Source organism: Coregonus clupeaformis, chromosome 33 (genome assembly GCF_020615455.1).
Source record: "Coregonus clupeaformis isolate EN_2021a chromosome 33, ASM2061545v1, whole genome shotgun sequence".
Lineage (NCBI taxonomy): Eukaryota > Metazoa > Chordata > Actinopteri > Salmoniformes > Salmonidae > Coregonus > Coregonus clupeaformis.
The window spans coordinates 28,695,741-28,984,098 of record NC_059224.1 but is presented as its reverse complement, the minus strand read 5'-3'; the positions used below and the strand labels follow the sequence as shown (position 1 = coordinate 28,984,098).

The following is a 288,358-nucleotide window of genomic DNA, read 5'->3' as shown; positions in this document are numbered from 1 at the left end:
AGTGTGTGGACAGGTGTCTTTTATACTGATAACGAGTTCAAACAGGTGCATTAATACAGGTAATGAGTGGAGAACAGGAGGGCCTGCTTAAAGAAGAAGCTAACAGGTCTGTGACAGCCGGAATTCTGACTTGTTGTAGGTGATCAAATACTTATGTCATGCAATAAATATGCAAATTAATTACTTAAAAATCCTACAATGTGATTTTCTGGATTTTTTGTTTTAGATTCCGTCTCTCACAGTTGAAGTGTACCTATGATAAAAATTACAGGCCTCTACATGCTTTTGTAAGTAGGGAAAACCTGCATGGCAGTGATTGATTTCTAGCACATAAAAATTTTTGATTTAAGCATATGTACTTTGGATGGTGTCCATATTGATCGTGTCCGTGCTTACAAATATCTGGCCATCTGATATAAAGCTGTCTTTTAAAAACATATCGATAGTTGTAAGGCTGAGTAAAATGGGCTTCTATAGAAGGTCTTCTAAATAGTAATTATTCAGTGCGTTCCTATCGGTCCTAGACTATTCGTATATGAACGCAGCTGTACTTCATTAAAGCCATTAGATGCAGTTTATCATAACGCACTGCGCTTTATTTCGGGCGACAATTTTAGTACTCATCACTGCATTTTCTACCAGAAAGTTGGTTGGCCCTCTTTAATGTCATGTAGGTTGATACATTGCTATGTTTTCATTTATAAAGCCCTTTTACAAAAAGCTAACATCATTACTAAACTTTAGACATACACTACCAGTCAAAAGTTTGGACACACCTACTTATTCAAGGGTTTTTCTTTATTTATACTGTACGAGTTACCACACATGGTCTCAAGGATGGCTAACTCTGGAAATTCTCTACTGAGTTAGATAAATCTGTTTTTAGTTTTCTTGCACCTTATTTGTGGAATAATCTTCAAATTGTTCTTAAATGTGATGTTCTGGTTCCTCTAGGGCAATTCAGATTGAGGACCTTATTACTGATGAATGTGTTTGTTTTTTATGGCCATGTTTTTCATTCTGCTTACATTTCGTATTTATATTTTGATGTGTATATTTTCTGTAATTTATGTAATTCAGGGCTCATCTGTAAAAAAGACCTTGGTCTCAATATGACTCCCTGATAAAATAAAGGTTCAATAAAAATAAAATAAATGTTCGTTGTACATCTTGATTAAGTTAGACCTTTGAACATTTACCTTTTCACCATGAATGAGTCTTTGTTAGAGGATGTTTATGATCTTAAGAAGCTAACATTTAGATCTGACAAGTTGTCCTAACTACCTTGGCAACCATCCATGGATCCTTACTCTGACTTCACCATTGGCACAACAAACTTCCATGTTCAGTTTATAGTCAGTAATATAGTACATCATTGTGAATGATTACGATCATCATTGGTCATGGTTGGCAAAAACAAATGTTATTAAATTCATCTTCAAATGTTCAAAACCTAGATCGCCATCAGTATGTCAGTAAATCTCCCTGAAGATTCCACATTCCCAAATGTCTTTGAACTCGTTGTCCCTGTCTTTGAATTATTCTGCGTACCTGTGTTTCAATTTCCTGTGGACTCAAACATTGGCATTCCAGACAACTTCAATAAAAGTAAACAAATCCCCTGATGGAAATCAAAGCTGCTGTACTCTGGCAAATAAATACAAACGACATCCTCTAAAGTAGACAATGTTTGTGCACCAGAGCCCCCCACTATATTGTTGGCCACCACTGATGACCAAAGGCACCAAAGAATTCATGCAACGTGAGAGACATTTGTTCAGTTTTCAGGACACGGCGTCTTGGAAATTTATTTTTATTTACACTTGTATCTCTATTATTCTTGTGTAGCTATAGCACGTGTTGCATGTGCAAACTCATCGTGGTCAGATCCTGAACCTTTAAAAACCTAGCACAGATGGAGTGACAGTGATCTTCCTATGTTATTTGTACTTTTCCAGCTGTTGGACAAACAGTGTGATGAGCAGACCAGAGCTATTGAGCAGTCAATGACTGTGAGGTCAGCACACTATGGTGCATCTATTTCCATTGACAGGTCAATCACTCACACACTGGTATGAAAACGAGGAGAGGAAAACATCTGATCAAAATGATGTCAGAGGGACCCTTTTCCTTCATGCTCCTATACTGGATTGTTTTCCGATGGCGACCTGGCAGGTATTCAACTTCATTATAGGGTCTCTTTGTTGACTGTTATATAACACAGCATCTGTAAATAATGTGAGGACATTTCCAGCACCTTGTGTTCCGCATGTTTAATTCATGAAAAGTTCCTCAGTGATATAATTTTGTCGGGGGACAAAGCTGTTGCTAAGCATGGGCATTCACCACCGAAGAAATGCATTATTTCTTCTGGCTCTCCGTTGGAGGCTCTCTCTCAACATGCAGGAAGGTACCTCGAGGCTGCTGGGCAGTGCGGCTTTGACTGGCTGTTTTGGCTGGATGCTAGAAAGCCATCAGTGTGTGTGATGGGACTAAAGCCTCTGTGGACAAGGGATAAAGAGGGATGGAGCTCAAACCTGCACTTTGACCCTCCTTCTTAAACACTGGGCGTAAATTGGCACAGATGGTTCAATTCATCATGGCTACAGAGGGGACATTCACACAGCCGTTTAGCTACTGATCACAACAAACACACGTGGGTGTCCCATGTGAAGTAGAATCCCTATTTGAATCCCATGTTAAGTAGCTATAACCCTACTATGCTTAGCGTTTGCAGGTAGCTTCAGTCCATCTGATGAGAGGGATTTCTGCACTCCATTTGTGGATGCAACACAACTACTATCACAGCATCTTTCTCTTCCTCAGATCGTTTGTTTTCCACTTAATTACCATCTGTGTGTAATCATTCCACAATCAAACGTCGAGCCCCATTAACTAGAGGGAGAGTGTAGAAAAATGGGGTGCCACATCCCGTCTCCCGTTGATGCAATATCTATGCCAAGCATGAAATGATGAAGGCTTGATTGAGTTTCAGATGTCTGCTGTACAAATATTTAAACTCCAACCACTGCTTTGATGTTGCGTTACGTCTCGACCATACATCATTTGAGAGTGTGGCACCAGCTGGTACCATGTCCCCTCTCTACCATCTCTTCAGGGTTCCCACATACTGTAGAAGGTCCCCTTGCTTCTCTGAGAAAGTATATAGGTTTATACTGAAGGGTCCTGCTCTGAAGGGTCCTGCTCTGTGACACTCTGTCAGCTAAAAGACAGGGGTGAACTCAAGACTTACCACATGAGAATAGCGTGTAGAAAGGTGGACTGCAGATCAAAAAGATTAGAACTTGATTGAACTGTTGAACCATAGGCCTAACTGAACACTAGGGTCAAAGTCACAAGATCTACAGCAGGTCTTTGGATTCCTGGTTAATGACATATCCAGGACGGTATCGTCCATGCATCAGTTGTCAAACGAGCTCCCAGGAACTCCTGTACAGGTTAAAGGCTGGGCTATCTGATGTCAAAGGTCACCTGTGTTCAAGGCCATGTACAGTATGTAAGCAAAACAGTTTGAGAAGCATTCAAACATATAATATTAATAATTGAATGTGTTTATATAGCGCCTATATATACCTACAGTAGGTGCTCAAAGCACTTTACATAGTAAGGGGGTAACACATCTCTTCCACCACCAATGTGTAGCACCCACTTGGGTGATGCACAGCAACCATTTTGAGCCAGAACGCTCATGGTGGAGAGGTGAGGATTGATATATGCCAATTGGGAATCAGGGGGCCATGATAGAATGTGGCCAGGTTGGGAATTTAGCCAAGGCACCAGGGTTAACACCCCTACTCTTACAATAAGTGCCATGGGATTTTTGATGACCACAGAGAGTCAGGACACCCATTTTAACATCTCATCTAAAAGACAGCACCCTATGCAGGCCAATATGTCCTTCCAACAGCGTCTGGTCTCCCATCCAGGGACTGACCACGACTGACTTCATTATTATGTGAATAAATGCAACAAGCCCTGTACATCTCTGGAGGATCTTGTCAAGGTAGTGAGCCTTGCATCACTCCTCAGTATGACTATAATGAACATGTGTCTATCTTGCACCGTTATGCAATTATTAAGAGACTAGATACAAATAGCTCATCCTAGCGACCAATGTTCTAGCATTAATTTATTGAGTCAAGTAGACCAGGGATGTCAAGGTGGAACCCAAGCTATGTGTAGTGTAAATAATATTTACCAATAGACCTACTAAATTTTTAACGTATAGTCAATCAAAGAACAACTCTGTAAAATGAGGAATGCATTTACTCAATTCAACTAATAGGATATATTAGTCACAAAATAATTAACACTCAAACAATTACAGTGTACATGAAATACATGATACATTACAGAATAACACAGAGTAAATGACTATCCACTAAATAAGACTTAACGTGGTTACACGTATCTTCAGTTCAAAATAATCTTTAAGAGAAAAAAGGGTACACACAGGAGCTTGCTAACAAGTTCTTAAAGTATGAATTAATTCACTGTCCTTTTAACCAAATTCAAACAGAAAATCATTCCCAACCTGAATTAAAATGTATTTGCACTTTGCTAATAAAAAAAGAGGCAGGAAAACACACCCAGATTCTAATCTAATCAACTGAATTTAAATGGTAGAAGCGCACCCCTGTGTCTCTCCTCTTTGAACTATTCCCCATCCGACAAACAGAATAACAACGCCTGCAAGTTGCGAGTATCACCTTCTTTAATTTTTCCATCACAATAACACCAGCTGCACCTGGTCTGAGTTAACATGACAGCCATACAACTGAACATAGCCTGTTATGGTTAATTGAAGTGATATGAATTAAACTGATGCAAAGCCCATCCACTTCAGCCAAGAGAGTTCATGTGTCTTGCCTTGTTTGTCTATGTGTATCGGTCCGTATTGTGACTTGCCTGACTGAGAATACACTGCTGGTGAAAGACAACACCGCAGCACATTTGGATGAGGTTGTAACCATGGAGGATTAGAGTGTCTTTGCGTGACCTGCCCTGTGACACACAATGCTGAGATCCATAACCCTGACAATGTGGGATGTCTCAGATCACACAGGATCAAACGGAGAGCTGCCACTGGCCAACCTTCACAAAGACATTCAGATGCTTCAATGGATTTATGGCCAGCGAAAAAAAACATAATGATGAACAGGATCAAAAGCGAGATAATCTCTAATGTTATATCAGTACTGGTGCCTTGTGTTAAAGATCAACTGATAATCCATACCAAGCTATGGCAAGTGTATTCAATGAGAAAAGTCATTGAGGCCATGTTTTCTGAAATGTCTTAGTCATTATCGAGAAATTGTGGTGCAAGATATCCAGTTACTTATACAGATATCTGACAAAAACACTCTATATGAAGTCTTTCCAGGCATCTCTGATTTTCCCAACAGCTGGCAATAACACCTTGGCTTATCTTGGCAGTCCCACACTCTTAGAAAAAAGGGTTCCAAAAGGATTATTCTTGGAAGAACCCTTTTTGGTTCCAGGTAGAACCATTTTGGGTTCCATGTAGAACCCTCTGTGGAAAGGGTTCTACCTGGAACCCAAAACAGTTATACTTGTAACCAACAGGGTTCTACCTGGAACCAAAAAGGGTTCTTCAAAGACTAATAACAACTAACAACAACAAGATAACTAATGTAAAACATACTGTGTCCGTAAAACGTGTATCGGTTATAGGTTAAGAACCTTTGTGAAAGAGCACAGTTTGAAAGATATGGCAAATAGAAATCAAACCGGATGGACATCAGAAATAGATGGGAGAGGTTGAGGGTAGAGGAAGGACAGGAGTAAAAACAAACAAAATTGAACTATTGTAAAATAGACCGTGTCCATAAAATGTATATAGTATGTATAAGCTGGAAGTAGAGGCCTAAGAGTTGTTGTTCACTAGTTTACTCCAATTAGGGGAGGGGAGGTAGGGTTAAAAAGTAATAAAGGAATATATATATATTTTTAAAGATATGTATTTATATGTATGTATGTATGTATGTATGTATGTATGTATGTATGTATGTATGTATGTATGTTGTATGTATGTATGTGTATGTATGTATGTATGTGTAATGTATGTATTTACATGTAGAGTTGAATTCGGAAGTTTACATACACCTTAGCCAAATATATTTAAACTCAGTTTCTCACAATTCCTGACATTTAATCCTAGTAACAATTCACTTAGGTCAGTTAGGATCACCACTTTATTTTAAGAATGTGAAATGTCAGAATAATAGTAGAGAGAATGATTTCTTTCAGCTATTATTTATTTCATCACATTCCCAGTGGGTCAGAAGATGACATACACTCAATTAGTATTTGGTAGCATTGCCTTTAAATTGTTTAACTTGGGTCAAATGTTTCGGGTAGCCTTCCACAAGCTTCCCACAATAAGTTGGGTGAATTTTGGCCTATTCCTCCTGACAGAGCTGGTGTAACTGAGTCATGTTTGTAGACCTCCTTGCTCGCACACGTTTTTTCAGTTCTGCACACACATTTTCTATAGGATTGAGGTCTGGGTTTTGTGATGGCCACTCCAATACCTTGACTTTGTTGTCCTTAAGCCATTTTGCCACAACTTTGGAAGTATGCTTGGGGTCATTGTCCATTTGGAAGACCCATTTGCGACCAAGCTTTAACTTCCTGACTGATGACTTGAAATGTTGCTTCAATATATCCACATAATTTTCCTTCCTCATGATGCCATCTATTTTGTGAAGTGCACCAGTCCCTCCTGCAGCAAAGCACCCCCACAGCATGATGCTGCCACCCCTGTGCTTCACGGTTGGGATGGTGTTCTTCGGCTTGCAAGCGTCTCCCTTTTTCCTCCAAACATAACGATGGTCATTATGGCCAAACAGTTCTATTTTTGTTTCATCAGACCAGAGGACATTTCTCCAAAAAGTACGATCTTTGTCCCCATGTGCAGTTGCAAACCATAGTCTGGCTTTTTAATGGCGGTTTTGGAGCAGTGGCTTCTTCCTTGCCTAGAGGCCTTTCAGGTTATGTTGATATAGGACTCGTTTTACTGTGGATATAGATACTTTTGTACCTGTTTCCTCCAGCATCTTCACAAGGTCCTTTGCTGTTGTTCTGGGATTGATTTGCACTTTTCGCACCAAAGTACGTTCATCTCTAGGAGACAGAACGCATCTTCTTCCTGAGCGGTTTGATGGCTGCGCGGTCCCATGGTGTTTATACTTGCGTACTATTGTTTGTACAGATGAACGTGGTACCTCCAGGCATTTGGAAATTGCTCCCAAGGATGAACCAGACTTGTGGAGGTCTATAACGTTTTTTCTGAGGACTTGGCTGATATCTTCTGATTTTCCCATGATGTCAAGCAAAGAGGCACTGAGTTTGAAGGTAGTTCTTGAAATACATCCACAGGTACACCTCCAATTGACACAAATTATGTCAATTAGCCTATCAGAAGCTTCTAAAACCATGACATCATTTTCTGGAATTTTCCAAGCTGTTTAAAGGTACTGTCAACTGAGTGTATTTAAACGTCTGACCCACTGGAATTGTGATACAGTGAATTATAAGTGAAATAATCTGTCTGTAAACAATTGTTGGAAAAATTACTTCTGTCATGCACAAAGTAGATGTCCTAACCGACTTGCCAAAACTATAGTTTGTTAACAAGAAATTTGTGGAGTGGTTGAAAAATGAGTTTTAATGACTCCAACCTACAGTGAGGGAAAAAAGTATTTGATCCCCTGCTGATTTTGTACGTTTGCCCACTGACAAAGAAATGATCAGTCTATAATTTTAATGGTAGGTTTATTTGAAAAGTGAGAGACAGAATAACAACAACAAAAATCCAGAAAAACGCATGTCAATAATGTTATAAATTGATTTGCATTTTAATGAGGGAAATAAGTATCTGACCCCTCTGCAAAACATGACTTAGTACTTGGTGGCAAAAACCTTGTTGGCAATCACAGAGGTCAGATGTTTCTTGTAGTTGGCCACCAGGTTTGCACACCTCAGGAGGGATTTTGTCCCACTCCTCTTTGCAGATCTTCTCCAAGTCATTAAGGTTTCGAGCCTGACGTTTGGCAACTCGAACCTTCAGCTCCCTCCACAGATTTTCTATGGGATTAAGGTCTGGAGACTGGCTAGGCAACTCCAGGACCTTAATGTGCTTCTTCTTGAGCCACTCCTTTGTTGCCTTGGCCGTGTGTTTTGGGTCATTGTCATGCTGGAATACCCATCCACAACCCATTTTCAATGCCCTGGCTGAGGGAAGGAGGTTCTCACCCAAGATTTGACGGTACATGGCCCCGTCCATCGTCCCTTTGATGCGGTGAAGTTGTCCTGTCCCCTTAGCAGAAAAACACCCCAAAAGCATAATGTTTCCACCTCCATGTTTGACGGTGGGGATGGTGTTCTTGGGGTCATAGGCAGCATTCCTCCTCCTCCAAACACGGCGAGTTGAGTTGAGGCCAAAGAGCTCCATTTTGGTCTCATCTGACCACAACACTTTCACCCAGTTTTCCTCTGAATCATTCAGATGTTCATTGGCAAACTTCAGACGGGCATGTATATGTGCTTTCTTGAGCAGGGGGACCTTGCGGGCGCTGCAGGATTTCAGTCCTTCACGGCGTAGTGTGTTATCAATTGTTTTCTTGGTGACTATGGTCCCAGCTTCCTTGATATCATTGACAAGATTCTCCCGTGTAGTTCTGGACTGATTCCTCACCGTTCTCATGATCATTGCAGCTCCACGAGGTGAGATCTTGCATGGAGCCCCAGGCCGAGGGAGATTGACAGTTATTTTGTGTTTCTTCCATTTGCGAATAATCGCACCAACTGTTGTCACCTTCTCACCAAGCTGCTTGGTGATGGTCTTGGAGCCCATTCCAGCCTTGAGTAGGTCTACAATCTTGTCCCTGACATCCTTGGAGAGCTCTTTGGTCTTGGCCATGGTGGAGAGTTTGGAATCTGATTGATTGATTGCTTCTGTGGACAGGTGTCTTTTATACAGGTAACAAGCTGAGATTAGGAGCACTCCCTTTAAGAGTGATCTACACTCAAAAAAAAAAAATATATTTATAGAAAGCACCTTTTTTTTCTAGAAGTGCAGATAGAATGTGTATCCCCACAGAATAGAGATTATAACTGAGGTCTACATGAGAAGCTTTGGGAAATGTGAAGTGTCTTTTGTAGAATAGATGCAGTACCTGTCAAGGAATGGTTTATCAACGTACCACAATGGCAGAGTGAGAGAGTCATGACTAATTAATGACATTATTGTTTATGTAGTGGAATTTGCCATGCTAGACCTCATTGTACTATTTGGAAGCATATCAGTGCCCTTGAATGCCCCCTTTGAATTATTCCTCAATGGGAATATATGCTATATCAACAGATTATGCAAATAATGAGCAGAGAAAGGAGGAAGTGTCTCTTGCCTAGTTTCCTGTGAATCTCCAAACCTCGAAGAGAGTTGATCGTTCTTGATTGAGGGCATCATTGTGGTGGTAGAAGGCCACACAGAGACCATGGCATCTACTTGCACCTAGTCAGGCTATGCCCTGGAAAAACATGGCATTTATAATCAAAGGACTCCACATGATTAGCAAGAGAGAGGGGTATTGTCGATGAAGGCCTGGGTTATATTGAGCTGGAGGAGTCTCAGGGCATCAATCCACACTGAGCGCACTGCACCATGCTCTGCTATTCCCCTGGGCTCCTGCAGCAGATGGTTCACATTTTTACATAGAATAATGAAATAATAATAATAATAATAATAATAATAATAATACATTCTGAATTAAATGGAATGGGATGGAAAATTCTAAAATATAAGTTTCCGACATGATTCCAGCCATGACTGAACTTTGTGACACTATGTGAGTCAGGTGAGGGCTGGAGCAAGAGGCCTGGAAGGTGATACATCCAAAGCCCTGAAAGTTGCACCTTTGCAGAGCAGCACTTTGATTCTTCAATGTGAGCACTGTCCCCTATCTCAGTATCTTTAACTGATGAGGTTAAACTGATAAGGTTAGCGTTATTCCTTGAAATGAATCTGGCCAATAGCTTCTACCCCCAGACCATCAGGCTGCTGAATAGCCACAACTAGTCAGCTACCTATCCCCCTGTCCCCCTCCTGCCCCCCCCCCCCGCCCAATATTTTTGTTATTGTTGGAACTTTTAGCATAAGAATGTCACTGTATCCTACCATTACATTTGCGACCCTGTGCATGTGACTAATAAACTCTGATTTGATTTAATTTGAGCTAAATGCTTATGTTTTTCACCATACAATTGACTGTGTTCTTCTTGTCATCTTTTATTTTTTAAACCATATACCAAATAAGTTATGCAACTCATTCTGACAATTCTCTCTCCCCCAATATCTGATGCAAACTGCTGGAAAGTTGTGCTACTTTTCAGTGGGGTTAAGGAGGTCAGGTTGCCACGCACAAACATACACACGCACACACATGCACACGCATGAGCACGCACGCACGCACACACACACACACACACACACACACACACACACACACACACACACACACACACACAAACACACACACACTCTCTCTCTCCCACCCACACTGCAATAGTTCCTTAATTAGATGATTTTGGATATTACAGGTATCCAGAGCCTATACCCAGCGGCTAACTCATCCTGTTTCTGATTTTCTTTATATGAAAAAGACAGGTCCAGAAAAGTACAAATGCAGCATTTTTGGCACTTACTGAAATAGGTAATAATCAAATAAAAAGAACACGGGTGTTCTCTTCTAAATCTGTGAATAGCTCAATAATTAATCACGGAATCAACTTTATTATACCCACAGCGTTTTATGATGCAGTCAAAAGGCATTCACAGAGAGATCTTTTTTACCTGGTACTTTCCAATGGATATACAGTAGACAGCTTTGCATCAACAGTTTGTACATTTCAAGTGTGTAGATGGCGTACATTTACCACTGTGTTGATAATGGATTCCAAGTGATATCTTATGAGATGAAACTACATGGATGACAGGCCGCTTTTTTGGAAAAATATTACTGGAACTGCTCGAGGACATAGCGGATGCCAGAATGTTCTAGCCAACTCTCAAATGACAATGTTCTCAAGGAATTGGTAGGCATTCCCAAGTTGGGCAGTTATTTGCATTGAGACCAGTCTCAAATATTGATCCTTTCTTAATCTTCCTTGTCATGTGATGTGAACTGGCCTTGGGTGGCCTCTGTGTTGGTCCCTCTACAGCTGCAGTGTCGAATCCGTGCAGATTTGTTTCTCTCATGATTTCAACTATAAAGCATAACATTTCCATTCTTTTTTATTCAAATAAGCATTTAATTTCTGAGGGCCCTCTGTGGTTTGGCTGCCAGCTGCTGTTTGTACAGCGTGCGGCGATGTGGCACAATGATAAGCCGTTCGCTGGAGAAACTGGAGAGCGCTGCAGCACTGGCGAAACCCATATGCCAGAGGTAGCCAATAAATGCTATAAAATCCATGTGGTCCTGGTGGAGCGGAAGATATAGCCATGCACTGCTGCGCTTAGGCCTGGGCTTTGGCTTGTTCACATGGTGGGGAATAAAAAGGCTGAGTGGTTCAATGTGGCTCACTCGCTGGGCGAAGCAGCATGTCAACCCGCTGACCTCTGTAAAGGCTGCTCCATGTGCAGCACAGAGGAGGGAAAAGGCCAACTGCCTCAGGTGCTGATGCAGTTGGTGGTCTTCATGTGTTTAACTGATTGGCTTTTCAGCAGGGAAGGTTACGCTCATACTTCAAAGGAACCCATAGAGAGGTGTGTTGACCATGATGATCAGCTGTGAGAATCAACCAGGTAATGCCTCAGTCTGAAGACACTGTAAGCTTCTGATTTTATTTGCCCATGTCCAACATCTCCCAGACAAAGTCCTGACTCCCTTCTGGCGGCGTCTGTCAGAATCATGAGATGCCATTGGGTGTTATAGGCTGATCAAAAATGAGAGGTTCATCAGCAAAACCAGTACCTCAGATCCCATCTCCACACTACATTGCCCAGTCTAGGCCCAGGCACTAGGTTTAGTGCTGCTAATATTATCTTTCTATTTTTTGCTCAACGCCACATTCTTTGGCCTCTGCAATGGCATGTAACAATTGAGTTCAGATTCATACAAACCCTCCACGGAGTCATCAGAAACGTTAGAGGACTTGATTTACAAGCCAGTGTGGTGTGTTTATGCGTGCTAGATTATCCAGGTACAGGCCGAAAGGAGCCCTCATGCTTCGTTGGTGACACTTACGCACTTTATTCAAAATAGTTGTAACAGTTCTGTGCCACTTGAGGAACTGCCCCCACTAGAAATAGCTGCAAGGGAGCTATGCAATATTTATTTATGAAAATCTTTCCAATAACACCGAACCTCATAAAACTCAGGGAGACAATAGAATTATGAACATTCCTCTTAAAGTTTTCTGCAATACACATGGGCACAATATTCATGTAATTTATTACAATATTTATAACCAACAAGATAAGATCTGGATGCTTCCTCTGCAAGAGGGACCTGTAAGGGACAGTTCGAAAATTGACTTGGGTGGGGGGATGGTGCAAAATATGGGAGGGTTGTCAAATTATTATTTTTGCTTTGGGGAGGGTTGAGTGTTTTTTTTATTGGGCACAGGAGAGGCTAGTGCGTTTTGTCCATGGTTTACATTCGCCTTTTTGCAGGTTTTACTATATAATTTCTTCCGTCCTAGCCAAACTTTGTCATCTGCTTTCATGTGCCTTATGCACTACGGTTTTCCACGAGCTAACTATACCACAGGTCAATATTCTACCAGTGTAACTGTCTATCCTGCCCTCTATCCACCATTCAGCGACAATAGTGTTACATGGATAGTTTGTCCAGATCTGCAATAGGATAATCTAGCATCATACTACACATAAAATCATTCAAAGCTCCACCAATTATCTATAAAAACAGAGAGGTCAGGTGCGTCATTGCACATGAAAGAACAGTTAAGATATGCAGCTCAAAAAGCTCCCCTATTGATCTTGTTTATGGACAATACAGTTATCCTACCTGGACTAGCCTACAACACCACAATGCGATAAATAATTGCATTATTGTTTTCAAGTGAGTACAAAATTCTACTCTAGGCTGTAAACTGCAGTGAAAATGTCATTTGAATAAGGACGCAAAAGCCTTTTGATTTGAAAATTGGATCAGTTGTTGGTCTACTTTTGACAGTTCATACTGGGTAGGCCTACAAGGTAGGGAGGGATGTAGGCCTATTTTCTGTTGAGATTGACATAATCTATTTGATTGTGGTGTTGAATATGCAAATCATGATGTTGAAGCGCCTGAAGTCGGAATGCTTTGCTTATTGGTTGTGTGGTGCATTGGCACAGAAACCTGTTGGTGGAAAATGTATTGCATATATTTTATATAATTAAGCAATAAGGCCCGAGGGGGTGTGGTATATGGCCAATATACAAGTTTCAAGTTTTAATGTCACATGCATAAGTACAGTGAAATGCCTTTCTTGGAAATTCAAAACCCAACAATGCAATAATCAATAACAATGTATTACTAGAAGAAAAAAACTAATAAGAAATAAGAATAAGAAATACGAAATACACAATAAAGTAAGTAAGTAAGCATACTATTTATAGGAAATATTAAAAAAGTCAGTTCCAATACCATATTTACATGTGCAGGGATGCAGTGCATTCGGAAAGTATTCAGACCCCTTCCCTTTTTCCACATTTTGTTACATTACAGCCTTATTCTAAAATTGATTAAATAAAATGTTTTTCTCATCAATCTACACACAATAACCGATAATGACAAAGTAAAAACAGATTTTTAGAAACTTTAGCAAATTTATACAAAATGTAAAACATAAATACCTTATTTACATAAGTATTCAGACCCTTTGCTATGAGACTCGAAATTGAGCTCAGGTGCATCCTGTTTCCATTGATCATCCTTGAGATGTTTCTACAACTTGATTAGAGTCCACCTGTGGTCAATTCAATTGATTGGACATGATTTGGAAAGGCACACACCTGTCTATATAAGGTCCCACAGTTGACAGTGCATGTTAGAGCAAAAACCAGCCATGAGGTCGAAGGAATTGTCCGTAGAGCTCAGAGACAGGATTGTATCGAGGCAAAGATCTGGGAAAGGGTACCAAAAAATGTCTGCAGCATTGAATGTCCCCAAGAACACAGTGGCCTCCATCATTCATAAATGGAAAAAGTTTGGAACCACCAAGACTCTTCCTAGAGCTGGCCGCCTGGCCAAACTGAGCAATTGGGGGAGAAGGGAACCCGATGGTCACTCTGACAGAGCTCCAGAGTTCTCTGTGGAGATGGGAGAACCTTCCAGAAGGACAACCATCTCTGCGGCACTCCACCAATCAGGCCTTTATTATAGAGTGGCCAGACGAAAGCCACTCCTCAGTAAAAGCACATGACAGCCCGCTTGGAGTTTTCCAAAATGCACCTAAAGACTCTCAGACCATGAGAAACAAGATTCTCTGGTCTGATGAAACCAAGATTGAACTCTTTGGCCTGAATGCCAATCGTCACATCTGGAGAAAACCTGGCACCATCCCTACGGTGAAGCATGGTGGTGGCAGCATCATGCTGTGGGGATGTTTTTCAGCGGCAGGGATTGGGAGACTAGTCAGGATCGAGGGAAAGATGAACGGAGCAAAGTATAGAGAGATCATTGATGAACACCTGCTCCAGAGCACTCAGGACCTCAGACTGGGGCGAAGGTTCACCTTCCAACAGGACAACGACCCTAAGCTAAGCACACAGCCAAGACAATGCAGGAGTGTGAATAATGGTGTTGAATGCTGAGATGTAGTCAATGAACAGCATTCTCACATAGGTATCTCTTATCTAGGTGGGTGAGAGCAGTGTGGAGAGCAATTGAGATTTCTTCATCGATGGATCTGTTGGGGCGGTATGCAAATTAGGGTGTGGGTCTAGGGTGGCTGGGATGGTGGAGTTAATGTGTGCCATAACCACTCTCTCAAAGCACTTCATGATTACAGAAGTGAGTGCTACAGGCGTTAATCATTGTGGCATGAAGCCTTAGAGTTCTTAGCAACAGGGATGATTGTGGTAATCTTAAAACATGTTGGGATTACAGACTGGAACAAGGAGAGGTTGAAAATTACCGTGAATATGCCTGCCAGCTGTTCTGTGCATGCTCTGAGAACGCGCCCTGGAATACCGTCGGGGCCCCGCGGCCTTGTGGGTGTTGACTTGACTAAAGACCCTTCTCAAGTCAGCCTCGGAGAGCGAGATCACCCAGTGCTCTGGGTTGGTGACGGCCCTCAAACCCGGTTCAATGTTGTTGTTGTCAAAGCATGCATAAAATGCATTGAGTTCGTCTGGTAGAGAGTTATCGTTGGGGAGATCACGGTTGGGTCTTCCTTTGTAATCTGTAATGGACTGTAGCCCCTGCCACATGCGGCGGGCGGCGGAGCCTGTGTAATAGGATTCCACCTTATTCCTGTATTGTCCTTTTGCTCGTTTGATGACTCTGCATAGGTCATAGTGGGACTTCTTGTACTTATTCCTGTCTTCGACCGTAGCATCAGGGTTGTCTACAATACCACAGCTAAGGGCTGTTCTTAGGCACGGCGCAACAGCCCTTAGCCGTGGTATATTGGCCATATATCTGGAGTGTCACCACTGACCCTAAAGATTGGCTTAAAGATAAGATTTAAGGGGACCCGGAAAATGCCAGATGGAGAGGGCCCAAATCAGTAACACTTAGGTTAATAAGCTTATGTGAGAGGTGCTGTATTCCCATCACTATTTTTAGAATGGCAAGCATTTTTAAAGAGAAAAGAAACAGCCGGAAAAGTGTTCTTAAATGTTGAATAAATTGGCCATTACCTCTTGTGACTAATCACATGGTCTACCAGAGGTATGTGTCTGTGGGGTAAAAAATGTTAAGCAGGCTCACATGGTCAGGAAGATAAATGGGGATAAATGGAGGTCTTTCGAAAGTGTGAAACTGGAAAAATTAGCGTTTGGTCTGCGCTGCCAGTGTTAGTACAAGGCAGTGCGCTCGAGGAGGTGTGAATGTTATAGTTCATAGGCCGCGAGGGAACCTATGTCAATAAAGTCAGCAAAGAAAGGGAAGGAATTAGATTTTAAGTCAGTGCTCATTTGAACACTGAACCCATATCCCTGTCACTCAGATGGACTCAAATCATTATGAAACACTCACTTCTACTAAGTACATGGCCCATATGTGTATACCATAAATCATCAGATTGGTCTAACACTGGGAGGCATTCCTTTCCTAGCTGGTTCGGTCCAGCTTTAACGTGGCAAGGCCCTCAGCACACTGGCCTGCAGCTGACTGGCAGACTGACTTGACGCTTGGCAGAGACAGAGTAGAGAGAGAGCGGGGCTGCAGAGAGTCGTTGGCATGCTGAAAAGAGAAGGCTGGAGAGATGTAGTGCTGTTTAAAGGGCTCTGAGAACCACAGCAGTGGGGCAGAATAGACCCGGCCATCACAGTCAACCCAGACACTTTGTTTCCCTTTCTCGTCCATTTCAATAAACGTCTCCCTAACTCTCTCACCCCACAAAGGGGATCCTTAACAACTTAGGGTGGCTCTGTTCACAGGCATTCAGCTCTGAATACCAATATGTCTCTGCATCACACTTCTGATCAAAACATGTTTGGGAGAGCATGAATTTGTTGGCGTTTGTATTTTGAGAATGTGTTTTCTGCCTGCCACATATTTCAAGATCAGTGCTCTTTCATGTGTTGTGCTGTGTAGTAACTGGTGGAATGCCTGCTGCCTGTTGCAGTTGGTTCTGTTTCCGATTGTTCTCTTGCCTGCAGCCCATCTGTCTCCTTTACACCTCCCCTTTAATCAGAAGATCATCTGGGTCTGGTCTCTAAAGGCATGTACCGTCCCTTTTATGTCCCCGCCTCAGTGTCCACACACACACACACACACACACACACACACACACACACACACACACAGGCTGCAGTGTGGAGCAGCAGCAGTTCCTGAATTTTTATCTTCCCTTAAGTCTCTTTAAAAAGGGGTTGGGAAGAGAAGAACAGCTTGAACAGTTCAAGAGTTACTGTTGGTGGGTTATGTTATGCTATTTTATGCTAATTTATATAGTTATAGTTGATAAAATAAAAGTTTTAAAGAATTTGAAGTTAGGATAGCCTGAACATGAGAAAGTTGGTTTGGTGTCTCTAGCATGAACAGTTCAAGAGTTACAGTTGTAGGGTTATTTTATGCTAATGTATTCAAATGTATATAGTTATAGTTGATACAAGTTTTTAAGAATTTGAAATGAGCATAGCCTGAACATGAGCAAGTTGTTTTGGTGTCTTTAGCATGAATGGTTCATGAGTTACTGTTGTTGAGTTATTTTATGCACATTTTTATAGTTATAGTTGTTAAACGTATTTAAGAATTTGAAGTTAGGATAGCCTGCACATGTGCAAGTTGGTTTGGTGTCTCTAGCTTGAACGGTTCAATAGTTACTGTTGGTGAGTTATTTTATGAAAATGAGTGCACATTTATAATAATAATATGCCATTTAGCAGACGCTTTTATCCAAAGCGACTTACAGTCATGCGTGCATACATTTTTCGTGTATGGGTGGTCCCGGGGATCGAACCCACTACCTTGGCGTTACAGGCGCCGTGCTCTACCAGCTGAGCTACAGAGGACCACCATTTATATAGTTATAGATCATTAAAGTTTGAAAGAATTTTGAAGTCAGGATAGCCTGAAAGTTGGTTTGGTGTCTCTAGCTTGAAAAGTTCAAGAGTTATTGTTGTTGAGTAATTATATGCACATTTATGCAAATATATATATAGTTATAGTTGTTTAAAGTATTTAAGAATTTGAAGTTAGGATAGCCTGCACATGTGCAAGTTGGTTTGGTGTCTCTAGCTTGAACGGTTCAATAGTTACTGTTGGTGAGATATTTTAGGCAAATGTATGCACATTTATATAGTTATAGTTGATAAAAGTTTGAAATAATTTTAATTTAGGATAGCCTAAACATGAGAAAGTTGGTTAGGTGTCTCTAGCGTGAACAGTTCAAAAGTTACTGTTGTAGGGTTATTTTATGCTAATTTATTCAAGTGTATATAGTTATAATTGATACAAGTTTTTAATTTTTTATTTAAATGAGCATAGCCTGATCATGAGAAAGTTGGTTTGGTGTCTCTAGCTTGAAAGGTTCAATAGTTACTGCTGGTGAGTTATTTTATGCAAATGTCTGTGCACATTTATATAATTATAGTTAATATAAGTTTGATTTTTATTTTATTTAGGATAGCCTGAACATGAGAAGGTTGGTTTGGTGTCTCTAGCTTGAAAGGTTCAATAGTTACTGTTGGAGGGTTATTTTATGCAAATGTCTGCACAGTTATATAATTATAGTTGATCAAAGTTTGAAATAATTTTAATTTAGGATTGCGTGAACATGAGAAAGTTGGTTAGGTGTCTCTAGCTTGAACGGTTCAAGAGTTACAGTTGTAGGGTTATTTTATGCTAATGTATTCAAATGTATATAGTTATAGTTGATACAAGTTTTTAAGAATTTGAAATGAGCATAGCCTGAACATGAGCAAGTTGTTTTGGTGTCTTTAGCTTGAATGGTTCATGAGTTACTGTTGTTGAGTTATTTTATGCACATTTTTATAGTTATAGTTGTTAAACGTATTTAAGAATTTGAAGTTAGGATAGCCTGCACATGTGCAAGTTGGTTTGGTGTCTCTAGCTTGAACGGTTCAATAGTTACTGTTGGTGAGTTATTTTATGAAAATGAGTGCACATTTATAATAATAATAATAATATAATAATATGCCATTTAGCAGATGCTTTTATCCAAAGCGACTTACAGTCATGCGTGCATACATTTTTCGTGTATGGGTGGTCCCGGGGATCGAACCCACTACCTTGGCGTTACAGGCGCCGTGCTCTACCAGCTGAGCTACAGAGGACCACCATTTATATAGTTATAGTTCATTAAAGTTTGAAAGAATTTTGAAGTCAGGATAGCCTGAACATGAGAAAGTTGGTTTGGTGTCTCTAGCTTGAAAAGTTCAAGAGTTATTGTTGTTGAGTAATTATATGCACATTTATGCAAATATATATATAGTTATAGTTGTTTAAAGTATTTAAGAATTTGAAGTTAGGATAGCCTGCACATGTGCAAGTTGGTTTGGTGTCTCTAGCTTGAACGGTTCAATAGTTACTGTTGGTGAGATATTTTATGCAAATGTATGCACATTTATATAGTTATAGTTGATAAAAGTTTGAAATAATTTTAATTTAGGATAGCCTAAACATGAGAAAGTTGGTTAGGTGTCTCTAGCGTGAACAGTTCAAAAGTTACTGTTGTAGGGTTATTTTATGCTAATTTATTCAAGTGTATATAGTTATAATTGATACAAGTTTTTAATTTTTTATTTAAATGAGCATAGCCTGATCATGAGAAAGTTGGTTTGGTGTCTCTAGCTTGAAAGGTTCAATAGTTACTGCTGGTGAGTTATTTTATGCAAATGTCTGTGCACATTTATATAATTATAGTTAATAAAAGTTAGATTTTTATTTTATTTAGGATAGCCTGAACATGAGAAGGTTGGTTTGGTGTCTCTAGCTTGAAAGGTTCAATAGTTACTGTTGGAGGGTTATTTTATGCAAATGTCTGCACAGTTATATAATTATAGTTGATCAAAGTTTGAAATAATTTTAATTTAGGATTGCGTGAACATGAGAAAGTTGGTTAGGTGTCTCTAGCTTGAACGGTTCAAGAGTTACTTTTGGTGAGTTATTTTATGCTAATTTCTGCAAATGTACAATACCAGTCAAAAGTTTGGACACACCTACTCATTCAAAGTTTTTCTTTCTTTTTACTATTTTCTACATTGTAGAATAATAGTGAAGACATCAACTATGAAATAACACATATGTAATCATGTAGTAACCAAAAAAGTGTTAAACAAATCAAAATATATTTTATATTTGAGATTCTTGAAATAGCCACCCTTTGCCTTGATGACAGCTTTGCACACTCTTGGTAACCCCTGGTAACCCTGGAATGAGTAGGTGTTCTAAAACATTTTTTATGGACATGATTATGTAAAGCTATATATAACAACGCTTTAGTTCGCAATGCTTTATGCTAGAAACAAACTGAAAAATGCTACAGGGATAGTAGTGACTATGATGTATATGGGATATCTTTGGTTTGTCTCTATGACATTCAGAGGCTGCGCTACAACCTTCTATAGCCGAGGAGACAAAACATTTACTCTGCTTGAGAAGTAATGTGTGATTCTGTCACTATCAATTTACGTTCAACATTTTAACAGGCTATTAAACAACATACTAAATCAAAATCAGTCAGGAGCAAGTCAGGTAGCCAAGGAACGAAAGTTAATTATTTAGGCTATATTATTGTTATTTCAAGTCTACAGCCTGCCATTTAAGAAATTAATTGTGAAGTATTTGTGACACGCTACAAGCTGGCAGGAGCGCTCAGCATTTTAACAACACAACAACAACAGCACTTCAATAACATGCCTATACATTTCGCATTTAGGCTGTATAAAATACATTTTAAATAAGTATTACTTAGAATTAAATAATAATGAAACTGAAAATGCCTTATTAGGCTATACAGTCATTCTACAATGCCTTTGAATTCATTTTTAGAAACACGAGTTTGGCCAGTCTTTGGTTTGAGTATCAAGTGGTGAGCTAGTTTGTTAATTTGGCCTAGCAGATGCTCTTATATAAACAGTTCTGGTTCTATTAGATCTCAATCAGCATTTGACACTGTCGATCATGGAACACTTATAGATAGGCTGGAAAAGTGGGTAGGACTCTCCGGGACAGTCCTTGATTGGTTTAGATCTTATCTAGATGGCCGGAGTTACTTTGTCACCATTGCTAATCATGAATCTGATAGGGTGGCTATGACATGCGGAGTTCCACACGGATCAGTTCTCGGACCGATTCTGTTTCATCTCTATATGCTACCTCTGGGCCAAATTTTACAGAACAACAATATTAACTACCACAGCTATGCTGATGATACTCAAATATATATGGCTCTCAAACCGTATGACAACAGCTCAATAGACTCTCTGTGTCACTGTATAGAGCACATAAATACCTGGATGAACCAAAATTGTCTACAATTAAACCAAGATAAATCTGAGATTATTGTGTTTGGCAACAAAAATAAAATAACAAGTATTAGTAAAGAGCTGGATTCTCGGGTCCTTAAAACCAGTGATCAAGTGCAGAATCTTAGTGTTCTGATAGACTCAGACCTCACATTTAACAGTCATATCAAAGCGGTCACCAAAACAGCATTCTATCATCAAAAAAATATAGCCAGAATCAAAGGATTGGTGTCCCAAAAAGATCAAGAGAAGCTCATCCATGCTTTTATCTCTAGTAGGGTTGACTACTGTAATGGCCTCTTAACAGGACTCCCGAAAAAGACTGTAAAAAAGCTGCAGCTCATTCAGAATGCAGCTGCTAGAATGTTAACCAGGACCAAGAGAACGGAGCACATCACTCTGGTTCTTAAATCTTTACATTGGCTTCCAGTCAGTTACAGAATTGATTTCAAATTGGTGCTTTTAGTTTATAAATCTTTGAATGGTTTAGGACCCGAGTACATGTCTGATATGTTTGAAGAATATAAACTGAGCAGGGCTCTTAGATCCATGAACACAGGTTAGCTAGTAGAGCCCAGAGCCCAAACTAAACATGGAGAAGCTGCGTTTAGCACTTATGCTGTACACAACTGGAATAAACTACCAGAAGATCTTAGATGTGCCCCAAACGTATCCATTTTTAAATCCAGGTTAAAAACACTTCTCTTTTCACGTGCCTACGACTGAGCACTTAAACTTAACCACACTGATTAGCCTTATAGCTTCCTATGTTTTTATCCCATTTTTAATTTTTAATTTTTAATCTTTATATGTTTTTTTTATTGTATTTTTATTATTATGATGTTTTCATTATTTTTGATAAACATCTTTGTAAAGCACATTGAATTGCTTCGATGTATGAATTGTGCTATATAAATAAACTTGCTTGCTTGCTTGCTATATTACCATGCCATAATCACAGTCAACACAAATCTATTTTGTAAAAACAATATAAAGGAAAAAAATAGACAAAATTAGAAAATTATAGTTTCCCAAATGAAAAAAAAGTATACTGTAGGCATACCTGATGAAATGTGTTAAAAAACGAATGGCTTTTTCTCAAATTCATTGATGATCAGTTACTTCAGTTGTAACTGGTTCTGTTGAACTCAATTTTTACAGTTGATAGACAACTTTAGCACTGTTCCAAACTTAGACTATCCTCTTTTTTAACAATAGCCTGTATAGAAATCAGAACATCTCTGGTGCTGCAGCATGTGCTCATTTGTTGTCATGCTCTGTTGTGTCTCCAGTCATGTAAAATGATTTAGAATTACATGCAATCCGTTTATAAAAGGCCTTTTTTTTTTATCAGACCGCAAATAAGATGATAGATTCATGCAGGGCTTTTATTATTGGAGATCTTTTCACCCCTACCCTTGTCCGCGGTGGTCTGTGAATCCATAACCATTTGGCTATTTTGCCATGTAGTGCTTACAAAATGAAGAACAGTTCTGAAACTGCATCTAAGGCTCTGGTCTGTCGTAGGAGTGAGGGTAAACAGTAGCCATGTTCTCTGCTATCCACTTTATGTTTTAATGGTTATTTTGGGTACAGGGGAGGGTCACTTGTTTTTTCTCAAGTGTTCTGGGAGGGTCGGTTAAAAATATATTTTACTGAAGGGAGGGCCAACTATTTTAATTTCAGAGAGGTCTCCAGGTATCCCTCATTATAAATAACCTACAGTGCCTTAATAGCTTAAATTGTCTAAGCTCTAGTGCGAGGCGAAGAAATCAAATAATAATAATAATAATATGAAGAAAGCTAGAGTTGTGCATTGCTTTTGAATGCACACCTAATGAGCTTCTGAGCCAGCTAATATAAGCTTTTCTGATCTCCAGTTCCATCTAACCTAATGCTTTGACAGACAAGCTGAGGTTTTACTAACCCCACCATTAGCTCATGCCTTCTCAATAACTCACAGTGTGTGATGCTCAGCCCTGTCAGAGTGGGTTATTTACATCATATTGCACTTTCCGGGATGTGACCACGAGTGAGAAATATAGTAATATCCCCTAAATGGAGGGTTAGTTGTTCCAGAGTAGACTCTCTCCCTGAGTTGTTTGAATCTGGTCCTGCTCACACAGTGATACGATCATGATGAACATCTATGACTGAAACAGGCCCAACTGTGTGTATCACTTTGTCATAGGTATCCACTAAACCTCCATGTATAGTGTTAAATGTATACCAATTGATGACACGAGTAGTTAACCATGTGGTGATTGATCCTCCACAAACATTCTACATTTTACATTTACATTTTAGTCATTTAGCAGACGCTCTTATCCAGAGCGACTTACAGTTACACATTTTTTTTTTCATTCTGAGAAAAGAACGGAGGTCAGTAGCACACTGTCCCAAAAAAATGATTTCGTTTTTAACAGTAACTTACTGGCAGCCAGTTACCTGTAAGTTCCTGTAAAAGAAAAGGTACAGTATGTTACCGTAAATTCAAAATAAACTTTGGTTTAACAGTTATGTACTGTTAAACAGTAACATACTGTCCTTTTTTTTACAGTAACTTAGAGGTAACTGGCTGCCAGTAAGTTACCGTAAAAGCAACAGGATTTTTGTTACATTGCAGGAGTCTTTTCAGGACACCAAACTAGCCTCTAATGAAGTAACCCAATGGAAATAGAGCCTGGTGCATTCCTATGGCCTTCTTCCCATCCACGCCACATAGCTGCACATCACACCAGGGGCCAAACAGCTCTCACCTTCATGCAATGAATATCTGGGCTAAGTTTAGATCCAGCTTTCATTGGAGGAGACAGGATGAGGATGAGAACTCACGTAGGCCTACATCACATTGGTCACACATCTACGGTGGCTTTCCCATCATCATTTGTCATAACGGGACGCCTGGTAAGGCGAAAGGGAAAAGAGGGATGTACTCTCTGTGCAAGGCCTGCAGACTGCTAAATATTCTTGGAACATTTTGACATGAGACAGCACACTCTCTCTCAGACATTTTTCCTGTCCAGAACAAATTTTGGGAGTGTGTTTTTTCTCGCCTTTTAAAAGAGGTGGTGGTGTTGGAGGTGCTGAAATACTTTGCATTGTCATGTGTTCTGCAGATGTTGGGAGAAGGGGGGGGAGCAGCACTCACAGCCTCGTGGAATAATTAAAGTACAGATAAAGTTATCCCCACTGCAAGGTGAGGGCCTCCTTTTTACTGTTCATACCGGCATTAGATCAATAAAGCTGATTCCTGTATGCATAAACTTTTGATTCACTAGAACCTGCCTCCTGTAAACACTTCCAATAGCTTGTCATATTAGCCTCTTAAATGATGTGATGGACAGAGCTGGGTCCTCCTGGCATCGTCCTCCCTCCCTCAAAGTTTACTCTTTCTCTCACGCAGCTTGGGTTTGTTTTTTCTCTGCTCCGTTTGGAGACATCCACATGCTGTCAGCGATGTAGTTCACAACAAACCAACTATGTCCAAAAGAAACATGAAAATGTTGGATTTCACAATAATACGACTATGTTTTGCTTAGGTGAGGTCTGGCGTGACTAGTGAGTGTGTTTCCCCAGCACTGGGGAATGTGTGAGTGGTGAACACATGGTAACCCAAATATTGGCCAGTCCGTCTGGCCACAGGTTGCTACATCCAGACAGCATACCCACCCCCACACCAGCACCAGGAAATATCGATTTGCCTACAATACAACTGAGAAGCAATGTTCTGTGAAGTGTAATTGCTTTGCTTATTTCTCTGGACTTGTTTTGTACGGATAGATATGTAAATGTTTATGCGTATGACGTCCGATGTAGAGGGCTCTAAACTCAGAGGGAGTGAGTGTAATCCACCTTATTAGCAGGCCCTCTACTCCACCTCCTAAAGCTGCACGTGTCTTGACAGTGCAGTGCTGTCCAGGCCAGGGTGGAGACAGGGGCTATGGCTGCTCTATCCTAGGATGACGTGTGAACTCATGCTCCTCTCTCTATCAGTCCCTGCTACCTGACACCAAAACACAGATGTTCACAGAGACGTTGCATGGGATGGCTAAATCAGGTCCGATCGGCACATCCAGCAACATGTGCCTCGCCGCCATTATGCCAGTCAGTTGGTTTAACCATGGGCCCTGGGGGGAGAGTTTCTGTTCAGCTGACACCGATCGGAGGCAGGGAGAGAGATGTCAGACAGACGGTCTATAGGGTCTGCAGAACACACACAAACACACACAGATCATGCCAAGCGCCTTCCGAAACATAGAGGTTAATGCAATGTTGATGTTCTGCCTATTTACCTTAGGGACAAATAAGTAAAATATCATTATGTATTCAAAGTACATACAGTGCACATACATACATGTCACGTACACATATCAGATGTATTTTCTCTATGTGATCTATTCTTCAATTAAGCTTTCTGTCTGGTCTGATGCCAGTTGGTATGAATGAAACATCTGTCCCTGTGAGAACGTACACAGACTGGGAGACTCATTAAAACACACTGGATCTTCTCAGATCATCCAGTCTATGCCTGGGCTGACAGGCTGCATTAATCACACAGGCCTCTCCGTCCCGCTCTGGGCCCTGTGGAGAGCACTGACTGACTGACTGTTTGATTGACAGATTGATTGATTGTTTGTAGAGGAGGTGGTGGTGGTGAGGGTGAATATAGTCTTGGATATTCTGAAAGTGCAGGTTAGAGCAGTGTGACATCAGCAGCCAGCCACAGAGCGACAGTTTTTTGGGAGAACTCTGTATCCTGTTTTTCTTCATATGGTCCACCATATCCTCAACAAGACCCGGGCAGGTGGAATAGAAACATCAAGATCGCTTCTCACAACAAGATGATCAGATCATGGGTGAATTATGCCAATTACTTCCATGCACGCTCGGGTTCAATCACGCTCTCTGATGCAGCGTTTGGAGGGAGAGACATTCATCATCAACAGAAATAAATAAAAGGACATGAAAGATTGAAAAGCCTTTAAAAATGTTCAACATTACGAACTGAGTCTCAACATTCCTCCCTTTCCTGCAGTGGACGACATGTGCAAACAACATTCCTGCATGATCTATTGCAGGTTTCCTTTTCTATTTTACTAGGCCCTATATCAAGCAGGCTGCAATTCCCCCAATGACTCAAGTCTGAAAACTCACTGCACACGGCGATCGTTTCCCCTGCTGAAAACCATTGAGCGATCAGCAGCATGTCCCAGTCCCATACAACCTCCAAAGCATTGTCCGTTCTGACATTAAACACCACGTGGAAACTGTAATGTACTGCAGATCCACAATCACATCTCTAGAGCGGCCGGCACAATGTTTGTGTGCCGTGAGCTACCCATGGTTGTTTATGCGGCCAGCGAGAGTCTGTTAAGAAACATGACCTGGTAAACTAATTAAGACTTAACCAGACTGTATTAATTCAACATTTCATCATCATATTTTATCTGAACTATAATGTTAAGTATGCATGTCATTTTTCAATTTCACTCTGTCATGATGTGTATCTATCACAGGAGGTTGGTGGCACCTTAATTGGGGAGGACAGGCTAGTGGTAATGGCTGGAGTGGAATGGTATCAAATACATCAAGCACATGGTTTCCATGTGTTTGATGCCATTCCATTAGCTCTGTTCCAGCCATTATTATGAGCCGTCCTCCCCTCAGCAGCCTCCTGTGGTATCTATCAATTTTCCTTATCTGTTACAATGCTGTCCAGGGCAGCTCTTATGAGAGAGCCTAAGGTCGAGAGTGCACTGTAAAAACTTTATTTAATTTAAGGACATACTGCTCCCTAATTAGGTAGTAATTTGTGCGGTCCTGGGTGTGTTAAGGATGGCTAGCCTTATCGGATATTATGAAAATCACTACAGCATGACATCTACAAAAGGCCACTATGCTAACGATACTGCTAATAACCATATCATATGTTTAAAACTGGGGATTTTAGGTCAACCTTCTGTTTCGAAGAGCTGGAAAAGATTCCTTGCAATAAATATAATGACATACAGTATGTGTGGCAACATAAAATCCAATAACTAAAATTATTCTCCTACACAACAGGTTTCTGTCATGCATCAAGGTCCTTTGAGAGTACAAAAGGCATGCAACATAATTAGTTTATCCCCAACAATCCTTTAAACCAAAGCCAGAGTCTGGACCAGCATTGCTGTGCTGCATCTAGGGCCAGCTCCTGTGCTGCCTCCAGGTCCGGCTCCAGGCATAAGCGACATAAGCGGCAGCTTAGGGTCTCAGGCCGCTCAACTCAACTTACTGTTGCGAGTTAGAATAGTAGAATACACAAGGTGCAAGTTCGAAATTTGGTTGCGCATCAGCAATTATTCTCTCGTTATGTCAGTGACTAACAACGTGATGGAAACAGGAAGTTTCGGTGTAATTTGATAAATTCTGCTTTTCCTTTACTCTGCAGTCCGACTCATCCCAAACAATCTCAATTGGGTTGAGGTCGGGTGATTGTGGAGGCCAGGTCATCTGATGCAGCACTCCATCACTCTCCTTCTTGGTTAAATAGCCCTCACACAGCCTGGAGGTGTGTGCCTTGAAGTGTGCCTTGAATTCTAAATCAATCACCAGCAAAGCACCCCCACTCCATAACACCTCCTCCTCCATGCTTTACGGTGGGAACTACAAATGTTCCGTATTGACTGACCTTCATGTCTTAAAGTAATGATGGACTTGGTCTTTTACCAAATAGGGCTAAACCCCCCCCGGCCACCCTCCTTGTCACAACACAACTGATTGGCTCAAACACATTCAGAAGGAAATAAATTCCTTCTAACGGGCACACCTGTTAATTGAAATGCATTCCAGGTGACTACCTCATGAAGCTGGTTGAGAGAATGCCAAGAGTGTGCAAATCTGTCATCAAATAGATTGATGTCTTCACTATTGTTCTATAATGTCAAAAATAGTAAAAATAAAGAATGAGTAGGTGTGTCCAAACTTTTGACTGGTACTGTATATATATATATATATATATATATATATATATATATATATATATATATATATATATATATTGTACTGCAACCGCCAACCACAGGAAGACTCAGGAGCCCGCTCTCAATGAGTGTAGACAGCCTGCTGCTGCCGCTCTGCTAATCATCAGATAGAAGGAGAGGAGGTAGGGGGCCTATGTGTGTAACTGGGGGGCCCTGCCTTGATTGGGTAACTGATTCATATATTTATTTTTTTAATGCATAAAAAATACATGTAACTGGTCAATTGAGTGGGTCAGGGGTTGAGCCCAAGAGGCAAGAAATATCAAAATATTCTTATTATAATTTTTTATCCAACCACAGGAGCCTGCTGTCATTGTTCAAAATAGACCAGATAGCATAACTTAGACACAGTGGATTGACAGTTAATAATAACTGTAGATTAAGTTTTATCACAAGTAAGTACAGGTATCTGCCAGAATTAAGGAAACACCAACTTAAAGTGTCTTAAATGGGTGTTGCACCACCACAAGCTGCCAGAACAGCTTCAATGCGCCTTGGCATAGATTCTACAAGTGGACCTAAACCATGCCAGGAAAATGCACCCCACACCATAACATAATCTTTGTATCCCTTGTTTACTCAAGTGTTTCCTTAAATGTGCATATTTTCTTTATGCGGATTCTAAAATATTCGCATGAAAATCTGTCGCCAATTGGATGGAAACATAGCTATAGACAGTCACTCAATTAGCCATGTCAGCTAACCATTTTTAGATTGGTAAAGTAGTCTAGCCAGCTATCTAAACTTGTAGTAATCATGGCCGAATACCGACTGGTCACAAAGGGCACGTGCCCAGGAGCCCTGACCTCCGGGGGGCCCCCATTGGTTTTGTTAGTCACGCTCACTCAAATGTCATCAACATGTGTAGAAATGTGCTTTAAAACTGAAATAATTTCTCTCCACCCCATGGCAAAATTGGTTAAATTGCAGGAAATAAGCTGTAAAACTGAAAAGAAATTCTCTCTGCCCCATGTCAAAATGAGTAGAATTGTATAAAATGTGCTATAAAATTGCAAAATGTTCTCTCCACCCCATTTCAAAATGTGTATAACTGCAGAAAAATTACCTTTAAACTGCAAACAAAAATTATATAGTTTTTGGAAATCAGTCGGAGTCTCAACTTACTGTTGAGATTTAGAACAGTAGAATATAGAAGGTACAAGTTCGAAATTTGGTTGTGAATCAGCAATTTGTCAGTCACTGACAGTCACTCAATTAGCTATGTCAGCTAACAATTTTTTGAATTGCAGGAAATTCACTTTAAAACCCCAACCTCTCAGTTTTGGACTGTTTCGTTCCGGAACCCATTTGCGAGGATCCAGTACCTTTTGTGGAATTAAAAATAATTGTCACTGTTTGCAGTGTAACAATTCTAATAAAAGCTGTGGATTGTGTGTAGCCCAGTCACAAGGCATGCATACAGTCGGGAATGCGCGTCAAATCTGTCAGTGAACAGCATGTAGCCAAAACAAGCCTTAAGCAATATTTCAAATACAATCGCGGGGAAACACAGGTTGGAAAGCAAATGGATCCTGCTGAGAAGAGAAGGCTAATTTGTCTGTAGGCTACCAAGTTATCAACTTCCAAATAGGCCTATTGAGTGAACAGCATTGTGTTACAAAGTAAAACAAGAGAGATTAGCTTTTGGCATGAGCGCATCAGCCAATCATTGGGTGAGTCAGTTTAGGACAAAAATGTCCTCCTCATATTGTACAATATGTGTGTCTCAACACACCTAGGCCTAGGTTATTGATGGATTCAAGACAAGGTTGTTTTTATCGATCTCAGATTCTCAGTTTATCAGTGTCAAAGTAGCCTGTCATTTCGATCATTTGTAAGGTGTTAAAAAAGATTCTGCAAAAGTCTCCAGTCATCTAAAATGATGTAGAATTGCTTTGAAATACATTTATAAAAGGCCACATTTTTTCCAGAGCCTAGGCAAAAAAATTTTTTGCACATGTGTGCAACTTCTTCAAGCGCCTCTACTCTACTGCTCTATGCCAGTACGCAAAAGCGATGATAATGCATGCTACCCCCTCTCGGGCTCACTTTTTGTTCAGCCACCTCCCAATTTACAAATTAAGCACTGACCCCAACCAAATCTCACTTAGGGCCACCAAAAGGCTAGAGCTGGCCCTGGCTGCATCTGCCTTACCCTGTTTGAACCCTAAGGGGCTCCATTTGTAATGCACAAGACGATGCAAAGCATTATTGGGCCATAGCAGGCAGCCACCATTTGCAGTCATCCCTCTACTATTGAATCAGTGGCTGCAGCATGGTCCTAGATTTGATTTGTGTGTCAGCAGTCAAGTTCTAATGAACACAGGTTTGCCAGCCTAATATAGGTCCTCCCCGGCAAGAGCTTGAGCACAAACAGCCCTAGAGTCAGATGGTGGCAGCAGTGTGTTGGAAAGTGTGTTTCAGACAAGACCTTGAACAACACAGAATTAGTGTACTTCCAGACAATAGAAGTATCAACAGAATAGTGTATTGTGGAAGTAATTATTTCTGTCCTACACTAAATACTCACATACAGTGCATTCAGAAAGTATTAAGGCAGCTTGACTTTTTCCACATTTTGTTACGTTACAGCCGTATGCTAAAATTGATTACAATTGATTTTTTCCTCATCTATGTACACACATTACCCCACAATTACAAAGCAAAAACAGGTTTTTAGAATTTTTTGCAAAGTATTCAACTTTTTTGTTGAAGCACCTTTGGCAGCAATTACAGCCTCGAGTCTTCTTGGGTATCACGCTACAAGCTTGGCACACCTGTATTTGGGGAGCTCTGTCAGGTTGGATGGGGAGCGTCGCTGCACAGCTATTTTCAGGACTCTCCAGAGATGTTAGATCGGGTTCAAGTCCAAGCTCTGGCTGGGCCACTCAAGGACATTCAGAGACTTGTCCTGAAGCCACTCCTGCATTGTCTTGACTGTGTGCTTAGGGTTGTTGGCCTGTTGGAAGGTGAACCTTCACCCCAGTCTGAGGTCCTGAGTGCTCTGGAGCAAGTTTCCATCAATGATCTCTCTGTACTTTGCTCCGTTCATCTTGCCCTCGATCCTGACTAGTCACCCAGTCCCTGCTGCTGAAAAACATCCCCACAGCATGATGCTGCCACCCCCATGCTTCACCGTAGGGATGGTGCCAGGTTTCCTCCAGACGTGACACTTTGTATTCAGACCAAAGAGTTCAATCTTGGTTTCATCAGACCAGATAATCTTGTTTCTCATGGTCTGAGAGTCCTTTAGTTGCCTTTTGACAAACTCCAAGCGGGCTGTCATGTGCCTTTTACTAAGGAGTGGTTTCCGTCTGGCCACTCTATCATAAATAACTGATTGGTGGAGTGCTGCAGAGATGGTTGTCATTCTGGAAGGTTCTCCCATCTCCACAGAGGAACTCTGGAGCTCTGTCAAAGTGACCATTGGATTCTTGGTCACCTCCCTGACCAAGGCCCTTCTCTTCCGATTGCTCAGTTTGGCTGGGCGGCCAGCTCTAGGAAGAGTCTTGGTATTTCCAGACTTCTTCCATTTAAGAATGATGGAGTAGTATTTTTTCTGAGCCTGTGTGTCATAGGATGTGAAATCTGCAACCATTTGAAGCTCGGATGTCCCTCCTACCATTTTATTCTCTCTTCCGACTGTCCAAATCCTGGCTGAACCCTACATCACAGCCACTGACAAAGCACATGCCTGCAATCGTTACATCGTAGCGCAGCAGGGGAGAGTGGTTTCATTATAGCAACAGATTCAGAGATCGATCTACAGCCATTAATTTAAAATAAGTCATAGATTCTAAACAAAAGATACACTTTCTGTTTGTCATAGACAGACAAGAGTAATGTGATATGAAAGGTGAGTTCCTTACGAGTTCAGGAAGCCAAGCTAGAGCTCTGTGAGACGTTCACAGCGATGGCGGCAGATGTTTTGATCAAGAGAGACCTTTAGAAAATATGCACATTTTCTCTAACACTAAACATACACATATGTATTTTACAGTTATAAGGAATGTGAAATGTATAGTTAGTCGTTTTATAATTTGATTATGCTATATTTACAAAGCATATAAGTCATTTCAAGCCTTATTCATACAGTTTTGTTGAATATGAAATACATCATATAGAATATTTCATATTTTCATATTTTTATCATTTTTGTACTGTATACTTGAGCTTGTGTCCTCAAAAGTGACTACACCTCAGGAATGTATGACTATTTGTACCAGAAAGGTGAGATTTTAACCTTTCTTTGAGCATTACTAGTTATTGTTTATGGCCCTTTCATGATAAATAATTACTTTTGGGGATTATCTAGATTACATTTTCAATTACATTTAGTTACATTTAACTGGTTATTAAATCTTTGAGATGTTTCCCAAAACCATCGTTATTAACGTTGCACTTGAAAACGCTCGTAATCTAACACCTGCCTCAGACCACTCGTAGAACAGCTAAGTGCGTTGTTAAATGCTTCTTTGCCCTTTCAAATAAACTTTATCAACAGAAGATCTCCACTTAACATAGAATCACATGGTTTATCCACCTTTCTCTGACCGCTGATCATTTCAGAACAAAGTTGACTACAAATACAAAGTTACCAATGTCTTTGCAATTGATACAAATAAGCAATAAGTATATATTATTTTCCAAATTAAAACCAAGATGACTGCGTTAAAATATAAGTAGCCTACAGTAGGCTATAGGCCTATTTGAATCATATTGAAATACATTTCATATTCAATCAATTGAGTTCTATTTCGCTACATGTATGCTACTGTCTGTAATTTCTAACAATATATTTCATGATGTGTAACCTAAAACATGTGCGCAAATTATGTGCCAAATCTTGATTTAATGCATTATTATAGGGTAAACAATATAATAAGCCGCCTCAATATTTGCACCCATAGGTGATAATATCTTTCTAGGAGCTGATCCGTTGTCAGTATTATGAAATAATTACAATTTTAAGGTAAGATTTTAATAGAGAAAGCTGTGAGCGCGTGAGCAAAAATGACCTGGGAGGCTTAAACTCATTATAGAACTGCTTCAGCATGTAATCCCAGAGCATGTTTACTCTATCGTACAAACTTCCCCTTCTCAGTCTCAGTGTCATTAAAGTTGACCCACTATCAAAATACATTGTTTACAGCCTGCGTTGGTGCTGAACCACTACAGGAACTGTTCACCATGGGAACTGTGTAAGGAGGAGGATTCAGAAACCTGTCAGCCCAGAGGTTCTGGAGCCTTATTCAGTGGGCTGACACACATAGACAAGCACACACACACACACACAAACACAGCATGGACGTATACGAGTGTACACACACGCTCAAACAAGTGTTTGAGAAACCTGTTGAACTGACATTTGACATGTAAAAATGTACTATATGCAACCACTCTCGCTCTCTCTCTCTCTCTCTCTCTCTCTCTCTCTCTCTCTCTCTCTCTCCTCTCTCTCTCTCTCTCTCTCTCTCTCTCTCTCTCTCTCTCTCTCTCTCTCTCTCTCTCTCTCTCTCTCTCTCTCTCTCTCACTCTCACTGTCTTTCTTTATTTCTCTCTTTCCAGAGACAGTCTGTAGGTTTGTGTGAATAAGAGGAAGGGAGGACCGGCGTCATGACATCCTCCTATAAGAGGAGTAACCCAATATCCTCCTCAGGATGTCTCAGCCTCAGTCACTCACTGCTCACTTCCTGACCGAGAAGCAGAGGAGGAGGGAAACATGAGCAAGGTAGTCTGATGGAAACTTGACACAGGCTCCTTCCGCGTTTGTCTGCTCTGCTCGACTGGCTCCTGCTTTCTCTGACCTTTGGCACAAATAAAAAGTGTGATAACCGACCGAAGCCAGTGAGGTTATTTGGAGCGACATGGCAAAGGGCCGCTCAGTGGTCCTATGGCTTCCAGATGTTGAATGCTGCTTCAAGAGAGAAAGGACCTATTTTCCACACATTCCAGATTATGTGTCTGGTATCCAAGTTGTAGTGTGGGTTATTTTTTTTCTCATAGAGAGGGAGAAGAAAAATGTATTTGTTTTACTGTTATGCCAGCCAAATACCACCGTTGTTTTGTTATTATTGCGAGGTCTCAGTCCAATTTGGGCACAGTGGCAAACACACGTAAGCGGAGTAGTCTATGGAACATTTAACAGATGCCCTCTCCAGATGATTGTACACGGGCCATATCCTGTAGAACGGCCGTCATCCCACCCCTTCCTGTTCATCATTCTGCGGAAACGGGGGCTGACACCTCATTGTGTTCATTGTGTCCATGATTCACCAGAAATGCCAGGAGACATGGCTTAAGCCAAACTGCCCAGCAAAGGAAAAACAGAAACAATCATCACACAGCAAAATAAATAGGAACTGGTAATGGCAAGTCCTTGAACGTTATCACATGGTATGTGGACACAGTGAAACAGAAGCCACTGGCATGGGAGGATAAAACAAGATTGTGTCTGACTATTGACTAATGCTCAAGGGTCTCTACACTTATTCTCTTAGAAAATGTGGGTCAATTATTAATTTCTATTTATATGAAATCTGGGTCATAAATCATAAATGAGTTGAGCTGACTGGAGTAGAAAACATTTATTTTTGTCTGAAATTGAAGGAGTCAAAACCAGCCAGGAGACATGTTGCCTACTAACATTATGCTAACTGACTTTGTACGAACTGTAGATTTGCAAAGGTCTGCAGGCAATTAGGAGATGTTCTTTGGAGATTGCAATGGCGCGGCAGCCTCAGAGCACACGAAACTGATTACAGATTAGTTTTATTACTGCAAAATGTCAGCATTGGTTGGTTGGCTGAGTGGGCCCTGGACCTGCTACTCACCCTGGCCCTGGTTACATCATCCAACAGCATCTGGCCTGACCCCTGTGGCTGGGAGAGGCCAGTGTGGCGAGGGAGCCGAGGGAGGTAAGCAGCTGAGAAGGAGGCAAGACAGGGAGAGTGAGTGGCAGTGTGCACGGATATCCTGCCAAAATCTAGCCTCCTCCAGCACCTTCTCCCAGGGGACTAATGAAAGCGAGAGAGAGGCAGACAGAGAGGGGGCTGACAGAGTGCTTTCCCTGTGCTGAGTGGGCCGGAGCGAGCCCAGTTTCCTGAAGTGAAGTACTTAGTTAGCATGCCTTTGGTACGACCCTCCGTGGAGAGCATTGTAATGAGCCCCAGAACAGTGACACATACTTGGGAATGAATGGCACTTCAAAACCCAGGCTAGAACCCCTCCATCCATGTACATTGATTAACCCCCTCGCTGGGTGTTTGGTACATTGAAATGGTGCAGTAACTTCAAGCCACTGCTTCCTACACAATTTAAATTCAGGCAAGTTTTAAATAGAAACTTTGGGCCATGTGTCACGACTCCCTCCGAAGCTGCCACCTCTCCTTGTTCGGGCAGGCTTCGGTGTTCGTCGTCACCGGCCTTCTAGCCACTGCCGCTCCTCATTTCATTATTCCATTGGTTTTGTCTTGTTCATTACACACACCTGGTTCGGCTGGATCGGGTTCTCCAGGTCGTCCAACGCCTGGACCGGATCCAGCCACCCACACCCCAGCAACCAGAGGGATCCATATATCCCGACCACGGGATTTCGACGGAACAGCTGCTCTCTGCCAGGGATTCCTCCTACAACTGGAGTTGTACTATTCGAACAACAGCCCGGCTCCATCGGAGCGGGAGAAGGTGTCCGCCCTCGTCTCCTGCCTCTCAGGGAAAGCCCTGCAGTGGGCCAACGTGGTCTGGAGTGATGGAGGAGCCGCTTTGGACAACTATGGGGAGTTCGCTCGCCTCTTTTGGGCCGTCTTTGATCACCCGCCCGAAGGTAGAGAGGCGGTGGGCGAGCGGCTGGTCCACCTGAGGCAAGGGACGAGGACCGCGCAGGACTTTGCCCTGGAGTTTCGGACTCTAGCGGCTGGGTCTGGAAGGAAACGAGTGGGCCCTCATCGACCACTTCTGGTGCCATCTACGAGAGGACGTCCGAAGGGAGCTAGCCTGCCGGGACACCATGTTGTCCTTCAATCAACTGGTGGACATGGTCATCCGGTTGGACAACCCACTGGCTGCTAGAGGACATCCTGGAAGGGGCCTGCCCGTTCCACCTCCCCCCCAACCCGGATCACAAGCTGATGGAGCTGGGTGGAGCAGCGACCCGGGAGAGTGGAGGACGACAGCGCCAGTGTCACTCTATTGGCACGAGAGGACATTCTCCTGCACGCTGTTGTCTGCGTTCTTTTGGGTCTGGAGGTGGCAGGCAGGGAACTCTCACGTCACCCCAGGTATCGAACACACACACTCGTTCAGAGCCCTCTGCTGCGCACTGTACCCTACACATCCACTTTCCTGATTACACAGTAGTTCCCCAGTGTAAGGCGCTGGTCGATTCAAGCGCAGCACTTTATGGACAAATCATTTGCACATGGTCTAGGCATTACATTGGTTCCCCTATCCATTCCACCCCCCTTCAGAGCACTTGACAGTCGACCACTAGGGTCCGGGTTTGTTAGGGATGTTACAACAACAGTCACTATGGTTACGCACGAGACCCATAGAGAGAAAGTCACCTTTTTATATTTGAGTCTCCTGATTTCCCTGTTGTGTTAGGTCTTCCCTGGTTAGCACTACACAACCCCACCTTTTCATGGCTGCAGAGGGTTCTCACGGGGTGGTCACGAGAGTGTCAGGGTAGGTGTCTAGGTGTTTCCGTTGGTGCAACCATGGTGGAAAGTCCAGACACTACCGCCACCATGCACATTCCCCCCGAATACCTTGACTTGGTGCACACGTTTTCCAAAACGCAGGCGACCAAATGACCACCTCATCGAGCGGGTAATAGCGCGATAAACCTCTGTGTCACGACTCCCTCAGAAGCTGCCACCTCTCCTTGTTCGGGCAGGCTTCGGCATTCGTCATCACCGGCCTTCTAGCAACTGCCGTTCCTCATTTCATAATTCCATTGGTTTTGTCTTGTTCATATCCCCTCATCAGTACCTGTGTAAGTGTTCCCTCTGCCCCCTTATCTTTGTGTGTGGTTGTTTATTGTGAGGATAGTGAAGCTTGGTGGAGCTCCTTGTATTTTTTATCGCCGGGTTATTTTCCCCGTGTGCCTTGTTGGTTCCAGTGCGCTTGTTTTGCGCACTGGACTGTTTTGACTCATTAATGCGTAACTCTGTTTTCCAGAATAAATCCTGTTATTCTGTGATTTACCCTCCTGCGCCTGATTCCTTCAAATCACCCATCACACCATGTTACTTTAACCTTGAACTCAGGGCCGGCTCCAGGCATAAGCGACATAAGTGGTCGCTTGTACCTGTTTTTTAGGAACTCAGTCGGGGTCTCAACTTACTGTTGAGCGTTAGAATAGTAGAATACACAAGGTTCAAGTTAAAAATGTGGTTGTGCATCAGCAATTTTTCTCTTGTTATGCCAGTCACTGGCATATTTTTTGATTGGTAAGTTAGTCTAGCCAGCTATCTAAACTTGTAGTAATCATGGCCGAATAGCGACCGGGCATGCAGGGCACGTGCCCAGGTGCCCTGACCTCCAGGGGGCCCCAATTGATTTTGATAGTCACTCTTACTATGATATAACTAACATGGCATAAGTCATGCCAAAAAATGTGTAGAATTGCAGAAAATGTTGTTTAAAACTGAAACAATTTATCTCCACCCCATGGCAGATGGGTAGAATTGCAGAAAATTAGCTGTAAAACTGCAAAACAATTATCTTTGCCCCATTGCAAAATGTGTAGAATTGTATAAAATGTGTTATAACATTTTCTTTCTTGACAGCAGACTTTCAAAGCCAAGTCAATCAAATCCAGGACATACAGTTGAAGTCGGAAGTTTACATACACCTTAGCCAAATACATTTAAACTCAGTTTTTCTCAATTCCTGACATTTAATCCTAGTAAAAATGTCCTGTCTTAGGTCAGTTACGATCACCACTTTATTTTAAGAATGTGAAATGTCAGAATAATAATAGAGAGAATGATTTAATTCAGCTTTTATTTCTTTCATCACATTCCAAGTGGGTCAGAAGTTTACATACACTCAATAAGTATTTGGTAGCATTGCCTTTAAATTGTTTAACTTGGGTCAAACGTTTCGGGTAGCCTTCCACAAGCTTCCCACAATAAGTTGGGTGAATTTTGGCCCATTCCTCCCGACAGAGCTGGTGTAACTGAGTCAGGTTTGTAGGCCTCCTTGCTTGCACACGCTTTTTCAGTTCTGCCCACAAATGTTCTATAGGATTGAGGTCAGGGCCTTGTGATGGCCACTCCAATACCTTGACTTTGTTGTCCTTAAGCCATTTTGCCACAACTTTGGAAGTATGCTTGGGGTCATTGTCCATTTGGAAGACCCATTTGCGACCAAGCTTTAACTTCCTGACTGATGTCTTGAGATGTTGCTTCAATATATCCACATCATTTTCCTTCCTCATGATGCCATCTATTTTGTGAAGTGCACCAGTCCCTCCTGCAGCAAAGCACACCCACAGCATGATGCTGCCACCCCTGTGCTTCATGGTTGGGATGGTGTTCTTTGGCTTGCACGTGACCCCCTTTTTCCTCCAAACATAACGATGGTCATTATGGCCAAACAGTTCTATTTTTGTTTCATCAGACCAGAGGACATTTCTCCAAAAAGTATGATCTTTGTCCCCATGTGCAGTTGCAAACCGTAGTCTGCCTTTTTTATGGCGGTTTTGGAGCAGTGCCTTCTTCCTTGCTGAGCGGCCTTTCGGGTTATGTCGATATAGGACTCCTTTTACTGTGGATATAGATACTTTTGTACCTGTTTCCTCCAGCATCTTCACAAGGTCCTTTGCTGTTGTTCTGGGATTGATTTGCACTTTTTCGCAACAAAGTACGTTCATCTCTAGGAGACAAAACACGTCTCCTTCCTGAGCGGTATGACGGCTGCGTGGTCCCATGGTGTTTAAACTTGTGTACTATTGTTTGTACAGATGAACGTGTTTCCTTCAGGCATTTGGAAATTGCTCCCAAGGATGAACCAGACTTGTGGAGGTCTACAATTTTTTTTCTGAGGTCTTGGCTGATTTCTTTTGATTTTCCCATGATGTCAAGCAAAGAGGCACTGAGTTTGAAGGTAGGCCTTGAAATACATCCACAGGTACACCTCCAATTGACTCAAATGATGTCAATTAGCCTATCAGAAGCTTCTAAAGCCATGACATCATTTTCTGGAATTTTCCAAGCTGTTTAAAGGCACAGTCAACTTAGTGTATGTAAACTTCTGACCCACTGGAATTTTGATACAGTGAATTATAAGTAAAATAATCTAACTGCAAACAATTGTTGAAATAATTACTTGTGTCTTGCACAAAGTAGATGTCCTAACCGACTTGCCAAAACTATAGTTTGTTACCAAGAAATTTGTGGAGTGTTTGAAAAACGAATTTTAATGACTCCAACCTGAATGTATGTACATTTCCGACTTCAACTGTATCTTAGAATCGCGTTCATAAAAACAAGTATAGAATTTAGTAGTCTGTAATAAATGTGTGGCGGCCTAAAAGAACCCGTCGGATATCGTGGTCACTCGTTGGCAAATGTCAACATTCAACGAAAATGTGTTTTTGTGGAAATTAAGATTTTGGATGTTTTGGATACATTAAAGCATGTGCTTCATTGTAATGTACATTTACATTTTTACATTTACGTCATTTAGCAGATGCTCTTATCAAGAGCGACTTACAAATTGGTGCATTCTCCTTATAGCCAGTGGGATAACCACTTTACAATATGTTAATTTTTTTTGGGTGGGGGGGGTTGGGGTAAGGGGGGGGTAGAAGGATTACTTTATCCTATCCCAGGTATTCCTTAAAGAGGTGGGGTTTCAAGTGTCTCCGGAAGGTGGTGAGTGACTCCGCTGTCCTGGCGTCGTGAGGGAGCTTGTTCCACCATTGGGGTGCCAGAGCAGCGAACAGTTTTGACTGGGCTGAGCGGGAACTGTGCTTCCGCAGAGGTAGGGGGGCCAGCAGGCCAGAGGTGGATGAACGCAATGCCCTCGTTTGGGTGTAGGGACTGATCAGAGCCTGAAGGTACGGAGGTGCCGTTCCCCTCACAGCTCCGTAGGCAAGCACCATGGTCTTGTAGCAGATGCGAGCTTCAACTGGAAGCCAGTGGAGTGTGCGGAGGAGCGGGGTGACGTGAGAGAACTTGAGAAGGTTGAACACCAGACGGGCTGCGGCATTCTGGATGAGTTGTAGGGGTTTAATGGCACAGGCAGGGAGCCCAGCCAACAGCAAGTTGCAGTAATCCAGACGGGAGATGACAAGTGCCTGGATTAGGACCTGTGCTGCTTCCTGTGTAAGGCAGGGTCGTACTCTCCGAATGTTGTAGAGCATGAACCTACAGGATCGGGTCACCGCCTTGATGTTAGCGGAGAACGACAGGGTGTTGTCCAGGGTCACACCAAGGCTCTTTGCACTCTGAGAGGAGGACACAACGGAGTTGTCAACCGTGATGGCGAGATCATGGAACGGGCAGTCCTTCCCCGGGAGGAAGAGCAGCTCCGTCTTGCCGAGGTTCAGCTTGAGGTGGTGATCCGTCATCCACACTGATATGTCTGCCAGACATGCAGAGATGCGATTCGCCACCTGGTTATCAGAAGGGGGAAAGGAGAAGATTAGTTGTGTGTCGTCTGCGTAGCAATGATAGGAGAGGCCATGTGAGGATATGACAGAGCTAAGTGACTTGGTGTATAGCGAGAATAGGAGAGGGCCTAGAACTGAGCCCTGGGGGACACCAGTGGTGAGAGCACGTGGTGCGGAGACAGATTCTCGCCACGCCACTTGGTAGGAGCGACCTGTCAGGTAGGACGCAATCCAGGAGTGAGCCGCGCCGGAGATGCCCAACTCGGAGAGGGTGGAGAGGAGGATCTGATGGTTCACAGTATCAAAGGCAGCAGACAGGTCTAGAAGGACAAGAGCAGAGGAGAGGGAGTTAGCTTTAGCAGTGCGGAGAGCCTCCGTGACACAGAGAAGAGCAGTCTCAGTTGAATGACCAGTCTTGAAACCTGACTGGTTTGGATCAAGAAGGTAATTCTGAGAGAGATAGCAAGAGAGTTGGCTAAAGACGGCACGCTCAAGAGTTTTGGAGAGAAAAGAAAGAAGGGATACTGGTCTGTAGTTGTTGACATCGGAGGGATCGAGTGTAGGTTTTTTGAGAAGGGGTGCAACTCTCGCTCTCTTGAAGACGGAAGGGACATAGCCAGCGGTCAAGGATGAGTTGATGAGCGAGGTGAGGTAAGGGAGAAGGTCTCCGGAAATGGTCTGGAGAAGAGAGGAAGGGATAGGGTCAAGCGGGCAGGTTGTTGGGCGGCCGGCCGTCACAAGTCGCAAGATTTCATCTGGAGAGAGAGGGGAGAAAGAAGTCAAAGCATAGGGTAGGGCAGTGTGAGCAGGACCAGCAGTATCATTTGACTTAACAAACGAGGATTGGATGTCGTCAACCTTCTTTTCAAAATGGTTGATGAAGTCATCCACAGAGAGGAAGGAGGGAAATATACATATATTTTACATATTACCTAGCAAGATTCCCATTGCTAGCTAAAACCCTTGGCCTGGTGTGAGCATCACAGCTGACTTGGCCCATTCAAGATAACAGCCAATAGATCAATGAAATCATGCTAGTTTAAACACAAACTAATTAGCTAGCTAGTTAGGAATGCAGTAGTATAAAGCTGTCATTTACAATCAAAGATTTAGTTCTGAACACAAGTAGTCAGATTTTCATTAGATGTTTTATTTAATAGTAATGGTATCAAGTAGGCTTCATCTTTGCCTGTGAGATTTGTGCTTAGAGAAGTCAATAAGTTCAGTATATAATGCGTCCATTGTCTGACAGTATGATAGGTTAATGAATGGAGAGATTGAGTGTTGTATGCTGCTACTGGTGAGGTCTGCTGAATCTGAGACAGGGGCCGGGGGGATTCATATTTTCCACTGAAGCACAGTAGGATGACATTGTGTGTCTATTAATGAAGGGCAGAGTACTGTAGTCTCCCCTGAGAGATGAACCAACAGAGTTTGGGTTTCTGCTACATCCCCATCCACTGACCACCACTCTGATTTGAAACACCACAAATCACTAAATAAATCACAGCATCAGGACTTTTGGATTCATGGGTAATTTTGACTAAAGTGGACTCCTAAGAAACCCAATACAACAATGATATCCTTAATTCATTGCCAAAGGAGACCTCACACAACAATATACATTTAATTGGCAATGTTGTCATGTCCTTACGTCAAATAGCGTTTTTGCTCTCATAGTCTCATCTATTTCTATTAATTGAACTCAACTAAATTTAACTTTCAGACATAGGACCAAATCTATTTAAGATTTTTAAACCAACCTTATGTTAATTTCCCAATAATCAAGTGCTACTAAAATAACATTATAAATACTTAATTTAAAGTGAGTCAGTGAGCGCTAGTGAACAATCATAGTATGCACTACGCAGGGCCCAGCCCATATCTCTGCAATATGTATCAAACTCATGGACGATAATGTATTGGCTATGTGTCGGCAGGGAGTTATCCTGAATACCTGTTACATTGATAAAATACCCATTTCATGACATCTGGGTCTCAAACCAGACAAAAGAAGATTGTTGGTAAACCAGTGGCTCTTGGGTTTGACAGTAATGTGTGTTTTCTCACACTGTCTGTCTACACCTTGAATGGAAGAGATCAGGTTATGTGTGCATGACTCAAGCTAGTGAGTCATACACACATAAATATCTTATTATCAGACTAATTCTGACAGTAAGATTTAGTAACTGTACTTTCTTCTCTTTCCACTGGGGTATAATTCATGTTCTGACCTTCATCAGTCTGTGTTAGCAGCATCACTCCTGGCCTCTACTCAGGGCTGTTACAACAAACTTCTGAGAAAATAACATGACTTTGTTATCAGAGAATATGTGCCCTGTCATTCTGCCAATGATTCATAACTACTGCAGATAGGCTGGTTGTTGTGTGTCTAAGTTGATAAGAACATGTGGGTTTCTTTTTTTTCTTTGGCTAGAGTGTCGGCGACTCAGTGAAGATACTGTAACTTCCTAAGGAAGAGATGCTTTGGAGTGCTCACTGCATTTTATGATTGTTGATGCCCTAGCATGCTCATGCCCTAGTTATATACAATGTAATATCTGAGAATGTGGTGTGGATGTAAGGATGTTTGAGGGTTGCTAAGGTAATAAAACAACAGGTTCTGGAATGAATCACCCTTTTGTTCTACCACTGACTGCTTTTGTGACTTTATGTGTGTGTTAGATGTTTGTGATGAAAACGCAGCTATAATTTTGTTAGAAAAATAAATAAAAAACAACAACCTCGAGAAGGTGAGAATGCTGCCAACATAAACCAATGAAAATTGCAAACAAAGAACAACAAAGCATGTCGAACTTCAGGACCAGCTCAGTGGAACATTTGATTAATCAGAACTCCTTAATATTTTATTTTGAGTGTTTTGAGTTCATCACAGAGCTGATCCCAGTATAAATAGATGCCATCCGTTGCTGTCTTTGGATCAGAGGCAAAATGCAAATTGATGGCTTGGCCCTTCGCTGGGGTAAATAATATTTCCATTGCTGAAAGAATATAATCTTCCTGCAGAAAATATGCAGCATAACCACATGTAGAAATTCCACCATAACAATCACTATGAAGAAGGATTTCCACTTGTTGAGAAACGAGTTACAGTCATTTGTTATAGCACTTGGGAAGAGGTGTCTGTAAGTATTTAGCAGCATTGCATTGGTGCAGTCTATGGTCTCTGCTACCTAGCACCAGACCTTGGCTCCAAAATGATATATGCTATAATGTAATTTCAACCATTTGCCAGAGAGCCTTTATTCGCACAATTATCTTGTAATCTTTAAAGTGTTTACTTATTGTTTTTATCATTACTAAAACAGGGAGCACTTATCTAAAACCTTTAATTAGCAGAAGTACTGTGAATACACAAGACTTTGGAAAACCCTGGAAACCAACCCTATGAAATGGGGTAAGAGCAAACTTACTACAGTATATTGAACAAATTCCTGAACAGGCATGAAAGCTGTGTGCAATAGACCATAAACAGGCTTGCCAAGCTAGTAAGGCCTTCCATTCAGTGACTACTTGGCATCAGTCAGTACTCAAATGTTTATAATTCATCATCATGTACAATGTGATGAGTGTTGTGTTTTGTCTTCTCATGATGACTCCATTACTATTATGTTATATGAGGTGATGCACAGAGAAAATTCCAATATGTTTAATAATGATCTCACAGGTATGACACCATTACCACTGTACTGTATGTTGCCATTCTATCCAATGGTTATTTTTGGTGTGGGGTGGGGGGGGTGTGGGGGGTTCTGAACCTGAACCTACTGTAGGTCACTTTTCAGTTTGGACGGGCAAAAGGTGCAGATCGTTGGCAGACCACTGCTGCATTCAAACAAGGGCAACAAATAATCAGACTATTAAAAGAAATGGGATTCTGGCAAATACAGTCTTTATTCATTCTCTCTCCATTCCACATAGAGTTAGACTTTATTGGTATATAGTGAACCAGCGGACTGCACCAAGGCTCTACATTTTAAAATGCTAAATTGGGTATAAAGAACAATTTTACTGCATACCTAACAATGCTATTTTCAAGCTGTTACCGTGTTACAGCATGTGTTCTGGGATGAAAACCCAGGAACCCGGGAACAGTGCTGTTTTCAATTAGCATGCCAGTCTGAATGGCATGTCCGGCTACGTTACGCACAGGCAGGCAGGGCCGATGGGAGTGTTGCACGTCGCTAGGCTACCTCCTACTGCAGCCCTGGGGAGGATAGGAATCTTCCATGACTCTGGAGGGGAGAGTGGGGGAGAAAGAGAGAGGAAGGGGGAGAAGGAGGGACAGGGAGAGAGTAGAGGGAGTGAATTAGTGAGTTAAGACATACATACATGTATAGAGATTAATATGGAGAGAGATTGGCAGAGAGGGAAAGCAAGAGAGAGAGTGGGGAGGGGAGAGGGAGACAGAGGGAGAGAGAGAGAGAGTTTGATGAAGGGTGGGAAAGTGGTCACATAATGGTTATGGATAAAGGGGGCCAGCATCAGCATTCAGGCTTTAGCAGCACAGAGCCCTGGCTGGCATGAGTAGTTCTGCTTTGACCAGAACTGAAGCACCCTGTCTGTCCTTAAACAGCCCCATGGAAGCACGGGTCTTGGATGTGTCACGCAGGTTGGGATATAAGGACTGCTGTTGGAATGGGTATGCTGAAACCCATTCATTTCTTTTGATGGGCAAGGCCATGTGAGGACACTACAACAGGATGAGTCCCACAGCAGGCAATCACGCTGGGCTCAGACACATTATGTCTCTTGATACTGTATGTCTCCTGTGATTCTTACAGGATCAGCTCAGTCATTAGCTGTTCACTGTGAAGATATACACACTTATCCAGGATATACGTCTTTATTGATTCTTATTTGCGATTATATACTTTTGTGATAGAACCTTAACTTGCCTTGAGAAACAAAGCTCTGTAAGAATGTTTTAGGTTGTTGGGTCAGAAAAAGGTTGAATGTTTATGCAATATTTGTCAGGTCTTCTCAGAGTGTTTAAACAAAATACAATAAGTCTCTCTCTGCCAGGAGCCACACTCCAGCAGTGTTACAATAAACGATTAGAGACAAACAACCCGTACATTATCAAATCATTAGAATTATTTTCAAATTCAGTCTTTCATTCCATAGATGGGTGATTCCACAGAAGTGGTGCAAATTGCAGTCCCACCCCTCCAAAAAAACGATTTAATAAGTCTCCATATGTTCTAATTCAATCTAAGGCAATAACAAACATATTGTTAAATTAATATAGTACAAAGTCATTGTTGTTATACCTATTTCTATTGAGAGGTGGCTGTCCCAAACCCTGACTCATAATGTCATGTTTGAAAATAAAGCGCTATTATTTTATTTTACACTATTATTTCAATAGGACATCTTGAGTTGTTATATTATTACATTGAAAGATACTGATCTAATTAGGAATTTTGTTTATTTTTTAATTCTTTTTTCTTCTGGAGGCAAGCCGCAGTCAGTAGCCAAAGTCTACATCTCTTTCTCTTTGATTGGTCAACAGTAGGGATTCTTCAATAAAGTCTTTGTTGTTATTCAACGACAGACGACTCATTTTCATTCAATTTTTTTCATTGAGAAATACTGCACCAAACATCTTAGTTAAATGTAAAATTTTGCGACTTAAGGTCCCTTGGCAAAATCTTAGATTAATTCGACTATTTTGAGGAAGAGTATACTGGCTATGGCGTCTCAAACTGGACAAACAGTACTATTGCCTCTTTTTTCTCCTTTTTCAAAAGAAGGTCTTTTAAGGGTGTATGCGAGCACACTCGTTCGGTTCGCCTAGCCGAGTTCGTCTAGGCGCCAGCCAAACTGAAGCATGCTGACGCCTTTGGTCCCTTCCTGTACTGCCTGCTTACCCACGACTGCGTGGCTGTGCACGACTCCAACACCATCATTAAGTTTTCTGACGACACGACAACGATGAGACAGCCTATAGGGAGGAGGTCAGAGACCTAGCAGTGTGGTGCCAGGACAACAACCTCTCCCTCAATGTCAGCAATACAAAGGACCTGATCGTGGACTACAGGAAATGGAGGGCCGAGCACACCCCCATTCACATCAATCGTGGCTGTAGTGGAGGGGTCAAGAGCTCAATTACCTCATACCCCTGCACATCGATTTGGTACTGGTACCCTGTGTATATATAGCCAAGTTATCGTTACTCATTGTGCATATATTATTATTTTTATTATTACGTGTTACTACTTTTCTATTATTTCTCTATTTTCTTTCTCTCTGCACTGTTGGGAAGGGTCCATAAGTAAGCATTTCACTGTTAGTGTACACCTGTTGTTTACGAAGCATGTGATGAATAAAATGTGATTTGAATTTTTTACTATTTGGTTAATTTGGTATGCAAATACAATTTATAAAATTAATCTGTAATAGAAGGTTAATCAAAATTATCACTAGTGTGCATGGTTCTCCCTTTATTGCAACTTTGTCACTATGTTTCAGTAATGACAAATTTAGTGGGATGGTAAGGATTTCTGGAAAATATTTCAAATATGCAATACAAACAAGTGAGTAGCATATGTCGACCTGACATATGTTGGAAGATGTGTGCTGAAAGGTTGGGGAAAATAGGATACAAATTCCAACCCCCAATTTACACCACTTCTGTAGAATGACCCAGATACAATAGGTTTCCATTAAACATGAACCATCATTCATTTGTTTTAAAACAAGTATGACACAAACCAAATTAATTGAAGTAATGCAAAAGGTCACAGCACAGCTGTGATGTATTAACTGGAGATTGCTGCAGGAAGAGAAATCATCCTTTAATTGCTCTGGCTTCCGCCCCAATTTGACCCCCAGTACAGACTTAATATTTAATATTCCCCTTGGGTGTGTCAGCTTCTTTGGAAAGCTAAGCCTTTTCTCAGATAAGAGAAGCAATGTGTTTTTGAACATCACACCAGTAATATACCAGCTCATATAGCCTGAATTCTAAATAATAAAAGCATTACAACCAAAGCCACATTTCTCCAAATAGTGTTTGTGTGTTGCCTTTTCATAAAGGAGAATACTTTGATTTTCAGGGCTTTAAACAGGGCTCCGGGTAAGAACGGAGCACTCAATCACTGTTTGTGAGAAGCAGAATGAGCTTTTTATTCAAGATTTGGCACTATCGCAAGCGATGGAAGGACTCAAAGGAGGCAGCATGGAGATCCAAGTCTTCAGTGTGCTCTTCACATTTTCCCAGCTGAAGACATAATCCCATGGTGCTGTTGTTCAGCTCGGTTGCTCAACTCAAGCAGAACTACTCTCCTTTAAGGAATAACAAGAATGAAAACTCATTTTAAATCAATCACTCACCCCTAGTGAAGGCATATGTAAAATCTTGAATATCCTGATTTCACTAACCTTAATAATATTAATATATTATGACTTTTGAGTGACCTTTGACTTTGAAATGATACCTCTTTATCTAATACCTAGATACATTCAAAGGGGGAAGTGAGTATTTCTATGACACACATTTAAGGTTGTTTTATTGAGTAACGGCCACGATGATGAAAATCCCATGGGGATTTGTTGTTCCGTGACAATAGAATGGAAAGCTTGAGGACGGCATGTGTATTCATCAAAAATGGAAACCACGGCAGCATATGCTGGCCTTGATATTGTTTCCTTGCCTTTTAAGTCATTGAGGACTTTGAGATAAGTTCAAAGAAAGTTGTCTGATATTATCGTGTCCATAAAACATTGTATATGTGGTCCATATCTGGCCCTTTTACTTTTTTTATCCAAGACTTGATGAAGTCAGTGTCCTATTTTAGTTAGCGGGCAAACTGTTTAACGCTATTACCATCATGTTTGGGAATCAGACAGCACTTTAATCCCTCTTCAGACATTTTACATTTTACATTTAGAGAGAATTGCATTTATGTAAATGTTTTCCACGTATAGTCTCAGTTTCCACAATCAAAGGCTAAGATACTAATCTTACAGTAAGTCTTCTCCCACACAGTAATCTTCTGTGCTGGGGACAATAAAAGGACACTCTAAAATGTGCAGTTATGTCACACAACACAATGCCACAGATGTCTCAAGTTTTGAGGGAGTGTGCAATTGGCATGCTGACTGCAGGAATGTCCACCAGAGCTGTTGCCAGAGAATGTAATGTTCATTTCTCTACCATAAGCCTCCTCCAACGTCTTTTTAAAGAATTTGGCAGTAAGTCCAACCGGCCTCACAACCGCACACCATGTGTATGGCGTCTTGTGGGCGAGCGGTTTGCTCATGTCAATGTTGTGAACAGAGTGCCCCATGGTGGCGGTGGGGTTAAGGTATGGGCAGGCATAAGCTACGGACAATGAACACAATTGAATTTTATCAATGGCAATTTCAATGCACATACTGTGACGAGATCCTGAGGCCCATTGTCATGCCATTCATCCGCCTTCATCACCTCATGTTTCAGCATGATAATGCACGGCCCCATGTCGCAAGGATCTGTACACAATTCCTGGAAGCTGAAAATGTCCCAGTTCTTTCATGGCCTGCATATTCACCAGACATGTTACCCATTGAGCATGTTTGGGATGCTCTGGATCGGCGTGTACGACAGTGTGTTCCAGTTCCCGCCAACATCCAGAAACTTCGCACAGCCATTGAAGAGGAGTGGGACAAAGCCTATTCCCCCTCAGGAGACTGAAAAGATTTGGCATGGGTCCTCAGATCCTCAAAAAGTTATACAGCTGCACCATCGAGAGAATCCTGACTGGTTGCATCACTGCCTGGTATGGCAACTGCTCGGCCTCCAACTGCAAGGCACTACATAGGGGAGTGCGTACGGTCCAGTACATCACTGGGGCCAAGCTTCCTGCCATGCAGGACCTCTATACCAGGCAGTGTCAGAGGAAGGCCCTAAAAATTGTCAAAGACTCCAGCCACCCTAGTCATAGACTGTTCTCTCTGCAACCGCATGTCAAGCGGTACCGGAGCGCCAAGTCTAGGTCCAAAAGGCTTCTTAACAGCTTCTACCCCCAAGGCATGAGACTCCTGAACAGCTAACCATGGCTTCCCGGACTATTTGCATTGGTCCCCCCACCCCACCCCCTCTTTTAAGCTGCTGCTACTCTGTTTATTATCAATGCACAGTCACTTTAACTCTACCCACATGTACAGTCGTGGTCAAAAGTTCTGAGAATGACACAAGTATTGGTCATCACAAAGTTTGCTGCTTCAGTGTTTTTAGATATTTTTGTCAGATGTTACTATGGTATACTGAAGTATAATTACAAGCATTCCATAAGTGTCAAAGGCTTTTATTGACAATTACATTAAGTTTATGCAAAGAGTCAATATTTGCAGTGTTGACCCTTCTTTTTCAAGACCTCTGCAATCCGCCCTGGCATGCTGTCAATTAACTTCTGGGCCACATCCTGACTGATGGCAGCCCATTCATGCATAATCAATGGTTGGAGTTTGTCAGAATTTGTGGGTTTTTGTTTGTCCACCCGCCTCTTGAGGATTGACCACAAGTTCTCAATGGGATTAAGGTCTGGGGAGTTTCCTGGCCATGGACCCAAAATGTCGATGTTTTGTTCCCCGAGCCACTTAGTTATCACTTCTGCCTTATGGCAAGGTGCTCCATCAAAATTGTGAGTGAGCCCACTCCCTTGGCTGAGAAGCAACCCCACACATGAATGGTCTCAGGATGCATGACACAGGACTGATGGTAACACTCACCTTGTCTTCTCCGGACAAGCTTTTTTCCGGATGCCCCAAACAATCGGAAAGGGGATTCATCAGAGAAAATGACTTTACCCCAGTCCTCATCAGTCCAATCCCTGTACCTTTTGCAGAATATCAGTCTGTCCCTGATGTTTATCCTGGAGAGAAGTGGCTCCCGATCCCGCAGCTGAATCAACTTTAAGAGACGGTCCTGGCGCTTGCTGGACTTTCTTGGGCACCTTGAAGCCTTCTTCACAACAATTGAACCTCTCTCCTTGAAGTTCTTGATGATCCGATAAATGGTTGATTTAGGTGCAATCTTACTAGCAGCAATATCCTTGCCTGTGAAGCCCTTTTTGTGCAAAGCAATGATGACGGAATGTGTTTCCTTGCAGGTAAACATGGTTAACAGAGGAAGAACAATGATTTCAAGCACCACCCTCCTTTTAAAGCTTCCAGTCTGTTATTCTAACTCAATCAGCATGACAGAGTGATCTCCAGCCTTGTCCTCGTCAACACTCTCACCTGTGTTAACAAGAGAATCACTGACATGATGTCAGCTGGTCCTTTTGTGGCAGGGATGAAATGCAGTAGAAATGTTGTTTTGGGATTAAGTTCATTTTCATGGCAAAGAGGGACTTTGCAATTAATTGCAATTCATCTGATCACTCTTCATAACATTCTGGAGTATATGCAAATTGCCATCATAAAAACTGAGGCAGCAGACTTTGTGAAAATTAGTATTTGTGTCATTCTCAAAACTTTTGACCACGACTGTACATATTACCTCAATTACCTTGACTAACCGGTGCCCCCACACATTGACTCTGTACCAGTAACCCCTGTATATAGCCTCCCTACTATTATTTTATTTTACCACTGCTCTTTAATTATTTTTTACTTAACACTTATTTTTCTTAAAACTGCATTGTTGGTTAAGGGCTGGTAAGTAAGCATTTCACTGTAAGGTCTAGACCTGTTGTATTCGGCACATTGATTTGATTTGATATCTTTATTCCCAGTCATGTGAAATCCATAGATTAGGGCCTAATGAATGTGACTGATTTCCTTATATGAACTGTAACTCAGTAAAATCGTTGAAATTGTTGCATGTTGCATTTATATTTTAGTTCAGTATAAGTTGTCAACGTATTGTGACGTGAAATCTACGTTGAAAATACATAGGATATTTTTTGGGGGGTGAAATTTCAACCATGGGATTATGTCATCATTGTAACCAATTTTCAACATAGACAAACCTTGTATAAAATATGTTGAACGTGTACCTTTGAAACAAAGTCAGATCTTGAACGTTATATCCACTATCAGAAAAAAACTGTAGGCTGGGCAGCACCTCCTACTAGAGAGTTGATCTATCTACAGCTATTCATTTGGTCTCCCAGCCAGGGTTGTAAGCAAGCCCAGCCCTGCTTAGCTTTGATATTTGTGACTGACTACTACCAATGTGCTATCGTGAGAATGATTATTGAGAGATCTCTTATATTCACTGTTGCTAAGTCATTCCAAAGGGTAGGTTTCACAGAGCAAATGAAATGTAACCATACTTTATAAGTCATATGCTGTATCATCAATGACACTATTTAGGCCTATATAGCATTTGCAAAGTCATCAACAGATATTTTTTCAATTCAACCCCAAAAAAGACAATACATATAGGTTGGTTGATTTCAAATTTAATCTACAAGTTAATCATTAATATTTTGCATTCACATCTCCATCCCAACCAAAAATCTAAGTTAATGAATAGGACTAAATCAAATCAAACTTTATTTTAGTGCCTTTAATGTTTGATTATATTAGATTTAGTCCTAGTCTTTAACTTACATTTTTGGTTGAGATGGAGACGTGAATCCAACATATTAATCGTTAACTTGTAGACAAACTGGCTATTGAATTGTGTTTGGTTGTCAACACAACTAAATATCAACATTTGAATGAAATGTATCTTCTGCTTGGATATTTCCATCTGTGACACTGACTTAGTCTGGCTTTAATTCCAGTTTGTCTACAAATTAATAACTGATATGTTGGATTCATGTCTCCATCTCAAACAAAAATGTGTTAAAGAATAGGACTAAATAAAATAAAATAAACCTTTAAATAAAGTTTGATTTGATTTGGTCCTATTCTTTAACTTTGATTATTGGTTGCGATGGAGACGTGAATCCAACATATCAATTATTAATTTGTAGACAAACTGGAATTAAAGTCAGACTAAGTCAGTGGCACAAAAGATCCTTCATATGTTTATATTTTGTTGCGTTGAAAACCAAAGAATTCAATATCACTTTTGCACTACTTTTGCAATACAATAAATAGCCTATTAACTTGCCGACAAGTTAACAAATTAGATGTTGGATTCAAGTCTCAAACTAAACCAAAAAGAAAAGTTAAAGAATATTAAGCCAGTGGCTCAGATGAAACTATCCAAGCATTAGATATCCTATAAATGTTGATATTTGGTTGGGTTGTCAACCAAACACAATCCCAAATAACTTTTGTAATACAGTAAATATCCTAAAGTTAAGGCTTGCAAACAAATGTAACAGTACTGTATATTTATTCAACCTTAAAATCAGTAACACATCCATGGCCACATTTTGAGGTTAGTCTACTGTAACTATAAATGTCTTATTGTGTAATCAAAGAAAGCGTGCATGTTCAAGATAGCATGCAATGGTTGCAGGTCTGTGGAGATCTTCATAACTGCTAGAATTGAAGAATCCTGAACAGCATTGATCACTTGCACTATGTACTTTCAATGTAATCTCAACTGCAATCCAGGTCATTTGGTTGTACTATTAGATGAAGCACAGCGATAACACATTAAGTTGTTGTATAAATACAAAATATCTGGCATTGTATTCCCATTGTAATTTGGATGTGCTTTTAGATGGTTGAAAGCATAGTGATAACACATTGGGAATTTAACAAACTTCTGGCTGTCTTTTTGAATGGGTGAATGAAGATTGAAATCACATTGATCAACATCTCAACCAAATATTACCCAGTTCTCCACGTTGAAATGAAGTGGTGTGCCCAGTTGGATTCATCGCAATAATGGACGTTGCTACTATAATGAATACACAGAGCATGGAACAGCCTAGCTAGTTTAAGACAGTCAGTTTATTCTACCCAAATGCATTGTCATCAGCTAAGTGGAGGCTGATATTGTAGGATAATATCCCATTTGAGGATCTGCACCAATAAAAGGACAATGTCTCCTCACCCTGAGTTATTGGGCTCTTGGACCAGAGGGATAAGTACCCTCCACGTTGGAGCTCCAATATCACTTCTAGTAGGAGATTTATCTTCCCAGGTGGTCTCCCATCCAAGCCAAACCTGCTTAGCTTCACATGATAACCAGCAAAGATGCAGGGTGCTAAGGTTGTTGGCAAGATCCTAAAGCATTGTTAAGTGAAGAAAATCTAACATATGCATAAGCTTAAGCAGAATATGCCTTGATGGCTGTTATGGGATAACTAATGGAAGGGTATGGGCTCATCTTGTAGTATTAGTCATTCTTACTATATTGAGGTCAATGCAATAGTATGTCCTGGTTTGAAATTGTTTTACAATACATGAGACCTATGACTCATACTCACCTACTGTATCTATAAAGTGAAAGGAAGCCAATTTGTTCCTCATCCAAAGCAGGATCTCTGTTCCAAATGATGTTGCCTTTATATCCATGTGCATGTTTGGCTGGGATTTATGGCAGTTTGATTTCAAAACAAAGCCATAGTGAATTTAAGTGTCCGCAGGTTTCTAAATGTGTCAGTGGGCTTTTTTTCTGACCGTAAATTAGGGTAATAGATGTGGTGCACGTGCACTTCAGGCAATAATATTTTGTTCATTTCCCATTACCCTAAATTGCAGAGCCCTCGCAAGAGGTGTTTCATGTCACACACTGGGGACAAATGTTGAAGGATATTATAACTGAGGATTTCCTGCTATGCTAGTGATGTGAACTAAAGGTGAAGAAGACTGTTCGTCTTGTACTGTATACAATCCCCCTCCACCCATGCCTCTCAACGACAGTAATTTAAGGCTAAATAGGCGTAGTTGTAATTTATAGGACTTGCTTACATTTGCTATTGCCTGTGTGTGGGAGAATTCCTGAACGACTGGCAATGCTTCAGTCTGCAGTACCCTGCTCTGAATACAGTATGCTTCCAATATGTAGTGTGTATACCAGTTGACAAGAATACAAATTGACTTCTGTAAACTGAACATCCAGACTGTCTGGAGAAAACAGATTTAAGTGATAGTAAGCCCAAATGAGGAAAGTTTATTTCTTTCTTCTTTTAAGACCAATTCATCTCTAGTACCTCAATAAAACACTTCCTGACTAATCTACTTACTGATAGTCATTTTAGAACATTACCTCAGATACGTTTACATTGTATAAGTCAGCCAAATTATTTGACTGCATTTAAGCACGTTTGCAGGCTCATGAGGTGTTGCCAGATGCATGTTAACGACTTTATCCTTTGTATTGTGTACATACATAGCTGTTCTTTCTACACTATGGAGCTTTAATTATTGTTGAAACATTACTTTCAATAGATGGCAAGAAGACAATCTTTCACCAAAATATTAGTCAGTATATGTGTGTAACAGAATTATTGTAATGTTTGTAATACCCTATTGTCTCTTGGGAGAATCAAATACAAACTGCCACAGCATGACACAATCATATGAAAGAGTTACACTATATTGATATGAATGTGATTTTGTACTAACATGGGATCTTGTAGTTTAATGTCTCTTTTCAATGAGGCAGTATCTGCCAACCTCATTTGAACTCTGAAAGTGTGGAGAGCTCCAGCCCCAACATTCATTCACTCAGCGGGATTTACCGTCAATGTATAAATGAGAGATTGTGTCATTTCAACAATGAAATGTATTTTGCACTCAGCAATGAATTGCCGATAGGTTTTAAATTACCAGGATAAAAGAGCTGGAAGGAACCCAACACATTTTTTCTCTTTTCCCCAAATGGAAATATAATCACAAATGTTACAATTTAGTAGAATTTATTGGTCACCGCTATAGAATACGTTACATGCAGAGTTGTTTCATACAGTATATTTACTGCATTAAGGAGTAAATGGCTCTGCTCAGAATAATAATGCATATATTACCAGGCAATTAGATTTTGGACCTCCCTTTAGAATTCAGCTTAAATCTAATTCTGGAAGGATTGGGAAATATTTCAGTTCTCCAGGTTCTTTGCAGGGCAACGTATGATAGCTGGGAGTGAAAATATCATTTAAAACGATTTTGCGATAATGTAGATACAACTGGATATGAATGATGGATCAGTATGTGCTTACCTCTGACAGAGACGCTTTCACTGTGTCAGAGACCTATTCATATACATTGCACACAATAACCTACATTACAGCTTGTAAAATGTTATTTTCTAATGGGCTGGAGTTTATTTGTCAGGTCGTGTTGTAGGTGTGGTGTAGGAATCAAACGCAGGAAGCAGACTGAATTCCAAAAAGCTGTATTCCTGCCTAAACACAGGCAACAGGACGAAATAAGCCTGACAGCAAAATACGCACGAAGGCGAAAAGACAATGCGCACAAACAGGTGCGTCAGGATGAAATAAGTGCACACACAAGTGCAACGAACGCTCCAGCAAACAGTGGAGAAAATAACGCTCAACCGAGCAATACACAGACTGACGGTAACAATCACACACAACACAAGACAAACACAACGAGAAACTTATAGGACACTAATTACTACAAAACAGAAACAGGTGTAGAAACAAACAGACAAAAGCAAACGAACATGAAACATCAATCGGTGGCAGCTAGAATTCCGGAGACGACGAACGCCGAAGCCTGCCCGAACAAGGGAGAGAGGCAGCCTCGGCCGAAACCGTGACAGTACCCCCCCTTGACGCGCGGCTCCAGACGCGCGCTCGACTCCGGCCTTGGGGACGACCCGGAGGCCGCGGCGCAGGGCGCGTCGGATACCCCCGATGGAATTCCGTCAGGAGCGACGGGTCCAAGATGTCTCTCCCTCGGCACCCAGCACCGCTCCTCCGGACCGTACCCCTCCCACTCCACTAGATACTGAAGACCCCTCTCCGACGTCTAGAATCCAAGATGGATCTCACGGTGTACGCCGGTACCCCCTCGATGTCCAACGGGGCCGGGGGGTCTCCAAGATCTCATGTTCTTGGAGTGGGCCTGCTACCACCGGCCTGAGAAGGGACACATGGAACGAGGGGTTAATACACTTATACTCAACTGGTAACTGTAATCTATAACATACCTCGTTCAACCTTCTCAGGACTTTAAATGGCCCTACAAACCGCCGACCCAGCTTCCGACAGGGCAGGCGGAGGGGCAGGTTTCTGGCAGAGAGCCAGACTCGATCTCCAGGTGCGTACACTGGCCCCTCACTGCGGTGTAGGTCGGCGCTCGTCTTCTGTCGACGTATGGCACGCTGCAGATGGACGTGTGCAGCGTCCCCACGTCTCCTCCGAGCGCCGCACCCACTCATCCACAGCGGGGGCCTCGATCTGGCTCTCATGCCATGGTGCCAGAACCGGCTGGTACCCCAAAACACACTGAAAAGGGGTTAGTTGGGTGGAGGAGTGGCGGAGAGAGTTCTGTGCCATCTCGGCCCAGGGCACATATCTCGCCCACTCCTCCGGCCGATCCCGGCAGTACGTTCTGAGAAACCTACCCACATCCTGGTTTACGCGTTCCACCTGCCCATTACTCTCCGGGTGGTAACCCGAGGTGAGGCTCACCGAGACCCCCAACCGCTCCATAAAAGCTCTCCAGACTCTGGAGGTGAATTGGGGACCTCGGTCAGCCACAATGTCCTCGGGCACCCCGTAGTGCCGGAACACATGGGTGAATATAGCTTCGGCGGTCTGCAGGGCAGTAGGAAGACCCGGCATGGGGAGCAAACGACAGGCCTTAGAGAACCGGTCCACAACGACCAGGATGGTAGTATTCCCTTGAGAGAGGGGAAGGTCAGTTATAAAATCCACCGAGAGGTGGGACCATGGTCGTTGTGGAACGGGCAGGGGCAGTAACTTACCCCTAGGCAGATGTCTAGGCGCCTTACACTGGGCGCACACCGAGCAGGAGGAAACATAAACCCTCACATCCCTGGCCAACGTGGGCCACCAATATTTGGCACTAAGACAGTGCACTGTCCGGCCGATACCCGGGTGTCCAGAGGAGGGTGACGTGTGAGCCCAATAGATCAATCGATCCCGACACTCGAGCGGAACATACTTCCGACCCTCCGGGCATTGTGGTGGACTAGGGTCGGTGCGTAATGCCCGCTCGAGCTCAGAATCGAGCTCCCACACCACCGGTGCCACTAGACACGACTCCGGCAGTATGGGAGTGGGCTCCACGAACCTCTCCTCCCCGTCATACAGCCGAGACAGCGCATCTGCCTTCCCGTTTTGTGACCCAGGGATGTAGGTGATCTTAAAAGAGAAACGGGTCAAAAACATACTCCATCTAGCCTGCCGAGGGTTCAGCCTCCTCGCTGCCCGGATGTACTCCAGGTTACGGTGGTCCGTCAAAATGAGGAAAGGGTGTTGAGCCCCCTCAAGCCAGTGCCTCCACACCTTAAGGGCCTGTACCACAGCTAACAGCTCCCTGTCCCCTATGTCATAATTTCGCTCCGCCGGGCTGAGCTTCTTGGAATAGAAGGCACAGGGGCGGAGTTTAGGTGGCGCGCCTGACCGTTGTGAAAGCACGGGCGCCAATACCGGCCTCAGACGCGTCCACCTCTACCTGAAATGGTAAAGAGGGATCCGGATGCGCCAGCACCGGAGCCGAGGTAAACAGGTCCTTCAGCCTCCCAAACGCCCTGTCCGCCTCGACTGACCACTGCAGACGCACCGGACCCCCCTTCAAGAGAGACGTGATGGGAGCTGCCACTTGCCCAAAACCCCCGGATAAACCTCCGGTAGTAATTCGCAAACCCCAAAAACTGCTGCACCTCTTTCACAGTGGTTGGTGTTTGCCAATTACGCACGGCCGACGCCTTCGGTCTACCTCCATCTTCACCCCCTGACGCGGACAACTGATACCCCAAAAAGGAGATAGACTCCTGGAAAAACAGACACTTCTCTGCCTTCACATACAGGTCGTGCTCCACCAGCCTCCGCAACACTCTGCGCACCAGGGCCACATGCTCGACACGGGTAGGTGAGTACACGAGAATGTCATCTATGTACACAACGACTCCCTGTCCCTGCATGTCCCTGAAGATCTCATCCACAAATGATTGGAAAACCGACGGAGCATTCATCAACCCGTATGGCATGACTAGATACTCGTAATGGCCCGAGGTGGTACTAAAGGCTGTTTTCCATTCATCATCCTTCTTGATGCGCACCAAGTTGTACGCGCTCCTGAAATCTAATTTCGTGAAGAACCGCGCCCCATGCAACGACTCAGTCATGGTCGCAATCAGCGGGAGTGGATAACTATACTTCACCGTAATCTGATTGAGACCACGGTAATCGATGCACGGACGCAAACCACCATCCTTCTTCTTCACGAAAAAGAAACTCGAGGACGCGGGGGAAGTGGACGGCCGTATGTATCCTTGTCTCAGCGATTCGTCTATGTAAATCTCCATAGCTTTCTTCTCCTCCTGAGACAGAGGATACACATGACTCCGTGGGAGCGCAGCTCCTGCCTGAAGGTTTATCGCACAATCCCCCTGCCTATGGGGTGGCAACCGCGTCGCCCTCGCCTTACTAAACGCGATAGCCAAATCCCCATACTCAGGTGGAATGTGCAATGCGGGCACCTGGTTTGGACTCTCCACCGAGGTAGCCCCTACGGAAACGCCCAAACATCTACCCACACACTGAGCAGACCACTCCATCAGAGCCCTCTCCTGCCACGAAATCACTGGGTTATGGGTACTCAACCAGGGCATGCCCAGCACCACCGGATACGCAGGAGAGTCAATCAGGAACAGCTGAATCATCTCCTGATGATCCCCCTGCGCACACATCCTAAGTGGCGCCGTGACCTCCCTGATCAAGCCCGTACCCAACGGACGACTATCTAGGGCGTGAACGGGAAAAGGAACATCAACAGGAATGAGGGGAATCCCTAACGCTAAACAAAACTTTTTATCAATAAAATTCCCAGCTGCGCCTGAATCTACCAGCGCCTTATGCTGGGCATGAGGTGCTACCTGTGGAAAACATACAGGCATACAGAAATGGGCAACAGAGAGCTCTGGGTGAGTGGGGCGCCTACTCACCTGGAAGGAATCCCCAGTGCGGGACCTGTCGTCATCTCCCCTAGGAGGCCATCCCCAGCACCTAGCCGCGGTGTGTCCTCCCCGACCACAGTTGGTGCAGTGGATGGACCCCCTAGTCTGCCGACTCCTCCTATCTCTAGCGCCAGCGCCCCGAGCTCCATAGGACACGGCTCGGATGCGCTGGAGGATGGAATGGACGGACCCCCCTCAGGACGTCCGCGGGTAGCCAATAGGTTATCTAACCTGATTGACATGTCGACCAGCTGGTCGAAAGTGAGACTGGTGTCCCTACAGGCCAGCTCCCGACGGACGTCCTCTCTGAGGCTACATCGGTATAGATCGATGAGGGCCCGCTCACTCCACCCTGCATCTGCCGCTAGAGTACGGAATTCGAGTGCGAATTCCTGGGCACTCCTCCTCCCCTGCCTGAGGAAGACCAGACGCTCCCCGCCGCTTTCCCTCCGGGGATGGTCGAACACCGCCCTAAAGCGGCGGGAGAACTCGGTGTATGTAATAGTCGTGGCGTCGATCTTCCTCCACTCCGCGTTGGCCCACTCCAACGCTTTACCCGGCCAGGCAGGAGATCAGGGCGGACACGCTCTCATGCCCTGAAGGTGCCGGATGTACTGTGGCCAGGTACAGCTCTACCTGGAGCAGGAATCCCTGACACCCAGCTGCGGTCCCGTCGTAGGACCTCGGGAGAGATAGTCGGACTCCGCGAGGTTCCGGCGCTGGACTGGGTGGGCTGGCCGATGGTGCTGGCAGGGCGGCTGGCGGTGGAGGCGGACCCCAGCCTCGGAGGGTGGTCATCACCTCCTGCAGGGCGGCCCCCATCTGCAGGAGCTGCTCTTGCTGTTCCCGAACCTGGGTTTCCAGTCTTGAATGTGCTGCTTCGGCTCCTGCTGATTCCATACTGTAAGGTGTGTGATTCTGTCAGGTCGTGTTGTAGGTGTGGTGTAGGAATCAAACGCAGGAAGCAGACTGAATTCCAAAAAGCTGTATTCCTGCCTAAACACAGGCAACAGGACGAAATAAGCCTGACAGCAAAATACGCACGAAGGCGAAAAGACAATGCGCACAAACAGGTGCGTCAGGATGAAATAAGTGCACACACAAGTGCAAACGAACGCTCCAGCAAACAGTGGAGAAAATAACGCTCAACCGAGCAATACACAGACTGACGGTAACAATCACACACAACACAAGACAAACACAACGAGAAACTTATAGGACACTAATTACTACAAAACAGAAACAGGTGTAGAAACAAACAGACAAAAGCAAACGAACATGAAACATCAATCGGTGGCAGCTAGAATTCCGGAGACGACGAACGCCGAAGCCTGCCCGAACAAGGGAGAGAGGCAGCCTCGGCCGAAACCGTGACATTATTGTTATTAAGCTTAGTATAGATGTCTTTAACACAGGTGAAAGAACATTCATTTCTAAGTGCATGTGTCACACAGTACGTGTGATTTAGGAGGTTCTATAAAAGATTACTAGTCCCAAAGTTTTGTTGAGTGTTGTACAACCTGTCACACATTTCTTTTTCATTTACTTAGTTTTCTTTCTTCCTAACATTAGGCTACTTCACACCTCAGTGACTGTTGTCCATATATTTGTTTGTTCGAGTGATGCCCACTCTGAATTCTTGAGGGATTTGGACATGTTAGATAAAACAGTAGGGGGACATTTGGAAGCCTGAGTCTGGGTAATTAGTGCAGAAATCCCACTGAAATATTTCTCATTAAAATGCACTGTGTCTGCCACTCCACGAGAACTTCTGCTGTACATCTGGCCTCTTTTTTTCTCTTTAATTTTACAGCACAAATGTTTGGCTTTTTATGGTCAAGGATTGACTTCAAACATACATTAAAGTAGGCCTGTGGAATTTACAATGCAGACCCAAGCCATGCACTACATGCACAGTAGTTAATAAAAATGCAGATACTACAGCATTCATTGTCTCATTAATTATATTTGGTGTATAGGCGACAGATTTAGTCTCCGTCATAGTGTTGGACTTTCTGTGGTGTCGGATATTAAACATTTATATGAAAAAAATACAACTGAGCTCCATTACAGTCTTTTATAATTTCCATCAGTGGAGGCTCCTCGGAGGAGAAAGGGGAGGACCATTCTCCTCAGTGAATTTAATAAAAATCTAAACAGTGAAACAATAAAAACGTTATCCTTTTTAGATAAAACTATATTAAATATATTCACGTCACCAAATAATTGATTAAAACACACGGTTTTGCAATGAAGGTCTACAATAGCCTCAGCAGCACTCTGTAGGGTAGCACAATGGTGTAGCCGGATGACAGCTAGCTTCTGTCCTCCTCTGGGTACATTGACTTCAATACAAAACCTAGGAGGCTCTTGGTTCTCACCCCTTTACAAAGACTTACACAGTAATTATGACAACTTCCGGAGGACATCCTCCAACCTATCAAAGCTTTTGCAGCATGAACTGACATGTTGTCCACCCAATCAAATTATCAGAGAATGAATCTAGTACTGAAAGCATAAGCTACAGCTAGCTAGCACTGCAGTGCATAAAATGTGGTAAGTAGTTGACTCAAAGAGAGAGAAAGACGATAGTTGAACAGTTTTGAACAATTCATTTCTTCCTAAATTAAGGAGAAGCAAGAGGGAGAGAGAACCAGAGTGAGTGAGAGCTAGCTGTAATTAGTTGTTTTTTTACTTTCACTTTCACTTAGCTAGCTGAATGCAGCTAGCTAGTTTAGCCTACTCAAACACCCAGCTCAAACAGAGAGCGATGCTATGTTAGCTAGCTGGCTATGGCTATCCAACACTGGAACTCCAAGTCAAGGTAAGCTTTTGGTTTTATTAATTTATTGCCACCAGGGTCCGCCGGTGTAACTGCTAAACTCCTTTCTGACTGTACATTGTACTGTATGATTGTAGTGGCTTTACTAACGTGCTAGTTCTAGTAGCTTTGTTGACTAAGAGGTGACAACGATGTAGGCTGTGTGAGGCAGTTAGCATTCATGTAATGAAGGTTTGGCTTGGAAAGTTTTTCTTTATCTGGTCACAGACAGCTGATGTGTTGTGCATTGAAGTCCACAAGCGAAGGGAAAAGGTGAAAGAAAAATGTTTCTTGAACGGAAGCAAACAGAAAAAAACAGGGATAAACGTACAGTTGAAGTCGAAAGTTTACATACACTTAGGTTGGAATCATTCAAACTCGTTTTTCAACCACTCCACAAATGTCTTGTTAACAAACTATAGTTTTGGCAAGTTGGTTAGGACATCTACTTTGTGCATGACACAAGTAATTTTTCCAACAATTGTTTACAGACAGATTATTTCACTTATAATTCACTGTATCACAATTCCAGTGGGTCAGAAGTTTACATACACTAAGTTGACAGTGCCTTTAAACAGCTTGGAAAATTCCAGAAAATGATGTCATGGCTTTAGAAGCTTCTGATAGGCTAATTGACATCATTTGAGTCAATTGGAGGTGTACCTGTGGATGTATTTCAAGGCCTACCTTCAAACTCAGTGCCTCTTTGCTTGACATCATGGGAAAATTAAAATAAATCAGCCAAGACCTCAGAAAAAGAGTGTAGACCTCCACAAGTCTGGTTCATCCTTGGGAGCAATTTCCAAACACCTGAAGGTACCACGTTCATCTGTACAAACAATAGTATGCAAGTATAAACACCATGGGACCACGCAGCCATCATACCGCTCAGGAAGGAGACGCGTTCTGTCTCCTAGAGATGAACATACTTTGGTGCAAAAAGTGCAAATCAATCCCAGAACAACAGCGAAGGACCTTGTGAAGATGCTGGAGGAAACAGGTACAAAAGTATCTATATCCACAGTAAAACGAGTCCTATATTGACATAACCTGAAAGGCCGCTCAGCAAGGAAGAAGCCACTGCTCCAAAACCGCCATAAAAAAGCCAGACTACGGTTTGCAACTGCACATAGGGACAAAGATCGTACTTTTTGGAGAAATATCCTCTGGTCTGATGAAAAGAAATAGAACTGTTTCCCATAATAACCATCGTTATGTTTGGAGAAAAAAGGGGGTCACTTGCAAGCCGAAGAACACCATCCCAACCGTGAAGCACAGGGGTGGCAGCATCATGCTGTGGGGGTGCTTTGCTGCAGGAGGGACTGGTGCACTTCACAAAATAGATGGCATCATGAGGAAGGAAAATTATGTGGATATATTGAAGCAACATCTCAAGACATCAGTCAGGAAGTTAAAGCTTGGTCGCAAATGCGTCTTCCAAATGGACAATGACCCCAAGCATACTTCCAAAGTTGTGGCAAAATGGCTTAAGGACAACAAAGTCAAGGTATTGGAGTGGCCATCACAAAGCCCTGACCTCAATCCTGTAGAACATTTGTGGGCAGAACTGAAAAAGAGTGTGCAAGCAAGGAGGCCCACAAACCTGACTCAGTTACACCAGCTCTCTCAGGAGGAATGGGCCAAAATTCACCCAACTTATTGTGGGAAGCTTGTGGAAGGCTATCTGAAACGTTTGACCCAAGTTAAACAATTTAAAGGCAATGCTACCAAATACTAATTAAGTGTGACCCACTGGGAATGTGATGAAATAAATAAAAGCTGAAATAAATCATTCTCTCTACTATTATTCTGACATTTCACATTCTTAAAATAAAGTGGTGATCCTAATTGACCTAAGACAGGGAATTTTTACTAGGATTAAATGTCAGGAATTGTGAAAAACTGAGTTTAAATGTATTTGGCTAAGGTGTATGTAAACTTCCGACTTCAACTGTAGTTGAATTTGTCCAATAGAAACTCTTGTTTGCAACTGTTGGACTAAGGATTAAACCCTAGATCAGCTAGATGCAGGCAAGAATGTGCATGGCGATATTGAATGTTACAGTCTGTCACCTTGATTACTCAAAATTCTCTCGACCTGTGCACCTACGTTGTAAACTTTTATTCATAGGCTAGGTTGTAGCAACCTCATGATGGGTGCAGGGAAATTTTGAGTATCATGTAGTAGCCTAAACCTATCACTGTTACATTGAGCTGGGTGAATGGAATATGAATGACAGTCACCCAACATGGTGTAATAAGGCCCATAACATTTTTTTAAAACATCCTCCCTCATCTTAAATGGCACCGACCGCCACTGATTTCCATTAATGCAAAACCTCATTCTTGAAGGGTATGATTGGACCACCCTGACCAATTTCATTTCACTCTTCTCACCCATGACTCAACAAAAAGTTATTCATTGTTGTTCTTTCATACCATGAGACGACCACAAGCTACCACCCTACTCTGATCTCGTGCTATTAATAGACAGGTTGGTTGTTTTGCAACAAAACCAACGCGTGCACAACTATGGGGCAAAACAGACGGGGTTGGCTTAGACTGTTGACAACATTTAAACTATATTTTGTCTCCACTGTTTATTGAAAACATATAGTTGCACAATGAGCACTTGTCTCTCAGTTGTTGGTTACCTAGCTAGTTAGCATTTTTCTTTGCCATATTAGCATGGACGTGACATCAGTCAATACACCTCAAGAACAAGATCAAACAAGCTGAAACGAGCCACTTACGATTCACCACATGGTAGTTTCTTGTCATTATTGCTAGCTATCTGGCCATCCAGAACTATAACAACACATGGCCTTATGCCCCTTTGAAGCGCATGCATCGTTTTCGTGACATTGTCAGCTAGTGCGTCTATATGGTTGGAATTCATGATGCATTTACTGTATTTTCTATTGGATCTTTGATTTGAAGCGTGCTTTGAGTCTAGCTAAGGGACTACAGCCAAAATAAGGACAAGAATGGCAAGGCAGTCCATTGTATTTATTCAAAATGGCATGCAGAAGAATCATTGGATGACCATTCACAATGCAACACTTTACTGAGTGATGATTTTCTCATCACAATATTGTGTTCTAGCAGCCAGAGTTAGAGGATGGCGAAAAAGAACATTTCAATAGCAGTTTATCTCAGAGGTGATGAAATAATCTGTCAAATGGTATTCAAATCCTGTAGTTGGACAAAAACTTTTAACAACAAACAACCATTATTCAACATCTCAAACATTACAAGCTCTATACAGCACGAAAGCCATAAAAGCCAAAAGGGAACTACATAAATCACTGAATAATCCATATTTTCAGTATTATAGATAATATAAGCCCTTCCTTTACAGCACCACATAAATCCGTGGCCGAGATGTTGTGTAAACCAAAAAATCAAGGCAGAAAAAGCAACACAGATATATCTATTCCAGTAATTGATTGGGTTGGGTTCTTTTGATTTTTGTTTTCTTCTTTATATATTTGGTTTGCTCTCCCCATCTGCTCTTGATAGAAAAGTAGCACGAATGTATCGGTATAAAACCATTGTGGGGTGAAACCGCCGTGTCCGTGCTAGGGTGTGCTCACGCAGTGATGCTTCTTTTTGGGGGACAGAGGAAGAGCTGCCCTTTATTTCAAAAGGTCTTGGCTGTCTCCCTTAGCTTTTCCACTGACATCAGCGCAACATCAGTATGTTGTTTGCTCGCCTGATACTGACTTGTTTGTTAGTCGGAAACTGGAGACGGGACTCACCCAGGAAAATGAATAAATAATGGTACACTTTATATGTGTTTATTTCCAGCTTGCAAGACAGGCCAACACAAAATCAGCATCTACTTCAACAAAGAGCATGTGTACAGGGGTTGCATGTGTTTGTCAACATCTCTGTGAGAGTCTAACTTGGATTTATCTCCAACAGTATCAAGAACTACAACAACTCTATATCAGTTCTGTTGCTATTTCTACAAAGTGGGCAGTTGACAAATTGAGCAGAAAGGTACAGGAGGAAGGGAAAGCCCTCAACATTCAACTGTGCTAATTACTGGCATTAAGGTGGAGAACGCCAATCTGAAATAAATCATCATTGCAGAGGAACACATTCACATCCTGGAAGTTTCCCAGCGGGAGGCTGTCGCCTAATTGAGACAGTTTCTGCTTTCAGGGGTCTGTTTGGGGATGCCCTGGCTACCCGCCCGGGCCGGCGTCTTAGGAGGAAGGCAGCTAGCTAACGACCCATTTGGAGGTGGACTTTCAGGTCATTAGTCCGCTCTTCTAATCCCTGGTGATGTTGGAAGCCCTATACCAGGAGCAGCTCCACATTCTCTCTCCCAGCGTTCTCCATAGCATGAGAGAGTGACACGTTAATCTTGCTCGGGGCCTTTGTTTTTGGGGCCGACGTCATGTAACTTTTTCATAGGTGACTGAGTGACCCCTGCCTTGAGCTTAAGTAATTTCTTTAACAACTTGAGAGCAGTGTCAGATTTACTATTGTCTTCGGGTTAGACACGTCGTCAAGGCAGCGAGGCTGAACCCCATGTCTGGGAGGAAGAATTCTGTTAGAAACTGGAATCTTGTCAGGTGGCATGATAGGCTACTGTCTGTTTAAGCTTACTGTATATTCTGAACAAGAGCTCATAGTCAAACAGGAAAACATCCTCAAATATCCTCATATTCTTTTATTTAGTATTTTTTTAAAGAGTTTATTTGGGGTTTATGCCCTAATCCTACACTGGTCATCACATCTGGGAGTTGTGTTAGTCAGCAGTAAAAGGTAATAGTGGACAGAACAGAACAGAAGAAAAAAAATTATGCTCTAACCCGTTTCAAGAATGTTAACCAGAGACAGGATGTAAGCCATCATTTGTTTTTATCTTTTATGCATGGTCTATGTGTATGTGCTGTAAACATGCGTGTGTGTGTATGTGTGTGTGTGTGTATGTGCAATCCCACACGTGTTGAACTTTTCAAATTATAATGCTGCCAAATAGGTTTGTTTTCTGCGCTCCATGGATACAGAGATATTGGAGACCACCGTCTGCTTTATGTCTACAGTATGATCTTTACTGCCACACACAATCCATCAACTTGTTGCACATGATATCCTCCAATATAATTCACTTTGGAATGGGAAATGCAATATTAGCACTTAATTTTTAAGGGTGAACTAGAGAGATTCCAAGGGGGTTAGAGCCAGGTAATCCATAGACCAGATTGCCCTTTATCAGATTACATATAACATTTTCAATTAGCAAGTGTGGATGAGGATTTTCAACAGAAAGATTTCTATAAATAAATAATATTACTGTAATCAGGTTCATGCAGGATTTGGAAATATAATACATTCTCCCTCCTGTGTGGAAAGACACATTTAGCAGTCATTTGAAGGCTTCTGACGAATTAGCTTAAACCCAAAGTTTGTTAAATAGTTTGTCAGGGCCAAGGCCCTTGGCAAGGTGGCTGCCACTCGGTTTACAGGACCTTGCATGTTGTGTTTGTTTACGTTGCAAAGTGAGCGGTTACGATGAGCGTGAGGATCCGAGGGCTGTGCTGTCTCTCAGCCTCTTGAAACCTCACCTCGGAGGGAACTGGGGAACATTACCCTTAGAGCTTGGACCTCCTCCACTAAGTAAATAGGGAGTCTGTAGAAACATATGAAGTAGTGGGTCCTTAAGTACACCAAACACACTGCCTTTTTGCCTTCCATCAAGTTTGAAGTAGGGCTTCTCCAAAAATTACTTGGTGCCTCTTTTTAAAACATGGCTTTCGTCTCGATCTCCATATTGTACCTTTTTGGTGAAGACCGTCTTGTTCTTGTTCTGACCAAGCATGCTTTCAAGAGCCCAGATATGGACATTGGTAGCATTCAGCTACTTCATGTACTCTCTCTCAGTACCAAATATTTACACTTTATGCTCTCTGTTATCTTTAAGAAGGCCACTACTGTATTTTAACCAGGGTCAAATCCTAACTTCCACTTAAGTTTTCACTTAGTCTCCCATTGCCATCAATGCATGAGTAAGTCAATATTTGACTTAAGTGGCAGTTAAGATTCACTCCAAAGATCCCCAAGTGGAATCCCATTCCCAGGCCCTGGGTTGTATTCCAGAGTATCAGTGAAGGTAACCAGGCAGGATGGGAGACAGAAGGAATTCTCTGTCTGCTGGTTGGTCTTCCCAGCTTTGTTTACCAGTGTGAACAAATACATCGGCAAATTGGCATCTCCTCAACACGTCTCACCAATAATGAATTCCCCTTAAAGAAGCTCAAGCATGAACACATCTCATAAATATGCATGTTTACCCTTAGCAACACGGAGCACATTGCTTTGATACAGATGTTTCCGATCTGATTAGGCCACTGCTCCTACAAGGTGATGATATGGTAAGCCTTGTTGGAGGCAACACCCGTAACAAGAGAGTAAACACAGTTACTATCCACACACATTTTGATATAAACACAAATGCAATTATGTGACAAACTATTAATTGACCAGATTCACAATGGAAGCATTACAAGGGAAACCCAGTTCACCGAGCTGTGTTCTTTGTAGTGATGAATCATAAGGCATAGAATATTAGGTGTGGGTTTTGCAGCATTTTCCAGGGATCCATCAATGAGCTTACTCTCAGGTACTCAATTTGGCATCTCACATTCAACAAGCATCAGTAAATACAATGAATCCTCAACCATAGGAGCCAATGTTTTCACACATCAACTTGCACAACAAGGATAAAGCCCATATGGAACTGTTTTGAGCAACTTTGAACTTCCAGGCTGAGGTTATTGTTCATAAGCGTTTTCCAGCATGTTCCAAAACAGTCTTCAGACACCTGTACACCAAAGTTCAAAAAGCTAGCGGCTTGTGCTAAGGACACATTTTTTCAGACCTTTGAATATCAAATAAAATATTTGCCTTTTAGTTAAAACTTTATTCGACTACCTCTAGTATTTGAAAAGTGGATATTTTCTACAAAATACAACTATTTTCTTCAAAGGTCTGCTAATGTTTAACCTGTAGCTTATCTTGTTTTGTGTGCTTGGTGGTGTTGAGTACTGGTGTGAGTTGCCTGGATTAAAGTGTGTTGGGTGCAGTGGTCCAGATTCCATCACACCATCATCTTCCATCCAAATACACTTATTTTGTGGCCTGTGACATTGGTTGAAGTAATGTTCCTTTGGTCCTATTTCCTTTGGTTTTTGGCTATCTTCCTGCTGTAATTGACAGTGTTAAAGTAAGATGAAATTAGTCCTTTCAAGATGAGAAATGCTCATAATTAAAGACATCACAAACTCTGCATGAGGTTAACTATAGCTAAATGACTTCTTTTTATGTTTACCATGGGTTGAGAATATCAATCTGGCATAAATTATGTAATTAAATTACAGATACAAATTAAAGTAACAAAATGCCACCAAACTACTTTTCAAATGAAACATATTGTCTAGATTTCAGAAGTGACCAAGGTATAATTGATGCCAATTCAACTTAATCAACTGGTGTTTTAACATCAATGTGTTCCTACTTTCTTCTTGGAGGGTTTTGGGGGTTGGGTGCTCCTAAAAACACAAGCCTTTGATGACTGTAGAGTCCATGTTGACCCATATGCATTAGATGTTATGTGGACGCAGCCAGAGAGAACTTAATTAAAGACTGAGGGTCTGGAAGGAAACAGTGCATTGGCTCCACTTTCTTCCAGGGCCAAATCATTCAGTCTTCTCTCAGAAGATAGGCTGGGACGTGGGCAGAGACATGCAGAGCCACTGCTCTGGGGGCCCGAGTGGAGCGGAGCAGAGTGGCGGGATGGGTTGTGGGTATACCATACCATACACCAGCCTGTGTCCTGACAGCTGCGCTCCAGTCTCTCTAATACGTGCTAATTGCATTCCCTCCTCGTCAGTAGATGGGAGGAATGTGGGTGTTATTTCTGTGTCCCTGGCTCATCAGCACATTCCCCTGGACAAATTCAAAACACGCCTACAGAAATTAGAAAGGTGTGAGGCATGCACTTAAACGAACAGCCAGGCCAGGGGGATTTTGGTTGCTGCGTTGCTGGGTGCTTAGAGCATGCTTAGATCTCAAGGGGGCCATACTTGCGAATATAAGAAATAGTTTAAGTTCAAGGTGAAGTTTAAGCATCAGCCAATTAAAATAGTTGACGTGGTTGCACGTGATCAAAGGCTAAATGTTAGCTGATCCCATTACATAAGCTTGTACATTTAGCCCTATGCTAACCTCACCAGGTGGCCGTGATTATTTCCTGTAACAAATTCCGCATCAGCCTTTCAAAGATCTTAAACTTTTTCTCCTCAAACCAATGGCATTTCTTAGAATAGGTCAACTTGGCCACCAGAGGGACGCTTTTAAACCACCAAATTCAAGGTGTTCTGCTTCACTTGGTCTGTCTGAAATGTAGAGTGCCAATATTGCTTGATTATTGCATCCTTGACTAGGATACTTACTAACGTTACGTTTTCACATATATGACAAAATCCCAAGTATTTGCTTATCTGTTTCACATACAGGTAACTGCCAAAATAATGGAAACACTTGTGTAAATGAGGGATACAAAGTATATTGAAAGCAGATGCTTCCACACAGGTGTGGTTCCTGAGTTAATTAAGCAATGAACATCCCATCATGCTTAAGGTCATGTATAAAAATGCTGGGCAGGCCATTATTTTGGCCATTATTTTGGCTACCGTGGCTATGCCCCCATAGGATGAAAATGCCCCCATCCAAACGGGCACGAGTGGTCACTGAATGGTTTGATAAGCATGAAAACGATGTAAACCATATGCCATGGCCGTCTCAGTCACCAGATCTCAATCCAATTTAACACTTATGGGAGATTCTGGAGCGGCGCCTGAGACAGCGTTTTCTACCACCACCTACAAAACACCAAATGATGAAATTTCTCATGGAAGAATGGTGTTACACCCCTTGTAGAGTTCTAGACACTTGTAGAATATATGCTAAGATGCATTGACGCTGTTCTTGCTCATGGTGGCCAAGAACCCTATTAAGACACTTTATGTTGGTGTTTCCTTAATTCTGGCAGTTACCTGTACATCCATGTTATTTTTGGGAGAAAAGATAGAGGAGGTCTATACAACATTTAAATTGATCGTATTTTATTAAATAAAATAGTCTAAGAGCCTCATGGACTTGTCAAATAGCTGTCATGTACCATAACCATCACACACCGTTAAAGTGCTTGATTCGAAACAACAGTGCTCATTTATCATGGGTTGAGAACCCCTCACATCAAGCATTTTTGTTAAGGAAACACTGTTCACTGCTAATCCACGCATATGTGACAAAGTGGATGATTATGATAATGCATATAAAACGTTGTGCATGTACAGTGTATTCGGAAAGTATTCAGACCCCTTGACATTTTGTTACGTTACAGCCTTATTCTGAATTGGATTAAATTGTTTTTTTTTCCTCATCAACCTACACAATACCCCATAACGACAAACCAAAAACAGATTCGCAGAATTTTTTATAAAAAAAGAGCATATTTGGCAGCGATTACAGCCTCGAGTCTTGGGTTTGACGCTACAAGCTTGGCACACATTTATTTGGGGAGTTTCTCCCAGTCTTCTCTGCAGATCCTCTCAAGCCCTGTCAGGTTGGATGGCGAGCGTCGATGCACAGCTGCACAGCTATTTTCAGGTCTCTCCAGAGATATTCAATCGGGTTCAAGTCCAGGCTCTGGCTGGGCCACTCAAGGACATTCAGAGACGTGTCCCGAAGCCACTCATGTGTTGTCTTGGCTGTGTGCTTAAGGTAGTTGTCCTGTGGAAGGTGAACCTTTGCCCCAGTCTGTGGTCCTGAGACCTCTGGAGCATGTTATCATCAAGGATCTCTCTGTACTGCTTCGTTCATCTTTCCCTCAATCCTGACTAGTGTCCCAGTCCCTGCCGCTGAAAAACATCCCCACAGCATGATGCTGCCACTACCATGCTTCAGCGTAGGGATGGTGCCAGGTTTCCTCCAGATGTGACGCTTGGCATTCAGGCCAAAGAGTTCAATCTTGGTTTCATCAGACCAGAGAATCTTGTTTCTGATGGCAAACTCCAAGTGGGCTGTAATGTGCCTTTTACTAAGGAGTGGCTTCCGTCTGGCCACTCTACCATAAAGGCCTGATTGGTGGAGTGCTGCAGAGATGCTTGTCCTTCTGGAAGGTTCTCCCATCTCCACAGACGAACTCTAGAGCTCTGTCAGAGTGACCATCAGGTTCTTGGTCACCTCCCTGGCCAAGGCCATTCTCCCCCGATTGCTCAGTTTGGCCGGGCGGCCAGCTCTAGGAAGAGTCTTGGTGGTTCCAAACTTCTTCCATTTAAGAATGATGGAGGCCACTGTGTTCTTGAGGACCATCAATCCTGCAGAAATGTTTTGGTACCCTTCCCCAGATCTGTGCCTTGACACAAAAACCATTATTCGCTTTGTAATTATGGGTATTGTGTGGATGAGGATTTTTATTTATTTAATCCATCTTAGAATAAGGCTGTAACGTAACAACATTAGGAAAAGGGAAGGAATCTGTATACTTTCCGAATGCACTGTAAGTATAGGCCTATACGTCTATGTAATATAGCCAATAGCTATAGTAGCGACTATTATGTATGTAGTAGTGCCAGTAGCCTATGTGTTGGTCTGCAAGAGGGACTCCAACAATAAGCTCCTCATAACATAAAGAGGACACTATCTGAATGTAGGCTATAGCTATATTTTTGATCGCAGTTCCTATAGTAGCCTACAGAAATGGCTAATCAGAGTTAGAAGTAATTAATCATCTGATACTGATACAGCCAAGTGTCTTCCTTCATTAAGACTGTCGATTTGGAATCTTTTACATACGTTAGGTTAAGCGTGGATTTGAGTCCGGACTCGCGATAAACGTCTTTAAAATAACTGCAATACGCCTCCCGGGTGGCGCAGCGGTCTAAGTCACTGCATCGCAGTGTTGATGCGTCTCTACAGCCCGGGGTTCGTCCGAGTTAGGGGAGGGTTTGGCCGGGGGGGCTTTACTTGGCTCATTGCGCTCTAGTGACTCCTCATGGCGGGCCGGGCACCTGCAAGCTGACTTCGGTCGTCAGTTGAACATTGTTTCCTCCGGCACATTGGTGCAGCTGGCTTCTGGGTTAAGCAAGCGGGTGTTAAGAAGCGCCGCTTGGCGGGTCATGTTTCGGAGGACGCATGACTCGACCTTCGCCTCTCCCAAGCCCGTTGGGGAGTTGCAGCGATGAGACAAGATGTTAATTGGATCGCAATTGGATATCACGAAAATTGGGGAGAAAAGGGGGTAAAATTACAAAATATTATTTTTAATTTTTAAAAAAAAAATGCTATATTGCCATCTGTAGGATGATAGCGAGAGTGCAACCTGTAATCCTACTCTATTACACTTTGTAATGCTCGTCCGTGAGTCAAATAATCATAACTCATAAAACATGATTATAAAAATGGTTTTAAAATGTTGTAGGTGTAACACTCTGGCTCTATGGACGTTTATATTGAGCCAGGGTTGTTCATTTTCTTGTGTTTGGGTGTATTTCATTTGGTGGTGTTGGGGATGGGTGAGTTTCATTTTGTTTGTGTCATGTGGTGATTGGTCGATGACTCCCAATCGGAGGTAACGAGTGTCAGCTGTCGGCTCGTTATCTCTGATTGGGAGCCATATATATACTGTTGTGTTTCACTGTTTGTTTGTGGGTTTTTGTTCTATGTTCAGTCTATGTACTGAGGACGTTACGGATCGTGTTTTGTTTTGTCGTTATTTCAACATTAAAGTCATGTTCACTCCCAACGCTGCGCTTTGGTCGTATTTCATAGGCGATCGTGACAGAATAACCCACCATAAGAGGACCAAGCGGCGTAACAAGCGGCAACAGGACCTACCGACGCAGGATTTATGGACGCCTCCTAAGGATTTTTGGACATGGGAGGAGATTCGGGCTGGAAAGGGTCCTTGGGCACAACCGGAGGAATATCACTGCCCTCGTGAAGAGCTGGAGGCAGCTGCAGCCGAGAGGAGGTGGTATGAGGAGGAATATCACCGCCCTCGTGAAGAGCTGGAGGCAGCTGCAGCCGAGAGGAGGTGGTATGAAGAGGAAGCGCGGAGTCGAGGCTGGAAGCCCGTGGTTACTCCCAAAAAATTTTTTGGGGGGGGCACATGGCTTGGGCGCCTGGGCAGCAGGAGGCTGCCACAGGTAGAGCTGGAGAGAAGGCTATCGGATTACGGGAGCCATTGGCGAGTAGAGGGAGGGAAGTTGTTGTGGCACGGCATGAGAGACTGAAGTGTGTTCCCAGTCTGGTCCGGTCCGTTCTTGATCCCCAGTTAAGGCCAGTGGTGGGTGTTCCCGGTACGGACCGGTCTGTTCCTACTCCACGCACCAGGTCCACGATGTGCGTCGCCAGCCGGCCAGAGTCTGCCGTCTGCCCTAGGGCGTCTGAACTGCCCGTCTGCCAAGCGCTGCATAAGCCGCCCGTCTGTACTGAGCCTGCAAAGCCGTCCGTCTGCCATGAGCCTTCAGAGCCGTCCGCCAGACAGAATCATACACCTGCTATGGAATCAGCAGGAGCCGACGCAGCCCATACTAGACTGGAAGCTCGGGTTCGGGACCAGAAAGAGCAGATCCTGCAGATGGGAGCCGCCCTGCTGGAGGTGATGACTGCAATCCGAGGCTGGGGTCCGCCTCCACCGCCAGCCTCCCAGCCAGCACCATCAGCCAGCCATGAGCAGCCAGATCCGTCAGCCAGCCATGAGCAGCCAGATCCGTCAGCCAGCCATGGGCAGCCAGATCCGTCAGCCAGCCATGAGCAGCCAGATCCGTCAGCCAGCCATGAGCAGCCAGATCCGTCAGCCAGCCATGAGCAGCCAGATCCGTCAGCCAGCCATGAGCAGCCAGATCCGTCAGCCAGCCATGAGCAGCCAGATCCGTCAGCCAGCCATGAGCAGCCAGATCCGTCAGCCAGCCATGAGCAGCCAGATCCGTCAGCCAGCCATGAGCAGCCAGATCCGTCAGCCAGCCATGAGCAGCCAGATCCGTCAGCCAGCCATGAGCAGCCAGATCCGTCATCCAGCCATGAGCAGCCAGATCCGTCATCCAGCCAGGATTCGCCAGAGCCGTCGAGCCAGGATCCGCCAGAGCCGTCCAGACAGGATCAGCCAGAGCCTTCCGACAGACAGGATCAGCCAGAGCCTTCCGCCAGACAGGATCAGCCAGAGCCTTCCGCCAGACAGGATCCGCCAGAGCCGTCCAGCCGAGATCCGCCAGAGCCGTCCAGCCGGGATCCGCCAGAGCCGTCCAGCCGAGATCCGCCAGAGCCGTCCAGCCGGGATCCGCCAGAGCCGTCCAGCCGAGATCCGCCAGAGCCGTCCAGCCGGGATCCGCCAGTGCCGTCCAGCCGGGATCCGCCGGAGCCGTCCAGCCGGGATCCGCCAGAGCCGTCCAGCCGGGATCCGCCAGAGCCGTCCAGCCGGGATCCGCCAGAGCCGTCCAGCCGGGATCCGCCAGAGCCGTCCAGCCAGGATCCGCCAGAGCCGTCCAGCCAGGATCCGCCAGAGCCGTCCCAGCCAGGATCCGCCAGAGCCGTCCAGCCAGGATCCGCCAGAGCCGTCCAGCCAGGATCCGCCAGAGCCGTCCAGCCAGGATCCGCCAGAGCCGTCCAGCCAGGATCCGCCAGAGCCGTCCAGCCAGGATCCGCCAGAGCCGTCCCGCCAGGATCCGCCAGAGCCGTCCAGCCTGGATCCGCCAGAGCCGTCCCGCCAGGATCCGCCAGAGACGTCCCGCCAGGATCCGCCAGAGCCGTCCCGCCAGGATCCGCCAGAGCCAGCCAGCCAGGAGCCGCCATCTAGTCAGGTGCTGCCCCTTAGCCCGGTGCTGCCCTTTAGCCCGGTGCTGCCCCTTAGTCCGGTGCTGCCCCTTAGTCCGGTGCTGCCCTTTAGCCCGGTGCTGCCCCTTAGTCCGGTGCTGCCCCTGAGTCCGGTGCCGCCCCTTAGCCCGGTGCTGCCCCTTAGTCCTGTACTGCCCTTTAGTCCGGGTACTGCCCGTAGTCCGGTGCTGCCCCTTGTCCCGGTGCTGCCCCTTATCCCGGTGCTGCCCCTTATCCCGGTGCTGCCCCTTAGGCCGATGCTGCCCCTTAGTCCGGGGTTGCCCCTTAGTCCAGGTGGGGTTAGGTGGAGGGTGGTCATTGGGAGGAGGCTACCGAAGCAGGTTGTGACTGTGGTGGGGTGGGGATCACGACCGGGGCCAGAGCCGCCACCATGGACAGACGCCCACCCAGACCCTCCCCTAGTCCTGATGTTGGTGCGCCCGGAGTTCGCACCTTTAGGGGGGGGTACTGTAACACTCTGGCTCTATGGACGTTTATATTGAGCCAGGGTTGTTCATTTTCTTGTGTTTGGGTGTATTTCATTTGGTGGTGTTGGGGATGGGTGAGTTTCATTTTGTTTGTGTCATGTGGTGATTGGTCGATGACTCCCAATCGGAGGTAACGAGTGTCAGCTGTCGGCTCGTTATCTCTGATTGGGAGCCATATATATTCTGTGTGTTTTCTCCTTTGTGTTGTGGGTTATTGTTTCTTTGTTGCTGTTAGTAGTATTCAGTATAGAACTTCACGGATCATCATTTGTTGTTTTCTTCGTGGTTGCTTTAAGTTAATAAAGTCATCATGTTCACTCGCAACGCTGCGCATTGGTCTCCTCCTTCAGACGATCGTGACAGTAGGCCTACATTTAAGTGTACACGTCCATGTAATATAGCCTATGCAAATGATTATTAGGCCATAGCAGTGTTTGTCTGCAAGGCTGAAGAAAGAGGTAGCTCCATATTTAATTAATTCTTAATGTTCATTTCAAGCTGTTGGCTGTAGGCTACGCCCTTTTTCAACACACCAACACAATATATGTAATTCTACATTTCAAAAAGGGTAAAAAAATACTAAGATCAGGGAGGACGATAATTTTTTTTATGAGCATGGCCTTATTTCCATTACAGCATATTGGATTACTGTCATTCATATTCCATTCCCCCAGCTCAATGTAACATCGTATGAAAAATTTATGCACTCACTAACTGTAAGTCGCTCTGGATAAGAGCGTCTGCTAAATGACTAAAATTTAAATGTAAATGTGTCACGGATCCCCCCGGTACTGCTGCTCATTCCATTCACCAGCTCCGGAGGTTTACGTCACCGGCCTTCTAGGAGTCAATGAACTAGATCATTTCCACCAACCCCGGACTGTCTTGTCTCATTACCCACACCTGGTTCCCATTCCCCCTGATTAGTATGTGGATATATGTGCCCTCTGTTCCCCATTGTCCTTGTCGATAAATGTCCCATGTCCGTTGGCCTCGTGAGTACTTTGTATTACGGGTTACATACCGTGGAATTGTGCACTTGTTATTACAGGACTTGTCCCGTGTATTATTTAGAGGTTTACACCTCGCTCTTTTGTTTGGGTTTCATCCCCGTTGTTTTTTCATGACGTACCTTGTGTTGGGTGGAGTTAAATAAAAACCCTATTACGTATTCATTATACAACGTGACACATCGATAAGTTTAGGCGACTACATGATACTAAAATGTCCCCTATAGCCATCATGAGGTTGCTACAACTTAGCCTATGAATTAAAGTTTACAACGTAGATGCCCCGGTCGAAAGAAAAATTTGAGTAATCAAGGTGACAGACAGTGACACATTCAATACTGCCTTGCACACTCTTGCCTGCATCTAGCTGATCTAGGGTGTAATCATTAGTCCAACAGTTGCAAACGAGAGCTTCTATTGAACAAATTCAGGTATGTTTATCCCCGTTTCGTTCTGTTTGCTTCCATTTAACGTTTCTCAACAGAATCGGCGGAATGAATACATTCCTGATAAAACGCAACCACATACTAACAGCATGATCATTTTGCTCGTTGTATAATTCCTTCTCGCATCTACGCACTCTCATCCTCTCATCTTTTCCCTTCGCTTGTGGACTTCAATGCACAACACATCAGCTGTCTGTGACCAGGCGAAAAAACCTTTCCAAGCCAAACCTTCATATCATAACCACTAACCGCTACACACGGCCTACGTCATTGTCACCATATTAGCTAACTTCATAATCAACATAGCTACTCGAACTAACATGTTAGTAAACTCGCTACAATCATGCAGTACAGTGTACAATCAGCAAGCAGTTGAGCAGTTACCAGTAGCGGTGTATGGGTAAAATCACTGGGGAAGCCAAGCTAATTAAAAAACACATATTACAGCCTATGTTGTGATATTTGTGTTGTTTGCTCTATAACACATTCGTTTATACTCCACCGTGATATAGAATAAGGTAACTACACATACGTTTGTTTCATCACAAAACTGGAGAGCAACATCTGTTCGGTGAAGTCCACAAGGCAAACAGTTAGTTCATGTTTTCAACAGTTTACTAAACAACTACTGATTTAGAACCACGGAGCTACCGCAAGTCAGAACAAAGATAACAGGAGCACTGCCTCTGCTATTCCAGCACCATTTCAACTTAAATATTTAAACATCATCAAATCAACAAAGCTACAGTGGGGAGAACAAGTATTTGATACACTGCCGATTTTGCAGGTTTTCCTACTTACAAAGCATGTAGAGGTCTGTAATTTTTATCATAGGTACACTTCAACTGTGAGAGACAGAAAAAAATCCAGAAAATCACATTGTATCATTTTTAAGTAATTGATTTGCATTTTATTGCATGACATAAGTATTTGATACATCAAAAAAGCAGAACTTAATATTTGGTACAGAAACCTTTGTTTGCAATTACAGAGATCATACGTTTCCTGTAGGTCTTGACCAGGTTTGCACACACTGCAGCAGGGATTTTGGCCCACTCCTCCATACAGACCTTCTCCAGATCGTTCAGGTTTTGGGGCTGTTGCTAGGCAATACGGACTTTCAGCTCCCTCCAAAGATTTTCTATTGGGTTCAGGTCTGGAGACTGGCTAGGCCACTCCAGGACCTTGAGATGCTTCTTACGGAGCCACTCCTTAGTTGCCCTGGCTGTGTGTTTCGGGTCGTTGTCATGCTGGAAGACCCAGCCACGACCCATCTTCAATGCTCTTACTGAGGGAAGGAGGTTGTTGGCCAAGATCTTGCGATACATGGCCCCATCCATCCTCCCCTCAATACGGTGCAGTCGTCCTGTCCCCTTTGCAGAAAAGCATCCCCAAAGAATGATGTTTCCACCTCCATGCTTCACGGTTGGGATGGTGTTCTTGGGGTTGTACTCATCCTTCTTCTTCCTCCAAACACGGCGAGTGGAGTTTAGACCAAAAGCTCTATTTTTGTCTCATCAGACCACATGACCTTTTCCCATTCCTCCTCTGGATCATCCAGATGGTCATTGGCAAACTTCAGACGGGCCTGGACATGCGCTGGCTTGAGCAGGGGGGACCTTGCGTGCGCTGCAGGATTTTAATCCATGACGGCGTAGTGTGTTACTAATGGTTTTCTTTGAGACTGTGGTCCCAGCTCTCTTCAGGTCATTGACCAGGTCCTGCCATGTAGTTCTGGGCTGATCCCTCACCTTCCTCATGATCATTGATGCCCCACGAGGTGAGATCTTGCATGGAGCCCCAGACCTAGGGTGATTGACCGTCATCTTGAACTTCTTCCATTTTCTAATAATTGCGCCAACAGTTGTTGCCTTCTCACCAAGCTGCTTGCCTATTGTCCTGTAGCCCATCCCAGCCTTGTGCAGGTCTACAATTTTATCCCTGATGTCCTTACACAGCTCTCTGGTCTTGGCCATTGTGGAGAGGTTGGAGTCTGTTTGATTGAGTGTGTGAACAGGTGATTTTATACAGGTAACGAGTTCAAACAGGTGCAGTTAATACAGGTAATGAGTGGAGAACAGGAGGGCTTCTTAAAGAAAAACTAACAGGTCTGTGAGAGCCGGAATTCTTACTGGTTAGTAGGTGATCAAATACTTATGTCATGCAATAAAATGCAAATTAATTACTTAAAAATCATACAATGTGATTTTCTGGATTTTTGTTTTAGATTCCGCCTCTCACAGTTGAAGTGTACCTATGATAAAAATTACAGACCTCTACATTCTTTGTAAGTAGGAAAACCTGCAAAATCGGCAGTGTATCAAATACTTGGTGGCTGACAATTAGTCAGCCACCAATTGTGCAAGTTCTCCCACTTAAAAAGATGAGAGAGGCCTGTAATTTTCATCATAGGTACACGTCAACTATGACAGACAAATTGAGGAAAAAAATCCAGAAAATCACATTGTAGGATTTTTTATGAATTTATTTGCAAATTATGGTGGAAAATAAGTATTTGAGACGGTAAACAGCGCCGGAGAAGATGGCTGCCGTTTTACAGCCCTCTAACCAATTGTACTATTATGTGTGTTTTTCCGCGTTATTTGTAATTTATTTTGTACATAATGTTTCTGCCATCGTCTCTTATAACCAAAAAGAGCTTCTGGATATCAGGACAGTGATTACTCACCTCGTATTGGACGAATAGTTTTTCTTCAACGAGGCGGCCGCGACGGATATCATACAGACACCCGACAAGGCCCAAATCCCCGTCATTCGCGTGAGGAAGAGACGGAGATATCGTGGACGTAGATCGGGGTGCCTTGTAAGGATCCGACGGCGAGCGAGTAAACTGCCTCTTCCATCAATCCTATTAGCCAATCTTCAATCATTGGATAACAAATTGGATGACCTAAGATTACAGTTATCCTACCAACGGGACATAAAAAACTGTAATATCTTATGTTTCACCGAGTCGTGGCTGAACGACGACATGGATAACATACAGCTAGCGGGCTATACGCTACATCGGCAGGATAGAACGGCTGACTCCGGTAAGACAAGGGGTGGCGGTCTGTATATATTTGTAAACAACAGCTGGTGCACAAAATCAAATACTAAGGAAGTCTCGAGGTTTTGCTCGCTGTCACGCCCTGGCTCTGGGGACGCTTGTATGTTGAGCCAGGGTGTGAGTGTTCTTTGTGTTGTTCTAGTTTTGTGTTTCTAGGGTGTAGTTCTAGTTATTGTGTTTCTATGTTGGCCAGAGTGGTTCTCAATCAGAGGCAACGAGTGTCAGCTGTTGCTGGTTGTCTCTGATTGGGAACCATATTTATACAGTCTGTTTTTCCACAGTGTTTGTGGGATCTTGTTCCTGTGTAGGTTTGTGTTTTGCACTAAGGACGTCACGTATCGATTTGTTATTTTGTTCGTGTGATTACTCTAATAAATATAAGTATGTTCACTTTCCACGCTGCGCCTTGGTCCTCTGTATCCGACGATCGTGACACTCGCCTGAGGTAGAGTATCTTATGATAAGCTGTAGACCACACTATTTACCAAGAGAGTTTTCATCTATATTTTTCATAGCTGTCTATTTACCACCACAAACCAATGCTGGCATTAAGATTGCACTGAATGAGTTGTATAAGGCCATAAATCAACAGGAAAACGCTCATCCAGATGCAGCGCTCCTAGTGGCCAGGGACTTTAATGCAGGGAAACTTAAATCCATTCTATCTAATTTCTACCAGCATGTTAAATGTGCAACCAGAGGAAAAAAAACTCTAGACCACCTTTACTCCACACACAGAGACGCATACAAACCTCCTGATTCCTGCTTATAAGCAAAAACTAAAGCAGGAAGCACCAGTGACTCGATTAATAAAAAAGTGGTCAGATGACGCAGATGCTAAGCTACAGGACTGTTTTGCTAGCACAGACTGGAACATGTTCCGGGATTCTTCAGACTGCATTGAGGAGTACACCACATCAGTCACTGGCTTCATCAGTAAGTGCATCGATGATGTCGTCCACACAGTGACCGTACGTACATACCCCAGGAACAGGCCGGGCCAGGCTGGCGACGCGCACCATTGGCTTGGTGCGAGGGGCAGGAACAGGCCGGGCCGGGCTGGCGACGCGCACCATTGGCTTGGTGCGAGGGGCAGGAACAGGCCGGGCCGGGCTGGCGACGCGCACCATTGGCTTGGTGCGAGGGGCAGGAACAGGCCGGGCCGGGCTGGCGACGCGCACCATTGGCTTGGTGCGAGGGGCAGGAACAGGCCGGGCCGGGCTGGCGACGCGCACCATTGGCTTGGTGCGAGGGGCAGGAACAGGCCGGGCCGGGCTGGCGACGCGCACCATTGGCTTGGTGCGAGGGGCAGGAACAGGCCGGGCCGGGCTGGCGACGCGCACCATTGGCTTGGTGCGAGGGGCAGGAACAGGCCGGGCCGGGCTGGCGACGCGCACCATTGGCTTGGTGCGAGGGGCAGGAACAGGCCGGGCCGGGCTGGCGACGCGCACCATTGGCTTGGTGCGAGGGGCAGGAACAGGCCGGGCCGGGCTGACGACGCGCACCATTGGCTTGGTGCGAGGGGCAGGAACAGGCCGGGCCGGGCTGGCGACGTGCATCACAGGCGACGTGCATCACAGGCTTGGTGCGAGGGACAGGAACAGGCCGGACCGCACTGGGAACACACACCACTGGCCTTATACGGGGATCAGGAACGGGCCGGACCGGACTGGTAACACACTTCAGTACCTCTCGCCGTGCCTCTACACTTTCCTTCCCTCTAATGACCAATGGCCCCCGTAACCTGGTGGCCTTCTCTCCATGTCCACAAACTCGCCCTTTATCTGCCTCCAGCAGCCCCGTCGTCCATGCCATGTGCCCCCCCAAAAAAATGTCTTGGGGGTGCCTCTCGCCTGTCCGACGACGACCCAGTTGGTGCCGCTTCTCCTCTCCTGCCTGGGTCTCCCCTTTCATCGCCCTCCGGTAACGGACGGCCTCCTCCTCCGTAATCTGCCCCCAACCGAGGAGGACATCCACTAAGGTTACCTCCTGCGTGTGCTCCTGGACACGCTGCTTGGTCCAGTATTGGTGGGATCTTCTGTCACGATCGTCGAAAGGAGTGGACCAAGGCGCAGCATGATACGAGTACATACTTTTATTTTAATTCACCACACGAACAAAAACAACAAAACGAAACGTGAAGTCCTCGGTCATACACACAAACCAACATGGAACAAGATCCCACAAAAGACAAGTGCACAATAGGCTGCCTAAGTATGGTTCCCAATCAGAGACAACAAGCAACAGCTGATTCACGTTGCCTCTGATTGAGAACCACCCCGGCCAACATAGAAACACATAAACTAGATTGTGAACATAGAACACAAAACATAGACACTACACACCCTGGCTCAACATAAAAGAGTCCCTAGAGCCAGGGCGTGACAATTATTTAGATTTGTAAGAAATTCACTGAGGAGGATGGTCCTCCCCTTCCTCCTCTGAGGAGCCTCCACTGATGTGGAGCTAAGCACTCAACCATAGAGCAATTTCACCAGTCAATCAAATACATGTGATGTACAGTAGTTTCTTTGATTATCAGAACGTGCTGTTTTATGTCTGTTAACGATGCTGCCATGAACAAGTGTTGGAATATACGTCCAACTACGTCGCTGATTTTAATTGGCTGATACGGAATTTGTTACAGGAAATAATCAAGGACACCTGGTGAGGTTATAATAGGGCTAAATGCGCAAGCTTATGTAATGGGAACAGCTAACATGTAGCCTTTGATCACATGCCACTACGTCAACTTTTTTGAATGATCTCAAGTATGGCCCCATGATGTCTTGTAATCCAAACAATGTGATATAAAATCAGGATGCCCATACTGCCTGTGTACTGTATGCATTCAAAACATGTTCAGGTCAGATGAGGTGATAGGGTTGTTTTGGCATTGAATAAGTTGGCCAACTGATCCAATTCTGATCAAACCAAATTGTGAGTTCATTCACACATCATACAGATCAAGGATTCTTCCTCTAAATCTAATCACATCTCAAGACTTCAATTCGGTCCAAAATTGAACTTAACATTGGCCTGATTGTCAAGTGCAATTTAAACAACTTGATATGACATATCAAAACTAATAAAGACATGATAGTGTTATCTGGGAGTTAATCACATTCTATTTCTTTTGATTTTTGAATCTCCTTTGGTTAAACTATTGGATAGGGATATCTGATTTGACTGACCCTTTGACAGAACTAACGTTAGCTACCTTGTGTAATGCATTCCCTGTTACCAAACATTGCGCCATCTTGTTTCCTGGATCTTTCCAGGTGTTCCAATAATGGCGCTCGGGCTTCTCTAATAGGTCAGACGTTTATCCACAATGATGATCAAGAGACCAAAGCGCTGGGTCTGTTGTTAATCACGCCATCTTATTCCTGATAACAGCTTATTAGCTGGTTTAGCTTTGCTCTGAAAGGAGATTCCATAGGGAACCCCTGTTTGGGAAAAGCCTTTGAAAGAGCTCTGTTGTTACAGTAAATGGTAAAGGCCAGATCGATCATCATGGCAACTGAGAGAGATAAAAGGGGCATAATAACAGTCTCGCAATTGCAGTTACCTGAAATCATGCCCTGCTGGTTCGGGCAACCTTATCTTAGAGAACGACAGCGTGATCACAAGACGTTTGGAGTCTTGTAGCATTTCCAAGCATGTCATCAAGGGAGCAGTAACTTTGGCCATAACACCGCATTGAGACGATAAGATGGGAAATGCATGACTGAACATTATGATGTAAAGGGAAACAGACAAGCATTTATTTACAGTCTGGTTGTTGACACAAACCCTTTAGTTTCCCAATTATGAGTCATTTGGGAAATCTATTTATCTGACTATGCATCCGTTGGTTAAACCCAGCAAACATGAGAATGTCACCACAGTACCAGCATGAAGTCATGAATGAGAAGGCTGTTTCCACTGAGATTAGAACACCACATGTTGACCCTCCTTGCTATCCTCAAACACTACATTGGAGCTGGTGAAACTTGTGTACAGGTTGTACTGAAAGGCTTTTATACTGCATCATGCAACACACAAACTATCCTCAATAGCAATTTGTTCACTTGAGCCACTGCTCAAGACTGCTCTTGTTCCCCCATGCTGTTTTCGCAAACTGACTGGAAGATTGATCTCGCTGCAGCAGATTAAATCTGTCAAATTGAGGTTTTGTATCCACTTCCCCCAGTTCAATTTCCCATGAAAATGTTAGCTGAGCCATTTCTAATCTCTCACATCAAAGATTGTGAACAATCCAGGTCATCAAGTACAGCTCCCTAAAAACCTGAACATGAAAAAGTATGTCAGATTGCTGTATTGTATCAAGGTTTGTTCATCATCTCAGGCCATTTAAATGGAAAAGATTACAAAATATGTGATGAATGTGAATCATTTATAACTCACGAGATGTCTGTTTTAGGTTGAGGTTTAGGTTGAGGTTGATGTATCAATTTAAGTGCCTAAAATGCCAAAATGCTTCACTAGTTCTAGCTCCCATGAATATAAAGAATGCCCAGAGATTATGTGGTGGCATTCCAGCGGCGAAGCCATGGAAACCTGAGGGTTAGCCAATGTAAAGGGTTTTCTCTGCTCCTACTGGACAGGTGATGCGATCAGCAAGCAGTGAACCTCTCAGAGGCCCAGCCTACCTAACACAATAGTGATCCCCTTCTCCCCTTCCCTGGGGTGTGGATTGTCAGGGTGAAATGATAAAGGCCAGTTTGATCTGACATCTGTGCCTATCCTCTCTCTGTGCTTTAAACCTGATTTACGCTGAATCAGAAATAAATGCTGAGGGAGAGAAAGGGATGTAAGATGTGCTCAATGGCATGCACAACCAGGAGAGGCTGTGTGTATTTGGATTCATATTGGCTTTTGTGCCAGAATGGTCATCCCCCACCATGAAGAGAATATTAAAATTGTGCTGCAAATTGAGCCACCCTCGCACAGTAAGGAGAAAGACTCCTGAACAGCTAATCATGGCTACCCGGACTATTTGCACTGCCCCCCCACTCCATATTTTTACGCTGCTGCTACTCTGTTAATTATTTATGCATAGTCACTTTAACTCTACCCACATGTACATATTACTTCAACTACCTCAACTAGCTGGTGCCCCCGCACATTGACTCTGCACCGGTACCCCCCTGTATACAGTGAGGGAAAAAAGTATTTGATTCCCTGCTGATTTTGTACGTTTGCCCACTGACAAAGAAATGATCAGTCTATAATTTTAATGGTAGGTTTATTTGAACAGTGAGAGACAGAATAACAACAAAAAAATCCAGAAAAACGCATGTCAAAAATGTTATAAATTGATTTGCATTTTAATGAGGGAAATAAGTATTTGACCCCCTCTCAATCAGAAAGTTTTCTGGCTCCCAGGTGTCTTTTATACAGGTAACGAGCTGAGATTAGGAGCACACTCTTAAAGGGAGTGCTCCTAATCTCAGCTTGTTACTGGTGTAAAAGACACCTGTCCACAGAAGCAATCAATCAATCAGATTCCAAACTCTCCACCATGGCCAAGAACAAAGAGCTCTCCAAGGATATCAGGGACAAGATTGTAGACCTACACAAGGCTGGAATGGGCTACAAGACCATCGCCAAGCAGCTTGGTGAGAAGGTGACAACAGTTGGTGCGATTATTCGCAAATGGAAGAAACACAAAAGCACTGTCAATCTCTCTCGGCCTGGGGCTCCATGCAAGATCTCACCTTGTGGAGTTGCAATGATCATGAGAACGGTGAAGAATCAGCCCAGAACCTCACGGGAGGATCTTGTCAATGATCTCAAGGCAGCTGGGACCATAGTCACCAAGAAAACAATTGGTAACACACTACGCCGTGAAGGACTGAAATCCTGCAGCGCCCGCAAGGTCCCCCTGCTCAAGAAAGCACATATACAGGGCCGTCTGAAGTTTGCCAATGAACATCTGAATGATTCAGAGGAGTACTGGGTGAAAGTGTAGTGGTCAGATGAGACCAAAATCGAGCTCTTTGGCATCAACTCAACTCGCCGTGTTTGGAGGAGGAGGAATGCTGCCTATGACCCCAAGAACACCATCCCCACCGTCAAACATGGAGGTGGAAACATTATGCTTTGGGGGTGTTTTTCTGCTAAGGGGACAGGACAACTTCACCGCATCAAAGGGACGATGGACGGGGCCATGTAACGTCAATTCTTGGGTGAGAACCTCCTTCCCTCAGCCAGGGCATTGAAAATGGGTTGTGGATGGGTATTCCAGCATGACAATGACCCAAAACACATGGCCAAGGCAACAAAGGAGAATAACAACAATATTTTTGTTGTTATTCTGTCTCTCACTGTTCAAATAAACCTACCATTAAAATTATAGACTGATCATGTCTTTGTCAGTGGGCAAACGTACAAACTCAGCAGGGGATCAAATACTTTTTTCCCCTCACTGTATACAGTGGGGAAAAAAAGTATTTAGTCAGAAACCAATTGTGCAAGTTCTCCCACTTAAAAAGATGAGAGAGGCCTGTAATTTTCATCATAGGTACACGTCAACTGTGACAGACAAATTGAGAGAAAAAAATCCAGAAAATCACATTGTAGGATTTTTATTGAATTCATTTGCAAATTATGGTGGAAAATAAGTATTTGGTCACCTAGAAACAAGCAAGATTTCTGGCTCTCACAGACCTGTAACTTCTTCTTTAAGAGGCTCCTCTGTCCTCCACTCGTTACCTGTATTAATGGCACCTGTTTGAACTTGTTATCAGTATAAAAGACACCTGTCCACAACCTCAAACAGTCACACTCCAAACTCCACTATGGCCAAGACCAAAGAGCTGTCAAAGGACACCAGAAACAAAATTGTAGACCTGCACCAGGCTGGGAAGACTGAATCTGCAATAGGTAAGCAGCTTGGTTTGAAGAAATCAACTGTGGGAGCAATTATTAGGAAATGGAAGACATACAAGACCACTGATAATCTCCCTCGATCTGGGGCTCCACGCAAGATCTCACCCCGTGGGGTCAAAATGATCACAAGAACGGTGAGCAAAAATCCCAGAACCACACGGGGGGACCTAGTGAATGACCTGCAGAGAGCTGGGACCAAAGTAACAAAGCCTACCATCAGTAACACACTACGCCGCCAGGGACTCAAATCCTGCAGTGCAAGACGTGTCCCCCTGCTTAAGCCAGTACATGTCCAGGCCCGTCTGAAGTTTGCTAGAGTGCATTTGGATGATCCAGAAGAGGATTGGGAGAATGTCATATGGTCAGATGAAACCAAAATATAACTTTTTGGTAAAAACTCAACTCGTCGTGTTTGGAGGACAAAGAATGCTGAGTTGCATCCAAAGAACACCATACCTACTGTGAAGCATGGGGGTGGAAACATCATGCTTTGGGGCTGTTTTTCTGCAAAGGGACCAGGACGACTGATCCGTGTAAAGGAAAGAATGAATGGGGCCATGTATCGTGAGATTTTGAGTGAAAACCTCCTTCCATCAGCAAGGGCATTGAAGATGAAACGTGGCTGGGTCTTTCAGCATGACAATGATCCCAAACACACCGCCCGGGCAACGAAGGAGTGGCTTCGTAAGAAGCATTTCAAGGTCCTGGAGTGGCCTAGCCAGTCTCCAGATCTCAACCCCATAGAAAATCTTTGGAGGGAGTTGAAAGTCCGTGTTGCCCAGCGACAGCCCCAAAACATCACTGCTCTAGAGGAGATCTGCATGGAGGAATGGGCCAAAATACCAGCAACAGTGTGTGAAAACCTTGTGAAGACTTACAGAAAACGTTTGACCTGTGTCATTGCCAACAAAGGATATATAACAAAGTATTGACAAAACTTTTGTTATTGACCAAATACTTATTTTCCACCATAATTTGCAAATAAATTCATTAAAAATCCTATAATGCGATTTTCTGGATTTTTTTTCTCATTTTGTCTGTCATAGTTGACGTGTACCTATGATGAAATTACAGGCCTCTCTCATCTTTTTAAGTGGGAGAACTTGCACAATTGGTGGCTGACTAAATACTTTTTTTCCCCACTGTATATAGCCTCCCTACTGTTATTTTATTATACTTCTGCTCTTTTTTTCTCAACACTTTTTTGTTATTGTTTTATTTTACTTTTTTATTAAAAATAAATGCACTGTTGGTTAAGGGCTGTAAGTAAGCATTTCACTGTAATGTCTGCACCTGTTGTATTCGGCGCATGTGGCCAATACAATTTGATTTGATTTGATTTGAAAGACAATCATACACAGCTGAGTTCAACAGAATGAGGTGTGGATTCCGATGGGAATTCCTCTGTACGACATTTTGTCTTAAAATAATTTAAAAACGTGCCTCATGGTCAGTACCTGGGGGCCGGGTATAATAGGAATAAAAGGAAGCCCACTGTGTTTGTCCCTGTCCGTGGCCTAACAACAGAGGAAGCAAATTAACTTTCATATCCTTCCTGCCAGTTTGTTCTCAGAGGCCTCATGTTGATTTCTTTAGGACATATGCAGCCATAACAGAGATAAGTAATAGCCTACAGAGTACATAGAAACCATTTAGATAGCGTGTGAAAATACGCATTTTCTAGAGAGGTAACCTACAAATATGTCATATAAGGGTTGCATAATGTAAGCTATAGAAAATAATGCCATTACATACAGTAACACCTTATATAAGGTGCTGTTCTGTACATCTCTTAATGTGGTATCATCAACACAGGAACCCAATAGCTTGTATATATTATGTTTGATTCTCTCTGACTGTGAGAACTGGATATTTCATCAGCTGTCCCTCCTCCATATGGGTCCACATGCTGTGTGTCCAGATCAAGTGCAGATTGTTCAGTATGGTGAACTGCAGGGGCAATGCTGGATCACGCAAATGTGTTTTACAAGTCACTTCAAGTATTCACCTTTCTGTTTTTATTGTCATATTATAAATTCTTTCAACATTGCTTGAGAGATACATGTGCTTCTCGGCCAGCATGGGTGTATCTTTATATCAATAAACCTTTTGGAACTTGTTTAACCAGATGGGTAAAATAAACAAGCATGTCCATTATACCCATATCTCTAAAGAGCAGTTATAATTATAACAGAAAACGATGAATAAGACAGTCATTCGTACATGTTATAAACATCACTGGTCCATTACCCATCAGCATTATTACCGTGGGTATATTTTGCTTCTTCTAATGGCCCCCAGGTCTCCAGTGCGCTAGGTGCCTGTGTCAAGGAGGCATGCAGACTTCCCTGATAGTTTATAAAGCGATCCCAGTGCTCAGGGGAGTGGCAGTGCGGTCATACCTCCCTCACTTCCCCCGGCTCAGTCAGCAGTTTCCAGGCCTGTGTGTGTTTAGCTTCTACCAGAGGTGTCCCAATTGTTTACTCACAAACATGTGCTGACAAATAGATGTGGCTCTGGACACAATTATGGGCGATTTGTTGCATTTTATTGTAAACAGATTGGATTTTTACTCTATATCTTGAGGAGAAAGCCCTGTGCACTTCAGAAAATAAAAGAGTGAAAAGGTCTCCATATCAAATGACCCAATAAGCAATATCCTATTTGAGTGTTTATTAGCTGTTTGAGGGATTTCCAGATGTACTCATAATGATAAGTACCTACAGTACACGCTCAGAAAAACGTGTACAGTTAGGGTACAGTATTGCTCCCTGGGGTACATTAGAGGTACACATATAATCTCACATTGTCACGAATTCCGCCGAGACTGCTCCTCCTCCTTGCTCGGGCAGGCTTCGGCGTTCGTCGTCCCCGGAGTACTAGCTACTACCGCTTGATGAATCGATGTTTGTTTGGTCTTGTCTTGTTAATGCACCTGTTTCGTGTTATGTATTGATTAGGTCACCTATAAGTTTCCTTTAGTTTTGTTTGCAGTTGTGTGTGATTGTCCGCCTGTCCTTTGATGTAAGATATTTGTTCTCATGTTGATAGTGTCTTTACGCACTGTATGCGTAATCGCTCGCCTCCAGTGTTTGAGGCCCGTTTATTTTGTATTGTATTTGTGGACTAGTAAAGTCTTTTTTGACTGAACTTCTGTGTCCTGCGCCTGACTCCAACACCGCATCCACATCAGCTTGTGACACACATGGTACTGTTCCGTATCATTTAGGGTACGTGTGCGGTTAATCTAGTATAACGGTAGATTTTTGTATTATTATATTATTATCATATTTCCCAGCATGCTCTATTGCAGGTAGAGTTTTAGAATTGTTTGTTCCAAAAGAAATGACATATCACTTTGCAAGCCAGTATTATGTGACTTGCCCGATGTGGCCTGCAAACCAGGAGTTTCTGACCATTGTGTTGGGGTAAAACTAGGCTGTTAAAGTATGGCCTTATGATATACAGTTGAAGTCGGAAGTTTACATACACCTTAGCCAAAGACATTTAAATTCAATTTTTCACAATTCCTGACATTTAATCCTAGTACAAATTCCCTATCTTAGGTCAGTTAGGATCACCAATTTATTTTAAGAATGTGAAATGTCAGAATAATAGTAGAAATAATTATTTATTTAAGCTTTTATTTCTTTCATCACATTCCCAGTGGGTCATAAGTTTACATACACTCAATTAGTATTTGGTAGCATTGCCTTTAAATTGTTTAACTTGGGTCAAACGTTTCGGGTAGCCTTCCACAAGCTTCCCACAATAAGTTGGGTGAATTTTGGCCCATTCCTCCTGACAGAGCTGGTGTAACTGAGTCAGGTTTGTAGGCCTCCTTGCTCGCACACGCTTTTTTCAGTTCTGCCCACAAATGTTCTATAGGATTGAGGTTAGGGCTTTGTGATGGCCACTCCAATACCTTTACTTTGTTGTCCTTAAGCCATTTTGCCACAACTTTGGAAGTATGCTTGGGGTCATTGTCCATTTGGAAGACCCATTTGCGACCAAGCTTTAACTTCCTGACTGATGTCTTGGGATGTTGCTTCAATATATCCACATAATTTTCCTTCCTCATGATGCCATGTATTTTGTGAAGTGCACCAGTCCCTCCTGCAGCAAAGCACCCCCACAGCATGATGCTGCCACCCCCGTGCTTCATGGTTGGGATGGTGTTCTTCGGCTTCATTCCCCTTTTTCCTCCAAACATAACGATGGTCATTATGGCCAAACAGTTCTATTTTTGTTTCATCAGACCAGAGGACATTTCTCCAAAAAGTACGATCTTTGTCCCCATGTGCAGTTGCAAACCGTAGTCTGGCTTTTTTATGGCGGTTTTGGAGCAGTGGCTTCTTCCTTGCTGAGTGGCCTTTCAGGTTATGTCGATATAGGACTCCTTTTACTGTGGATATAGATACTTTTGTACCTGTTTCCTCCAGCATCTTCACAAGGTCCTTTGCTGTTGTTCTGGGATTGATTTGCACTTTTTGCACCAAAGTACGTTAATCTCTAGGAGACAGAATGCGTCTCCTTCCTGAGCGGTATGACGGCTGCGTGGTCCCATGGTGTTTATACTTGCGTACTATTGTTTGTACAGATAAACGTGGTACCTTCAGTCGGAAGGAAATTGCTCCCAAGGGTGAACCAGACTTGTGGAGGTCTACAATTTTTTTTCTGGAGTCTTGGCAATTTCCTTTGATTTTCCCATCATGTCAAGCAAAGAGGCACTGAGTCTGAAGGTAGGCCTTGAAATACATCCACAGGTACACATTTACATTTACATTTGAGTCATTTAGCAGACGCCCTTATCCAGAGCGAGTACACCTCCAATTGACTCAAATTATGCCAATTAGCCTATCAGAAGCTTCTAAAGCCATGACATCATTTTCTGGAATTTTCCAAGCTGTTTAAAGGCACAGTCAACTTAGTGTATGTAAACTTCTGACCCACTGGAATTGTGATACAGTCAATTATAAGTTAAGTAATCTGTCTGTAAACAATTGTTGGAAAAATTCCTTGTGTCATGCACAAAGTAGATGTCCTAACCGACTTGCCAAAACTTTAGTTTGTTAACAAGACATTTGTGGAGTGGTTGAAAAACGAGTTTTAATGACTCCAACCTAAGTGTATGTAAACTTCCGACTTCAACTGTATGTATATTATTGTCACAAAGAGTTTAATTTCAGTGATGAAATATTCACTTAGGCTCTCACTTGGTGAAGGCTACAGGACTGAAAGCCACTGAATGCAACAACCATGTCTCTGTCACTAGCAAACACAGTCATGGGTGGTACTGCTAACTCTAAAAGTCACTTGAAAGGCACCCTGGGAAATATGCAAATACAACTTTACACCTTACAGTGTTAAAACTACACCCAAAAACCTTTTTAGAGGTACAATTTTGCCACTTAAAAGGAACAAACGGTACACTAAAAAGGCACATTTGTACATTTTCTAAAGGTGCACTTTTGTACCTGTGGACTGCATGTAAGAAAGGTTTTATCTCGTCCCCTAAGGTACACTATTGGCTCTTTTAAGGTATTAACTGCAAGGGTACAATTATGTACCTATAACTAAAGGTACAATGGGTGTACCTTACAGGGTATCACTACATTGACAAGCGATTGTACCCCTTTAAGTACAATTCTAAACATTTTTTTCTGAGAGTGTGCTTGCCATAGGGATACAGACACTCTGCCTTGCAGTGGACCTGCTGTAAGCCACACTGACTTTGATATTTTGTCTGTTCTCCCAACCATGACTTTACATGCAATTCATCTCATTTTTCCCCCACTTCAAGTTCTCTTCAAGTGGGTGGTATTGAGTGTGTGGCACACTGTTTGATGGGATTTACTGTGAAGTGCAGGTGTCATTGCGCTGGGAACTGAGTGGTACCATTGTGAGATAAACAATGGCGTGAAAAGCTTGGGAACTGCTGCGCCTCTTTTTTCTCCACTATTGTTCCTCCTCAGGATGTCCTTCAGGAAAATGACTGGCTGTAAGAAATGGGAACAGGGGACAAGGGTGGGTGGCGAGGAAGAACTCAACTTCATAATCTGATGTTCCTGGAAGACTCCTGGACGACATGCCTTTCCTATGTCTGTGTGTCTCTACACTCTTAGAAAATAAGGTGCTATCTAGAAACTAAAATGGTTCTTCAGCTGTCCCCATGGGAGAACCCTTTAAAGAACCCTTTTTGGTTCCAGGTAGAACTCTTTTGGGTTCCATGAAGAACCCTTTCCACAGAGGGTTCTACATGGAACCAAAAAGGGTTCTACCTGAAGAAAAAAGGGTTATCCTGTGGGGACAGCTTCCCTTTTGGAACCCTTTTTTCTAAGAGTGTTGATATGTGCGTGCATACATGCATGTGTGACTGATCTTTCAGTACATTATATTAGGACAAAACACACAGCACAAAACAAACACAAAACAAATACATTTATTGGCTCAATACTTCCTTAGTAATTGTCTGCGTAGTGTGAGTTGATCATTACTTAATGTAGCCCAACTTACTGTACATAATGCAGGCCAACTTTATTGTATACACAGGGAATAAGCAGCAGAGCTAGGGAAGAATAACAAAGCCTCCACACAGTAATCAACGCGGTCACTGGGCTGGAAGATGTGATGTCCACTGTCTGGAGCCAGCCACAAATTACCCAGTCTACATTAAGCTTCTGTGATTCCTTATGAGCCATGTTAATCCTACACTGTTAATATACAGCCAGAAGCTGAGTACACACATCATTTGTTTAGCCCCCTTGAATAAAATCCTAGCAGAGTAAATCTCTGCTCTATCTTTCCAGACATTGGAATCCACCCAGCACAGAGAAGGCCTGATGGAATACCAACTCCAGGCAAGACGGTACAGCACTGCACACAGTTATAAATGACTGTGAAGAGCACAATAACCTTTTCCATTACGCTGAACATGGAGTCTCTAAATATGTACAAGGTCTAATCTCAAGATCTTATCTTCCCACATCGATCACCTCTTGACAACCCCCTGTGGCGTCTGCCACTCAGCATATCAGTAACAATCTCGTTGCTGAAAACATCGGCCCAGTGTGTTGTTCGTTCCCTATTTGTTCTTAGTAAATTATGCCTTTCAACAGTCACAGCTATTAATAATCAGGAATTGGATGTGCCTGACGCAGGGAGTTGGGAAGGCAATTACAACAGGAAGTGACCCATGTCTGTGTTTACAGTTTTTTAAGCAAGGCAAGGAGGAGGACCTCATGCAACAAATAAGGCCAAACAATCCCCCCCAGCAACAAGTGCTGCATGTCTCATTGACAAAGTCTTGAAAGCTCAAAGTTCAAATGCTCCATCTAACCGAGTCCAAAATCGTAATTAAGAAAAGCTAGCTAAAACAACATCTGTTTCAGATAGCGACTGATACACCAGACTGTAGAACATCATGGTCTAATCAATTGTTTGTCCTGCAGTTTGTTAAAGTAGATGTGAGTTTGTAGTGTTAAACAAATATTACTTTTTTGATTAGATTTACAGTATATAAAAAGTGACTCTAACCCCCTGTATTCTGACACATTTGCTTGTGAGTAATAGTTATCTAAATTGTACTCACATAAAGTCATATTGGTTTTCACTAGGGGTTGAGATGGCTTGAAACGATCACACTTATAGTTTTAGGCCATGTCTGAAAAAGCCATGAATTATCCAACAGCTGGCTGTAGCATGGACTTTGTTATTACGAAGGGGCTTTCTATTGACATATCCTCTATTGTTGATGTTCCTTTATCTGATCATCACTGTGTATTTTTTACTACCTTGTTGCCCATATCACAGGGTAACACTGAACGCATTATTAAGAAACGCTATCTTACCTCTGAAGTTGCTACAGATTTTATTGAGTGTATGAACAATACTCCACCACCTATTCTGCCTTCCTCTTGTGATGATTTAGTTAATAACTTTATTAGCAAATTAAGGGCAACCATTGATGCCATAGCTCCGGTAAAGTTGAAAAAGGCCACATCCAAACGGAGAGCCCCTTGGATGAGTGAGGAAACAAATTAATTAAAGAGAAATTGCACAAAAGCAGAGCGGAAGTGGAGAAAGTCAAAGTTGCAGGTCCATTATGATATTATGAGAGAGAAACTTGGCATACAGTATATAACAAGGCAATTAGAAATGCCAGACGGGCTCATTTTTCTAACTTGATCACTACTAATCAGAATAATTTGAGAGTGCTCTTCCCGACCATTGAAATCATTAACATGTATTGATCACATCTTTACTAATGCTACAGAAGTTTGCTTTAAAGCAGTATCCAAATCCATCAGATGTAGTGATCACTATATAGTAGCCATATCTAGGAAAACCAAAGTTCCAAAGCTGGACCTAATATAAGAGGTCATACAAGACGCTTTATAGTGATTCATATGATGTTGATGTAAATTATATTTTTTGGTCTGTGGTGTGTAATGAGGATCAACCAGACGCTGCACTTGACACATTTGTGCAATTGCTTATCCCATTTACTAATCCCTGTGGATTGATGAGAAATTGAAAAATTGTATGGTTGAGAGGGATGAGGCATGAGGCAAAAGGAATTGCAAATAAGTCTGGCTGTACAACCGATTGGCAAACGTACTGCAAATTGAGAAATCATGTAACTAAACTGAATAAAAAGAAGACGAAACTACACTATGAAACAAAGTTAAAGGACATAGAGAATGATAGTAAAAAGCTTTGGAGCACATTAAATGAAATTATGGGCGAAAAGGCAAAGTCAGCTCCATCATTCATTGAATCAGATGGCTCATTCATCACAAAACACATATATATGATATTGCTAACTACTTTTTTTTTAAAAATCATTGGCAAGATTAGCAAACTTAGGCATGACATGCCAGCAACAAATGCTGACACTACACATCCAAGTATAACTGATACAATTATGAAAGACAAGCATTGTAATTTTGAATTCCGTAAAGTGAGTGTGGAAGAAGTGACAAAATTGTTGTTGTCTATCAACAATGACAAGCCACCGGGCCCTGACAACTTGGATGGAAAATTACTGAGGATAATAACGGACGATTTGCCACTCCAATTTGCCATATCTTTAATCTAAGCCTACTAGAAAGTGTGTGCCCTCAGGCCTGGAGGGAAGCAAAAGTAATTCCGCTACCCAAGAATAGTAAAGCCCCCTTTACTGGCTCAAATAGCCGACCAATCAGCCTGTTACCAACCCTTAGTAAAGTTTGGGAAAAAATGGTGTTTGACCAGATACATTGCTATTTTACTATAAACAAATTGACAACACACTTTCAGCACGCTTGTAGGGAAGGACATTCAACAAGCACAGCACTTACACAAATGACTGATGATTGGCTGAGAGAAATTGATGATAAAAATATTTTTGGGGCTGTTTTGTTAGACTTCAGTGGGGCTTTTGACATTATCGATCATAGTCTGCTGCTGGAAAAACGTATGTGTTATGGCTTTACACCCCCTGCTATATTGTGGATAAAGAGTTACCTGTCTAACAGAACACAGAGGGTGTTCTTTAATGGAAGTCTCTCCAACATAATCCAAGTAGAATCAGGAATTCCCCAGGGCAGCTGTCTAGGCCCCTTACTTTTTTCAATCTTTACTAATGACATGTCACTGGCTTTGAGTAAAGCCAGTGTATATGTATGTGGATGACTCAACTCTATACAAGTCAGCTACTACAGTGACTGAAATGACTGCAACACTTAACAAAGAGCTGCAGTTAGTTTCAGAATGGGTGGCAAGGAATAAGTTAGTCCTAAATATTTCAAAAACTAAAAGCATTGTATTTGGGACAAATCATTCACTAAACCCTAAACCTCAACTAAATATTGTAATGAATAATGTGGAAATTGCTTGGAGTAACCCTGGATTGTAAACTGTCATGGTCAAAACATGTTGATACAGAAGATGGGGAGAAGTCTGTCCATAATAAAGCGCTGCTCTACCTACTTGACAACACTGTCAACAAGGCAGGTCCTACAGGCCCTAGTTTTGTCGTACATGGACTACTATTCAGGTGCCACAAAGTGGTTAGGTGCCACAAAGAGGGACTTAGGAAAATTGTAACTGGCTCAGAACAGGGCAGTGCGGCTGGCCTTTAAATGTGTGCGGAGAGCTAACATTAATGATATGCATGTCAATCTCTCATGGCTCAAAGTGGAGGAGAAATTGACTTCATCACTACTTGTTTTTGTAAGAGGTGTTGACAAGCTGTCTGTTTAAACTACTAGCACACAGCACGGACACCCATGCATACCCCACAAGACATGCCACCAGAGGTCTCTTCACAATCCCCAAGTCCAGAAGGGACTATGGGAGGTGCACAGTACAACATAGAGCCATTACTACATGGAACTCTACTCCACATCAGGTAACTGATGCAAGCAGTAGAATCAGATTTTAAAAAACAGATAAAAATACACCTTATGGAACAGCGGGGACTGTAAAGATTTACATTATATTTACATTTTAGTCATTTAGCAGACGCTCTTATCCAGAGCGACTTACAGGAGCAATTAGGGTTAAGTGCCTTGCTCAAGGGCACATTTACGTCATTTAGCAGACGCTCTTATCCAGAGCGACTTACAAATTGGTGCATTCACCCTATAGCCAGTGGGATAACCACTTTCCAAACATTTTTTTTTGTTTTTTTTTTGGGGGGGGGGGGGTAGAAGGATTACTTTATCCTATTCCAGGTATTCCTTAAAGAGGTGGGGTTTCAAATGTCTCCGGAAGGTGGTGAGTGACTCCGCTGTCCTGGCGTCGTGAGGGAGCTTGTTCCACCATTGGGGTGCCAGAGCAGCGAACAGTTTTGAATGGGCTGAGCGGGAACTATGCTTCCGCAGAGGAAGGGGAGCCAGCAGGCCAGAGGTGGATGAACGCAATGCCCTCGTTTGGGTGTAGGGACTGATCAGAGCCTGAAGGTACGGAGGTGCTGTTCCCCTCACTGCTCCATAGGCAAGCACCATGGTCTTGTAACGGATGCGAGCTTCAACTGGAAGCCAGTGGAGTGTGCGGAGGAGGGGGGTGACGTGAGAGAACTTGGGAAGGTTGAACACCAGACGGGCTGCGGCATTCTGGATGAGTTGTAGGGGTTTAATGGCACAGGCAGGGAGCCCAGCCAACAGTGAGTTGCAGTAATCCAGATGGGAGATGACAAGTGCCTGGATTAGGACCTGTGCCGCTTCCTGTGTAAGGCAGGGTCGTACTCTCCGAATGTTGTAGAGCATGAACCTGCAGGATCGGGTCACCGCCTTGATGTTAGCGGAGAACGACAGGGTGTTGTCCAGGGTCACACCAAGGCTCTTCGCACTCTGGGAGGAGGACACAACGGAGTTGTCAACCGTGATGGCAAGATCATGGAACGGGCAGTCCTTCCCCGGGAGGAAGAGCAGCTCCGTCTTGCCAGGGTTCAGCTTGAGGTGGTGATCCGTCATCCATACTGATATGTCTGCCAGACATGCAGAGATGCGATTCGCCACCTGGTTATCAGAAGGGGGAAAGGAGAAGATTAGTTGTGTATCGTCAGCGTAGCAATGATAGGAGAGGCCATATGAGGATATGACAGAGCCAAGTGACTTGGTGTATAGGGAGAAAAGGAGAGGGCCTAGAACTGAGCCCTGGGGGACACCAGTGGTGAGAGCACGTGGTGCGGAGACAGCTTCTCGCCACGCCACTTGGTAGGAGCGACCGGTCAGGTAGGACGCAATCCAGGAGTGAGCCGCGCCGGAGATGCCCAGCTCGGAGAGGGTGGAGAGGAGGATCTGATGGTTCACTGTATCAAAGGCAGCAGACAGGTCTAGAAGGACAAGAGCAGAGGAGAGAGAGTTAGCTTTAGCAGTGCGGAGAGCCTCCGTGACACAGAGAAGAGCAGTCTCAGTTGAATGACCAGTCCTGAAACCTGACTGGTTTGGATCAAGAAGGTCATTCTGAGAGAGATAGCAAGAGAGTTGGCTAAAGACGGCACGCTCAATAGTTTTGGAAAGAAAAGAAAGAAGGGATACTGGTCTGTAGTTGTTGACATCAGTGGGATCGAGTGTTGGTTTTTTGAGAAGGGGTGCAACTCTCGCTCTCTTGAAGACGGAAGGGACATAGCCAGCGGTCAAGGATGAGTTGATCAGCGAGGTGAGGTAGGGGAGAAGGTCACCGGAGATGGTCTGGAGAAGAGAGGAGGGGATGGGGTCAAGCGGGCAGGTTGTTGGGCGGCCTGCAGTCACTAGTCGCAAGATTTTATCTGGAGAGAGAGGGGAGAAAGAAGTCAAAGCATAGGGTAGGGCAGTGTGAGCAGGACCAGCAGTGTCATTAGACTTAACAAACGAGGATCGGATGTCATCAACCTTCTTTTCAAAGTGGTTGACGAAGTCATCCACAGAGAGGGAGGGGGGTGGGGGAGGGGGGGGATTCAGCAGTGAGGAGAATGTGGCAAAGAGCTTCCTAGGGTTAGAGGCAGATGCTTGGAATTTAGAGTGGTAGAAAGTGGCCTTAGCAGCAGAAACAGATGAAGAAAATGTAGATAGGAGGGAGTGAAAAGATGCCAGGTTGGCAGGGAGTTTAGTTTTCTTCCATTTCTGCTCAGCTGCCCGGAGCTCTGTTCTGTGAGCTCGCAATGAGTCATCAAGCCACGGAGCTGGAGGGGAGGACCGAGCCGGCCGGGAGGATAGGGGACACAGGGAGTAAAAGGATGCAGAAAGGGAGAAGAGGAGGGTTGAGGAGGCAGAATCAGGAGATTGGAGGGAGAAGGATTGAGCAGAGGGAAGAGATGATAGGATGGAAGAGGAGAGAGTAGTGGGAGAGAGAGAGCGAAGGTTGTGGCGGCGCGTTATCATCTGTGTAGGGGCAGAGTGAGTAGTGTTGGAGGAGAGCGAGAGAGAAAAGGATACAAAGTAGTGGTCGGAGATATGGAGGGGAGTTGCAGTGAGATTAGTAGAAGAGCAACATCTAGTAAAGATGAAGTCAAGCGTATTGCCTGCCTTGTGAGTAGGGGGGGATGGTGAGAGGGTGAGGTCAAAAGAGGAGAGGAGTGGAAAGAAGGAGGCAGAGAGAAATGAGTCAAATGTAGACGTAGGGAGGTTGAAATCCCCCAAAACTGTTAAGGGTGAGCCATCCTCAGGAAAGGAACTTATCAAGGTGTCAAGCTCATTGATGAACTCTCCAAGGGAACCTGGAGGGCGATAGATGACAAGGATATTAAGCTTAAATGGGCTAGTGACTGTGACAGCGTGGAATTCAAATGAGGAGATAGACAGATGGGTTAGGGGAAAAATTGAGAATGACCACTTGGGAGAGATGAGGATTCCTGTGCCACCACCCCTCTGACCAGATGCTCTCGGGGTATGCGAGAACACATGGTCAGACGAGGAGAGAGCAGTAGGAGTAGCAGTGTTTTCAGTGGTAATCCATGTTTCCGTCAGCGCCAGGAAGTCGAGGGACTGGAGGGTAGCATAGGCTGGGATGAAGTCAGCCTTGTTGGCAGCAGAACGGCAGTTCCAGAGGCTGCCTGAGACCTGGAACTCCAGGTGTGTGGTGCGTGCAGGGACCACCAGGTTAGAGAGGCAGCAGCCACGCGGTGTGAGGCGTTTGTGTAGCCTGTGCGGAGAGGAGAGAACAGGGATAGGCAGAGGCATAGTTGACAGGCTGTAGCAGATGGCTACAATAATGCAGAGGAGATCGGAATGAAATGAACTAAACATCTGGGAAAGGAGAGAGCAAGGCCTCCCTCACCAAAAAAATATAACTCTCTAAAGAGACACACACACAGATACAGACACACACATACGCACACGGGCGCTAGCACATACATTTTAAAATTGTTGTATAGTGGTATCATACATTGTGGATATGTGGTGGTGTGACAGTGTTATATGATGTACTGTTATATATTTTGTTTTATGTGTAATATAAATGTCTTAATGTGTTTGGACCCCAGGAAGAGTAGCTGCTGCCTTGGCAGCAGCTAATGGGGATCCCTAATAAAATACAAAATACAAATCCTACCCCCGCAAACGTATGTGAACTGTCCTCCACATCTAAATGTGATGAGTTTGCGGCATATTTCAGAGATAAGATAACCAACATTAGGCTGGGTATCAGTCAAGCAAGACCTGATGAGAAGTTTGATTATATGTGCCCTAGCCTACCACGCAAAGGCTCTATGGTTTTATTTTCCTTTGTTGACAGACATGCTCAGGAAAGGGATATCACAACTTAAGCCTTCTACCTGCCTTCTCGATCCTATCCCCACCACCTTCTTCAAACAGTTTTTAATTGCATATCTGAAGAAGTGCAAGCTATTGTTAATCACTCTCTGTTCACAGAAACTTTCCCCACTGCACTAAAAACTGCTATGATGAAACCCCTTCTGAACAAACGTAATGTAGATTATTTAGCTCTTAGCAATTTTCTGCCAATCTCCAACCTTCCATTCTTAAGCAAAATTTAAGTGACAACTGTATTTTTTTTACATTCCAATTTCGTGCCCACCCCTGTTAAAGTGGTAAATGAGAGCCAACACAGATGCCAAACAGCTCTCTGTCCTTGTACTCTTAGATTTAAGTGCTGCATTCGACAGTGTTGACCATGATGTCCTTCAGGACATACTGGAGAGGTAGGTTGGCCTCTCCGGTCCAGTTCTAAATTGGTTTAGGACCTATTTAACCGGTCAAGAGTTTTTTTCACCCTTGGTGAATATAACTCAGAGAAAACACATATCACATGTGGCGTTCCACAAGGTTCGATTTTGGGTTCGGTACTGTTCAGTTTATATATAGTGGGGGAAAAAAGTATTTGATCCCCTGCTGATTTTGTACGTTTGCCCACTGACAAAGAAATGATCAGTCTATAATTTTAATGGTAGGTTTATTTGAACAGTGAGAGACAGAATAACAACAAATAAAACCAGAAAAACGCATGTCAAAAATGTTATAAATTGATTTGCATTTTAATGAGGGAAATAAGTATTTGACCCCCTCTCAATCAGAAAGATTTCTGGCTCCCAGGTGTCTTTTATACAGGTAACGAGCTGAGATTAGGAGCACACTCTTAAAAGTAGTGCTCCTAATCTCATTTTGTTACCTGTATAAAAGACACCTGTCCACAGAAGCATTCAATCAATCAGATTCCAAACTCTCCACCATGGCCAAGACCAAAGAGCTCTCCAAGGATGTCAGGGTCAAGATTGTAGACCTACACAAGGCTGGAATGGGCTACAAGACCATCGCCAAGCAGCTTGGTGAGAAGGTGACAACAGTTGGTGCGATTATTCGCAAATGGAAGAAACACAAAAGAACTGTCAATCTCCCTCGGCCTGGGGCTCCATGCAAGATCTCACCTTGTGGAGTTGCAATGATCATGGGAACGGTGAGGAATCAGCCCAGAATTACACGGGAGGATCTTGTCAATGATCTCAAGGCAGCTGGGACCATAGTCACCAAGAAAACAATTAGTAACACACTACGCCGTGAAGGACTGAAATCCTGCAGCGCCCGCAAGGTCCCCCTGCTCAAGAATGCACATATACATGCCCGTCTGAAGTTTGCCAATGAACATCTGAATGATTCAGAGGAGTACTGGGTGAAAGTGTTGTGGTCAGATGAGACCAACGTCAAGCTCTTTGGCATCAACTCAACTCGGCGTGTTTGGAGGAGGAGGAATGCTGCCTATGACCCCAAGAACACCATCCCCACCGTCAAACATGGAGGTGGAAACATTATGCTTTGGGGGTGTTTTTCTGCTAAGGGGACAGGACAACTTCACCGCATCAAAGGGACGATGGACGGGGCCATGTACCGTCAAATCTTGGGTGAGAACCTCCTTCCCTCAGCCAGGGCATTGAAAATGGGTCGTGGATGGGTATTCCAGCATGACAATGACCCAAAACACATGGCCAAGGCAACAAAGGAGTGGCTCATGAAGAAGCACATTAAGGTCCTGGAGTGGCCTAACCAGTCTCCCGACCTTAATCCCATAGAAAATCTGTGGAGTTAGCTGAAGGTTCGAGTTGCCAAACGTCAGCCTCGAAACCTTAATGACTTGGAGAAGATCTGCAAAGAGGAGTGGGACAAAATCCTTCCTGAGATGTGTGTCTCTCACTGTTCAAATAAACCTACCATTAAAATTATAGACTGATAATTTCTTTGTCAGTGGGCAAACGTACAAAATCAGCAGGGGATCAAATACTTTTTTCCCTCACTGTATGTTACCCCTTGGCAGCGTTATCAGAAAGCACAGCATTGATTTTCACTGCTACGCAGACGATACACAACTTTACATTTCTGTGTCATCAGAGGATTTTAGCTCCACGGATAAATGATTAGACTGTATTAGTGATTTAAATACTTGGATGGCTCACAACTTCCTCCAGCTAAATCAAGACAAGACCGAGGTACTTATTATTGGAGCCAAAGCACAGAGAGAGAATCTAGCCACACATTTTAATTCATGGGCAATAAAGATAAAACACCAGGTAAAAAACCTAGGTGTTATTATAGATTCTGACCTAAATTTTGAATCACACATTAGGAATGTGACCAAAATAGCTTTTTACCACATTGCTAAGGTGCGGCTGTTTCTTTCTCAGGCTGATACAGAGAATCATCCATGCTTTTATTACAAGCAGGCTTTAAATACTGTAATGCACTTCTGTCTGGTCTACCCAAGAAAGCCATTGGTCAACTGCAAAACATACAGAATGCTGCAACACGGGTGCTGACCAAGACCAGACGGAGAGCACACATTACACCGGTTTTAAGGTCCCTGCACTGGCTGCCTGTGAGTTTTAGAATTTATTTTAAGATTCTTCTATTGGTTTTTAAATCAATCCATGATTTTGCACCCTAACACATGTCAGACATGCTTTTACGTTATGTACCCAGTAGGTCCCTCAGGTCCTCTGGCACTGGCCTTTTAACTATCCCAAAGCCTAGGACCAAGAGGCATGAAGAGGCAGTCTTTAGTTATTATGCCCCCAGCCTCTGGAATAGCCTGCCAGAGAACCTGAGGGGGGCTGAAACTGTGGACATATTTAAAGGAGATCTTAAGAAACATAATTTTAGCTTTGCTTTTCCTCAGGGTGCTTTTTAGTTGTTCAGTTTGTGTCATTCTTTTGTTTTTTATCTTATGTTTGTTCATTGTTTTTATATTCATTGTTTTTTATTAGTCTTTTTCCTGTAAAGCACATTGCATTGCATTCCATGTCTGAAATGTGCTGTATAAATAAAGCTTTATTTGATTTGATTAATGACATGCTATACTGTGTTGATGAACATAAAACCTCAAGTCAAAGGTCATGCAAACAAACAAAGCCACACTATAACTTACAGTGAGTGGGCAAATGAAAATACAGCCAAACTCCAAAGAGACAGGCAACATTTTCACAACAGAAACACTTCAGTTAGAAAATACCCAGCTAAAAACATAAAAAAGCAATATAGACATGACAATTAGTTAGGTCCCATAACACCTACCTTTTCCTGTAAATTGTCACAACACAAGTCACTGAAAATGGCCTTTCAGAAGGATGTTGAGAGCACTTGTTGACATCTCCCATCTTCAGGGTGTGTTTAAGCTGAGCTCTGTGTCTGTGTTTGTGTCTGCTAGCTGTCAGTAATAACACAGTGAAATCAGCTGTGGGTGGCCGTGATACTCTCCAGAGAACTAGTTTGATGTGAATCACCCTCCTCAGACTCAAACCGATAATTACCACAATACCTGCACATGACAAGTCATTTGAAATGTTAGTACAAAACACTTATTACTGTCATGATGAGGATCATTATTCTCTGGCCCTCTAAGTAAGGTCTGAGAGTCAGGAAGGCAAAGTGTATGGTATTTACCAAATCACTGAGACAAAACCCAGTCCCCAAATCATATAAATAGCAAATCTAAAGCATATGGACAATCTAGTGCTTAAAATAATAAATAAGGCTTAGCGAAGTCGCCTATGATAAGATATAATTATGCTGCGGAAGATATAAATGCCACAAATAATAGACCAGGAGACATTAAGAGAGGTGGAGGGGGGAGGGGGGGCAGATGCTAAGGCGCCGTATTCTCATTTGAATGCAGAGAAACGTGGCTATGAAGCAAACCAAAAACCTCACAGATAAACAACAACAAAAGATCAACAACAACCAGAAAAGAACACGTTCATCCACGTTCAGCCAATGGCACTAATTGTCACTATATAGCATCAGGAAGTGAATGGCACTTTCAAGAGGTACAAAATGATCTCTCATGATTAGGGACAGATGTTCTGGAGTTCTTCCTGACTATATGAGCTGACCAGGGATGGGCCTTTAATATTGGCTACGTGCTCAGGTTACATGTTACGTGGACAGGCAAACTCCTGTCCCTACTCATGATAGAACAATGGATGATGTTCAAAAGAAATATGTGGTTGCATAATATTGTTTCATATTACTGGGAATGGCAGATCTGTTCCTCAGTATCCCTGCCCCCCGGTGATGCGGCCAACAGGCATCAGGGATATGAAATAACAGGGAGAAACGTGAATCAACATGATAACACTGACCTCAGTCATCCTGATACGACCTGATAGGGTGGGATCCGCCCAGCTGCTGTTTTATCACTGTGAAAACAGGTATCCTACAGCAGTGCAGTCTGTTTCATAAACAGATATTGCACCCTTTTACTTTGAGTGTTATGACTCTTCATCAGTCTCTATCAGTCCAAAGCAGCTCAGAATGAGATGAAATTCACTAATGGCTTATTTGGGCTGTAAATCAACCCATTATCCAACTTAACAATGTAGCATAACCAGATAAAATCACTTAAGATGTGTTTACTAGGCCTGTAAAACCACTTTTGGCAGCCAGCGATGTGTTTTGTGGCAAATTTCTCACTTAATGTAATCTTATGATTGAGAAAACAATATGTCACACTTTGAGTATTAGAATTGGACTTGTTATTATGCATAATGGTGTGGACTGGACACAACATTGTGCTTTTAGGTAATTGCATTACTATCTAACACAATACATGTCACCCCCATTGCTATAACTCTATGAGGGCTGAGACATTTTGTCCATTACTAAATTGGACAACGTCATATTTCTGTTGAAAGTAAACACTAATAGTAACTCATTTCCTTTAGATATTATCAGGAGGGAAGAACAACTTTTCACCCTTACTCTCTCTGGGTCATAACTCTCCCAACATTCCTGGCTATTACATACATCCCTGGGAGGCCGTTCACAATGATACCTCTATGGAATATGACCACTGTTACAGCATAAGGATGTTTATTTAAAACAAATGAAATAATAATGGGATTTGGGATGTTTCATGGTTCCACTGGCTCAACATAGTCCAGAGCTGATGCGTAGGACTCTGAAATGGTTACAGTAGCGCACAGAGAGGATTCCTGTCTGATACACAGACTGTGGATGTACTTATACAATATATCATCTCATGAAATCTTTTGCCAGATTTCGTATTTTCTCTGTCCGAGAAAAGAAACAGAAAAGTGAGGTGGTAGCTCCGCAGCCTGTAAACACACCAGAAGTGACAGTCATTTGTCTATTTCCCTGCAGCTCTGGTTGTGACTGAGTGCTGAAGTATGTGACATGTGTCTGTGAAAGCCTCTGGGGAGTGTGCAGTGTCCGTCAGCAGCCTAACGGCTGTGCGCTTCAGCAATGTCTTCTTTCTGGTGCAAGTTTAAATTCCAAGTGGATGTTTGGAATCGGAAAGATCTGTCTCCCTCACAGAGCCTTGAGTACTAAGACAGAGCTTTGGTGTGTGTGTGTGAGCGCTTCTGCATGTGTGTGTGTGTCCCTGAATCCCTGCACGTTGCTCTGTCCCCAATATGCAGCAGCTGTCAGTAGCTCCACTTCCGCCAGGGACATGGCTGTGGGAAGAAAAATAACCGTGGGCCTGGCGAAGGCCATGGGAGAAACCCCCTGTCATTGAGGAATTAGAGGTCAGGACAGCCTTTTCTGAAAAAAAAAAGGTTTGCTTACTGTTTTATAGCCATCAAGGCCAAGCGAAGCACTTTTTACACATTATGTCTGTTTTTGGCTTCTTTTAATAAGCCGTGGAAATGTAATAAAAATATTTGTTTGGCCGCTCCAGATTTAAATGAAAGCGACCAGTGCTTTTTATCACAACCTTTTCTCACCATAAAGTTTGGGAGTCATGACTAATTACTTGTTGAGTTCTTGAAAACAAAAACACAGGCCTAATATATATGTCCTCAGTAGTTTCTGTTTCCTTCTATGTCACACAGATCAGTTACCAAGTAACAGAGGCGTTAATCGTTTATACATTTTTGTCATCTGATCAGGTGAAGAAAGCATAGGAATACTAATAATAATATACCCTGAGTGTACAAAACATTAAGAACACCTTCCTAATATTGAGGTGCATTGAGTTCAAAGGCACTTAAATCTTTTGTCTTGTACTCTCAGTGTATATGACATTCTGTATGGCCAACAACAACCCAGTCATACTGTAGGATCGCACAACATTTGGTTAGGGTGAGTCAGTTTATAAACAAGTACATTTAACTGTGTGGGTGAATGGGCAGTTCAGCACAAAATATTTAATGACTGGCTTTCTGCAACGTAAGCACATGGAAACCACACTGAATGGGGCCAGAAAATAAGAAAATAAGAATACACACTAGGGAGAGGGGAACATCTCAAAAGAAAATAAGAATACACACTAGGGAGAGGGGAACATCTCAAAAGAAAATAAGAAAATGTCACGGTTTCGGCCGAGGCTGCTCCTCCTCCTGGTTCGGGCAGGCTTCGGCGATCGCCGTCCCCGGAGTACTAGCTGCCACCGCTCTATGTTTCGTCATTCGATTGCTTTTGTCTGTCTGTATCACCTGTGTCCATTTGTGTGTTGATTGCGTGTCTTATAAGTTCCTTGTTTTGTTCTAGTATGATTGTGTGTTGTTAATTACTGCCACAGTGTCGGAGCTACGTCTTTGCTCCCTGTTTGTTTTGTGTTTTAGTGTTTACGCGTGTGCGTAATTCTCCCTCGCCTCTTTGTGTTTTTGAGGTCGGAGGTTTTCCTATTATACTTTGGACTATTAAATACTGTTGGACTTAACCTCAGTGTCCTGCGCCTGACTCCTCCACCACATCCACATCGGTTTAGTGACAGAAAACATGCTAGGGAGAGGGGAACATCTCAAAAGAAAATAAGAAAACATGCTAGGGAGAGGGGAACATCTCAAAAGAAAATAAGAAAACACGCTAGGGAGAGGGGAACATCTCAAAAGAAAATAAGAAAACACGCTAGGGAGAGGGGAACATCTCAAAAGAAAATAAGAAAACACACTAGGGAGAGGGGAACATCTCAAAAGAAAATAGGAAAACATGCTAGGGAGAGGGGAACATCTCAAAATAAAATAAGAAAACACGCTAGGGAGAGGGGAACATCTCAAAATAAAATAAGAAAACACGCTAGGGAGAGGGGAACATCTCAAAAGAAAATAAGAAAACACACTAGGGAGAGGGGAACATCTCAAAAGAAAAGAAGAAAACATGCTAGGGAGAGGGGAACATCTCAAAAGAAAAGAAGAAAACATGCTAGGGAGAGGGGAACATCTCAAAATAAAATAAGAAAACACGCTAGGTAGAGGGGAACATCTCAAAAGAAAAGAAGAAAACATGCTAGGGAGAGGGGAACATCTCAAAAGAAAAGAAGAAAACATGCTAGGGAGAGGGGAACATCTCAAAAGAAAAGAAGAAAACACACTAGGGAGAGGGAAACATCTCAAAAGAAAATAAGAACATCTCTTTTCAGACACAACGACAACAGGCTGTCATTGCTTTTCTATTCCTCACAGTCTCTCGTAGTAAATAAAAACGAAATACATTAGTTCTACCAACTTGCTGCATCCATTCACAATCGTACCCCTTAGTAACTGTTGTCATCACCTTAATGTAAATCATGTGTTTCCCCTATGATCTCTCTAGAGGTGGCCGCTGGTACACTCAAAGACGTCACAGCGGGAATGTCACACACTGAAGCCAAGTAGGTCCAGGCAGGGGAGAGGCCAGCACTCTCAGCCAACAGTCAAGTGTTAATGCATTGAAGGGATGCGTGTAGTAGTCTCCCTTCCAGTGCCTGGCTGACTTTTATAATGGATGTGAAATGGGCTCTTACGTACAGTATGTGTTGACAAGCTGTAAACTGAAATCATTCCCCCTTTCCAGTTCCAGTCGCACTCCAACTCTGTCTCAGTGTGACTGTGGCTTTATTAACATTCCACTTAAGTTCTGTGACTGCGGTTTTATTAAACGGCCACCCATTACTGCCAGAGGCAGGAGCCAAGCAGACTGAGCAATAGAGTCACAGAGTCACTCACTACGTATGCAACATGGCTAGGTCTTGTTGTGTAGCAACAGCTACTTTAGTGTCCGGTGGGAACGAACAACGACGTATAGTAGTATATGCTGCTAGTATATACTGTAAAGTACGAGGTCAAAGCCACATATTGGTGAGCCTGACCTCAGCTCCACCAGTGGGAATGGGGACATACAGTACATGCTGCTACAGTACGGGGTCACAGCCACACATCAGGGTGAGCCCTGGTCCCTGCTCCTCTTCCTGTTGATGCGCTGCTGTTCTCTCCGAACCCTCCGCTTCCCACGTTGACACAAATACACAAGGCCCACATGACATCCTGTGTGGAAGCCCCAAACAACAATGGACACTTACAGCAAGTCATAGGCCTCTCTCCCTCATTGACAGTGACATGAAATTGTACGCCAAGATTCTAGCCGAATGTCTTAAAACCATTTTACCCAAACTAGTTAATCCTGATCAAACAGGCTTTGTCAAACATAGATTAGCGTCAAACAATCTGAGATGTCTCCTACATATAATACACATTACACCTAATACACCAGCCCCCTGTGCAGTCCTAACAATTGACCATCTGGAATGGTCATACCTCTGGTATACTATGGAATGTATGGGATTTGGCTAAATGTTTATGACTATGTTAAAAATACTGTATAGTAACCCCTCTGTGATGGTCTTGACGGGTAACCAATGCTCCTCACAGTTCGCCATCAAACGGGGAACTCGTCAAGGCTGTCCAGCGTCCAGCCTCCTATTTGCCCTATCACATTTTTTCCCCCAAGGTATAAGGCAAATATCAGTTAAGGACACGGGCCACTAAATCTCATTATATGCAGATGACATATTATTGTACCTTGACAATGTACCACAGCAGTATATCAAGTTATAAGATCAACCTCACTAAATCATCTCTGCTCCCACTTAACAAAGCAATGTTCAATCTCAATATAGAATCGAAAATACCAATTGTAACCCATTTTAAATACCTGGGAATTGAAATGTTTCCATCTCTAGATAAAATTGTTTCGAAGAACTACAAACAAGTCACAACTGCAATTACAGCAGAACATTAACTTTATCAGGTTGAATTTCAATAGTCAAAATGAATGTCTTGCCTAGACTCAATTTCTTTGTTAGCATTCTTCGCCATTAGGGTACTGGGAAAACATTCAAAGTTCAGTCTTTAATTTTATATGGAAAGGGAAATGTCCCAGAATTAAAATGACTATACTCCAGCAACCCAAAGGTTTGGGGGTCTAGGTTTACCCAACTTCAAGTTATATGCTTTTTCTCTAGTGTTCCACCCACTTAAGAAATGGTTTGATCAAGATAAAAGTCTTCCTTGGTTGGAAATAGAGGGAAATATAGTGTCACCATTTACATTAAAATATGTATTATTCTCTGCCTTATCTACTAAGTTTTGCCGTACTCAGTTTGGACCAATCATGGCCCACTCAATACAGACTTGGCAACAAATCGTAAAATTGGGTAATTGGGAAGTGCAATGGCATACCCAAACACATATTTTTTTTTCCTACCTTTGGGTGGGAAACCCACATACAATTATTTTAAACAATGGTCTGAACAAGGAATTCATAAACTTTCGGACATAATGAATGATGGAGGTTTATTATCCTTTCATGACCTAAAAAATGTGTATAATTCACCTGGTTCGTCATTTATAAAAATATTTGCAGTTAAGAACCGCTATGCGCAATAATGGAGTCCCATGGAGTCAACCACTCCCATTCCATTCAGTCGTTGAGTTTTTAGGTAGCCAGAACACAAGTTGAGGTTTTGTATCCAATCTATATCAAAAACTACTAAAAGCCCTCCGTAAACCAATGCGAATAGTTATGGTATGGAATACAGATATTAAAGACTACAAACAAAATACTGATTGGAAAAGAGTCTGGAACAATATCCCAATGTCCTCCAAAATATGAATCATCAACTAATACACTACAAATTCATTCACTGATGTTATTTGACTCCATGGAAACGCTTCCAATTTAAACTTGCTTCTATTGCAAATTGTCTGTTGTGTTCTCAAATAAATATTGAAACCTACATGCACATGATTTGGGACTGCCCCTGTGTGAAGACCTTTTTGTCACAGGTTGCCAGGTCTGTGTCGAGCACAGTTTGTGCTGTCATTCCCCAATATTATTGTTGAGCGATGACTCTTCACTGACTCTCACAGTACCTCAGAAACTAGTATAGTTGTCTGGACTGACTTCGGTAAAACGAATGTTAGTGACCAGATGGAAGCCTCCACATAAGCTCAGCATTACTCAATGGCTACAAAACTTCCTTGATGTTCTTTCACTAGAGCCCATAGCTCATGTGAACAGCGCCAAGGAAACAACATTAGATACATTCAATAGAGCAGTCGAAAAGGATGAAAGCTTATTATGAGTTATTGTAATGTAATCATGTTTGAATTAATCAATTGTATTTTGAATATCTGTATTGAATATTGATGTATGCAGGCTGATTCTATTCATCTGTGCCTTGGTCCCACAAACAATTTTACAAACATAAGATGAGTTACCCATGATGTTTTGTTTTATGCATAGATATGGCCACAACATGAGCCCATGGGGGGGGAGGGAGGTGGGGAGAGGGAGAGGTGGGGAGCGACGGAGGGGGGAATAGGAATGGGTTGCACCTACTGAGAAGGGGGAGGGAGAGGGGAGATGGGACAGACAGGAGAAAAAATGTTTTGTTGTTGTTGTTGTTGTTGTTGTTTTTTACTGTTCATTACTTTATACAGTGAGGGAAAAAAGTATTTGATCCCCTGCTGATTTTGTACATTTGCCCACTGACAAAGAAATGATCAGTCTATAATTTTAATGGTAGGTTTATTTGAACAGTGAGAGACAGAATAACAACAAAAAAATCCAGAAAGACGCATGTCAAAAATGTTATAAATTGATTTGCATTTTAATGAGGGAAATAAGTATTTGACCCCTCTGCAAAACATGACTTAGTACTTGGTGGCAAAACCCTTGTTGGCAATCACAGAGGTCAGACGTTTCTTGTAGTTGGCCACCAGGTTTGCACACATCTCAGTAGGGATTTTGTCCCACTCCTCTTTGCAGATCTTCTCCAAGTCATTAAGGTTTCGAGGCTGACGTTTGGCAACTTGAACCTTCAGCTCCCTCCACAGATTTTCTATGAGATTAAGGTCTGGAGACTGGCTAGGCCACTCCAGGATCTTAATGTGCTTCTTCTTGAGCCACTCCTTTGTTGCCTTGGCCGTGTGTTTTGGGTCATTGTCATGCTGGAATACCCATCCATGACCCATTTTCAATGCCCTGGCTGAGGGAAGGAGGTTCTCACCCAAGATTTGACGGTACATGGCCCCGTCCATCGTCCCTTTGATGCGGTGAAGTTGTCCTGTCCCCTTAGCAGAAAAACACCCCCAAAGCATAATGTTTCCACCTCCATGTTTGACGGTGGGGATGGTGTTCTTCGGGTCATAGGCAGCATTCCTCCTCCTCCAAACACGGCAAGTTGAGTTGATGCCAAAGAGCTCGATTTTGGTATCATCTGACCACAACACTTTCACCCAGTTCTCCTCTGAATCATTCAGATGTTCATTGGCAAACTTCAGACGGGCATGTATATGTGCTTTCTTGAGCAGGGGTACCTTGCGGGCGCTGCAGGATTTCAGTCCTTCACGGCGTAGTGTGTTACCAATTGTTTTCTTGGTGACTATGGTCCCAGCTGCCTTGAGATCATTGACAAGATCCTCCTGTGTAGTTCTGGGCTAATTCCTCACCGTTCTCATGATCATTGCAACTCCACGAGGTGAGAACTTGCATGGAGCCCCAGGCCAAAGGAGATTGACAGTTATTTTGTGTTTCTTCCATTTGCGAATAATCGCACCAACTGTTGTCACCTTCTCACCAAGCTGCTTGGCGATGGTCTTGTAGCCCATTCCAGCCTTGTGTAGGTCTACAATCTTGTCCCTGACATCCTTGGAGAGCTCTTTGGTCTTGGCCATGGTGGAGAGTTTGGAATTTGATTGATTGATTGCTTCTGTGGACAGGTGTCTTTTATACAGGTAACAAACTGAGATTAGGAGCACTCCCTTTAAGAGTGTGCTCCTAATCTCAGCTTGTTACCTGTATAAAAGAGACCTGAGAGCCAGAAATCTTTCTGATTAAGAGGGGGTCAAATACTTATTTCCCTCATTAAAATGCAAATCAATTTAAAACATTTTTCTGGATTTTTTTGTTGTTACTCTGTCTCTCACTGTTCAAATAAACCTACCATAAAAATTATAGACTGATAATTTCTTTGTCAGTGGGCAAACGTACAAAATCAGCAGGGGATCAAATACTTTTTTCCCTCACTGTATATATATGTACTTTTTGAATATTATTGCCTGTCTGTGATGTGAACCCCTTACAAAAAATAAAAATTATAATAAAAACTTGGTTACAAAAAAAAGACATGGGAACTGTGTACAAGAACACTTCTGACATCGCTGACTGTCACGTTCGTTCATAAACGGGACGGACCAAAGCGCAGCGTGATATGCAAACATGTTTATTTACACTAATAAACACACGACAAAACAATAAACTAACGACAAACACTAGTGCCAATAGGCTGCCTAAGTATGGTCCCCAATCAGAGACAACGAGCGACAGCTGCCTCTGATTGGGAACCACACCGGCCAACATAGATCTAGACATACTAGATTTATAACATAGACCTACACCACATAGAAAAGACACACCCTGACTCAACAAATAAGAGTCCCCAGAGTCAGGGCGTGACACTGACCAGGTTTACTGTCTAGTACTGTAGCTCTATGCATTATATGGAGAGTTATTTCAGACCGGGGTGTGGAATCTGGATGTATATAATCACATAACTTCAGCTCATAAACATACACATGGCTTCCAAGACCTGAATTGTAAAGCAATTTATTCACTATGACAAAATTGAATGACTCATTGAATAATATTGTATCTATGCCATATTTGAGCATCCTATGCAATACATGGCACCATTGGAGCTATTTTCATGCCTCCATGAAATGCATCATGGAATAGATGATCTAACAGTGTTTGGAAAACAATCTACATCATGGTAATCATAAACCCCCTCAAAGCATCACAGTTACCACATTGCACAATCATCCAAAAGTGTTTTAAATAACAGTGTTGGAGCCTGAACAGTTACGGTTCGGCAGACATTACACTTTCTCCTAAGCAATGAACTATTTCTCCCAGACTTGCCAAGATAAACAGGCTTGTACTTCATTAGTTTATGGTGGCTGACTTTTTTCTCTCAGCTCTGCAGATGGAGTGTCTCGGCAGTACGTACAAAACTCTTAATGGTGCGGATGATTATCTCAAGGCAGGAACTGATCAGACCTGGGAAGAAAATAGATGTATTTTGTAGTTTATTTGAAAATAGTCGAATATAGTTTTATAGAGTTTCAACTAAAAGGCAACTATTTTCTTTGATATTCAAATACAGGTCTCAGAAAAACAAATTATATTTGAAAGTAATTTGAATACCTCTCAGAAAACCAAATACTGTTTGATGGTATTTGAATATGCTTTCTTGAAAACAAAAAAAATATTTTATTTGATGGCTGCCAAATATTTAATGAAGAACCAAAAACTACAACAGTTAGTTGAATTAGTCTAAATATATGATCATAAGCACAATATTTGGAGGGCTCTTAGATATGAATCTTAATATAGCTTATAGTCTAGAATTAAATACATGAGGGACATGGAATCACCTCAACATTAGAATAGACCACTGTTGCGGCTTCAAAATTACAAACAAATATATTTTCATAATGAGTGAGACATAAGGTAAACCAGTAAAAGTTGATATCATATGTAGTAACTTTGATTATTACAATGGCAACATTGTTGTTACTAGGACTTTGTATATTTGTTTTTATAATTGCATAATAATGGAGTTATTACATAAGTGGTATAGGAACAATCACTATTCATCTTGTGTATAGTAGTTACAAAAAAACACAGCTCATTGCTATGCAATTAAAATGAAATTGCCAAAGTATTATGTAACAACATGCTAATAAAATGTTGCTCCAAAAGTAATTACAGTTTTATTACACAGGAACAAGAACAGTTTAATGTTAAGTGTTGGTTAATTGGTTTGACTTGATTATGTACCCCTGCGCATTGGATATTCAGGAGAATGAAAATTTACAAAATGTTCAGATAGAAATGTATTGTGGAGTTCCAATGTGGCTGTCAGATTGGAATAGTATAGGAGATTGTGTGTGCTCTATTCATTCTATTTCTATCTTCAAAATGCAGTTCCAGATACAGCCCTGTCATTAGTTGAAGGCAGCCAGTCCAATAGTTTCAGAAAAGTAGTCACTTCCTGAGATTGGTATTCAAATATTTTTTTAAAGTAGTTGCTTTCTCAGATCTGCTGTCAGCTTCCTGCCTCCTGTTTGTCTCCGGGCCTCTAGAGGTCATCTGTGTTCCCCTCTGCCTTAGTTCTTCCTCGTGTGTCCTAATTAGCTTGATCCAGGTCACCTGTGCCTTGTTTCCCCTTGTGTATTTTAGCTGTGTGTTTTCCCCTTGTTTCTCACTTGGTTATTGAGTCCTGGCTATGTGTCTCCTGCTTTGTTCCACCGTGTCTTTCCAAGTAAGGTTTTCTAAGTTATCTTTAGTTTGTTTTTCTCCCCTCGTGGAGTTATTTTGTTTTGCCTCCTGTTTTGTTAACATACCTCTTTCTGAGAAGAACTTTTGTTGGACTATTTGTGAATGGCGAAGAACCTTTGTTTTTACATTAAATCTACTGGCCTGGAGTATTGCCTTGGGTGTTTCATTTGGGTCCTACTACACCTCCTCTGTGGCTAAGGGGTATTACCCCCAGCTCTCCACATCTGAGACCGGAGTTCTAGCACGGTTTGTGACAGAATAACCAAGTCAATCATGGACCCAGAAACACTCAGTTCCCAGGACCTGTTGGCGGTGATCACTCGACATGAGGCTTCTTTCCAGCGCCATGAAGCCGTTCTCAGCCGACAAGAGGAGCTGATGGCTAGACATTCTCAACTCCTGGCCGAAATGATGAGTTCCCTTCACCAGCTCTTTGAACGCCTCCTTGGTCCTCTCCCTTCCCCCAGGTCACCTCCCAGTGACGACAGGCCTTCTCGGTTGGCGGAGCCCCGACTACCACCTCCCAAGCCCTTTTCTGGGGATCCTAGCTCTTGCCAGGGTTTCCTCACCCAATGCTTCCTTTACCTTCGAGCTCCAATCCTCAAGTTTTCCCACAGACCGTTCCAAGATTGCCTACATCATTACCCTTCTTTCAGACAAGGCGCTCGCCTGGGCCTCTGCGGTGTGGCAGTCCCAGGAGGCCTGTTGTGATTCCCACGCTGCATTTGTAGAAGAGTTCAAGCGGGTGTTCGATCATCCTGTCAGTGGGCGGGAGGCTTCCAAGCGCCTACTGTCTCTCCGTCAGGGCTCCCGAAGCACGGCAGATTTCGCCATTGATTTTCGGACCATAGCAGCAAGGAGCGGATGGAATGATGAAGCGCTGAGGGTCTGCTTTCAGGGAGGGTTATCTGAGCCCCTTCAAGATGAGTTAGCCACCCGAGAACCAGCTGGAGATCTCGAGTCCCTCATAGCCTTGGCCATCCGCCTGGACAATCGTCTAAGAGAGCGGAGAACGGCTCGCCGCCAGGTGTCTCAGTCCCAAGTTCCTCGGAGCAGCTCTGTTTCTCCTGTTTGGACTCCGTCATTCAGAGCTTCCCCGGCTCCTGAACTGCTCCAGGATTCCCCGGAGAGCATGCAGTTAGGCCGTTCCAGGCTTTCTCCCAATGAAAGGGAACGTCGCATGAGGGAGCGTCGGTGCCTCTACTGCGGGGTTGCCGGCCACTTCCGCTCCACTTGCCCCGAGCTTGGGAAACGCCTGTCCCCGCCCAGCTACAGGAGGGTTGTGATGGGGAAAATTAGAGCTCCTCCTACTAACGCTGTCCTAGCTATTCCAGCCACTCTGTCCTGGGAGGGCCACCAGCATCGGGTCCAGGCTATGATCGATTCCGGTGCCGCAGGTGATTTCATGGATGTAACCTTGGCTAAGGAACTTAAGATCCCTACCCAACTACTTCCTCAACCCCAGGCAGTTACAGCCTTAGATGGCAGACCTCTGGAACCAGGAAAGGTTACTGAGGCGACTCAGTCCCTGCGACTTACCATCTCTCAACACCAGCAGGAGGAGACCTTCTATCTCATTGACTCTCCCGAGTATCCTATTATCCTGGGTCACCCTTGGCTATGCAGACATAATCCCCAGATCGACTGGCCTACTGGCACCATTCTAAGCTGGGGTTCCACTTGCCAACTCACCTGCATGCTTCAGAGTCCCTCAGCCCCTAGTACCCAGTTTCAAGAGTCTGTTGACGTCTCCCTAGTCCCCAGTGTTTACCATCGGTTCAAGGCTGTGTTCAGCAAGGCCCGGGCTACTTCCTTACCGCCTCATCGCACGTATGACTGTGCCATTGATCTACTCCCTGGGTGCTGCCCTCCTAGAGGTCGGATCTTTTCTTGTCCTCCCCGAGCACGCAGCTATGGACACCTACATTAAGGAGTCCTTGGCAGCCGGCCTCATCCATGCCTCTACTTCCCCGGCTGGGGCGGGCTTCTTTTTTGTTGAAAAGAAGGACGGGGGTCTTAGGCCTTGTATTGATTACCGGGGACTCAACAAGATCACGGTTCGGAATCGATATCCTCTTCCTCTCATGGCCACTGCTTTTGAGCTGCTTCAAGGGGCTTCCATTTTTTCTAAACTGGATCTCCGCAATGCTTACCATCTCGTGCGGATCCGGCAAGGTGACGAATGGAAGACGGCGTTCAACACGCCCACGGGGCACTATGAATATCGGGTGATGCCGTTCGGGCTCACCAATGCCCCCGCAGTATTCCAAGCCCTGATTAATGATGTTCTCCGGGATATGCTTAATCTGTTCGTCTTCGTGTACCTGGACGATATCCTCATCTTCTCGAGGTCACTGAAGGAGCATGAGGGGCATGTTAGCCGGGTTCTCCAGAGGCTCCTTGACAATCACCTCTATGTTAAACCTGAGAAGTGTGAATTTCATGTTTCTCAGACTCAGTTTCTCGGGTTTATTGTCACTCCCGGGCACTTAGAGATGGATCCCAAGAAGGTCGAAGCGGTCCGCAGCTGGCCCACACCTGCCACGGTCAAGGAGGTTCAACGGTTCATTGGCTTTTCTAACTTCTATCGGAAGTTCATCAAGAATTTCAGCTCAGTGGTAGCCCCCTTGACGACGCTTACCAAGGGAGGAGGGACCAAGGTTCACTGGGGTCCGGAAGCAGCAGGGGCCTTCGAGGATCTCAAGCGCCGCTTCACGTCTGCTCCGATTCTGGTGACTCCTGACCCAGAAAGACCTTTCGTGGTGGAGGTGGACGCCTCAGAGGTGGGGGTGGGAGCCGTCCTGTCACAGAGGGGTGAGGATGGGAGATTACACCCTTGTGCCTTCATGTCTCGCCGCCTGTCTGAGGCCGAGCGCAACTACCACGTGGGGGATCTAGAGTTGCTTGCAGTAAAACTGGCCTTGGAAGAGTGGCGCCATTGGCTTGAGGGGGCTCAGCACCCGTTCCAGGTTCTCACAGACCACAAGAACCTGGAATATCTCCAACAGGCTAAGCGGATGAACCCTCGGCAAGCACGATGGTCCCTTTTCTTTAATCGGTTCCAGTTCCTCCTGTCTTACCGACCTGGCACCAAGAACGTCAAGCCGGATGCCCTGTCTCGAGCCTATTCTCCCGAGGTACAAGAGAAGCCCTTGGCATCGATTATTCCGAGGTCTAGGATCGTCGCACCTCTTCAGTGGGAACTAGAAAGAGGGGTACGAGAAGCCCTTGTCCATGAGCCCGATCCAGGCGGTGGTCCTGCCGGTCGCCTGTACGTTCCTCTCTCTGTTCGGGCCCGCGTCTTGCAGTGGGGTCATGAGTCGCCCCTTGACATGCCATCCAGGCAGTGCTCGCACACTGGAATTCCTCCGACGGCGGTTTTGGTGGCCGTCCATCAAGAAGGACGTGCAGGTCTATGTTGAGGCCTGCCCAGTGTGCAACCAGGGAAAGTCGACGCGCCAGCGACCCCAGGGACTGCTCCATCCCTTACCTATTCCTCGAAGGCCATGGTCACACCTTTCTCTGGACTTTGTTACGGGACTTCCTCCATCCCAGGGCAACACCGTCATCCTAGTGATCGTTGACCGGTTCTCTAAGGCTGCCCGGTTTATTCCCCTGCCCAAGCTGCCCTCGGCTAAGGAGACTGCTGAGCTCCTCATGAACCATGTCTTCCGGATATTTGGCATTCCCCTGGACGTGGTCTCTGACCGAGGTCCCCAATTCTCGTCCCGGTTTTGGGGGGCCTTCTGCAGGCTTATTGGGGCCACAGCCAGCCTATCGTCAGGGTTCCATCCAGAGTCTAATGGCCAAACGGAACGGATTAATCAGGATCTGGAGACCACCCTGCGGTGTATGGCGGCCAGTAATCCCACGTCTTGGGCCACCTATATCATTTGGGCTGAATATGCCCACAACACCCTCCAGTCTTCAGCCACCGGATTGTCCCCCTTCGAATGCCAGTTCGGTTACAACCCTCCATTATTTCCAGAGGAAGAGGCGCAAGTTGGTGTTCCCTCGGCCCAGCGCTTTGTCCAACGCTGTAGGCGGACCTGGAAGAAGGCCAGGTGTATCCTCCTTCGGACCTCCCAGAGATACCAAAGTCAGGCTAATCGACACCGCCGGACGGCCCCTAGTTTCCGAGCTGGTCAGAGAGTTTGGTTGGCCACTAAGAACCTGCCCCTCCGGGTCGAATCCAAGAAGCTTTCCCAGAGATACATCGGCCCTTTCCGCATTGCTAGTAAGGTTAACCCTGTTTCGTATCGTTTGGTTCTGCCTCGCTCCCTTAGAGTTAACCCCACTTTCCATGTTTCACTCCTTAAACCTGTCTTGTCTTCTCCTTTTGCCCCCCACGCAGACCCCCGCCACCTCCCAGGATCATTGACGGCCAGCCAGCCTACACAGTCCGCCGGATACTGGACTCCCGGAGGGTCCAGAACTCTCTGCAGTATCTGGTGGACTGGGAGGGCTACGGGCCAGAGGAGCGCTCCTGGGTTCCAGCCAGGGACATCCTGGACCCAGGTTTGATCCGAGATTTTCGCACCCTGGGGCCGGGGGTGTTCTGGAAGGAACGTCAGGAGTCGTTCCTAGAGGAGGGGGTCCTGTCAGCTTCCTGCCTCCTGTTTGTCTCCGGGCCTCTAGAGGTCATCTGTGTTCCCCTCTGCCTTAGTTCTTCCTCGTGTGTCCTAATTAGCTTGATCCAGGTCACCTGTGCCTTGTTTCCCCTTGTGTATTTTAGCTGTGTGTTTTCCCCTTGTTTCTCACTTGGTTATTGAGTCCTGGCTATGTGTCTCCTGCTTTGTTCCACCGTGTCTTTCCAAGTAAGGTTTTCTAAGTTATCTTTAGTTTGTTTTTCTCCCCTCGTGGAGTTATTTTGTTTTGCCTCCTGTTTTGTTAACATACCTCTTTCTGAGAAGAACTTTTGTTGGACTATTTGTGAATGGCGAAGAACCTTTGTTTTTACATTAAATCTACTGGCCTGGAGTATTGCCTTGGGTGTTTCATTTGGGTCCTACTACACCTCCTCTGTGGCTAAGGGGTATTACCCCCAGCTCTCCACATCTGAGACCGGAGTTCTAGCACGGTTTGTGACATCTGCATTCACATAGTTAAAATAATTATTTACATTCTGAGATCTGTATTCAAATAGTTTTAAAAAGTAGTCATTTTTGGGGATCTGTATTCAAATAGTTGTAGTCACTTCCAAAGTAACTATTTGTTCCTCCCCCAAAAAAAATCTTTACACTAAGCAGAGTTAAACTATAGTTATCCCTGGTCTGCTCTGGAGAGCATTCTGAAATACAGCCATTCAGCAAACAAATTCAAATGTTGCAGAGGATTGTGCCAAAAAGACAAGCAAACAGCAAACTCATGATTATTGGTCAAGGTTCAGCACGTTTGCAGAATATTCTTTCTTCAACTATTTCCATTTTCACATGCCATTAAACGTTTGCTATGAACTCACTTTGGACTGACACGCTGTGTCCCATTCAGCATCCTGTTTGTTGACAGGGAGAGACATGCTTCTTCACGTGTGAGTGACCGCGTTACATACTAATTGGGCTGAATGCCATATGTGTCACATAATGTCTTACTGAATGTGTGTTGTTTTCCTAATTAAGGTCACAGTCAAAGGAACATGGATAGGGGTGGTGGGGAGTTGGAGGGGGCTTGGGTACTGTACCTCCTTTCCTCTGACTGGTCAAGCAGGGGGACCGTACAGCTACTGTCTGCTGCCGGCCCTGTTTCTCCTTCACTGCACTGGGTCAGCACTCAGCATCTGTAACCATACATTCCCTTTCAAATTAGACAGGACGCCACCAGTATGGGAACAATGCGCCCAAGCCATCAGCAGAAAGGCCTTTGTGGTAATAATTGTTTAAGGCCCCGATCCAGCAAGAAGCGTGGTTATGAGAGGGCTTAGCCCTGAGACCCCTTTGGAAAAAACAGCTGTTCCCGCTGATGTACCCTCTCTTCTCCCTCTCTTCCCACTCTCTTCTTCCCTCTGTTCTCTATCAGACCAGTCAGCTGTTGCTGCTGCTGCATGGGGTGACCACACAATGTCAACAGAGCCAACTTTGTCAAGAAGAATCCCAATTCAAGCAAACTGGGATAGTATGTTTATAGAGATGGAGCTCAGTTTGTTTGAATTTGTCCTAGTTTTCAACTTTCTATCATTCTATAGTTTACTCTGAGTTTTCTTAATCATTCCTACATGTATTATATTGATGAATAGCCACAAACTCACTATGCTCAACTTCAACAGTCCTGAATAGCATTACAAATAAACAAACAAACATCTTAACTTATTTACATGCAGCACAGGTCTATGTTGAAGTTTCTGTCTTCTTTCTACTAAGAAATATTTTCCCAAAGGATGGAACTACTTGTCTGACTGACGCTCCCTCCCAGGCGAGTCACGTGTTCATTAGAGTGAATTAGTTCAAAAACAGAGCGGCAGGCATTTGACTTTTTAGAATTACCTGCCTGACGAGGACTCTTTTCTCCAATTAAAATGGATGTGACACTTTTCGGTGTGAAGTCGACCATTTCTCCTGTTTACAAAGGAGCTTTTAAAAAGACATTAATACAGTGAGCAGCTCATGAAGTGTCCATTATAACAGTTTGTTTTAAAGAGGGATGAAGTTCTTTCACCATCACTACCCACATCCCCCCTCTTCCTCCCACCACTCGCTTTCACAATTGCTTAGTGTCTACCAAGCTGTTTCTTTTAAAAGAGCGGCAGAGGCCTCTTTTGTTTTCATGAAAAACTTCAGCATGACTGGGCCATTTATTGTGTTAAACTAATAAAGTTTTATGGGAGTGAAATAACAATGTGTAATCTCAGTGTTGTGAGTTATATCCTCTGGTTAATAATGCAGTCACTGAGCTCTATTGTGTTCTGTTGTTCATTTGTTGACTCCTGGTAGCTGTTTGGAATGCTGTATAGTTTCTCAAACATAACAGAATCAGTGGCTTGTCTTGAGACGCTGCCTGTTGTTCTCCAGTGTGTCTCTTTCTCCAGTGTGTGTGTGTTTGTGTGAGTCAATGCATGCAGGTGCGTGCATGTGTGTGTGCTGTCCACCTCTCAGCTCCCAGCAGAGAGAGAGAAGGGGGTGGTGAGCGTGGTCTCTGCAGCTCTCCAAATCTCTCTGTTTGAACCGTAGCCTCCTATTAAAGTGACCAATTACAGAGGAGAGCTAACACCATGCTGTCCGTACCCAGGCTAGCAGCCTTTTATGGGTTCTTCTCTTCAGGCCGCCAGCTTGGCTGTGCTTGTGAGGAGCAAACGAACAAACACCACACTATGCAGCGTTATAAAAGCTACACTATTGGAGGACGCTTCTAAGCAATAAAAAGAACAAGGCGCTTTGCTTTCTGAAATCCTACACATCTTCTGAAGTCCATGCCAAAACAAGAACAATGTAATGGGGAGTTGAAAAACACTTTAGTTGCTGCAGCAGGACACATGAAGTAAAACAATTAACAGGACTCTCTTGAGCTATACTTGTTCTCTCAGAGATATTAAACTATAGCTGTGCTTATCTCAAAGACGAATCATTCCTTTCTCTATGTCATGGGTGACATCTTCATTTGCCTGTGTTGTGTCTCCATTCTCCCAGAGTGGTTAGCTGCATGATGTTTATGATGCTCAGCTAGGCCCTCCATAAACTATGCCTCTATATTTCTCATGTAAAACAACGACATAGTGTACACCCTATCAAGCTTTCTGCAGTGTCAGTTTTTGTCTCAGCGCGTTATTGTCCTGCAGCCACGTTAGCCAAAGGCAGTTAAAAATACCCCAGTGAACCAAATGAGGTGCAATTTGTTTGTTGCTCTTCAAGCTTGTAAAGTGGAACCATGTGAAGCAGACATATCTCAAAAGACTTTGCAAATAATCGGAAATCTCAATTTCTAGTTACCACATTTCAAACATAATTACAAGTTGCAGGAATAGTTTGTTGTGTCTGATGTGGTCTCTGCCTTTTCTTTCCTCAGTTAAGGCTTTGAAACCAGCATCAATAACTTCGTTTTTTCCTGGCTTTATTTAGGCCAAACAATGCCCTGATATAAAATGAAGCCAGAGAGAGCCAAACTTAATAACATGTATAACTTTAATTTCTTGATTGTGGATATTATATTCAATCTCCTCCGGAGGACTTGTGGGTCTTAGAATAAAATAACTCATGGTTACAACGGGTAAAGTACTTTATCTTGTATTAATTCTCAGAATCACAAGAACGCAGCCAAGTAGGAATCACATCAACATCAAAGCTCTTCTCTTTCCCTCTGGAAAGGCGCAGGTGCCTTCTGGGAATAATTAAGTGCTTCACAATAAAAGTCTTAAAGGGGTATCGTCAGTAATAATGACAATATAGTTTCAGAATAAAAACTTAGGCTACACGTTTCAATGTGGCGTTCCACCCAACCTCCGCAGATAAGATCATGTTTAGAAATATACAAATGTTTTCTGAGATGAATCCATTGCATTATTTAGTTTACTGTTCACGTATTCTACACAAATCCTCAGTAAGCGCAAAAGGTGTTACGCGGAGTGGAACCCAAGAGTAGACTCAGATGAGGTGACTGGGATGAAGTAACCAAGGTATTTATTGAAACACAGGGGGAAGATAGAGTGCAGGTCAGGGGAAACTGCTGGAAACCAGGTGCGGAGGCTGAGCGAGGGGGGTTGAGACAGAGTGAGCAGGTCGAAGGGGAATCCAAGGGAGTAGTAGAGTGGGGAATCCAGGACAGAGTAGCAGGATGACGAGACGTGGGACTGGAGACAGGGACCAGAGTCAGAGCGGGCAGAACTGTAGCGGAGAGGAAAACAGCGTCAGGCAAGGAAAACAGGCACAACAGGATCTGAATAGTAACAAACGGCTAGAACCGTAGACTGACTGAGCAGAGATTACGATCTGGCAGTGTGGAAGTGGCAGGACTGAGTAGTAGATTATGGAACAGTTTGCAGCTGGTGGGGATCTGCTCTGAATCCAGCACACCTGTCCACACACACAGAGAGTAATGGGGGAGTGGCGGCAGGTCAAGGAGACACAGGATGGGCAGTAGAGGGCGTTGCAGGAGCAGATGTGACAGTACCCCCCCTCTACGGGCGCCACTAGGCACCCGACCAGGCTTATCTGGGTGTGAGGTATAGAAATCCCGTAAGAGGGAGAGGTCCAGAATGTGAAGGCACCAAGCAGCGCTCCTCAGGCCCGCATCCCTCCCAGTCCATCAGGTACTGCCAGCCACGACCCCGACGGCGCACGTCCAGGAGCCGCCGGACGGTATAGGCAGGATGGTCATCGATGAGCCAAGGGGGTGGAGGAGCTGCTGCAGGAGGAGACAGGGGACTGGAGCAGACAGGTTTAATCAGGGATACGTGGAAGGTAGGATGGATCCTGAGAGAGGCTGGGAGTTTCACGCGCACCGCAGAGGGGTTAATGACACGGTCAATTTCAAAGGGACCAATGAATCAGGGAGAAAGTTTATTCGATGCCACCTTCAATGGCAGGTCCTTTGATGAGAGCCATACCTTTTGACCCGGGGTGTAGACTGGAGATGAGGCCCGGCGACGGTTGGCTTGGGACTGGGTCCTGCCAGAGGCAAGAAGAAGGGCAGCCCGGGCCTTCCTCCAGGTACGGTGACAACGGTGCAGATGGTCCTGGACAGAGGGATCCACAACCTCAACCTCTTGGGCGGGGAACAAGGGGGGTTGTTAACCCAGAGCACACTTGAAGGGTGACATACAGTTGAAGTCGGAAGTTTACATACACTTAGGTTGGAGTCATTAAAACTCGTTTTTCAACCACTCCACAGATTTCTTGTTAACAAACTATAGTTTTGGCAAGTCGGTTAGGACATCTACTTTGTGCATGACACAAGTCATTTTTCCAACAATTGTTTACAGACAGATTATTTCACCTATAATTCACTGTATCACAATTCCAGTGGGTCAGACATTTACATACACTAAGATGACTGTGCCTTTATACAGCTTGGAAAATTCCAGAAAATGACGTCATGGCTTTAGAAGCTTCTGATAGGCTAATTGACATCATTTGAGTCAATTGGAGATGTACCTGTGGATGTATTTCAAGGCCTACCTTCAAACTCAGTGCCTCTTTGCTTGACATCATGGGAAAATCAAAAGAAATCAGCCAAGACTTCAGAAAAAAAATTGTAGACCTCCACAAGTTTGGATCATCCTTGGGAGCAATTTCCAAACGCCTGAAGGTACCACGTTCAGCTGTACAAACAATAGTACGCAAGTATAAACACCATGGGACCACACAACCGTCATACCGCTCAGGAAGGAGACGCGTTCTGTCTCCTAGAGATAAACATACTTTGGTGCGAAAAGTACTAATCAATCCCAGAACAACAGTAAAGGACCTTGTGAAGTTGCTGGAGGAAACAGGTACAAAATTATCTATATCCACAGTAAAACAAGTCCTATATCGACATAACCTGAAAGGCCGCTCAGCATGGAAGAAGCCACTGCTCCAAAACCGCCATAAAAAAGCCAGACTACGGTTTGCAACTGCACATGGGGACAAAGATCGTACTTTTTGGAGATAATAGAACTGTTTGGCCATAATGACCATCGTTATGTTTGGAGGAAAAAGGAGGTTGCTTGATAGCCGAAGAACACCATCCCAACCGTGAAGCATGGGGGTGGCAGCATCATGCTGTGGGGGTGCTTTGCTGCAGGAGAGACTGGTGCCCTTCACAAAATAGATGGCATCATGAGGAAGGAAAATTATGTGGATATATTGAAGCAACATCTCAAGACATCAGTCAGGAAGTTAAAGCTTGGTCGCAAATGCGTCTTCCAAATGGACAATGACCCCAAGCATACTTCCAAAGTTGTGGCAAAATGGCTTAAGGACAACAAAGTCAAGGTATTGGAGTGGCCATCACAAAGCCCTGACCTCAATCCTATAGAATATTTGTGGGCAGAACTGAAAAAGCGTGTGCGAGCAAGGAGGCCTACAAACCTGACTCAGTTACACCAGCTCTGTCAGGAGGAATGGGCCAAAATTCACTCAACTTATTGTGGGAAGCTTGTGGAAGGCTACCCGAAACGTTTTACACAAGTTAAACAATTTAAAGGCAATGCTACCAAATACTAATGGAGTGTATGTAAACTTCTGACCCACTGGGAATGTGATGAAAGAAATAAAAGCTAAAATAAATAATTCTCTCTACTATTATTCTGACATTTCACATTCTTAAAATAAAGTGGTGATCCTAATTTTACTAGGATTAAATGTCAGGAATTGTGAAAAACTGAGTTTAAATGTATTTGGCTAAGGTGTATGTAAACTTCCGACTTCAACTGTACCTGACGAGGCGTTGGCGAGGGTGTTGTGGGGATATTCAACCTAGGGTAGCTGAGCGCTCCAGGAGGAAAGGTTAGCAGAAGTCATGCAGAGTAGGGCAGTCTCCATCTCTTGGTTGGCCCATTCGGTCTGGCCGTTGGTCTGGGGGTGATATCCAGAAGAAAGACTGACATTGATACCAAGAGCTGGACAGAAGGATCTCCATACCTGGGAGGTAAACTGGGGTCCTCTGTCGGAAACGATGTCAGTGGGGATGCCATGCAGATGAAACAAATGGGATACTAACAGGTCCGCAGTCTCCCTGGAGGACGGGAGCTTGGAGAGGGGAATGAAGTGAGCCATTTTGGAAAACCTGTCAATAATGGTGAGGATGATGGAGTTACTGTTAGATGGGGGACGGCCAGTGACGAAGTCCAGAGCTGTGTGTGAACAGGGGCGACTGTGTATGGGAAGAGGGCGGAGCAGACCGGAGGTTTAGTGGAGGTTTTGTTCAGGGCACAAACCAAACAGGCTGAGACAAACTCCCGGACATCTCTTTCCATGGTGGGCCTCCAAAAGCGCTGACGCAGGAAGACGAGGGTCCGGTTCATACCAGGGTGACAGGTGAGGTGGGTAGAATGGCCCCACTGAAGAACATCAGAGCGAACACAATCTGGGACAAACAGAGCATTACTAGGACTGTTACCCGGGTCAGGCTGGTTCTGCTGAGCCTGGCGGATACGGGACTCGATCTCCCAGGTGACGGCGGAAACGATGCAGGTGGATGGCAAAATGGCTTCTGGCTCGGTACCCGTGTTGTCGGTGGTGAACTGGCGAGAGAGGGCATCAGGCTTGGTATTCTTCAAACCGGGGCGATAAGTGAGTGTAAAATTGAATCTTCCGAAGAACAAGGCCCACCTGGCTTGCCGGAAGTTCAGACGTTTGGCGGTCTGGATGTAGGACAGGTGTTTATGGTCAGTCCACACGGTGAAGGGGGTTACAGAGCCCTCCAGCCAGTGACGCCATTCCTCCAGAGCCAGCTTAACTGCCAGAAGTTCCCGGTTCCTGATGTCAAAATTCCTCTCTGCAGGTGAGAGCTTATGGGAAAAGAATGCACATGGGTGGACCTTCTAATCAGAGGGGGAACGTTGAGACAGAACAGCACCTACCCCGGTGTCAGAGGCGTCCACCTCCACGATGAACTGGAGTTCTGGGTCGGGCTGAGTAAGGACCGGAGCGGAGGTGAATTGACGCTTGAGTTCCAGGAATGCTGCCTCTGCCTCAGAAGTCCAGTGGAACGGAGTGGAGGTAGAGGTGAGAGTGGTGAGAGGTGCTGCCAGACGGCTGTAGTTGCGGATGAAATGTCTGTAAACATTTGTAAATCCCAGGAAACGCTGTAGCTGCTTCAGGTTGGAGGGCGCAGGCCAACCTGGGACTGCCATGACCTTGGCGGGGTTCATACGTAACTGTCCCTGTGCAATAATATAACCCAGGAAAGACACTGTGGCAGCATGGAACTCACATTTTTCAGCTTTAACAAAAAGCTTATTCTCCAACAGCCGTTGAAGAACTTAGCGAACATGTTGCTGGTGAGCCTCAGGGTCCTTGGAAAAAAATCAGGATGTCATCTAAATAGACAAAAACGAAGCGTCCAATCACATCCCACAGCAAGTCATTGACTAGGTTGTGGAAAACAGCAGGGGCGTTAGTAAGACCAAAAGGCATGACCAAATACTCAAAGAGACAAAGTGGTGTGTTGAACGCAGTCTTCCACTCGTCCCCCTCTCTTATGCGGACAAGGTGGTAGGCATTGCGGAGGTCGAGTTTGGTAAATACCGTGGCACCATGGAGGGGGACAAAAGCAGAGCTGATGAGTGGCAAGGGGTACTTGTTCTTAACAGTGATATTATTCAGCCCGCGGAAGTCTATGCACGGCCTCAGTGACTCATCCTTCTTCTTCACAAAGAAAAACCCAGCACCCACCGGGGAGGAAGATGGCTTGATAGGTCCTGCAGCCAGAGAATCCTGGATGTACCTCTCCATAGTCTCTTGCTCGGGACGAGAGAGGTTAAACAACCGGCTACTGGGGAGAGGAGCTCCAGGCTGGAGGTCAATGGTGCAGTCGTACGACCGATGAGGCGGCAGCGACAGGGCGTGGTGCTTGCTGAACACAGGAGCTAGATCGTGATTCTTGGGAGGAACTGATGACAGGTCCGGAGGTTCTGGAATGAACTGGGGCACAGACGAGGCAGGGGTAAGGGCAGAATGTAAACAATTAGAGTGACAAAATGAACTCCAAGTGGTTACCTTTCCGGCGGTCCAGTCAAGCTGTGGGTTGTGTAGCTTTAACCATGGATGGCCAGGAACCAGGGGAGAGTAAGGACAGTCGATTATGTGGAAACTGATCTTTTCCTGGGGATTTTCAGAGATGCGCAGGATGACAGGGACGGTTCTCTCACAGACACGGGTGAGAAGCTGTCCATTGAGAGCGTTGGCATCGAGGGGTGAATCGAGTGGGACAGTGTCCAGGCCCAACTGGGTAACGACACCTCGGTCCAGGAAGCTCTTGTCGGCACCCGTATCGATGAGAGCAGACAGAGGAAAAGCCTGGCTCTGCCACACAAGGTTGCCTTCAAGCAGGAGTCTGGGGGAAGATGGGCAGGCGATTTGGCTCAACAGTATATCCCCCACTACTGCCGAGCCCCCTCTTTTGCTGGACACAGGGAACAAGTGGAGACAAAGTGACCTACCTGGCCACAATATAGGCAGCTCCTAGCGCCGATTCCTCGTTGCCTCTCCTCTGGAGAGAGACGGGCCCGGCCGAGCTGTATGGGTTCAGGGTCTGGACGAGCCTGGGGATGGGATGCAGTCGGAGAAGGAGGACAAGGCACTGATGCGGATGTTATGGGACATGCAACCCTACCTACCCTCTCCCTCCGACGCTCACAGAGACGGTTGTCGATGCGGATAGCGAGAGAGACGAATTCATCAAGTTCATCAGGCTCATCCCTGGACACCAACTCGTCCTTGAGGGTCTCAGTGAGCGCGTTCGCGGAATGCTCCCTGAAGGGCCTCCTCATTCCAGCCACTCTCAGCGACGAGGGTGCAGAACTCACATGCCATCTCAGCAACACTATGGGGGCCTTGACGGAGGGACAGGAGTCGTTTAGCGGCATCCTTACCGCAGACCGGGTGGTTGAAGACTTTCCGTGAATCTGGAGTAGGAGAAGCAAATGGGGGACTATCTCTCCCACACCGCCGTGGCCCAGGAAAGCGCTGCTCCATGGAGGCAGCCAATCAGAAAATAAATCTTGGCCCATTCGCTAGCATAAGAGTAGGGCTGTTGCTCAAATAATAGTGAACTTTGTACCAAAAAGGCTCTGCAAGCTCCGAGGTTGCCAACGTAACGCTCAGGAGTCGGAACAAATGGCTCCCAGAGCAGAGGAGAAGGACTTGGAACTGGTTGTGAGCTCTGGGCGAAGGGTTGGCCCTGTAGTTCAGGCAGGCTCTGTGAAAACTCCTTGATGTGCTCCAGAAGGGTCTTCAGGGCTTGGTCATGTTGCTCGAGCAGGGCGCCTTGGCCGACAAGGGTTTGGTGGAGAGTAGCAGAGTCTGCTGGGTTCATCTCTTTGGCCAGATCGTACTGTTACGCGGAGTGGAACAGGGGAACCCAAGAACAGACTCAGACGAGGAGGCTGGGATGAAGTAACCAAGGTAGGTCAGGGGAAACTGCTGGAAACCAGGTGCGGAGGCTGAGGCTGGAGCAAGGGGGGTTGAGACAGGGAGAGCAGGTCCGAAGGGGAATCCAAGGGAGTAGTAGAGTGGGGAATCTAGGACAGAGTAACAGGATGACGAGACGTTGGACTGGAGACGGACCAGAGTCAGAGCGGGCAGAACTGTAGCGGAGAGGAAAACAGCATCAGGCAAGGAAAACAGGCACAACAGAAGAACAGGATCTGAAAAGTAACAAACGGCTAGAACTGTAGACTGACTGAGCAGAGATTACGATCTGGCAGTGTGGAAGATGCAGGACTATTTGTAGAGGTCTTGATTATGGAACAGGTTGCAGCTGTTGGGGATCTGCTCTGACTCCAGCACACCTGTCTCCGCCCACACAACCACACACACAGAGAGAGAGAAAGAGAGAGAGGGAGAGGGAGAGAGTACTGGGGGAGAGGCGGCAAGTCAAGGAGACAGGATGAGCAGTAGAGGGCGTTGCAGGAGCAGATGTGACAAAAGGTAGGTGATAATAACATATTTTGAATGTGAACCATTTACTTCGTCTCTCAGAGAGGTCACAGAGGTCTGATGTTATCTTAGTTATAATTGCATGGGAGTGTGGTCAGGTGGTCAGCTGTGGAGGAAGCCTAGTTCTATGCTATAATTACATGTTGGTGGGATGGAGGGATGAGTTATCTTCCCTGATTTACTTATTCTTCAGCCTCAGCCTCTTTCTTTCCTCCACAAGGAAGATTTAACATAATTAGGATAACACCTTCTAGTTGAAGTTATTTTAATGGTTGCGACATAACATTTTACAAGACCCTGAGACGACTTGTTTATGGTCTGTGGGAGGCACCGGGCGAAAGAGTGCGCTAGGCGGGGCTCTCTTGGAGCCATACAGGGCCACAATTATGTCAAGTGGGCTCTCTGCCCCTGACCTGAAAAAACGATCTCATTCCTCTTTTCTGCTTTTTTTTTTTTAGCTTGTGTAAAAACACTGTGACCATTCCTCAACTCATGATGTTTGGTGAAGTTAAGTCATATGTTCTCCTCAAATCTTCATTTGCATGTTATTCCATAATGTTTCTGAGTGAACACTATCCAAATAGGACCTGTTTTAGCTTGTGTGTCATTGCACGAAGAAGAGCTCTCTGTGTATTTTAGCTTTCAAAGTCTTTCCAGCATCAATTACGAAATGTTCCATAATGCCTGTGGTCTGTTTCCAAATTACCTTTTAACTATTTATAAAATATCTCTTTGCACTAGCAAGTGTGATGCCAGTCTAAATATTACTATTAAAGATGGAAAACACTGAAGGTCATCCTTGAAAATAAACTTTTGGACTTAATGGTAGATTAGAGCGCTCTTTCAGTAGGAATGAAGGTGGTGTGGTAGAGTTCTACAGTACAGTATGTACCTACCAAGTATGGGAGATGGAAGATCCATACTTTGCCATACTTGGCCAGCCTCCAGGCTAAGGTGAACATGTTAGTGCTGTGCAGGTATTTCAGTGTTCTCCTCCTTAGAACAGTTCTTATTATTTTATGATCTCAGAACAGTTCTTATTAGTCCTCAATACAAATCTGACAGAATTCCTCCATCTTACAGTGTTTTTCATAGCTGCAATTACAGTCTGGCGTTCCAGCATGTTCATTTGAGTCATCATGAATGACAATGAAGGGTTACATCCGCTAGCTATTCATTCACATGAATCTGAAACCAGACAGATCTGTCTAGGCCAAACTTGATCAGAAATTGCAAGGAGCACCATTTACAGTGTCTTCAAAACTTTCCCTTCAAAATAGTTGAATGTTCCTTTATTCTGAGCAGTCTGAGCAGAGCAACTGTGCTAATGTAACACCCTTCAGATGGGTGTCCTTTCTTACATGTGAAAATAAACCCTTCTGACAGAGTGATGGATGGCTTGTATGTCTTTAGAGGAAGCTCTTTGAAAACTAGTAACATCGGGAGAGAGCTTTATGGACACAACAGCCAAGAGCACTTAGTGTTAAAGGGATAATTTCTTTGTTTCTGCTTCATGCTGACTGCACTCAGTGGAAACAAAAAACAACCATTTTAAACATGATTCTGAACTCTTAAGAGAGACTGAAGATGTGTACTGCACATAACCAGAGAGCATGAAGCATTGTGGGACAGAGATAGGCATCACCCCAGTGAAAGGAACAAACTCAGTCTCAGACACTGCCACGGTAAGTGTTCTTCTCTCACAGCCATGCAGTTGGCAGACTGAGTCTGATTTCTCAGAAGCATTCCCATTTTTAGAGGAGTCACAGCACCACACTCAAGTATTCAATTAGCTCAAATGTAGCAGACAACTTATAACAAGAATATGTTTAGTGTAGAACTGATATTACCACTTTTTACTTGGCGAGGCAGTATTGTAATGTTCATTAATGGGCCTTTACCCTCACCCTTCTTAATACCAGGTTGTCTGCAACATTACCAAAGATTACACATAATAAGAGCTTGGATGCCTCAGGGCCTGATTGCTTTGGCCATTCATGAGAGTTACTGTGCCTTTTGATGTGCTGACCAAAAAGCCCAGATCCTCTGTGTGTGATCGCCTGCTTTCTTATGATAGTGGTGTTAAACAATGTTCAACTGATGCAGTAGTCCCAAAACCAGCTGATACATAAGTGGCTGGGACAAATGATATGTAAGAACAAAATATAAATATCTCACAAGGCATACAGGATGAATTACAGAGTTATTTAAGACCTCTGTAGTGTTTTTGTGATGTGGCCCGAACACCTTCTTTACAGAATTCAGTCAGCAAATACTTTAGAATGTTTAAGCCATTGTTTGTGGAAGTAATGTATGAGATATGCAGTTTCTCAACTCTAACCAGCTAATTAAAAGTGTCACATTATAAATCTGTGGTTTTCTGTCCGCAACATAAAAAACCCAGAGGAACACAGCCAAAACGCACTGCCACACAAAGTGCTATGGATGAAATAAAGACAATGTGACTGGAAACAGACATCTGGGCCCGTATCCACAAAGTGTCTCAGAAAAGGTCCTAGAAATCCTGTTAAAACTTGTTTTAAGACAACAACAAAAAAAAAACAGCTCAGAGTAGGTTTTAGGATGATGTTAAGTCACTGCTCAGACAAACTCTAGCCAGGAGTAAAATCAACTCCTAAACGTTCAACTCAGCTGGTAATCACGACAGTTTGAGGTACCATATTGGACTGAATCATACAGTATGGTGGTTATAGGCATACTGTGAAATAGACTACAACTGGGCACAGACGTCAGTTCAACGTCTAGTTTTGATTTACATTTGGTTGAGTTATATACTAATGTGAATTCAATGTGATATCAACCAAAAATGTCACCATGTCATTTGGTTTAGGTTAAAAGTTGTGTTAAAAGAAGACGAAATTCCCTTAAATTGATGACTTTTTTCAAATCCAATCAGTTTTCCACGTTGATTCAACGTCATCACATATAACTTTTGGGTTGAAATGACGTGGAAATAATGTTGATTCAACCAATTTTTGCCCAGTGTGAAGTGTTTGTCAAAAGCGGAATTTCGATAATATTATGCCTACTGTTATATCAACACACTCGTCACTACCGTTCAACAACTCAAACTCACTTTTGCACAGTGGGCATCAAGTTATTTGCCGATAATGTTACATAAAACATTTGATAGGTATATAATATCTACCGAACAAAATCAAAGTTAGTCAAGAGGCCTTCAATAGCCCAACTCTTAGGCATGCCCAATTATGGCATATTTTTTAACAACATGATATTGGGCCCCAAAAGGATAACTTGAAATAACATGATGTAGGTTAATTATATAATAAAAATAAAAATATGTGATTTTATTAGCCTAGTGTTTTTTTGTATTTATACAACGGGTGGGTCTAATCCTGAATGCTGATTAGTTGAAACCGCATTCCAGCCGGTGTCTATTCCACAAGTTACCACCGGTTAAATCTATGACTTTAAAATGCATATTTACTCTGTTCCATCTGACTGCGCAATCCACTGTCTCATCAGCCCAGCCAGGCAATTTCCACTATAAAAAGCATCTAGACATTATCTCACATTTCTTTTAGGCTAACATTTCATTTCAACAGTGGAGATTTGTATAAACCTTGCTGTCTGTTGCTCTGACATTTGCAACATTGTTTCAATATTCAAATTCGATCTCCAGCTGTTCCTTAGTAATAAATGTGTCAGAAGTCTGTATGCACGCACGACTGTAAGTCGCTTTGGATAAAAGCGTCTGCTAAATGGCATATTATTATTATTATTATAAGTCTGGACAAGACAGACAGACAGGCAGGCAGCGTTTCTCAGCCAGTCGAAGTCATGAATCAGCTGGCATCATTTTTATGGATATATACAAATGTATGTCAGTTGAAAAAAGGTCAAACTAAACGAAGTGCAGCTAGTTTGCAGTCTTTCCAGCTTCAGTTTGAAGTGATTGTGTTAGCTGTGTTGTTGGCTAGCTCCTCTGAACAACAGTGTCCCGACGAGAGAGCACATTTTCTATGCCAGGCGAAATCGCACCTCATTAGCTCATTGTCATGGAGGTCTCCAAATAAATCTCACTTGAAAACAGCTTAAACAAATGCAAATGCAGCTACCTTTGATATTCTGGATGCACTGTTTGACGTGACTGTAAGTTAGCCGCAGTTGGCTAGCTAGCTAGCAAGGGATAAGAACGTTGTCAGCCAGTATGGCAATGGAACATTTAGAACGAATGACTGGGTCGCGTCCATAGATACAGAACAAAAAGACTGAACGACTGGGTCGCGTCTCTGGCAACCGAACCGACAGAACGAACGACCAGCCGGCTTGGGTAGCAAACCTAGATTTGTGTGGGGACTATATCTTGTGGATTGATGAAATAGTATAAATAAATTCATCAAAATAACGTTTTTAATGAAAATATCTCAGTCATTTGAACACAGTACCAGTACCAGCGCTCCACTTCCTTTCCAACTGCTCCTAGCTCACATGAAGAAAAACTGCAGCTCCAAATTCCCTCCATTCATTAAAATCACAACACCCATCTATTTTTGTCACTACCTGGACCTACCATTTGGTTTTGAAGTATTGACACCAAAAGTATTTTAATAAACATGAAAAGGTGAACGTAAGAAGCGCTCATCATTTCAAATAGGCTACATTTCATATTAAACATAATATAAACACACTAAATAGGTCAGGAGCCAGACAGGGAGCGTGTCTGGCTCCTGACCTCCAGGCTATATTATTTCTATCATTTCAAGGCTATAGCCTACAAAGAAATACATTGTGAAGCATTTGCGAGTGAAACACACTAGGCTGGTAGGGAGTCAGGGGCATTAAACGCTCAGCATTTAAACAACATTTTGTTGTATTAAATTATTATAGTCTATAAATTGTGAATATCGGCTGTGACTTACTTAGAATTAAATGACATTTTTACGAAAAATGACTCATTAGGCTCAGTCTACCGTGCCTTTGAATTCCTTTTTAGAAACACGAATGGCTTTAGGCTCACAAGATTGTGCCTGGAGAGCAGGCCAGCAGCGGAGAATATCCTCTACGCGCTTGCAGAGCCACTGGGGATGCTGAACACCCTTTTGATCACTCTTGTCAGGCTGGGCAGGGATGCAGAGTTGTATTTGTTTTTATATACGTAGGTAGGCCTAAAGGTTTTTGGGCAAAATAACCCAATCAAAACGGAAAGCTCATTGAATGTTGGAATATGCCATGCCTATTGGTCCAAAATCAATCATTGTATAGATAATATAACATAAATGAAATAAACTTTTAAGAGATCAGATTTTTTGTTTATAAATACTTTGCTACAATGACACACTTAATTAGCTACCCACCTCGTTCCTTTGTTTTAGCATGTGCATGTCCACTGAACAAAACTATAATTGCAACATGCAACAATTTCAAAGATTTTATTGAGTTACAGTTCATATAAGGAAATCAGTCAATTGAAATAAATTAATTAGGCCCTAATCTATGGATTTCACATGACTGGGAATACAGATATGCATCTGTTGGTCACAGATACGTTAAAAAAAGGTAGGGGGTGGATCAGAAAACCAGTCAGTATCTGGTTTGACCACCATTTGCCTCATGCAGCGTGACACATCTCCTTCGCATAGAGTTGATCAGGCTGTTGATTGTGGCCTGTGGAATGTTGTCCCACTCCTCTTCAATGGCTGTGCGAAGTTGCTGGATATTGGCGGGAACTGGAACATACTGTCGTACACACCGATCCAGAGCATCCCAAACATGTTCATTGGGTGACATGTCTGGTGAGTATGCAGGCCATGGAAGAACGTATGCCTGTCCATACCATAACCTCACCGCCACCATGGGGCACTCTGTTCACAACGCTGACATCAGCAAACTGCTCGCCCACACGACGCCATACGATGGCCACTGGCACGCTGTCTGCCATCTGCCCGGTACAGTTGAAACCGGGATTCATCTGTAAAGAGCACACTTCTCCAGCGTGCCAGTGGCCATCGAAGGTGAGCATTTTCCCACTGAAATCGGTTACGATGCCGAACTGCAGTATATATACAGTGATAGAGTGGGGATTGGAACTAGGTGTATGTAATGATGACGAGACAAGTCCAAGGTTGATGAGTGAAGGGCGTTTGCCAGCAGCAGGTTCGGCAGCAGCTAGAAGGCCGGCGACGCCGAACACCTGAGCTGGACAGGATGTAGAGCCAAAGCGAAGGCTGGTGTGACAATGGAGTTGAGGTCAGGGCTCTGTGTAGACCAGTCAAGTTCTTCCACACCAATCTCGACAAACCATTTCTGTATGGACCTTACTTTGTGCATGGGGGCATTGGCTCGGAAGAAATGAATTAGAGTAGAAAATTACTTTCACCGGCACACACTGCCACAAACACAACACTTCAGACTATTGAACAGGGGGAAACAAATGCCCTCCTGTTGGGATTACATGATAAAAAAGCATATCATGATAGAAACAGCTGCGTGATAGCTAACATATTTTCTGTCAGGGACCATTGTCCTGTAGATGACATGAAGTAGTTATTCTCAACAGATTACCGTCACAACTGTTCCTAAAAAAAGGATTTCATCAAACAATCTAACAATCCAGTCTCTCTTGGCTGAGAGTTTAGGAAAGACTGACTGCATCGCTTCTTGTTTTTATAAGAAACAATAATGTGTAGGGAAATTCCAAATTCTTTACATAGTCAACTTACACACGGCACTGACACACATGCCACCAGACATGCCACCAGGGGTCTTTTCACAGTCCCCAGGTCCAGAAAAAATTCAAGGAAACGTACAGTATTATACAGAGCCATGATTGCATGTAACTCCCTTCCATCTCATATAGCGCTAGTGAACAGCAAACCTAGTTTAAAAAAACAAATAAAGCAACACCTCACGGCACAACGCCTCTCCCCCATGTGACATACTTTTTGTGTTTATGTACTGACATGTATATTGTAACACACACACACACACTACATGTTCATGTTCTTAAATGTATGTAAATTGTAAATTATTTTGTCTGTAATGTATTTTTCGTTATGTGTCGGACTCCGGTAAGACTAGCTGTCGCCATTGGAATCGGCAAATGGAGATCCTAATATTTTTATTTATTGAGTGTTGCAACTGAGGACAGACGATTTTTACGCGTGACACACTTCAGCACTCGGGGGTCCCGTTCTGTGAGCTTGTGTGGCCTACCACTTTGCAGCTGAGCCGTTGTTGCTCCCAGACATTTCCACTTCACAATAACAGCACCTACAGTTGAGCTCAAGCAGGGCAGAAATTTGACGAACTGACTTGTTGGAAATGTGACATTCTATGACGGTGCCACGTTGAAAGTCACTGAGCTCTTCAGTAAGGCCATTCTACTGCCAATGTTTGTCAATGGAGATTGCATGGCTGTGTGCTCGATTTTATACACCTGTCAGCAACGGGTGTGGCTGAAATAGCCAAATCCACTAATTTGAACCGGTGTCCACATACTTTTGTATATATAGTGTATGTTGATGTTGGGGTGGTGCTGGAGATGATGAATATGAAGATGAAACATTTTGAAATTTCCTTTCAACATCATCCTAAAACCTACTCTGAGCTGGGAGTTTTTTTTGTCCTAAAACAGGTTTCATCAGGATTCCTATGACCTTTTCTGAGATGGTTTGTGAATATGGGCCCTGTTCTTCTGTCTCACAGAGTACCAACTTCGTATTTCTTTCCATTATAAAATGTATAAAATATACCCACAATGAAGAATACAAACAGTGCAAGAGATGTTACTTACAATAGCTAGCACTATGCAGGTGCCCTTTAAAGCTACCTTTAGCTCTCTATTCATCTGTTGATGGATGATGCAATCTCAGACACTCTTGCTGGGTTTTCTTCCCCTCACATAGACTTGGTAAATCAAATGACGAGGAGCAGACATGCCTTCATATAGGTTGGCCACTAATTTAAAACCACATAAACTTTCCATCGGAGACTGAATAAACTGAGCTCACTTACACACTCCTCGATAGGAGACGGGAGGTGAACCAGTCCATCCACAGCACTATATCACCATTTCTACAACAGCTAGGTCTACACGGAGTGTACAAAACATTAGTAGCACCTGCTCTTTCCATGACAAATTGAGACTGTTCTGAAGGCAAAATGGGGTGCAACTCAATATTAGGAAGGTGTTCCTAATGTTTTGTACACTCAGTGTATATCATACAGGCATGTTTTGGATAGGTCTGAGCCCTTTTTGGTATGGTGAAAATGGCTTTATACATTACATTGTAGAGAAGAATGTTGTTTAGTAGTTTTGAGAGAGTAATCGTTATGTGTCTGTTTGGTCACCCAAGACACTGCAGAAGGAAAGGAATAGCCTGCATGTCAATCATCTGTTTGATAAATCAGAGATACCCTACCTTAGCGGAGAAATCACTAGAAGTATTCAAGTAGCCAATACCACCCTCCTAAAATGTTGAATTACTTGAAAGAGCAAAAAGGTTAGGGATTGGTGTCTACTCTACCTTACGAGCCATTTGAATGGGACGGACACAGTGCACACCTACTGTATTTTTAATACATCTGTTTTACACGAAGTTCACAGTATCCACTAAATCTACTTCTAAACCATCACATCTTTCTTTCCAGTTGTTAATGCTGTGATTATTAATACATTTTATTACAACTTTACAGCCACTCCATTTTGAAGAAAGTGACTAATCTATGCCTTAAACTATGTACCATCACCCAGGGTATTAGTCTCTAAAAAACATTGAAATGTTAGACTCAGCTAGGGCCTGTGGTGAGGGTGACAGGGGGGCTGGAGGAGACACACAGGGAGCTCCTCTTGTGGCGTAGCCAAACTGCCACTGGCTGGCCCACTGTCCATGGGCCAAGCACACCCAGCAGGTGATACTGGTAGCTACTGTTTATGAAGCTGTTTTGTGGGCAGTAAAACCCAAGCAGAGGGTTACTAGGCCCTGTCTATGTCTGAGAGACCCAGTCCAAACTGTTCAGTAATTACAGCACATAAATGCTCAACTGCTTTAATTTTCAATACTTATTGCTGAGCCCAGCAAAAATTTAATATTGTTGGACAAACATACCTAATATGCAAATTACTGAATGGTTGTTCTCTATCTACATTGACTCAACTGACTGTCTCATACAGTTCCAATGTGGGAGATTGCTAGAGGTTCAATAAGGTTTTCCAAACCAATAATGAATGATACTGAACCAGGATACTGTGGGTGGGTGACACTGTTGCCCCCCAAAACATGAAAGAATGTGTTTGGAAGAGACTTGGCCAAGCCCACCTGACTGACTTCATCTGAAACACTGTGGGAACATAATGGTGGGAACGTTCAAACTGAGAAGGTGAAAATAATAATTTCCTCAATAATTATATGTTTAGACAAAACATACCCTAACCATACATAGAAACACATTATGTATTGGCAGCATAACATACGATTTCATAATCATGGAGTCAACTTTTTCTGGGTTCAAGTTCATGAACATAACATAATTTTATTAAAAACAAATGTTGTGGGCAGAAAATGGGCTTAGTCTTCTTGAAAAACAAAAGATCGCCAAATCTCAAGAATCCCTTAGGTTTCATGTGGGATTTGAATTTCAGATCTTTAAGAGAAGTGTGCGTGGTTGGTAGTGTAATCCTATTTTTCCCAGATACATTGTTTCTGTTCTGATTAAGACCAGATCACACTGTGTGCTGATTTTTCTTTATTGCTATTGTAATTCATTATCATAGCGCTCTCTTCTAATAATAATAATAATAATAATACAACTTTATTGTGTATCACTTTCGGGAAAGTTGTCTTGCATCTCAACAAACAACAGCGCAGCATCACCAATAGGGTCATAAATACATACATAAATTCCAAGCAATAACTACAACAGACAACACAGACAACGTAATTCAGTTCGTAAATTCTAGGAGGGGTGGGGGGAGGGGTTGAGCAGTTATTTATTCAATTGACTTATGCCGTTGGGAATGAATGATTTCTGATCTCTGGCGGTTTTGTAAAGATGAACTCTGTATCGGCGGCCTGATGGTAGGAGCTGGTACTCCTGGTTGAGGGGGTGTGTCAGGTCGGTGGCAATTCTCGCTCTTGCTCTCACTACTCTCTCCAAGAACAGTGCTTCTAATGGTATTATATTTGACAAGTATACGCTATTTCCCATTTCCTCTTCTGTGCTCTTTTTTATTCACCCGTAGTGAGAAAATAGTATTTTTATGAGCTGAAGTAAATCATGAAAAGATGTGCAGGTCTTTCTCTAGAATAGACCTAGAGGTTATCAGAACATTGTGAGAAAAGTGTTTGTACATAAAGGAAGGGAGGATAAAACATTTGATGAAAGGGACAGAGAGCCAAATTAAACACTTGTCTGTTCCTGCTAAGATTTGCTATGGTTACCGTTCTTCACACTTGTCTATTGCCTGTGGACTATGTTGGTACAAAGGGGTGCAGACATCAGGAGCTTATTGCACTCTAGTATGTGGGGGAGATGAACCCAGTCACCTGGAGTGCACTTTTAGTCCATTACTACCATAAATAACTATTTCAAAGTATACATGTATGTAATTTCTACAGCTGAAGTAATGTTGACCATAACAATGACTGAAGCATAAAGATGTGGTCATGCCCTAAATGATATCCACTTCTCTAGATGAGGTGAGCTCATATGCAACACTGATTAAATACATACAGTACTTTTGGACTTAAAGGTGTTTCTTTTAAAACCTTCATAAAAGCATAAAGAGCTTGACACTGCATTTAAGTATGTGTCCGACTCTTTGTTGCCAATATCACAAAGACTGACAGCAAGGCATTCGGAGGCGTGCGAAGCAGAGGTGGGGTTGCATAGGAAAAACAATCCTGAGTTGGGCTCATGAAGTGAAATTTTGAAAAAGCACAACACATTTAGTTGTGCGTGTGGGAGGGTGTCTCTGCAGTTGTACAACCTTTTCTCCTTCCATCAAACACATTGAGACTAACTACTTGCATTTCTTAGGTCTGTCACTTTACATGCTACTGTCAAGGGCAATGAGAGCTTATTTACATTTTAGTCATTTAGCAGACACTCTTATCCAGAGCGACTTACAGTTAGTGAGTGCATACATTTTTCATAACATCCCCCCGTGGGAATCGAAACCACAACCCTGGCGTTGCAAGCTCCATGCTCTACCAACTGAGCTACAGGAGGCCTATGGCTGTGAAGTATAAATCATGAGTGTGTGCCTGGGTACACAGCTCCATTGTTAGTAAACAGACTTTGAATGGGCCTTCCCTTGAGTAAGGGTTTTATTTGTCAGCATCATTTTGAATCAGCATTTTCAGCTGATTAGCTCTGGCAGTGGGATTGGGTTGGAACGTTAGACATTTGTCAATATACTTTGGGTGATGAAGGATCTCTCTCTCTGGCTGTACTCAGGTCAAAGTTAAGGATTTGACGTCTCTGCTGAATCCTGTAATAGGAGTTACAGATGAAGTCGGAAGTTTACATACACCTTAGCCAAATACATTTAAACTAAATTCCTGACATTTAATCCTAGTAAAAATGCCCTGTATTAGGTCAGTTAGGATCACCACTTTATTTTAAGAATGTGAAATGTCAGAATAATAGTAGAGAGAATGATTTATTTCAGCTTTTATTTCTTTCATCACATTCCCAGTGGGTCAGAAGTTTACATACACTCAATTAGTATTTGGTAGCATTGCCTTTAAATTGTTTAACTTGGGTCAATCGTTTTGGGTAGCCTTCCACAAGCTTCCCACAATAAGTTGGGTGAGTTTTGGCCCATTCCTCCTGACAGAGCTGGTGTAACTGAGTCAGGTTTGTAGGCCTCCTTGCTCACACACGCAATTCTGCCCACAAATGTTCTATAGGATTGAGGTCAGGGCTTTGTGATGGCCACTCCAATACCTTGATTTTGTTGTCCTTAAGCCATTTTGCCACAACTTTGGAAGTATGCTTGGGGTCATTGTACATTTGGAAGACCCATTTGCAACCAAGCTTTAACTTCCTGACTGATGTCTTGAGATGTTGCTTCAATAAATCCACATAATTTTCCTTCCTCATGATGCCATCTATTTTGTGAAGTGCACCAGTCCTTCCTGCAGTAAAGCACCCCCACAGCATGATGCTGCCACCCCTGTGCTTCACGGTTGGGATGGTGTTCTTTGGCTTGCAAGCTGCACCCCTTTTCCTCCAAACATGATGATGGTCATTATGGCCAAACAGTTCTATTTTTGCTTCATCAGTCCAGAGGACATTTCTAAAAAAATACGATCTTTGTCCCCATGTGCAGTTGCAAACCGTAGTCTGGCTTTTTTATGGTGGTTTTGGGGCAGTGGCTTCTTCCTTGCTGAGTGGCCTTTCAAGTTATGTCGATATAGGACTCGTTTTACTGTGGATATAGATACTTTTGTACCTGTTTCCTCCAGCATCTTCACAAGGTCCTCTGTAGCTTAATTGCAAGCATGGCGCTTGTAACGCCAGGGTAGTGGGTTCGATCCCCAGGACCACCCATATGTAAAAATGTATGCACGCATGACTGTAAGTCGCTTTGGATAAAAGCGTCTGCTAAATGGCATATTATTATAAGGTCCTTTGCTGTTGTTCTGGGATTGATTTGCACTTTTCGCACCAAAGTATGTTAATCTCTTGGAGACAGAACACGTCTCCTTCCTGAGCGGTATGACGGCTGCGTGGTCCCATGGTGTTTATACTTGTGTACTATTGTTTGTACAGATAAACGTGGTTCCTTCAGGCGTTTGGAAATTGCTCCCAAGGATGAACCAGACTTGTGGAGGTCTACAATTATTTTTCTGAGGTCTTGGCTGATTTCTTTGGATTTTCCCATGATGTCAAGCAAAGAGGCACTGAGTTTGAAGGTAGGCCTTGAAATACATCCACAGGTACACCTCCAATTGACTCAAATGATGTCAATTAGCCTATCAGAAGCTTCTAAATCCATGACATCATTTTCTGGAATTTTCCAAGCTGTTTAAAGGCACAGTCAACTTAGTGTATGTAAACTTCTGACCCACTGGAATTGTGATACAGTGAATTATAAGTGAAATAATCTGTCTGTAAACAATTGTTGGAAAACTTACTTGTGTCATGCACAAAGTAGATGTCCTAACCGACTTGCCAAAACTATTGTTTGTTAACAAGACATTTGTGGAGTGGTTGAAAAACGAGTTTTAATGACTCCAACCTAAGTGTATCTAAACTTCCGACTTCAACTGTAGGTGCATTGCTTGCATTGGAACCTACTCCTCTGTCCTCAATCCCTGTGTATATTAGCAATTACATCCAGGTCTAATCCAGTGCATACGCTTGGAGATGTTAGGGGTCACCAAAGTAACACCTCATTAGCTTCACTTCTAAATAAAAGAATAATTAACAGATGAGACCTATTTAAACTGCTTTTATTGTTATGACAGGACACAAATCCTCCATTATCTTTACTGTGTGATTGACCTGATTGAGATTAGATTTAGGGAGATGGCTGGCCAAGAGAAAGCTATGTCTTGGATACGACTACCAGACTACCATGGGTAGTAATAGGGTGGCAAAGTCCATTCTGCTTAGCAAGAGGTTGTGCCATTTCCAAGCCTCTTCAAAGAGTTCTCTGTGAGTTGATTACTAATTAGCGTCTTGTTGGTTCCCGGTTTAACATGTTTGTTGTTTTTGTTGTTGTTTGTGCCTGGCTCGGTTGCTGGAGGCATTTGCCTTGCTTGGCCTTCTCACTGTGCGGTACGTGTTCCTTCTAGCTGCTTCCATGTATTCAACCTATGTCCTTTAGCTCTTGTTCATACAGTACCTTCATACATTTCTAAAACTCTCTTTCCATAACTCTCAACACAACCCACTGGGCACAGACGTCAATTCAACATCTATTCCACGTTGGATCAACGTAATTTCATTGAAATTACATGTAAACAACGTTGATTCAACCAGTTTGTGCCCAGTGGGAAGTTATTTTTTTGTACTTCCATTTAGTAATTCCACCTCAAGATGCTGTGTAAAAGATGACAAATTATTGTCTAACAATCCTTAATGAAACATTTGGTATTTGTTGATGCAATGACCCTATTGCAAAACTTGCAATAGGGTCATTGTATGTGCAGTGTTTTGGAAAATAGCTTAAGAGTTTTAAGAAAATAAACCAAATGGATTATCACATTAGTCCTGAGTACAATTACCATTTGTCTAGGATGATGGAGAGGAAATATGGCAGTATCTCTGATGTAGTGGCAATAGCACCTCATATTTTGTCCTCTGTTTTAAATGCCATTTAATCCTGTTCATTTGTGCTGCTGCCTCCCTCCTTCCTTCCCTCTTGAACATTATATATATATATATATATATATATATATATATATATATATATTTTTTAATCCCCTTTATTACTTTTCAACCCCATCATCCTTTCCCTACTTGGAGTAAATTAGTGAACAACAATGCCCAGGCCTCTACTTCCGGTCTATACTTACTATCTACACCTTATGGACAGAGTTCATTTTACAATAATTCTATTATATATATATATATATATATATATATATATATATATATATATATATATATATATATATATATATATTTATTTTTATTTTATTTTATTTTTGCTCCTGAACTTCTTCTACTCTCAACCTCTCCGATCATTTTCATGATGTCCATCCGGTTTGCTTCTATATGCCATATCTTTCTAACTGTGCTCTTTCCCAAAAGCTCCCAACATACAACCTATATACTTATTATGGACACAGTATGCTTACATTATTAGCTATCTTTGTTATAATTTGTTGTTATTTGTTATTAGTCCCATCCTTCAACTCTATTCAATACCTCCCATCTATCTCTTAACACCATCCACATAGGATTTCTATTTGCCATATATATTTCAACCGTACTGTGATGTTTTACAAAAGTTCTGAACCTTTCTATTCTCATTGCTTCTACAGATTGTGAATTAAAAATAAACATTTTTGCTAAAAGTATTATTATATTATTGATCAATTGACTATGACTTTTCAGATCACCCATTAATGCTATCTGCAAGGTTAACTCCAGGTAAATATTGCAATCCTTTAGCCATTCCTGGACCTGTGTCCAAAAACAAGCTACAAATGGACAGAACCAAAACAAACGATCTAATGATTCTGTCTCTTCACAGCAAAATCTGCAGAGCTAGGAAGATTGTATCCCCCATATAAATAACATTCTATTGGTAGCAAGAATTTCATATAATAATTTAAATTGAAAGATTCTAATTTTTGAATCCGGTGTCGTTTTGCGTGTCAGTTCATAAACACTATGCCATGGGATCGGGTACGTCAAAGATCTCTTCCCAACTATTTTGCTATCTATATCGGACGGCTGTCAATCCTTTGGTCCTTAAGTGAAACTGATATACTTTTTTATTTATCACAGTTTTCCTTAACCAATTATGTTCTTTAATGCAAGGCCGACAGAAAAGTTCCTTACTCTCTCCTCCTTCCACTTTCCTCTTCCACTTTTGCGGTAAGGATGCAATTATTTGGTTGTAATTTTGGGTAGAGCAGACATTTCCATATGTTTTTGTTAGCTGCATGTGCGACATAACTCCACCAGTCCTACCGATGATATCATTTACGAAGATTATACCTTTTTTTAACATTCTGTCAAAAAATAAAGTTTTTTTGTCAATTAGTATATTTGAATTTAACCACAATATTTGTTGCATTATTTGTTCTGTCGTTTCTGGAGGATTAAATTGAAATTGCAACCAACTTTCTATGGGTTGTTTTAGAAATAGTGATATTTGGGAGATTATTTCCTTTTCAAATAACTGAAAGTGAGAGGTTGTAATCTGAATAAAGGGAAAAAGGCCTTTCTTGAACATTGGGTGAGACAATCTTACTAATTTGCTTGAGAACCAGTTCGGATTTAAGTATAACTTTTGTATGACTGAAGCTTTTAGTGATAGGTCTAATGCTTTAATATTTAATAATTTATGTCCTCCGAATTCATATTCATTATATAAATATGCCCTTTTAATTTTGTCTGGCTTGCCGTTCCAAATAAAATAGAATATTTTTTTCTCATATAATTTAAAAAACTGTTCGCTAGGCGTAGGCAAGACCATAAGCAAATAGGTCAACTGGGATAATACTAAAGAGTTAATCAGGGTGATTTTTCCACAAATTGACAGGTATTTTCCTTTCCATGGTAGTAAGATCTTATCTATTTTTGCTAACTTTCTATTAAAATGTATTGAAGTGAGATCATTTATTTCCTTTGGGATATGTATTCTGAGTATATCCACATCACCATCAGACCATTTTATTGGTAAACTACATGGTAATGTAAAAATTGTATTTTTTAGTGATCCAATACGTAATATAGTATTATTTGTCATAATTTGGTTGTAATCCAGAGAGGTTAGAAAATGTATTTAAATCCTTTATGAGGCTGTGGAGGGATTCTAGTTGTGGATTTAAAAGAAAACATGAACCATCAGCGTACAATGACACCTTTGTTTTTAAGCCCTGTATTTCTAATCCTCTGATATTATTATTGGATCTGATTTTAATAGCTAACATCTCGATGGCCACAATAAATAGATATGCCGATAGTGGACAACCTTGTTTCACTCCTCTTGACAGTTTAAAACTTTCTGAGAAATAGCCATTATTTACTATTTTACACCTAGGGTTACTATACATGATTTTGACCCATTTTATAAGAGATTCTCCAAAATTGAAATGCTCCAGGCATTTATATAAACCCCAGTCGAACTTTATCAAATGGCTTTTCGAAGTCTGCTATGAATAGCAGGCCTGGTTTCCCATATTTTCCATAGTGTTCTATTGTTTCCAATACTTGCCTTATATTATCTCCAATGTATCTTCCATGTAAAAAGCCTGTCTGATTAGAATGAATAATATCCGACAATACCTTTTTAATTCTATGCGCTATACATTTTGCTAGAATTTTTGCATCACAACACTGAAGTGTAAGGGGCCTCAAATTTTGTAAATGGACTGGATCTTTATATTTTCCACTTGTATCCTGTTTCAGTAATAATGAGATCAGACCTTCTTCTTGAGTGTCAGATAATCTACCATTTACATAGGAGTGGTTAAAACATGCTAATAACGGTCCTCTTAGTATATCAAAAAAGGTTTGGTATACCTCGACTGGTATGCCATCCAACCCTGGAGTTTTCCCGGACTTAAAGTCTTTAATTGCATCCAGAAGTTCCTCCTCTGTAATTTCACCTTCACATGAGTCTTTCTGTGTGGCTGTTAATTTGACATTATCAATAGAAAAACAATCTCTACAATTAGCTTCAGTTAGAGGAGATGGAGGCGACTGAAAAGAAAACATATGCTTAAAGTACTTTGTTTCTTCCTTCAAAATATAATTTGGTGAATTATGGGTGACTCCGTCAATTGTAACCAGTTTCATTAAGTTCTTTTTGGTAGCATTCCTATGTTGAAGATTAAAAAAGAATTTTGTGAATTTTTTCCCATATTCCATCCAGTTTGCTTTATTTTTATAATATATTACACTTGATCTTTCTTGAATAAGTTTCTCCATTTCTTTTTGTTTTTCCTCTAATTTATTCTGAGCCTCTATGTTACAGTTTTTATTGCCATCTATCTGTTCTGTTAGACTTTCTATTTCCTTTCTTAGTATACACTCTTTTGACCTAAATTGCTTTTGTTTTCGAGATGAGTACTGAATTGCATGGCCTCTAAAGGCACATTTAAAGGTGTCCCATACAATAAGGGGATTCGCTGTACCTATGTTATGTTGGAAAAAGTCAGTTATAAATTCCTTTGTTCTAATTATAAATAAATTATCATCCAATAGGCTTTGATTAAATTTCCAATATCCTCGCCCACGTGGAAATTCGGTAAGAGTAATGTATTTGCCTATTATATGATGGTCCGACCGCATTCTGTCCCCTATCAACAATTTTTTTTTACTTTTGGTGCCAACGAGAATGAGATAAGAAAGAAGTCAAGACGACTAGCTTGATTCAGTCTCCGCCATGTATATCTCACTAGATCAGTATATTTAAGCCTCCATATATCTACTAGTTCTAATGTATCCATGACATTCACAATTTCCTTAAGAGCATGTGGGTGATTGTTTGTGGTGTGATTTCCTTTACGGTCCATTGAGCTATTTAAAACAGTATTATAATCCCCCACCATAATAATATTGTCTTGAGTTGCTTGCAGGCTTGATAATTTATCATACAGTGGGGAAAATAAGTATTTAGTCAGCCACCAATTGTGCAAGTTCTCCCACTTAAAAAGATGAGAGAGGCCTGTAATTTTCATCATAGGTACACGTCAACTATGACAGACAAAATGAGGGGAAAAAATCACATTGTAGGATTTGTAATGAATTTATTTGCAAATTATGGTGGAAAATAAGTATTTGGTCACCTACAAACAAGCAAGATTTCTGGCTCTCACAGACCTGTAACATATTCTTTAAGAGGCTCCTCTGTCCTCCACTCGTTACCTGTATTAATGGCACCTGTTTGAACTTGTTATCAGTATAAAAGACACCTGTCCACAACCTCAAACAGTCACACTCCAAACTCCACTATGGCCAAGACCAAAGAGCTGTCAAAGGACACCAGAAACAAAATTGTAGACCTGCACCAGGCTGGGAAGACTGAATCTGCAATAGGTAAGCAGCTTGGTTTGAAGAAATCAACTGTGGGAGCAATTATTAGGAAATGGAAGACATACAAGACCACTGATAATCTCCCTTGATCTGGGGCTCCACGCAAGATCTCACCCTGTGGGGTCAAAATGATCACAAGAACGGTGAGCAAAAATCCCAGAACCACACGGGGGGACCTAGTGAATGACCTGCAGAGAGCTGGGACCAAAGTAACAAAGCCTACCATCAGTAACACACTACGCCGCCAGGGACTCAAATCCTGCAGTGCCAGACGTGTCCAGGCCCGTCTGAAGTTTGCTAGAGTGCATTTGGATGATCCAGAAGAGGATTGGGAGAATGTCATATGGTCAGATGAAACCAAAATATAACTTTTTGGTAAAAACTCAACTCGTCGTGTTTGGAGGACAAAGAATGCTGAGTTGCATCCAAAGAACACCATACCTACTGTGAAGCATGGGGGTGGAAACATCATGCTTTGGGGCTGTTTTTCTGCAAAGGGACCAGGACGACTGATCCCTGTAAAGGAAAGAATGAATGGGGCCATGTATCGTGATATTTTGAGTGAAAACCTCCTTCCATCAGCAAGGGCATTGAAGATGAAACGTGGCTGGGTCTTTCAGCATGACAATGATCCCAAACACACTGCCCGGGCAACGAAGGAGTGGCTTCGTAAGAAGCATTTCAAGGTCCTGGAGTGGCCTAGCCAGTCTCCAGATCTCAACCCCATAGAAAATCTTTGGAGGGAGTTGAAAGTCCGTGTTGCCCAGCGACAGCCCCAAAACATCACTGCTCTAGAGGAGATCTGCATGGAGGAATGGGCCAAAATACCAGCAACAGTATGTGAAAACCTTGTGAAGACTTACAGAAAACGTTTGACCTGTGTCATTGCCAACAAAGGGTATATAACAAAGTATTGAGAAACTTTTGTTATTGACCAAATACTTATTTACCACCATAATTTGCAAATAAATTCATTAAAAATCCTACAATGTGATTTTTTGGATATTTTTTCCTCATTTTGTCTGTCATAGTTGACGTGTACCTATGATGAAAGTTACAGGCCTCTCTCATCTTTTTAAGTGGGAGAACTTGCACAATTGGTGGCTGACTAAATACTTTTTTTCCCCACTGTATATATTGTCAAAGAATTGTGGATCATCATTATTTGGTCCGTAAAGGTTAATGAGCCATATTTGTTTATGGTCCAATAACATATTTAAAATAATCCATCTACCTTGCATATCTATTTGGATAATTTGCACATTCGGATCGAAATTACTCTTAATTAATATCATCACCCCTTTTGAATTTCTTTGCCCATGGGAGAAGTAAATTCCCCCCCCCCCCCATTCTTTTTTCCACGCTACTTCATCTCGAATTGTTGAATGAGTTTCCTGTATACAATAGATATTATATTCCTTCTCTTTGAGCCATGTAAATATTGTTCTTCTTTTGTTATTATCAGCTAAGCCATTACAATTATAACTGGCTATACTTATTTCACCATACACCATAATGAGATACAAGTTTCAAGTCTATTTATCATTATATATGTTTGTAAATTTACCAATAAAAAATAGCGTAATGATTGAGTGTCCATATAGCTGTACCGTGATATTTGCATTGCTACGGAGTAACCCTTCAATTGTTCTCCACTAATTCCCCCGCTAAAGCCCCTCCCCATCCCAAGTTGAGCCGTCATCCCAGTGATCAGCATCACACCCACGTCCCTCCGTATCCCTAAGGCCCCGAGAGGCCAGGACCCATCCATCGAAAACAGCACACAGTGCCACCCACAAAACAGAAGCAGATGAACCGCCAAAAGCATTTCCAATGCTTTCACCTCTCTCTATATATATATCTATATAACCATTTTTTTTAAATTATGCATATCCTATTTTCCATCATTATCAATTAATATGCATAATAATGTCGGCAGTTCACGCGTAGGATTCTAACATATAACCCGGATTGCCATTGTATTACATTTAATTCATTGACAAGCAATTATTATCCTAGCAAATAATTCCCATGGTCCATGTATACTATATTTAAAAATGTATATCCCTCATCTACACAAAATTGAAAGCTCTCTCTCACTACCCCTGCTCATAGACCCCCGGTCGGCTCTGGGATATGCTACCATTTCCCCTCTCACTCACTTAACGCCACACCTTTTCAAACACAAAAATGCACACCACATGGTTGACTGCGGAAGAAATGGTCAGAGCGTGCAAACGCACCCGCATCCACATCTGCCGCAAGGGGGAAAGGATGCCAGAGAGAACACAGACCCATGGGGCGGCGCACAATTGGCCCAGCGTCGTCCAGGGTAGGGGAGGGAATGGCCGGCAGGGGATGTAGCTCAGTTGGTAGAGCATGGCGTTTGCAACGCCAGGGTTGTGGGTTCGATAAAAATAATGTATGTGCTAACTGTAAGTCGCTCTGGATAAGAGCGTCTGCTAAATGACTTAAATGTAAATGTAAATGTAAACACAGGACCAACCACAACAACCATCCGCCAAAACAACAACCTCCCGCCAAAAAAGCCATGTTCTAATTATTTGTATTTAAAGATGTATTATTCTGCTTGTTATTTCGTTTGATCCTTTTATAAAATACTATACTTACTATAAATGTTATTTAATATTACAATCCCTATCATTGCTAGTATCAGGTGCTCCAATATTTGACTCCTCTATTACAACTTTTAGAATAGCCATGGAGTAGTCTTTGTGTCTCTGAACATTTGGTTGTCAATATATAATTTATCCACCACTAGTGCAACACGTTTCCCTTTTAATCTGTTTTCCTTGAAGATTGGATACAGAACTTTGCGCCTTTCTACAATCTCCCTCGGGAACTGATCATTCATGCCTATTTTCGTGCCAGCAAGTCTTTTTCCTAGGCTTTTCACCATAGCTTTATCCTTTAAAAAAGCAAATTTGGCAACGATTGGGCGCTCATATTTCTGTCCTCTTTTTCCTAAACGATGTACACATTCGAGTTGGATTTTATCGACAGCCTTGAGTGGGATTTGTAGCGCTGTATGCAGGAAGTCCTTCATAATATTCTCTGTTATTTCTCCCTCCTTTTCCTGAATACCCGTAAGTACTAGATTTTCCCTCATCGATCTAGTTTGGATGTCTAGTAAGGCTTCTCTCAGAAGGTTGTTCTCCTTTTTTAGTTCCCTAACGTCCATTTCCATTTTAGAGACTGTCACTTTTAATTCTTTGGTTTCTTTCTCCATTACCAAAGCTTTTTCGGTCACTCATTTGAAGACTCGCTTTCAACTCTTTTACGTCTTTACTGACCAATTCTAGTATGCCCAATTTGTCATTTATCGAGCTTCAACAGGTCGCTTTCCACACTTACCATACCCAGTGGTGAAAAGCATATATCATCTGTATCAGTCGATGAGTCGCGTTTCCTTTTGGGGATCGGCTCTCCACGCTTGTCTTCAGTCATGTTTGGGTGTTGCGTGTTGTTGTAATATTTGTCGATATATTTCTCTAGCCTTATGATCTGTTTTGTGTTATTATCCAGATTGAATTATATTAACTGTGAATATATGAAATGCTAATATTTAGTCTAATTTACTGATTTTGAATATTATGTTTTTATCTTGAGGTGTTTTGTACCGATTTCTATTCAATACGCCATCTTGTCTACGCGTGCCCCGCCCCCTGTCTACGCCTCCGTAGAACATAATAGTTTGTTCCACATTGGGTCTGTCACGACTTCCGCCGAGGCTGCCTCCCCTCCTTGTTCGGGCAGGTTTCGGCGTTCGTCGTCACCGGCTTACTAGCTACTGCCGATCCCATTCTCATCACTCCACTTGTCATGTCTTGTCAATCACACACACCTGGTGCTCATTCCCCTAATTAGTATGTGTATACAGTGGGGAGAACAAGTATTTGATACACTGCAGATTTTGCAGGTTTTCCTACTTACAAAGCATGTAGAGGTCTGTAATTTTTATCATAGGTACACTTCAACTGTGAGAGACTGAATCTAAAACAAAAATCCAGAAAATCACATTGTATGATTTTTAAGTAATTAATTTGCATTTTATTGCATTACATAAGTATTTGATACATCAGAAAAGCAGAACTTAATATTTGGTACAGAAACCTTTGTTTGCAATTACAGAGATCATAAGTTTACAGTAGGTCTTGACCAGGTTTGCACACACTGCAGCAGGGATTTTGGCCCACACCTCCATACAGACCTTCTCCAGATCCTTCAGGTTTCGGGGCTGTCGCTGGGCAATACGGACTTTCAGCTCCCTCCAAAGATTTTCTATTGGGTTCAGGTCTGGAGACTGGCTAGGCCACTCCAGGACCTTGAGATGCTTCTTACGGAGCCACTCCTTAGTTGCCCTGGCTGTGTGTTTCGGGTCGTTGTCATGCTGGAAGACCCAGCCACGACCCATCTTCAATGCACTTACTGAGGGAAGGAGGTTGTTGGCCAAGATCTCGTGATACATGGCCCCATCCATCCTCCCCTTAATACGGTGCAGTCGTCCTGTCCCCTTTGCAGAAAAGCATCCCCAAAGAATGATGTTTCCACCTCCATGCTTCATGGTTGGGATGGTGTTCTTGGGGTTGTACTAATCCTTCTTCTTCCTCCAAACACGGCGAGTGGAGTTTAGACAAAAAAGCTCTATTTTTGTCTCATCAGACCACATGACCTTCTCCCATTCCTCCTCTGGATCATCCAGATGGTCATTGGCAAACTTCAGACGGGCCTGGACATGCGCTGGCTTGAGCAGGGGGACCTTGCGTGCGCTGCAGGATTTTTATCCATGACGGCGTAGTGTGTTACTAACGGTTTTCTTTGAAACTGTGGTCCCAGCTCTTTTCAGGTCATTGACCAGGTCCTGCCGTGTAGTTCTGGGCTGATCCCTCACCTTCCTCATGATCATTGATGCCCCACGAGGTGAGGTCTTGCATGGAGCCCCAGACCGAGGGTGATTGACCGTCATCTTGAACTTCTTCCATTTTCTAATAATTGCGCCAACAGTTGTTGCCTTCTCACCAAGCTGCTTGCCTATTGTCCTGTAGCCCATCCCAGCCTTGTGCAGGTCTACAATTTTATCCCTGATGTCCTTACCCAGCTTTCTGGCCTTGGCAATTGTGGAGAGGTTGGAGTCTTTTTTTTTTTTTTTTTTTTTTCACCTTTATTTAACCAGGTAAGCCAGTTGAGAACAGGTTCTCATTTACAACTGCGACCTGGCCAAGATAAAGCAAAGCAGTGCAATAAAAACAACACAGAGTTACATATGGGGTAAAAAACATAAAGTCAAAAATACAACAGAAAATATATATACAGTGTGTGCAAATGTAGCAAGTTATGGAGGTAAGGCAATAAATAGGCTATAGTGCAGAATAATTACAATAGTATTAACACTGGAATGCTAGATGTGCAAGAGATTATGTGCAAATAGAGATACTGGGGGTGCAAAAGAGCAAAATAAATAACAATATGGGGATGAGGTAGTTGGGTGGGCTAATTTCAGATGGGCTGTGTACAGGTGCAGTGATCGGTAAGGTGCTCTGACAACTGATGCTTAAAGTTATTGAGGGAGATAAGAGTCTCCAGCTTCAGAGATTTTTGCAATTCGTTCCAGTCATTGGCAGCAGAGAACTGGAAGGAATGGCGGCCAAAGGAGGTGTTGGCTTTGGGAATGACCAGTGAGATATACCTGCTGGAGCGCAGACTACGGGTGGGTGCTGCTATGGTGACCAATGAGCTAAGATAAGGCGGGGATTTGCCTAGCAGTGATTTATAGATGGCCTGGAGCCAGTGGGTTTGACGACGAACATGTAGTGAGGACCAGCCAACAAGAGCGTACAGGTCACAGTGGTGGGTAGTGTATGGGGCTTTGGAGACAAAACGGATGGCACTGTGATAGACTACATCCAATTTGCTGAGTAGAGTGTTGGAGGCTATTTTGTAAATGACATCGCCGAAGTCAAGGATCGGTAGGATAGTCAGTTTTACGAGGGCATGTTTGGCAGCATGAGTGAAGGAGGCTTTGTTGCGAAATAGGAAGCCGATTCTAGATTTAACTTTGGATTGGAGATTCTTTATGTGAGTCTGGAAGTTGAGTTTACAGTCTAACCAGACACCTAGGTATTTGTAGTTGTCCACATACTCTAGGTCAGACCCGTCGAGAGTGGTGATTCTAGTCGGGTGGGCGGGTGCCAGCAGCGTTCGATTGAAAAGCATGCATTTAGTTTTACTAGTGTTTAAGAGCAGTTGGAGGCTACTGAAGGATTGTTGTATGGCATTGAAGCTCGTTTGGAGGTTTGTTAACACAGTGTCCAATGAAGGGCCAGATGTATACAAAATGGTGTCGTCTGCGTAGAGGTGGATCTGAGAGTCACCAGCAGCAAGAGCGACATCATTGATATACACGGAGAAAAGTGTCGGCCCAAGAATTGAACCCTGTGGCACCCCCATAGAGACTGCCATAGGTCCAGACAACAGGCCCTCCGATTTGACACACTGAACTCTATCTGAGAAGTAGTTGGTGAACCAGGCGAGGCAGTCATTTGAGAAACCAAGGCTATTTAGTCTGCCAATAAGAATGCGGTGGTTGACAGAGTCGAAAGCCTTGGCCAGGTCGATGAAGACGGCTGCACAGTACTGTCTATTATCAATCGCGGTTATAATATCGTTTAGGACCTTGAGCGTGGCTGAAGTGCACCCGTGACCAGCTCGAAACCGGATTGCATAGCGGAGAAGGTACGGTGGTATTCGAAATGGTCGGTGATCTGTTTGTTAACTTGGCTTTCAAATACTTTCGAAAGGCAGGGCAGGATGGATATAGGTCTGTAGCAGTTTGGATCTAGAGTGTCACCCCCTTTGAAGAGGGGGATGACCGCAGCAGCTTTCCAATCTCTGGGGATCTCAGACGTTATGAAAGAGAGGTTGAACAGACTAGTAATAGGGGTTGCGACAATTTCGGCGGCTAGTTTTAGAAAGAAAGGGTCCAGATTGTCTAGCCCAGCTGATTTGTAGGGGTCCAGATTTTGCAGCGCTTTCAAAACATCAGCTGTCTGAATTTGTGTGAAGGAGAAGCGGGGGGGGCATGGGCAAGTTGCAGCAGAGGGTGCAGAGTTGGTGGCCGGGTTAGTGGTAGCCAGATGGAAAGCATGGCCAGCTGTAGCAAAATGCTTGTTGAAATTCTCGATTATTGTAGATTTATCGGTGGTGATAGTGTTTCCTAGCCTCAGTGCAGTGGGCAGCTGGGAGGAAGTGCTCTTATTCTCCATGGACTTTACAGTGTCCCAAAACTTTTTGGAGTTAGTGCTACAGGATGCAAATTTCTGTTTGAAAAAGTTAGCCTTTGCTTTCCTGACTGCTTGTGTATATTGGTTCCTAACTTCCCTGAAAAGTTGCATATCGCGGGGGCTATTTGATGCTAATGCTGTACGCCACAGGATGTTTTTGTGCTGGTCAAGGGCAGTCAAGTCTGAGGAGAACCAGGGGCTATATCGGTTCTTAGTTCTGTATTTTTTGAATGTGGCATGTTTATTTATGATTGAGAGGAAATTACTTTTAAGGAACAACCAGGCATCCTCTACTGACGGAATGAGATCTATATCCATCCAGGATACCTGGGCCAGGTCAATTAGGAAGGCCTGCTCGCTAAAGTGTTTTAGGGAGCGTTTGACAGTGATGAGGGGTGGTCGTTTGACCGCGGTCTGTTTGATTGAGTGTGTGGACAGGTGTCTTTTATACAGGTAACAAGTTCAAACAGGTGCAGTTAATACAGGTAATGAGTGGAGAACAGGAGGGCTTCTTAAAGAAAAACTAACAGGTCTGTGAGAGCCGTAATTCTTACTGGTTGGTAGGTGATCAAATACTTATGTCATGCAATAAAATGCAAATTAATTACTTAAAAATCATACAATGTGATTTTCTGGATTTTGTTTTAGATTCCGTCTCTCACAGTTGAAGTGTACATATGATAAAAATTACAGACCTCTACATGCTTTGTAAGTAGGAAAACCTGCAAAATCGGCAGTGTATCAAATACTTGTTCTCCTCACTGTAAGTGTTCCCTCTGTTCCCCTTGTCTTTGTGAGTGATTGTTCCATCGTGAGAGCGAGTAGCTCTTATTGCCATGGTGGAATATTTCCCTTGTGATAGTTTCGTTTTTGACACTTGCCGTGTTTTATTTATGTAAATAACTTCGGTGTTTTACCTCCTGCACCTGACTCCTTCATTCACACAGTTACATTTTAGTCATTAAGCAAACGCTCTTATCCAGAGCGACTTACAGTGTGTGCATACATTATTTTTGTATTTTTCATACTGGCCCCCCGTGGGAATCGAACTCACAACCCTGTTGTTGCAAACGCCATGCTCTACCAACTGAGCTACATCCCTGCCGGCCATTCCCTCCCCTACCCTGGACGACGCTGGGCCAATTGTGCGCCGCCCCATGGGTCTCCCGGTCGCGGCCGGCTACGACAGAGCCTGGATACGAACCAGGATCTCTAGTGGCACAGTGCCTTAGACCACCTCATTACAGAATAACTCACCCGCTGAATGGAGTCAGCAGGAGAAGACCGCATGCCTGGAGTTGTGGCAAGGGTCCAGGAGCATTCCTCAATGCTGGCCAGCTTGGGGGAAGCGATGGATTGGGTTCTTCAGGTAGTACAACGCCTGGAGAAGAGAGCACCCGATCTATCGAGACCAGCTGGTCAACCAGATCCAGCCACCTACACCCCAGCCCCTGGAGGGATCCAGATATCCCGGCCACCGGCGTTTGATGGGACGGCAGCGCGATGTAAGGGATTTCTGCTCCAACTAGAGTTGTATTTCTCCAGCATCAGGCCGGCGCCACTGGAGCGGGAGAAGGTATCCGTCCTCGTTTCCTGCCTTTGTGGGAGAGCCCTGGAGTGGGCCAACGCGGTGTGGAATGAGGGAGGTGCCGCGTTGGAGGACTACGGGGACTACTCTTTCGGGCCGTTTTCGATCACCCGCCTGAGGGTCAAGAGGCGGGCGAACGACTGGTCCATCTGAGGCAGGGGACGAGGACCGCACAGGACTATGCGCTGGAGTTCCAGACGCTGGCAGCGGGGTCCGGGTGGAACGAGCGGGCCCTGATCGACCATTTCTGGTGCCACCTAAGGGAGGACATCCGATGGGAGCTAGCCTGCCGTGATACCATGCTATCGTTCTCCCAACTGGTGGACATGGCCATCCGGCTGGACAATCTGCTAGCAGCCAGAGGACGTCTTGGTAGTGGTCTGCCCGTTCCCACTCGGACGACTCTGACCCCGAGCAGATGGAGCTGGGGGGAGCCGCCGGTTGAGAGAGCGCAGGAGGACAGTGACAGTGCCACTCTGGTGGCACGAAGGGACAATCCATCTCACGTCGCAGTCAACGTTCCTTTGGGTCTGGAGGCGGTAGGCAGGGTACTCGCGCATCACCCCAGGTAACGAACACCCAAACTTGTTCAGAGCCCTTTGCGGCGCACTGTACCTTATCTATCTCCTTTCCCGATCACCTGGGGCCTCATGTACAAAGACTTGCGTTGAATTCATACTAAAACATTGCGTACGGACAAAGCCATAAATGTGCGTACGCACCAAAAAAATCTGATGTATGAATCTCTGCGTACGCAGCATTCCACATACATTCTCTTTGTACATCCCAATCAACGCGAAATTGAGCGCACATGCACGAGCACCACACCACACCCTGTCTCCTCCCTCAATTAAATCAATTTAAATATGGTAATTAGTCCAATTTGGCAAAAGAAACCTGCAAGAACATGGCTAAAGCAAGCAAGAAACGAAATTTCACTGAAAACGAATTAGAGGTGCTACTATCAGAGGTAGAAACAAGAAAAAATATTTTATTTGGAAATCTGTCCTCTGGAATTAATAACAAAAGAAAGAAAAAAGAGTGGGCGAGTTTGTCTGATGCCGTCAACGCGGTGGGATCTGAGAGTCGCACCGTAAATGAACTGAAGATGAAATGGTCAGACATAAAGGTGGAAGTTAAGCGGAGAACTGCTGCGCACCGACAAAGTGTGGGCAGAACAGGCGGTGGTACAGGGACCGATGAACTTGCACCCTTTGATCAGAGAGTTGCCTCTGTTGTAGGAGACACGTTAATCTCTGGAATCGTATCCGCTGATGTAGGAGACTCGGATATACTACAGGACTGCCAGCAAGGTGACTCAGATTTATTTCCTTAACTTTGATATACATAGCCAGCCACCGTTTAATTTTAAAATGCATGCAATATAGCAAAAGGTACACCAGAGATTTCACGTATCCACTGCTTTTATTGCAAATGCGTGTACCCATTAATAAGGAACAGACTCAAATTACTGTTAAGATGTGCCTGTGTTTAATTGGACTTAGGAACCGCAGGAACGTCCACTGGCACGCACTCAGAGTCCGCACCACCTGAGCAGCCAGAGCCCATTCAGTCCAGCGTCTCCCGTGTCTCTAATGTTCCCCCCAGTGCTGAAGCCCGTCCATCTGGCCGTGTCTTGACGCATGCTGTTCTGGAGTCACAACAACAAATTGTTAGGGCCATTGAAGAAATGAACAGTCACCTTAAAAATGTCACTGACGCACTCACAGAAATAAGCCATTCATTAAAAGAATTGGTCAAAAAATGAACTTTGTGTCTGAGTACCATTTATATTGTCACAATAACACGTTGACGGGCCTGAATGGCTTGTTGATTGTGCTGCACATATACTGGTCCTGGGTCAGGGTCATCTGGCGGTGCCCCCACCTCACCAAGGGGTATGCCATGCCTGTGCGCGACATTGTGCAGCACTCCACAGGCCAGTATGATGCGGCAAACCTTGTCAGGGCGGTATAACAGCATCCCCCCGGTCCTGTCAAGACAGCGCCACTGACATTTCAGCTGCCCAATCGCCCGCTCCACAACTGACCGAGTGCGGGAATGGGCATCATTGTATCTGCGCTCTCGGTCAGTTTGTGGGTTGGTGAGGGGGGTTAACAGCCACGTCTTTAGTGGATAACCACTGTCTCCTGATGGGCAGTAATAATAATTACAGACACAACCATTTTACTTTTAGATAGAACCATACATTTAAATGCATAACTTACCAAGTAGCCACCCATCGCGCACCCTGCCAGCTTGGAGTCTCATCCCAACCATGCTGTTTGTAAGGATATATGAATCATGGGTTGACCCAGGCCACCTTGCCACAATATTTGTTAGGCGCATTTGTGCATCACATATAATCTGCACATTTATTGAATGGAAATGTTTCCGATTCACATATGCAAATTCGTCTTCAGATGGCGCCTTTATAGCAATATGTGTGCAGTCGATCGCTCCGATTACATTAGGAAAACCGGCTATCGCTGCAAATTGCGCTTTGATGTTTGGCTGGTCACCTGCATCGTATGGGAACGTTATATACCTGGTAGACAAGCGGATGATGCCGTCCCATACAGGTGGCATTGCACGGCTCAAACACGACTGGCTTATTCCTGAGCGGTCTGCCAGTTCTCTTTGGAAAGAACCGGTTGCTAGGAAACCAAGTGTAGTAAGCACCTGTAAAGGAACGGGTAATGCGTGGCTCCTCACTGTCTCTCTTTCCAAATTCGGACCCAACTCAGCGCAGAGCTCCAAGAGTATAGCCCTTGGAAATCTGAAACGGCTGATGAGCCAGTCATCGTCGTGGGCCAGAAAATCACCGTGGTCCCTAAAAACTCGTTTCTCTCCGGATTTGTCCATTGAAAATGTCTTCTAATAAAGCCAAAGCTGCCATTGCTAGACGGGTTGTATCAATTTTCACATCCTTTATATATGTTCTTACTTAATTGCATAATTAATAGAATATTCTAATAAGACTCGTGTGACAATAATATGGCAAATCATTTATCAATTACAAATTATAAGCAATATCTGGCAGGTGCGATAGAACAGTTCGTAGTGTAATGTTTGCCACTTCACTTTATTGCCTCTATGAGTCGCCAACGGACAAACATCACAAAAATGTACGTACGCCAGGCCTGAAGTTTACGTGGAAGAACGCACATTCTTACGTTAATTTCACTGTTAGTACATCTGACCGTGAACGTGAAAGCTGGCGTACGCCGTGTTTTCGTGCGTACGCAAGATTGATACATGAGGCCCCTGGTAGTTTCCCAGTGTAAGGCGCTAGTCGATTCAGGTGCAGCTGGGAACTTTATGGACAGGGCATTTGCACGCCGTCAAGGCATTTCATTGGCCATTCCACTCCCCATCAGAGCACTTGATAGTCGACCATTAGGGTCCAGGTTGGTTAAGGAGGTTACTGTACCAGTCACAATGATTACACAGAAGACGCATGTTGAGCAGATCACTTTTTTGATTATTGAGTCTCCTGCTTACCATGTAGTCTTAGGTATTCCGTGGTTAGCCCTTCACAACCCCAATTTTTCATGGCCACAGAGGGTTCTTACGGGGTGGTCGCGTGAGTGTCCGGGTAGGTGTCTAGGTGTTTCCGTTGGTGCGACCACGGTGGAAAGTCCAGACGGTAACCCCACCGTGCACATTCCCCCCGAATACCATGATCTGGTGCTCGCATTTTCCAAGACGCAAGCGACTAAATTACCACCTCATCAGGAGGGGGATTGCGCGATAAACCTTCGGGTAGACGCTGTACCTCCCAGGAGTCATGTGTATTCCCTGTCGCAGGCTGAAACGGAGGCTATGGAAACATACGTCACCGAGTCCCTGCGCCAGGGGTAAATACGTCCCTCCACTTCACCTGCTTCCTCAAGTTTCTTCTTTATGAAGAAGAAAGATGGCGGTTTACGCAGTTTACGCCATCATGCATTGATTATCAACCACTGAATAAGGTGACGGTACAATTTAGTTGTCCTCTTCCCCTCATTCCTTCAGTGATTGAGTCAATGCATGAGGCCCGTTTCTTCTCCAAATTAGACCTCAGGAGTGCCTACAACCTGGTGTGTATTCGGGAAGGGGATGAGTGGAAAACAGCATTCAGCACAACATCGGGGCATTATGAATACCTGGTGATGCCCTACAGTTTGATGAATGCTCCATCCGTTTTCCAGTCCTTTGTGAACGAGGTGTTTCAGGACATGCTTGGTCGCGGTGGGGTGGTCTACATCGATGACATCCTGGTGTATTCCGCTACGCGCGCCGAGCATGTGTCCCTGGTTCGCAAGGTACTGGTCCGACTGCTGGATAATAATTTTTATGCCAAGGCAGAGAAGTGTGAGTTTTTCCAGCAGTCAATCTCCTTCCTCGGATACCGCATTACTACCACAGGTGTGGAGATGGAGGGAGATCGCATTTCAGCCGTGCGTAATTGGCCGACTCCAACCACGGTGAAGGAGATGCAGCGCTTCCTTGGCTTTGCCAACTACTATCAGAGATTTATTCGGGGCTTTGGCAAGGTCGCAGTTCCCATTACCTCCTTGTTGAAGGGTGGGCCGTACCGGCTCCGCTGGTCTGCTGAGGCTGATTTGGCCTTCAGTAGATTGCGGGGTCTGTTCACCTCCGTCCCGGTACTGGCTCACCCCGATCCATCACTACCGTTCGTAGTGGAGGTGGATGCGTCCGAGGTAGGGATAGGCGCTGTCTTATCCCAACGCTCGGGCATGCCACCCAAGCTCCTCCCCTGTGCATTCTTTTCGAAGAAGCTCAGCTTGGCGGAGCAGAACTACGGCGTTGGTGATCAGGAGCTGCTGGCTGTTGTCCGAGCTTTGACGGTGTGGAGGCATTGGCTCGAAGGGGCGAAACACCCTTTCCTCGTCTGGACAGACCCCCGTAACCTGGAGTACATTCGGACAGCGAGCAGGCTGAATCCTTGCCAGGCCACATCCTCTATCCCTCCCTGTTGAGGGATTTCCACCATTGCCATCCGACTTGCCCTGCTCCGCGTCCTCCTGGCCGTCCCCGACGCCGGGGTCGGCGCACTGCTGGAGCTGCGGGTCAAGGGGTGGGGTACTGTCACGACTTCCACCGAGGCTGCCTCCCCTCCTTGTTCGGGCAGGTTTTGGCGTTTGTCGTCACCGGCTTACTAGCTACTGCCGATCCCATTCTCATCACTCCACTTGTCATGTCTTGTCAATCACACACACCTGGTGCTCATTCCCCTAATTAGTATGGGTATGAGTGTTCCCTCTGTTCCCCTTGTCTTTGTGAGTGATTGTTTCATCGTGAGAGCGAGTAGCTCGGTTGAGCTACTCTTCCATTTGTTATTGCCAAGGTGGAATATTTCCCTTGTGATAGTTTCATTTTGACGCTTGGTGCGTTTTATTTATGTAAACAGAATAAACTCTGTACTTCAGTGTTTTACCTCCTGCACCTGACTCCTTCATTCACACCTCATCACAGGGTCTTTGTGTCATGTCCAAAAACATTTGTGATTGTCTCCTTTCTATCACAACGTGAACGTTATGAGAGTCTATTTTTATTGAACAAAGGATGTTGAGGGTTCCCAAAAACTGTCTGGATGGTATTCAGGAACCAGCAGGATCAACATCCTCAGTCTCTTTTCAAAACCTGTCCAGTCCCCATTGTTGGAAAGCACACATACCCTCCACTTCCTGTTCAATTTCCGCAGTGGCCTGTCTCCTCCTTTTCTACATGAGTTGCTTATGCTCTTTTCCTCTCTTTTCATTCTGCTTCATCCAGCTAAATCCCCAAGTTCCCACAGTGCAGGTTTGTATGCTAATGGAAAAAGCAGTACACTCTAAGCATGCATGACTCATTATCAGTAACCGAGACACTGCCCTGGTAAATCTACTACAACTACAATTCTCTTGAGAGGTATTCATCAGGCCAAGACAGTAGCCTCTCATTGTTACATTTCAATCTACCTACTCAAAGGAAAGTAGAACCATTGCATCCCTCATGTGTGTTTCAGATGCCCAGTAAGAGTGGGGAACCTAGGAGCCTAAGGCAAAGTAATGGAACTGTAAGTATTTTCTACTTTAAAACAACCATTTGTCAGACTATGTTACTGTATTTGTTTCGACCTAAGGCGTAGTTCAGTAAGTAATCACAGTCATCCCTGCGTCAATAATCTTCCACATAATCAGCATCTCATGTACATAGCCTTATATTGCGTAATAGCTCACCAATGAAAACAAGTTAAGTTTTGACATTGGTGGATGTGTACTTCAACTTGTTTGTTGAATGTGTCCACAGCTATTAAAGTGGTGCTATGTTATACTCAGCATGTTGTATTGGCCTCTGAAAGTCAATGTCGCCTACAGTCCTCACTAATCTACTGAATCTAGGTAGCCCTTTCCTGCAGTCAATGACCAAAAGCGCCCTCTTTGGCCTCACGGGTGGAAAGTTATTAAACATTTTCATAATTTTTTTTAGCGGCGAAAATCCTGTATTTCTATGTCAAACAGTTTTGTTATATTTCAGTCCTCTGTGATGTATATACAGTGTAATATTGGGATGCAAACTAAAAATGTAATACATTTCAACTCTATGTCTGACATGGTACAGGTGTCTTCTTTTTTAAGCCCATAACCATGTGTTTGGTGTATACTTTTGTTTCAAAGTAGATTTGTTTAAGACTACCAAGAATCACTCTGTGTGGCCCTGATTTAGCCCACTGCAGTACAAGGTTAACTACCCAGCCTGGCCTAAGAGCCATATGGAGCATACTATACATATTTGTATGTACCTCCAAGATGAATGATATGCACTAATGGTCTAGTTACTTTAGTAGGGAGGTTGGTTGGGGAGGATGGGTAGGCGTATACCGCGACAGTCTAGCAATTTTCGTTGTAGTTCTCCTAACCTTTTACGTAAGTTATTCTAACTTTTGTTGTTAGTTCTCCTAACCACCAACCTAAATTGTCCCCCTTATTCTTCTTTGTTGTTAAGATGCAACAAGTAACCTGGTCTCAGGGAAAGATGTATAATACTATCCTCCAATTAATATGCTATTCTATGTCCAGGTAAGACGTATGATACTATACGTTCTCTAATTATTATGATATTATATGACTGCTATTACCTTCATAATGTACCCTAACCTAATGTAATACAGTATATCATACTAAACGGAAGTAGCGAATTGACATACCAAATACTACGAATTGCCCTGAGACCAGGTTGAACTACCATGTTCTGGAAAAGTCCAAAGAGTAATATGAAAACAAACATGTCAGAGGGTTTAAGGGTTTGCATTCTTTGTGTGATTGCAAAGTGCTTATGAATTGTATCTTGTGATATAGGCTACTGTGGTGATGAATACTTGGGCAAACTGAGGACTGTAGTCATTAGGGTCAGGTAAGCTTTAGCTATTGCTACGAGTTAGTGCAAATCCAGATTTATCTTAAACACCGGACTTAACTGGTTCTGATTATCAATCATAACAGAATGATAATCAGAAAGATTCTTTTCCTAAAAGAGATTTGGATCAGTTTACAGTGAGTAACAGTTTCCACTGGGCAGTCTGTTCTGCTCTGTCCTCCTCCTACTGTCTACAGCCATCCCACTTGCTTTGGGATTACAAATTATATGTTACTACGAACTGGTCTTGTTTCGTTTCGTTTCATTTGCATGAGAGGGCAGGTGGTATATGTACTGTAGGATCTTTATTTAGTTACGCAAGTGAGAGGTTGACTTTGGGCCTGACCCAGTGACTCTCCGAGCCATTCATCACACATTACCTCTGGTTATTTCACTATGTTCCCTCAGTGAGAGCAAGCGTATAACTGCTTACAGACCTCTCCCGGTGAAATTATTGCTATGGCGAATATGTACAGTATTGCCAAAAGAATCTTGTGCTTCAATGTGAAAGTGATTAAATATCAAGCATATTAGGTATGTGAAATATAATGTAGAACTCGCCATTCCTGGCTTGATTTTTGAGATTTGGATCTTGCCATGGAAAACCAGGGCCCAACTGGCTAAATATAGACTAACCAGCATTGCCTACGCACCAACCAGGCTACGTTGTTAGCGACTGCTGATGTGGAAGTGTTAAGAAAATACACAGAAAAGTATTTAGTGAAATGTGGAAATACTTTGTATGTGCCAGGAAAATTAGCTATGGTCTTTGTATGCATGCTGCATACTTTCTTTATTATGACCTTTCAAATAACAAAAAGCTGTGAAAAGGTAAAGATTTTATGATATCCCATCCATCTAAATCCAAATACAGTATCTTGATTCATGGGCAATGGCTTGAACTGGCTTCTAATACTTGGGTTAACTTGGACACCTTTAGCCAATGTACTGGCACTGCCGTGGATAGCAGCCATTTTACATGTGTTTTTTTACGATGACCTTAACTTTTTTTCTACATAATGTCTCCGCCATAAATTGCTATGACCGAAAATAGCTTCTGGACATCAGAACAGCGATCACTAACCTCGATTTGGATTACAATTTCTACTTCAACGAGTCGGCAGCTCTGGAGGTTCTACTTACTCCAGACCAGGCCCTAATCGCTGGGACTCGAAAGAGAAAGCGACGGCACAAGAGAGGCAGAAGACCCGGCATCCTGACGAGACTATGTTGGCGAGCAAATAAATCGCCTCTACCCTCCGTTCTATTGGCGAACGTACAGTCACTAGAGAACAAACTGGACAAGCTCCGTCCGAGACTATCCTATCAACAGGAACTGAAGAACTGTAATATTCTATGTTGTTTCTCGAAGTAGCTGGTTTTCCCATGCATCATCAAGACCAGTCGGCAATGTTCCCTCTAAACTGTGCGCGGGGGCGCAGCTCCCCCTGGACTGCCATGCAGAAGAAATATCAGCCTGCGCAGGGAAGCACGAGATTGAACTTTACTCAACTTTCTAGAGTTTTCCCCTTTAGTTAACACTATCAACATTTCCCTTTACTGTGGGAATTGTGATCAAATCAACACAATATTAGCCACTTTCAATGCAACATACCAAAAACAAAACAAACTATGCAATACTTAGTACGCAAAACTAACTATGCAAGAGATTTTGTTGTAGGCATCGGAATAGGATTCTATTGCATTGACAGGCACGACTCAGGCCCTTAGTCTACACAGACCGGTGCACTATAACTAATCAGAGACGCAATAGGCCTACAGTGCCTTTGGAAAGTATTCAGACCCCTTGACATTTCCCACTTTACAGCCTTATTCTAAAATTCATTAAATTGTTTTTTTTCCCCTCATCAATCTACACACAATACCCCATAATGACAAAGAAAAAAATTGTTTTTATTTTTTTGTGCTAATTTATAAAAAATAAAATTAATAAATACATAAGTATTCAGACTCTTTACTCAGTACTTTGTTGAACAACTTTGGCAGTGATTACAGCATCGAGTTGTCTTGGGTATGACGCTACAAGCTTGGCACACCTGTATTTGGGGAGTTTCTCCCATTCTTCTCTGCAGATCATCTAAAGCTCTGTCAGGTTGGATGGGGAGCGTTGCTGCACAGCTATTTTCAGATCTCCCCAGAGATGTTAGATTGGATTCAAGACCGGTTTCTGGCTGGGCCACTCAAGGACATTCAGAGACTTGTCCCGAAGCCACTCCTGCATTGTCTTGGATGTGTGCTTAGGGTGGTTGTCTGTTGGAAGGTGAACCTTCACCCCAGTCTGAGGTCCTGAGCGCTCTGGAGCAGGTTTTCATCAAGGATCTCTCTGCTCCGTTCATCTTTGCCTCAACACTGACTTGTCTCCCAGTCCCTGCCGCTGAAAAACATCCCCACAGCATGATGCTGCCACCACCATGCTTCACCGTAGGGATGGTGCCAGGTTTACTCCAGACGTGACGATTGGCATTCAGGCCAAAGAGTTCAATCTTGGTTTCATCAGACCAGAGAATCTTGTTTCTCATGGTCTGAGAGTCTTTAGGTGCCTTTTGGCAAACTCCAAGCGGGCTGTCAGGTGCCTTTTACTGAGGAGTGGCTTCCGTCTGGCCAATCTACTATAAAGGCCTGATTGGTGGAGTACTGGAGAGATGGTTGTCCTTCTGGAACTTTCTTCTTTCACCACAGAGGAACTCTAGAGCTCTGTCAGAGTGACCATCAGGTTCTTGGTCACCTCCCTGACCAAGGCCCTTCTCCCCCAATTGCTCAGTTTGGCCATGCAGCCAGCTCGAGGAAGAGTCTTGGTGGTTCCAAACTTCTTCCATTTAAGAATGATGGAGGCCACTGTGTTCTTGGGGACCTTCAATGCTGCAGACATTTTTTGGTACCCTTCCCCAGATCTGTGCCTCAACACAATCCTGTCTCGGAGCTCTATGGACAATTCCTTCGACCTCATGGCTTGGTTTTTGCTCTGACATGCACTGTCAACTGTGGGACCTTATATAGACAGTTGTGTGCCTTTCCAAAGCATGTCCAATTAATTGAATTTAACACAGGTGGACTGCAATCAAGTTATAGAAAAATCATCTCAATGATGATCAATGGAAACAGGATGCCCCTGAGCTCAATTTTGAGTCTCATAGCAAAGGGTCTGAACACTTATGTAAATATGGTTTTTCTGTTTTTAATTTTAATACATTTGCAAACATTTCTAAAAACCTGTTTTTGCTTTGTCATTATGGGGTATTGTGTGTTAATCCATTTTAGAATAAGTAACAAAATGTGGCAAAAGTCAAAGGGTCTGAATACTTTCCGAAGGCACTGTATATGCAAATAGACCATTGCCATATATGGATTTGTGCCATTGACTTTGAACTGGACTGTTTTACAGCATATTATGCACTTCTTTTGAGGACAAAGCAAGAGCTGCATGTAGCCATGTGTGCACATTTGTTCATATTCTTTGCTAGTTAGTGAGTTATTAGCCCAATTATAGCAAATTTGTAGTCAGCAATGTGGGAGAGATTGCTTCCTACAAGAGCACAAAACATGTACTTTCTAGCCATCTTTGAAAAGCGAGTCAGGTAACAAGCTTTTTTTTCTTTTTTTGGGGGGACAGTGTTGTATTTTGAGACAGGCTTGAATAAGCTAAGTAGCCAATAGGCAGAGGGTAGCACCATTTGTCTGATTCTCTGTAATAATGGTATGGGAATAATAATTAATTGTATTTTGTAAAGTGGTTTCTTGCATTAAACAACACAACAAAATGTTCAGCCACCTCCTTGTCTGAAGGACAAGTAGATAAACAGGTTAATGTCAAGACCTGCATGTTTAAAAAAAAAAATCACAAGTAATGTAGGCCTACATTGAACACCACACATTGGCTGCTACTGTTTTTATGTTAAAATGTTATGTGATGCATTTTCTCCGTAGTTTTTTTTGGTCGGCCACTCTGGTAGGCCTACATTATGATCAAATAGCCACAGTAGCCTACTGTTAAAACAGTAAATTAAAGCAGTTACAGCCTCGCAGGGTTCACACTAAACGCACAGCGGAATTTGCACAGAAGTTTGCGCTCAGCAGACCTGAAATGCGCTCAGCAGACCTGAAATTTGCTCGGTGCCGGAAAATAATTGAGGGAACATTGCCGGTCGGCAGCCTCAGTTAAGATGGAGGGGGGAGGGGTGGGTCTCTTTGTTAAAAACAGCTGATTCGCGATCTCTAATGTTAAGGAAGTCTCACGTTTTTACGTGCCTGAGTTAGAATACCTCATGATACAATGCAGACCATTCTATTTACCAAGAGAGTTTTCATCTATATTTTCCGTTGCTTTCAACCACAAACTGATGCTGGCACTAAGACTGCACTCAATGAGCTGCATAGGGCCATAAGCAAACAGGAAAATGCACATCCAGAGGCAGCGCTTCTCGTGACCGGTGATTTTAATGCAGGGAAACTGAAATCCGTTTTACCTCATTTTTACCAGCATGTCACCTGTGCAACTAGAGGCGACAAAACTCTAGATCACCGAGATTACTCCACACACAGAAATACAAGGCTCGATCTCACCCTTCCTGACGGGCCGCCCCCAGGTAGTGAGGGTAGGTAACAACAGTTTTTCACAATTCCTGACATTTAATCCTAGTAAAAATTCAATTTTAGGTCCGTTAGGATCACCACTTTATTTTAAGAATGTGAAATGTCAGAATAATAGTAGAGAGAATTATTATTTTCAGCTTTTATTTCTTTCATCACATTCCCAGTGGGTCAGACATTTAGTTGAACTCATTTAGTATTTGGTAGCATTGCCTTTAAATTGTTTAACTTGGGTCAAACGTTTCGGGTAGCCTTCCACAAGCTTGCCAAAATAAGTTGGGTGAAATTTGGCCCATTCCTCCTGACAGAGCCGGTGTAACTGAGTCAGGTTTGTAGGCCTCCTTGCTCGCACACACTTTTTCAGTTCTGCCCACAAATGTTCTATAGGATTGAGGTCAGGGCTTTGTGATGGCCACTCCAATACCTTGACTTTTAAGCCATTTTGCCACAACTTTGGAAGTATGCTTGGGGTCATTGTCCATTTGGAAGACCCATTTGCGACCAAGCTTTAACTTCTTGACTGATGTCTTGAGATGTTGCTTCAATATATCCACATAATTTTCCTTCCTCATGATGCCATCTATTTTGTGAAGTGCACCAGTCCCTCCTGCAGCAAAGCACCCCCACAGTATGATGCTGCCACCCCCGTGCTTCACGGTTGGGATGGTGTTCTTCAGCTTGCAAGCTACCGCCTTTTTCCTCCAAACATAACGATGGTCATTATTGCCAAACAGTTCTATTTTTGTTTCATCAGACCAGAGGACATTTCTCCAAAAAGTACGATCTTTGTCCCCATGTGCAGTTGCAAACCGTAGTCTGGCTTTTTTATGGCGGTTTTGGAGTAGTGGCTTCTTCCTTGCTGAGCGGCCTTTCAGATTATGTCGATATAGGACTTGTTTTACTGTGGATATAGATACTTTTGTACCTGTTTCTTCCAGCATCTGTTGTTCTGGGATTGATTTGCACTTTTCGCACTAAAGTACGTTCATCTCTAGGAGACAGAACGCGTCTCCTTCCTGAACGGTATGATGGCTGCGTGGTCCCATGGTGTTTATACTTGCGTACTATTGTTTGTACAGATGAACGTGGTACCTTCAGGCATTTGGAAATTGCTCCCAAGGATGAACCAGACTTGTGGAGGTCTACAATTATTTTTCTGAGGTCTTGGCTGATTTCTTTGGATTTTCCCATGATGTCAAGCAAAGAGGCACTGAGTTTGAAGGTAGGCCTTGAAATACATCCACAGGTACACCTCCAATTGACTCAAATGATATCAATTAGCCTATCAGAAGCTTCATTTTCTGGAATTTTCCAAGCTGTTTAAAGGCACAGTCATCTTAGTGTATGTAAACTTCTGACCCACTGGAATTGTGATACAGTGAATTATAAGTGAAATAATCTGTCTGTAAACAATTGTTGGAAAAAAATTACTTGTGTCATACACAAAGTAGATGTCCTAACCGACTTGCCAAAACTATAGTTTGTTAACAAGAAATTTGTGGAGTGGTTGAAAAACGAGTTTTAATGACTCCAACCTAAGTGTATGTAAACTTTCGACTTCAACTGTATGCTGCTGCTACTGTTTATTATCTATCCTGTTGCCTAGTCATTTTACCCCTACCTATATGTACATTTCTATCTCAATTACCTCGTACCCCTGCACATCGACTTGGTACTGGTACCCTTTGTATATAGCCAAGTTATCGTTACTCATTGTGTATTTATTTCTCGTGTTCTTATTTTTCTATTATTTTTCAAAATTTTCTCTCTGCATTGTTTGGAAGGGCCTGTAAGCATTTCACTGTTAGTCTACACTTGTTGTTTACCAAGCACGTGACAAATAATATTTGATTTGATTTGATTTTGATTTGATTCCACCTACCTGTCCAAGGACTGTACCATTATCTGTTCAGAGACCCTGTTTTTGTGGTCAGTGCTTCTTCTCTGCATCTCTCTCTCTCTGCCTTAGGCTCCAGTTGTGTGGGACAAGGAAGCTCATTAACCATATGCCTCATATGCTGCTCACAGACTTCAAAAGCGAAATGTCTGGGACACAGCTTTTTGCAATCTGTGGTTTATGTGCCTTGAAATAAAGGCACATAAAAATATGAATGTGTTGTTCTCTCTGTGTGTGTGTGTGTGTGTGTGTATGTGTGTGTCCTGTATACAAAAAAAAGACAAAAAAAGAATGCATTAAAGTTTAATGAAGTGATATTTTATGGTTGATATTAGAACCCCCAAGAATGCTTTTAGCTGTCAGTGTCTGGTAACTTTTTAACAGTTATTCAACTCTTCTTATTAAGTCAGTTCATAAAAAAATGAACTAATAAAAACACATAGTTCAGATACAGAACTGTTTACCTTGTGTTTTTGTATCCTTTTCCATGGGAGGAAACCCTGGGGTCACATGCTCATATGCTCTGGGACCCCACATTTCAGTACATACATCCTGATATGGCTCCAGTTATGGTGGACACTTCCAGAGCAGATCCCTAATAGATTGGGCATGGTGTTGTGCGCTTGTCTAACTGACAGTAAAAGTACATTAGCACAAACCCACTTTGACTCAGTGCATGTTCTCATGTTCATTAGACATTGGAGCAGCATTCCCGTGTTTAATAAAACCGCAGTGCTCTGTTTGGGGGCCTCCGTCTAGCAGTGGAAAAATTATAAGAAAATGTATTCAGTATGAATCCAATTTGTAACCACAAAGAAAGCTGAGACCCTTTGAGATCTGCTACTCTTGCCATTTAAAATTGGAAGCATCCTATTGTTTTCCTTTCCTTATGCTTATATAAACAGTCAGGAGTTTGTAGACAGCTCAGAAAACATGACTGAGCATAATATCCGCACTCACTGTGGATCTGCCTATTAAAGAAGATCTGAGGTTACAGTACACAGGCAGCACATACACTGACTGTAGTTTCCACTGAAACATATGAGATCTCCCACATTTTCTCACATACATGTGGAATGGCTGGGATTATCCAGGCTGGATTTATACTCTCCGCGCTCGGTTTGAGTCTGATGAAAGACCTGCTTGAAGGGATGAAACACGATGTTCTGTTTCACCTATAATCCCTGCCGCTGCCAGCTAGCAGCAGGTGGGATATTTCCATGCAGTGATTTTGCCAGAGCTGCATGTCAAAGTTTATTAGCTGACCCAGTAATTGTGACTATAAAGTAAATAGGGTCAAGTCTGTGTTGTGTCCACAGCTTTGTCCTAACAAGACATGGGAAACTGAAAGGCATGTAAAAAAATAAAAAAAATAAAAACAATACAGCAATTAGGTCCAAGTAGTGGTGCTAATGGTCTGGCTATAGACTCCATAGGCCAGTTCAAAAACGAATGCACTTTGCAGAGAGAGAGATGAATGATATATAGTCAGGTCCATAATTATTGGCACCCTTGATAAAGAGGAGCAAAAAATACAATATAATTTGTTTTTATACAAATACTGAGCTGTATTGTATGCAGAAGAAAATGGGGAAATTATATTATGTTATAGTAATAAAATTGCTCAGAGAAAGAGATTTTGTTGAACAAATAATCATACAAAATCTTAAAAATATTGGGTTTTTTATATGGATATGACCTCCTGGCAGAGGCAACCAGGTTTTTGGCAAAAAAAAAAAGTAAATGATGCCCTTGACCTTAACAAGGGCCCCATGACCATTGGAAGCAAAATTGCCCCACAACATCAAAAATTCACCACCATATTTTACCATAGGTATGAGGTACTTTTCTGCATATGCGTCTGTTTTTCAACGCCAAATCACCACTGGTGTGTGTGGCCAAAGAGCTCTATTTTCATGTCATCTGATCATAACACTGGTTCCGATCTAAGTGGTGGATTTGAAAAACAGAAGCATTTGCAGAAAAGTACCTCATACTTATGGTAAAAAATGGTGGTGGATCTTTGAGGTTATGGGACTATTTTGCTTGCAATATGCAATATAGCTCAGTATTTGTATTATATATTGTATACAGTCTTTTTTGCTCATCTTTATCAAAAGGTGCCAATAATTATGGGCCTGACTGTATCTACCATATACAGTAAATAGTTTATCTCAATTTTGATGTGTTGTGCTACCCATTTATCTGTAGTTTTGCAAGCTGTCTTTCCTTTAGAGGACAAGGGAATGGCTAATCTGTCAAAGATGCTTAATAAAACTATTTTCTACCCCACTGACATGATTAAAGGAATAAATAACTTCTAAAAGCTTATTTTGTGACGTGAAATATCACGTGAGGGTACACCAGGCACCAGCCGTTTCTATTAGCTCTGGGATTACGTCATGATTTTTAGTGAAGGTTAGCAGCTTTACCATGTATTGGTAGCACCACCCTGGCCTTGTGGTCTGAACGGCTGTACAGGCGGTGGAAATGTAACTCAGACATTGAGGTTTACAGTAGTCTGTGAAGAAAATAAAGCTTGAAGTGCTGTAAAGCTGTCCTCATTTGAATCCTTGTTGTCTAAAAATAAGCATTGAAACATGCATAAACACTGTAAAACGTAGTCTTTCTAACCTGAACACTGCACCAAGTGCAGTTACAATCCCAGGACTTTATTTGACATTTATCAAGTATCCATGTGGTTAGTATCTGCATCAGAGTCAGAAGTTGTAGTAGTTTTCCATCACCTTCTGAATGCTTTACAATGTACTAGGACTACTGTTTGAAATGTAAAAATGCTGTGATTTAGTTTTGCTAATTTAGTTTTGCGTTTGTACTGTTTCTGCCATTAGTACTCAACAGCAATGTATTTGCTTTTAAACAGAGAATACAGATTGTTGAAACACGTTTAAGATAACTTTATCTTAATTGAGTAAACTGCTGCTCTGTTACTTTTCAAACTCTGGCCACAGTTCTTAATTGCTATCTACTGTTATGTAAATACGTTATGTAATAAAAAAAAATCTTTTAAATGGTGTGTTTCAACTGTTTTTGTGTCTTCCAGTGTCATCTTGTTTAAAATCCCTGATAAAAACTCATTGTTAAATTAAAAATTTAGATTAATTAGCATTGGATCAAAGTAGAGCTTTTCTTGTTTGGCTCCAGCCACGTGGTCTACAGACTGGGTCCAAACATGTGGTTTTATTTAGCTTTGTGGAAAGGTTAAATAGGAAACTTGGATAACAGAAAAAGCGCTGAGTCTTTTCATATTATGAAGTTTTCAAAGTCTCCAAGGCATTTTCACTACATATACTATATAGCACTTATTGTTCTCTCAATATCCACAAGCAGGGGATCATATATGATACTTTTTGGGGGGGTTGTTACCTATGAAAGAAGAAAGGCAATACTGTAGTCTCAACACATGACAAATGTATCTTTTGACCATAATATTGATCTATTTTTAAGGCACTTCTGGTGGCCCAATGAGTCTGGACTAAAGACACAGACTGAATCAAGAAGAGGAAAGGCAAAATGAGGTGCATATGATGACAAACTTGTAAAGAAAGAAAAAATCTTTATTGGTTAAAATAGCCTTTCACATATATAATTAATGAGCTTTTATTCTTGCTATCATGCACTTACACACTGTACAACAGTGGATTTTCATGGAATGGCATTATCTGACCACATTATCAAACAAATGTACACCGAACTTTGTCTTGTACTCTGAATGGAGGCCCTTTGCTTTAGCCTTTCAAGATCATTGAAACCAGCGGTCACAAAAAAGCACTGTCTGAATGTATGTACTGTAGTGATTTCTGCCTGGTGTGTTGTAAAATAAATTAGTAACATGCATATCAGAAAACACTTGCCACTTTTTTGCATCATATTACACCGTAGTCAAGATCTCAGTGCAAACACCATTGTAGCTGAATAACCCATGAAACTCTCTGTTTAAGTACCGAAATACTATGATGCAAAATTGGGAGAGAGAAAAACACAGAAAACATGAAAATGTCCAATTGAAAGTGTTTGGTAGCTGTGGAGCTACATTGGCATATAACTTTTAATATATTTGACTAAATATTAGTCCAGCTCTATAAGCAGTCTTCTAAAAACTCACATTTGTGAAACAGTTAGCTTGATTTACAGTACTAAAATCTATCTCTCAAGCAGCAATGATTACATTGAGTAAAATGTCACTCCAAAGGTAAAACACAAATAATCATTATACTGCCCTCCTCTACCATCCAACAGGAAAGAAAATAAAAAGCAGACGTACACTTTAAAATGAGAAAAAAATAAATGCTTTCTTTCAAAGATGCTTCGAAACCCAAATGTAACAATAAAAACTGTCGCTCTGTATTTCTCTTACAGCAGCTTGAGTCCACAATCTGAAAGAAACCTCTTTCCCACAAATATCAAATAAAACAACCAACACCACATAAATTCAAAGTTTATCAGGAAATGACAGTCCACGATAATAAAAGCAACCTCTTATTTGTTGAGAAAACTGTATTGCTGAATTTTTATTATTATCAATAAATATGCAGTTGGGTGTAGTGACTTAATATATCATTTATATGGATATGACCTTGGATAGTAGTACATTTGTATCTAGTGGTGGATGTCTTGCATACTTTTACTAATAAATAAATATTAATTCATGAAACTTAGCATCCTTCTTACAATCCTGTTTTACAAGACAGACTTGGAAGTCATACAGAAGATGAGTGTGACGGAGACTTACAAGCCAAATGTTTTCAAACTACTTGCAAAGCATGGAAAAAGACACATTGCTATTATATTGAAGTGCAATCTTTCTAAATGGAATGTCATTGTGTGTGGCCATATAATGAAACCTACAGGTAAAAACATGATAACTAACACTTCGCCAAGGCATATTCTTCTAAAGTGAAACGTGGGCACAGTTATCAGAACAGGGTCACATGTTCTTCGCCCACTAGTTGTTTTTGTTGTTAAAGCTTGTTAGCTCCACTACTTTCAAAGTCATCAATAAATGTATAGTACCTCCAACAGTGTAAGTATTTTAATGTCTCTTTATTGACTCGCTAGTTAAGACAGTGAATGGGCTATGCCCCGCCCCCCTTGTACTCTCTGTTCTCTGGCACCAAGGCCACCGACAGGGGGGGCTGGGGAGGGGCTAGACATCTAGATCGTCTGGCCTTGGCCGACTGCTCATGCGACTGCTGGCTCGACTGCAGGGCCTGGGATCCATCAGGGCCAACGGCTGCAGCTCGTGCCCCGGGGTCAGTTTCTTACTCTCCTGGGTGTCGTCAGGGAAGTCAAAGGCCTGTGCATGGGAGTTGGAGATGGTGCTGCCATTATGGCCCAGGCGGTTCTGCTCCGTGCTGTAGTTGGCCCAGTTTTGCTCGTTGGCTTGCTTGTTGTAGTTGCGAACGGAGTTGGTTCTCTCCCCAGTGGCCAGCTTGTACCCCGGGGGTGACATTGGGGACAGGGGAGCAGTGGGAGAGGAACAGCCATTATAGTAGGCATACTTAGTGGTGGACAGATCCTTGGGAGTGTGGCTTAATGTCCCCGTGCCAGGGTAGTGGACGGGCGGTTGTTTCCCCTTCACACGGTCTTTGATCCTCTTGAATGTCACGTAGAATAGCTCAATAACATTCAGAACCAAGGAGACCAGAGAGACCACCAGCATAAAGATAATGAAGACGGTTTTCTCAGTGGGCCTGGAGAGGAAACAATCCACTCTGTGGGGGCAGGGGGACCTCTCACAGGTGTAGACAGCAGCCAAGCTGAAGCCATAAATGTACCACTGTATGACCAGGAAGCCCACCTCAAAGATGGACTTGAAAAAAATGCTGACGATGTAGGTTCTCAAGAGGGCTCCCTTCATCTTAACCTTTCCATGCTCTTCCAGCCCATGCTTGAGCTTTTTTAACTCAATCTTCTTCAGAGGTACGTCCACGTCGCCTCCATCGTTCTGGATGTTTTTCAGCCCTTCCTCTTTGCGGTTAATCTTCTGCTCTATTCTCAACAGGTAGAAGACATGGGCAAGGTAGAGAAGAGTCGGTGTCGAGACAAAGATAATCTGTAGCACCCAGAACCTTACATGTGATATAGGAAAGGATTTGTCGTAACACACGTTCTCACAACCAGGTTGCTGGGTGTTGCACTTGAAGGCGGACTGCTCGTCCCCCCAGGCAGACTCCACAGCTGTCCCCAGCACCAGGATCCTGAAGATGAAGAGGACAGAGAGCCACACCTTCCCTCCAGCCGTGGAGTAAGCCTGAACCTTGTCCAGGAGCCTCCCCAAAGCACTCCAGTCGCCCATGATGGAGTTTTAGCTGCAATTAGACAGAAAATAATGAAGATATTGTAAGTGTTCATTAAATGCAATAACTTTTTTTTTAAACATTCCTATATACAGTAAACATGTTTACAGTATATATCACTATATCTCAAGTTACATTTGTGAATCGAATCAAACACATCTCAATGTTTGAGGAAAAAGTGTAATGACTAGGAATCGTGTGATGGCTGTAGTGACGCACAGAACAAATGCAATTGCTGGAAAAGGCTGAACAAGACCAATGTCAACTACTACCTTGCATTATGCTTAATGAATCTTCAATCCAGAGAGTGAATTTGAAGGCTATTGTCTTCCTATTGAAAGTGATGAGAGGAGAATCACATTGTGTGGTCCTACCAGTGTTGATGGCACTTCTTAAAATACTGAGTAAGTGAATAGTGTAATTGTAGATGATAGGGTCCAGGTTGGTGAAACACAAGCGCAAACATTTGTTTCCCCTTCATCGGCTGGGTATGAAAACGTGCACCTGTTCCTCATCAAACCATTGTTTGTTAACAACTGTAATAAACATGAAAGAACGTAGAAATAAGAGATGCCGACCAAATTAAAAGATGTCAAATAGCGTGTATGTAAGCATTTGTCAATGTTAAATTGTATTGTACTGTGTAATTTAAGGAATGCTATGCAAATACCCCCCAGTCTCAAAGAAATGTCATGCAGTGTTAGACACAGTTACTGTTCTTCACATAACACATGAAGCTGAGATAATAACTATACGATCTTCATAATAGATATATCATTTTTATCCTCATTAACTATCATCCTCAGTAAATATCATTCCCAAAAGCTGGTAGAAACTCTACCTATACAGCCTATGAAGGTAAAGGACACCACACTAAGGCACGATACTGTAGCTCTCTGCTCTCAGTTCAAGCCTCAGACTGGGGAGTGTCTGGAACACGCTCTCTCTGAGCCTCTGAGTCTACAACACAGGGCCCCCGTTCATTGTAGGCTTATTAGTGACCTGCCTAGCTCCGCTACAAAGACCCAATTCTCACAGATAATAAACTCACACTGCATGTCATATGGGAATCAAGTTTGTAAACATGAATACCATCTGAATAAAGATTCTGAATAATGCCAGTAAACCAATAATGTCCCTGCAATGAGTGCACAATAAACAAACTTGGATCAGTAGAAGCCATCTGTTGGAGGGTGTACCAACAGCATGGCTTCACTTAGCTAATAATATACTGCATAGGCTACTGTACAAGAGGACCGCAGTATAGTGGAAAATAACCAAGGACTGCTTCTTACTCAACAATGATGGTACCATGATAAAAACCTTTAAAATTAAATTAATTGACAAATAGTTGCATCAATTTCACTGGGTCATTTATAGGCCTATTTAATATCACAGAACCGTTTGGAAACTTGAAGAAAAAAAACGTCTATGTAGACAATGCTGATCCAAAGTAAGAAACCCACTGATGCCATCATCCCCCTGAGAGCTCTGATCTTGTAATGATGTTATTACAACAATGAAAGTAGAAGTTGGGTGAATCACACAATTTATAAGGTTGTAAGCACATCAGCTCAACTTCAAGATTTCTTTACATTGGAAGAGGATTTAAACTGTGCTCTCCAGATGCAAAGAAGACCTTTAAAAATCTGAGTAGCCCAATTTGATCATATTTCATGAAGGATTTCTATAAAGCTAAAGATAAATATCAATGAAACATATCAATATGCTTGGTTACGATTTAGTTTGTTCTAAAACAAATCAATCCCCAGGTCACAACTTATAAACAGTTCAGTTAAAGTCCTCTATAAAGCTTGTAATAATTATTCATCACATGCTGCTTTGAGTCATTTGCCTCAGATTACTCGTTTATCTTAAAAGCACTAGTCACACCAAATTGGAAAAATAAAACAGCAAAAGAAACAGATGGATCATTTAAACTTTTCCTTGGTAAACCCAGAAAAAATAAAACGTTTTATAAAGGATATATTATGGACCATACTATAGCGGATAGCCTATAGAAATACAATGCGTCTGGATTGGCACAGTGTGTCTGGATTCTGAGCGCAAGTTAGTTTCTCCGCATAACTTCTGCCAGTGATAAATATATATAAATACGAATTTTTACTTCTTCAGGTCAATAATGGCTGTTGATATAGCGCAAAGCTTACCTGGAAAGTTATTGAGAAGTCAGAAGAGAGCCCTTAAGGACTTTCTCCGTCACTTCTTGAAAACAGTCACCGCTTTCTTGAAATCCAAGTTTGGGACCACGGAGAAACTGAGACTGACTTGTCAAACTTTCCTTGCTTATAACAGTCCACATACGGGCTGGGGGGAGAGAAAAAAAATAAACGATGGAGAGAAAAGTTTGGAGTCACCTGACCCCTACGTCAAGACTTAGACATCCTTACGCTCGGTTTCTGTACTTTTCTTCTACTGAAATGTAATTGTGTAATAGAAAAATGAACGTGGTTTTTTTTATAACAAAGATTAATACCACCTTTTTCAGAGCAGTATGAATTGTAAACTTTACCAAGATCAAGTCTACAGCCTATACTAAAGCGTTCTGTATTAGGTCCTGTGGGCAAACCTGTAAACCAGTAACCTAGTTGTGGAGTAGGCTATGTTTTAATTGGTTAAGATAATTAATATTCATCGCATGTAGATCAAAGCCCACAGATAGTTGCTAAACATGTTTGATAATCATGTGTTCAACTTTTCTTATCTGTAATGACCAGTGGTGGAACAAGTATTCAATTGTCATACTTGAGTAAAAGTAAAGATACCTTAATAGAAAATGACTCAAGTAAAAGTGAAAGTCACCCAATAAAATACTACTTGAGGAAAATTCTAAAAGTATTTGGTTTTAAATATACTTAAGTATCAAAAGTAAATGGAATTGCTCAAATGTACTTAAGTATCAAAAGTAAAAGTAAAAGTATATATAGTATATCATTTCAAATTCCTTATGTTAAACAAACCAGATGGCACAATTTTACAAACTAAGCATTTGTGTTTAATGAGTCTGCCAGATCAGAGGCAGTAGGGATGACCAGGGATGTTCTCTTGATAAGTGTGTGAATTGGAGCATTTTTCCTGTCAAAATGTAACAAGTACTTTTGGGTGTCAGGGAAATGTATGGAGTAAAAAGTACATTATTTTCTTTAGGAATGTAGTGAAGTAAAAGTAAAAGTTGTCAAAAATATTAATAGTAAAATAAAGTACAGATACCCCAATAAACTACTTAAGTAGTACTTTAAAGTAGTTTTACTTAAGTACTTTACACCACTGGTAATGACACGGACCAAAAGTGTCAAACATTAATCAAGATGAGAGTAATTAATCAAGAAGTCTAACGATTTGTTGTTGCACTGATAATATGGAACTTTGACATCAAAGGTAACTTCTGTTGCATGTGTTTATGTACATAGATCTAGAGCTATAGATAAGACTATAGCCTATACTGCAGATCAGCCGTGCTGTTCACATGATCCCAATCACCAAGTTTATGCTTCCATCTAGTGTATGCTCTGGGAATGTGCGGCTGTGAGGTGTTTTTCAAATTTCCTTTCACAGTCCTTTTTTATTTTCAACAGAGCATACAAAGCCTGCCAAACATTTGTCATCGCAGTGTCAGCATAGAAACAAACTGTAATATGAACAACATTCAGTTACAAGGTAGGCTAATGCAAATTATTTAACAAACACATACTCAATACACTGGAATGTAACTTTACACTTTTTATATTACTTGTAGGCCACCCATTACATTACATTTTAGTCATTTAGCAGACACTCTTATCCAGAGCGACTTACAGTTAGTGCATTCATTATTTTTGTATTTTTCATACTGGCCCCCCGTGGGAATCAAACCCACAACCCTGGCGTTGCAAACGCCATGCTCTACCAACTGAGCTACATCCCTGCCGGCCATTCCCTCCCCTACCCTGGACGACGCTGGGCCAATTGTGCGCCGCCCTATGGGTCTCCCGTTCGCAGAGCCTGGATTCAAACCAGGATCTCTAGTGGCACAGCTAGCACTGCGATGCAGTGCCTTAGACTACTGCGCCACTCGGGACAGTATGTCACCTCACAGAGCAGAATATAATCAAGTGAAATCTATTGGAAGCCTAACAAGTGTTTTTCTCTTCCTCCAACAGTTCAGCTTCCCTCTGGACTCTGTGAAGGGGTGGGTGAGCGATCTTTATGTTCATCCAGGTTACCTTGCCATGCTGATGCTGGATTGTAGAGGGTGGCTGGGTTCTCAGCTGAGTTAAAATGCAGTGGGTACTGTTTCTTGGCTCCACATTTTGCTCTGGTGCAAATCAAATAAAACACCTCGATCACATTCAAAAGCAGAGACACACAGGCCACAACAAGCATGAAGATTATGAAAATGGTCTTCTCCATAGGACGGGACAAGTTTGGAACAGGGCTCTTGTTAACATTGGAAGAAGGATTTCATGACAAACCCGTATAAGTAGTACTGTCCCACAATAAAAGTGAGGTCTAACACTATCTTAAAGAGCAACTGGGTCATGTAGCTACGCAGCAGTATTCCCTTGATCATCTGTGTATTTGGGCCTCTTCAACATGCCATTGTCAACTTGGCTCTGCAGTGCCTCCCTCATCTTGACCTCCTGGTGGATGACATGCATGGCATGGCCCAGGTACAGAAGAGTTGGAGTGGAGACTAATATGATCTGCATGACCCAGAAACGGATGTGTGAGATGGGGAAGGCCCAGTCATTGCACACATTCTCACACCCAGGTTCTTCGTTGTTGCAGTAGAAATCAGACTGTTTGTCGCCCCACACACTGTCTGCTGCAGCACCCAGAACCATAATCCTGAAGATAAACAGGACACTCATCCATATCTTCCCAATGGCCGTTGAGTGGGACTGCACCTTGTCCAGTAACTTAGAAAGATATGACCAGTCCCCCATTGCGGCTGATTATCTATGGAATAAGAAAAGGAGAAGTGAAATTAAATTTCATTCAGGAATCCCTTCATAGAGAAATAGTGTAATCATACCAAGATTATACGTTAACTTTGATAGTAGCCTAGTGAGCTGTCAAACAGACTGGAGAAGTACATTTGTTTCACAGCACTATTTTTAAATTAAGTTAAAACCATTTCTAATCCAAATCTATGATATATACTGTATATTTCTATTGATATCTACATTTACATGAGATACTGTATTATCCTCAATTTGTACAAACATAACCAGATTTGCAATTTACTCACCATTTTTGTTGCTCAGATGAGAAATTCCTTTTCATCTACAAGCCGGAGGCGAGCATTAATGTTTGTGCACATGGGATGAGGATATTGAAAGACTTTAATGGTAGGCCATTCTTATAAACCTGATGGGTTTGGTCAGCCTGACTCACAGTCATACTGCGTGCTTGTGGTCAAACTTCTACACCAATCAGACTTTACCTATGAATTTGATCCATGCAACAATTTTATCACTTCACGAAGATGTCTCTCTTCCTCGAAAAGTGGATGAACTTTGACACTTTACCCTCACCTCATGTTAACGTCAGCACAAAGAAGATCTAAACATGTGAGATCCAAACACACTGTGGAGTTATTAAACCCTCTCTGACTGTATTGTCTGCAGAAAGTGAGTGATTCTTACCGGATGTTTGTCTTATCTGAATGTTTGTGTCAGTACTTGAAATGATTGTACACAGCTGAGCTCCTCCATGAGAAAACACATCTGTTGATGTTAGGCATCTTTGAAAAGTCAAAAAGGAAAGATCAACGCAAACATAGCGAAGAATCTGTGAAATGCGGTGGTTCAGTTTTTATGTACAGTACAGTTGCCTACTCGCTATACAGTAGGTAGGTACCAAATACCATGGATCGTGTTTGATAACATCCGTGAATCGACCATTACCTTTTGCATTTACATTTGATTACTTCACAGGGATGAGGCATTGGGTGTTGACTAACCAATTATGAAATATTTGGTTGAATTAGCAGTTCTGAGGAAGATCATGAGTTCCGCCTTCCTTGGTTTAAACATTTGTGAAGAGGAATGAAAGTCGTGCAGGGTGTCAGCGAGTATGGGGGTGGACGGTGTTGACATCATAATGATACAAGCTGTAAGAGGAGAGAATCCAATTAATCAAGAGAGAATTCAGTAGAAAATAACTGGTGTGAGGAGACTGTGCTCACCTCTGAGGTAAGAAAGCTGCTTTGGTATATTTAACAGTTATATTCAGCAAGTACTGTATCCTTTAGCTTACGCTGCAGCAATTTCTTTTACATAGAACATTGGCTGACTACTTTTCTTACCTGTGTAATAACACCATTATTATCATGTTTTCTTTTTTTATCTTCTCTTTGACCATTTAGCCACACTTGAATCATGGGGGACTGGTCCTTTCTTGCCTCCCTGTTAGACAAAGTACAATCCCACTCTATGGTTGTTGGGAAGGTTTGACTGAAGGTCCTGTTTGTGTTGAGACTGCTGGTGCTGGTGGCAGGGATCGACAAAGTATGGGGAGATGAACAATCCTATCTGGTCTGTAAAACACTTTCACCGGGCTGTAAGAGTTTGTGCTAAGACCGGGCTTTCCCCATCTCCCACATCTGCTTCATGGTCCTTCAGATCATCTTCATCTCCACCACAACTCGGGTCTACCTGGCTCGCGTCCTGCACGTCATCCGCATGGAGAACAAACTAAGACACCAACAATCAAAAGGAAATAATGGAATAGTGAAATCACCCTGAAATACACTAATGACAAGGGGAAAGTTCACATAAAGGGGACCTTGCTTGTCAGTAACATGTCCAATGTGTTTTTTAAGATTCTATTTGAGGTTGGATTCATAGTGGGTCAGTATTACCTGTATGGCTTTGTGTTGCCCAAAAATATTAAATACGCTGGACACCCATGTAAGGGAGACCGTGTGGAGTGATTCATATCACGGCACACTGAGAAGGCTATCTTTATCATCCTCATGCATGTAATGGTTTGTGTCTCTTTGCTCCTCAATGTGGTCGAGATGTTCTACCTGATTGGATGAAAGGTTAGGCAGGGGTGTAGCAGACCTTCAGCAGCTGAGATGCACTTAATGACAAACACAGACAGTTTGATAAAGATGCATTTTGCTGATTGTCCAGTTGAATCACTGTCTATCTTCTTAATTTGTTTTCTCATGTATAGATCCATGCTGATGAAAGCCATACAGTGTAGACCTCACAATAATAACAAGAGATCCCAAATACAATAGAGTGCTCTCTGACTCTGTTGTGTAACACTAATTGAATGTATTGTATAGATATTTCATTTCTGTTACACCCTTTTACCAGCATGGGGTGTGGCGTATGCAGTAAAAACTGGGATGTTCTAATACATGATAAGAAATTGCTGAGTTGTGACATAAATATCTCATATGTCTAGGAATGTTAGAGGAGATTAGATGCATAGGCTATCGACAACTGGGTTGAGGGCGGCAGGTAGCCTAGTGGTTAAGAGCGTTGGGCCAGTAACCAAAAGGTTGCTGGTTTGAATCACTTAGTCGACTATGTGAAAAATCTGTCTATGTGCACTTGAGCAAGGCGCTTAACCCTAATTTCTCCTTTAACTGAATGAGTTTTTTGTGTGCGTTTTTTCTTTGTTATGTAGATCATGAAATAGTGCTGTGCCTTTTCAACAAATACGTCTGCCAACTTCTCTGGATCCATGTGCGGCAGTTTATTTTTATTTGGAAGGGCGAGCTAAACAAGAGATAAAATACAGACCTTCTAGTATTCGTTCTAAGACAGTATCTTGGAGGTGCTGGAGAAGGTTTTTAGAAGAGGGGAGTCTGTTTGAAGAGGTTAGCCACTGCGATCCCAAGGCCTTTCAAGATGAGGAAAAGACACTCAGAAATGTATTTACTGAAAATGTAAAAGATAAAGCATTATGTAGAGACCTAAAGAAAATGATTAGACAAAGCCCAAACCCAGCTTTCCTAGATGTACAGCCCCTTCACTGGGCTGACGAGGGAACTTCTAAGGGAAAACCTAAATCTTATCGTGAGGCGCAGGATCCAGTTGATTGTGAAGCCACATTGGTTAAGAGTCAGACATACCCAGTACTAGTGCAGCTACTTGAAACTGTTTAAACTCAGCAAACTCAACATAAAACACTTGTGGATGCAGTGGCTAACCTACAAGGTCCTCAGGGTTCTCAGCCTAGAAGGGGGAGGAAAACCCCAGTTTATGACTCAATTGCCAAACCAATTTGTTTCAAATGATAATGTCTTGTAACCAGAATGTGAACCCCAACCTAGCAAGGGGGCAGCAGGCAAACCATGCCAGCTCGGCCGAGGGCCACGTGTCGGTTGTGGAAAACCAAATGTGGGGGAGGGATCTTCAGCTAATAAACCACAGGGTGAAGCATTCCCACGAGTAGTCGGTCATTGCCCTGTGATGAAGCTGTTAATAGGAGGTGTAGAGACAAACTGTTTGATTGATACAGGTTCCATGGAGTGCACGATCACAGAGAGTTTCTTTAAAGAGATGTTTGAAGCTCAAGGTGTAGGTCTGCTGCAAGATTGTCGTTGGCTTGTGCTAAAAGCAGCAAATGGTCTAGACATCCCTTATGTAGGCTACCTAGAGTTGGATGTAGTGGTAATGGGTAAAACCCTTTAAAAACTGGGAATTCTAGTGGTCAAGGACTCCATGGACACAGATACCAGGGAGAGAAAAGGGGAGGTTCCAGGACTAGTGGGAATGAATGTCATTCAAAATTGTTACAGCATTCTCAAGCAGCATCATGGTCCACAATACTGCCAGAAACCTATGGTACAACAGTGTGAAGCCACATTTAAGCAGGCCTTAGAGGTATGTCGAGCGCAGGACAAACAGGACAACAGGTTTGTAAATCTTATCTCCTCTACACGCCTTTTAATCCCAGCAGGCACTATGAAGTTGGTCTCAGCCACAGGCTGCCAGGTTGGGCTGAGCCCAGTGGTACCAGTGCTGTTAGATCATTTGACAGGAGAGGAAGGTGACTTACCAGCGGGTATCTTAATCGCCAGCGCTTTTGTAGCTCAAGAAACAGGCCAGTTAATGACGGCAGTTATGAATGTGGAGGTAGAGAATGTGTATCTGGAACCAGGTATGCGTTTAGCCTCCACCCAGTCAGCAGAGGTGGTGTTTAGCCGTTCAGAAACAGAGTTTACGTTTACAGATATTCCTGATGAGAGTAGGTCTACTGTATTCATAGAACATATTAAGGTGTGTTCAAAACCAGAGAAACCATCCATTTCACAACAGGTGAAATATCTACAGTTTCCCAAATTGAGTCAGGATCTCAGGATTGACTCAAGGGGTTTATTGCATAAGTACTCTGATGTTTTTGCTTAAGGGGATGGAGATGTAGGATACACTGACCTGAGAGAACATGAGATTCCTCTCATAGATGATGTTCCAGTATGTCAGAGGTACAGGCGTTTGCCACTAAGTCAGTATAAGGAGGTCAAGGCTTACATCAAACTGCTGTTAGAGCAGAAGATTATCAGGGAGAGTTGCAGCCCGTATTCCTCACCTATAGTCATTGTTATGAAGAAGGATGGCTCAATAAGGATGAGGGTGGATTACAGGAGACTGAATGCTACAACGAGACGAGATGCTTACCCACTCCCAAGAATGGAATAATCCTGGATGCACTGAGTGGTGCCTGCTGGTTCCCCACCCTGGACCGGAGTGGCTACAACCAGGTGGAGGTGGCAGAGAAATACTTATTTTTGTACTCCTTTTGGATTATTTGAAAGCCAGAGTCTGATGGAGAGTATATTCAGTGATGAAAGTTTCCCAGTCTTTGCTTCTTTACATGGATTATGTTGTGGTGTTTGCCTCTACAGTGGAGGACAATCTCAAAAGACTGGAGCTGGTGCCGAGTCAATTCCAAAAACATAGCCTGAAGATGAAACTGAGCAAATGCTGTTTCTTCAAACAGGAAGTGAAGTATCTGGTGCATATGATTTCCAGCAAGGTGGTAGCAACAGATCCCGACAAGGTCAAAGCTGTAGGAGCATGGCCAAGACATTTACATTTACATCATTTAGCAGACCTACCGACACCAAAGAACTCGGCTCTTTTCTAGGATTTGGCAGCTATTACAGGAGGTTCGTGGAAGGATTCTCCAAGATTGCAGCCCCTCTCCACAGCCTCACTGCTCTGGAGAAAGACAAGAAGGGCAAGAAGGGCAAGAACAGACACAATGTACCCTTGCAGCATCAGTGGGATACACAGTTTGAGGAAGTCCAAACTCATTACGCTGTTCATGTAGGCCTAGGAGCGGTACTCTCTCAAGATGATGCAGGGCAGCGGAGGCCAATTGCTTATGCAAGCCGTGGATTGAAACCAACCGAGAGAAGTATGGAGAACTATAGTGCTATGAAACTTGAATTTTGACACTTAACAAAAATATAAACGCAACATGTAAAGTGTTGGTCCCATTTTTCATGAGCTGAAATAAAAGATCCCAGAAATTGTCCATATGCACAAAAAGCTTATTTCTCTCAAATGTTGTGCACAAATTAGTTTACATCCCTGTTGGTGAGAATTTCTCCACTGCCAAGATAATCCATCCACCTGACAGGTGTGGCATATCAAGAGGCTAATTAAACAGCATGATCATTACACAGGTGCACCTTGTGCTCGGGACAATAAAATGCCACTCTAAAATGTGCAGTTTCGTCACACAACACAATGCCACAGATGTCTCCAGTTTTGAGGGAGCATGCAATTGGCATGCTGACTGCAGAAATGTCCACCAAAGCTGTTGCCAGACAATTGAATGTTCATTTCTCTACCATAAAACGTCGTTTTAGAGAATTTGGCCGTACACTACCAGTCAAAAGTTTGGACACACCTACTTATTCAAGGGTTTTTCTTTATTTTTTAAACTATTTTTTACATTGTAGAATAATAGTGAAGACATCAAAACTGTGAAATAACACATATGGAATCATGTAGTAACCAAAAAAGTGTTAAACAAATCAAAATATATTTTACATTTGAGATTCTTCACATAGCCACCCTTTGCCTTGATGACAGCTTTGCACACTCTTGGCATTCTCTCAACCAGCTTCATGGGGTAGTCACCTGGAATGCATTTCAATTAACAGGTGTGCCTTCTTAAAAGTTAATTTGTGGAATTTATTTCCTTCTTAATGCGTTTGAGCCAATCAGTTGTGTTGTGACAAGGTAGGGGGGTATACAGAAGATAGCCCTATTTGGTAAAAGACCAAGTCCATATTATGGCAAAAACAGCTCAAATAAGCAAAGAGAAACAACAGTGTCACGCCCTGACCTATGGAACTCTTGTTTGTTGAGTCAGGGTGTGAATGTCTATTTGAGATCTATGTTAGTCTATATCTATGTTTAAGTTCTAGTTGTTCTATTTCTATGTTTGGCCGGGTGTGATTCCCAATCAGAGGCAGCTGTCGCTCGTTGTCTCTGATTGGGGATCATACTTAGGTAGCCATGTTGCCTACCTTTGTTGTGGGATCTTGTTCCATTTAGGCTTGTATGTGTATAGCCGGAAGACTTCACGTTACGTTGTTTCTTGTTTTGTTGAATGTTTATTTAGTTAATAAACATGTACGCTTTTCACGCTGCACCTTGGTCCGACCCGTCTCTCAACGTTCATGACAGACAGTCCATCATTACTTTAAGACATGAAGGTCAGTCAATACGGAACATTTCAAGAACTTTGAAAGTTTCTTCAAGTGCAGTCGCAAAAACCATAAAGCGCTATGATGAAACTGGCTCTCATGAGGACAGCCACAGGAATGGAAGACCCGTCGAATTGCTGCAAAGAAACCACTACTAAAAGACATCAATAAGAAGAAGATACTTGCTTGGCCCAAGAAACATGAGCAATTAGACCGGTGAAAAATTGTATTTTGGTCTGGAGTCCAAATTTGAGATTTTTGGTTCAAACTGCTGTTTCTTTGTGAGACGCTGACCCAACACACCTCCAGGCTGTGTAAGGGCTATTTGACAAAGAAGGAGAGTGATGGAGTGCTGCATCAGATGACCTGGCCTCCACAATCCCCCGACCTCAACCCAATTGAGATGGTTTGGGATGAGTCGGATGGCAGAGTGAAGGAAAAGCAGCCAACAAGTGCTTAGCATATGTGGGAACTCCTTCAAGACTGTTGGAAAAGCATTCCTGTTGGAAAAGCAGCTGTCATCAAGGCAAAGGGTGATTAACACTTTTTTGGTTACTACATGATTCCATATGTGTTATTTCATAGTTTTGATGTCTTCACTATTATTCTACAATGTAAAAAAAATGTCAAAATAAAGAAAAACCTTTGAATGAGTAGGTGTGTCCAAACTTTTGACTGGTACTGTACATCCAACCGCAGACCACGTGAATGGCATCGTGTGGGCGAGCGGTTTGCTGATGTCAGCGTTGTGAACAGAGTGCCCCATGGTGGCGGCGGGGTTATGGTATGGGCAGGCATAAGCTACGGACAATGAATACAATTGCATTTTATCAATGGCAATTTCAATGCACAAAAATACCATGACGGGATCCTGAGAACCATCCTGAGGCCCATCCTGAGGCGACAATGCAAATAGTCCGGGTAGCCATTTGATTAGCTGTTCAGGAGTCTTATGACTTGGGGGTAGAAGCTGTTAAGAAGCCTTTTGGACCTAGACTTGGCGCTCCGGTACCGCTTCCCATGCGGTAGCAGAGAGAACCGTCTATGACTAGGGTGGCTGGAGTCTTTGACAATTTTTAGGGCCTTCCTCTGACACCTCCTGGTATAGAGGTCCTGGATGGCAGGAAGCTTGGCCCCAGTGATGTACTGGGCCGTACGCACTACCCTCCGATCCCGTAGAGGTTAAGCTACTGAGCTTGAGCGGCAGGTTTGTTGAGAGGCAGCCGGATGTACAGGCCGGCGGGGTTATTGAAAGTGTGCATTCAGAGCTTCAGATCCTATCACGGTTTTAATTTATTCCCAGTATTTATTGAGATATATTCCTGTATCATGGTATGGCTCAGTAGCTTATTAGCATCATAGTCTTATATCCTAGTAGCACCCTCTAGTTCTGTATACCAAATGCTATGTGCCTTGTCTTTGTATCGCTACTTCTTTACGTTAATAAATATGAATGATTGTGTAATACAGCGTTTGAGTCGATTTACCCATGCAACACAAAAGGTGTCAAAGATTAATCTGGAGTTCATAGATTTTTTTGCAACTAGCTCTCACAGTCTCACGTTAGAATTAGACGTTCGTCCATGTTTCTCAAACGTAAAATGTCGAAGTTGTTGAAAACGTCAAATGTGTTTAACGTTAAGTTTAGGCATTAACTCCGAATTTTTAAGGTTGGGGTTAAGTTTAGGCATTCATTCCGAAAGGTTAGGCATTAACTCCGAATGGTTAAGGTAAGGGTTAAGGTTTGGGATAGGCTTAAAAAAAAAATCTTTAAAAAAACGTTCTATTGCTGGATTTGAACTTGCAACTGTTGAAATCAGAAGCAGATGCATATGCTGATCCGCCATCCCGTCCACAATGCCCTAGCAAATCCGAAACATACTTGAAGGTAACAGTGCTCACTGTTGCCCCTAGTGGCCGGTTTCCACGTCATCTCCCGACGTCCTCAGACATGGATTTACGCCGAATACTGACTTGTATCACGGATGACCTGGTAATTCCTCTTCACGTGTAGACTGACAATTTTCTTATACTGTAGCAAAAGCAAACTTCCACTGAATAGTACATAGATGATTTATTTGTATTGAAAATGTAACAGATGAGGTACTTATACTTGCGATTCATAAAATTAAACCATAATTGACTTGCAATAAACTGTACATTCCTGCAGATATACATACAGTGTGTAGTCTACAGCCTCACTGCACACTCATTTGCTACGGTCCATTATTACCATGACGAGTTTGTTCCACCTCTTGACCGATGAAGACTATGCTGTGTTTACAGCTTATATTTTAGTCTGAGTCAATCAAATCACTGATATACAGTATACAGTGAGGGAAAAAAGTATTTGATCCCCTGCTGATTTTGTACGTTTGCCCACTGACAAAGACATGATCAGTCTATAATTTTAATGGTAGGTTTATTTGAACAGTGAGAGACAGAATGACAACAAAAAAATCCAGAAAAACGCATGTCAAAAATGTCATGAATTGATTTGCATTTTAGTGAGGGAAATAAGTATTTGACCCCTCTGCAAAACATGACTTAGTACTTGGTGGCAAAACCCTTGTTGACAATCACAGAGGTCAGACGTTTCTTGTAGTTGGCCACCAGGTTTGCACACATCTCAGGAGGGATTTTGTTCCACTCCTCTTTGCAGATCTTCTCCAAGTCATTAAGGTTTCGAGGCTGACGTTTGGTAACTCGAACCTTCAGCTCCCTCCACATATTTTCTATGGGATTAAGGTCTGGAGACTGGCTAGGCCACTCCAGGACCTTAATGTGCTTCTTCTTGAGCCACTCCTTTGTTGCCTTGGCCGTGTGTTTTGGGTCATTGTCATGCTGGAATACCCATCCACGACCCATTTTCAATGCCCTGGCTGAGGGAATGAGGTTCTCACCCAAGATATGACGGTACATGGCCCCGTCCATCGTCCCTTTGATGCGGTGAAATTGTCCTGTCCCCTTAGCAGAAAAACACCCCCAAAGCATAATGTTTCCACCTCCATGTTTGACGGTGGGGATGGTGTTCTTGGGGTCATAGGCAGCATTCCTCCTCCTCCAAACACGGCAAGTTGAGTTGATGCCAAAGAGCTCGATTTTGGTCTCATCTGATCACAACACTTTCACCCAGTTCTCCTCTGAATCATTCAGATGTTCATTGGCAAACTTCAGACGGGCCTGTATATGTGCTTTCTTGAGCAGGGGGACCTTGCGGGCGCTGCAGGATTTCAGTCCTTCACGGCGTAGTGTGTTACCAATAGGCCCTTTTCACGATGACGTCATCTAACTTCCGCCTTTCCGCGTAGCAGGTTAACTTCACTTCCGTTCGCCCGTAACCTGAGACTTCTCTTCTGAGGTACGTTTAAGTTAAATTAGTAAAGTTAAGAGTAATAATGTTTACGTATATGCAATGGTTTGTAACTTGCTAACGTTATTGTTAATTCATAATTGTTCACTGCCTTAGTTACTTAAAAGTGGGCTAACGTTAGCTAACAACAACTTAGTACCAGATACCGATAACGTTAAAAGGTAGCGTTACATTGCTGCCTGGCTGTAATGTAACAAGTTTACTTAGCTAGCTATCTAACCCTTTGTTAGGCAGTTAGTTTATTCATGAATGTATAGTAACTCACCTATTCAAATACTGTTGTGCATGATAGCTAGATAAATATTGATTCCTGGTCAAAGCTGAATGTTAATTTAGCTGTTTCTTTTCTCCCGGTGTCTGTATCGCAACAGTATCCCATCCAACACCGAAGCATGGCACAATCTTCGAGAAGATGCTATTGCAGTGTACCATTTTGTTCAAACAACAAACAGAAATTCCCGTATCTTCCCGTAAAAATCTCCTCAGCTCAGCAGGAGGACACTCTTAAGACCCAGGCCATCGCCCGGCTGAGGATTTTAGTCGAGAGGGCCATACGGAGGGTGAAGGAGTACCATATCTGGGATGGGCTTGTTCCTCTTTCCACAGTGGGTTCAGTGAATCAGCTGTGGGCCATCTGCTGCCTCATGTCGAACTATCAGGGACCTCTTGACATTAAAGGAGACAAACCAGTCTGATGTTTTTGTCAACTGGAAGTTGTATATTTCCTGAGTAAGCTAGATGGGCTGTAAATAGAAGTACTTTTATATTACTGTATTGTATGTACAAAAAAATGTAAATATGAATTAACTTTGTTGGTAATTTAATTGATCTAATGTTATACTGTATGTTTTTGTTAAGGGTAATAACTTTTTCATAGCTATTAATGAACCTAATGTGATATATTGTAAAAATATCCAACTATTAACCATGTTATGTGCTTATGTGTCATGGCACTGATGGAACTATTAAATATATGTTTGCAAGCAACTGCTTCCAATCCTTTTGATTTTGGTAAGAGCATTTACAACATCGCAATCCTTTTCAAAATTTGTATTTCAATACATAGATATACAGTATATAACACAATTAAGTTCATTTGCAGTTAAAGAAAAACATGTCGACATTTACATCACAATCCTTTTCAAAATGTGTGTTTCAGTACATAGGAGATATACAGTATATGACAAGTTAATTTGCAGTTAAAGAAAAAAATGTCAAAGGTTCACCTTCCACATTTACCTTAACACTATTTACACATAAAATTCTGCCTTATGTTTTATAACTTAAGAAGACATCCATGTAGATGTTATAATAGAAATGATCAAGCTTCTGTCGCATTGAGTGGATAATCTCCTCATCCCTAAAGACTCACTCAACTGTGAAGTCAGTGCGGGTATCTGTAATGAAGTCACACCACTGAAGTCCACTTAAGGCGAGTTGGCCTTGAACCTGATAGTAGTATTTGTGGCTCTTCTTAAGGCAGGCCTGGCCTTTAACTGTGATCAGGTGTTTAACTTGGGTAACCTTTTCAACATCGCAACTCTTAACCTCAGCAAGACCAAATGGTGGTGCTTCTGTTGGGCAGAAGACTTTAGCATCCGGGCTGGCTGCAAGGTGAGGTGAATCAGGGTGGATGATGACCCCGCATTGTTTCAGAGAGACATCACAAAAATCAGAATATTGCCTCAGTATCTCAGGTTCCAGATCCAACCCTCTTCTCATAGCAGCTGTCTGAGGAGTTCCTCTCAGAATGCGGGTTGCCAAAGCCTTGGCAGACAACTCCCCACGAACATGGCATATTTCACGGAATCTGCTGGCTGTCAGTCGGGGTTTGCGTACCTGGCTCCACAGCTGGCATTCTGACTGCATTCTTGTTTCTGCTTCAATAGCAGCAGACATCTCCTCTGACACAATCAGGCTGTCCAAATGACATTGTTGTATGTAGTTGGGCTCAAAATCAATGGGAAATTTAAAGTTGTAACCTTCAATAGGCAACTGAGGAAACTCACTGGCACCAGGGTGTTTAATAATATCTCTACTTAATTCTAGAGGGCACTGGTAAGAAAGCACAGACCCAAATGGCACAGGGCCAAATTTAGAGTCCACCAAATTAAGGCCCCTCAAGCCCGTGCAGCAATTTGCAAATCCCTGGTTGTGGACGGATGTCTTTCAGTTTCTCAGCACTGGCCATGACGTGAGGATCCGGAATAGGCCCTGGCATGAAAGTGAGATATGTCAAGTTTAGATTTCATTAAATGCCACCTTATCTTTTTCACTAAAAAGACAACCACACTCATCCAGTCTCGTACATGCTTCTAATACAAATAAAAAAATATCCACTGAAAGTCTATATAAAAAGTAACAAATAATAATCACTTTTTTGTTTGTATTATTTTAGAAATGCACTAAAGTCTTTGTGCTCTAGTACAGGCGGGGGCTCATTCAGACTCACCATCATAGGCTCGGTACAGTGTGCACTTCACACCAGCTCTGACACTTGTTTTTTTCTTAGCCGCTGGTTTACACACCGCCATATCATTGGTGGCCTCTGGTACAATTCCCTGTGATATAATAATGATGAACAATACATTGTCAAAAGTCAATACAAACTGCAAAGTTCTGCATCAGTGTAACAAATAATGTCTGACCTGTGTCCTAGGCCGGTGCCAGGTCTGCAGTGCGCTGGTGCATGACAGAGGCAATGGCACTGTCTTAAAGCCCATGGTAACATAGTGAGCACTTTGAAAAAGAAGTGCTACTATGTGATTACATAGTGCTTTCCCAGCAGAGCAGGAACATGACATGTGATTGAGTACCACAGGAACCTCTGCAGAGTCTAGTGTAACCTGTTCATAGAGACATAACAATTAGTGCTGTACTTACAAAACATTTTTTCTGCGTTTCATTATAAACTACTGTACACAATTTTCAAAACCCAATTTCTTTTTTTTAATTAAGAAAAATTGGCTGTTCTGAAACCTTTGACAAGTAGTGCCAACACTTATCGAAAATTTGAACATTTTGAGTTATCACAGAATCTTTCCCAGTCTTTATTGCCGTCAACAACCCACATCGGTTTGTTAGAATTTCGTTGTGTATTAAGTTTAATGATACAAAATCAGAGCTCAGACTGAGAAACAAACTGATCCACAGTGGAACATTGTGGAATCATTCTTATTAAATCTGCAACCGCAGCAAAACACAACAAAAAGAAAACTTATCTATCTTAACCTATCTTATCATAATGTTAGAGAACTGTTTATCTGAGAAACCTGAAGCCGATGAGCCTCCTCATTTTTCTTCATGGACCTGTAACATCGCCCTCTCACTGTCACCTCACCGTTAACTACACTTGAGACTGTTTCAATACAGTGATTGGGAGAAAGGGCGCAGCATTAGCCATTAATACATTACTGACTCTTATCTTACGGTCGATACAAACAGCAGTAATATTAAAAAGAGGCTGCAAAACAGAAACTCGTCAGCTCATAACCTTCGCTAGCATAGGGCTAATTTAAGCTAAATAAAGATAAACACGTACCTTCATAATCAAACAGGTAACCTTCAACGAAGAACTTGTAGCCTTTATCAAGCTTCGATCTTGAAGTAAGGGACCACTTGTCAGCAAGTCGTTCTACGTCGTTAAGTCGTATTGGTGGCAGATGTGAAAGGGACTGGGTGAACTCCATAATGATGTGCTACTAGCTAAGCGTTCCTAAGCGACACCGGATGTAAACATAACCTGCATCGCGGCAGAACGGAAGTTGTCTGACGTCACGTGAAAAGGGCCTATTGTTTTCTTGGAGACTATGGTCCCAGCTGCCTTGAGATCATTGACAAGATCCTCCCGTGTAGTTCTGGGCTGATTCCTCACCGTTCTCATGATCATTGCAACTCCACGAGGTGAGATCTTGCATGGAGCCCCAGGCCGAGGGAGATTGACAGTTCTTTTTTGTTTCTTCCATTTGCGAATAATCGCACCAACTGTTGTCACCTTCTTACCAAGCTGCTTGGAGATGGACTTGTAGCCCATTCCAGCCTTGTGTAGGTCTACAATCTTGTCCCTGACATCCTTGGAGAGCTCTTTGGTCTTGGCCATGGTGGAGAGTTTGAAATCCGATTGATTGATTGCTTCTGTGGACAGGTGTCTTTTATACAGGTAACAAGCTGAGATTAGGAGCACTCTCTTTAAGAGTGTGCTCCTAATCTCAGCTCAGTACCTGTATAAAAGACACCTGGGAGCCAGAAATCTTTCTGATTGAGAGGGGGTCAAATACTTATTTCCCTCATTAAAATGCAAATCAATTTATAACATTTTTGACATGCGTTTTTCTGGATTTTGTTGTTGTTGTTCTGTCTCTCACTGTTCAAATAAACCTACCATTAAAATTATAGACTGGTCATTTCTTTGTCAGTGGGCAAACGTACAAAATCAGCAGGGGATCAAATACTTTTTTCCCTCACTGTACACATCATAGTCCTTTTTTGCTGCACGATTTACTTTTTTAAATGTGCTGTAAATACAGTATATTGACAGAAGAACATATTATGGTATAAAACATCCCACCAGTAGCCTGTTTATTGTTATTTCCTCATCTTATAACATAAAATACAATCCAGGCAACGTTTACGTTTTTGAAATTTTATTTACAACCACATAAAATAAATACAAAAATCAAACTGACATATTTACAAATATTGAAAGTCACAAATATTTTCCGGATAATTTTTTTGTCACTTTAGGTCAGTGTGGTTTCAATATCCCAAACAATGTATGATGAATCACATTAATCAACATTCATACATGATCACAAAAAGCCACTTCGATGACCATCTCACTGAGGAGCGACAAGACTGCTGAAAATTAGGTTGCATAGCATTTGATTTCCTTCTAGTGCACACAATGAACAAATACAACATGTTGGTTTGGAGGAAAATAAATCAAAGCTCAAAGCTTCGGTCCTGTTTCACCTACTGCATCGTATTTACCCTTACTTACAGAATCAAGCCAAGCCTAGCAATATTTTCTAGACTGCATTATTGTAGAACAGTTTCAGTGGCATCCTTTCTCTGCCACTGAATAGTTGAGTGGTGATCAATGATTTCAGGCAGTGCTGTGACCAGTTGCATGAAGACTCATCTTCCCGTTCTTCATCGTACTGCCTCCATCCAGATAGCTGTGTATTGCGATGGCTTGGACTTCTTGGGCTCGTCTTCTTGAGCCAGAGCCACACTTCAGATAGCAGATCAGATAAAATATCTCCACCACATTCAGCAGCAGAGATACACACGCCACCACCAGCATAAAGATGATGAAGATGGTCTTCTCTGTTGGTCGTGACATGAAGCATTCTACAGTGAACGGACAGGGAGCTCTGCTGCATTCAATCTTGGGGTCCAGGATAAACCCATACAAGTAATACTGACCCACTATAAACACTATCTCGAGCAGAATCCTGAAGAATATATTGACTGTATAACTGGCCAGCAATTCACCTTTGATTTTGACATGACCCTTCTCGTCAGAATACTTAGGCATTTTCCCCATCTCATTGCCTGCCTGACTTAGCCATTGCCTCAGTTTATTTTCCTTGTGGATGATGTGCATGACATGTCCCAGGTACACCAACGTTGGGGTGGAGACGAAGATGATCTGAAGGACCCAGAAGCGGATATGAGAGATGGGGAAGGCGTGGTCGTAGCATACGTTCTTACAGCCAGGCTGTTTGGTATTGCAAATCATATTAGACTGCTCATCGCCCCACACCTTCTCCGCCCCTGCTCCGAGGACCATGATCCTGAAGATAAACAGGACGGTCATCCAAACCTTTCCGATGACCGTGAAGTGCGACTGCACTTTGTCCAGCAGTGATGACAGGAATCCCCACTCTCCCATTTGTGCTGATAGCTCTGGCTAGAAAGAAGTAGGAAAAAACGATAAATGTATACGTTTGGGAAAACAAAGTGAAAGGTTGAGTTACAGTATTGGCAACATTCTGATAAATGATTGGAAATCTATGATGAGATTGAATGAAAAAATATTAAATGGGTAAAACAAAATAGTAGATGAGTAGATGAACAGAGAGCAGTCTGTGTTTCGGAGAGAAGAACACAAGCTGTTTATAGGATAGTAAGGCTTGAGTCAAGTAAGCTATAAAACACATTGCCTAACTGGAGAGATTTCACATGCTGTCCGTTATCAAGAGATGAAGTGTTTTCTGAGTCAAAATCTGATGTATAATATTTCAGCATCAGACATTATAATTCAGTATTTCAATAGCAAAATATATTACTTTTTTATATATACAGTACGTTACAGACAGGTCCAAAATTATTGACACCTTGATAAATACACACTGTATAAAATAAATAATATAAATACTAAGCTACAGTATATTGTATGCTCAATTGTTTTTGAAAATAAAATAATTTTATACTAATACAATTGCTCAGAGATTTTGTTTAACAAGTAATTTAAAAATAATCTAAAAAAGGTCAAAATGATTGGCACCCCTGTTTTCAATACCTTTCAATACCTCACCCTGCAAGGATAATGGCACTAAACATGTCCTGGTACTTGGTAAAGGGCCCAAGGACCAGTGGAAGAAACATAGCCCCATAACATCAAAGATCCACCACCAATGTAGTTGATGTTATGGGGCTATTTCGCTTCTACTGGTCCTGGGGCCATTGTTAAGGTCATACGCATCATGAACTTTACCCAGTACCAGGACATTTTTGCCAAAAACCTGGTTGCCTCTGCCAGGAGGCTAAAACTTGGCCAAAAGTGCATCTTCCAGCAAGACAATAACCCTAAACAAACATCAAATCCACAAAGAAATTGTTAATTGACCACAAAATCAACTTTTTGCAATGGCCATCTCAGTCTCCGGACTTGAACCGCATTGAAAAGTCCAAAAGCTCAGATGAAGGATATCAAGGATCTGGAAAGATTCTGTATGAAAAAATGGTCTAAGATCCCTCCCAATGTGTTCTCTAATCGAATCTCTAAACTACTGTACATATCTTTCTCTGAGCAATTGTAATAGTATAAAATAATTTCTCTATTTGTTTGAGCATACAATATAGCTCACTATTTGTATTATTTATTTTATACAGTCTTTTTTGCTCATCTTTATCAAGGATGCCAATCATTTAGGGCTTGAGTGTATATTCTGTTTTGAGTAACGTTTTGTTAGAAATTATTTAGATGTATTTTTATGATATACCCAAAGTATGTAAATGTGAAATGTCCCAAATAACACAAAATAGATATTGAAATAAAAACTCTGTTTTTGTTTTTGGTGATATTAGATTTGCATTCTTATGTGTTTTCATGTAAAGGGAAAACAACAAAATAGTTCATTAAATATGTCTTACCTTTAAACAGACACCTTCTGGGCAGAACACAACATCCACCAGTTGTAGAGGCAAATGTTAAAATGCTACGTAGTGCTACTAGTTTACCTTGAACTTTAGTTTTGTCGAATTGCACAATTTTCTTGTCGTGTGAGTTGACACGTTGTGCATGGAAATGACAAATCTGCTGTTTAGAATTATGTGTACCTGGGGATGATTGTACAAGTTAATAATTGGCAACACAATGGTAAAGTACATTTTAACGTTGAGTCATTTTGTATTTCCAAATGAGTAAGTAATAACCATGAAATAGCATTGTAATCTAAGCCATAGCCTGTGCTAATGATTTCTCATTGAAAATGTGGGTGGTCTAGGTCTAGGTAGGCAAAGGGTAATATAAGTTAATGAAATCTTAAATCAATAGTTTTCTTTGGATTTCCTTGGATAGTTTTACAATTATACTGTATGAAATTGTATTTTTGTTGTTGACAATGCCCTCTCAGAATATGTGCCTGGATTGACATTAATAGAATTCTAGCAAAAAATAAGGATACTTATTTTATTATACTATAGCTATAAGCCCCTTTATTGTGAGGGTTGGAGGACGTGCCATTCCTTATTTTCAAATTATGCCTATAGCAATATTTTCATACTGAAAAGTACACAGTATCCCACTCCTAGAACATTTGTCTGGATTGGTAGTTTGACAAAGTTCTGGTATAATAATAAGCCACTTTATTTTGAGGGTTGGGAAACATACAGATGTAGGATCTTAATTTGAGCCAGTTTGTTACAGCAGGATAATAATCCAGCAGCAACAGGACATGTGTATTATTAGGTGGATTATAATTAATGTATTTTTTTGTAGGGGTTGATACATTTTTCATTAGGTCAAATCAAGTCTGACATTTTAAAGTGGAAATTACAAACTTTAGAAGCCTTTTTAAACCTTGAATACACTACAGCAACAAAATGGTGATCAAATTAAGATCCTACATCTGTAAAGTCTTATTCTTCAGTGATGTTAATTTGAAAGCCATATTTGGTGTCCTAAGAGAATCAACTATTCCTTCATATGTATTATTGTGTCATGTTTCAGTGATTGTTTGATGAGTTTTCAGTCTCTCAATTTCATGCAACCACCATTAAAATATTTTTATTTTATTTTTTACAATATGTTTTATTTATCATTTCAAAAAATAAACACTGCCTATCTAGATTGTATTGTAGGATAGACAATATCTCAGTTGTTAACATTCATCAGTCAATATACAAATCATATCAAGGTTTATTGACATTTAGGGTTAACATATCTGTGCAAGCATTTTCATTTTGTAGTAGTCCACAATTGAACAGTACACATTCAACATAAATACAAAAAATACACTAACTACTAGTGCACTGCATTTAAATCAATAAACATAAGAAAACAAAACAGGTAGTGTATTCATTCAGATTTTCAACAATACAAAAGATCAAGATACATTCAAGGCTAATTAACTTTCAAGTGTTTTAGTGGTCACCTAGCAACCTTTTCTCTTCCTTTGCTCCTTCCAGACTACCCCCTAAACTCTGGCCACTCTCAAATTCCAGGTTCATCTTGTTCTGTCTCAGGGCGTCCATCTCAGTATCCACGTGACCAGACCACCCAGGGGAGGGGAGGACGGCGGGGTTCGCTGCTGAGGTAGTGTGATTAGTGCGCCCCTTAGAGCCGCCACATCTCACTCTTGTGCAAAGCAGATAGAAAACCTCAATCACATTTAGAGCCAGAGACACACAGGCCACCACCAGCATGAAGATGATGAATATGGTCTTCTCTGTGGGACGAGACATGTAGCATTCTACAGTAAAGGGGCAGGGAGATCTGGAGCAAGGGAACATGGGGACCATGACAAACCCATACAGGTAGTACTGGCCAACAATAAAAGCAATCTCTAGAATGATCTTAAAGAATAGCTGGGTCAAGTAACTGCCCAACAAATCTCCCCTAATTCTGACCTTCCCTGCTTCATTGGTGTATTTGGGCTTCTTCAACGTGCCATTATCATGCTGGCTCTGAAGTATGGCTCTTAGCTTGTTCTCCTGGCTGATGATATGCATGGCATGGCCCAGGTACAGAAGAGTTGGAGTGGAGATGAAGATGATCTGTATGACCCAGAAACGGATGTGTGATATGGGGAAGATCCAGTCATAGCAGACATTTTCACAACCAGGTTGTTGCGTATTGCATATGAAACCAGATTGTTCATCGCCCCACACACTCTCCGCTCCAGCACCCAGAACCATGATTCTGAACAGGAACAGGACACTCATCCATATCTTCCCAATGACCGTTGAGTGGGACTGCACCTTGTCCAGTAACGTGGAAAGAAAACCCCAGTCTCCCATGTTTGCTGATGTTCAATGGCTTTCTAAAGAAGAGAAGAAAATAGCCAGTTAATGAATTTGACAGTAGAAGGTCCATCTTATCTATGAGTCAGGTTGTCAATGTTTCCACTCACTTTTCAGCCTTAATCATTCATTTGACTTTTGGGGCACGCACACAATGGCATCAAGACCAAGTTCCTAAAACTGATAACCCTCTATCATTAAGAATATATATATTATTATTTTTTACAACATTATTGTATGTAATAACTATTGTGTATTGAATGATAACCCTACTTCAAAAACAAACTTAAAATGTAAGGAGTTGGTCACATAATGAAGAGCAACAAAAAGCACATGACAGGCTAGATCATAGTTAATGTCTAGTAAATATATTGATTATGAGGAAAAGTTTATGTATGACTTATTTGCTATTAATTATATGTTCATATTTTATGATATTGCATGGTAATCAGTAAACCCCAAATACATTATGCACTGAAAAATATACTACTTTAATAACTTAAATAAACATTCTTTAGATCCAAAATAATTACAAAACAAACTACATGTTTTTCTTAAAAATTACTCAAAGGATAGGAAAATGTGAAGTGAGGAGAGAAAAGTTGCCTCCTACCTGGTCCTGACCCTATGGAGAATATACCTCTGAGACCAACTGATCGTTAGCATGAGTTGAACCTTGAGTTTTGGAGGCTGGTGGTAAGGATTGCGTCAGGTTCACTGTCACGTAGTCATAATCAGCGAATTCGATTTAAAAAGTTAACCTGTACAGGACTGACAGGAAGGCCCATGCATAATGATTGACAGAAAGATACATATCCACAACAAGGTATTGGAGAACTGAAAAAGCATGTGCGAGCAAGGAGGCCTACAAACCTGACTCAGTTACACCAGCTCTGTCAGGAGGAATGGGCCAAAATTCATCCAACTTATTGTGGGAAGCTTGTGGAAGGCTACCCAAAATGTTTGACCCAACTTAAACAATTTAAAGGCAATGCTACCAAATACTAATTGAGTGTATGTAAACTTCTGACCCACTGGGAATGTGATGAAAGAAATAAAAGCTGAAATAAATTATTCTCTCTACTATTATTCTGACATTTCACATTCTTAAAATTAAGTGGAGATCCTATCTGACCTAAGACAGGGAATTTTTACTAGGATTAAATGTCAGGAATTGTGAAAAACTGAGTTTAAATGTATTTGGCTAAGGTGTATGTAAACTCCCGACTTCAACTGTACCAGACAGAATAATTTCCTTATAAAATAGTAATTTATTGAATCAAGATTATAGTGTTATCTGAATTACATTACATCTACTCATACATGCAATGTCACAACCAATAACACAAGTTCCAAATAAATATTTAGAAAATTAAGAAATACATCAAATACAAAGATACAGATTTATATTAGACATTATTTTTCTGTGGTACAAGCTCAAACATGAATCCTTTATCGCATAAAAATGCGATGAATATGTAATTTAATGTTTAGGAGAAATTGTACATTTAGGCACACAGAATTAAGGTTATTTTATACTGTACGTATGGCTGTAGACTGGCATGTGAATCATTGAGTCAACATACAAGCAGATTGTGTGAAAAATAATGTGTACCAAAGCTGACACCTCAGATATGGACCTCCCCCATGTTAGCTGTGTTTTCCTCAGAAGCCACACTTTTCATCACCCCACTGGCCAGCTTCCTCCCCTGCAGCTCCAACTCCAGATTGACCCAGTTCTGGATCATCTGGTCCTTGTTCTCAAAGGCCTTCCTCTCCAGGACAGGGGTGACCGGGGTCACCGTGTAGTCCTGCCTTCTGTCCAGACACTCTTTGACCGATTTGACAAACAGGTAGAAGAGCTCAATGAGGTTGAGGAGTAGAGACACACAGGCTACCACCAGCATAAACCAGATGAAGACGGTCTTCTCTGTGGGTCTGGACAGGAAGCAGTCCACCTGGTGAGGGCAGGGGAAGCGAATGCAGACAAAGCGGGCTTGGAGGGTGAAGCCATACAGGTAGTACTGACCCATGATGAACCCCACCTCTAGAAGGATCTTCACCAGTAGGTGCACTACGTAACTGCGTAACAGACGGCCACGCAGGTTAATCTTTCCATTGTCGTCGCTGTACTTGGGGACTTTGTAGCCCTTCTTCAGGAAGTTATTGTCCTGCTCATCCTGTGCTTGCTTCTTCATCTTCTCCCTGACTTTCTTCTCTACGTGGATGACATGGAGGACATGGCCCAGGTACACCAGGGTTGGGGTGGAAACGGAGATGATCTGAAGCACCCAGAAGCGGACGTGTGAGATGGGGAAGGCGTGGTCATAACAGACGTTCTCACATCCCGGCTGGTCTGTGTTACAGACGAAGTCTGACTGCTCGTCCCCCCACACCTTCTCTGCCCCGGCCCCAAGGACCAGGATCCTGAAGACAAACAGGACGGTTAGCCAGATCTTCCCTATAACCGTGGAGTGGGACTGCACTTTGTCCAGCAGCCGGCCCAGCAAATCCCATTCACCCATTTCGATCAGTTAGACAGTTTGCTGTGGAAAAACATATCATTTATTTATCACATGGTGGATTACAGTTATGACAACTGTAAAATATATTTATTTTTTAAGCAATGTTTTAGAGAATGAATAGATCTCATAACAGCATGAATTAAACTGTACTAATTAAAATGTACCAATGAGCCCTCAATCAAGGACCATCTTTATCGGTTAATTTGGACCATTGAGTACATTGATAAGTGAAGGCCCATGAGGCCCAGATATCAGGAGCCATTCCAATAACAGACCTTTCCAATCTGGTGGGAACCAAGGACCTGACCTTGTTCAACCCCTAAACATTGATTGCTTTATTCAGAAGGCACAAGAAGATATTACAATTATTTCCTGCCTTGCCATTACAGTTTTCTGTGCCACAATATAATTTAGGGACATTTTTTGAATGCATACTCAAAATATAATTTTTGCCGAGCAACGTTTTCTGAGGAAAAACCTCTCACTGCAGATAGTTGTCTACTTTTCATCAAAGATGTACGTGTAGTCTAAGTATTGTTAAACTGGTATGGTCACATGTTATAAATTCTATAATTATAGACTATATCATTACTTTTTAGTCATGGTCAGCAAATCCCATCAATTCTTACAAAATGGGTGAAATATCCCTTTAATGTAAATTTCAATTGATTAACCTCACTGTCTACGCATTATGATTGTCTAATAGTATTACCAACAACTAACCAGAGGCAATGCACTTAACTATTTTAAGAGACCATTGCATTTTCGTAAACAAAAGAAGAGACCATTACATCTCACTTTCTAATGTGCAATTTGCACAAATCTGGTATTTGATCATGTAATTATCATGAGTGAATTGTTTGCTTTTTCAACTTACCAACGGACAAGACTTGAAGAAAGTTTGGAGCTCTCAATCTCTCAGGTGGGTGATGTCAGGGTGAAGCCGAGAATCTTCTCAACCTTCCCCTCCTATGGAGGAGGCGCCATCCAAACCACAACAAAGACTACATATCCCACCTCTTAGGCATGACAACATTCAATGACCTGTGGTAGTGTTGTTTCCCAAGGTGAAACCATAAAATGATCATTTAGGTTCTTATGATATCTACTGTATGGCTATGCTAAACATAGAGGCAGGGTATGCCAATATTCAAGAAATGAAGCTTAAAAAATGTATTTAAAAAATGAGACACAGCCAACCTGCAACAAGATTGAATTGACTATAGATCAAGTATTGATTATCAAACACAATATGCATTTTGTGTCTAATAATTAGACATTGTCATTTCTTTGTCAGTTGTTACTTTCTAATTGTTCCATCAATTGTTTTGTTTTTAACAGCAGACTTTGCTTTCCATGTCCTTGTGAGGATTACAGACAATGACTGACCAAATGTTTACTAAATAATATTAAATATGTCAAGATGGTTGGTCCTTCTAAATATAAATTATTTACAAAACTATATTGTCTTTGTCGATAAAAACATGGATTTGTGTATGTTCAAAATTGAAATCCTAATCAAGTACATCAACAAATAATTATCTAGTAAGGCCCATCTTTATTGAGCTACATTTTTTATTATGCTATGCATAACATATGCATATTCACCAAGCATAAACTAGATGAAAAGTCATTCACAAGCACACAACTTCTTTCTGCAATCATATCACCAATAATTATAATCACAGCACTAAATAAAAAATAACCCATTTCAAAATCAATTCTCAAGTATAATGTCTTTACATAGGAATGTCAGTTAAACACCTCAAAGATCACAGTTCGCCAAATAAAAAACCTCTCAAATCACTGCAAAAAAGATCTCCATCACCTCACATATCTGTGCATTTCACAGACGACATTAACATAATTTGGGAGCTACACTCCTGGAGATTCTTTAGTATTATTATAAACTATGAATAAATATAGATTTTTATGCAGTTCAAGGTAAAATCATTACACACACTAATTCATTTCCTAGTGTAATATCATCTGTATGATGACTGTATGACTACCAGCTAGGCATAACTTTGTTGTCATGAGTTCAGTGGACTGGAGTTCAGTTTTCTGGAGAGCTTTCAGCATGAGCTTGTGAGCATACGTGATCCCAAGACCCAAATCCATTCTGGCATTGACTGCACAAGTCGAAACTGGAAAAGATAACACCAACAATAGAGTCATGGTTAGTCTATAGTTTAAAATGGACTACGGACTACTAAATGTCCCTCAACTCTACCAAGACCCGTTTTATTCAGCACAGATCTGTGTACCTGCAGTGTATGGGGCCAATAGCCCGTGGTCCTGTGTGAGATGCCCAGGGTGGAGATGGCATGACGGGCATACACATCTGACTGTGGTACTAGCCAGCCGCCTGCTGATATTCCATGGGGCGCCACTTGGAAAGGTATCAGACTTTGCACAAAGATTCCCTGACGACCATATTCATGGTGCAAAGCACGGGAAAAGTTGTCAAGGTAAGCCTGAGAAAAAAAAGAGAAGAATCACAGCCATTTCAGTACAACAAAAGTAGGCTCATAAGAACACAATGCATTTAAAAACATGAACATCAAGGATCATTAGGGTCACACACACACCTAATAGGGTGGGTGTGTGTGTGTGTGTGTGTGTGTAGAATCTGACCGTAGACGCAGAGAGAGCAGCTTTGCTTGGAGAGGGTCTATAACATGCCCCAGAAGAGATGTTCACCACTGCTCCACGTCTCCTCTCTACCATGCCAGGTAGAACCAGGCGCGTCATCAGTGTGGTGGCAGCAATGTTTCTGTTGATTACATCCCACAACAGGTCTTCAGACAGGCCAGTAAAGTTTGGCGAGTTGCGAAGGGAGTCATCCACACAGTTAACTAGAAAGCCTATATCTTTGTCCCTCAAGGCGTCTTTGACAGGCTTGCAAGCTGCATGGCCCTGACTGAAGTCTGCCACAAGCACCATTGTATCCACTCTGTGAGTCTCAGAGATGGCCTTGGCTGTGTCACTGACACTGGCACCCTCTTTGCTTATCAGGATGATGCAGATGCCCTGCCTGGCAAGCTCCTCTGCATAGGCTTTCCCTATGGCCTCTGAAGCACCTGTAATACATGGGCATAGAAGTCATGATAAGAACCATAATAAACAAACCCTTTATGTGAACTGTGGAATTATTCGCTTTCTATTCTATTGCATTTAGCATTACCATAAATGACAGCCCATTCACCAAAACGGTGGCCAAGGCGTGTGCTTGGCATCAGTCGAGGAAGGAAATGCACCCTGATAAAGCTGTAGCAGTCCCGCACGAGGATGACAGCTTTGCTGGCTGTATACAGAGCACCCACAACGGCTAGGGTTTCCACACATGAATTGCATGATCGAGCAATTTCTCTGTACAAAAGCTCAAAACTGTCAACAGCAGCCATAGCAGTCACGGGTTGGTATTTAGCTAGCTAAACTAAAGAACGCTACAAACAATGGTTCCCAATCCTAGCCAATCTGTATTATTTAGGTACTTCAATAAGCTAGCTAACGCTTTCTGATGATATCCTTTACTTGATACTTAGTTAAATTGTGTATCGTATTGTGCCATCTAGATAAATAGCAGTTCTAACAGGTGCAATCTTGAGCTAGTTTGGCTTTTGACAGACGCTCCTCTCTCAGGAAGGGATTGTAAACATGGGAACCACGTGACACCTAACACAGGAAAGGTATTTAAAGGCACAGTAACAAGCATAACGTCTGAAAACTTTTAAATATCCGGAGTAGCTGTAATTTATTGCATATCATGATTGTCAATGTTAACATTATAAATATTCAAACATCCTCCACCATTGGTGTTTGTTTGCACCCATTTTATCAGCATCATCTTTGCCTGTGACCCTCTTCTTTGAATATCCCACAATGCACGAGTGTGAGCTAGCTACGTGTTTCCATAGAGACAGTGGTCGAGCCAAGCTGCAGCAGGTTCGAAATGTGTACTAACGATACAACTAGCTAGCTAGCTATATTGACGAAATAAGCTGTACCATATGTAGCTAGTAAGTCTTACACTTTTTATTACAATGTGATACATTTGCAATGGTTTGGGAAAATGTTGAATTAAGTTATGTCATGCAAAGGACTTTATCTCATTTCCTTCGTTGCTAGCAAGCTAACGTTAGCTTTCGTCGTTGGCAAGCTAGCACCCTAATTGCAGAGAGATGTCAACAAACACAACATCAACTAGCTACATAGCAAGACAATGCATGTACTTGTTTTAATACAATTACATCGCTTGTCTAAGTAGCTAGTTATCGCATTGAAGTATCACTGTCGTAGCTGGCTAGTTAACTAAGTTGCCACTTTCTAATCTCAATTCTGCAGATACAGTATTTGTGCAGAGAAGAGTGAATGCACAACAAGACCATGTCTCATTTCTCAGCTGAGGCTGAGGCTGAACTTCAGTCTCTGTTGAGGCAACTTCTAAAAAGCATCAAAGACAGAATCTCAGGTGCACCATCCATTGAATGTGCAGAGGAAATCTTGCTACATCTGGAGGAGACTGACAAGAACTTCCATAAGTATTCAGAAATTAATTACTTTCTCCATTGTTACCATGAAATCTGTAGTAATTTGTATGCGTTATTATCTAATTCTTGTTTATTATCTGTCTCTTTTTTAGTTATGAATTTGTTAAGTACCTGCGGCAGTATGTGGAAAGCTCTCTGGGAGCAGTCATCGAGGAGGAGACAGAGGGCTGTGCCAGAGGAGAGGGACATGCTGTTGGGTCCGTTCAGGACACCTTGGTCCATGCTGTTACAAGGAAGACTAGAGAATCTGGAGAGTATGTATGGTGTCTCTCTCCAGTGTCCATAAAGCATTCCCAGTGAAGACGAGATGACTAACATGACTCGCCACTTATTTCACAGAATATTCCACTGCTTACAGGGGGAGTCTGTATGTGCTTGTATGCGTCACAATGAATACAATCTTGAAGCAGGAGTGTAGACTAGATCTTGCATTGCATTCACCCATCACATTTACTTTCTCATTTGTAGATACAAGCAAATGATGCAGACACTGAAGAACACGATGATGGTAGTTGTTGAATCATTGATTAATAAATTTGAAGAGGACCAACTGAGAAAGGAGGAGATGCACAGGGAGAGCCAACATCAGCAGTCAAACAGCCATTACACAGACAACTGCTCTGACAGTGATTCATCCTTCAATCAGGTAATAGCATGTAAAATAAATAGCCTACAAGTCACTCTTGTTGCCCTAATTTTCCAGCTCCCATCTTGGGCCGGGGGTTGAGTTTGGTCTGCTACTTTGTGGTCTGCTACTCTGCATTGCTATATAAATGCATTATGTGTTTTTGTTTGTGCTGGCAGAGTTCATATTGATTTATAGGGGGTTTAATCTAGGCCAGGACAAAGTGAGGATCCACCCAACTATCCACTGAATGGCTTTTTATACACTATCAGACCAGTATCATTATACAGTGCCTTGCAAAAGTATTCATCCCCCTTGGCGTTTTTCCTATTTTGTTGCATTACAACCTGTCATTTAAATGGATTTTTATTTGGATTTCATGTAATGGACATACACAAAATAGTCCAAATTGGTGAAGTGAAATGAAAAAAATAACTTGTTTAAAAAAATTCAAAACAATTAATAACGGAAAGGTGGTGCGTGCATATGTATTCACCCCCTTTGCTATGAAGCCCCTAAATAAGATCTGGTGCAACCAATTACCTTCAGAAGTCACATAATTAGTTAAATAAAGTCCACCTGTGTCCAATCTAAGTGTCAGTATATATACACCTGTTCTGAAAGGCCCCAGAGTCTGCAACACCACTAAGCAAGAGGCACCACCAAGCAAGCGGCACCATGAAGACCAAGGAGCTCTCCAAACAGGTCAGGGACAAAGTTGTGGAGAAGTACAGATCAGGGTTGAGTTATAAAAAAATATCAGAAACTTTGAACATCCCACGGAGCACCATTAAATCCATTATTAAAAAATTGAAAGAATATGGCACCACAACAAACCTGCCAAGGGAGGGCCGCCCACCAAAACTCACGGACCAGGTAAGGAGGGCATTCATCAGAGAGGCAACAAAGAGACCAAAGATAACCCTGAAGGAGCTGCAAAGCTCCACAGCGGAGATTGGAGTATCTGTCCATAGGACCACTTTAAGCCGTACACTCCACAGAGCTGGGCTTTACGGAAGAGTGGCCAGAAAAAAGACATGTTTGGTGTTCGCCAAAAGCCATGTGGGGGACTCCCCAAACATATGGAAGAAGATACTCTGGTCAGATGAGACTAAAATTGAGCTTTTTGGCCATCAAGGAAAACGCTATGTCTGGCGCAAACCCAACCCCTCTCATCACTCCGAGAACACCATCCCCACAGTGAAGCATGGTGGTGGCAGCATCATGCTGTGGGGATGTTTTTCATCGACAGGGACTGGGAAACTGGTCAGAATTGAAGGAATGATGGATGGCGCTAAATACAGGGAAATTCTTGAGGGAAACCTGTTTCAGTCTTCCAGAGATTTGAGACTGGGACGGAGGTTCACCTTCCAGCAGGACAATGACCTTAAGCATACTGCTAAAGCAACACTTGAGTGGTTTAAGGGCAAACCTTTAAATGTCTTGGAATGGCCTAGTCAAAGCCCAGACCTCAATCCAATTGAGAATCTGTGGTATGACTTAAAGATTGCTGTACACCAGCGGAACCCATCCAACTTGAAGGAGCTGGAGCAGTTTTGCCTTGAAGAATGGGCAAAAATCCCAGTGGCTAGATGTGCCAAGCTTATAGAGACATATCCCAAGAGACTTGCAGCTGTAATTGCTGCAAAAGGTGGCTCTACAAAATATTGACTTTGGGGGGGTGAATAGTTATGCAGCTCAAGTTTTCTTGTCTTATTTCTTGATTGTTTCACACACAAAAATATTTTGCATCTTCAAAGTGGTAGGCATATTGTGTAAATCAAATGATTAAAAAAAAATCTAAATAGGAAAAATGCCAAGGGGGATGAATACTTTCACAAGCCACTGTACCTTATTAACATATTTATTTGGGTCTGGATAAGTAATACTATTAAACTTGTAAATCATTATATTATAGGTTAAATTTGTTTGTGTTGCCTCTGAGTTGAGTTTGTAATCAGTGTAATTTATGTTGTCTAATTATAGCTTACCAAGCACAAAAAAGTGAATTACACATTAACTACAGTTGCAAATGCTTCCATGTTTCCATACAGAGTTATGCATTTATCAAACAAGAACAGCTGCAAGTTCTTGCTGAAAAGCTCGACCCTAGTAGGCCTAAAGAGGTAAAAGGATTTCAATATGATTTCTATCCTGTATAATTTGCTAGGTTATTACTAGAGTGGCAGAGATTTAATTGATTGGAGCCAATGTTGTGTGGTCCCTGAGAGTGAAAGTGATGTGTTGTGCAGGTGCGCTGGGAGGCCCTGCAGGCTCTGTGTTGTGCCCCGCCCTCGGATGTGCTAAGCTGTGAGAGTTGGAGTGGCCTTCGCAGGAACCTCTCTGCTGCCCTGGCTGACCCCGACCCTGACCTCAGTGTAAGTCACTGAAAAATGCTCACACACTTGTTGACTCCTATGAGTGGAGATAACATGTTCTCAGAGAAATGCCTGTCTTATGTCATTTTGAAAGTCATATTAAAGAGCCAACAAAGGAGAATGAATACTGTCATCCTTGTTTTGCTTATACAACAAAATGTTAAAGGTAAAGAGCTGGACTGCTGAGTTGGGCAACGGATGATTTCTAGTATATTAACTCAAAGTAAAGTAGGCCATCTTCACACATAGTTACACATTGTCAGTATTGCTTGTAGGCATACTTAGAGAAGACATTTGAAACCTCCGATGAATACAAGGACCTTAAATAGAAAAGGATGCTCTGATATGGGAATTCACCCCCTAGGGAACTTGTGTACTCTGTTTTGTAAACAATTTGAGTTGTTTTCGGTCTGATGAACATTTGTCACAGTGAAATTGCAACAATTCACATCTGCATGAGTCCTATTTCCTATGTCTGTTTCTCTCCTCAGATTTCTATGTCTTATTTTGTTTACTCTCTACTCAGGATAAGGTCCTGCGCTTTTTTGCAAAAACATTATCCTGTTCTCCACTGAATGTAACAAGAGAGATCTACACCAGTTTAGGTAATGCATTTCTTTTTCCCATCTATGTTTCTCAAATGTATTGTTTCTTTTTTATTCAAAGTCTGATGTGGATAATGAATATTTTGCCTTCTGACGAATAGCCAAAAGTCTGGAGTCTGACTTCCTGTACCATAAACTGAGCCTCCCGACTGGATCAGCTGGGATTGATGTAAATAGACAGGACATTACCCGTCTCCTAAAACAAGTATGCACCCTCTCTAATGGGATACTTTCATGGCAATTATACCTACAGTGGGGGAAAAAAAGTATTTAGTCAGCCACCAATTGTGCAAGTTCTCCCACTTAAAAAGATGAGAGGGCCTGTAATTTTCATCATAGGTACACGTCAGCTATGACAGACAAAATGAGAAGAAAAAAAATCCAGAAAATCACATTGTAGAATTTTTAATGAATTTATTTGCAAATTATGGTGGAAAATAAGTATTTGGTCAATAACAAAAGTTTCTCAATACTTTGTTATATACCCTTTGTTGGCAATGACACAGGTCAAACGTTTTCTGTAAGTCTTCACAAGGTTTTCACACACTGTTTTATTTTGGCCCATTCCTCCATGCAGATCTCCTCTAGAGCAGTGATGTTTTGGGGCTGTCGCTGGGCAACACGGACTTTCAACTCCCTCCAAAGATTTTCTATGGGGTTGAGATCTGGAGACTGGCTAGGCCACTCCAGGACCTTGAAATGCTTCTTACGAAGCCACTCCTTTGTTGCCTGGGCTGTGTGTTTGGGATCATTGTCATGCTGAAAGACCCAGCCACATTTCATCTTCAATGCCCTTGCTGATGGAAGGAGGTTTTCACTCAAAATCTCACGATACATGGCCCCATTCATTCTTTCCTTTACACGGATCAGTCGTCCTGGTCCCTTTGCAGAAAAACAGCCCCAAAGCATGATGTTTCCACCCCCATGCTTCACAGTAGGTATGGTGTTCTTTGGATGCAACTCAGCATTCTTTGTCCTCCAAACACGACGAGTTGAGTTTTTACCAAAAAGTTATATTTTGGTTTCATCTGACAATATGACAATCTCCTAATCCTCTTCAGGATCATCCAAATGCACTCTAGCAAACTTCAGACGGGCCTGGACATGTACTGGCTTAAGCAGGGGGACACGTCTGGCACTGCAGGATTTGAGTCCCTGGCGGCGTAGTGTGTTACTGATGGTAGACTTTGTTACTTTGGTCCCAGCTCTCTGCAGGTCATTCACTAGGTCCCCCCGTGTGGTTCTGGGATTTTTGCTCACCGTTCTTGTGATCATTTTTACCCCACGGGGTGAGATCTTGCGTGGAGCCCCAGATCGAGGGAGATTATCAGTGGTCTTGTATGTCTTCCATTTCCTAATAATTGCTCCCACAATTGATTTCTTCAAACCAAGCTGCTTACCTATTGCAGATTCAGTCTTCCCAGCCTGGTGCAGGTCTACAATTTTGTTTCTGGTGTCCTTTGACAGCTCTTTGGTCTTGGCCATAGTGGAGTTTGGAGTGTGACTGTTTGAGGTTGTGGACAGGTGTCTTTTATACTGATAACAAGTTCAAACAGGTGCCATTAATACAGGTAACGAGTAGAGGACAGAGGAGCCTCTTAAAGAAGAAGTTACAGGTCTGTGAGAGCCAGAAATCTTGCTTGTTTGTAGGTGACCAAATACTTATTTTGCACCATAATTTGCAAATAAATTCATTAAAAATCCTACAATGTGATTTTCTGGATTTTCTTTTCTTAATTTGTCCGTCATAGTTGACGTGTACCTATGATGAAAATTACAGGCCTCTCTCATCTTTTTAAGTGGGAGAACTTGCACAATTGGTGGCTGACTAAATACTTTTTTTCCCCACTGTATATGAATATGATGTCGTTTTTATTGTGGTCCTCTGTAGCTCAGCTGGTAGAGCACGGCGCTTGTAACGCCAAGGTAGTGGGTTCGATACCCGGGACCACCCATACACAAAAAAAAAAAGTATGCACGCATGACCAAGTCCCTTTGGATAAAAGCGTCTGCTAAATGGCATGTTATTATTACTAATTTTTTAATTTTTCTCCAGATGCGATTAATGAATGATTTTCAGAAGGAGGTAACAACCTTTTGGATTCGGCACCCAGAGAAGTGAGATGTTTGTTCTATTTTATTCAGTGATCAGCGCTTCCAAATTAATAGTTTAGTCTAGAATTTGATTTTGTATCTTCTTTGTGTCACTAGGTACATGGAGGAGATAATAGAGAGTACTTTCTCCCTCCTGTCCTTACAACCTGAACACGGGTTAGGGACACAAGGGTCAGAGAAAGCCTTCGAACCCATGCACCTCATTGCCTTACTGGATATCAAAGCCACCTGGTTTAAGAAGTGGATGGTGAGCACAATATTAACCTTCTATGAACACCACAAAAAAACAACCCCCCCCCCATAAGTACAGTGAGGGAAAAAAGTGTTTGATCCCCTGCTGATTTTGTACGTTTGCCCACTGACAAAGAAATGATCAGTCTATAATTTTAATGGTAGGTTTATTTGAACAGTGAGAGACAGAATAACAACAAAAAAATCCAGAAAAACACATGTCAAAAATGTTATAAATTGATTTGCATTTTAATGAGGGAAATAAGTATTTGACCCCCTCTCAATCAGAAAGATTTCTGGCTCCCAGGTGTCTTTTATACAGGTAACGAGCTGAGATTAGGAGCACACTCTTAAAGGGAGTGCTCCTAATCTCAGCTTGTTACCTGTATAAAAGACACCTGTCCACAGAAACAATCAATCAATCAGATTCCAAACTCTCCACCATGGCCAAGACCAAAGAGCACTCCAAGGATGTCAGGGACAAGATTGTAGACCTACACAAGGCTGGAATGGGCTACAAGACCATCGCCAAGCAGCTTGGTGAGAAGGTGACAACAGTTGGTGCGATTATTCGCAAATGGAAGAAAAACAAAAGAACTGTCAAACTCTCTCGGCCTGGGGCTCCATGCAAGATCTCACCTCGTGGAGTTGCAATGATCATGAGAACGGTGAGGAATCAGCCCAGAACTACACGAGAGGATATTGTCAATGATCTCAAGGCAGATGGGACCATAGTCACCAAGAAAACAATTGGTAACACACTACGCCGTGAAGGACTGAAATCCTGCAGCGCCCGCAAGGTCCCCCTGCTCAAGAAAGCACATATACAGGCCCGTCTGAAGTTTGCCAATGAACATCTGAATGATTCAGAGGAGAACTGGGTGAAAGTGTTGTGGTCAGATGAGACCAAAATCGAGCTCTTTGGCATCAACTCAACTCGCCGTGTTTGGAGGAGGAGGAATGCTGCCTATGACCCCAAGAACACCATCCCCACCGTCAAACATGGAGGTGGAAACATTATGCTTTGGGGGTGTTTTTCTGCTAAGGGGACAGGACAACTTCACCGCATCAAAGGGACGATGGCCATGTACCGTCAAATCTTGGGTGAGAACCTCCTTCCCTCAGCCAGGGCATTGAAAATGGGTCGTGGATGGGTATTCCAGCATGACAATGACCCAAAACACACTGCCAAGGCAACAAAGGAGTGTCTCAAGAAGAAGCACATTAAGGTCCTGGAGTGGCCTAGCCAGTCTCCAGACCTTAATCCCATAGAAAATCTGTGGAGGGAGCTGAAGGTTCGAGTTGCCAAACGTCAGCCTCGAAACCTTAATGACTTGGAGAAGATCTGCAAAGAGGAGTGGGAAAAAATCCCTCCTGAGATGTGTGCAAACCTGGTGGCCAACTACAAGAAACGTCTGACCTCTGTGATTGCCAACAAGGGTTTTGCCACCAAGTACTAAGTCATATTTTGCAGAGGGGACAAATACTTATTTCCCTCATTAAAAATGCAAATCAATTTATAACATTTTTGACGTGTTTTTCTGGATTTTTTTGTTGTTATTCTGTCTCTCACTGTTCAAATAAACCTACCATTAAAAGTATAGACTGATCATGTCTTTGTCAGTGGGCAAACGTACAAAATCAGCAGGGTATCAAATACTTTTTTCCCTCACCGTAGTAAATAAATAAATAAAATAAATTGGTCATTTAGCAGACGCTCTTATCCAGAGCGACTTACAGTCAAACCAATTGTCAGTGCTGAGTTGATGATGTCATTCCTGTCTCTTCCAGCATGGTTACTACAGCAGGACTGTGGTCTTTAGGCTTCTGGAGAGGAAGTACAAGTCTCTGGTGAGTGAGTGATGACTAATCTTTATGGTTCTGTTCTGTGACAGTGAGGGTGGTGGTGGCGAGATTGATGACGAGCTGATGATTGTCTCTGATTGTCCTCCTTCGTGATGAAACATTTGTTTCCAGTTTTATTAAGATTAAAGTCTTGATTGCCTTTATAGCTATTAAAATTTTCCAATACAGTACATTTAATTATTGTCTTGCAGTATGAACTTGATGGATGTTGAAGACATTAAACTTGCTATATATCTAGTTCTATTCTATTCTGAGGTAGAGTACTGGAAAATGTATTACCCTCAAACAAATTATTTCCTTTACAGGTCTTCAGTTGTATTTTTTCAGTGTTTTCTACATTCCTTTGATGATTGTAATGAGTGCTGTTCTATCCCAGATTGTGGCAGCTCTTCAGCAGTGTATTCATTATTATGAGTCCTGTGACCCAGTCAGAGATGAGACGGCTGAGGTCATCCGCTCTATGGAGCACCAGCACATTGGTAAGTTAAACTTTAATCTACACTGGTATTTCTCCATTCTATTCAAATTATATTGTAACCAAGATCTACTGTAGCAGAACACCAATAATCAACATGTAGACCTATTTTGTATCTAGTTGTTGGAGGAGAACATTTCTAATTATTACACATTACATTTTAATTAGTAGAGGCTAATAGCTTTTTCTGTGGCTTTTCACCTGCTGTATATCCCTTGAGAACTCAATGCAGGTGCCAGGCCCTCCTTCCCAGCTCTCCTCCACCTCTCCCTATTCACCTGGTTCACACACCTCCTTATCGCACTGAGTGTGGGGTGTTTAGATGCTGAATAAGTAAAGTCTTGTTGAGGCGGCCCATATCTGCAGTTATCAGGCAGCCGGTGGTTTGTTTTCCTGTCTGTGGTCTTACAGTCTGTCCTCCTCCTCTCCAGGCCCGATGGCTCTGCTGCTATCTATCGCCAGGGTGTTCCCATGCACTGAAAGAGATGACCACTGTGTATACTGTATAGTCTGGGGAGGGGCAGAGGAGCTGCATAGTGAAATACTGTTAGAGATTGTGGGGATGGAGGGAATCACTGACTGGTCAAGCTCAGGGAGTAGAATAGCAAAATGTCTGTAATATCAGCCAGAGTATATTCAAGTCTGGTCTTTGGAGTCTTGAGAAGCCAGATTGTCTACGACCATCTAATATGTATAAATCATTTGGTCCATGATACAAATAATTACTTATGTGGACTAGAGCTCACCATGATTGTGCTAAACAACTCATTATAAGCTATATAGGAGGTAATTAAGTAAGGGAGACTCTGGGTTATGGAAGTGCAAAACAATTTTGGGGGTTAGGACAGAACATATTACTTTTCCTAAGCCTGTGTTCAAATTCAGACTAGCTTCTCTCTCTTCTCTCCTGATGCTATATCCACTGAGACTGATGAATGGCCCACTAGTTCACTCCCATATGCTGTTTTCCACAGCCTCATGTATAGTATGGAAGGCCTATACTAAAAAAGATGCCTAATGCCTCTCTCTGCCTTTTATAGTTCTTTTTTTTTATTTTCTATTTTTTTCACCTATATTTAACCAGGTAAGCCAGTTGAGAACAAGTTCTCATTTACAACTGCGACCTGGCCAAGATAAAACAGAGGTTTTATTTCTTCCTTGCCTGTCTCCTGAGCCTGTCTCCTGCCTCTCTCTGCCTTTTATAGTTCTTTTTTTTATTTTCTATTTTTTTCACCTTTATTTAACCAGGTAAGCCAGTTGAGAACAAGTTCTCATTTACAACTGCGACCTGGCCAAGATAAAACAGAGGTTTTATTTCTTCCTTGCCTGTCTCCTGAGCCCATGGTTGTGCTATCGTCAGAGAAGAGGGAGTATTTCTCTGGAACGTGCCTCGTGTTATCTTCTGTGGGGCACTCTGTAGAGTGAGGCTGCGTTCTTGACCTTGCATTGGATTAACACAGATAAACTGACCCCGTTGTCAGTGATTGCACAAAAGGCTTTTTTGTCCCTTGTTTGAACCTGTATTATCAGCACTGCCCGTAGTGTTTTATTGTTTCAGCATATGCTAAAAGATAGGTTTGTAAAGAAATTGTTTTTAGTTTCTTATGAAATTACATCAGCATGCTATTTGTTACACATGTCGTTAATGGAGTTTCACCTGAATAAATGTTAAATGTGTTTAGACTGTTGAAGCATAATCTTGTTTCTGTCCAGGCACTGCTCAAAGGACTCTCTACACAGCCAAGGAGCTGGAATATACTTATTTCGTTCACTCATTATGTGTGCTTGGAAGGCTTCTCATGTACACTAATGGGAGAAAGCTCTTTCCCATCACAGTGTGGAAACGCAAAGGTATGAACAGAAATAAATACTTTTTAACTGTTGTCTTATCATTTTAGATAGCATAAATGGGGAAAAACATAGTTTGACAGTTATTTCACAGAAGTTACGTAGACCCCATCCTGGAGGAACAGCTGTTGCAAACCATTACTCTAGGTTGCCACCCTAACTGTCTGATACATTTGTAATTTTCTTACAGATCCAGTCAGTCTGACAGACTTGGTTGTCATTCTGATTAGCATCATGTACCAACACCCCAAGCCTCCTCACAGTGACTCATCACATGCAGGTGTGGTTCACATTGCCTCTCCCATCCCTTGACTCACTATAAAGCCTTCTTTTACACATGCTGTCTACCCTTTCATTAAGATGATGAATTAACTATGCAAGAAGGTACAACAACAGATGAGTCGTTCCACGAAATGAGTACCTTTTGTGTCCCTTTTGATATTTTAAGTAGAAATATTTCATTCTAAAAGCAAGTTATATTAATTGAAGTGCCCTTTAATATAGACCACATGGAGAATTCAATACATCAGATTTTTATAATGACTAAAGACTTGCTAAAGTGCCAAAATTCAGCATTTAGATATGTCCCTCGGTGCACCCTCTGTGACTTCTAGGAAGATTTTCACGATCATTGTAAAGCCCTAGTTCTTTTGTTGCTTTGACAAAGTCATTTCTGAATATTATTATTTATTTCATGTGATTAGAAACATTGACTATCTAATAGCGAAACCATAGTGTAAAAGCAGGTAAGCTGGTTGTACGATTTTTGGCCATGTTTTTTGTGGTTGAAAAGTGAGAGGGTCGAACATAACATGTCAACCCTGCTACCCATAGATAGACAAGCTAGAAATGTTTTAACAATTAAAACTTTTTTGTGAAGCTTTCTTTCAATTGCCCCTCCATGTTGCGCACAACAAACTTTGATTTCCTCTGTCATAAGGGGATTTATGGCTGTTTTAAGATGAAATCGTCAACCCTGTTATTTTATTTGGCACTTTATAGGCACTTAATATAGTCATTTCTTTATTTAACCTCTTGAGATGGGAAAACATGTTTTTTTATTAAGTTCTTTATGACAGAATGTAAAAATTACGTGAAATCAAAACTCAAAGGCACCCAATTGGTGGAACAACTCAAATACTTTAGTATGTGGCTTAGTTTTTATGACAGCCCTTTATCTTGGTCCTCTGTAGCTCAATTGGTAGAGTATGGCGCTTGTAACGCCAGGGTAGTGGGTTCGATCCCCGGGACCACCCATACGTAAAAATTTATGCACACATGACTGTAAGTCGCTTTGGATAAAAGCGTCTGCTAAATGGCATATTATTATTATTATTGTTATTATCTTGATATGTGTGTTCTAGAGTCCACCCACTTTGTGTCTGTGTCAGACCTTTTGTCGAGAGAACACTGTGATACTCACTGAGACGAGACATAACATCACTGAGACTCAACTTGTGTTACACTGTGTGTACAAAACATTAAGGACTACAGCTTTTTCTATGACATAGACTGACCAGGTGAATCCAGGTGGAAGTTATGATCCCTTATTGATGTCACTTGTTAAATCCACTTCAATTACTGTAGATGAAGGGGAGGAGACAGGTATAGAATCATTTTTAAGCCTTGAGACAATTGAGACATGGATTGTGTATGAGTGCCATTCAGAGGGTGAATGTGCAAGACAAAATAGTTAAGTGCCTTTGAATGAGGTATGGTAGTAGGTGCCAGGCGCAACTCAATATTAGGAAATTGTCCTTAATGTTTTGTACACTCGGTGTACATTATATGTTGGTGACACCAACAACCATTTAATTGCCCCTTCACTTTCATGACCAACACTACAATACCTTTACTCCAGTCAAATTATCAATAGTAATGTACCTTCCCTGTCTAACAGCATATCCTTTGCCAATACTTCACAGCTACAGCTTAAAATAAACATATATTTCATGGTCTTTGTTCAAATAGTCCCCTGTAGCTCAGTTGGTAGAGCATGGCGCTTGCAACGTCAGGATTGTGGGTTCGTTTCCCACGGGGTCCAGTATGAAAAATGTATGCACTCACTAACTGTAAGTCGCTCTGGATAAGAGCGTCTGCTAAATGACTAAAATGTAAATAATGCTAAATGATACTTAGGGATTTACACTGCAGTATCGTAAAGTCTTAAAACTGACCTGACCTGTGTGGGTGTGTTTGTGTGTGTGGGTGGGTGTACGTGCATGTCTGCGTGTGTGTCTTTGCAATTGTGATTCTAGACTCTCTCTCTCCCACGACTCTTGTAATGGAGGTGCTGAGTACCCTGGGTGACCGCACAGAGTGTGCAGCGGAGTGCCTTTACCAAACCCCTGTCATAGAGACACTGCTGGCACCCATCATCACCCTGCTCAAAGGAAAACAGGTCAGCATAAAGCAGGTCAGCATAAAACAGGTCAGCATAAAGCAGGTCAGCATACAGCAGGTCAGCATAAAGCAGGTCAGCATAAAACAGATCAGCATAAAGCAGGTCAGCATAAAACAGGTCAATATAAAGCAGGTCAGCATAAAGCAGGTCAGAATAAAGTGTCTGTTGCATTTTAGGTTACTTGGTACAATATCACTAAATAACTACACTAGAATAATACAATCGCTCAGCTCTCATGGTTATAAACATGTATTTATTCAATATATGTAATGCAGTGTAAGCTGAGGTAAATCCAAGTGTTTATTTGGACAATTTATATACAAGATTTCAGTTCAGTTCTACAGTGGGGAAAAAAAGTATTTAGTCAGCCACCAATTGTGCAAGTTCTCCCACTTAAAAAGATGAGAGAGGCCTGTAATTTTCATCATAGGTACACATCAACTATGACAGACAAAATGAAGAAAAAAAATCCAGAAAATCACATAACCCTAACCCTTTTTAATGAATTTATTTGCAAATTATGGTGGAAAATAAGTATTTGGTCAATAACAAAAGTTTCTCAATACTTTGTTATATACCCTATGTTGGCAATGACACAGGTCAAACGTTTTCTGTAAGTCTTCACAAGGTTTTCACACACTGTTGCTGGTATTTTGGCCCATTCCTCCATGCAGATCTCCTCTAGAGCAGTGATGTTTTGGGGCTGTCGCTGGGCAACACGGACTTTCAACTCCCTCCAAAGATTTTCTATGGGGTTGAGATCTGGAGACTGGCTAGGCCACTCCAGGACCTTGAAATGCTTCTTACGAAGCCACTCCTTCGTTGCCTGGGCGGTGTGTTTGGCATCATTGTCATGCTGAAAGACCCAGCCACATTTCATCTTCAATGCCCTTGCTGATGGAAGGAGGTTTTCACTCAAAATCTCATGATACATGGCCCCATTCATTCTTTCCTTTACACGGATCAGTCGTCCTGGTCCCTTTGCAGAAAAACAGCCCCAAAGCATGATGTTTCCACCCCCATGCTTCACAGTAGGTATGGTGTTCTTTGGATGCAACTCAGCATTCTTTGTCCTCCAAACACGACGAGTTGAGTTTTTACCAAAAAGTTATATTTTGGTTTCATCTGACCATATGACATTCTCCCAATCCTCTTCTGGATCATCCAAATGCACTCTAGCAAACTTCAGACGGGCCTGGACATGTACTGGCTTAAGCAGGGGGACACGTCTGGCACTGCAGGATTTGAGTCCCTGGCGGCGTAGTGTGTTACTGATGGTAGGCTTTGTTACTTTGGTCCCAGCTCTCTGCAGGTCATTCGCTAGGTCCCCCCGTGTGGTTCTGGGATTTTTGCTCACCGTTCTTGTGATCATTTTGACCCCACAGGGTGAGATCTTGCGTGGAGCCCCAGATCAAGGGAGATTACCAAGCTGCTTACCTATTGCAGATTCAGTCTTCCCAGCCTGGTGCAGGTCTACAATTTTGTTTCTGGTGTCTTTTGACAGCTCTTTGGTCTTGGCCATAGTGGAGTTTGGAGTGTGACTGTTTTGAGGTTGTGGACAGGTGTCTTTTATACTGATAACAAATTCAAACAGGTGCCAATAATACAGGTAACGAGTGGAGGACAGAGGAGCCTCTTAAAGAAGAAGTTACAGGTCTGTGAGTGCCAGAAATCTTGCTTGTTTGTAGGTGACCAAATACTTATTTTCCACCATAATTTGCAAATAAATTCATTAAAAATCCTACAATGTGATTTTCTGGATTTTGTTTTCTCAATTTGTCTGTCATAGTTGACGTGTACCTATGATGAAAATTACAGGCCTCTCTCATCTTTTTAAGTGGGAGAACTTGCACAATTGGTGGCTGACTAAATACTTTTTTCCCCCACTGTATATACAAATGAATGAACCAACATCACCAGCATGATGATGTTTATTATTATTGTAGAAATCTGTTGATGGTATGTGAAGTTAGTTACATTTGTACTGTATGTGTTGTCTGTGTTATTTTGTATTCATTCCACAATTTGCCCAAAGCCATTTCAATTAAGTGTTTTGTGTCACAGGCTAATTTAAACTCCCCAGAAACTACATTGATTCATATAGCAGACACTCTCGCAAGAATTGCCACCACTGAGCGAGGATTATCACTTTTCTTATATGAAAGAAATCTAGTTTCTGGCGAGGGTGAAGGGTAAGTAAAAACTGATTTTATACACAGGGTACTTATTCATTGTTTATTATTATGAATATTGCACTTTCAGCATCTTAAATATACTAAGAAAGTATGACGTTTGTTCTCATGTGTACTTACAGAGCACAACAATTTATGTTGGATTGTTAATCCTTGAACATCAAACATTTGAATGGTATACCAGTATGAGTGACGGCTCATGTAATCAATCAGGCTATTCTATTTGTGTTCTAGTATTTCAGCTGCCCATGTAATCGTTCAGTTCACCCAGAGGCTCCTGGCTAAAGAGCTACCATTGTTACAGAATGCAGAGACATCCCATGGCGTGAGCGGGGCCTTCATCTTCGTGTGTCGGCAGATGTACAACACATGTGAAGGACTGCAGGTGCTCAGGCCCTATGGCCTGCATGAGTGCATCGCTGCAGCCTGGAAAAAGGTATGTTTTTACTCTACCGAAAAGGAAGCAATTTTCCATCATACTAATCAAATCTAGGTTTATTGGTCGCATACACAGTTTAGCAGATGTTATAGCGGGTGCAGCAAAATGCTTATGTTACTAGCTCCTAACAATGCAGTAAAATGTCAAACAGGTACACAAATAATCAATTTCAAAAAACTGAAAGAACAACAAGAAATCAAGAAATGACGGAACGAATCCAGTTAACAACCCAAATAACACTGTAACAGTAATCCAAATGCAATCTATACGTATCTAAACAGAATTAATTTACACAAGATATACTAGGAATTATACAGTGAGCTCCAAAAGTATTGGGACAGTGACAATTTTGTTGTTGTTTTGGCTCTGTACTCCAGCACTTTGGATTTCAAATGATACAATGACTATGAGGTTAAAGTGAAGACTGTCAGCTTTATTTACAGCACTCTTTGTACATAGTCCCCCTGTTTTAGGGGACCAAAAGTATTGGGACAAATGTACTTACACTGAGACATAACATCACTGAGACTCAACTTGTGTTGAGCCATTATACACTGAGTGTACAAAACATTAAGGATACCTGCTCTTTCCATAACAGACTGACCAGGTGAATTCAGGTGAAAGCTATGATCCCTTATTGATGTCACCTGTTAAATCCACTTCAATCAATTATTTTTAAGCCTTGAGACAATTGAGACATGGATTGTGTATGTGACATGGAAGTGCCTTAGAATGGGGTATGGTAGTAGGTGCCTGGTGCACCGGTTTGAGTGTGTCAAGAACTGCAACGCTGCTGGGTTTTTCATGCTCAACAGTATCCCGTGTGTGTCAAGAATGGTCCACCACCCAAAGGACATCCAGCCAACTTGATACAACTGTGGGAAGCGTTGGAGTCAACATGGGCCAGCATCCCTGTGGAACGCTTTCAATGCCTTGTAGAGTCCATGCCCCGCCGAATTGAGGCTTTTCTGAGGGCAAAAGGGGGTGCAACTCAATATTATGAAGTTGTTCCTAATTTTTTGTACACTCAGTGTATACTGTATATATATATATATGAAAGTATTCAGACCACTTTACTTTACAGCCTTATACTAAAATGAATTAAATACATAAAAAATCGTCATCAATCTATACGCAATACCTCATAATGACAAATCAAAACCAGTTTTTTTTTGCAATTTTTGAAAATGTAATACAAATAAAAAACAGATACCTTATTTACATAATTATTCAAACCCTTTGCTATGAGACTAAGAATTGAGCTCAGGTGCATCCTGTTTCCATTGATCATCCTTGAGATGTTTCTACAACTTGATTGGAGTCCACCTGTGGTAAATTCAATTGATTAGACATGATTTGGAAAGGCACACACCTGTCTATATAAGGTCCCACAGTTTTCAGAGCAAAAACCAAGCCATGAGGTCGAAGGAATTGTCCATAGAGCTCCGAGACAGGATTGTGTCGAGGCACAGATCTGGGGAAGGGTACCATGACAGCCTGCTTGGAGTTTGTCAAAAGGCACCTAAAGACTCTCAGACCATGAGAATCAAGATACTCTGGTCCGATGTAACCATGATTGAACTCTTTTTCCTGAATGCCAAGTGTCACGTCTGGAGGAAACCTGGCACCATCCCTACCGTGAAGCATGGTGGTGGCAGCATCATGCTGTGGGGATGTTTTTCAGTAGCAGGGACTGGGAGACTAGTCAGTATCGAGGGAAAGATGAACGGAGCAAAGTACAGAAAGATCCTTGATGAACACCTGGTCCAGAGAGCTCAGGACCTCAGACTGGGGCGAAGGTTCACCTTCCAACAGGACAACGACCCTAAGCACACAGCCAAGACAACGCAGGAGTGGCTTCGGGACAAGTCTCTGAATGTCCTTGAGGGCCCAGCCAGAGTCTGTACTTGAACCGGATCGAACATCTCTGGAGAAACCTGAAAATAGATGTGCAGCGACGCTCCCCATCCAACCTGACAGAGCTTGAGAGGATCTGCAGAGAAGAATGGGAGAAACTCCCCAAGTACAGGTGTGCCAAGCTTGTAGCATCACACCCAAGAAGACTCAAGGCTGTAATTGCTGCCAAAGGTGCTTCAACAAAGTACTGAGTAAAGGGTCTGAATACTTATGTAAATGTGATATTTCAAATTTTTTCTTTGTCATGGGGTATTGTGTGAAGATTTAATGAGGGAAAAAAACGATGTAATCAATTTTAGAATAAGGCTGTAACATAACCAAATGTGGAAAAAGTCAAGGGGTCTGAATACTTTCCGAATGCACTGTGTGTGTGTGTATACAGTGGGGGAAAAAAGTATTTAGTCAGCCACCAATTGTGCAAGTTCTCCCACTTAAAAAGATGAGAGAGGCCTGTAATTTTCATCATAGGTACACGTCAACTATGACAGACAAATTGAGGAAAAAAAATCCAGAAAATCACATTGTAGGATTTTGAATGAACTTATTTGCAAATTATGGTGGAAAATAAGTATTTGGTCAATAACAAAAGTTTCTTAATACTTTGTTATATACCCTTTGTTGGCAATGACACAGGTCAAACGTTTTCTGTAAGTCTTCACAAGGTTTTCACACACTGTTGCAAAAATCCAGAAAATCACATTGTATGATTTTTAAGTAATTCATTTGCATTTTATTGCATGACATAACTATTTGATCACCTACCAACCAGTAAGAATTCCGGCTCTCACAGACCTGTTTTTCTTTAAGAAGCCCTCCTGTTCTCCACTCATTACCTGTATTAACTGCACCTGTTTGAACTCTTTACCTGTATAAAAGACACCTGTCCACACACTCAATCAAACAGACTCCAACCTCTCCACAATGGCCAAGACCAGAAAGCTGTGTAAGGACATCAGGGATAAAATTGTAGACCTACACAAGGCTGGAATGGGCTACAAGACCATCGCCAAGCAGCATGGTGAGAGGGTGACAACAGTTGGTGCGATTATTCGCAAATGTAAGAAACACAAAAGACCTGTCAATCTCTCTCGGCCTGGGGCTCCATGCAAGATCTCACCTCGTGGAGTTGCAATGATCATGAGAACGGTGAGGAATTAGCCGAGAACTACACGGGAGGATCTTGTCAATGATCTCAAAGCAACTGGGACCATAATCACCAAGAAAACAATTGGTAACACACTACGCCGTGAAGGACTGAAATCCTTCAGCGCCCGCAAGGTCCCCCTGCTCAAGAAAGCACATATACAGGCCCGTCTGAAGTTTGCCAATGAACATCTGAATGATTCAGAGGAGAACTGGGTGAAAGTGTTGTGGTCAGATGAGACCAAAATCGAGCTCTTTGCCATCAAGTCAACTCGCCGTGTTTGGAGGAGGAGGAATGCTGCCTATGACCCCAAGAACACCATCCCCACCGTCAAACATGGAGGTGGAAACATTATGCTTTGGGGGTGTTTTTCTGCTAAGGGGACAGGACAACTTAATCGCATCAAAGGGACGATGGACGGGGCCATGTATCGTCAAATCTTGGGTGAGAACCTCCTTCCCTCAGCCAGGGCATTGAAAATGGGTTGTGGATGGGTATTCCAGCATGACAATGACCCAAAACATACGGCCAAGGCAACAAAGGAGTGGCTCAAGAAGAAGCACATTAAGGTCCTGGAGTGGCCTAGCCAGTCTCCAGACCTTAATCCCATAGAAAATCTGTGGAGGGAGCAGAAGGTTCGAGTTGCCAAACGTCAGTCTCAAAACCTTAATGACTTGGAGAAGATCTGCAAAGAGGAGTGGGACAAAATCCCTCCTGAGATGTGTGCAAACCTGGTGGCCAACTACAAGAAACGTCTGACCTCTGTGATTGCCAACAAGGGTTTTGCCACCAAGTACTAAGTCATGTTTTGCAGAGGGGTCAAATACTTATTTCCCTCATTAAAAATGCAAATCAATTTATAGCATTTTTGAGATGCATTTTTCTGGATTTTGTTGTTGTTATTCTGTCTCTCACTGTTCAAATAAACCTACCATTAAAATTATAGACTGATCATGTCTTTGTCAGTGGGCAAACGTACAAAATCAGCAGGGGATCAAATACTTTTTTCCCTCACTGTATATACACTGCTCCAAAAAATAAAGGGAACACTAAAATAACACATCCTAGATCTGAATGAATGAAATAATCGTATTAAATACTTTTTTCTTTACATAGTTGAATGTGCTGACAACAAAATCACACAAAAATTATCAATGGAAATCAAATTTATCAACCCATGGAGGTCTGGATTTGGAGTCACCCTCAAAATTAAAGTGGAAAACCACACTACAGGCTGATCCAACTTTGATGTAATGTCCTTAAAACAAGTCAAAATTAGGCTCAGTAGTGTGTGTGGCCTCCACGTGCCTGTATGACCTCCCTACAACGCCTGGGCATGCTCCTGATGAGGTGTCGGATGGTCTCCTGAGGGATCTCCTCCCAGACCTGGACTAAAGCATCCGCCAACTCCTGTACAGTCTGTGGTGCAACGTGGCGTTGGTGGATGGAGCGAGACATAATGTCCCAGATGTGCTCAATTGGATTCAGGTCTGGGGAACGGGCGGGCCAGTCCATAGCATCAATGCCTTCCTCTTGCAGGAACTGCTGACACACTCCAGCCACATGAGGTCTAGCATTGTCTTGCATTAGGAGGAACCCAGGGCCAACCGCACTAGCATATGGTCTCACAAGGGGTCTGAGGATCTCATCTCGGTACCTAATGGCAGTCAGGCTACCTCTGGCGAGCACATGGAGGGCTAGGCCCCCCAAAGAAATGCCACCCCAAACCATGACTGACCCACCGCCAAACCGGTCATGCTGGAGGATGTTGCAGGCAGCAGAACGTTCTCCACGGCGTCTCCAGACTCTGTCACGTCTGTCACATGTGCTCAGTGTGAACCTGCTTTCATCTGTGAAGAGCACAGGGCGCCAGTGGCGAATTTGCCAATCTTGGTGTTCTCTGGCAAATGCCAAATGTCCTGCACGGTGTTGGGCTGTAAGCACAACCCCCACCTGTGGACGTCGGGCCCTCATACCACCCTCATGGAGTCTGTTTCTGACCGTTTGAGCAGACACATGCACATTTGTGGCCTGCTGGAGGTCATTTTGCAGGGCTCTGGCAGTGCTCCTCCTGCTCCTCCTTGCACAAAGGCGGAGGTAGCAGTCCTGCTGCTGGGTTGTTGCCCTCCTACGGCCTCCTCCACGTCTCCTGATGTACTGGCCTTTCTCCTGGTAGCGCCTCCATGCTCTGGACACTACGCTGACAGACACAGCAAACCTTCTTGCCACAGCTCGCATTGATGTGCCATCCTGGATGAGCTGCACTACCTGAGCCACTTGTGTGGGTTGTAGACTCCGTCTCATGCTACCACTAGAGTGAAAGCACCGCCAGCATTCAAAAGTGACCAAAACAGCAGCCAGGAAGCATAGGAACTGAGAAGTGGTCTGTGGTCACCACCTGCAAAACCAGTCCTTTATTGGGGGTGTCTTGCTAATTGACTATAATTTCCACCTGTTGTCTATTCCATTTGCACAACAGCATGTGAAATGTATTGTCAATCAGTGGACTTCCTAAGTGGACAGTTTGATTTCACAGAAGTGTGATATACACACACACACTAACGTTCAAAAGTTTGGGGTCACTTAGAAATGTCCTTATTTTCGAAAGAAAAGCAATTTTTTTGTCCATTAAAATAACATCAAATTGATCAGAAATACAGTGTAGACATTGTTAATGTTGTAAATGGCTATTGTATCTGGAAACGGCTGATTTTTAATGGAATATCTACATAGGCGTACAGAGGCCCATTATCAGCAACCATCAGTCCTGTTTTCCAATGGCACGTTGTGTTTGCTAATCCAAGTTTATCATTTTAAAAGGCTAATTGATCATTAGAAAACCCTTTTGCAATTATGTTAGCACAGCTGAAAACTCTAAGTAGTTATATAGGATCAGCCATGACTAGAATATATTCCTGTACCCAAGCAAGCGAAGGTAACTGAACTAAATGACTATCGCCCCGTAGCACTCACTTCTGTAATCATGAAGTACTTTGAGAGGCTAGTTAAGGACCATATAACCTCCATCTTACCTAACACCCTAGACCCACTACAATTTGTATACCGCCCCAACAGCTCCACAGACAACGCAATCGCCATTGCACTACACACTGCCCTATCCTACCTGGACAATAGGAATACCTATGTAAGAATGCTGTTCATTGACTACAGCTCAGCCTTCAACACCATAGTGCCCTCCAAGCTCATCACTAAGCTCAGGGCCCTGGGTTTGAACCCCTCCCTGTGCAACTTGGTCCTAGACTTCCTGACAGGCCGACCCAAGTGGTAAAGGTAGGCAACAACACCTCCGCCACGCTGATCATCAACACGGGGGCCCCACAGGGGTGCGTGCTCAGCCCCCTCCTCCCCTCAATGTTCACCCATTGGCCACGCACGTCTCCAACTCAATCATCAAGTTTGCTGACGACACAACAGTGGTAGGCCTGATTACCAACAACGAGACAGCCTACAGGGAGGAAGTGAGTGCCTTTGCGGAAAGGTGCTAGGATAATAACCTTAACGTCAACAAAACGAAGGAGCTGATCGTGGATTACAGGAGACAGCAGAGAGAGCAGGGGAGATGGTCAAAAGCTTAAAGTTCCTCTGCATACACATCACTGACGACCTAAAATGGTCCCTTTACACAGACAGTGTGGTGAAGAAGGCACAACTGCGCCTCTTCAACCTCAGGAGGCTGAAGAGATTTGGGTAGGCCCCTAAGACCCTCACGAACTTCTGCAGATGAACCATTGAGAGCATCCTGTCGGGCTGCATCACCGCCTGTTACGGCAATTGCACCTCTCCAGAGGGTGGTGCGGTCAGCCCAACGCATCAACGAGGGCACACTGCCTGCCCTCCAGGACATCTACAGCACGCGGTATCACTGGAAGGCCAAGAAGATCATCAAGGACCCCAGCCACCCGAGCCACCGCCTGTTCACCCCGCTACCATCTAGAAGGCGGAGACAGTACAGGTGCATCAAAGCAGGGACCGAGAGACTGATAAACAGCTTCAATCTTCAGGGAATCTGACTGTTAAACAGTCACCACTAGCTGGCCTCCGCCCAGTACCCTGCCCTGAACCTTAGAGATTGCTGCCCTATGTACATAGAGTCATTGAACACTGGTTACTTTAATAATGTTACAAGCTAATATGGAAGATATTACAGCTATAGTACTTTGTTTTGTTGTGAGTTTGGCAGTAGAAACTGCAGTTTTGGGCAGTTATTTTATCTAAATGAAACCCAATAACTCAAAGCAACTGTCGTCAGTAAAAAACTACAAAAAAACAAGACAATCAAACATTAAAAGGTTAAGTAAGCAAGATCTTACATTGGAAGGGAGTGTCTTAGGATAAGTTTATCAGCAGTTTTACTAGTTGGATTACTCATTTGCCAGCTAGCATGTATCATATGCTGTTGGCCTTTATGAGCCATTGTCTACACCTTTATCAATAGGAATTCTAAGTAATCCTTATCCCACATATAAATACGTAACTCCACCATCCTAAAATGTTCTCATAAACATAACATGTGAAATACAGTATTAACTATTGTACTTGGTGGGGGGAAAACATCAGAAAAATACTCATCTTTTTACTTGAGTCTCCCAGTAATTGAGTCAAACTTCAGGAAGTAAAGATTCCTGCAGCCCTATAAAATATTCGGAATCATTAAATGACCATGGATGCTGGAGGTTACTGAAAACCATACTTTATTATGGACAGGCTGTATTTTGTTGATTGTAAACCTCCAGCATTAATGGGGTCTTAAAAATCTAATAAAATTGTATTTGTCACATGCACCAAATACAACGGGTGTAGACTTTCCCAATGATGCAGAGTTAGAAAATTATTATAAAAAGAAAAATAGCAACACAAGTAAAAAAAATACACAAGTATGGAGCTATATACAGGGAGTAAGAGTACCAGATCAATGTGCAGGGGTATGAGGTATTTGAAGTAGATATGTACATGAAGGCAGGGTAAAGTGACTAGGCATTAGGTTAGATAATAATACGAGTAAAATAAAGAACAGAGTAGCCGCAGCATATGATGGGTGTAAAAGTGTGTGTGTGTGTACGTGTGGTTATGTTGTGTCCATATGCGTGTGTGTATTTGTGTTGTCGGTATGCGTGAGTGTGCGTATGTAATGTATGTGTGTGGGTTTTGTGTGAGAGTGTCAGTGTAGTGTGTGTAGTAGGAGTGTGTGTGTGTGTGTGTGTGTATGTGTGTGTGTGTATATATAGTCTTGTGAGTGTGCAGATAGTCCGGGTAACCATTAGTTAACTGTTTAGCAGTCTTATGGCTTGTGGGTAGAAGCTGTCTCGGAACCTGTTGGTCCGAGAGCTGATGCTCCAGTACCGTTTGCCGGACGGTAGCAGAGTGAACAGTCTGTGGCTGGAGACTTTGGCAATTTTTCGGGCCTTTCTCTGACACTGCCTGATTTAGAGGTCCTGGATGGCAGGGAGCTCGGCCCCAGTGATGTACTGAACTGTCTGCACCACCCTCTGTAGCGCTTTGCGGTCGAGGGTGGTGCATTTGCCATACCAAGCGGTGATGCAGCCAGTCTTGATGCAGCCAGTCAAGATGCTCTCGATGGTGCAGCTGTATAACTTTTTGAGGATCCAAGGGCCCATGACAAATCTTTTCAGCCTCCTGAGGGGGAAGAGGCGCTGTCGTGCCCTCTTAACGACTTTGCGGGTGTGTGTGGACCAAGTTAAGTCCTTAGTGATGTGGGCGCCAAGGAACTCTCAACCCGCTCCACTACAGCCCTGTCGATGTGGATGGGGGCGTGCTCTCCCCTCTTTCTCCTGTAGTCCACGATCAGCTCTTTGGTCTTACTGATGGTGAGGGAGAGGTTGTTGTCCTGGCACCACACTGCCAGGTCTCTGACCTCCTCCCTGTAGGCTGTCTCATCGTCGTCAGTGATCAGGCCTACCACCGCCGTGTCGTCAGCAAACTTGATGATGGTGTTGGAGTCGTGGGTGGCCACACAGTCGTGGGTGAACAGGGAGTACAGGAGGGGACTAAGCAAACACCCTTGAGGGTCCCCCGTGTTGAGGGTCAGTGTGGCGGAGGTGTTGTTGCCTACCCTCACCACCTGGGGGCGGCCCACCAGGAACAGTTACAGAGGGTGGTGTTCAGTCCCAGGGTCTCCAGCTTGGTGATGAGCTTGGAGTGGACAATGATGTTGAACGCTGAGCTGTAGTCTATGAACAGCATTTTCAAATAGTTATTTCCCTTCTTGTCCCGGAGAGGGCAGTGTGAAGTGCAATTGAGATTGCGTCATCTGTGGATCCGCTGGGGCGGTATGCGAATTGGAGTGGGTCCAGGGTGTCTGGGATGATGATGTGATGTGTCTCATGACCAGCCTTTCAAAGCACTTCATAATTACAGATGTGAGTACTACAGGGCGATAGTCATTAAGGCAGGTTACCTTGGAGTTCTTGGGAACAGGGACAATGGTGGTCAGCTTGAAACATGTTGGGGTTAAAGACTGGGACAAGGAGAGATTGAAAATGTCTGTGAAGATGTCTATTCCGTCTGGCAGCCTTGCGAGTGTTAACCAATTCTCAATTAGAGGTCAATTAGAGCTTTGCAACTACCCTCACTAACCCAAGAACAACAGTTTGCCTTCACAATGGCACCTCCACAAACCAAATATCATGAAAGTTTGAACAAAACTATATTGTCTAAGGCCATTGTTTTGTGATGTAGTGTGTCAGGCAGGCAGCTACAGGAGACAGAGAACTTTCTACACTCTGCTAATAATGAATCCTTGTGAGCCCTGTGTCCTTATGGAGGAAGGTAGAACGACTGGAGGAATGAGATGCAGAAGCCCCTAACATGACTGCTGAACTCCTCATTATTGAAGTTCAGTGTACGGGTTCAGAGGAGAAAAACAAAGGCTCACTCTGAAGGTTTCTTTTCTCTCTATCACAGACAAGCTGCCTGTCAGAAAGAGTTCCCACCCCGGTTCCCGGAGCCATCCCCGGCACATCCTCTCAGGAGCTGCAGAATGTGTGAGTGTTCTTTGTGTCTCCCCCTGCAGGCAAACAGCACTTGTGTATCTATGATAATTATGTTGTGATTTTATTTTCAGTCACCCCTCTAGCATGTTGTTAGGAAGGATAAATAAAATGGAAAATAATGAGTCTTCCCATCAATCTTTCCTTCTGCTGTCTGTTCACACAGAGTGGTTTGGGAGGAGACTTTGCTGGACAACCTGCTGAACTTCGCTGCCACACCGAAAGGCCTGCTGCTCCTCCAGCAGACTGGAGCCATCAATGAGTGTGTCACCTACATGTTCTCCAGGTTCACCAAGAAACTACAGGTATGGAGAGAAAACACCATGGTATGGATGAATAGGCAAAATTGAGTCCACTACTCTACTTAGTATTTATAACGTCCAGCTATATATACATATGCTGGTACTCCTACACTGGATTTGATTTATTCATTTCTCTTTACATACCCTTACTGCCCAATGTATGCATCATATACTGCTAACGTGGGAACAATTCCCTGCTGCTTTAATAGACTAGAATTGTTTACATGCTCTTCTTAATTAACTTCCTTGTTTTGCATACATTTTGCTCCAGATTGTAATTAAGCTAATCTATTTTTAATTCACACCATTGTTTTGTAATTAGTTAAGGATCTTTACGCTTGAAATCACTTTGTATTTACATTTATAAATGTTTTAAATCTTCCATTTCAGATTTTAGTCCTATTTGTAGTTAATGCCCATTACTTTGATTCATCCACAATATTGGTGAAAATGTGCTTGGAATCTGAGGCTTAATAACTCTGTAGGTCTTTCATGCATTTTCCACTTATTGTTTTACTTTCATCTTTATTTTCGATCAATTGTTTGAGCTAGTGATTTACATAAAATCAATTAACAGAAATGCAGTGTATTTATACACCTGAGTGCCATTTCGATATCCCAGTGGATAGAATAATGCCTCTGGCCTAACTAATGTGTTCCCATTTTCAGAATAAACAAATATTCTTCACACAAAGACACACACACGTACACTTTTTGATTATGCAAGATAGAAAATCGCTTTTGGCTAATAGGAATCATGGGCTATTTTGAATCTGTGAAAACACTTTCCTCCAGGTCAGCCGATGTGAGAAGTTTGGCTACGGTGTGATGGTGACACAGGTAGCAGCAACAGCCCCTGGTGTGGTGGCTTTACACAGTTCTGGTACGGTATTACTACTAGTAAAACAGAGCATATTGTTATTATACAGCGTCAACACATGAGTTACCCCTCAGTATGTCCTGGCAGGTTTTGTGCAGGCCTTAGTGGTGGAGATATGGTCGGTCCTGGAGTGTGGGAGAGAGGATGTGAGGGTCGTTCACCCCAAGTCCACTCCCATGGACCCCATTGACAGGAGCTGTCTGAAGGTAAATTATTTTCTCAGATCTTTACAGTGCCGTGTGCTTTAACGTCCATGGTTTCCTCATGGAGCCTCCTGAGGACAATCAGCAAGACAACCCAGCCTTGGCATTCACAGCCTTTCTTGGTCATCAGGTCAAAGAGAGTACTTACTACAGAGAGTGCTCATGAACAGGATGGATGGCTGATGTCAGTGAGCAGTGCTCTGATTGACATTAGTGTTATGACTATGGTCCCTGTTCTGTTAGCTCTATACTGTGGGTGGGTTAAAGGCTGAATGGTAGGTCTATACTATATTCAGACAGGATAGGAACCAGCACAGTAGAAGACCTGCAAGAATGACAGTAATGTTTTTTTTTTGGTGCCATTTATCCCCTAAATTAAATAACAGTATCTGACAGGTAATAGCCTAGGTCTTGTTTTCTGATGTTTTATTTCAATACGGTCCTTTATACTCTACAGGAAGTAATCTACTCAGGTATTCACAGTTGGTGTTTATCAGTTTGAGATTATCTATCAATATGTCAGTCCTCTGATACGCCTCAGCAGTACACACTGTCTGGAGCACATTTGAATGTAATTGTCATCCTTTTTATCATTTTTTATTGAAATGCAGAATAGATCTCTAGATACTTATAATATGCCAAGTTCCTTTTTCAGCAAAAAAAAAAAAGCTGTTTGAATAGATAAATGTAGGAAAGAAACAAAACAATTGCTGCACCCCAACCTTGTCATAAACCCAAACTCATTTAATTTTGACCTTAGTTTTTCTGAATAATCAAATGATGTTTGACTGTTTTGCCCCCACCCGTCTTTCCCCCCAGTCATTCCTGTCCTTGGTTAACCTGCTCTCCTCCCCCCATGCTGTGTGGGAGCTCCTGGGACAGCAGTCTCTGCCCAACAAGGCTGAGTACAACCTAAGGGAGATGCCCACATCCATTACAGTGAGTCCTGACCCCAACACTGACCCTCACACCCTACCAGGAGAATGCTCGACTTGACACTTGTATCTGGCTCCTATGTTGGATACGGTTTAACATCAGTTTGTTCGGATTATGCTACCCATAAATAAAATGTATTGTTTAAAATATGTGAAAATGTGAAATCAAAGAATGTTTAGATTATGCAGACAATGTAAAAGATAAGGTAGTACCAAAGATGGTGGATAAATGAAGATAGTGCACGCGGTCCGTTTACCATTGGAAAACAATGGTCAGTTCCGGTCTGCTTAACGGGGTGGTTCTCTCATAGACACCAATGCAATAGCAGCTGGGTCTGGTCTGCTTAGTCCATTGACTGTAATGTAACCAGAAAAAATGAGGGAATGGGGTGTGTCGCTTCCTCTTCCGTCTCTGATAGGACTTTTAAATGTGGTTGCAGTTCCAGGTTTTGCCGTAGGAGGGCACACTTACACTGGTTGTGTGCAAACGGGGCTATTGTAACATAGTCCGACGTGTGCTTCTACAGACATCAATAACTAGTGCACATTATCAGGATGTAGGTAGAAATGTAATTATCTACCTTTCACATCATCACAATCTTTCCATCATTTTCACTCTGTTTTGTACCTCTTTGCCACAGGATTTGATTGATAGGCTGATTGCTGTGAACTCAGATGTGAAAATTCATTCACTGTTCAACTACGAGCAGTCTCACACGTTTGGCCTGAGGTAAGATCAATACTGTTCTCCGATCTTTCTTTCAGAATCAATGGGGAACGGGAGAACAAAGGCACAGCAGTACATGCATTGTGTGGTTTACCATCTGATTAAATCAAATCAAATGTTATTTGCCACATGCGCCGAATACAACAGGTGTAGACATTACAGTGAAATGCTTACTTACAAGCCCTTAACCAACAATGCAGTTTTTTAAAGAAAAATTTTAAATAAAGTCTTAATTAAGAAAAAAGAAAAGCAAATAGCTAAAGAGCAGCAGTAAAATAAAATAGCAGTAGGGAGGCTATATACAGGGGGGTACCGGTACGGAGTCAATGTGCGGGGGCACCGGCTAGTCGAGGTAATAGACGTCATACAGTATGTACATGTGGGTAGAGTTAAGGAAGTCCAGGATCCAGTTGCAGAGGGAGGTGTTTAGTCCCAGGATCCTTAGCTTAGTGATGAGCTTTGAGGGCACTATGGTGTTGAACGCTGAGCTGTAGTCAATGAATAGCATTCTCGTGTAGGTGTTCCTCTTGTCCAGGTGGGAAAGGGCAGTGTGGAGTGCAATAGAGATTGCATAATCTGTGGATCTGTTGGGGCGGTATGCAAATTGGAGTGGGTCTAGGGTTTCTGGGATAATGGTGTTGATGTGAGCCATGACCAGCCTTTCAAATCACTTCATGGCTACAGACGTGAGTGCTACGGGTCGGTAGTCATTTAGGCAGGTTATCTTAGTGTCCTTGGGCACAGGGACTATGGTGGTCTGCTTGAAACATGTTGGTATTACAGACTCAGTCAGGTACATGTTGAAAATGTCAGTGAAGACACTTGCCAGTTGGTCAGCACATGCTCGGAGTACACGTCCTGGTAATCCGTCTGGCCCTGCGGCCTTGTGAATGTTGACCTGCTTAAAAGTCTTGTGTTGTGTCACCGACTGATCAATATGAGATTGACTCTTTGCTTTATGCTATTTTTATCGATTGCCTGAGTAATTCCACTGTATAAAAATAGCTTTTCTCAGAATTGACTCATGGATGTTTTCTTAGTTGAATTAAGGCTGTGTTACTGAGTCACTCTTTTAGACACAGAGAAAACAAATTAATATAACACTAAAGCATTTGCTACTCCATGGCTGTTAAAGCTATCTCAAAGGATATTCTTATTTTTGATGATTCATTTTCTTGTTCTAATCATAATTTGATGTGAATATTTTATTTTGATTATATTGCTCACATATTTTGGGAACTCTCCGGAAATTAATCTTCCATCAACCTAGTGATGTATATAGATTGGAAAGGGCAATGTATTCCACACCGACTCCAAACAAACACCAGGTTGCCTCAGTGTTAACATGGCTGGCTGGTGATTTCACTTTTACATACTTCTAGTGGTTATAGACATGTCACTGGATGACCTCTGCCTCACTCTCTGTCTCTCTGGGGAGAGGTCATCATTACTGAGCCACTGTCCCTCCTCACGTCCTCATTTCACCCAACAACTGTCACAGCCATCTGTGTGTCGCTGGAGTGGCTGGTAGGATATCACAGGGAGAAGGACTAGTCAGAGTGATGTGTACGGTGTCCATATTAGGACAGTCTAGACCTGTCTTGTCTCTGACGCCACAGCACAGTGTAAATGTAGCAGCTGCTGTGTGTTTATGGGTGAGTAAACCAGTTTCCTAGTGGAGGATAAATAATTCACAGCACTGTGAGTACGGGCCACCTGGTAACCATTTCTCAATGCTGGGGGGCTATATTTCTTCTCTGGCATGGAAGTAGCCCTTGGAAATGAGGAAAGTATTTTTTGTTCCACTTCCAAGCTGCCTTACTCATGCTTGACTGGGTGTTAGCTCACTCACTGTTTGTTAGGGTTTCTCCACACTAATGTCCTTGGAACTGAACACAACATCTACATCTTGAAAATAACTGTAGATATAGGCTGGATGTTGATCTGCATGATAAACAATGAAGGATGAGGTGGAAAATGGACTGCCTTCAGAACTCACAAACCCATTCTGTCTTCCAGTGGACGTCAAACTGAATGACTGAAGGTGCCCATCACACTGGGGGCGTGATGACAGTTCACAGCATCACAGGAATTAATAATCTTGCTTTGACAGAATGCTCCATCACAGCAACAACTCACACCTCTCCTTGCTTAACCAGATCACATCTCCATCTCTTTGTACAGCAACTCAAAGGGCTGTCTCTAGATTGTTCTCTAACAAACACCTTATTGTTTTTTTAAACCATCGCCCCTGAACTTTTGACTAATTTAGACTATTTCCTCTCTGCTGTTTTTAATGTTCTGTACTTGTTTTCTGCCAGAGGGACACAATGGTTTTGAAGTCAAAGTGAATCCTTAGCGATGGCCGCCCCAGTCAGAAGGAGGGCAAGTCAGTGTTGGTGTCTCAGGGAGCGTGGCGGAAACTGCAGATGAAAGAGCCTGAGATACACTCTTTTAGGAGAGCCCCACTCAGCTCCACCAAATATGCAAAATGGATCAATTAGGAGACTCTTGTTTTTGAGGAGGAAGGCTTCCTGTTGACAAAACGCTGTGGCTGTGTAATTTGCTTGAACGGTTTTATTCAGTGTTCATTTCACAAGTGTCTCAGCAGCACGTTGGCCCCCTTTTTTCATGCTTAAAATAATGATAATGAATTGCCCTCACGCTGCACTCCTTATCAGAGCCTCTAATGGTATTAACAAAGATGGAGCTCCTCACTCCCTGAATGCAGAACAAGCTTTTATAATGTTTACTGCCTCCTGGCTGGCTTCTACAGAATCTTTCACTTGTAGTTAATGATTTGACTGGTGGGATTATTTCTGCTCAAGGACTTTTTTCCTGTTTACAAGAACTTGCTTTCCTGCAGTTTGTTGTCTGTGTTGAAACAATTATATCTAGAATTGCTCCAAGGGTCCCAAGATTGCTTTGGTCTTGAGTTAAAGAGCAGGCTGCAATGGAAGACACATTTTGGTTGAGTACAGCTTCAGTATGTTGTGTTGCTGTCCAAACCCTGTTCAATAGGCTTGTGTTACTGCACAGTAAAGGGACCAGGCTGATATGAACAGACTGCTAGGTAGGAAATCCCTTTATTATTAGCCATTAGAGAGGGACATCTCTGTCACTTAACAATAACGCCCAGGGTTTTCATATTTTACTGCTCACTTCCACCTGCCTGTTTTATGTCACAGTTATGTTCTCCACAGATACACAATGTCCCCGTCACATCGCTCCTGCATCCGCTTTCATGATTTATTACTCTCAACTGTTGCGTTAATGTTGAAATCTATTTCCACAATTCAGTTAGGGATTCTTTCTCCCTATTATGCAAAGCACTCTGGCTTGGCCCTCTGTGGAGTCTGTTGATATACAAGGCAATAAGGCAGGCTAGCAGAAACAAATTATAGCTTTTATAAGACCTGGAAAAAAGTCAACATGCTGTCCATTGTAGGTCTGTAGGCATTAGGCAGCTAGACCCAATGGGTTTTCAGAGCAAGCACTCTAAATCAAATAGTTGAGTCATTTTATAATGATTAATTCTGTTCGATCTGTAATTGTATGTCATTGAGAAGAAAAATGTGTTTATCTATGTATTTTTGGGTACTTTCAGATTACTTAGTGTGATGTGCTGCAACCTAGACTCCCTCCTTCTTCTGGAGTCACAGTACAACATTTCCGACATGTTGCTGCAATGTCAGAAGGACAACATCACTGATTCATCGTCTGGTGAAGGGTACTTGAAAAGGTTTTTGTTTTCCTGTGCCTCATAATGTTATGACAGGCTTTGGTTCCACCGTTAGAGGTTAATCACAACAAAATAAGAAATTGATCATTTGCCTTGTCATGGTAAAATGAAATAAAGCGTAAACAAAAGCCAATTTCCAAAAGTGTGTTTTGAATGCCTCCTTAATGGATATTGCGACTGGTCATGAATTGAAACACTCCATATTGTCCAGTCACAAAATAAATATATCTGCACGCACGCCAGTTTTATTTGTGAAGTGGAGATTTCTCCTCCCATCTTTTCTCACCTCACCCCTCTCCCCCCCTCCCCCCTCTCCTCTCTCAGAGATTTCATCATTGATGGTCTATCTGTAGAGAGGAACCACATCCTGGTGCGTATGAGTGTGATTGGAGGACCATCGGAGAGGAGACTTCCCCCTAGGGCCCTCCAGAAGGTCAGTGCTCTTCTACTCACACCCCTTGGCCTTACATCAAGTAGAGGAAGTCCTGATGACTGAAGGAATGGTTTTCCAGAACTGTGTGTTACACTTAATGCTATGATCTGCATACAAAAGGTTCATCATGGTAACCTGTTCCAAGGATGTTGTGATATTCCGTGACACAGAAACTAGTGACCTGGAAAGACATGCTTTCAATACCACCATGTCTTTAATGAATGTAAATAGCACAGACAAGATGATAAGGATGAGCAAACAAAACTCCATTAACATTTAGAGTACACTGCATCTGAAAAGTAAACCAGAATTGTTCATATGTGATGATTTACAGTACCAGTCAAAAGTTTGGACACTCCTAATCATTCAAGGGTTTTTCTTTATTTTTACTATTTTCTACATTGTAAAATAATAGTGAAGACATCAAAACTAGGAAATAACACATATGGAATCATGTAGTAACCAAAAAAGTGTTAAAAGAAACAAAATATATTTTATATTTGAGATTCTTCAAAGTAGCCACCCTTTACCTTGATGACAGCTTTGCACACGCTTGGCATTCTCTCAACCAGCTTCATGAGATAGTCACCTGGAATGCTTTTCCAACAGTCTTGAAGGATTTCACACATATGCTGAGCACTTGTTGGCTGCTTTTCCAACTCATCCCAAACTATCTCAATTTGGTTGAGGTCGGGTGATTGTGGATGCCAGGTCATCTGATGCAGCACTCCATCACTCTCCTTCTTGGTAAAGTAGCCCCTATACAGCCTGGAGGTGTGTTTTGGGTCATTGTCCTGTTGAAAATCAAATGATAGTCCCACTAAGCGCAAACCAGATTGGATGGCGAATCTCTGCAGAACGCTGTGGTAGCCATGCTGGTTAAGTGTGTCTTGAATTCTAAATAAATCACTGACAGTGTCACCAACAAAGCACCTCCACACCATTACACCTCCTCCTCCATGCTTCACGGTGGGAACCACACATGCGGAGATCATCCGTTCACCTACTCTGCGTCTCACAAAGACACAGTGGTTGGAACCAACAATCTCAAATTTGGACTCATCAGACCAAAGGACAAATTTCCACCAGTCTAATGTCCATTGCTCATGTTTCTTGGCCCAAGCAAGTCTCTTCTTCTCATTGGTGTCCTTTAGTAGTGGTTTCTTTGCAGCAATTCGACCATGAAGGCCGGATTCACACATTCTCCTCGGAACAGTTGATGTTGAGATGTGTCTGTGACTTTGAACTCTGTGAAGCATTTATTTGGGCTGCAATCTGAGGTGCAGTTAATTGCCGATTTCTGAGGCTGGTAACTCTAATGAACTTATCCAATGCAGCAGAGGTTACTCCGGGTCTTCCTTTCCTGTGGCGGTCCTCATGACAGCCAGTTTCATCATAGCGCTTAATGGTTTTTGCGACTGCACTTGAAGAAACTTTCAAAGTTTTTGAAATTTTCCGGATTGGCTGACCTTCATGTCTAGGGGCGGCAGGTAGCTTAGTGGTTAAGAGCGTTGTGCCAGTAACCGAAAACGGCAGGTAGCTTAGTGGTTAAGAGCATTGTGCCAGTAACCGAAAGGTCGCTGGTTCTAATCCCCTAGCCGACTAGGTGAAAAATCTGTCTATGCCCTTGAGCAAGGCACTTAACCCTAATTGCTCCTGTAAGTCGCTCTGGATAAGAGCGTCTGCTAAATGACTTATTATTATTATTATTATTAAAGTAATGATGGACTATGTTTCTCTTTGCTTATTTGAGCTGTTCTTGCCATAATATGGACTTGGTCTTTTACCAAATAGGGCTATCTTCTGTATACCAGCCCTACCTTGTCACAACACAACTGATTGGCTCAAACGCATTAAGAAGGAAAGAAATTCCACAAATTAACTTTTAAGAAGGCACACCTGTTAATTGAAATGCATTCCAGGTGACTACCTCATGAAGCTGGTTGAGAGAATGCCAAGTGTGCAAAGCTGTCATCAAGGCAAAGGGTGGCTATTTTGAAGAATCTCAAATATAAAATATATTTTGTTTCTTTTAACACTTTTTTGGTTACTACATGATTCCATATGTGTTATTTCCTAGTTTTGATGTCTTCACTATTATTCTACAATGTAGAAATTAGTTAAAAAATGAAAAATCATTGAATGAGTAGGTGTGTCCAAACTTTTGACTGGTACTGTATATTCTAAATCTTTACACGTAGAATAGCTCAGATTTCACTTATTACATAGCATCTACAGACAATCAGTAATACAGTGCTATGAAAAAGTATTTGCCCCCTTTCTAATTTTCTCTACTTTTGCATATTTGTTATACTGAATGTTATCAGATCTTCAACCAAAACCTAATATTAGATAAAGGGAACATAAGTGAACAAATAACACAACAATTACATATTTATTTCATTTATTTCATAAACAAAGTTATGCAACACCCAATTCCCCTGTGTGAAAAAGTAATTGCCCCCTTACACTCAATAACTGGTTGTGCCACCTTTAGCTGTAATGATTCCAACCAAATGCTTCCTGTAGTTGTTGATCAGTCTCTCACGTCGCTGTGGAGGAATTTTGGCCCACTCTTCCATGCAGAACTGCTTTAACTCAGTGACGTGTGGGTTTTCAAGCATGAACTGCTCGTTTGAAGTCCTGCCACAACATCTCAATTGGGATTAGGTCTGGACTTTGACTAGGCCATTCCAAAACTTCCAATTTGTTGCTTTTTAGCAATTTTCATGTAGACTTGATTGTGTGTTTTGGATCATTGTCTTGCTGCATGACTCAGCTGCGCTTCAGCTTCAGCTCACAGACGGATGGTCTGACATTCTCCTGTAGAATTCTCTGATACAGAGCAGAATTCATGGTTCCTTCTATTAAGGCAAGTCGTCCAGGTCCTGAGGCAGCAAAGCATCCCCAAACCATCACACCACCACCACCATGCTTGACCTTTGGTATGATGTTCTTACTGTGGAATGCAGTGTTTGGTTTTCGCCAGGCATAATGGGACCCATCTCGTCCAAAAAGTTGACTCAAGGTTGCCCCTAAAGCACCTGGATGATCATCAAGACTCTTGGAAGAACGTTCTATGGACAGATGATTCAAAAGTATAACTTTTTGGACGACATGGTTCCATTAATGCCTGGCGAAAACCAAACTCTGCATTCCACAGTAAGAACATCATACCAAAGGTCAAGGTGGTTGTGTGATGGTTTGGGGATGCTTTCCTGCCTCAGGACCTGGACGACTTGCCTTAATAGAAGGAACCATGAATTCTTCTCTATATCAGAGAATTCTACAGGAGAATGTCAGACCATCCGTCTATGAGCTGAAGCTGAAGCACAGCTGGGTCATGCAGCAAGACAATGATCCAAAACACACAATCAAGTCTACATGAAAATGGCTAAAAAGCAACAAATTTGAAGTTTTGGAATGGCCTAGTCAAAGTCCAGACCTAATCCCAATTGAGATGTTGTGGCAGGACTTGAAACGAGCAGTTCATGCTTGAAAACCCACACGTCACTGAGTTAAAGCAGTTCTGCATGGAAGAGTGGGCCAAAATTCCTCCACAGCGACGTGAGAGACTGATCAACAACTACAGGAAGCATTTGGTTGGAGTCATTGCAGCTAAAGGTGGCACAACCAGTTATTGAGTATAAGGGGGCAATTACTTTTTCACATAGGGGAATTGGGTGTTGCATAACTTTGTTTATGAAATAAATATGTAATTGTTGTTATTTGTTCACTTATGTTCCCTTTATCTAATATTATGTTTTGGTTGAAGATCTGATAACATTCAGTATCACAAATATGCAAAAGTAGAGAAAATTAGAAAGGGGGCAAATACTTTTTCATAGCACTGTACACCATATTTGTATTAGGTGTGTCAATAATATGAGATACCTACGCTTGTAGGACTTTGTAAACAGAGTGATCACATATATTTTAACATAATGATTATTCATCTCTTTTAGGGCACTGACCCTTATCCATGGCCGATGTTTTCATCATACCCTCTGCCCAAGTATTATATACTGAATCTTCCTAAGACAACCTGGGGTAAACAAGGTAAGTATTATATAATGAATCTCCCTAAGACAACCTGGGGTAAACAGGGTAAGTATTACCTACTGAATCTTCCTAAGACAACCCGGGGTAAACAGGGTAAGTATTATATACTGAATCTTCCTAAGACAACCCGGGGTAAACAGGGTAAGTATTACATACTGAATCTCCCAATGACAACCCGGGGTAAACATGGTAATTATTACATACTGAATCTCCCAAAGACAACCCGGGTAAACAGGGTAAGTATTACATACTGAATCGTCCTAAGACAACCCGGGGTAAACAGGGTAAGTATTACATACTGAATCTCCCAATGACAACCCGGGGTAAACATGGTAAATATTACATACTGAATCTCCCAAAGACAACCCGGGTAAACAGGGTAAGGATTACATACTGAATCTCCCAAAGACAACCCGGGGTAAACAGGGTAAGTATTACATACTGAATCTCCCAAAGACAACCCGGGGTAAACAGGATAAGTATTACATACTGACTCTCCCAAAGACAACCAAGGGTAAACAGGGTAAGAGGAACATTCTGCTTGACCATGGTAAGTGTATTAGATATGCAGCAATACTTTTCCAATTAGGTGAAAAAATAGTTTGTTGTTTGAAGTGTGTAAATGAAGGGTTTGTGTGAGCATGTCTGTCATTAGCTATGGAGTTTGGGACAGGGTCTCTTGAACAATGCTGTTTATTCAGCTACAAGATCTGCACCTGGTGCCAATGATCCTCCCCTGGTTAATTAATGCTTACCGTTCTTTACAGTTCTGCTTTCTGCCTGTGGTGTAAATATACAATGACTGTACAAAACATTAGGAACAGATGAAGGGGAGAAGACAGGTTAAATAAGGTTTTTTAAGCCTTGAGAAAATTGAGACATGGATTGTGTATGTGTGCCATTCAGAGGGTGAATGGCCAAGACAAAATATTTAAGTGCCTTTGAAAGGGGTATGGTAGTAGGTGCCAGGCACACCAGTTTGAGTGTTTCAAGAACTGCAACGCTGCTGGGTTTTTTACGCTCAAAAGTTTCCTGTGTGTATCAAGAATGGTCCACCCCCAAAGGACATCCAGCCAACTTGACACAACTGTGGGAAGCATTTGAGTCAACCCTGTGGCACTCTTTCGACACTTTGTAGAGTCCATGCCCTGACAAATTGAGGCTGTTCTGAGGGAAAAGGGGGTATTCCTAATGTTTTGTTCACTCAGTGTATAAGCATAGGTTATTCAACAGTACTCAATACAAATAATGCCCTCTTAAATCAGTAGATGCCTTGAAAACAAGACATTAAAGGCTCAGACACATCTGTAGGATTGTCAAACATTTGCCGGCCGACAGTACTTAGCACCTCTGAACAATGTCGGCAGGACAGGTTATCCATTATATTGACCAGATACTCTAACAATGAAAATAAATGTCTTAAAAAATGGAAGGCAGTCGGGAAGAGGCAAGATCAGGTGGGACCAGTCTAGCCAATGAGAGGGCAGATGAGTCACGTGTCCTACTTATATCAGGACACTCATAACAACCTAATCATTAGGAAACTTCTATTCGATCAAATAAGCTACACGTAGCAAATAAGTCATTACATTCTTTGTTAACCAAATTCAACACTCTCATTGACCTCCATACAAAAACTCCTCGCTTGGTGTGCAAAAACAAACCTGCCACCTGCTGGAGAAGAGATTTTGGGCCCAGTTATCCCTCTCGCTTCGCCTCTTCCTCTCTGTCTGCAGTCGATCTCTTTTGTGTACACACAGCAAAGATCTTGAAGTCGTCAGCCACTCAGCCTTAAAATACGCCAAACCAGAAGGTGGCAGTAGCTTTATGGTCTAGATAGCCAATGTTAGCTAGCTAGCTGCGCTAATGTTGCTATTGTTGTAGAAAGCCATTGTTGATACTGGCCAGATGACCACAGCTAGATAACTAGCTAGCAAGATGACAATTTAATTAACTCTCCATAATCGCATACAGCCCATAGATAAATGTTTTGATAGCTGGCTAACGTTAGCTAAATGGTTAGCATGATTCGCTAGCTAGTTGTTGTGCTTGCTAAGTAAAGCAGCAGCCAGCTACAGGCAGCTGCTTCATGGAAACAAATCCATTGTGATTTAATTATAATGTTACTAGCTACAGTGGCCAGATAGCTAAGCTCGGAGGAAGCATTTAGTGTTTTGTGCATTGTGTCTGTGCACTTAGCGATTGCCACCCCATTCAGAGGGAGGGCAAGTCAGTGTTGGTACTATGATAGCTACCATGATCCTATACATTGCATATGAAGTGTGGCTGCGTCATTTAGTAAGCTGCAAATGGGTGGATGATGTCACCGGGAAAAGTAACCTATTTTTTTCCTACTTGTTGGTTTCCTTTCGGCTCCCCACTCGTGCTCTCTGATTCGCTCGGGGTAGAAATGTCTCTCTACCTACAGTACCAGTCAAAAGTTTGGACACACCTACTCATTAAAGGGTTGTTCTTTATTTTTACTATTTTCTACATTGTATAATAATAGTGAAGACATCAAAACTAGGAAATAACACATATGGAACCAAAAAAGTGTTAAACAAATCAAAATATATTTTATATTTGAGATTCTTCAAATAGCCACCCTTTGCCTTGATGACAGCTTTGCACACTCTTGGCATTCTCTCAACCAGCTTCACCTGGAATGCTTTTCCAACAGTCTTGAAGGAGTTCCCACATATGCTGAGGACTTGTTGGCTGCTTTTCCTTTACTCTGCGGTCCGACTCATCCCAAACCTTCCCAATTGGGTTGAGGTCGGGGGATTGTAGAGGCCAGGTCATCTGATGCAGCACTCCATCACTCTCCTTCTTGGTCAAATTGCCCTTACACAGCCTGGAGGTGTGCTGGGTCATTGTCCTGTTTAAGAACAAATGATACTCCCACTAAGCCCAAACCAGATGGGATGGTGTATCGCTGCAGAATGCTGTGGTAGCCATACTGGTTAAGTGTGCCTTGAATTCTAAATAAATCACAGACAGTGTCACCAGCAAAGCAACCCCACACCATAACTCCTCCTACATGCTTTAGGGTGGGAACTACACATGCAGAGATCATCCGTTCACCCACACTGCGTCTCACAAAGACATGGCGGTTTGAACCAAAAATCTCAAATTTGGACTCCAGACCAAAGGACAGATTTCCACCAGTCTAATGTCCATTGCTCGTTTCTTGGCCCAAGCAGGTCTCTTCTTATTATTGGTGTCCTTTAGTAGTGGTTTCTTTGCAGCAATTTGACCATGAAGGCCTGATTCACACAGTCTCATCTGAACAGTTGAAGTTGATGTTGTGTCTGTGACTTGAACTCTGTGAAGCATTTATTTGGGCTGCAATTTCTGAGGCTGGTAACCCTAATGAACTTATCCTCTGCGGCAGAGGTAACTCTGGGTCTTCCTTTCCTGTGGCGGTCCTCATGAGAACCAGTTTCATTATAGCGCTTGATGATTTTTACATCTGCACTTGAAGAAACTTTCAAAGTTCTTGAAATGTTCCGTATTGACTGACCTTCATGTCTTAAAGTAATGATGGACTGTTGTTTCTCTTTGCTTATTTGAGCTGTTCTTGCCATAATATGGACTTGGTCTTTTACCAAATAGGGCTATCTTCTGTATACCCCCCTACCTTGTCACAACACAACTGATTGGCTCAAACGCATTAAGATGGAAAGAAATTCCACAAATTAACTTTTAAGAAGGCACACCTGTTAATTGAAATGCATTCCAGGTGACTACCTCATGAAGCTGGTTGAGAGAATGCCAAGAGTGTGCAAAGCTGTCATCAAGGCAAAGGGTGGCTATTTGAAGAATCTCAAATATAAAATATATTTTGATTTGTTTAACACTTTTTTGGTTACTACATGATTCCATATGTGTTATTTCATAGTTTGGATGTCTTCACTATTATTCGACAATGTAAAAAATAGTAATACTTTTGACTGGTAGTGTATGTATGTTGTTTAAAAGGTCAGGGTCATGAAAAAAAATATGTCTCTGATTGCATAATGGAGGCGAAAGACTCTCCTGAAGGTAAATGAGAATGTGAATGAATGCATTTTGTAGTCGGAGTGAGCAAAGTGTTTTTGTTTTGTCTGTAGACTCTGAGATAAGTACCTTCCTGGCCTCCACCAAGAACATGGAGAAGGATGGGAGCTGGATGGATACCTGCAGGAGACAGTACTGCAAAGTCATGACCACCAAGTCCAACATTGTCTCAGGGAACGGTGGGTAATATACAATGATGTTATGTGTAGGGCAATACGTTTTTCTAGACCACGTCGTCTGACCAGGAACAACTCTGGGCCATAGATACGATACAGAGATATTCCTGGTCAGGTCACATGGTCAGAAGGGAAAAAACCCAGACCTAGACTTCTGACCTTGAATTGTTTATCAATAAAATCCCTGAATCAACATTTCAATGTTCTTGCCATTACATGATATGCTACAATCAGTACGTTTCACACTGTATTTGAAAACGATAGCTCTGTTGGGTTATAACTCATCTTGTTTATATTCAAACCACAGACAGGGGACACAGTATGTTAACATTTGATAGTCCATTAAGATCCCACATATAAATGTACGATCAATTTGTCAGTGGACAATCAATTTGTCAGTGGATGAAATGATAGGCCCATATTGAGTGTGCTGATAGACTACTAGATAATGAAGAACCAATAGCTCTCTGCATATAACTGCAGTGTATCAATGACCACTTTGAACAGGTAAACTATCTTTAGTTACAGTAAATAACTAAAGATAGTTAAGATTACTATTTTACCCACATAAGATTTTCATTTACTGTACTTGTAATTTACAATACTTGTAAATTACTGTTACGGTCTCTGAGGGTGTTCATGTCATTTATCGGTCGCTATTCATCGAAACCGTCATGATTCATTGTGTGTTCAATTGCTTCCTCTGAATGTCAATCTAAAAGAGTTCCATTCTAAATTATTGCTTGTGAAGGGATCGCGGAGTGCAGAGTAAGAGACTTCATGATTTCTTATTTAATTCAGAGACAAAGAAGTGCCCAGGAGGAGGGCCTTTGATGTATCTTAAATTATAAAAATTGTCTACACAGAGCTTCCTTTCTTCGTATATTAGATAAACAAGATGCTTGATTACCTTCCTATTTTCCCTGCTGTGTGTACAGTAAAAGCAGCTCAATTTGTACTTGCCTGATGTATCATTGAAGAGAAATGGCTTTTCAAAGGCCTCTGTGATGTTCCTAAAAACCCACTATGTGTTTCCTGTCTCCGCCCCAGTCCTGGCTGATCTACTGGAGAAGGCTGTGTTGCACCTCTCTGCTTCGCCGTCAGAGCGTTTCTTCCCACCTGCAGACTACATAGGTGAGTGAGTGAGTGAGTGAGTGAGTGAGTGAGTGAGTGAGTGAGTGAGTGAGTGAGTGAGTGAGTGAGTGAGTGAGTGAGTGAGTGAGTGAGTGAGTGAGTGAGAGAGACTTTCTGCCATTGGACGTGTCTGTGGAACATAGAGGAAAGACAGGCCTGGGAGGAACATGCCTTAGCCCTATGACAACGACACACGCTTCCTTCCATACCATGTCAGAAACCTATCTCCCTCTGACCTTTACATTTAATTGATATGGAAAGGCGTGTGTCGTGCGCCAGGCCCTTTTAGCTTATAAAGGAATGACAATGGAGATATTACCCCGACAGGCACTCCCAGTCTCCCACCCAAAGTGCCTTACTGAAATGTCGGTAGTCCTCCCAGCAAAAATAATTGTTTGAAAATACACTACATGCACATTTTTCATTCATTATGCATAACTGTTTTTGTATTCATCTTGCTTTTTTTGTGGATTTTGGCTTGAAGCTTTCCTAGTGGTGACACATTTAGCAATCAAAAGTAAAGAGAAAATGATAAAACGCTGCCATTGCTGTCACTTTCACAGCTTTGTTATCTATAATTAACTGTTTTAATTAGTGATGAGTCTCTCATCCATGTGGACATCTAATGTCAGGACAAATCAGCATCCATCCGCCACTCATATAGAATGGAACGTTTTAAATCCAACTCAAATATGGGTTTTTCATTTGTGTTATTATCATTTTCCATGTATTATTTATCTCATACAAAGTACTCATGTCATCTGGCTCTTTGTCCAGAAGTCCAAAGGCAGGTTACTTACTGTTCAGTGAAGTCAGTTGAGGCATCACTCAGGAAAACTCTTAGTAAGCACATTCTCTCCTTCTCATCACTAGTTATTTAACTAACTTTCCCTTGAAGCTCAAAGGATCCTCAGTGTTCTTTTAGCCTTATTATGCTATCAACACACATCAACGTTTTCAGGGTCCAATGAGACCTCACTGCCCATTATTTATTAATGGGAGCTAGCTAGTAACTTTAGACCAGTCAATGAAGCATTGGTGTTGATTTGAAATCTTTCTTTTCATGTTTTTTTGGAGCTTAGTTTTTGGGTTTCCTCAAACTTAGACAACTAGGCTAATAGCGTACCTTTATAACCTTTTGAGACCCCTTCCCTTATGTATGTTCCCTTATGTGTTCCTGTAGAATTCTGTTAATAAATGTCTAATAATATATGGTTGACTTGGTAACATACTGCTGTGCAGAGGTGCAAACTATCACAGATTACAAAGGGAAACCCAGCCGAGAGCTGCCCAGTGATGCGAGCATACCAGACGAGCTAAATTCCTTCTATGCTCACTTCGAGGCAAGCAACACTGAACCATGCGTGAGCGCACCAGCTGTCCCGGACGACTGTATGATCACGCTCTCCGTAGCCGATGTGAGAGAACTTTAAGACCTTTAAACAGGTTAACATTCACAAGGCCGCAGGCCCAGACTGATTACCAGGATCAGTACTCAAAGCATGCGCTGACCAGCCGGCAAGTGTCTTCACTGACATTTTCTCTCTGACCCAGTCTCTAATACCAACATGTTTCAAGCAAACCACCATAGTCCCTGTGCCTAAGAACGCGAAGGTAACCTGTCTAAATGACTACCGCCTCATAGCACTCACATCTGTAGCAATGAAATGCTTTGAAAGGCTGGTCATGGCTCATATCAACACCATCATTCCAGAAACCCTAGGACCCACTCCAATTCGTATACTGTCCCAACAGATTCACAGATGACGCAATCTCTATTGCACTCCACACTGCCCTTTCCCATCTGGACAAAAGGAACACCTACGTGAGAATGCTGTTCATTGACTACAGCTCGGCGTTCAACACCATAGTACCCTCCAAGCTCATCACTAAGCTAAGAACCATGGGACTGAACACCTCCTTCTGCAACTGGATCCTGGACTTCCTGACGGGTTGCCCCCAGGTGGTGAGGGTAGGCAACAACACATCTGCCACGCTGACCCTCAACACGGGGGCCCCTCATGGGTGCGTGCTCAGTCTCCTCCTGTACTCCCTGTTCACCCATGACTGCATGGCCGTGCACGACTCCCAACACCATCATTAAGTTTGCCGACAACGCAACGGTGGTAGGCCTGATCACCAACGACAATGAGACAGCCTATAGGGAGGAGGTCAGAAACCTGGCAGTGTAGTGCCAGGACAACAACCTCTACCGCAACGTCAGCAAGACAAAGGAGCTTATCGTGGACTACAGGAAACGGAGGGCCGAATACGCCCCCATTCTCATCGACAGGGCTGTAGTAGAGCGGGTCGAGAGCTTCAAGTTCCTCTGTGTCCACATCACTAAGGACCTATCATGGTCCAAACACACCAACACATTCATTAAGAGGGCATGACATCGCCTCTTCCCCCCCCTCAGGAGGCTGAGAAGATTTGGCATGGGCCCACAGAAGTTCTACAGCTGCACCACTGAGAGCATATTGACTGCAACTGCTTGGCATCCGACCGCAAGGCGCTACAGAGGGTAGTGAGTACGGCCCAGTACATCACTGGGGCCGAACTCCCTGCCATCCAGGACCTCTATACCAGGCGGTGTCAGAGCGCCAAGTCTGTGACCAAAAGGCCCCTTTTATTACTTATTTATTTATCTTAATTGTTTTGCACTGACTCCCTTGCACACTCACTAAACTCTACCCACACACTCACACACACAAAACACACACACATGCATATTGAAGCCATACACACACACTCACAGACACACTTCCACACACGCTGCTGCTACTCTGTTTATTATATATCCTGATTGCCTAGTCACTTGTACACCTACCCACATGTACATACTGTATTACCTCAACTACCTCGTACCCATGCACATTAACTCGGTACTGGTACTCCTTGTATATAGCCTTGTTATTGTTTTTATTGTGTTACTATTTCCTTTTTTATTTAGCAAATATGTGTCTTAATTAACTCTGCACTGTTAATTAAGCATTTCACTGTGAAGTCTACACCTGTTGTATTCGGCACGTGACCAATAAAATTACATTTGTATTTAATTTTATGTATTCTTTCTCCGCTTCGCTTGCTTATCTCAAACAAACACTGGAGTCTCTTTGTGGGCTGTAGCTCACAATGAACGGTGAATCGTAGAAAAGGTCTAAAGAAACTTGGAAAAGTCAAGAAAACCATTTCTCTCTCACACTCCCATGCCCTGTTTTCCCCTTTTGTCCTTTCCTCCGTGAAGTTATTCCTTTCACCAAATGGCCAATCAGGGGAGCAGCTGTCATATCCTGTGCGGTTTAGCTCTCTTCCCCTCTCCTGTCATGGCTTGTGATTGACATTAACAACAGGCTCACAGATTTGCTCAAGTCGAGGGGCTGCCATTATGTGGTGGAGAGTCATTTTCTGGAGTTCCTTCACCTCACTCCCAGGCAATGGAAGATGGGAGAGAGAAGCCATTCATCTCCATTAGATAGTAATTTCAATCAGTGAGTGGCACTGATATCAATAAGTAGGGAAGAGTAGTTTCCATAGAGCTGCAGGTGTCAGTCTGGGTTTACTTCACTCTCATCAAGGTAATTTTCTCAATTAAAGCATGCATTGGTTTCTATGATGAATACAAAATACTCGTCTGATCGTCTCTGTGATGTATCACTTGATGCGAGATTAGGGTTTGTGTCATGCCGCAGTCATTGAACTGAAATGTTTATTGATGCCTGGGGAATGCGAGTGAGTAAACCCCTGGTAATTTCCAGTTCCTTTATTGCGTGTTTTATAGCGTCGGAGAGCGGCGTAAAGACTGGCAGCCTGTCGTATGTGGACCAGCTGGGGATTCAGGCCTCTCTCAGGTAACGCCGTCTGCATCCTCAAAGTCTGAACCTCCCAGCTTTGTTCCAATCCCCCCAGTAAGCACCAGCCATTTTCTCAGAGAGGGTAGGTACTCAACGGCCAATAAAGATAACAAAAAAACGATTATTACAGAATTATATGGTGATCAGCGGTATTGCAGAGACATTCTAGAACAATATGTAAACTTTCTATGAACTCAAATAAGATATTGCATACTCTTTGTGCAATATGCTAATGAAGAGATGAGCATTAAGACAAGGCTCATTTATACTAATTATTTCCTTCTATTAACCCTAATTGTTCTGATTGCACACCACATAATTTGTTAAATAGATGAGTCAAAGTGTGATCTACAGTAGAATCCTGAATGTTTGAATTTGCGTCTGTTTGTTTGTAGGTATGGGAGATATCTTAAGTTACTGAGGGATGACTCTGAGCAGGACCTCTGTCTTTTGATGAAGCATTGCCAAGAGCTCCTCTCTCAACAGAGAGCCAAACTCACGTCGGAGCTTTGTATCCTTATCAGCTATGTTCGACTATTCCAGAGTCAGTAAAGTGATATCTATTATTTTCTCTCAGAGGAAGAAGAGATATTTTACACCTGCCTAAGAAAAAAAGACATTGCGTTGCTTTTTTCAAGGATGCAACATGAACACTCGAGGCTTTCAGAAACATTTTCCTCAATAGAATGATACTTGAAGTTCTGCTGAGATTCCTCTCTTTATTCCCTGATAAGAGCCTCTCATGACTATGCTCTGTTTTAAATTCAGATTCATACGTCTATGTTTATCATCATGACTGGTCGCGTCCACTCCCCTACAGTATGTGTCTGTCAATCACATTGCGTCCCGCCTCGGGCCCCTCAATCTTTAACCCCTCTCTCCTGCCTGCTGAGACTGACCTGTGGTGCGCTAGGTAAGATGCTGTGGTTGTTATAGTGGCCCTGACATTACCCCTGGTCTGGCTGTTCTGCTGGGGGGCCATGGTGATGTCCAGTCAGACAAGCCCAAATGTTGCACTCTGTCAGAGCCTCTCCTTGACTCCCCTCCACCAGACACTCTGCAGGGAGCCTACCCTGGCCACGACTGGTTCGCCTCCACCGTGTTCCTCATCATGGCTGGAGACATGGAGAGAGCCCTCCGCCTTCTCCTCCACCTCTCCACCCTGCTCACATCAGCCTTCCTCTGGCCCGCCAGGCTCCACGGATCGGTGAGTCCAGCAGCCCACCCTTCGCTCTCCCGGGAAGGGACTGAATACCAAGCTGCCTCCAGTCTGATGGATAGAGCGTAGCTGTTTTTCCTTTTCTCCCCCTGCTCTCTCCCTCTGTTTCTCCCTGCCTTCTATTTGCATGCAGCTTTGGAAGTAATCAATGAAGAGGACGGTTAAAGTATGAAAGGAGATAAACACTTCTTTCATTTGGTGGGAGTGTGTAATGAATCCTGCTGCAATTTGATTCTTATTAAATACTGTCATTTGTATGGCCATACATTGAAAAGATGAGTTGCATTTTAATGCTAAATATTCTCACCCAATTTATGCACCACAAGCCAAATCATACACGTTTTGAGTTATGTTATCGTTTGTATCTGTGTAGACTAGGGATTCATAATACTGCATGTTTTCTTGATGGAAATGGTGAATATGATAAGATTATGGTGGAATAGTCATTATCATTGTCCCCATTTACATTTGGAAGCAGCAATCTCTGGCTGCTGATGACGGTGAATACCCAGCCGTTAATAGAGTTTCAGCAGTAAGAATATGCCTTGGAAATGGTGGAAGAGTTTGTACAACTGATTACAATTCTTCATGGCTCTGCCATCCGAGCAGCAGTGCATGCAAATCAGGATGTTGCCAGGCAGATGGTAGTAAGCACACCATGTCGCAGATGAGGGAGAATTACTAAACAGCGGTAGGTACAATCCTCTGTAAATTTGATGCGGTCGATGCTGTCAATACCTAGGAGAACAGAGGGACAAGTAATTAAGTGATAGTAGCAAATGTATACAGTGTACCCAGGGAAACACATACACGCACGCACACACACTGCATTCTCTGAAAGCATTGGGCTCTGACAATTCTGTTGTTTTAAGGAAATTGAGGAGTGAAAATCAGACCAATCAGCTGTCTGCTGTCGGTTTGTGTGGCATTTGACGTTCACATTTGGCAAGTTTAGCTATTAACCTACAGATCTTGGTTTTTGTAGTTATTTCTATGCTTTGTAAATCTGAACTTTTCTTCACCTTTTAGGTTCACCTCCCCATGGAGATTGCTCAGTCTAGCATCCATCCAGTCTACTCATGCACAACACACTATGTAGAGATGCTACTGAAGACTGAAGTGCCTCTGGTCTTCTCTGCCTTCAGGATGTCCGGTTTTACCCCCTCCCAGGTACAATATCACCCTCCGTCCTTTCACTTTTCCTCTCATCAGGATCGTATTATAATCAAATTGACACCCTAGGGGCCATTTTGACCTTGCTTATGACCATTCAAATGGGATATAAATGAGTTTTCATGAAACAGCATAATACGTTTTCCTCAAGGTGACAGTAGTACTTATTCTCCATGTAAAAGTTCAGAACTGAGGCTGCAGAATCCCTCTGTTGTTCAGCTTGCCACAGTTGATTCCCTTGACGTAAACTTTCATCCTCAAACAAAAAGTTCACCTTGAAAATCTTGCTTTTGATCTCATCTCCTTTTGGCTCAGTGTTTCAGGCAGACTGTCATCTCAGATGTAATATGTGTCAACAGGGAGTATAAGCCAAAGAGTCTCTCACAATAAAAAAGTTTATAATATAGCTTTTAAGTCAAAGTCATTGGGTGCAAACTATTGAATGCACTTCCTCCCAGTTTCCCAATCACAGCTCTATATATAAATAGAGGTATATTTCCCAGCCATCTTGTGGCAGTATTTAGGGTATTGTTCGCACCCAGTCTCGTAGAATCCGAGGTCAATCCCGCTGAAGGGGCGCCATCATGCCCGGACAACTGCAAGAAGGCTTCAGCTGCGTCGTAACGAATCGGTTTGACCAGCTATTGAACGATGAATCAGATCCGTTCGAGGTGTTAAAGGCGGCGGAGAACAAGAAGAAAGAGACGGACGCAGCTGGTATCACCAAGTCAGCAGCCCAAGCTGCCAAGCAGCCCAAGAAAGAGTCACAGAAGGACAGGAAGAATCCGCTCCTTGACAAGAAAGATGAAACTCAGGCTCCAGTACCTCTGAAGAAAGAAGTTATCAGGCGGGTGGGCCGGAGGCCGGACCAGCAGGGCCAGCCTGGCACCCAGGGCGGGCAGGGGGAAGAGCGGCCCACCGGCAACAGGAGGCCGGACAACAGGAGACCCCCACGCGAGCGCCGCTTCGACAAACCCCTCGAGGACAAACCCGATGGCGGAGAGAGATGAGAGTTCTCTGCAGACAAGCCTCTAGGAGTCCGGCCCCCCAGAGGGCGTGGTGGCACCCGTGGTGGGCATGGGCTGGGGCGACGGCTTCGACTCCCGCGGCAAACGAGACTTCGACAGACACAGTGGCGGCGACAAACCTCAGAAATCTGAGGAGAAGCGCGGCGGGAGTGGCACTCACAACTGGGGGAACCCCAAGGACGAAATGAGTGGTGATGCTGAACAGACTACTGCCCCTGAGGAAACCCCTGAGGGAGAGGAACACCCTCCTGCTGACTCTGAGAATAAGGAGAACGAAGTAGAGGAACCTAAGGAGGAGGGCCCCAAGGAGATGACCCTGGACGAATGGAAGGCCATGCAGGACAAGGAACGTGCCATGGTGGAGTTCAACATCCGCAATCCCAATGAGGGCGCCGACAGCAAGTGGAACAAGGGCTACGTGCTGCACAAGTCCAAGAGTGAAGATGTCAGCGACGAAAAGCCTAAAGACAGACCAGCTGTGATTGATACTCCATAGATTGAAGCAGACATGACCCCCCTGTTCAAGGGAAACCCTGATGAAATCGGCCCGGAACACCACTTCCGCAAGCCCGCCAATGACATCACGGCCCAGCTGGAGATCAACTTTGGAGACCTGGGCCGCCCTGGGCGTAGGCGCGGGGGAGCCCGTGGAGGAATGGGAGGCCGCGGTGGAGGAGGCCGATCCGACCGTCCGGCTCGTGCCGGGGGAGTTCGACCCGAAAAGCCGGGTGGATTGTCCGACGAAAAGAAGACAGTCATCCATACCATTCACACCTGAGGACTGATAAAAAGACAAAAAAAAATAGGAAAAATGACTTCTCTTGTTACACTGAAGCAAGTTATTGGTAGAAGTTTTGTATTTAGAGACATGATAGCAGGGATGTTTTCATACATTATTTGTTTTTTTCAGAGAATATGCGTATATACTTCATGGATATTTTTTTGTATTGCTGCTCGGATATATACATTTCCAAGATAGAGGTTGAAGAGTGTGTGCGTGTGTGTCTATTTCCCCCGCGAGGCTTTGGCTGGCTTTCCTCATGACTTTACCAGAATATTTTGGGGTAATCTTAGACAAGCTTTTATTTTGAAGGGGTGACTTTTAAGTCATGCATTACTCAGATGTTAAACGTACAATACATTTTAGTACCTTTGTACTAAATCTATGAACTGTGTTTTTAAAAGTCTAGTGACTCCTTAAGCTTAATATGTTTCTGCTTGTCATGCAGTGAAAGTTGATGCCTCCAGTTTCCTTTTTGGTTTCCTTTTATTTTCCTATTGATAGCTTGGCTCTTGTTTTTCTGGTGGACCAGTGGTTGGTGTGCTTTATCCCTGGTCCAGATGTTACTACCTGTGTCTCTAGGGCAGCCATGGCCCAAATGTGTTTCTAGGCTGGTCCTTGTAGGTCGTACAGGCTATACTGTTAGAAACCTTAGGACCACTATGCGAATATATTGTATTTTTGTGTGTGTGTGTGTGTGTGTGTGTGTGTGTGTGTGTGTGTGAGTGATTGGGTTGAGTGTGAATGTGAACAATAGTTACTTAAACACTTGAAGTACTCCCCTGCCACGAACTTGACATTCTCCAGGAACTTGACCACAAGTTCAAAGCAGCTCAGTTTGGCCTGAAGTAGTTTTTATTTCTGAGAACATAGTTGTTTCTCTCTAGGTAAGATAGTGGACTGTGGACATATCTTGCACTTGGAGTATTTGATAAATGTAGTATTCGTAGTCCTAGCTTTTAGAGTTTGGAAAGAACATGTTCCTATCAGCACCAGAACTCTGAAGTGAAGCGTGTTAGTTTCTTCCCCTCTTGTGATCATCTTTGCTGTTTTTTTTGTATTATTTTGTTATTACTACAGCCGCACTACTGCATAATTTGTCTGAAAGAAGTGGGCCGTTCAATGTGGAGCAATCGAGTGCTACAGAATGTATGACTGCTAATCGTGCTTATAGTCATCTGTGTCTTGCAAGGTTTTATTGCCCCGTGTAGCTCAGTTGGTAGAGCATGGCGTTTGCAACGCCAGGGGTTGTGGGTTCGATTCCCACAGTGGGCCAGTATGAAAAATGTATGCACTCACTAACTGTAAGTCGCTCTGGATAAGAGCGTCTGCTAAATGACTAAAATGTAAAATGTAAATAAATCCAGTATATTCTTTGCCATAAATGAAAATATGCCCTAATAAATTACGTTTTGAAAACATGACAAATCAGGAATCACGTAATGAATCTGACCTTCAGATGAGGTCACCTTCATCAGGAATGGCAAGATATTATTGTGCACCTGGGTGCCTCGTTAAAATTCCAGCTGCAGCTATGCCACATCCTTTGGAGTTGCTAGGAAGAATATTCAGAGAACATAAACATATAGAGTAAATTGCAGTGTGGAGTGGGTGGGCAGAGGTGGAGGGCCTAGCAGAACAGGCTAGGTCTGTCTGACTGAATAGTTCAAGTTGAATGTCACTTCTTTCCCTTCAAAATACTGTCATTGAAAATACCTTGAGAAGACAATGCATTCTCAACATGATCTTGGAGGCCCAGTTAAAAAGAACTGTAAAGGGTGTCCAGTGTACTGGTGATTCTAACAAGAAAACAAATTAGGATTTGTCATTGTTTTTATTGGTGCATTACATGAGCTTGATAGTAATCCATTATGCATTGGAAATAGCTATTGTCATCTGCGTGTTTCAGTATCCTAGGTAGAGTATTAAGTCAGTTAATTATGGTTAGAGTCAGAATGTCCAGTTATTTTTCATGTAACCCCAGTAGGTAAAGCACATGGTAGACTTACAACCACTCTGCATGCTCCACAAAGCTACTGCATCAAAGCCTTAATACTATTTTCTCCAAGTTATTAGATAAAAAAATGCATAACCCTTTATTTTCATCACTTCAACCATGTCATTTTCTGGTTTACATTCTTTATATCATTTATTAAATGTGTGGGCGGGTGTTTCTCCAGATGTGTGTGCAGTGGCTGGGCCAGTGTTTCTGGAACTACCTGGACTGGCCTGAGATCTGCCACTACGTGTCTACCTGCGTGGTGATGGGGCCGGACTACCAGGTGTACATGTGTGTGGCTGTGCTGAAACACCTGCATCAGGACATCCTGCAGCACACGCAGACCCAGGACCTGCAGGTCTTCCTCAAGGTGAGTTTGTCTACCTGGGGTTAGTGAATCTGTCTTCAGCAGATAACAGCAGTCCCCGCTCCATCAACAGACAGTCGTTTGAATAAAAGATCATGTTATGGCTGTCTCTGGAGATATTCTTGTGATGAATTGTAGCATGCATTTTGTCGCAAATACAGCTTGACAGAAAGACGCTTAAGCAGTCTCTTCATTGTCCTCGGTTCAACTTGGAAAGTTTGAAACATGCTACCTTGTAAATGCTCATTGAGGTTCACACTTTGAACAATAGGAGAACGGTTTTAGGCAGACTTCGGATGGGTTTGTTAGGTTTTGTACATATCTTCGCCTGCTGAGTATATCTATATTTCATCTAAATAAAACATTGAAATGGAAATGACTTGTTACAATTGTTCTTGATATCAGTCTGCAGCTTGATGCGGTGGAAGACACAAAGTGAAAAAGCATTGTCAGTGACTCAGATGTGGCATGAAAAATTGAAAATAAAGCCTTTCTTTGTTCATCAGAATTCTAAAGAAATTGCCTGTCATTACACAATGCTGCCATAGGTTCTCAGCCAACATGACTTGGCTTTTTCAAAGAACTGCTCCGAAACATTTTCTGAAGTGCCTTCCAACATGTCCACTTCTGCCCCCACTTACTTCTCTCTCACAGTAAGAGTAAGAGCTAGGCTGCAGTACAGTTTTGGTACCTTACTTGCTGTATGAATTCTTATCTGTTCACTCTTCACTATTTCCACGTTTGACGGTGTTTAATTCAAATCAAATCAAATTGTATTTGTCACATGTGCCGAATTCAACCGTTGTAGACCTTACAGTGAAATGCTTACTTACAGTGAGGGGAAAAAAGTATTTGATCCCCTGCTGATTTTGTACGTTTGCCCACTGACAAAGAAATGATCAGTCTATAATTTTAATGGTAGGTTTATTTGAACAGTGAGAGACAGAATAACAACAACAAAATCCAGAAAAACGCATGTCAAAAATGTTATAAATTGATTTGCATTTTAATGAGGGAAATAAGTATTTGACCCCCTCTCAATCAGAAAGATTTCTGGCTCCCAGGTGTCTTTTATACAGGTAACGAGCTGAGATTAGGAGCACACTCTTAAAGGGAGTGCTCCTAATCTCAGCTTGTTACCTGTATAAAAGACACCTGTCCACAGAAGCAATCAATCAATCAGATTCCAAACTCTCCACCATGGCCAAGACCAAAGAGCTCTCCAAGGATGTCAGGGACAAGATTGTAGACCTACACAAGGCTCGAATGGGCTACAAGACCATCGCCAAGCAGCTTGGTGAGAAGGTGACAACAGTTGGTGCGATTATTCGCAAATGGAAGAAACACAAAATAACTGTCAATCTCCCTCGGCCTGGGGCTCCATGCAAGATCTCACCTCGTGGAGTTGCAATGATCATGAGAACGGTGAGGAATCAGCCCAGAACTACACGGGAGGATCTTGTCAATGATCTCAAGGCAGCTGGGACCATAGTCACCAAGAAAACAATTGGTAACACACTACGCCGTGAAGGACTGAAATCCTGCAGCGCCCGCAAGGTCCCCCCTGCTCAAGAAAGCACATATACAGGCCCGTCTAAAGTTTGCCAATGAACATCTGAATGATTCAGAGGAGAACTGGGTGAAAGTGTTGTGGTCAGATGAGACCAAAATGGAGCTCTTTGGCATCAACTCAACTCGCCGTGTTTGGAGGAGGAGGAATGCTGCCTATGACCCCAAGAACACCATCCCCACCGTCAAACATGGAGGTGGAAACATTATGCTTTGGGGGTGTTTTTCTGCTAAGGGGACAGGACAACTTCACCGCATCAAAGGGACGATGGACGGGGCCATGTACCGTCAAATCTTGGGTGAGAACCTCCTTCCCTCAGCCAGGGCATTGAAAATGGGTTGTGGATGGGTATTCCAGCATGACAATGACCCAAAACACACGGCCAAGGCAACAAAGGAGTGGCTAAAGAAGAAGCACATTAAGGTCCTGGAGTGGCCTAGCCAGTCTCCAGACCTTAATCCCATAGAAAATCTGTGGAGGGAGCTGAAGGTTCGAGTTGCCAAACGTCAGCCTCGAAACCTTAATGACTTGGAGAAGATCTGCAAAGAGGAGTGGGACAAAATCCCTCCTGAGATGTGTGCAAACCTGGTGGCCAACTACAAGAAACGTCTGACCTCTGTGATTGCCAACAAGGGTTTTGCCACCAAGTACTAGGTCATGTTTTGCAGAGGGGTCAAATACTTATTTCCCTCATTGAAATGCAAATCAATTTATAACATTTTTTACATGCGTTTTTCTGGATTTTTTTGTTGTTATTCTGTCTCTCACTGTTCAAATAAACCTACCATTAAATTTATAGACTGATCATTTCTTTGTCAGTGGGCAAACGTACAAAATCAGCAGGGGATCAAATACTTTTTTCCCTCACTGTACAAGCCTTTAACCAACAATGCAAAATAAGTGTTTAGTAAAAAAATTGATGTTAAAAAATAAAAATAATTAAAGAGCAGCAGTAAAATAAAATAACAGTAGGGAGGCAGGGTACCAGTACAGAGTCAATGTGCGGGTGGTAAGTGATAAAGGGAAATTGCATTAGTCATTTTGATGGATTTTCAAACAAAGATTGCCATTATCAACTACAGAGAAAGAAACAGGAAGAAATGTCACTCCATTAAGTAGGATGTTCTTCATGCTAATCTCACATTTGTCATGATGGAACTCTCATGTTTTAACGGGGTGATTTAAGTGAATGTGCTCCTGAACATAGATAACAGGTCTGCCTTATATCTGGCAATGTACTCAAACACACAGACCTTGTACCTGTACCTCTACATCATTTAAAGCATGAATATAAGGATGTGAAATTAGCTTTGCAATTGTTTGCTCAGGGTTGTTCTGTGTCATTGGCTTTTGGGGCTATATTGTAAAAATTCATGAAAATAGAATTAGCTTTTTGATCATAATTTAAGGTTAGGCATTAGGGTTAGCAGTGTGGTTAAGGTTAGGTTTAAAATCAGATTTTATGACTTTCTGGCTGTGCTAGCTAGTGACCCCTGCAGAGCTGCCTCCAGGGCAAGATTCATGACAATAAATGCCAACCTGCCCTTTGGGTGCTGTGTTCTGTAGGTAGCAAACAGAATACACTTGCACTGCACACATCGAGTTTCCAGGGAACCCATCAAAGTTTATTTGCTCTGTTTTTCATTTTCATTGTCTGTGAACTTGAGAATCAACTTAAATGATGTATCACTCCGAGAGTAATTATAACACTTTAAATTAAGTTGCTGACAGTACAAATTACCAAATTAAATGTTATTTTGTCCCTAGCATTTTGGCCACGATCCAATTGGGGTTGTTAAGTTGTAATTAGGCCATACACATACTGGCTGCACTATTACAGGTTGTTGAAGTCCATGTTGTTGTTGGTTGTATATTGCTATGCCACCCCCACACACACAGCCCATAAAGGACTGGGCTAGGAGCCTAACCAGAGTTGTTGTGTTCTCTTCTCTCCCCTTGTTTCCCATCAGGAGGAGCCCATCCAAGGCTTCAGAGTGAGTAATTACCTGGAGTACATGGAGGGTCTGGAGCGCAGTTACAGAACAATGGTACTGACAGACATGAAGAATATCTCCCAGAGAATCAGCTAGCAGTGCTAAGACACACAATAGCCTCCACTCACCAGGCTGCACTGGGACTGGTTATAACAAGGTAAAGGCTTCTCATGATGGGATTAACCAGCGTGGGTACCTGGGGAGTCTCATACTACCTGTTGTATGGATTGAGGAAACATTTGATATAGTGTATGCTCTCTGTAAATGTTATTTTGTTATCTCTAAGGTCTGTTAATATTCCTCGCCACATTTAAAGATGGCATATAATGTATGACATATTATTTAACAGATAGGGATAATGTTATGAAATACATGGTAATGAACTTCTTGCTTGATGTACTGTCTTGTCTATTTACGTCTTCATGGATCTTCTTGAAATGTTATGATCATTCTCTATATTAATCCAACCTTAAGGGCATATGATATTTACCTGTAAACCTACTGACCTCTATTATCCGATATAACCACTACTAATACCTCCACTAGACAATATGATGACTGTTTGGTCACGCCTTTTCATTATAATTCTACTCGTCAATGCATTACAGATCCTAAGGTCTTAACCGTAATGGGAGGTATAGGGTCTGTATACGTGCCGCCAGTGTAGCTTACCAAGTGGCTCTATGTTATGGGTCCAATCTCCTCATAGAGAGGCTTAATGATGACCATTGAGAGGCAACGTGTTGTTGTGACAAGGCTTAGTAAACAGCCCCTCTCTCTTTTTCAGCTGAACCATCTGATACGAACACCACTGAATAATGAATGAGATCATTAAAGCCTTTGGTTTCTCCAACACAACTGTTAAATATTATATACTGTTGACCATCTACATAGGGCAAAGGTCGATAGAAATCAGTACCACAAAATGTTTACCCGATAAGCACTTGACGTGACGTTTAAAAGTAGTTAGACTTTTTATCTTTGATCTCCATGTATTAAATAAAATTGAGCCTCCTGTCTAGGTTTGATTATCTGTCGGTTCCCTTTCTCCCCTGTTGGTACGACCCATAATTCCATTGTGCTAAATCAATTAATTTTAGTGTAATGAGCTGTTTATTTAAATTATGTGAAAAATGTCATTATTGGCCAACACTGCTGCATCTGCTGGAGATAGCGCTTAGATTACATTTTAGAAATGACAACAGCAACCTTTACAGTAATGTTGAATCTAATAGTTAATCTCAATGATAGACTTTAAATTACAGGAACTAATTTGAATTGGCTAATTAGTTATCATTACACTGATTGTGGTAATTAAGACACACCCTCAGCTGCTGTGCGATGCTACATGAGCCGTGCCAAGCCTTCTCTTTGCAGATTCCCTATACTGTAGGCTATGTGTTAGAAATATATATATTTTTTTATGTATTTTTTTACTAGCATTTCGGTGGTTACTAATGCCCATGTTGGTGCAGTATACTGTTCACCTTGCATGCGTGTGGTGCAGGGTGGTTTGGGAATAACAACTCAGTACCTCACACCATTACATCAGACATATTGTTGGGCAACCACCTCATAGTATAGTATAGGTCATTGGATGCCATCTGAACTTAGCATTTTACAACCACCTCTTTGCTGACTATAACAATTTACAATTGTTTATTGATCCAAAAGTGCATCAAGCAGCGGTAGAAACTCCATAACTTGAGTCTCCATTCCATTGCTGCCTCCCCTTTAATTTGAAATGGGCTAGTGTTGATTAAAATGCAAGATGTAGACTTCTCATAGTCCCTCTGCCTAAACCCTGCTTACATCAACCCCTAGATTGACAGTTTGTCTCTTCTGAGAGAGAATAGAACGATGGAGAGAAAATAATACATTCCGTTCCCTTCGTTGGATAGAGGTGGAAGAAGGAATAGGATGTAAAGGACAAAACAATAGGGAGATTTTGAAGAAATATTCTTTGTCATGGACACAGGTTCTGAATTGGTGGATATTCACAAGGCAACATTTTGCTTGGCCTTTTAAGATTGTGATGGCTTTGCTGTCCCCAACGTAGTGGCTAAGCGGTTGGCTCTGTGTGTCCTGTGCCTTTCTCCACATCTAATCTAATGCCTCCATGATCTAACCTTTCATAATTGTATTAGTCCACAGTCACACTTCGACTTCATTACATTTACATTTTAGTCATTTAGCAGACGCTCTTATCCAGAGCGACTTACAGTTAGTGAGTGCATACATTCTTTTTTATTTTTCATACTAGCCCCCCTTGGGAATCAAACCCAGAACCCTGGCGTTGCAAACGCCATGCTCTACCAACAGAGCTACATCCCTGTCGGCCATTCCCTCCCCTACTGGACGACGCTGGGCCAATTGTGCGCCACCCCATGGGTCTCCCGGTCGCGGCCGGCTACGACAGAGCCTGGATTGGAACCAGGATCTCTAGTGGCACAGCTAGCACTGCGATGCAGTGCCTTAGACCACTGCGCCACTCGTTGTTGATGTTGATCCGCATTATTGTTTGTTGCCATTTGAAAAGCAGCTGTAGGCATTTGTACATAGATTTGTATAGAGTCCATGAGAGAGTAGAATGGTTTGAGAACCGAAGGTGATGAGTGAACTGTAAATTATGAACCGGCCGAACAAACTCCCTTTAAGTGTCTCCCAAAGCGTTTATTCCACTCACTGGTCCCAGGTCAGTGGAGGAGGACTGAAATAGAAAGGTGCAGAGGTGCGACTGTGGCGCCTGGCTGGCAGAGAAATCAGATTGGCATGTTTTCATTCTGTGTGCAGCGCGGTGTGTCATCCAAGCCGATGGACTCTGACCCTTTGGGAGACCTTGTGGAGGAGAACTGTAAATTGACCTGTAGATTGCTTAGAGACTCCTCGCCTTTGAGAGGAGAGGAGAGTGGATCGATAGCGCATTAATCACCCTGGCCACCTTGCTCTTATTACTCCCCTTTCACACAAAAAACACTCTGCCACAGAACCGCATATTCTTTTAACTCTTTACAAAATATTCCAGATTCCACACCTCTGTGTGGCTATCTGTTATATCTGTCAGGGCTTGGTGACACAGGCAGAAGTGTAGTAATGAAGAGCTTCCAACAAGACATGTTTGGTGATGTACAACTGAGAGGTGAGTGTTTAAAGATTAAAGATTAACACTAATTTAACACTAATTTAATTAGTCAAATCTCTGGTCTCTTTTGCTTTCTATTTATGCAAAATATAAGGTTTTATTCCCTGGAATACAACTTCTGCTGTTGAAGCACATCTTTCCAAAGAACACACAACATGCATTGGTCCATGTGTCCTGTTAGAATACTGAACAAGAGCCCTGAAAGAGAATGAATGAGAAATGGCAAAGAAACAGAACTGCGAGAACTGCAATACAGAGAGTAACACACACACACTGATAACAGCGCACACTCTCACTCTCCTGCACGCACACTTAAACATACTCACCCGCAAACATTAGGTTTCCAAACCTAACTCAAGGAGCATTTATCCATCCAAAACAATGCAACAGGAAATCAAGCTCCAAACCAGCCATAATTAATAGGCTGGCAGAGTAACAGAGCTAGAGAGGCCATATTGTACCAGTGTCACTCGGATACATCCGTTAAATGAAGGGGCAGTACCTGACTAACAGGCACGGTGTAACATGAGTGAAGGGCAATAAGTCATAAGTCAGAGCAGCTCCTCACCATACATCACAGCAACATGATAGCAGGGACACTTCCTCACGTCTCAGACACCCGCGGAGAAAGGTCACTAGCTGGAGACATCATTAGAATGGCCTGACCGCTGCTCTCTGCATATTATGTGCATGGACTGAACTATAATGGTTAGATCCTCTCATTCTGACACAAGCGCTCTCAACACCTCAGCCCTCATTATAATGGTCAGCAATGAAACATGATTTAGTCGTGTGCGTTATATTCGTCTCTGCTGTGCTTCATTGGGATTCACATGTTGCGGTAACGAATGACAGATGATTATGGCTAACCAATAACAGTCATGTTTTTGGACAATGCTCCGTACTAGCAACAAACCAGCATGTCAGACACAAACGTACAGTGTAGGCCTTACAGGTAGTTAATATTTTTAACCCTGCACAATGCATGCGTTTAACTCTCTGTCATAGTATTATGCACCTGCGGCTCAGGCATTTTGAGTTCAAATGCTGTCCATGGGCATTAGTGTGCAGACGAGGGCCATCTCTGACAGCTTGTATTGGTGTGAGGAAATGTCAGGCTAGTGTCAGAGTGTTCATAGCTGCGTTAGCTGCTCTGTGCTGTTGAATGTCACAACTCCAGAGACGATTGTTTGGAGCGGAGCACGCCAGGTCAACAGCTGCTGCTAAACTTTAGGGAAGATGGTTAACAATGGCTCCACGTGCGCTCCCTTTAAAGGTCAGGGCTGAATGTCACTCATTGTTTACTGGGGTTTAGTAGTGTACGTAGAGAAAGCAAACTGTCTAAAAGTCACATTGTTTGTTGAGTGTACCTCTCTAACATGTTTAAAACATATTTTATCCAGGGTTGACGGTGCCAGTGATAAGGTGCTTTATTTATTGAAATGAATACAGTTTGTGTATACTGTGCATAGTGATACCCTTAAACAGGTGTCCATACAATGGTATTGTGATTACAGATAAACTTTTGCTTACTGGTCACCATGATTTATTACAGTGAAATAAGGCAGTAAAAATAAACACTGGCCTGGTTTGCTGGGGACGTGACAAACGACATTGGGTGAGAGATAGATAGATGAGACAGATGAATTGGGATGCAACCGTTCTCTATTGTATAGCTTTGACTGGGCAGATCAAACAAGCTGAACTTAGTGCTCTTCATTTATCAATACAGGCCCCTCAGGGGGAGGGAGAGACAGGAGTCCAGGGACAGTTCCAGTCAAATATTAATCATAATGTCACAGAGTATGAGTGCACTCTGCAAGCTCCCAGTAATGGAAAAGTGGTCCACTCTGCAAGTCATGGAAGGAGATTAGATTGATAATGACACGGCTTTGCAGACTGACTATAAGTCTGAATTTAGCTCTTAGCTAGGCAATCTATAAAGCTAAAGAAAAGCGAATAATAATGTTTTAATATTAATAGCTATGATGACTAAGCCAGGGCGTTTTCCCATGGCGTCTTGTCAGTTTGGCAGTTTGAGAGAGAGAGAGTGTGATGAAAGTGCTGGTGAGGTGCAGGAGTTCTCCCTGTACAGAGGAGATGAAAGGTCAGTGAGCGAGATGGGCTGAGTAATCAGATCAGCTGGGCCAGTGAGCTCAGCCATGCAATAAACATGACCTCTGTTAGCTACATTTTTTCACCAGCGATGGACGGCCAACAGCATCTCATCTGCTGATAAAAAAACAGATAACAAAAACAGATCACATTGCACCTGTAAAAGCAAATCCTGGAATCACCCCCTAGCACCATCCTGCAGGCAATGCATCTGAACTAATATTTAAATTAAATAATATGACATAACTAAAACGTCCAATGATGTTGTGTGCAGAGGTGTCCCGATCAGGATGGAGTGATGAGTGAGGGGCTGAAATGAGGGACAAACTAGAGGAGAGGAGATGGAGAGATTCATTATTCAGTGGGGACACTGACATGCATGGTAAATGCAGCCAGTCCATTTCCTTGTATTTCCATTAAAAATATTCTTCCAGTTGAATTAACCCTGGAAAGTTCACATTCATCATGCTGCTATTGATCCCATTGGTACGATCAGCGGAGGAGAAGGGGAGGGGTAGCCCTCACACAGAGAGCTACCATCAAGCTACATTATCTGGATGGATTCATTAGCACACGGTAGACTTGTAACCCATCTGTTGTCACGGTCAAAGTCTGTTCTTGTGCCATACTGTATCAAATCAATAACCTTAACCATATTCGTATGATGCTAAATCTATGTTTTGTATAGAGTGTGTTTCTACTTATGTAGTTACCAAAATAGTTGTGCCATGGGTTATGCAATCAGTGTAGCTTTACTTCTTGACTGGCAGTGAAATGAGCATTAGAGCCACTGCTGTCTGTGAGAGCAGTACAAAAATAAGAGACGCTCATTTACATCCAAATACATTGACATTAATTTGGTGGCAGCTGCACTAGCCCTGGAATCCCTGCGGAGTTCAGCATGGGGCACAGATTATACCAGCACTAATTAATGATGTGGCCCTGGAGCCTCCACAACCAGTGATCAGAGTGGCAATGAGCTCACAATTCAATCGATAGAGCATATATACACACACACACACACACACACACACACACACACCTGTATGCACACACACAGTATGCCCTCATTACCGCCATATACATTTCGATGAGTGAAGCAGAATTCATGCTCACTGTTGAGGGCAATCGAACAAACATATCAACGATTTTACAGATCCTACCACTCAAGCTTTTTGTAGATATGAATTTGCATAACCATAGCCACTACGATTTGAATATGATTCCCATTGATTGCAACACATTTTCCACCCAGACAAAGAGAGGGCCTTAAGATAATTCCTCATCTTATTAACAAGCATCCTGTCGAGAACTTTGCAATTCATCAGATTTAAATTACACATTCCATCATCCAAAATTTGCATCTGCACAATATCAGTAATTAAAGAGAGAGCTAGCGAGGCAAGCCGGTAATAATTTCAGCCTTTCCCACACTGAATGAGACACACAGTCGGAGAGGGAGGAATTATCACTTCCATCCCAGCCTCAGCACATTCATAGACCTACTGTGTTTCTCTTTAGAATATACAAGAGCAGAGATTATATCCAAGCACACATAGACAGAACATTTCATGAAAACCTGTAGAGTTAGTGAATTACTCTGAGTCATGGTAGATGTCGGTTTATGGTTAACAGTAACCATATTCTTAAAACAGTAATTAACTACATTAACAGCCAAGGATACTGTGTCTATTTATCTCATCCATTTACCTTAAGCTTTTCATCAAACCATCCTGTCATTAGCTAGGTTTCCATCCATTTGGTGACAGATTTTAATGCAAATACTCTAAAATCTGCATAAAAACATTTTCCCAACAGAGTTTGTGTTTCCAACAAACTGACTTGTTGCGGGAAAAAAGTTCCCATGTGCCGTTAAAATGGTTCCGGCGCATTTTCAACTCTACCGATGGTTTTGTCACAAAAACTGTTGTGGTTAATAGTAACTTGCCCAATCTGCTCTCTACACACATGCTCTCTAGATAACAGTTTGCTGATAAAGTGGACAGGTTATACGATGAGATATGGATAAGAGCAAGATCATTTTATTTGATAATTGGCAGCCAAGCACCGATCATGTCACCAGCATTAAAAAATAGCCTACCCTCGATATTTAGCCTATTGGAAATTAGCATGATTACAAAGCAACTGTCCTTTCATCTGAAGTTCATCATAACTTGTTTAATCTGCCTATAAACTCTTCATGCTTTTCCACCTCATGGAGGTAGGCCTACAACTTAACATATCATTGCGTGACTACATTTTTGTTGTTGTTGATATTATGGTTATTATAGCAATATTTGCGAATTAAGGCATTTCCACTGCAATTTATCTCATAATACATTTTACCATGTCGAACTGTCACGGATTCAGCCGAGGCTGCTCCTCCTTGCTCGGGCAGGCTTCGGCGTTCGTCGTCCCCGGAGTACTAGCTACTGCCGATCGATGTTTCGGTGTTTGTCTTGTTTAGTCTTTATTGTGTACACCTGTTTCCCATTATGTTGTATTATATTCCCTATATTAACCCCTGTCTCTCAATGGTTATTGTGTGTGATTGTTCTTTGTCATTCCGGCAGTTGCTTTGGTGTACGGGTTATTGTGTTTTCCTCCCTGTTTGGAGGTTTGTTGTTTTTGTACTCTATTTACTGTGTTCAGTAAAAGTACGTTGCCAGCCGCTCTGTGTCCTGCGTTTGACTTCACTGACCACATACACGTCGCGTGACAGAAAAACCCACCTCCAATGGACCAAGCAGCGTGCCCAGGAGGAGCAGAGAGGATGGACCTGGCGGGAGATAAGAGAGGATCTGGCAAGGCAGATGGAGGCCCAGAAAGGGATCAGGGTGGAGAGACAGCCCCAATATTTTTTTTGGGGGGGGCTAAAAGGGTGGTCGGGGAGCGACAGAGAGGAGCCTCGATCACTGCACTCGTGGGGACTCAAGGAGGAGTCCTCACTGGAGGAGGACGGGGCGCGGAGTGTAAAGGACGGAGACCGTCATAGACCTCCAGCGCCGGTTCCCAGTCCGGTACGCCCCGTACCTGCTCTCCACACCAAGCCAGTGGTGGGTGTTCCCAGTCTGGCCCGGCCTGTTCCTGCTCCCCGCACCAAGCCAGGGGTGCGTGTTCCCAGTCTGGCCCGGCCTGTTCCTGCTCCCCGCACCAAGCCAGGGGTGCGTGTTCCCAGTCTGGCTCGGCCTGTTCCTGCTCCCCGCACCAAGCCAGTGGTGCGTGTTCCTAGTCCGGCCCGGCCTGTTCCTGCTCCTCGCACCAAGCCAGTGGTGCCCGTCCACAGTCCGGCCCGGCCTGTTCCTGCTCCTCGCACCAAGCCAGTGGTGCGCGTCGCTAGTCTGGCCCGGCCTGTTCCTGCTCCTCGCACCAAGCCAGTGGTGCACGTCGCCAGTCCGGCCCGGCCTGTTCCTGCTCCTCGCACCAAGCCAGTGGTGCGCGTCGCCGGTCCAGCCCGGCCTGTTCCTGCTCGTCATACCAAGCCAGTGGTGCGCGTCGCCAGTCCAGCCCGGCCTGTTCCTGCTCGTCGCACCAAGCCAATGGGGCGCGTCGCCAGTCCGGCACGGCCCGTGCCCGTTCCACCGGTGCCTGGTTCGGCACCGGTCAGCGGCTCCACTCCGGAGCCAGAGCAGTCCGCTCCACTGGTGCCTGATCCAGCTCCGGTCAGCGGCTCCACGCTGGAGCCAGAGCGGTCCGCTCCACCGGTGCCTGATCCAGCTCCGGTCAGCGGCTCCACTCCGGAGCCGGAGCCGCCACCGAGGCTGGAAGCCCACCCGGACCCTCCCCTATTCAGTCAAGTTTGTGCGGCCGGAGTCCGCACCTTTGGGGGGGGGGTACTGTCACGCCCTGGCCTATATAACTCTAGCTAGTTTGGTCAGGGTGTGAATATCTATGTTTGTATTTCTATGTTTGGCCGGGTGTGGTTCCCAATCAGAGGCAGCTGTCGCTCGTTGTCTCTGATTGGGGATCATACTTAGGCAGCCAGTTTTCCTGCCTGTGTTGTGGGTTTTTGTTTTGTGCTCGGTGAGTTTGGCTTGTGTGTATAGCCTTCCGACGTCACGTTTAGTTGTTTTTGTATGTTTATTCAGTTCAATAAACATGGATGCATTTCACGCTGCGTCTTGGTCCGTCCCGTCTATGAACGATCGTGACACGAACAAATTGTCTGTCAACATCTAGAAGTTTGAACCGACATTTCCTGTTTCCATCAGCACTGTAGTGACTTTTTTTATGTGTCGGGTAATTCATCCGCATGGAAAGGTTGGATGGAAACCTTCTAAATGTCACTTCAGAAAGCCTTTAATTTCAATGTATAAAAAGCAGAGCGGCACAGATGGTCTCCATGGTGGCTGGGCACACAGTGCAATGCTCATGATGATATTATGATCGGATGGTTGCTTTGTCTGTGGTTTATGGGGACAGTTAAGATCAGGAGGTGATCGTTTTTTTTCCACACCCAAAAATGGATCTGCTTTGACTCTATCACTTGGTGTTGTTATCAACACCTCAGATGATATCTTCTCTCTCTCTCCTGTCTCTCTATCTTTCTCCTTTGGAGGTTCTGTAGGAGAGAGATCACCTCATCACCTGCTCTGACAGTGGTCCTTGTCTTCATAGATGGAGAGGGGGCTTGGGCAGTCATGCCTGTCCATTGGATTAGATGGGCGGTTTGTGAGGGCTGACGGGCGCATTTATATCACCTTGGGAGCTCTGATTTAGCCTACTGTGCCCAGGGTCCTCCTGCTCAGCGGTAAAACAGTAATATCTGACAGTGGAGGAGCAGGCCCAGTATTGGACTTGGGTGGAATTGTTTTTTAACACCTGTTTTTACAGTGGGGGAAAAAAGTATTTAGTCAGCCACCAATTGTGCAAGTTCTCCCACTTAAAAAGATGAGAGGCCTGTAATTTTCATTATCACATTGTAGGTACACGTCAACTATGACAGACAAATTGAGAAAAAAAAATCCAGAAAAATCACATTGTAGGATTTTTTATGAATTTATTTGCAAATTATGGTGGAAAATAAGTATTTGGTCACCTACAAACAAGCAAGATTTCTGGCTCTCACAGACCTGTAACTTCTTCTTTAAGAGGCTCCTCTGTCCTCCACTCGTTACCTGTATTAATGGCACCTGTTTGAACTTGTTATCAGTATAAAAGACACCTGTCCACAACCTCAAACAGTCACACTCCAAACTCCACTATGGCCAAGACCAAAGAGCTGTCAAAGGACACCAGAAACAAAATTGTAGACCTGCACCAGGCTGGGAAGACTGAATCTGCAATAGGTAAGCAGCTTGGTTTGAAGAAATCAACTGTGGGAGCAATTATTAGGAAATGGAAGACATACAAGACCACTGATAATCTCCCTCGATCTGGGGCTCCACGCAAGATCTCACCCCGTGGGGTCAAAATGATCACAAGAACGGTGAGCAAAAATCCCAGAACCACACGGGGGGACCTAGTGAATGACCTGCAGAGAGCTGGGACCAAAGTAACAAAGTCTACCATCAGTAACACACTACGCCGCCAGGGACTCAAATCATGCTGTGCCAGACGTGTCCCCCTGCTTAAGCCAGTACATGTCCAGGCCCGTCTGAAGTTTGCTAGAGTGCATTTGGATGATCCAGAAGAGGATTGGGAGAATGTCATATGGTCAGATGAAACCAAAATAGAACTTTTTGGTAAAAACTCAACTTGTTGTGTTTGGAGGACAAAGAATGCTGAGTTGCATCCAAAGAACACCATACCTACTGTGAAGCATGGGGGTGGAAACATCATGCTTTGGGGCTGTTTTTTCTGCAAAGGGACCAGGACGACTGATCCGTGTAAAGGAAAGAATGAATGGGGCCATGTATCGTGAAATTTTGAGTGAAAACCTCCTTCCATCAGCAAGGGCATTGAAGATGAAACGTGGCTGGGTCTTTCAGCATGACAATGATCCCAAACACACCGCCGGGCAACGAAGGAGTGGCTTCGTAAGAAGCATTTCAAGGTCCTGGAGTGGCCTAGCCAGTCTCCAGATCTCAACCCCATAGAAAATCTTTGGAGGGAGTTGAAAGTCCGTGTTGCCCAGCGACAGCCCCAAAACATCACTGCTCTAGAGGAGATCTGCATGGAGGAATGGGCCAAAATACCAGCAACAGTGTGTGAAAACCTTGTGAAGACTTACAGAAAACGTTTGACCTGTGTCATTGCCAACAAAGGGTATATAACAAAGTATTGAGAAACTTTTGTTATTGACCAAATACTTATTTTCCACCATAATTTGCAAATAAATTCATTAAAAATCCTGATTTTCTGGATTTTTTTTCCTCATTTTGTCTGTCATAGTTGACGTGTACCTATGATGAAAATTACAGGCCTCTCTCATCTTTTTAAGTGGGAGAACTTGCACAATTGGTGGCTGACTAAATAATTTTTTCCCCCACTGTATATCTGAACAATGGTTGTCATTTGAAAGGGTGTCATTTTATAGGGTTAGAGCAAGAGTCAAATACATTTTGTTCCGACATAGCTGTTGTGAGTGAGACTCAAACCTCTGTTTGGAAAGCTTTCCCCTCCCAGTGATGGTGTATCTGGGCGGAATAGAATATACTGTATATTCCTAGTGACAGTTATGTGGGCACAGTGGCCCCTGTTCCCTGGTTATTGTGGCAGAGTAGAATATCTCCATTACTGCCATTTATCTGGGTGACAGTAATGCACCAATAAAAGTGCCTGAGACCAGTGACAGGCAAAAGACAGGGTCCCAGCCAGCCCAGGCTAAAATAGTCAGTGGAGGACATCGGGCCCCTAGCAGCCCCACTCTGTCTCCTCTGACGCAGACTAATATGATTTGAGTCTGGTACTTTGTGTGCGCGTGAGGCATTTGTGCTGGCATCACCGTTCTAAAATACAGAGCAATAATCACAAACACAAGAGCTATTTCAGTATCCACAGGAAGCATAACAGATGCCATTATTTCCATTGGTGTGAGACTTTTCGCATAGTCTTCTCTGAAATGCAAAAATGAAAGCTCAGAGCAGAGATTTGTGTATTCAAATGAATAGGTTGTGGATTTGTCAGCTAAAGATGGCTGTCTAGACATCATAATGCTGCCTTGCTCAAATACAAAAGGGTCTTCATATTAAGCACTTTGTATTGTGTGGCATGAAAAGGTGCCTATTCTCACAGATTGTAATTGTAAGGCGTAAATTATAGATAATAAGGCGATTTTGGAAAATGTACCAGTAGACCAATTAGTCACCATGTCTAGACATGGCTTATGCTTTGTTTTTTAGCTGTCAAACAGAATTGGAGACAAAATGTAATAATGAGAGACCGGGTGTTTGCTATTCAACCTTGCTATCTTGAGCAGTTAAATATTCTTCTGTTCTCTTGTTGCTTGCCAGGTAAAGCAGAAAACATAAGGAGGGGATTTGTAGGCTCAATCAGCATCATCATTCATAGAAATGTCATGATGATCAGATGGAAGCAATCTCTGCCTCATTATTTTCAGATAAATATTATTTTCTGACTAACGCCTCCACAAAATACTTCAATGTTTTTAGACATCAACTGTCAAAGTGAGTGGATTAACCCAATGAGTCCCACCGCTGCACTGGCACGATTTGGACTTCTAACCCCTATAAAAACATTGCCTAGCGGTTAAGAGCGTTGGGCCAGTAACCGAAAGGTTGCTGGTTCGAATCCCCGAGCCGACATGATGAAAAATGTGTCTATGTGCCCTTCAGCAAGACACTTAACCCTAATTGCTCCTGTAAATCGATCTGGATAAGAACGTCTGCTAAATGACAAAACATTTTATTATAATAATAATAATGAACAGGGGCTGAGCTCAAACGTGTTTGTGAGACAAGGAAGGATCCTAAAGGGGCCCGGGGCCGGGTCTTTTTTTAAATGTATTTATTATTCTTTTTTAATATAGGGGGTAGATCCGCTTTAATATTGCAGATAGATTGTAACTTCCATCAATGTAATTGTCTGCATCACTTCCAATCCCCCATGTTTCTATATATATACAGTGGGGAGAACAAGTATTTAATACACTGCCGATTTTGCAGGTTTTCCTACTAACAAAGCATGTAGAGGTCTGTAATTTTTATCATAGGTACACTTCAACTGTGAGAAATGCAATCTAAAACAAAAATCCAGAAAATCACATTGTATGATTTTTAAGTAATTAATTTGCATTTTATTGCATGACATAAGTATTTGATACATCAGAAAAGCAGAACTTAATATTTGGTACAGAAACCTTTGTTTGCAATTACAGAGATCATACGTTTCCTGTAGGTCTTGACCAGGTTTGAACACACTGCAGCAGGGATTTTGGCCCACTCCTCCATACAGACATTCTCCAGATCCTTCAAGTTTCGGGGTTGTCGCTGGGCAATACGGACTTTCAGCTCCCTCCAAAGATTTTCTATTGGGTTCAGGTCTGGAGACTGGCTAGGCCACTCCAGGACCTTGAGATGCTTCTTACAGAGCCACTCCTTAGTTGCCCTGGCTGTGTGTTTCGGGTCGTTGTCATGCTGGAAGACCCAGCCACGACCCATCTTCAATGCTCTTACTGAGGGAAGGAGGTTGTTGGCCAAGATCTTGTGATAAATGGCCCCATCCATCCATCCTCCCCTCAATACGGTGCAGTCGTCCTGTCCCCTTTGCAGAAAAGCATCCCCAAAGAATGATGTTTCCATCTCTATGCTTCACGGTTGGGATGGTGTTCTTGGGGTTGTACTCATCCTTCTTCTTCCTCCAAACACGGCGAGTGGAGTTTAGACCAAAAAGCTCTATTTTTGTCTCATCAGACCACATGACCTTCTCCCATTCCTCCTCTGGATCATCCAGATGGTCATTGGCAAACTTCAGACGGGCCTGGACATGCGCTGGCTTGAGCAGGGGGGACCTTGCGTGCGCTGCAGGATTTTAATCCATGACGGCATAGTGTGTTACTAATGGTTTTCTTTGAGACTGTGGTCCCAGCTCTCTTCAGGTCATTGACCAGGTCCTGCCGTGTAGTTCTGGGCTGATCCCTCACCTTCCTCATGATCATTGATGCCCCACGAGGTGAGATCTTGCATGGAGCCCCAGACCGAGGGTGATTGACCGTCATCTTGAACTTCTTCCATTTTCTAATAATTGCGGCAACAGTTGTTGCCTTCTCACCAAGCTGCTTGCCTATTGTCCTGTAGCCCATCCCAGCCGTGTGCAGGTCTACAATTTTATCCCTGATGTCCTTACACAGCTCTCTTGTCTTGGCCATTGTGGAGAGGTTGGAGTCTGTTTGATTGAGTGTGTGGACAGGTGTCTTTTATACAGGTAACGAGTTCAAACAGGTGCAGTTAATACAGGTAATGAGTGGAGAACAGGAGGGCTTCTTAAAGAAAAACTAACAGGTCTGTTAGAGCCGGAATTCTTACTGGTTGGTAGGTGATCAAATACTTATGTCATGCAATAAAATGCAAATTAATTACTTAAAAATCATACAATGTGATTTTCTGGATTTGTGTTTTAGATTCCGTCTCTCGCAGTTGAAGTGTACCTATGATAAAAATTACAGACCTCTACATGCTTTGTAAGTAGGAAAACCTGCAAAATCGGCAGTGTATCAAATACTTGTTCTCCCCACTGTATATATATTGTAAGTCGCTCTGGATAAGAGCGTCTGCTAAATGACGTAAATGTAAATATATATATATATATATGTATTGTGACGTCACGAGAGGCTACACAGCTTTCAGCGGGATTGCTCAAGTAGTGCAAGGAGACAAGGTTCAAACAAAACAAGGATTTTATTATAGGTCTTGGGAAATTAACGAAAATATAACAAAATTCTGTTCTCTTGTGGCTCTTTAAGGGTTAACAGTTCAGGGATGTCTCTTCCACATCCAAAGTCATAATTCTCACTCGCTCAGATAACTTTTCCCCAGCCTTACTGTAGTCCACGTTGCAGCTAGTGGCCAACCCAGCAAAAAGTCCTTCCAAATGTCTCTCACGTATTTCCACAGGTGCATATATCCAAAGGTGAGTATTTCCCAAAGGTAAGTATCTTCAAATCCTTATATTCCTCATGGAAGTGGACGTGCAGCACTCTTGTCCTCCAGAGAGCCCAGCTTGGAGACTGTGTCTCTTCCCTTCCCAAACCTTCAGCTCATCAGCTCCTGATTTGTTTCAGCTGCGTGGGAAGATTGGCCATAGAGGGGTGGAGTTCCCGACCATACCAGCAGATGGAGCCATAGCTGTCTGGGTTTGCAGCCATCTCAGGGGATGTAACGTCCCTCCAGGACACAGCCTCTCGTGACATCACACATCCCCCTCCTCGGGACCGACGTCCTCGTCGGGGGTAAAGGCAGCGAAGAAGGCATCACGCCGGGAGAGGGCGTCCGCATTGCCGTGGTGCTTGCCAGACTGCTCTCTCTTCAACTCCTCCAACTCTAGGACCAGGGACTCAGCCTCCTGTTGTCTCTCCTTGAGTTTCTTACTGAACGCATCCGCCTTGGTTTTAGCAGAGTTTAGCTTCTGTTGAGCAGCTTTCAGTTCCTTCTCTCTCTCTGCCTCCGCATTCTTCATCTTGTTCTCCAACACCTTGTACTTCTCCTCTGCCTTCTTCTGGACCTCCTTACTACTGCGCAGGGTCTCCTCACACTCCTCGATGGTCCTGCGCAGCCTCTCCAGCTCCTCCTGTTGCTTAGGGAAGGAGCTCTGTTGGAGTTTAGCCTGGAGGATATCTAACTCTTCTGTCTTCATGTCTAACTGTTGCTTTAACAAACGATACCTCTCAGCGGTCCCCTTCAGACCAGACAGTTCTTTGTCCAGATTCTGTAGCTCCGTCTCTGTGTCGGTCTGGGCACCTGCCATCCCTATCAGAGCCCGGGGCGGGAGTGAGTAACTCGGAGGATTGCACCGGAGCCTTCCCAGGATGAGTCTTGCCTCTCCGTTTCCGAGGTACTCGGGTTATCCTCTCCTGAGACTCTCTCCAGAGTGGGTAAAAGGCTGGGCCGTCTCGTCCAATTAGGACAGGGACGGGGAGGGAATCAACCACCCCCGCCGTCGTGTGTATGGTTCCCCGTGTGCTGGTCATTGTAAGTTCAGTAATGGGGTATTCTCTGGTGTCCCCATGGACACAGGAAACTGGGAGGACTTTCCCCGGGGTCAGACACGTTGGGCCCACCAAATCCTTACGCACCAGGGTGGCCCGGCTACCAGAATCCAGTAAGGCCTCCACATCATGGTGATTCACAGTTACCGGGCAGGTGGGGGGTCGATCTGGGCCGCCATCTACGACTCCCAAGAGCGAGGCAAAACGGTGTGTGGGTGCTGAGCTGGAGGACTCCGCAGTGGGCATAGGTTCATCGGCTGGTTTCCCACACTGCCAGGAGATATGTCCCATCTCCCCACACCGGTAACACTGTCGAGTTTCCCCCTCCTGGTGTACTCTTCTTGGACCCGCCTGGTTTCTGGCTCCCCCTGGAGCCGGGATAAGTCCTGACGTGGCTGGGTTCGAGACCTTGGGGTCCTTTGGACGGGTTCTTCCCATTTGTGGTGGGGCCGCACTCCTGGGGTCTTTTCGGGAAGCATTCAGCATCTCCGCTGTGGCCTGGTACTTTTCCACAGCTTCCACGGTCAGATCAGCCGTGGTCAAGGCCTGTTGACTGATGAACCGTTTTGCCTCATAAGGCAGGGCGCGTAGGTAACGATCCACCACAACGGCCTCCACCACCGCCCGCTGCTGTATTCCTCTGCGGATCCAGCCATTTCCTTGCGATTCGGACAAGTTCATGCATCTGCGCCCGAGGAGGTTGGTCTGGTTGGAAGGTCCAGCTGTGAAAGCGCTGGGCCATACCAAACTTTGTGAGTCCATATCTGCTGAGGATCTCAGACTTCAGGGCATCATAGTCAGTAACCTGGTCAGGGCCCAGGTCCCGGGCAGCATTCAGCGATTCCCCGGTTAGAAAGGGGGCTAACAGACCAACCCACTGTTGCTTGGGCCAGGCTTCCCTAGTGGCCGTGGCCTCAAATGCATGCAGGTATGCCTCAATGTCATCGGTAGCTCCCATCTTAGATATAAAGTCACTTGCCTTTATTGGGCGGGTATTTTGGACCACCCTCTGTCTCTGCAACTGCAATTCCTCTGCCTTCAGAAGGTTGGCTTTCTTTTGCTCCTCCAAGAGAGCCACGTTTGCTTGCATCTGGGCTTGCTGCCCAGCAACAAGGGCTTTCAATATGTCCTCCATTTCAGTCGGCGGGGAGCCCACGGCCAACTTGGAAAACTGGGTGATCAAACCTTCGGTATCCTCCTCTGACATGCACTATTAACGCTTGAGCGTGCCCGTATTCTCCACCATCTGTGACGTCACGAGAGGCTACACAGCTTTCAGCGGGATTGCTCAAGTAGTGCAAGGAGACAAGGTTCAAACAAAACAAGGATTTTATTATAGGTCTTGGGAAATTAACGAAAATATAACAAAATTCTGTTCTCTTGTGGCTCTTTAAGGGTTAACAGTTCAGGGATGTCTCTTCCACATCCAAAGTCATAATTCTCACTCGCTCAGATAACTTTTCCCCAGCCTTACTGTAGTCCACGTTGCAGCTAGTGGCCAACCCAGCAAAAAAGTCCTTCCAAATGTCTCTCACGTATTTCCACAGGTGCATATATCCAAAGGTGAGTATTTCCCAAAGGTAAGTATCTTCAAATCCTTATATTCCTCATGGAAGTGGACGTGCAGCACTCTTGTCCTCCAGAGAGCCCAGCTTGGAGACTGTGTCTCTTCCCTTCCCAAACCTTCAGCTCATCAGCTCCTGATTTGTTTCAGCTGCGTGGGAAGATTGGCCATAGAGGGGTGGAGTTCCCGACCATACCAGCAGATGGAGCCATAGCTGTCTGGGTTTGCAGCCATCTCAGGGGGATGTAACGTCCCTCCAGGACACAGCCTCTCGTGACATCACAGTATATATATATATATATACACACATATATATATATACACATATATATACAGTGAGGGGAAAAAAGTATTTGAACCCCGCTGATTTTGTACGTTTGCCCACTGACAAAGAAATGATCAGTCTATAATTTTAATGGTAGGTTTATTTGAACAGTGAGAGACAGAATAAAAACAAAAAAATCCAGAAAAACGCATGTTAAAAATGTTATAAATTGATTTGCATTTTAATGAGGGAAATAAGTATTTGACCCACTCTCAATCAGAAAGATTTCTGGCTCTCAGGTGTCTTTTTTACAGGTAACGAGTTGAGATTAGGAGCACACTCTTAAAGGGAGCGCTCCTAATCTCAGCTTGTTACCTGTATAAAAGAGACCTGTCCACAGAAGCAATCAATCAATCAGATTCCAAACTCTCCACCATGGCCAAGACCAAAGAGCTCTCCAAGGATGTCAGGGACAAGATTGTAGACCTACACAAGTAAGGAGTTGGCTACAAGACCATCGCCAAGCAGCTTGGTGAGAAGGTGACAACAGTTGGTGCGTTATTCGCAAATGGAAGAAACACAAAATAACTGTCAATCTCCCTCAGCCTGGGGCTCCATGCAAGATCTCACCTCGTGGAGTTGCAATGATCATGAGAACGGTGAGGAATCAGCCCAGAACTACACAGGAGGATCTTGTCAATGATCTCAAGGCAGCTGGGACCATAGTCACCAAGAAAACAATTGGTAACACACTACGCCGTGAAAGACTGAAACCCTGCAGCTTCCGCAAGGTCCCCCTGCTCAAGAAAGCACATATACGTGCCCGTCTGAAGTTTGCCAATGAACATCTGAATGATTCAGAGGAGAACTGGGTGAAAGTGTTGTGGTCAGATGAGATCAAAATGGAGCTCTTTGGCATCAACTCAACTCGCCGTATTTGGAGGAGGAGGAATGCTGCCTATGACCCCAAGAACACCATCCCCACCGTCAAACATGGAGGTGGAAACATTATGCTTTGGGGGTGTTTTTCTGCTAAGGGGACAGGACAACTTCACCGCATCAAAGGGACGATGGACGGGGCCATGTACCGTCAAATCTTGGGTGAGATCCTCCTTCCCTCAGCCAGGGCATTGAAAATGGGTAGTGGATGGGTATTCCAGCATGACAATGACCCAAAACACACGGCCAAGGCAACAAAGGAGTGGCTCAAGAAGAAGCACATTAAGGTCCTGGAGTGGCCTAGCCAGTCTCCAGACCTTAATCCCATAGAAAATCTGTGGAGGGAGCTGAAGGTTCGAGTTGCCAAACGTCAGCCTCGAAACCTTAATAACTTGGAGAAGATCTACAAAGAGGAGTGGGACAAAATCCCTCCTGAGATGTGTGCAAACCTGGTGGCCAACTACAAGAAACGTCTAACCTCTGT

The 288,358-nt window shown here is 42.9% G+C and overlaps 6 protein-coding genes, 2 long non-coding RNA genes and 3 pseudogenes across 13 annotated transcripts; 4 read left to right on the top strand and 7 right to left on the bottom strand.

Moving 5' to 3' along the window:
- Positions 1-161,366: 161,366 nt before the first annotated feature.
- LOC123482447 lies at positions 161,367-162,490 on the top strand. The gene is made up of 2 exons (XR_006657718.1): positions 161,367-162,034; positions 162,227-162,490. It is a non-coding gene; the product is annotated as an uncharacterized LOC123482447 (long non-coding RNA).
- A 307-nt stretch (positions 162,491-162,797) lies between these two features.
- On the bottom strand, positions 162,798-163,562 carry LOC121549291. Its single transcript, XR_005996782.2, has 2 exons — positions 162,950-163,562; positions 162,798-162,871 (listed from the first exon to the last, which is right to left on the bottom strand). It is a non-coding gene; the product is annotated as an uncharacterized LOC121549291 (long non-coding RNA).
- Positions 163,563-178,190: 14,628 nt separating this feature from the next.
- LOC121548956 (gap junction alpha-1 protein) lies at positions 178,191-183,268 on the bottom strand. The gene is made up of 2 exons (XM_041860647.1): positions 183,122-183,268; positions 178,191-180,962 (listed from the first exon to the last, which is right to left on the bottom strand). The coding sequence occupies exon 2, from the start codon at positions 180,947-180,949 to the stop codon at positions 179,798-179,800; it is 1,152 nt and encodes a 383-aa protein (XP_041716581.1). The 5' UTR covers positions 180,950-180,962; positions 183,122-183,268; the 3' UTR covers positions 178,191-179,797.
- Positions 183,269-185,111: 1,843 nt separating this feature from the next.
- LOC121548749 lies at positions 185,112-185,896 on the bottom strand (annotated as a pseudogene).
- A 1,437-nt stretch (positions 185,897-187,333) lies between these two features.
- On the top strand, positions 187,334-188,504 carry LOC121548748 (annotated as a pseudogene).
- Positions 188,505-200,638: 12,134 nt separating this feature from the next.
- Positions 200,639-203,544, bottom strand: LOC121548955 (gap junction Cx32.2 protein-like). Its single transcript, XM_041860646.1, has 2 exons — positions 203,393-203,544; positions 200,639-201,926 (listed from the first exon to the last, which is right to left on the bottom strand). The coding sequence occupies exon 2, from the start codon at positions 201,906-201,908 to the stop codon at positions 201,117-201,119; it is 792 nt and encodes a 263-aa protein (XP_041716580.1). The 5' UTR covers positions 201,909-201,926; positions 203,393-203,544; the 3' UTR covers positions 200,639-201,116.
- A 967-nt stretch (positions 203,545-204,511) lies between these two features.
- On the bottom strand, positions 204,512-206,654 carry LOC121548954 (gap junction Cx32.2 protein-like). Of its 2 annotated transcripts, none has more exons than XM_041860644.2 (2): positions 206,376-206,654; positions 204,512-205,782 (listed from the first exon to the last, which is right to left on the bottom strand). In XM_041860644.2, exon 2 carries the CDS (start codon positions 205,757-205,759, stop codon positions 204,884-204,886), a length of 876 nt encoding a protein of 291 aa, XP_041716578.1. In that variant the 5' UTR covers positions 205,760-205,782; positions 206,376-206,654; the 3' UTR covers positions 204,512-204,883. The 2 variants fall into 2 exon arrangements, with proteins under 2 accessions (XP_041716578.1, XP_041716579.1); XM_041860645.1 differs by lacking the exon at positions 206,376-206,654 and adding an exon at positions 205,873-206,369.
- Positions 206,655-207,193: 539 nt separating this feature from the next.
- On the bottom strand, positions 207,194-208,296 carry gja11 (gap junction protein, alpha 11). The gene has a single exon (XM_041861152.1). The coding sequence runs from the start codon at positions 208,285-208,287 to the stop codon at positions 207,391-207,393; it is 897 nt and encodes a 298-aa protein (XP_041717086.1). The 5' UTR covers positions 208,288-208,296; the 3' UTR covers positions 207,194-207,390.
- Positions 208,297-209,825: 1,529 nt separating this feature from the next.
- On the bottom strand, positions 209,826-211,941 carry hsdl1 (hydroxysteroid dehydrogenase like 1). Its single transcript, XM_041861151.1, has 4 exons — positions 211,475-211,941; positions 210,925-211,370; positions 210,555-210,764; positions 209,826-210,434 (listed from the first exon to the last, which is right to left on the bottom strand). Exons 1-4 carry the CDS (start codon positions 211,692-211,694, stop codon positions 210,363-210,365), a joined length of 948 nt encoding a protein of 315 aa, XP_041717085.1. The 5' UTR covers positions 211,695-211,941; the 3' UTR covers positions 209,826-210,362.
- Positions 211,942-212,212: 271 nt separating this feature from the next.
- Positions 212,213-269,810, top strand: tbc1d32 (TBC1 domain family, member 32). Of its 5 annotated transcripts, XR_005996718.1 has the most exons (35): positions 212,213-212,309; positions 212,635-212,831; positions 212,933-213,094; positions 213,309-213,486; positions 215,520-215,591; positions 215,718-215,843; positions 216,370-216,448; positions 216,550-216,653; positions 218,505-218,566; positions 218,660-218,810; positions 220,586-220,645; positions 221,037-221,139; positions 222,849-222,986; positions 223,174-223,263; positions 225,242-225,399; positions 227,452-227,579; positions 227,814-228,015; positions 238,022-238,101; positions 238,274-238,412; positions 239,205-239,292; positions 239,377-239,495; positions 240,312-240,431; positions 241,069-241,157; positions 244,762-244,896; positions 245,221-245,329; positions 249,295-249,388; positions 253,504-253,629; positions 254,677-254,760; positions 258,542-258,611; positions 259,010-259,125; positions 259,667-259,821; positions 260,863-261,003; positions 264,996-265,184; positions 268,722-268,902; positions 269,533-269,810. XR_005996718.1 is itself a non-coding variant. In XM_041860639.2 (34 exons), exons 2-34 carry the CDS (start codon positions 212,662-212,664, stop codon positions 268,839-268,841), a joined length of 3,957 nt encoding a protein of 1,318 aa, XP_041716573.1. In that variant the 5' UTR covers positions 212,213-212,309; positions 212,635-212,661; the 3' UTR covers positions 268,842-269,809. The 5 variants fall into 5 exon arrangements, 4 of the variants coding, with proteins under 4 accessions (XP_041716573.1, XP_041716576.1, XP_041716575.1 ...); XM_041860639.2 differs by having other exon boundaries at positions 268,722-269,809; XM_041860642.2 differs by having other exon boundaries at positions 225,242-225,384; positions 244,762-244,884; positions 268,722-269,808.
- Positions 261,591-262,812, top strand: LOC121548625 (annotated as a pseudogene).
- Positions 269,811-288,358: the final 18,548 nt, after the last annotated feature.

Excerpts from the sequence above, each read along its gene's own strand:
- LOC121548955 (XM_041860646.1), bottom strand. The coding sequence starts at position 201,908 with ATGGGAGAGTGGGGATTCCTGTCATCACTGCTGGACAAAGTGCAGTCG.
- LOC121548956 (XM_041860647.1), bottom strand. The coding sequence starts at position 180,949 with ATGGGCGACTGGAGTGCTTTGGGGAGGCTCCTGGACAAGGTTCAGGCT.
- LOC121548954 (XM_041860644.2), bottom strand. The coding sequence starts at position 205,759 with ATGGGAGACTGGGGTTTTCTTTCCACGTTACTGGACAAGGTGCAGTCC.
- gja11 (XM_041861152.1), bottom strand. The coding sequence starts at position 208,287 with ATGGGTGAATGGGATTTGCTGGGCCGGCTGCTGGACAAAGTGCAGTCC.
- tbc1d32 (XM_041860639.2), top strand. The coding sequence starts at position 212,662 with ATGCACAACAAGACCATGTCTCATTTCTCAGCTGAGGCTGAGGCTGAA. Across the intron at positions 212,832-212,932 it reads ACTGACAAGAACTTCCATAA|TTATGAATTTGTTAAGTACC; the intron begins GTATTCAGAAAT and ends TCTCTTTTTTAG. Across the intron at positions 238,102-238,273 it reads TCTCAGGAGCTGCAGAATGT|AGTGGTTTGGGAGGAGACTT; the intron begins GTGAGTGTTCTT and ends CTGTTCACACAG.
- hsdl1 (XM_041861151.1), bottom strand. The coding sequence starts at position 211,694 with ATGGCTGCTGTTGACAGTTTTGAGCTTTTGTACAGAGAAATTGCTCGA. Across the intron at positions 211,371-211,474 it reads TGAATGGGCTGTCATTTATG|GTGCTTCAGAGGCCATAGGG; the intron begins GTAATGCTAAAT and ends CATGTATTACAG. Across the intron at positions 210,435-210,554 it reads ATTGGCCCCATACACTGCAG|TTTCGACTTGTGCAGTCAAT; the intron begins GTACACAGATCT and ends TATCTTTTCCAG.